We start from the raw sequence: 234,540 nt of genomic DNA, 5'->3' as shown, positions 1-234,540 counted from the left end.
GCATAAGATGCAGCATTGATTTGCTCCGACACATTTTTCCCCGGTCATAGAATATTGCACTGCACATGTTGAGCAGAGAATGTGAATGAAACTGTTCTGTCAACAAGACTAACAAAAGCCTTTCTTACATCTTTCTCCAGAGTTTCTGCAGCAGGAATCCATATCTACCAGTGACTTGGCACCAAAGGCCAGCACTGAAAAGCAAAAGGTACCTTACAGGAATGAAGTGTCATTTATTTGGTAAGAATGGTGGGCAGCCACTCTCTCTCCTATAGTTCCCTCACAGTTGCAAAATTTATATTAGTGAAATGTAACAGCAGGAGTGTGTGGCTTCCAAATTAGTCGAGCAATCCTGCGGGGAGGACTAGGAATAGGGAGCCAAGTGACCCCTATGCTGACGTAACTTAGAGTTAGAGTAAAGGCAGTAGGGTCCATCGGGGACAATGCCATGGGTGGTTGCATCTAGAGCAGGCCTGGGGGAGGTGGCAGGCTGCAGCAGGCTGGCATGGCCCGACAAGGAGTGTTGGACCCATTGTTTCAACCAAATCATGAACATAAAGATCGGCTGCTACAGTGAGGATCGCCCAATAGCTACCAGCACTGCTGAGAAGATCTGGTCATGGAGTGAGGCGACTAGCAGCACCACAGCTGCACCACCACAGCCCAGGCACTACATGGGATTGCTCTGTAAGACTGCTGAAAGGCAAGGTTTCCATCCTTTGTTCGTATTATCATTAATATACCATATATACTCAAGTATAAACTGACCCACATATAAACTGAGGCACCTAATTTTACCACAAAAACTGGGAAAACTTATTGACTCGCATATAAACTGAGGGTGGGAAATGCAGCAGCTACTGGTAAATTTCAAAAATAAAAATAGAGACCAATAAAATTACATGAATTGAGGCATCAGTAGGTTAAATGTTTTTGAATACTTATTTCAAAGAAAAACAGTAAACTAGCTCTGTAAGTGCAAAAGAGGGTTAACAAGAACAATATGGTTGTTATTGTTGTTATGTGCGAAGTCGTGTCCGACCCATCGCGACCCCATGGACAATGATCCTCCAGGCCTTCCTGTCCTCTACCATTCCCCGGAGTCCATTTAAGTTTGCACCTACTGCTTCAGTGACTCCATCCAGCCACCTCATTCTCTGTCGTCCCCTTCTTCTTTTGCCCTCGATCGCTCCCAGCATTAGGCTCTTCTCCAGGGAGTCCTTCCTTCTCATGAGGTGGCCAAAGTATTTGAGTTTCATCTTCAGGATCTGGCCTTCTAAAGAGCAGTCAGGGCTGATCTCCTCTAGGACTGACCGGTTTGTTCGCCTTGCAGTCCAAGGGACTCGCAAGAGTCTTCTCCAGCACCAGAGTTCAAAAGCCTCAATTCTTTGACGCTCGGCCTTCCTTATGGTCCAACTTTCGCAGCCATACATTGCAACTGGGAAGACCATAGCCTTGACTAAACGCACTTTTGTTGGCAGGGTGATGTCTCTGCTTTTTAGGATGCTGTCTAGATTTGCCATAGCTTTCCTCCCCAGGAGCAAGCGTCTTTTAATTTCTTTGCTGCAGTCCCCATCTGCAGTGATCTTGGAGCCCAGGAAAATAAAATCTGTCACTATCTCCATTTCTTCCCCTTCTATTTGCCAGGAATTGAGAGGGCCGGATGCCATGATCTTTGTTTTCTTGATGTTGAGTTTCAAGCCAACTTTCGCACTCTCCTCCTTCACCCGCATCAACAGGCTCTTTAGTTCCTCTTCACTTTCTGCCATTAGAGTGGTATCATCTGCATATCTGAGGTTGTTGATATTTCTCCCTGCAATCTTGATCCCAATTTGTGACTCCTCTAATCCCGCATTTCTCATGATGTGCTCTGCATACAAGTTAAATAGGCAAGGCGACAGTATACAGCCTTGCCGAACTCCTTTCTCAATTTTGAACCAGTCAGTGATTCCATGTTCAGTTCTCACTGTTGCTTCTTGACCTGCATATAAATTTCTCAAGAGACAAATAAGATGCTCTGGTATTCCCATCTCTTTAAGAACTTGCCACAATTTGTTGTGCTCCACACAATCAAAGGCTTTAGCATAGTCAATGAAGCAGAAGTAGACGTTCTTCTGGTACTCCCTAGCTTTCTCCATGATCCAGCGTATGTTGGCAATTTGATCTCTAGTTCCTCTGCCTCTTCGAAATCCTGCCTGTACTTCTGGAAGTTCTCGGTCCACATATTGCTGGAGCCTAGCTTGTAGGATTTTGAGCATAACTTTGTTAGCATGAGGAATTAGTGCAATGGTGCGGTAGTTTGAACATTCTTTGGCATTGCCCTTCTTTGGGATTGGAATGTAAACTGACCTTTTCCAATCCTGTGGCCATTGTTGAGTTTTCCAAATTTGCTGGCATATTGAGTGTAGCACTTTTACTGCATCGTCCTTTAAGATTTTGAATAGTTCAACTGGAATGCTGTCACTACCACTAGCTTTATTGTTGATCAGACTTCCTAAGGCCCATTTGACTTCACATTCCAGGATGTCTGGCTCCAGGTCAGTAACTACCCCATTGTGGTCATCAGGGATGTTAAGCTCGCTCTTGTATAGTTCTTCTGTATAATTTTGCCACCTTTGTTTAATCTCTTCTGCTTCTGTGAGGTCCCTACCATTTTGGTCCCTTATCATACCCATCTTTGCATGAAACGTTCTTTTCATATCTCCAATTTTCTTGAAAAGATCTCTGGTCCTCCCGATTCTATTGTTTTCTTCTATTTGTTTGCACTGTTCATTTAAGAAGGCATTCTTATCTCTTCTAGCTTTTCTCTGGAATTCTGCATTCAATTGGGTGTATCTTTCTCTTTCTCCCTTGCCTTTCACTTCCCTTCTCTCCTTAGCTATTTGTAAAGCTTCCTCAGACAGCCATTTTGATTTCTTGCATTTCTTTTTCTTTGGGATGGTTTTAGTTGCTACCTCTTGTACAATGTTGCGAACCTCCGTCCATAGTTCTTCAGGCACTCTGTCTATCAGATCTAATTCCTTAAATCTATTTGTCACCTCCACTGTGTATTCGTCGGGGATATGATTTAGTTCATACCTGAGTGGCCTAGTGCTTTTCCCTACTTTCTTCAATTTAAGCCTAAATTTTGCAACAAGAAGCTCATGATCTGAACCACAATCAGCTCCTGGTCTTGTTTTTATTGACTGGATAGAACTTTTCCATCTTTGGCTGCAGAGCACATAGTCAATCTGATTTCTGTGTTGACCGTCTGGTGATGTCCATGTGTAGAGTCGTCTCTTGGGTTGCTGGAAAAGCGTGTTTGCTATGACCATTGTATTCTCTTGACAAAATTCTACCAGCCTGTGCCCTGCTTCATTTTGTACTCCAAGGCCAAACTTGCCAGTTATCCCGGTTATCTTTTGGCTTCCTACTTTAGCATTCCAATCCCCCATGATGATAAGCACATCATTTTTGGGTGTTGCTTCTAGAAGGTGTTGTAGGGCTTCATAGAACTGATCAACTTCATCCTCTTCAGCAGCAGTGGTTGGGGCGTAGACCTGGATCACTGTGATGTTGAATGGTTTGCCTTGGATTCGAACTGAGATCATTCTGTCATTTTGGGGATTGTATCCCAAGACTGCTTTTCCTACTCTCTTATTGATTATGAAGGCTACTCCATTTCTTCTGCGAGATTCTTGTCCACAGTAGTATACCTGATGGTCATCTGAATTAAATTCACCCATTCCTGTCCATTTTAGTTCACTGATTCCTAAAATGTCGATGTTCAGTCTTCTCATTTCTTGTTTAACCACGTCCAGCTTGCCTTGATTCATGGATCTGACGTTCCAGGTTCCTATGGAATAAAAATCTTTACAGCATCGGACTGTCTTTTCGCCACCAGTTACTTCCACAACTGAGCGTCCTTTCGGCTTTAGCCCAGCCGCTTCATTCATTCTGGCGCTACTCGTACTAGCCGTCTGCTCATCCCCAGTAGCATATTGGACACCTTCCGACCTGAGGGGCTCATCTTCCAGCGTCATATCGTTATGCCTATTGGAACTGTCCATAGAGTTTTCATGGCAAAGATACTGGAGTGGTTTGCCATTTCCTTCTCCAGTGGATCACCTTTTGTCAGAGCTCTCAGCTATGACCTGTCCGTCTTGGGTGGCCCTGCACGGTATAGCTCATAGCTTCACTGAACTACGCAAGCCCCCTTGCCACAACAAGGCAGCGATCCTTGAAGGGGGAACAATATGGTATCAACAACAAAAACCTTAGCTCAGTTAGTAACCAAGCTAAAACACAAGAGTTAAAATCCTTCAAAACTGGATTCTTCCTCATCATATGTCCAGACAGTGCTTCAGCTGTAAATGGTGTGAGGTTATCAGCATAGAATGAATGGGTTCTGAGTGAATGGATTTTAATTACGTACATTCAGTATGCCAGCTTGGTGTAATGGTTGAAGTGTTGTGCTGGGGCTGGCTCTTCAGATGTCCATGGACCACAATTACCATGGGCCAGCAGGGGCAAAGGGTAATTGTAATCCATTGATATTGTGAGAACCACAGTTTGGCCACCCCTGCACCGAGATGTAGGAGGTCCAGGTATGAATTCCCACTCCCATTGGGCCAGTCGCTCATTCTCAGTTGAAATGACACTATGGGGTTGTTGTGAGGGTCAAGTGGAGGAAGGGCCCTGATGGATGCTACTCTAAGCTCCTTGGAGAGAAGGCTGGATAAAAATGTACAAAGTTGCTCAGTGAACCCTAGGAAGAAGGGGTAACACTGTTCTTGCCGAGAGAAGAATTCCTAACAAGGTGGAATGACATTCGAACCCTTCAGAGGACAAATATCTCCTGGATCGTTTGAAATCTTCCCTGTTCACATAACTACAGATAAAGAGAACCTAGAAATTAAGGTGCTTGTAAACCATCGTTACCAGCCAAGTTCTCAACTGTAGACCAAATATTTTCCAATATACTCTCGTAGGCTTAGAGTTGGATCTCCGTCACTCAATATGTCCTACGTGACAAAAAGATAATAATGCGTTTTAAGGACCAAATGGGCTGTGAATATTATCAAGCTTTAGAAGAGGCAAACTTCCTGCCTAGCTGGAAGGAGGAAGCAGGTGGGAGTGTGTAGGGAAAGGAAGGATGTCTGTCTTTCTATGTATCATCTATCTATCTGAGGTGGGATAGCCGATCTACTGCCCTGCAGAACTGCCTCTTTTCTTCCAGCCGTGCTCTACTTGAATAAATAAGGCAAATGCTACAAAAGCATTATAGACTCCAGTGTGTGTCCTCCAAGGAATGACAGAGACCTGGCCCATGGGAGTTTTCCTGGCTGTGAGCAGCAGCCAGATAACAATATATTCAGAAACTAAGGCAAGCAGATTGACACACGACAGCGTTCCCCAGGCACCTTTTATCACTAAGGTGGATAAAAGGGAACAAAGAATAGGAGCCTGGCCATAGGGCCATAACACTATGTACAAACAATTTAAGTGTTTTCTTCTTGTTTACTCTTTGTAGCGTGCTCTTGGTTTTATTCCACAGCTCATCACGTAGTGAAATAAAGGCACTTTCAACCTATTCTACTGTTGTGTCGGCAGGCCTTATTCAGGGATAGTCAAACTGCGGCCCTCCAGATGTCCATGGACTACAATTCCCAGGAGCCCCTGCCAGCGAATGCTGGCAGGGGCTTCTGGGAATTGTAGTCCATGGACATCTGGAGGGCCGCAGTTTGACTACCCCTGCCTTATTGATTCCATGCACGATCAGCTCCCAGCTATTATCTATCTATTTATTTCGCAGCACAAAGGATTTTGATGGCTGATTTGCATGAAATCCTCTAGCTCCAGAGTGCAAAGGAAGAATTTCAGAAAAGCTTAACTGCACCAGTCTGCTTTCCTTTCTCTTCTCCCCCCCCATTTCCCCATAAAAGAACACAATGTGTCAGAATCAAAAGAAGGAATGCCAGCATGTTCTCTCCCCACAGCGTTACTGTGGAATATTACTGCAGCAAATGAGAATTTCAGTTGCCCGGTAAAAATGCAGACCGCTGAGCCAAGTCACGCCCAGCCATGCCGCTTTGAAGCTCAAAGCAGCTATTGAAAACTTAGTGCCATTACAAAGCAAAATTTCAGCAAGGGTAGTTATTTTGACCAGCTATTTTTAGACGTTTAACCTATTGAACTGACCACTAGAATCAATAAATCAGGAAACGAAATGATCAGGGTATTTTGATGATGACCATCATGAGCACTAGGTTTTGAAAATCTCCATAGTGCCAATAAGGTTCCTTAGAATTAACATCACCCCCCCCCAATAAAATAGTACATGTTAGCACAAGCAAACCTTCCTTTTTGTTTTTCTTCTCCAACTCTTCATCTGGATTCTGAGTGCAAATCAGTGGCACCTGCAATGCCCAGCACAAGTCTTTTGCACTGCCAGCCCCAAATAGGTCTCCCATGTTTCAGCTCACTAAATGACAGATTCCCATTACTGAAGAAGGAAAAGGAGAAGAGTAGGCTTTTATGCCCCCACTTTTCTCTATCCAAAGGAATCTGTCCAGGGCTGTGAGCCCCCAGCAGCATGAACCCTGGACTTCACCACCTGCTCCTGATGCTGGCAGATGGCAGTGGGCCCAGTCTCCGAAGGCTGGCAGGGTGGGTAAGAGCCACGGCTAATAGTGAACCAGCATTCAAGAGGCTGACTCAGCAAGCCAGACCCACAGGGAGAGGCCAGCTTCAGACTGGCTTAGTGAGCAGGGCAAACTGGAGACAGGTAAGGGAGATAGCAAATGGAAAGGCAGGTCAGGGGAGGAAGTGGAGGTATAGGGGGGAGGAAGCTGAATATAAAGGAGGTTCAGGAATCCAAGCTGGGGAGGAGAGTTTTATGACTGCAATGAGCACTCTAGCCACGAGGCAGAGACGTCTCTAGGCTTGAAGGACAGCCTCAGCTAGAGAGTTTTGGAACAGCAGAAGGTGGTGTTCAACCAGGCACGTCCTCATGTTGTGACAGCCTCTCAAAGATGTTGATAATCACCTTCTCTTATTTTCTTCACAACAAGCACTTTGTAAGGTAGGTGAGGTTGAGAAAGTTCTTGAGAGATCTGTGACTGCCCCAAGGCCACCCAACTGGCTTCACAGGAAGGGGTGAGGAATCAGACACAATTCTCCAGATTGGAGTCAGCTGTTCTTAACCACTCCAGCATGCTGGCTCTAAGGTGCTGGTCAGTGTTCTCATATGGACCTGACATGAGAGGGGAATGAGTTTTGGCTTCAGACAGGCAGTAACATGTGACCTGGAGAAAGAGTGGGTTTGTCTGTGCCTAGCAACTTCTGGCAGTGGCTCAGGCTGCTTAGTTTCAGATCCCTCATGGCTAGGGACTCATATGTAGACTGGCTGTATGCTGATAGGCTTTGGTATCAGTAATCAGAATGGGACTGTGTGGATCATTTGAGATCTTAATTCAGTATTGTTTTGAAAAATCCAAGGTGTAAGATTTTTGGCTGAAATTATGCTGGAATATCTCAAGTTACCTGACCTGGTGGAATGAGCTCCCAGGAAAGCTGAGAGCCCTGGTGGAACTTTCACAGTTCCGCAGGGCCTGCAAAACAGAGCTCTTCCGCCAGGTCTTTGGTTGAGCCAGGCAGGTCATCGGGCTACCCCTGTTGTTTCCAGAGGCATTAGCCAATAAACCTGTAGAGCCAGGGAAGGGAATCTATTTTATTGCCACCAAGGGAGGGTTTTTATCTGGTTTTATGACTGTTTTATGGGGATTTTATTGTGGGACAGGAACCCCTGTGTGGGAGGGGTGGGCTATAAATGGAATAATACATTTAAAAAAATAAATAAACATTAGTGAAGAAATCCACTCTTATAAGTAACTGGGAGTTACATTCCAATGTTCACTCTCTTGGGCTTTGCATGCTAAAGAGATAACCATGAAAACACTTGTTATTTATTGCCATCAGGATCAACTACAAGATGTACCAAGATACAGATTCATGGTTAACACTGGCTTTATGAAAAGCTTTTTGAATGTTGAACCTGTTTAAGTATGCCTCGCAATATACTATTGATTAGTAATTTGTGCATTTTGTAACAAACTTTAAACACCCATTAAGGAGATACACGTACGCACACACACTTGGCATACTATGCTGTGTTTTATGCAATGCTTTTAGTCTGCCATCTACTGGCCAATTGTTGTATTGTTTATAATGGGAATGTGACAGTGTTGAATTAATTTCACCATAAAATTAAAAAGTAGGCATTGATGCCAAAATTCTGCTCTATTTTGTTAATTTTTTAACATTATAAAGCCTCTTATGTGCCATTTCAGAGGTTTAAATTAAGAGGGTGAAAGGATGGGAAAGCCGTAGATCTTCAAGAACGAAGAAAATAGATAAATGAGCTGCTCAGACAGGAAGAGAAAAATGGAGGTAAAATCCTGCATCCAGGGGAGGGAAGTGGGCAAGGTCATCATAGCTTGCACCAGAACATTGCCTATGAGAACAAATTTTTTCCAGTGGTTGCTACATACTAAAAATGTTATGAGAATAAACATGTTATCCATTGTAATAATGTTGGACTATTGGCTAATTGTTGGAAATATATGTTTTTATAACCCAGAAGAATATGTCCAAACAGCCCATCCTAAAATTCATCATGTTGTTTAGAAATTGCAGACTTATCCAGTTGGCAGTCTTCAGGTTTGCTTTTCAAAAAAGGGGGCAATGTTACTTTTATTTTTAATTGCATTTGAGAAGCAAGATTGCAATTCAACAGTGGCCACTCTGATATAATGTAGAACATTTGATCCATGTGTTATGAACTAGCTTGGTGGACCTTGGGAAGTCCTGTTAGAGCTGTTCACATGGAGAAGTTCTATCAGAGCTCTCTCAACCTTACCTACCTAAAAGATGTATGTTATGAGAGGAGGAGGAGGAGGAGGAAGTTCTTATATGCTGCTTTTCTCTACCCGGAGTCTCAAAGCACCTTACAGTTGCCTACCCTTTCCTCTCCCCAAAACAGACACCCTGTAATGTGGGTGAGGCTGAGAGAGCCCTTATAGCACTGCTCAGAACAGCTTTATCAGCACCCTGGTGAGCTCAAGGTCACCCAGCTGGCTGCATGTGGGGGATTGCAGAATCGAATCCGGCTCGCCAGATTAGAAGTCCACACTCCTAACCACTACACCAAGCTGGCTCTCAACTGGAAGGCAATTGTAAACTTCTTGGATATTCCTTTGTGTGGTGAAAAGTGGGATATAAATTCTTCTCTTCCTCCTTCTCCTCCAAGCCAACAAAGGGTTACTCTTGATTACAACAACAGTCTATTCAATTCACCACATATATTCAAAGGTCAGTATTAAAAGCTTGTGAGAAGGCCAGTTACATAGGGCATTTTCAAACCTAAAATAAGATTGATAATTAGTTCTCTTAGAATTTGCTCTGTGGAGTCTAACATCAAACAGAGTGAGGTGCTATATATTAAAGAAAGACACTGAGGATTTTAGGAAATGACAAAATGGGTGGGTAGAGTTTGCGTCATTGCCATGCTATGCTTAAGGAGCAGGACCATTATTTATAACTCCGATGCAAAGCCCTGGGAGCGCTCATTACATGAATCAGACTTAGCTTGACTTCCTAAAGAGTGTAATCACATGTACCCTTTCGCCATAAGTGAGTTTTGGATGTCTACATATCCTAGAAACGAATGAATGGGAAGTCATTTTATAGCATTTGGTTTCAATTATCCCAGCAGCTCAACAGTAGCAAATGAACTTGATAAGCTCCAAAAATGGAGCTGCAAATCATTATACTCTCCTTCCTTGGGGAAGCTGTTCCTTGCCATAAGAACGTCTTTTCAACACAATTAGAAGGAAGAGTTTTAACCAAATCACCCAGCTAACCATGCACACTTCCCTTTTCAGGACAGTGTGACAATCTTCTGCCCCCCAAATTTCCTGCCATTGCAAATTTTGAGACCACAGGCTTATAAATTCAAAAAACAGCCAATGAAGAGTTCAGCCAATGAAGAGTTACATTCATGCAGAGAATGGCCAGGAGGAAGCTGTGGGTTTCTGCCAACACTTTTCTCCCCAGAGGGGGACCTAAAGTGGCTTACAGCAACCTTCTCGCCTCCATTATACCCTCACAACCTCTCTGTATGGGAGGTTGGGCTGAGAAAGAAGGGTGACCCTGGTCAGCCAGTGACTTCCATTGCTGAGGGAGGAATTCCAGCCTGTGCTTCACACAGCCTACTGTAGCGCTGTAGACCCTCCACCAGGCCAGCTCTCCAAAGGGGAAGCTGGGCGTCTAATCTAAATGCAGGCCGCTGAACAAACTGATTTTGTTTCCTCAGTGAACCCATGAAACTGCCTTACCCAGACCATTGGTCTGGCAAGGTCAGGGCTTTGGCTGGCAGTGGCTCTGCCAGGCCTTAAGTGGGGGTATGGGCTGGGGCTGTGGGTTCCCAGGTCACCTGGGAAATGAGCACCTGTGGCACGCTGGGCAGGGGCCAGGGCTCCATCGGGGCTGGAGCAAGAGAAGTGCCAATGCCCAGGCCTAGTTTCAAAGCAGTTCCTTCTTCTGCCACTCCTGGATGCTGCGAGAAAGTGGTTGTCTCACCCGCCCCTCCACTTGCTGCCTTTCCTATTGCCCTGTCCTTTCCCAACCACCCCTGGGTCCTGTTCACTTTAGCCTGCTCTAGCATGTAGACCTGCCCCCATGCCTCCAGCCCTTGCCCTCATAAGGCATCCTGCCAGACGCCTCTTAAACCGAGGGCATTCCTTCCCCTCTGACTGCTGCTGACACAACTAAACAGCATTGCCCCACATTGTGAAGGTTGGGCCTCACCCAGTCTAGGGTGTACTTCCTTCACCATGGTGGTGTAGCCAATCTCACCCCATGGTTCTTGCTGCCCTGATAGTCTTGGGGGAGGGGCTGCCCAGACCTGGATTCATAAGAGGTCTTTCAAGAAGGAGAAGGAGAAGGAGGAGAAGGAAGAGAAGAAGAAGAAAAAGTTCTTATATGCCGCTTTTCTCTACCTGAAGGAGGCTCAAAGTGGCTTACAATCTCCTTCCCTTTCCTCTCAGACACCTTGTGGGGTGGGTGAGGCTGAGAAAGCCCTGATATCACTGCTCGGTCAGAACAGTTTTATCAGTGCCGTGGCGAGCCCAAGGTCACTCAGCTGGCTGCATGTGGGGGAGCGCAGAATCGAACCTGGCATGCCAGATTAAAAGTCAACACACCTAACCACTACACCAAACTGGCTCTACCATCATGGTGTTGAGTGTGGTGGACTCTAATCTAGAAAACTGGGTTTGATTCCCCAGTCCTCCTCCACGTGCAGCCAGCTGGGTGACCTTGGGCCAGTCCCAGTTCCCTTAGAGCTCTCTCAGTCCCACCTACCTCACAGGCTGCCTGTTGTGGGGAGAGGAAGGGCTGTTTTGGGACTCCTTCGGGCAGTTCTTCTTCTACCTGAGTGGTGTTTTGTTTTTAAACGGAAGATGCTGGGTAATGAAGCATGCTAAGTGAGATACCCTGGCATTCAGCCACAGCACTTCTTCCTGCAAACCAAGATCTTAAACTGGAATTAAAATGAGATTTATTGCAATATGCCAAGCATCATGAATGTCTTCCTGGAGCAAGAGGCCTTCAGCCATACTGCAAGCATGAAGGAAAGCAGGCGGGTGCATGAGAACAAACTATGTTCATAGCCATCATGGACAAACCTTCGGGTGTCATGATGACATATGAATGCCATGATGATGTATGAATATGGCCATCAACAACTGAAATAATTGGGCCTGAGCCATGGAGCTGTCCAAGGTCCTTCAGCTGATGTCTAACTGGACAGGGAAAATAGCCAAACATCTCCTTGGTATGATTGGTCACTCACTTGTGGTTTTGACCTGCCACATACACATCAGAGGCCAATCCTGCTTGTTTGGTGAGCTAGTCTAGGTCTTCCTTTCTGAAATCTGTAGCAGAGGAAGGGCCTCGTATCTGGCTGCTAGGACTATACCTTCTTCCACAATAGATATAACTCAGAGTTGACATTTTTCTAAACTCTATGTAACTGCTCTTTCTTCTGTGTTAGTCAATATCTTTTGAATATATTTAGAAAGACAGAACAGAACCATTTTTTTTTAAATTAGAAGAACTCCTAAGCCTAACAATATGTTTGACTGATGAGAGTGCTACTTCCTTCTTCATAAGGAATGGTCATGGGATAGTCTTCCTGTTAGGAATGTTAAAGTCAGAAAGTCCACCAAATAATTATAATCTCCACACAAAAGACTGAAATCAGTTTTAATCACCTGAATATGGTTAAAATAACAAAATAAAGTCACAATATTACAGAACACTTTTGAATAACAAGCTGAAGATCCATGGTATCGTTCCCAGTACAGTTTTTCGCATTTTGCTTGCTGTCCATATTCACTAGGAGTGATTTTTTAAACATTGTGTATTGTAATTTTCACACACACACACATATATAAATATTTCAAAGGAGATACAACTTATAGTTACAACTTGCAATAATTGTCTTATCCCCCATTTATTTCCATTTATTTCCCAAATAAAGAAAGCTGTAGGACACAATGCCCTCTGCTGTTCTTGAATTGGATAACATGGTGGTTCAAAAGTTTTACTCTCCTGTTTTGATTGTGGCTTTTAATAATGAATGTATGAGGACTGGAATAATGAGTTAGCATTGTTTTCAATTATTGGAGCTCTTCACAAAAATAACCATTAGGAGTGATTTTAGAGACAAAACAAAATCAAGAAGCGTCTGGAATATCCAGCTGAGTTTAAATGTCCTGTGCGAATTGGCAGTAGATATCATAAGTGCTATAACTATTTTATTTATTTATTTATCATACTTATATACCGCCCTCCCCGGAGGCTCAGGTTAGACAGCTTAGACATGGGAGCGAACTAGTGGTTTATTAATATTGCTAAAATGCCTTATGATATATTCATTTAAAAACTATGTGCACATAGATGTATATGTGCAATTTTGAAAATTATAAATCTTAAAAACGTTCTCTAAAGAATGATGGGTGGGTGGGTGCAATGTGTTAGGAAGAAGTTAAAACCACACCCAATGGCTGGAGAAAAAAGGAACAAGGTACAAGGCTGAGAATGTTGTTAGATCTAGATCCCTACAGATTTTGCCAAATGCTTAGTCAGAGAATGTTACCGATAAAAAATAAGAGTCTCATGTTATCTTTAAGACTAATACTGCCATTTCAACCCATTGCCTCCCCACATATTAATCCTTGAAGGAGCAGTTCTAGTTACTGCAGAAATTAGCACACTATTGCTGTCATTCCTCATGATCTGGCTAGAGCAGTAGGTGAGTCTGCATTGGATAATTTTGGGTAACAACCTCCTCCAGTGCATTTTTTTCACTAGATATGATTTATGTTTGGAAAACATTTAAAAAGGCGATAATCCTTTGATTCAACCCTTTGCAGAAAAACAGCATTCAGAGAACAGTTTTAAGTTTGTGGCTCTGAAGGTATTGCAAAGGAAAAAGTTTGATTGCAGGGACTTTCAACATCTGCCTCTCCAGGAAGAATGTCACTACATTGAGAAACTTTCAACTTTACACCCACATGGACTCAGTCAATCTTGGGAAATCAGTGCCTTCAAATAATGTAATTCTTTGGTCATTGGCAATTGAGTTTTAGTGCAAACAATTATTGTAACCACAGACACTATGAATGAACCTGTTCCATGACAATTATAGCTTCTGTCTCCTTGGTAGATATATTTGTGAATATTTTTCTCTGAATATTTTCCTCTGGATTATTTTCACTGCATATCAAGACTCAAGCAGGAAATAAACAAGACTTCTTTGATTACTTATGCTTTATTGTATACATAGGTATTGACCATGCATAGATTGTTGGTTCTTTTCTCATATACTGTTGTTGTGTACTCCTGTGCTATTCCTATGGATATTGAAAGAGACACCTAAGGAAGTTCCTGGTTATATAAGAAGCTGTTCGTTACAAATAACTAGGAACTTAAATAACACCCCTGTTCTATCCCAATGGCTTAGTAATTGCAAAATGTATGTACATGTTAACAGAGAAGACTTGGGTGGCAGTCCAAGAAGTTTCCTTTTTATTCATGATGAAAAACATGACTTTGGTTCAAGATCTGTCTGGGAATGTGGCAGCCCCACCTAGTGGAGAAGGTTGGCTAGAGCATAGAGATGTTAGCCTGAAGGGAGTTTCTATAATGGCAACGATTTAAAGAGAAATTTGCATTTCTGTACCTCACATGGCACATAAGGGAGGGAATAACTATTCCACTGATAATACAATCTTGTGCAAATGTAAAGTAAGAGCCAGATGACTCAGCAGAAGTTACTTCTACCATGTCTGAGATTGCGTTACGACTCTTTTAAACAAAAAAGAGCAGCACATATAACTTTTTTTTGCTGCCAAATCATGAGTGACTTATCCTGAACCCATAGGGTTATCAAGGCAAATGAGTGACTTATGCCGAATCCATAGGGTTATCAAGGCAAGTGAGTGACTTATGCCGAACCCATAGGGTTATCAAGGCAAGTGAGTGACTTAGCCGAACCCGTAGGGTTATCAAGGCAAGTGAGTGACTTAGCCGAACCCGTAGGGTTATCAAGGCAAGTGAGTGACTTAGCCGAACCCGTAGGGTTATCAAGGCAAGTGAATGACTTATGCCGAACCCGTAGGGTTATCAAGGTAAGTGAGTGACTTATGCTGAACCCGTAGGGTTATCAAGGCAAGTGAATGACTTATGCTGAACCCATAGGCTTTTCAAGGCAATGGTTTGCCATTGACTGCCTCTGCATAGCAACCCTGTTTTTCCTTATTGGTCTCCCATCCAAATACTAACCATACTTAGCTTCCAAGATCTAACAAGATTGGGCTAGCCTGGGCTCCTCAGGTGAGGAATGTACCTATCACTGGCTTGCCAGTGGGGAGGGATTCAAGATAATGGAGTTGCCCCAGGCCATGCTGAGGCTTGTATGGATTGTCCCACTGCTGTGCCGCAATCCCAGAGCCCCTTCTTCCTCTAACTGAAATAGGAATCCCACATCCCAAGCATTCCTGGGGAGGAACCACATCCTAATGCATCAAGTCAGAGGAGTATCGAAGTCACGGTCGAATATTTCTCAGTCAGTGGGGTCCATTCCTACATTTGTATTTCCTGTATTATAGGAGAGTATTTTAAGGCAGTGTATTTCTTTAGCTAGTGAAAACACTGTCAGGGTTAAGCTTCATCAGTCTGGAAATGCTGTGCCCAATTTAGTTATTTTAATGGCTATGTCAGATGCATTTAGAGATGGGAGAGAAAAACAAGCTCTGCCTTTTCTCTAACTCTATCTTTTCCTTTGTAATCATAGCCAGGAAACGAGTGTGAATACCCTTCCCCCCCCCCTCCTGAATCAATCTACCGGTGCTGCAGATAAAATACCAAGGAGCTTTGTTGAGAGCCTAATTGTATTCACGTTCATCGTGAGCTGCTGGCAGCCTATATTTTGCTTTTGAGGGTGGATGGGGAAACCCAACATTTTTTTCCAACATAAAATTAATGATGCCCCCCCCAAAAAAATGCAAACCCAATTACTGTCCCAGCAATGAACAAGTTCTTAAAATCCTAGCAGTGGAGAGATCTTATAGGCCATCTAGTACAACTTCCTGCAATCCAAAGAGCCAGCTTGGTGTAGTGGTTAGGAGTGCGGACTTCTAATCTGGCGAGCCGGGTTTGAATCTGTGCTCCCCCACATGCAATATGCTGTGTGATCTTGGGCTCGCCCCAGCACTGAGAAAACTCACAGGGTGTCTGTTGCGGGAAGAGGAAAGGGAAGGCGATTGTAAGCCACTTTGAGCCTCCCTTGGGTAGAGAAAAAGCGGCATATAAGAACCAACTCTTCTTCTTCTTCAAAGCTAGAGCATCCTATCAGATGCCAGCATGTAGTTAAGAGCGGTGGCCTCTAATCTGAGGAACCAGGTTTGATTCTCCGCTCCTCCACATGAAGCCACTGGATGACCTTGGGCCAGTCTCAGTTCTCTTAGAGCTCTTTCAGACCCACCTACCTCACAGGGTGTCCGTTGTGGGTAGAGGAAGGGAAGTCGATTGTAAGCCATTTTGGGATTCCTTCGGGTAGTGAAAAGCAGGATATAAAGAACAGCTCTTCTTCAGATCTCCAACCTGGGAAATTGACTGTAGCATTTAACTGAGCCCTGCCTTCCTGTGACTTATGCCCATCAGATCCCTTCTCATTCTCTGGAGCAGCAGAGAACAATGGCTTGCTCTCTCCCATGCACTAGGCAGGTGTGATCACCTCACCTCTTTCAGAGGCTACACCTCCCCAGCTCCTTCATCTTTTCCTCATAGGTCTTTGTTTCCACATCCCCCACAATTACCTTTTGTTTTGCCCTTCTCTCAACCTGTTCCAGCTGGCTGGCCTTCTTAAAATGCGATACCTTGCAAAGGAGGTCTGACTAGCAGGGAAGAACGCAGCTTGTACATCTCATTTTGGATATCATGCTTCTACTCAATGCAGCCTGAATCTGCACTAGCCTTTTTGGCAGCCCGGACACGCTCCCGAATCAGTCTGCGGTTTTCAAGATGCAATCTAGAGATCCTTTTTGACAGGTCATCCTGCTAAGCCTGCCAGGCCTTTGTGTCTCCATTTTACTTTGCATTTGTCTCTGTTGAAATTCATTTGGCCCATTTTTGCTCAGCTTTCAAACCAATCAAGATCTAAATTCTACGTCTTTCTACGGAGGCACTAGATGTTCTTCCCAGGTTTTTATCTCCTGCAAAATTGACCTGGGATTCTCCCCACCACTTTACCCAGCATAGTTGTTGGAAATGTTGCCACCAGGACAGAACCTTTAGCCCCACACTTGAGACCCTCTTCCAGACTGACGATGAAGAAGAGCTGAGTTTGCATACTTTGCTTTTCATTACTAGAAGGACCCACAAGGTGGCTTACAAACACCTTTCCCTTCCTCTCCCCACAACAGACACCCTGTGAGGCAGGTGGGGCTGAGAAAGCTCTGTGAGAACTGTTCTGCAAGGCCAGCTCTAAGAGAACTGTGACTGGCTCAAGGGTCTCCTGGCTGGCTACTCTTGTAGGAGTGGGGAATCAAACCCAGTACTGGCCACCATTCTTTAACAACAACAGCAGCAGCAGCAGCAGCAGCAACAGCAACAGCAGCAGCAACAACAACAACAACAACAGGTAGTGGTGGTGGTGGTGGTGGTGGTGGTATAAATTTCTATACTGCCCGCATGGGCTTGGGGTGGTTCACAACAATAAAACCAATTACAATAATAAAATCACAAAATACAGTTAAAAGCCCTATCCCTCACACCCTTCACCCCCTCCGCCAGCTACCCCAGACTGGAGATAACATCAAAATGGGAGGAAGCAAGAAGGAGGAGGCGGAGGGAGACCAATAAAACCTCGGATTACCCTGAACCATAGGCCTGGCAGAAGAGTACCATTTTACAGGCCCTGTGGAACTTTGACAGCTCTTTTGGGGCCGAGATCTCAGATGACAACCCACTCCACCAGGCTTATGAAGTGCCCTGGATGAGCTCTCTGAGAATGGCTCTCCAGCCAGCGATGAATTCACCTCGTGGTACTCCTAGCCTGCATTCACAGCAGAAGCCACTCAGGGGGGGCTGTTCTATAAAACAGTGGTCCCCAACCCACGGGCCGCGGCCCGGTGCCGGGCCGTGAAGGCCTTGGCGCCGGGCTGCGGCTCCTTCTTCCCTCTCCCCCCCAAAGCGAGAAGCTTGCCTGGCCGCAAGCAAATCGGCCGCCAAAGCAGCCAAAGCGGCCGATTAGCTCGCGGCCCGGCAAGCTTCTTGTTTCGGGAGGGGAGGGAAGAGAAGCTTGCCGAGCCGCAAGCTAATCGGCCACTTTAGCGACTGATTTGCTGGCGGCCCGGAGGGGCCGGGAGGGGGAGCCGCAGCCGCCGGCATGGCGGCAGCGCAAACGCGCATGCGTGGACTGCCGCGCACGTGCATTTGTACCCCTGCCGAGCGCAAACGCGCATGCGCGGCAGTCCGCGCACGCGCGTTTGCGCTGGGGCTGCCGCGCGTGCACGGCAGTCCTTGCGCGCGCGTTTGCACTGGGGCTGCGGCGCGTGCACAGGCCCCCGAGCCACCCTCTCTCCCCATTCCGCCGCAGCGGTCCGCAGCGTCCAAAAGCTTGCAGACCACTGCTATAAAAGAGCCAACAAGAGGATGGGACCATATTAATATCCCCACTGGTCAAGAATGGCTGTGGTTAGATTGTATTATTAGGCCACTGACACGGTCCAGCTTAGTGAGGACAGAATTCAGCTATCAAAATAAATGTTCACAGCCTCTTCACCAGGAGGAGGAAATTGCCCAAAGGCTAGCCGTCTGGAGACAGACAAGAAATGGCACTTCACAGGGAAGAAGGTGCTGACTTCACTATCCTATTGAATTGTCTTCTTGCTGCCCCCTGCAGAGTCTTCTTCTCTGTACACTAGACTAGGGGTAGTCAACCTGTGGTCCTCTAGATGTCCATGGACTACAATTCCCAAGAGCCCCTGCCAGCATTTGCTGGCAGGGGCTCATGGGAATTGTAGTCCATGGGCATCTGGAGGACCACAGGTTGACTACCCCTGCACTAGACGATGCCTTTTCTAACACTAATTGTCTGATTGCTCAAAGCTCATCATGGAACCTGAAGTAATTCAGGTGCACATAGTGACTCTGACATGCGAAGATTCGTCTAGTTCTTTCTTCTTTCTTTCCTTCCACCTAAGTCTCTGAGAAACCATATAAGGTTACCACTAACTCTGATATTCCCAGAAGAACAGGAAAAGAAAAAAACAACAGGGGAAAACAGGGGAGAGGAAATACAGCTGACAGCACCCGAAAACAGTGACACAGTTGAAGCTGCCAGTCCACCAGCAACGCACAGATCCTCCCTCTGAATTCGGTTAGTATGCTAATGCCCAGTATGTCCTGGGGGACTCTGTCAAAAGCTTTGTTGAAATCAAGATGTAAAATGTCCACTGCATTTTCCTCTAATTGTCTCAGCTTGTTCTCAGCATTCCCCGTTAGTAACCCAGTTTGGGTTCTTTTTAAGAGCAATAAATTTAATCTGGCTGGTTTTATTCTTGACAAATCCATGCTGGTTTCTTCTTGCCATTGCATCGTTTTTAAGATGCTTACCGACTGATTGCTTCACAATTCATCTTGTATCTTCTCAGATGTCAAAGTCAGCAGAAACCTGTTTGTCCTTCCCCATCTCTTCACGTTTCCACTTTTGGAACATTTTGTACTCTTTTTTATTGTTTGCCTCTTTCCAGGCCAGCTGCAACTCCCTTGTTAGCCAGGATTTCCCATAGAAGGTGGATGTTCTGACATCGAGTTCATTTTGTACCCTGGAATCCAGTCCCTCTGATCCTGAAGACTTGTACTAATTTAAAGTAAAAATATAGGTTGCACTGCATTGCTTTCTTTTTGTGGCCCAATAAAATCAGAGTCCAGTTGCACCTTTAAGACCAACAAAGATGGTGGACTAGGTGCTACTGGACTCTGATTTTATCGTGCTACTTCAGACCAACACGGCTACTCATTTGAATCTATTTTTGTGACCCATTAACATTTTACCATGTCATGAATCTGCCCTGGGTCTATGTGTGCCTGTGTGCGTGTTGTCTGTGTGCATGTAAAACCCATGTAAAAACTGTGTGCATGTAAAAACTCTTTGGGTGAACACCCCAAGTTAGAAATCCAACCTCCTGTGTTACAAGTGACTTGGGGGGCACTAGTAAAAGCTGCCTCTGAGCAGGTGCAAAAGTCAGAGTTTCCTAGTTACTCCAGCCTGTCCCTTATACACGCGTACAAACACACGGTTTGGGCCCTGTGTATGTAAGGGACTGCCTGTCTGAATGTGACCCCCAGAGAGTGCTTCAGTCAGCTACGGCAAACCGACTGGTAGTTCCTGGCTGCAAAGAAGTGTGTCTGGCCTCGGCCACAGTCAGGCTCTTTTTGGCCCTGGCCCCTGCCTAGTGGCACAAGCTCCCAGAGGACATCAGGGCCCTGACAGAACTGACACATTTTCGCAGGGCCCGCAAGAGGGAGCTCTTCTGCCAGGCTTTTGGTTGAGGCCAGTATGGATAACCCACAAACACAACAGCTATGGGCCTTTCCTGTTCTTTGCCCGCTGCTTATTTCTCCCTTCCTTCTTGAGCAGAAAGAATAGAACTTTTATGACAGCTGGCTGTTTAATGGACAGCTCGTCCAAATGGTTTTAATATTTGGTTGACTGGTAATTGATGATTTTAACTATAGATATTGATGTAAACTTCCCCAAGATGACTGGCTCGAAAGGGGCAGTCTATGAATTAATTGATTGATTATGGCACACAAAGAGGACTGATTCACTTTCTAAACCTCGCAGTTGCACAAATTTGGAGTATTTGTGGATCATGTCCAAGCTCAGTAGTGGTGCAGTTTCATATTAGAAAAGGAAAAATTTGCTTCTTGAATGTCTCAGGCAAAGTTGGTCTCAAGCTGGTTAGCCTATGGATTGAGCTCCCAGAAGAGTTCAGGGCCCTGCAGGGCCTAAATCAGTTCTGTGGGGCCTGTAAAATGGAGCTATTCCACCACCCAGCCCCCCAATTTGGGATTTTAATCAGCCCATGAGTTATAGAAATCTGGAATGTTTTACAATGTTAATCTTGTATATGTTTTAATGGGGTTACCCACCCTAAGCATTGGAAGGGCAGGATATAAATTAATAATATGATCCTGTCATCTATAATCCTTCATCCAATCATATGGTAGATGTAGTGTAGCCAGGTGATCTGAGGATTGCCTGGCAGCCAGGGAAGGGATGTTTGGAGGTGGTTTTCCATTTTCTGCCTCCATGTCATGACCCTTAGGAGTTCCTTGGAGGAACTACCACCCAAATCCTTGGAGGTCTCCCATTCAAATACCAGCAAGGGTCAGCCCTGCTTGGCTTGCCTGTCCTGTCCTGTCCAGGTGGGGGCTGATCCTGACAAAGCAGAGCAGAAGCAGAGTTGGTTCTTATATGCCGCTTTTCTCTACCCGAAGGAGGCTTAAAGCAGCTTACAATCGCCTACCCTTTCCTCTCCCCACAACAGACACCCTGTGAGGTGGGTGAGGCTGAGAGAGCGCTGATAACACTGCTCGGTCAGAACAGCTTTATCAGTGCCATGGGGAGCCCAGGGTCACCCAGTTGGCTGCACGTGTGGGAGTGTGGAATTGAACCCAGCTTGCCAGATTAGAAGTCCACACTCCTAACCACTACACCAAACTGGCTAAGATGCTTCTTAGCAGCGCTAAAAAAATTCAAGTAATATTACCTCTGTTACAAATGCCGGAACCTAAAACAAAGTGAAAAGACTTCTCTGTTTATCACAATTTCCACCCTACGCCCTGCTAGAAGAATCTTGTCTTTGGTGCTAATTGAACCTGCAGTCCAGATATTTTGACATCAAAAACTAACAGAATTTCCCAAGGTGGAAAATTTGACAGGACATCACCAGACATAAAAGCACTCTGTATCCCTGCAATGGACATAGAGCTAAATCTTCCTATCAGCAAAGGAGTATAATACATTGAAAACTCAACGGTGCTGTCTTGATGCTGGCGCAAATGAATTAGTGCCAGAGAAAGAGAACTGTCATTTTATGTTGAAAATCTTATAATTTTGCTGTCAGTGGAACTGCTAGGATTATTGCCAGCACTAGATAATGTGTGTGTTTTGAATAATAAAATTGCAACGGAAAGATGAGCTTTGGGTCCAGTTAAGGCAGGAATAAGGAGAAAAAAACATTGAAAGTGTGCTTTAATTCAGAATATAACCAGTGTACGAGAGATTAATTCAGTTCCTGGTTGCAGTTTGTTCCACTGAGATACCCATGAAGATGAAGTCAACAGGATTACTAGAATTAACTACAGAACAAAGAAAAACAAATATGGAATACATATAAACAGTCCGTAAGGTTCCACATATGGGTCTCCATGGTCACATGATGAATTTCTAGTCATTAGAAATCTCAGATGTCAGAAACCTTAGAAATGTCATTGAGTTGGAGAACCATGAACTGGTCAAAATATGTAACAAACTTTAGATCATGGCTGGATTATGCCCACCCCTATTAATTGTCAGTTATGTTATCCTTTAAAAAAATCTAACCATGGTACATTATTAACATGGCAAAATGGCATCTTATATTCTCATCACATTGTCAGGATATCTTTAGAAACTTAAATCTGGTGACTGGAGCAGTGAACCGGCTAGATGGATATTTGTACAAACCTGAAAGAATGTGAAATGTAAAAAAACAAAAGCAATGATCAGCTTTTTAAAAAAATCCAAAAATGATAAAAAGAGCAGCTGTAACTTTAAGCAATGCGTGTCCTCAGCTGCTGTTGCTAGGCAATAACTGCATTCCAAGGCTTGCTTCTGACAGTAAAGGCAGAGCCCTTTCAAGGTATATTTTGGCCATTGAGGGAGGGTGCCTTGGGACTAGGGTCACTAGCTCCAGACTGGGAAATCTCATCCCCACAAACACATGACCATTCATAGGCAAATGGGGCACAGGCTGGTGGGCAGTGGGGGGTCTTCCTTGACCCCCCCACCTCCACCCTCACCCTTCAACACACCTTACTTTTTCTTGGCTGGTGAACAGCCAGTAAAGATGGCATTTCTTCATCTGACAGCAGGGGGCAAACTAACTTCCTTTCCAAAGCACCTTGCCAACATCAATAATATATGCGCCTGGGGAAATAGTTATCGAAGTTCTGTATTTAAACTGATTTGGTTCTGTTTTTCTAGTCATCCATAAAAACTAACAGTCATTATCAGAGTAAGTTTTTAAAGAAGATATTAAAATGCACTATAACACATTAAGATGCATCTCTCCATTAAGTAAATCTTTATTAAGACTGACATTTTATTAGCTCATAGGACGTTTTGCCTTTAATATCTGTGAGATAAGCTTAAAAGCACAGACATTTTGCTAGGGACAGTCAAGGGAAACCTGACTCAATGAAGTCTTAACAATTCCTTCTTTTACCACACAAACTCAATTGGTTACTTTGTGGTATGGAATCATGTCCAGAGAAAATTAAGGCTGAGTAAGCCCGTCTGAAGAAGAAAAGTTAATTAAAATACACCAGCACAAACACAATTATTTAATAAAGGAGAGATAACATGCACAGTTGAGGATTTCCCATCTTGCAGCCTCTGAGCCTCACTGTGAAAGGCATTCTTTGTGCGTAATGTATTTATACAACGGGGGGGGGGGGGCAATTCCATGCTTGAAAGACTCCGCAACCTACTTATCTCAGACAGAAAGACAATAAGGGCATTGTTGGCCCAGTACTAAGACAGAAAAAAGAGGCATGGGAATTTGGAACTAATGGTATCAATCGTCAAGGATTTCTCTAGACAATGAAGGCCCCTCTATGACTAAGGCCCAGTTTAAGAATGTGTGTTGCTCTGCAGCACCAGAGCCACTTTAAGGATTCGTGGGGCCTTAGCAGAGCACAACTGGCACTGTAATGTGTGTTGCACAAATAACAGCAGGGCAACTTTCCTAGGAACTTTGGAAGCAATTGACAGTTGCAATTTGCTGAAAACATTTCCCAAACCTTGGTGGAGCATGCAAGTGCAATGCACCAATATCTAAGGAAACCTGTGTGGGTCTGCATACATGTTCAATGAGTGATGCGCATGCTCAGGAGGAAGAAGAAGAAGAAGTTGGTTCTTATATGCCACTTTTCCCTACCCGAAGGAGGCTCAAAGTGGCTTACAGTCACCTTCCCATTCCTCTCCCCACAACAGACACCCTGTGAGGGTGGTGGGGCTGAGAGAGCCCTGATATTACTGCTCAGTCAGAACAGCTTTATCAGTGCCATGGCGAGCCCAAGGTCACCCAACTGGTTGCATGTGGAGGAACGCACAATCGAACCTGGCATGCCAGATTAGAAGTCCGCACTCCTAACCACTACGCCAAACTGGCTCTTAAGTAAGTAACAGAGTATGTGTATCACCCTTTCTTGTTCATGTGATCCACAAGCCATGTAAGTAAGAAGATCCTCTAACAATCACAGCATGAAAACCCCCTAACTATGTAGCACTGTGGAGCCCCTGGAATTGTGGTATATGTGTGCTGCTAGGATGAACTGCACACTCTAATCTGGAGAATGGGGTATGATTCGCCACTATTCCATTTGAAGCCGGTTGGGCGACCTTGGGCCAGTCCCAGTTCTCTCAGAGCTCTTTCAGCCTCACCTACCTTACAGGGTGTCTGTTGCGGGGAGAGATTCAGGTGAGCAGCCAAGTTGGTCTGCAGCAGCAGAACCAAGTTTTTTTCAAGGCATAAGCCTTTCCATGTGTGTGCACTATTTCAGGTACAGGAGGTGTGTGCGTGCACATGAAAGCTTATACCTTGACTAGAACTCTGTGGGCCTTAAAGGTACCACTGGACTCAAACTTTGTTGTGTTGCAAGGAGAGAAAGGGAGGGTGACTGTAAGAGTCTGCAGCTCCCCTGTCTGCCTCTCCAGCAAGAATGAATGTTCAACAGAACATTCTTTGTCAATATCATGCAGGGAAACAGAGCCTTGGTCAATTTCATAAAGAGAGACTAGGAATGTTGTAAATTTCATAAGCTGTCTTTGTGTTACAATGCAGGAGCATTCTAATGTAATAACTGAGTTTTTTTTTTAAGCATGCACTATATGGGGAGGGAGGCAATTGACAGCACAGAATGCTTGACTTAAGTGTGGCACACTTAAAACTTAAAGAGAGTGTACATCAGAACAGCCATGGTGAATGTAGGTGCAGGTGGCAGGATGGTGACCTCCTTTCTCCCCCCCCCCCCCCGTTCTCAGTCCAGGAGGGGAAAAGGGCTGCAGGAGGACAAAATGTGTTATATCTGTGGGTCTGAAGGAAGCCAGGACAATGGGCCTACAAGCACCTCTTTTGTCAAGATCTTAGCATGGTACAAACTGAGAATGACCTGGACTACATCCTCCCCAAACCCCAACATATATACACAAGCCACACAATAGATCTTCCTGCCAATGTGTGCTCTTGGTCAGTTTCACTGTAAACTGGCTGAATCCTGCTTGGGGATCTTGGTCAATGTCAAGGTGGCTAGTTCTCGGCAGGGCGCAGACACAACAAAATGTTCCCCCTGGAGGTTTCATAAACTGGCTTTTGTAAGTTCTCCAGTAAATCAATTGCAATCACTGCTAGAAAGCAACTGTTTTTGTTTGTATTTTGAGTAAAAACAATATAATTGAGTTTGCCTGTGTCCTCTGTAAAGTTTATACTTTACAGTTGATACCTCCATCCAACACAGTGACATTATTTATTTTATTTATATACCTCCCTCCCCAGAGGCAGATTTGGCCCTCCTACCAGATGAGTGACACTTCTGCCATAAAGTCCACCTTCCAAAGCATCCGTTTTCCCCAGGTGAACTCATCTCTGTTGCCTGGAGACCAGTTGTAATGGCAGGAGATCTCCAGCCTCTACCTGGAGGTTGTCAATGCTAGCAGGGGAAGCCCATGTTTTGCCATCACACAGCTCCCTTACTGCAATGAATCCCAGGTGATTGGGTAGAAAATCTTGGCCACTAAGGCTATTCTAAGTGTGTTCATTTGGGGGGAAATCAAATTTGGTATAGGGCTTAAGAACCAGGTTGGAGTCCCCACTCTTGACCTTGAGCTAGTTTCAGTTCTCTCAGAGCTTTCTCAGCCTCACAGAGTGCGTGTTGTGGGAAGAAGGAGGAATCTGAGTCACCGTGGGCCAGTCCCAGTTCTCTCAGAGCTCTCTTAGCCCCACCTGCCTCACAGGGTGCCTGTTGTGAGGAGACGAAGGGAAAGGCGATTGCGAACCGCTGCGAGACTCTCCCGGGTAGTAAAGCGGATCGGTTTACCGGTGGAGGAGGAGAGGTGCTTCGCCGGCCTCGCACCAGCAGATGGCCCCCGACCTCTCCGTTTGCAGCTGCCTTGGGCGACTGGGAGGCGGGAAGGAGGAGGGACCCAGGCGAGGAGTACAAATGCCCTCGATCCCCCCTCCCCTCCTTCCCCGGGATCTCTGCGCAAACGGAAGGCGGGCGGGAAAGGCGGCAGGACAGGACAGGACGGGACGGGACCCCTCGCCGCAGCCGGCCCGCGCAGCGCATCCATCGCCCGCTGGCCCGCCTGCCGGGCCCGTGTGGCCGAGGCGGAGGGCGGAGGGCGGAGGGCCGGGCTGGGAGGGGAGCCGCGCGGGAGCCAGGAATGCCGCCGCCTCCCACTCCTTCCGCCTGCACCTCCGGCCAGGAGGCGGCTGCGTGAGGCAGGAGGCAAGGCTAGGCAAGGCAAGGCGCAGGAGCTGCAGGCGCAGCAGCCGGGAAGGGCGATCAGCGGGCGAGCCTGGCTGGGGTCGCCTCGGGGAAGGCGCCCGTCTCCCTCCGGGCTCCGGCGGCGCAGAGCCGCGTCATGTAGCAATAAGCTCGGAAGGGAGACCCCCCTCTCTCCATTCCCCCCCCCCCGCCCGAAGGGGAGGGTGGCGGCGGCGGCGGCAGCAGCAGCGCCGGGACTTTCCTCTTTCTGCTCCCCCTCCGGACCTTCCTCTTGCCAGAGCGCTCTATTTTTTGTAAAGAGCATTTTTGGGATTATTTTTCTACATCTACGCGTGCGTGGCGAAGAAGCCCGTCGTTGTCACCAGCAACCAACACACCCGCCCGCGCAGCCGAGCACGGCCAATAAACCCCCAGCCAAAGGGCCACGATGACTGACGAGAGCTCCGACGTTCCCAGAGAGTTGCTGGGTAAGCACGTCCGTCGTCTGCCCCCCCTCCCTTCCCTTGGCGTGCTCAAGTGCGGGAGCCTTTGAAGGGGGGGGGGGAGGAGGAAGGGTCGCGCCGCGCCAAGAAACGGGTGGGTGGGGGGTGTCAAGGGGGCGTCCCTGCCCTCCTGCGCGTCCCTCGGGGGAAAGGCGTGGCTGGAAGGTGGCCTGGGCTCGCTTGCTCCGGGAAGGTGGGCTTCGGGGCGGGGAGGGGGCGCTCTTGCGGGCAGAGATGGCGGGGCTCCGAATCGCCCGCGATGGCTGGCAGCCGAGGCGAGAAGGAAGCGCCGCGGAGGGCTGGGCGCCTGCAACCCCGCGAAGGGAAAGCGGGTTCAAGCCCCTCGAGGGCGCGTCGGGATGAAAGACGCTGGCTCTGGAACGGCAGCGCCGCCCAGCTTCCCTGGCCTGCGCCGTCTTAGCAGCAGCAGCAGCAGCAGCAGCAGCAGAAGAGGTGGGCTTCTGTGCCTCGCTCTTGACGACCCGGAGGCGTCTCAAAGTAACTTACAAGGGCCTGCCGTTCCTGTCCCCGCCGCAGACCCGCTGTGAGGACGGTGGGGCTGAGAGAGTTCTGAGAGCACTGCGACTGGCACAAGGTCATCCCACAGGCCTCAGGTGTCTCAAAGAGGTTTACAGCTCCTTTCCTCCCTCCCTGTGAGGCTGAGAGCTCCGAGAGAACTGTGACTGGAACAAGGTCACCCAGCTTGCCTGCCTGTGGAGGAGTGGGGAATCAAACCTCCAAATCAGGGACCTCCGTTCTTAGCTACTGCGCCATGCTGTTGGAGGCAATTGGCAGCCCTAAGGGTTGTTGTGGCCTTCCCATCCGGTCCCTGGGAAGCCTCCTTTCCCCGCTCTTTCTCCTCCTCCGGGCCTCACCTTTACTTATAAGCACCTCAGCCTTCTTTTACAAATCTTCAGCAGAAGGGGTGTCTTTAACCCTTTCCTCTTCAGCCTGAGCTTTGGCAGGTTGCTTGCTCTTCTGTGCTAAGTCTGGACAGTGGCAAATGGGGGCGGACCAGGTGGGCAGGGCCTGGGTGCCCAGACCATCTGTTGCTGCTCACTGTGGAGGAGGTCTGGAAGACTGCTCACTTTAGTGGGCCAGTGAGCAGCACCATCATTCCTGACCTTTGTTTAAAAAGGAGGGAAACCCCAAAAGAGAAAAGCTGGGTTTTTATACTCCACTTTTCACTCCTTAAAAGTCTCAAAACAGCTACAAGCACCTTTCCCTTTCCCCTCCCACAACAGACACCCTGTGAGGTAGGTGGGGCTGAGAGAGCTCTGAGAGAACTGCTCTATGAGAATGGTGACTACCCCAAGTTTTCAAACCCAGTTTTCCAGATTAGAGTCTGCTGCTCCTTAACCACTACACCATGCTGGCTCTCACCACAAAGGCTCAGTAAGAGGCTGGTAATTTACGCGCACACACACAGACATATATATGTAATTATATTTCTTTACCTGCTCTGCCACAAGCACTTTTCAGTCTGGCTTCAAGCCTGGTTTGGGGACTGAGAGTGGCCGTGTGGCTCTGAGAGCGTCTGCAGGCACGGTTTCGTTGGACGCTGCGTTTCCCGGCGGAGATCTGTCAGCAGGTTTGATGCTGCAGATCAAGGCACCAGAATCGTTGACAATGGCCCGATCTGATCTGCGTAATACAAAGGCAGGCCACGCGTGTCGTCAAATGTCAAAATACAAAAAAGGTACTAATTACTATCGGTTACATTCTGTATTCACACAAGAGTAACTTCATCATTTGGAGGACGAAACCTGTGGCTTTTCTACATGATGGGTGCGTTGCGAAGGCAGTGTGGTGCAGTAGTGTAGTGGTAGACTCTAATCTGGAGAACTGGGTTTGATTCCCTATGCCTCCTCCACATACAGCCAGCTGGGTGACTGGCTAGTCGCAGTTTCCTTAGGGCTGTTTTCAGAACAGTTCTTTTGGAGCTTTCTCAGCCCTACCTGTGGCAGGGAAGAGGAAACGAAGGGTGTTTGCAATAAGCTGGTATAAAACCCAGTTTTTCTAATACTTCGCAGGCTCTTGCTCTGGTTTGGGAAAGCAGTTGAGAGTGGAGGGGTGGCTTGAGAATGATTCAAGGTAGGGTTCTTCTAATGCTGCAGTCCTGTGTGGCCTGATACCTGTCTAAATGTCCATCGCTGCTTTGGAGTGTGTGTGTGTGTGTGGGTGGGGGAGGTTTCCTCCAGGCCAGACTTGCCAGGGATTCTGTTTTTTTGAGGGGGGGAGTGGCATCATCTGGGCATGGAATTTAATTCACTGTGGGTGGGCAGCTGGTTGTAAATTTCCCTTCCAACTCTATGATTCTAAGTGTTGAAACCCATTCTTTGTGGGATTCTGTGGTTAAATATGTGTCTTAATGAGAGGTTGGACAGAGAGAGCAAGAGTGAATGGGATGCCAAGGATCACAACAAAATATGAGTCCGGTGGCACCATTAAGGTATGCATCTGGCCCAGAACCTCCTACAATCTGTGGCGGAGTTGGGATTTAAATCTGGGTCTTCCCAGTCCAGTTTGCGGAGAGGGCGGTATATAAATATAATAAATAAATAAATAAATAAACACTGGTTCTTAACCTGTTGCATGTGTTTCATATCTATCAACTGTTGTACTGAAGGTTTACATTTGCGGTGGCTGATTTAAATGTTTATGGCATTGTGCGTCTGAAGCCCACTTTGTGAGTTCAAAAGAAAAACAACGCATTAGTGTATATATTTAATTTCTGACCAAGGCTCCTGAGAGATCAGTGCCTGTTATGGCAAGTTGCCCGAATTCTGTGGTCAAGAGGCCGTGGAAGAACAAGCTACAGTGAGGCCAGAAGAGGTGCTGGGTAAATCTCCCACTATATGATAGTGTAATTGTAGCTTTGGTGGATGCATTTAAGAATCTCGCTGAGCTGGTTTCAAGGACTGAGAAGCACGTTGGTGTTGTTGCTAGGATTGCTTTCTGCCTGTTAGGTTTGGTTAGAAAATGTGTCTCCCCTCCTGGCTGCAGCTGATTTTAGTTAGTGATCCGTGATCCTTGAAACTAGATTGCTCCAGTACACTTTACGTGAGTCTGCCTTTGAAGACACCTCGGAAACAAATGAGTGGCCAAAATGACTGTCCAGGGCAGGGGTAGTCAAACTGCGACTCTCCAGATGTCCATGGACTACAATTCCCATGAGCCCCTGCCAGCAACGCAGGGGCTCATGGGAATTGTAGTCCATGGACATCTGGAGGGCTGCAGTTTGACTACCCCTGGTCCAGGGGATGATGAGAGCTAGTAAATTCTGTTGAATGGATGAGCAGTGCCTATTTGGCCCCTGGGAGGGATAATTTTTATTTGTTTATTTGCTGACAAGGAATAGCTGACAGAGGGCTTTCAAGACAAGAGACCTTCTGATGCTGTTTGCCATTGCCTGCATTTGCCTTGGCCTGGCTTAGAAGGCGTGATGAGATCAAGCTAGGCTGGGGGTATCCAGGGCAGGGTCCCCTCGTCTATATAACGAAATTATTTTCAGTAATAATCATACAATAAAAAAAAAAATAACGGCCAGATAAGAAAGGCCGGCATTAATTTTTTAAAATTTACTTTCAAATATATAAACATGCCAGTAAAATGTAGTGACAGTCCGACTCCCACAGGTTTGTGGAACACAGACCTGCTCTGGGGCTCCTTGGTCCCTCTTTCTCCCTCCCTCTCTGTCAGACAGACACAGACACACAAACATGCAGATTCCTTCAGTCCCACTTCTCTCTCTCCTCCCCTCTCCCTCATCCCTCTTGCTTCCCTGACCTCCTCCCTGGTCCCTCTCTCCTCCCCCCCTCTCAGGAACACACACACAAAAACACACTCGGACTCCTTCTACCTTCCCTCCTTACCTCTTGAGGCAGGAGGGCCCCAGCATCCCCCAGCTGCGCAGGCAGTGTCCTGGTAGCTTCGCAGGGCTGCCCCATCCCACTGAGGTGGCGTGGGTGGTGCCCTGGCCTGGGGAAGGCTGCACAGCTGTTGCCCTGGCCTCCTGTGGTTGTGGGAGCCCCCCGGCTGACCCTCTTGCCCCCTGCAGCTTCACAGCTGCCACCCCAGCTGACAAAAGCTGAGTGGCTGCCTCCCCTTCCCCCGGCATCTTTGTGGCTGCCTCCTCTGCTGCCACCTTGGTCTCCTCTGCCAGACACCCCTCTGCCTCTTCTGGGATGCTCCCTGGGGCATGACTATGGATGTCCCATCCATAGTCACATCTGTTTCAGGGGTTACGCCAGAAGATGTGTTCCACATAAAAAATTCAGATTCCAACACGCTATCCATCACAAGAGCCAGCATGGTGTAGTAGTTAAAATGTCAGACTAGGATCTATGAAAACCAGGTTTGAATCCCTACTCTGTTATGAGAGCTTGCTGTGTGACCTTGAGCCAGTCACATGACCCTCAGTCTAGCCTTGATTTGGATAGCCTGATCTCATTCTTAGAACCATAAGGGAAGGCACATTCAGGGTAATCTAGTCCAACCCCCTGCACAATGCAGGAACTCACAACTACCTGCCTACCCACAGTGACCCCAATTTCATGCCCAAGTCATTCCTCCCCCACAAAAAAAAAACACTCTAGAATCCAGCCTGACCTAGAGGAAATTCACCTGCCAACCTACAGGGGCAGTGACCCGGGGCAGGAAAGGAGAAGGGACGCCGCATCTCGAGGGGAAGGCGGCCAGAGGACTTACTGCTGGGGAAGGCTTCTTCCTCTGAGTGGCGAGTCCCCGGCTGGCCCAGGCAAGGCCAGGCCAACCAGCCAATGGGGAGCCGTGCTTTGCACGGCTCCCTATTGGCTGCTTGGCCCTCGAGTGACACTTGGAAGGCCCAATGAGGAGCTGCTTTGTGGCTCCTGATTGGGCCCTCCAAGTTTTTATCATGGACAGAGCCTGCCCTATCTCCTCCCCTTAGCCCTTACTGCTTTATTTTATCCGCTCCACAGGAGCGGTTAAAGATGTGGGGACTTGTAAAGGTAACTTGACTTGTAAGGGTTACTTTACTTCCTCCCTGAATCTCTTTTCTTACACTACTTCCTCCTCTCCTTCCGGCAGCCCCTGCTTTCCTCTCCCCTTGACCTACTTCTTGGGTTATGCACGTATAGCTGCATCAAAGACGATGGCTTCCATGTTGTCTGTGTGGCCGTCTCTTCTTGAAGAGATTGCTTTAAAGTGTCTTGAGAGCTTGCTGAGAATGAGCACCTGGAGACAAGTGACGAATTGTATTAAGATGAGACAAGACTAAGCATCAAAATGTAACAGCAATTATTCTAGTAACACTTTCATGAGGGCCACATCAGTAGGGCATACTCCAAATTTGGCACTTCAGTGCCAAATATTCTTAAAAACCTTTGAAGTGGAGAATTGTTATATTCATGCCTTCAGTTGAGCAGTGCAGTCTGCCTACAATGTGGGCACTCCTTCATGTGGATTTCAATGACTAATACAACCTGTGCAAATAGTGTTCCTTTTCAGACTACTGTGGAGCGTTTAACCAAATCTGAGATTAAATCAGTAGATTGATAGCAATCCTATATTGCTACATTTGTCATGTAAAGGCCATTGAATTATTCTAGTGTTACAGTTTGTGGGATGGTACAGTTTGTGTGGTTCTTCCACTAGAATTGTTTGTCTTTCAAAATATAAGAGATCCTGCTGTATGTGTGAATGAAGCTAAACCTTTCTTTGAGTGCCTCAGGATCAGTCATGTTAAATATAGCTTAACAGATGCCTGTTTTTTGTGAGAGAATCAAACCTGTGATTTCCTCTTTAAATTTCACTGAGCAGAGAAGCACATTCCTAAACATGAATGAGCTCAGTTTCATTTTTAATAGGGGTCATGTTGGAGCGTGTGACTTCTGATTATTAAATAGCAGTAGTAAGGCTTACCAAGCAACTCATCACTTAAATTGATATGGTTGTACGGATATTTCATTGACAGTAAAATGGTAGCACTGTTGCATGTGCTTTTTTCCTCTTCTTGACAATGAAAGTAATTTATCATATTCTGCCATTTCAGAAAGCGTCAAGGATATAATTGGAAGGAAGATAAAAATTTCAGTGAAAAAGAAAGTTAAGCTAGAAGTTAAAGGTGACAAAGTGGATAACAAAATACTGGTAAGTACAGTTCCCCCTCGTAATTTCCCCCTTTTGTAAAAGTCTCTTATATTGCCTATAAACCAAGAATGTCAGCTGTTTTACTTAGATTCTTTTGCTCCTTCTGTGGAAAAAGTTGGATCAACAAATCTCGGTCGTCCGTCCCTCCCTCCGTCCGTCCGTCTGTCCGTGGTTGTCACTGATGCTTGCTCTGCTCTATCCTCTATTCATACTGGGGAACCCATATCAATATTCTGGCCTTTCAAGCAGGCAGAAACTTTGTTCTATAGTTCAAAAGCATCATACAAACTATTCCTTCCTGACCTGAAAGTTGTTCTGAGTAATGGCACTCTTCACAGGACCTGGACCACTTGCCTTTGGCCTCACAATAGGATAAATATTTCCATTGGAAACATGACATTTACAGTCTGGCAGGTTTCCTGCCTTCAATTCCTCAGAAAGTAAGGCTTGCCTTCCACCTTCAGCCTGAGAACTTTCTGTGTACTGTTAATTTATGCACATGTGTAGCAGAACTATGAATTTTGCATGGTCCTTCCAGGACATGACTTTGTGGATAGAAGAGTTATGTCTAATTTCTTTGTTCTTTAGGAGGTTCAAGCCACACTTTAACTCTGGCAGCTATGCTTCGGCTTGTATCAAACAACATTTGTTTGTGGAGCAGATCACATAAACCACCCTGGATTTGAAAGGATTCCTGCCAATGTGTAGATCCTAAACTTGTGCAAAGGGCAATAAGTCTGTGCTTGACTTATGGTGAAACACAATTCTCCAACATATGGGGAATGATTAATTCTGTCTTCATTTAATTGTATGTGTTATCATTAAGTAATATTTCTATCTATAAGTAGCCTACTTTCCCCCACAAGATCAGCTGCTTAAAGAATTTGGAATCCTTTGTGTGATGTCTATCTGCTCTCTGCTTCATAGCCCCAGGGCCTAACATTTTCATTTCCTTACTGCAGCGTTGGATTGTGCAAACTGGTTGGTCAGCCTTGTTTTGAAACTATATTTGAAAGAGGGATTCACTCAACTAAGTAGTACATGAATAACTTTTGACTTGCACGGAATCATTTATGTTATCAGTCACAATTGATATGCTTGCTCTGTGACTGTTTCTTGTTAGGACTGCTGGAATGTTAGCCTGCCTTATATATGTTTATCTGAGAGATCTACTTCCCACTGCAAACTTGGTAGTTGGGAGATCCGCTGTGATTCCTGGAGAGCCACCACCACCACTACTGCAGGGTGGAGGAGAAGATTTGGGAGGGGGGAGGAAGAGACAGGTTGCTGTGAGCACCACCATTTTTGCTGCTGCTGTGGGCAAGGGGGTGGGTGGGAAGGAAGCCGGCGGTAGGCTGGGAGAGTGGTGGGACAGGCAAAGAGAGAAATGGGGTGGGAGTCAGAAAGGGAAAGAGCAAAGAGTTGGAGAAGTAAAAACTGATAAGATGGAGAGGCAGAAAAGGAGAGATGTGGTCAAAAGGCCAAAAAAGAGTGATGGAGCAGAAAGAGAAAGTGATAGGCATGGCAGAGAGAGAGTGTTTAAAATTAATCGTTCCTACTGGCAGCAAAATTTGAACACCCTTTCCCTAGTTCTCTCACCTAACTGTGTAGGGCATGCATTTTAAAAACCCTGCCCTTACAAATGAGGACTTGGGCCTTGTGGTATTTGCCTCTTAGGAAGATAGTTTGAGATAGTACCATGTGTCACTGCAAGGAGCCATTGAAGCATATAGCTTTATATTAGAAAATGTGTCACGTCATCTGTTTCAAAGGTGATCTTACGGAAACAGGCAACTTCCTCCTGGAGGCTGTAACCATAAAAATTAATGACTTTTGTCAAAATCAAGAGCTGTAGGTTTCAGGATAACTACTGTACTCGCCAAATACCCTAATCATATGGTAAGCTCTGGTAAGCAGCTCCCTTAAAAACTTCTGTTTGTTTTGGTTTTGCTTGCTTGTTTTCACCCTTGCTTTGTATAATTCCTGCTTCTCGTCATAGAAATGTGTTTTGTACCTCTGGCTCTTGCTTAAAGAATTGACGCACCTGCTTCCAGAGCTTGCTCAATCCACTTATTGTCTTTTATTACTTTATGTTTTTTTCAGCTGGGCTGACTGATGTAGGGATCTGTATTTGGATACCAGTCCAAATATATGAAAAATACCCAATCAGTATTTTCTGGGTTTATTCAGGTCCCCAGATGATATCCAGCAGTTTCCAGGATAATGTATTTTGAAACCCCTCAGAAACATTTGGGCTTAAATGATTCCTCTTTATTTTCCTGATGTCTTCCAGAGGCTTTGTATCAGCAAGTCATATTGGTCTGGCTTCCACTCTGTCCTTTTAAATTGGTTGTTGGCCTTCCAACATTGTGTTCTTTGTGCGAGTTGTTTTGCCTGGGGGATTTGCTTTTTGCAGTGGATTCACTGGTTGTATATTGACACAGGCTCTCTGATTTTACTTTGTCTGGGCTTGCGCAGGGGGGGTCTTATTTGGAGTAGACTTGGGTGATTCTCTGACTTGACATTGAGTGGGATTCTTAGGTTGTACATTTGTTAGGTTTGCCACATTGTCCTGCTGTTCTGATGGGATTCCTGTTCTACACTGACTTTCAAGGTGTGCTGGTTCTGCCTGCTTTGAAAAGCATTTGGCCAGGGGTTGCTTGCTCCTGCATCTTTGACTATGACCAGGAGAAAAGCTTGGAATTTCCACCTCCCATAGCAGATGATGGCTGTGGGTGCCTTGTTCAAGGGGCCATAGAATGGGAATTCTTGGTCTTCTTCACTTGAAATTTGAGGGTTATTTAAAATATATGCTCCAGTAGCCCCACTTCAAGTTTGGTGCAGTTTGCTGGAACAATAGCCCTTCTTCCCCTCTGGAACATTATTGGAATCTGGGGGGGGGGGGGAACGACCCAGATCCAAATACCAAACTTGAATTTGGAAACTTACTAATTTTTTTTATGTCTGATACTTGGATCCCAAAACATACTGATTTTTTAAAAAGCTGTGCATCCTTAATCTGCAGATTGCTTCCTTTTCTCCCACTGGTGTTTGTTAGTCACAGGGACGGTTGAGTTAGGAGGAGGTAGCAATTGTTCTTGGATGGATATTGATCGTAACAGTGCCCATATCTGCTTTCTATTGATACACATAACTGCACACTATTGACATAGAAGTCCCATCGAGTTCAATGGGTTTTAGCTGCAAATAAACATACATTCAGGTAAAACTAAGAGAAGCAGTTTGCACAGCAACAATGTTTAAAAAAATAAATTCAGAATCTGACTTTCAGATGTACACAGAATAGAAGTTCCAAATGAAGCCCTACAACACACCACCAGTGTGTTATGCCACTCTTTATATTACAAAGCATGACAGATTCATGTGTGGTTCACATTCACTTTGGAAGGTCCATGATATTTTTAGCCCAACATTCCAGTGGTCTTGTTGTTGTTAGGTGTGAAGTTGTGTCTGACCCATCGCGACCCCATGAACAATGATCCTCCAGGCCTTCCTGTCCTCTACCATTCCCCAGAGTCCATTTAAGTTTGCACCGACTGCTTCAGTGATTCCATCCAGCCACCCCATTCCATTGGTCTACTTGCAATTATCTAAAAGTATGTAGGTGTTCTGCTTTTCTATAGTTCCATCACCTGACAGATCTTCCTGTTCTTTGCATTATCTCTTAATTCTTAATGCTTGTTCCAATTCATTTGATCTTGGTACATTTTGGTGATTTCCCTAATGAAACAAGCTTAGGACAATGCTTTGGTGAACACAGGTTTTACCAGTTTCACTTCTTCCCCCTCCTCCCCGTGATCAAAAGCATTCTCAGTTACTGTTTCATAGTGACATGGTCTATTTAGCTCCAGGAAATAAAGAGAAATCCCCAACTAGAATAGAAATGGGGGGATTTAGTTAAGGAACAATACAAGTTTAATAAGCAAAAAAGGATTTTTTTTCCTCTCTTAAATGTCCAACTTTGTTCTCTACTGCAGGGGTAGTCAACCTGTGGTCCTCCAGATGTTCACGGACTACAATTCCCATGAGCCCCTGCCAGCATTGCTGGCAGGGGCTCATGGGAATTGTAGTCCACGAACATCTGGAGGACCACAGGTTGACTACCCCTGCTCTATTGTATACTTTGTTCTGTTCTCTGTTAGCATCTGAATGGCTGAAAAAACTTTAAAAAATCTATGAATGTGTTATAGGCTGGCTGTGATTCAGTTCAGCAGTAAGAAGTTTACTAATGCTAAATGGCTGAGATGTTATGGGGCCTATGGAGATACTGACAATATGGTGGGGATAATATTGAAAACTGCTTACTGTACCTGTTGGCCTATTGGACATCCTTACTGGCTTACTGATGTAGAGGCCTGCATAATTGATATGAATATACACTGTGGGTGTGCTTCATTCGTTTTGAGTGATGTCTTTACTGAGGGCCTTTCCAGCATTATCTTGTCACCATGAAAAATAAATGCTGTCAAAAGACGCATGATCAGAACATGCCATGTGGATCTGTGGCGCTGAATTTTTAAAAAGGAGGACCTGTGATCTTTGCAGGTTGTAATGAAGCTGTACATTTATCAACTTGTAACAAAGACCTTAATATAATATTATTTTTAGAAAGTTAATGCTAAAGGGCTAGGGGTTTGCACAAAGATTTTAGATGACGGACAACTAAATATTTAAGAAACCTGGTAAGACCATCCTGAAACAAATTAATGCCATGCGATATTTATAAATAGTTCTAAGGAATTGGGAATACAAAATAAGATTGGTGGCAAAAACAATGAATGCTGACAAAGACCTTTAGAGACCTTGTTTGTGCTGACAAAGATTGGCTTACAATAAGCAATTTCTGAGACCTCTGTTGGGTGCCTTGGGAAACCTGTAGCAGGTAATAGGTTCATGCATGCTGATTTAGTTTCGTGCTCTGTGAAAGTGATAGCAGAATTGCAGGGTGGGTGAATGAGGCTGATCCCATTCTGCATGAAACCTGTCATCATGTTTGCCTGTCCTAGCAAGAGAACCATCTAAAACGCTTTGGTTGTGTGTGTTCTTCAGGTGGACCAAGATGAATGTGTAATGTTTGAACAGTACCTATTTTTTCACATAAGCCGTCCGGGACATGCTGTTCAAATGTGTTATTTTACCGTGAGCAGTATGTTCTTTCCTTTGCTTCTTCTGGAGGCTTGTTTTCAGTGCTGCTGTTTTAGTTTGGGGTTGAGTCAATTCTCTTAAGTCTGAGGTATCTGTTAGGATTATATTGGTCAGTTTCCAGCAAGTTTAACTCCATCGTATGAGATCTATTATTAACAGTGTGGTTTACTCTTCATATTCATGGCTTTTAGGATTCTTACTTTCAAATGAGTAGCCGTGTTGGTCTGAAGTAGCACAATAAAATCAGAGTCCAGTAGCACCTTTAAGACCAACCAAGATTTATTCAAGGCATGAGCTTTTGAGTGCAAGCACTCTGTCAGACTAAGACCTGACCATCATAAAACAGTAGGAATATATAAGCAAAAGTTAATCCTGTTACATTAGTAAACTGTGTCACAGCATCCACACACAGCCACATGATAACTCCCTGCTAAACCAGCCAAGCAAACCCCTCAAACCCATTTGTAGTTCACAAAGACATATCAGAAATAAAACTGTCAAAGCCAGTGGCCCTACTGTTTACTATTTACTTAGTTCAGGTTGAAATAACTAATGGGGTGTTCATCCTGGGTGATTTCCCACAATATCATCGTTTTCCTCTTAATTCTAATTTGCTTGGTGCGAAATGGGGCTAAGCAGAACGGTGACTATTTTTTTTCCTTTTCCGAGTATGAAATGTTTTTGCAAACTTTGTGTAGGAGGAGAGTGTGTGTGTGTGTGGAAAAGGAGGAAAAGCAAGGCTTTGTGACTTCACATCCAGAGACATAAACACCTTTTAAAGCAATGTTAGACACAATTTCATGCCAGTGCATCAGCTACTAAAAGATGTTCACTACACATTTACCAAGGCCTGGAGCTGCTTGTTTAGAAATCAGTCACTTTGCAGTCCATTCTTGCACGTTATTATGCCTGTGCCTTTCTTTTTCTCATGAGCGGCCGTACGCTTCTGTCCCACAGATCTGTCTTGTCTCTTAGCTGTAATCTCATCTGTTTCTTAAATTTAGGGCCACATGCTAGCATATAGAAGTTGAAATCATTTAAAAATAGAAAATAAATATACAAACAAAACCATGTCGGTGCTTATTCCCACCCATGAGTAGGTTTGCATAGGTTTCAAAAAATACCCAGCCTTGACCTTCAGCAAACATCCCTAAGAACTGGGGCAAAACCATATCCTAGCTGTCATTATGTAGGTGTGTGGGTGGATACTGTTAAACAGGTTCCTCATGCCAGCCTGTTCTTATCATGATGTTATGGAGGAAGAGAGGGTGAGCTTCAGGGTCCATAGAAGAATGGCTGTTTTATTAACTACAACAATAGAGCTTCCTTCTTTCTGTCCTTTGAAAGATGACCTAATTCTTCCAGGATCAGGATTAGCTCAGGAACTGTATTTGTGTAAGACAATTTGCATGTTATCAGTTTTATGATGTCAAGCTCTTACATATTTTTCTTGTTGGCATATTCAGTGGAGAAGTCAGTGGTAGGTCAGTCAAAGCTTTCTTTGTTCCTCGTTTCATCCAACCCTTTCTTCATGTAACACAGTAGCTAAAAGTGTGAGTCCTGTGCAGAGTTACACCAGTCTAAATGCATTGAATTCAGTGGGTTTAGAGAGGAGTAGCTCTGCATAGGATGGCACTAAAAACTGAGCGAAGAAGCCTCCAGTTCAAGACTTGCCCATGTTGGGCTATTCTTTTCCAACCTTGGTCCATGTGGTTCTTTAGAAATGAAGGGCTAAAGCTGTATTTTCATTGTGAATTGAATTTGAGTAATCATTAGCTAATTACATGTCACCATAAAGTATGCATTAGCAAGTGAGATCAGAGATATACCTCCACTAGTTATACAGTGAAGCTGAATAACATAGCACAGATAGCATAAGAAATTGAGACAGTCCAGTAAAAAAAAATTGACAGTGATTTTTTTAAAAATGCAGCTAATCTGGCAAGCTGGCCTTGATTCTCTGCTCTTCCACATGCAGCCAGTTAAATGACCTTGGGCTCGCCACAGCACTGATAGAGCTACTAAGACAGACCAGTAATATCAGGGCTCTCTCAGCCTCACCTTCCTCACAGGGTGCCTGTTGTGGGGAGAAGAAAAGGAAGGTGATTGAAAGCCACTTTGAGACTCCTTCTGGTAGAGAAAAGCCAACTCCTCCTTCTTTGTGTACTACTCCTTCTCTCACAGCTCTGTTGTTAACACTGTGATTTAGTACAATGATATCTTTGGGACATGATTGGGATTTAATTAACTGGTTTAAAAATGGGAAATTGTTAATTTTTGGAGACTGGGTAAACATTGCAACATCTAGTCGGTTACCTGATTTTACAGAGGGTGTCGAACATACATAGAAGAATGCAAATATACAGAGCCTAGCATGCCCAGTATTGTATCTTAACAGGACTCACACTTCTTGTGAGTAGCATGCTCATGTGTCACTGCACATGTAGGCAAAGTGGTGCTGTTGACGTGCAATATATGAAACTCTCTGGGGAAGTTATCCAGGCATACCAAAGGGAAAATTTACATTGGGGATTAACATGGTGGGGTGAGGTGGAATAGATTTCCAGCCTCTCCTTTGCATATCCTCTTGTTCCTTTCTAATATTATATGGGGTACCCAGTGGCTTTCAGTCTTGCAGCATCAAGATCAGAAGAGTTGGTTCTTAGTTTAGTTAACTGTTCCATCAGGGGAAAAGTTGTCACTTGAATTCACTTATAAGGTTTGGTTGCCAACTATTTGTTTCCTCTTAGAAAAGGGTGTTTTAAGTACTACTGAATAAAATAGAGACCCTGTCAATGAGCTTAGTTAACAGAACTAAGCAATTTACTTAGGAACACTAGAGGAAGATCCAACAGTGATTCATTGCCCCATTTTGTGTGTGTCCTGTTTCTTATTTGGAATACCTCAGGGACTGGTTTAATTTTTAAAGGCTGTTTAGCATAGGCATTTCCGTTATGTCACCTTTCAATAATTGAATACAGTAATCCTATTTCAGTCACACTGCATGGCTTTTGGGGGTGAGACAGGAAAGAGAATACTTATTGATGCAGTTCATCTCCTGACAAGCAACCTTTAAAAAGAAAAAAAAAAAACACTACATTTTATCCAGATTCACAAACAGTGAAGCTTATTGACTGATGCTCTGGGATAAATGCTAGTTTTCAAATCTTCCTTGTTTCCTGCTGTTTTTGTCGGTTTCTAGAGAAATGATGGTAAAGGCGAATGAAAGCATTGAGTAAATTTAGTATGCACAGGGTCAGGTTGACTGGCTTCCCTTGCTATGAAGTATCTATCCTTCCTACAACTGCTATTTGTAGTTCTGCATACTACTGAGTGAAGAGGTGTTGAGGTTTGGTAATAGCTAAATATGGATCCTGGGACATCCTTCCTCAGTATGAATTTCGTTGCTCTGGGTTTTCTCACACTGCATTTCACATTCTTGTTTACAGGACTGGTATGATGATCTCACCCTATTCCCTCCCTCAGATGTAAGATTTCACCCTCCATTTCCTGTTTTTCTTTCTGACTGAGCAGCCCCTATAACTATTTTCTTCTTTTCTGAAGATCTGTGGCTGGCCCACCTTGTCACATTATTGTATTTTAAAAACATGTCCCGAGCACAGGAACTTGAGGGAAGAAACAAGATCACTCTCTTAACTTAAACTTCTGAAATGTCACGTGACAGGTTTTATAATACTAAAAAATAAACAAAATCTTTTATTCAATATAGAGGGGAAAGATCAGGTGAAGAGAGGGGTAAAATGTCAGAGATAAATTAATAAGAACTCTGGGGTAAATATTTTCATGAACTACAGTTTGTGTTTCCAGCAGTTGAGAATTTTAAATTTTTCAGTGTCTCAGAATCTTTGAGATGACAGGCTTCTGTTTCAGCCTTGCCTAAATACTCCTGTATACTTTCTTGTGTTTAACTGACTCTTCAGGTTTCAGAAGGCACCCAAATTGTTTCTCTGAGCACACTAGGAATCACTCCACTCTTTAGAGTGGTCTTCCTTTCAACCAGGCAGGGAATCTTTTCTCTAACTAGAAGATTTATCCCTTTTCCTGGCCTGAATTGGGGTCTTCATCTACTCCTCCTTGCCAACCTTCCCAGTTCTCAGTCAGTGTTTTAAGACAGAGCTAAATTCTCCTCAGTCAAGAGTTAAACTTTCCACAGTCAGAGCTGAACTGAGTTCTTATCAGCAGTCAGTTCCCAGGTCTTTTTGCTCAACTGATGCTAACCACACATATACCAAAGACTTAAACAGTTCATTAAATGGAAAAAAAAACTTTTAAAAAACTATTGAAAAATAAGGGAGGAGTTCTTACTGGTAACACTAGCAAGAAAATACTACTATTCCTCAGTATTGCAAATCAGAAACATTTGACCCTAGGGCCAAATGGGAGGAGGAGGAGTTGGTTCTTATATGCCACTTTTCTCTACCAGAAGGAGTCTCAAAGCAGCTTACATTCACGTTCCCTTTCTCCTTCCCACAACAGATACCCTGTGAGGTGGGTGAGGCTAAGAGAGCCCTGATATTACTGCTCGGTCAGAACAGCTTTATCAGTGTTGTGGCGAGCCCAAGGTCACCCAGCTGGTTTCGTGTGGAGGAGCACGGAATCAAACTCGGCTCACCAGATTAGAAGTCCGTACTCCTAACCACTACACCAAGCTGGTAGTGGCAGATCTACTCCTTGCTCCAGCTCTTCTAGCCACCCCTGAATTAAATTTTAGCTTATTTGTCCTCATTGTGTCTTCATTAACCCCACTGGGATAATCAATATTGTAGATATATTTTTCCAGAAATTGTAGTGACTTAGATCATCTTGTTAATTTGGTATATCTTTTTTAGTTTGAAGGATTTTTGAAAGTCGTACTGTTTTAACTACAAGTGAATATACTTGCATGTGCGTTTGTGTTCCTCACTGTTGTTCTGAAAGGCAGCACTGGTAGAGCTGTCTTTTCCAAGAGCATAAACAGGAACAGGCTTGGCCTCTCAGTTAGAGGCCTGGCCAAAAATAAAGAAAATCACTCAATAGTGTGGATTTTTCCCTTGGTACATGTTTTTTTTTTTAAACATCAGCCAGAAAAGATTGTCTTTGAGTACAAGAATCTTGTCATGTGGCCCAGCTGAGGGAAGGAAACACTGAAGAAAAAGCTGTATCGGAGGAAAAACTTCCTTTAGTTATTTGACTTTTCATAAACAATTAGCAATTTATGATATGATCTAAATGTATGAATTGTGTGTATTTTAAATTGCAAATTAGAATAGATAACTGAAACATTTGAAGTCCAAATTGTAGACCACGGATTCGCAACCTCTTACCTTAATGGACTTGGCCACAAGCTAAGGAACTGGCTGCCACTGCCCAGAGAGCTTAGTGGGTAGACTGTGGGTGTAAAAATCAAAGGGGTGGGGAGTTGGTTGTGGCGTATTATGCAGGGATCTGGTCTATCTTAGCACCTGCTCTTCTGTCCAGCCTGCATGAGGCGGAGCCTCCACAGTAGTAGTAAAGGCAAGGGGAGGGAGTGAAAGGAGAGTGAAGGATGATATCACCTGGTGACATGCCACTTCTGGGGGGGGGGGTGGCAGGAAGGTGTGGCCGACATCACTTCCAGAGGTCTTTGAAGCCAGAAAATTTATTTCAGTGGTTCCTCCACAGTCAAAAGTTTGCAACAGGCTGCTGTAGACAGTTGTAGAAGAACAATCTAGATTGTTAAACTACTAGCAATTGGGAACAGTGGAACAAAAGGATTGCATGATAAATGGCTTACCTTGAATCACAGTAGCACTTGTGAAGTGTTTTATTGGATTTTTTTGGCTGTTCCCACTTCACAGGGCTGTAGTGACAAGCCAGTCATGCTTCTCTAATATCTCTCTCCTCTGTGTCTAAATTAAGTTGTCAGCCTGCCTATAAAAAAGCCCCAGAATCTGGCATGGAAGTTCAGCAGGGAGAGTGTATGGCAAATCCCACAAGGAATTATAGTCACCTACAAATTCTGACAGTTTTTATTATATCCCTGTAGCCTGGCTAGCTAGCAGAACGACCTGTGAAGGGTTTTCGTAACACTTGTACATGGGCCTTGAAGCTCCATTTGACCAAATGAATGTCCCAGTGTCCCTATGGGATTTTACCCACCGGATAGCTGGCCACTCACATTCAGATCTATAAAAAGGAAACCCTGCCATTTTTCTTTGCCTTCGACTTTACTAGTATTATTTATTCAGCTTTTATTTTCTGCCCTTTCTCATGCAACTCGGGATGGATTCCATCATGAAATGGTATCTAGATAAAATATAGCAATAAAAACATAACATTATTAAATTACCATTAAAATCTAAAAGTCTCGGTCCTGTCCAGTAGTTCTTGTATTAAAAAGGAGGAAGGACGTGCAAGCTGGGAGGATCTACCAACCCTTGATGCGCTGTTCTAATGGTGGCACAAGAGTGAGAAGGCTGGTTCTGATGGCATCACCAGCAAAGGCATTTTCAATCGGTAGTGAACAGGTCAAGGTGCATTAATTTCCCCCTGCTTTAGTAAATTTGATTCTCTCTTTCGGCTCCCCAGTTAAGCCGCTGCTTATTCCACATACCTCAAATCCTTTCTATTTTCTGTATCCAAATATATTATTTTGTTTGTAGCTGAAATAATTTGTTCTCTTGGCACATCTTGGGACACCTCACAACATTATTGCCTCAGGGTAATAAGCTGCTGTCCAGGGTGCTGACAGAGCCAACAGGTGTGGCTGTGGCTTATTCATCCAAAACATTCCGCGGCTGGCGGAAGTCTAAAACCTCTTTATGTGGCCTAGTTTTTAGGGGATTCCCAGCACTTCCCTTACATCTTGACTGAGGCAGCATTTGAGCACAAAACCCCATATAGATATCAAAAAACCCATATAGATATCCAAACTGAGTGGTGGGACATGCTGTACTGTAGTTCCCTGGCTGCGTGCTGCTTGGTATAGTGGTTAGGAGTGCAGACGTCTAATATGGAGAGCTGGGTTTGATTCTCCGCTCCCCCACATGCAGCCAGCTGGGGGACCTTGGGCTCGCCATGGCACTGATAAAATTGTTCTGACTGAGCAGTGATATCAGGGCTCTCTCAGCCTCACCCACCTCACAGGGTGTCTGTTGTGGGGAGAGGAAAGGGAAGGCGACTGTAAGCCGCTTTGAGCTTCCTTCGGGTAGGGAAAAGCGGCATATAAGAACCAGCTCTTCTTCTTCTGTCAAGGGGTGGGGATGTGAAGCAAAATGGTCATCTTTGCAGTTTGTCATGCATGCATGATAAGTAATGAATAGTGCATGTGTGAATTCACCTCAGTCATTTTGTATGTTATGTGGAAAAAATAAAACCAGAGACTAACTGAAGAATCTAGAGAGTTGTAGGGTACCATCCCATAATTATGTTTTTTAAAAAAACTTTTTCTGTAGCTGTAAACTTTATTAATGAGTTATAGCAAATTGCTTTTGAAACTAATATCTCTGTGGGCTGGATCAATTCAGCTTTTTTACTGTGTTGTGTTCAGTTCTCCTCCTTATTACAGTCTCCATCTCACCTGTATCCATACAGGTGCCATGATGCACAGTGTAGCTTTTTATAACGGTCTTCCCCATTCATTGGTGGTAGGCTATCAGCCTAGGATCTGGGAGAGCCAGGTTCAAAACCACACTCTGCCCTGGCAGCCTGCTGGATGACTTTGGATTAGTCATACAAAGGGAGCCTAATCTACCTCACAGGGTCAATGTGAGGATAAAATGGAGGGGAGGAGAAGGATGTAAGTTGCTCTGAATCACCAGTGCAGAGGAAGAGGGTATAAATGAAGTAAACAATTGCCATGGGGTGCCATAGTAAGTTGATACACTTTGGCACAGATATGCCCAGTTTAGCAACAAGTCATATCCATCTTGCTTCATGTTGATGTGGTGCTAGGCACTGTGCTTGTGGTAGAATTGTCAGTCAGTTCATGTCCTTTTAAAGGTACAACCCACAGTTGTGATATGTGGTATGCCACACTGGAAGCCGTATTGCTTGTTCACCGAGGTGCAGCTTTGACTTGATACTTTACATTAAGAATTCCTTAAACACAAATGATCAGTTTTTTAAAGACATCAGGATGACTGATGAAAGCTTGAAAATGTGAGTCTGTAAATCACACAATTGCTGATCGTTATGTATATTTTTTACAACTAATGGTGGTAATTTATTTCCTCTTGGTTGAATTTTAGCAGAATTAAAACATCAAGTACAGAGTTATATACCAGGTGTAAGGATAATAAAAAATTGTAGTTATCATAAATTAGGATTAGGAATGCATTGTACAATGTACAAAGAGAAATTTACTAGCCGGAGTGTAGACTTCTCAGTTTCTGAGGGGGCAGGGAGGAACCTAGTCCTGGCACATGGTTAGTAATAGACATTACATTATTTCGTATGAAGAGAAATTTTCCAAACCAGATGCCATCAACAGTTAATCTTGTGTTTTTAAATTATAATTTTTCCCACTGGTAATAGTTTGAATCTCAGTTAAATAAAGTGGACTCTGTAAGAGAAGAGATACTGTGATCTCCTTCACTGAGACAATTTGTATAAATATATAAGTCGTGTATGAAACGAAATACGTTTCCCTTTCTCTTTTCCTTACAGCTTAGTGTGCGACTGGCCCAAGGTCACATAGTGTTCTTCATATGGGGATTTGAACTACGGCTCTCTAACATACCAATTACATCACTCGCATACTGTGGATACTCTATGAATCCCCAAATCAGAATCAACAGTAAATACTGGCTTTTCTGTTACCAAAGAGATTGAGGGACACAAGTATAAAATTATATTAAACAATGTATTTGACAGAGCTCAAGGTGATTAAAAATATTTTAAAAAGTGAACACTTTCCCCAATTGATCATACACATATCAGTCTAACATGTGCACCATAAGTACAAAAAACTATAACCTAACATGTTTTGATCCATGAGATCTTCATCAGAGGTCAGTATGATAACATACTGTTACAAATAATGTATAACTGTAAAAATTATTTTTTCAACCATGGGCTAAAAAAATCTTAAATAGAATGCTTTTACCTTTCCTGGGTCTACAATTTGCTATTATTAGTTCTTGTACACAAAGCACAGTTCTCAGCAGGCATCTATCTGTAAACTCCCCTGGGTGGAAGATCAAACTGTGTGTCTCTCTGTGTGCAAACTCAGAAGCTAGAAGTTTTATTCAAGATATATGTAAGGTACACAAGTGTGCTTATCCTTATTCATGGTTCCTCTACATATTTGTGAAACAGCCTGGGGGGGGTGGAACGTGTCCGGCTGTCCAAGCTGGAATAGGGCCAATCAGGGTGCAACCAGAAACGCTGGTTGCACCCTGATTGGCCCTGCCCCTGCAGCTCCTGCCCTCCCTCCCTGGATACTAGCCACATTCCTCTCAGACACACCAGAGACAGAGACACACAGAGCCCTGCCAGACAGAACACGAGCCCTCATTCCTTCCTATCGCTCCTTCTGCGAGGGAGGCAGAGAGAGACACACAGAGTACTGCCCCAAGCTGCTGACAGAGACACAGAGAGAGCCGCCCTTGCTGCGACCGAGGGAGAGAGAGACAAACAGAGGGCTGCCCCAAACTGCATACCAGCCCTCCTTCCCTCCTACAAACCAGCTCAAATTACCTGTTATGCCTCCTGCTGCTAGGCATAGGAGAGGGAGAGACACAGAGAAAGATTTGTACCTCCTGGTGTCCCCTGGGCCCTAGCGCCCATTGAATTCCTGCTTGCAATGGGCTTTCTTGCTATGAAACTTTGTTGGTCTTAAAAGTGCCACAAGACTCAAACTTTGTTCTGCCTCAGACCAACACAGTTATCCACCTGAATCTATCCAGGCAGAGTAGAGGCTGCCCCCATGGGTGCAGCAGGCTGGTAGGCTAGGAGACATTCAGGGAAGGCCATCAAAAGGTATTTAGCTCACCTGGCTGCTTGATAGTAATTATATTTCGCATTCAGGAAGACTGGCATTTGCCCCTGTGGCTATGGGTAGGCATACAGATGTCTCCTCTCTAAAGCAAGGCATTGCTAGCTCCTAACATGGTTGCCAAGGCAAATAGAATCAGGGAAGACAACACAATTCTAGGTAGGAACAGAGTCTTTGGGAGCGCTCTGCCGCAGCCATAGCTAAAGATAAAATGTCGCATTCTCTAAGGCAGGACCTGCAGGACACAGTAATAATGCAATTCTTTGCTTCCCATCTTTGGAGGCAAACTATGATTTTCTTGACACAGTAGTTAACATCAGATAGTTTCAGAGATTCAGGTGGGTAGCTGTGTTGGTCTGAAGCAGGACAACAAAACAAAATCAGAGTCCAGTGGCACTTTTAAGACCGACAAAGGTTTATAGTTTCAGGGAGTAGCCACGTTGGCCTGCAGAAGAATAGCTAGCGTAAAAATCCAATAGTACCATAGAGGTCTGCAAGATTTTGGGGGTATGAGATTTTGAAAGTCAGATACCAGTGAAAGGAGCTTTGACTCTCAAAAGCTTATAACCAGAGAATCTTGCTGGTTTCTCAGGTGCTGCTGGACTGGAAGCTAGTTTTTGCTACATGAAATACATTCTTGAGTCCAACCACTCCTGAAAGCTAGATGACTTGAACCTTCCCTTCCCCTTTCCCTGTGTGTTTTCTCTCCCTATTGTTTCTTCAAAGACAGTATTATCCACTAATGGTTCCCTCCTCCTTATCTATACAAAATCAAACAAAACCAGTCTCTTGCCTCCTAGGAACCTGTTGTTGAAAATACAAACAGGACTGACTGAATTGGAGAACCTGACAGAGCAGCAGCAGCTATGTGGCACCCAGGGCAAGGGGGCATTAATCTGCTGGGAAATCCCAGAGGGCTTGCCACCCCAGAGGGGGCATTGCCCTCACCAGAGAATACCTGGTATTGAGGTTCGAGCCTTCCCTGTAGCTTACACCTCTGTAATTACTGTTTTAGTAGTTTTTCAAATGGTATTCCAAGAGTTGAATGAAGGAATTCTTGACATAATGGCTTGCATTATGTTAGTTTAGAAGCAAATACAAACCCATATCTTTATATAAGGTAAAGGTATCCCCTGTGCAAGCACCGAGTCATGTCTGACCCTTGGGGTGACGCCCTCTAGCGTTTTCATGGCAGACTCAATACGGGGTGGTTTGCCAGTGCCTTCCCCAGTCATTACCATTTACCCCCCAGCAAGCTGGGTACTCATTTTACCGACCTCGGAAGGATGGAAGGCTGAGTCGACCTTGAGCCGGCTGCTGGGATCGAACTCCCAACCTCATGGGCAAAGCTTTCAGACAGCTGCCTTACCACTCTGCGCCACAAGAGGCTCATTATATCTTTATATAATGATTACATAATGAGCAGACAAGGAGTTGGGGGGGGGATGGAGAAGCAGAATAAGAAATGGCAGAAATCGAAAGCAGAAGAAATTGTGAACTTCCAATTCCTAATGTCTGTGAGATTAAGTCCTGAGTTTTGTGTCTGAAGAGGCTGTGTAAATCATTTTCTTCTTGAATGCCTGCATATAGAATTTCAACTGGGAAAACTATCCTTTGTCATTGTTAAAAAACAGAAGTCTATCTCCTCCCAATTGTGCCTACATTTATTTATATATATAGTCCTCATTTTCCCGAGTCTCAAGGCAGTTTGCAGCTAAAAACAATGCACTAAGAACATTATAATAGATACAACCAACAGTTGTTCTATTCCTGATGGTAAAAAAAATGAAAGCACACTCTGCATAAATTAGAGATAAAGAAGACAATATACCAGGAATTACAAGGTTGGAGAACAATGTGATGAACAATTTTACTACATAGAATGTAACAAAGCTGAACTACAAAATTTGAAAACAAAGCAAAAATATACAATGAAGATGTCCTTAAATTCCACTAGTGTTGAGGTGGATTTTGGCTTGCACTAGAGTTCTTGCAGTACGAGAGACTGCAGTAGCCACTTGCACTGTCCATTTCCCCTTGTGCAACCTATTTCTGGGTACTATAATACACAGCGGGAATTCCCAACCAGGGCTCCATGAGAGCTCCCCAGGGCATCCCAAGCCTTCCCCCTGTATCTTGCCTTAATGAACTTGGCCACAGGCTGTTTCCAGCTTTGCCACAGAAGTAGGGAACCGGCCTCTTCCCTTGACTGGGGGTGATCTTCTTGCGTGGTTACCAGGCCCAAAGAGGTGAAGTTGATCTCAACCAGGCCAGGGCCTTCTTGGCTCTGGCTCCAGCTTGGTGGAATGAGTTCCCAGGAGAGGTCAGGGCCCTGTGGAATTGGTTTAGGTTCCACAGGGCCTGCAAGATGGAGTTATTCCACCAGGCTTATGATTGAGGCTAAAAATAATATCCACCATAGTAGCTGGCCTCACCACTGGGGAGGAAGGAGCGGGGATGGAAGATATGCTCCTGCCAAACAAACTACCTCCATCTGGGACTTAGTCGAGGGCATGACTAACAGAATTTGGAATGGAATGTTTTATCCCTGCATGTGTTTTTAAGGATGTAAACCATGCTGAGTACTAGGACAGGGTCTATATAAAATGTATTATTATTGCCTTCTCCTTTCACGAGCTATTTTATTTTATTTACCTTATCTATTGTCTGCCTTTTTGAGATTCAAGGCAAATTACAAAATATTTTAAAAAATCAGACTATTTGCGCTCTGTGGTTAGTTTTGTGAACATGACATGCTAAAAAAGTGTTGTGAGTTCTTAAAATCCATTTAGTACCCTAGCTTTTTGGAAGATTGCAGTATGTGGTGAATTAAAGTGGCTGGATTGCTGTGCAAGCTTTCAAGGGGTAGCTGACTCAGCAGGATTGACGATTGCATGTTTGAAGCTGTGAGCTCAAGCAAGAAAGCTGCTCTTGAGACTAGAGAGACTTCTTGAACTAGACATAGATTCTCTTTGTTACCTTCTAGTGTGTAGAAAACATGGGCTCAAGGATAAGGGGAAGCCATCGACACAAACCATGGCATTGAAATCAGCGATTGATAGTATGGGTTATCAAGAAAGCGTCAACACGAATGTCTCCATACAGTGGAAAAAATAGGTTTTTAAAATTGCATTGCTAATGTACTTTAAAGTGCAGTGGCTATAATGTGCAAGTTTTGTTGTAAGTTGGGTGGATAAAATAGGCTTAGCTTTTTTAAAAAATGCTGTCTCCTTTCATCAGTCATTTTGAGAATTTAAACAGAGCAGCAGCCTTAGGAGGGAGACATAGGAAACATCTAAGGTCAGGCATAATCCATATAGTATAGTGGGTGATATATAATATTATTATGATTTTTAGGACCAGGGATTGGCATGTTGAATTAGGCTTTAGAATCCAGCTTCAGGGGATCATGTCCTGTATTTTACCATTACCATTTGCTGAATAATGTTTATCTCCCACATCCTCTTAATGACCTGAATTATTTATCGCACTCAGATTCCCCATTATGAATACTTATGTCTCTGCCATGCAAGCAACTCTTAACACAGTTGGAGTTCTTCTGATGGAAGAGAGCGTATCTGATGAATGGGCTTTGATGCATTAAAGTTTTTGGATGCAAAGGGCAGATGAACTTGTAATGCTCCCAGTTGCATAATTATGGAGAAAGTTAATCCTTTTCATATGTTATAATGAATATACATCTCTCTTTATTGTACATTAATTTATCTGGGTATAAGAAAGAACCAATGCATGTTCTCTTTATATATTAAACTGTGTACCAAGACCTAGATAAATGTGTGGTTTAAATAACTCAGCACATATATAAAGAAAAATCAACTGTCATGTACAGAGATTGTACATTAATTCACCGTATCTTGTGAACAGGACTATTTTCAGCCAGCTTTACAATACAGCTACAGAATTTGCTAGCACATTTTCCAGTGCGTTGCCAATGGAAGGCATTTCCAGTACCTCAATCGTATGGAGGAAAATGAACATAGTTTCTAGCAAGCACTTTAGTTAATGTTTGCCATGGTTGAAAGTGAAAGGAATAATGTTTAACAGGGCAGTGCTTCAACAATGCTTCAGGCATCAGAAATACTATGGCTGCACAGGCTCTTGATCTGTGCTCTAAGAGTCTAGGTAATAAAACCAATACTGTAGAAAGTGCTGGACCAATGATATTCTTGGAGTTCAAGGGAACAAAACAATGATTTTGTCATGGAATGTTGCATGTTTTTAAACCAGGAACTGGTCAAGAAAGGGGGAGTGGCCCTGGAAGGTTCTAAAGGGAGAGGATTCTAAAAGGGCTGTTAGTCAAAGAGGGAGACTTGGTATTGGAGAGGAGTCTGAGGTGGAGGTTTGGTGGCAGAGAGAGGAAAGAAATAGGAGGTCTTCTGGGCCAAACAAGGTTGCGTGTCTCAGAAGGACAGGGGAACTGCGGCAGCTTCAGTATTCCCAGGCAATACAGGCTACTTGTGGGTTTAAGGAGAGCCCCAGGGCTGAATCCACATGGAGCTTTTATTCCAGTCCCAGGGTGATTCAGCCCCTGCCATCTACACCGAATGTGATTTCCATTTTGATTTGGGGCAATTTACATTTTTCATCTGCAACTGATCCTACCTTTCCCCAGCGATATCCTGGAGTGAATATATAACCCTCGATATTTGAAAAACCAGCTTGAGTAAGCTCATAGGAATTGTAGTCCATGGACAGCTGGAGGGTCACAATTTGCCCACCCTTGTTCTATGGGAAAGTAACCCCTCTGCTGATATGACCACCTTCCCCTTGTCCTCTTCCCTTTCCTACCCAACCGCATGCTGTGCTGCCTTCTCTCCATTGCCACAAACCTGTTCTCACCTCCCAGTAGGATGTTCCCCATTTGCTTCTTTTCAAGCAGCAGAGTTACATCTCCTTTCCGCCTCCCCCACCATTTCCTTCTACCATGGAAAAGCCATGATCTCCCTGCTGGTGGTCATACCAAGTTGGACAAAGAAGTTAGAGCTACTTGGAAGTGTACATGCAAAACATGTTGGCAGTTCTATATATATGGAGATGGCTTAAATGAAGAGGTGGGAGATATCGAAATCTTTGCTTATGGTTGAGGCCTCCATGCTCAAACCCACTCAATTAATCTTCATTTAAGGCAGGGGTGGCCAAACTGTGGCTTTCCAGATGTCTGTGGACTACAATTCCCATGAGCCCCTGACAGCTGACAAGGGCTCATGGGAATTGTAGTCCACAGACATCTGGAGAGCCACAGTTTGGCAACCTGTGACCTAAGGAATGATAGTTTTATACATTATGTATATGGTGTCGGTTTGAGCAGTTTTTCATATTCTCAAAAAATGGCATTTTAAAGAAATTCTACAGTTGAAGATGTTTATATTTTAAATTTTGTAACATTTCAAACATGTGCATCTATATGTTGTAACCTGCCCTGAGACTCCAGGGAAGGGCTGGCTAGAAATATAATAATAAATAATAAAATAAGGATTGGTGATTCATACACACAGGGTACAGGTAAAAGCTGTGAACTGTCTCTTCATGTATTTTCACTTGAGATTAGGCAAGGGTAGTCAAACTGTGGCCCTCCAGATGTCCATGGAATACAGTTCCCTTGAGCCCCTGCCATTGTTTGCTACCCCTGGACTCGAGGGTGTTTTTTCTAATGATTAAAAGAATAACGGTCTGCAACAACTTTCAGCATGCACCTAAACAGATTTATGACAAATTGCAGCCAGTAGTTCATGCAGAGTCAGAACCATTGAGGGGGGGGGGGGTTAACTTCTTCTTGAGTAGGAATATCTCGGAGCTTTTCCACAGTCCATTTTTACTCTCCCTTGTAAGTTCCTGTTTCTTTAGGTCAATGTTTCTGTTCTGCACCTGTTTTGCTCCTTCTAGTGGTCCGCTAGATCATAGAATCATAGAATAATAGAGTTGGAAAGAACCTCATGGGTCATCTAGTCCAACCCCCTGCACTATGCAGGATACTCACAACCCTATCGCTCATCTACTGTAACCTGCCACCCCTTTGCCTTCACAGAATCAGCCTCTCCATCAGAGGGCTATCCAACCTCTGTTTAAAAATCTCCAATGGTGGAGAACCCACCATCTCCCGAGAAAGCTTGTTCCACTGAGAAACTGCTCTCACTGTCAGGAACTTCTTCCGGATGTTTAGATGAATTTCTTTTGAATTAGATTATGTCAGGCATACCTCCCTGGCTCATGCCAAGTTGGTTGTTTCTCCCAGTCTGGAGCTGTACTCCTTAGAGCAGGGGTAGTCAAACTGCGGCCCTCCAGATGTCCATGGACTACAATTCCCAGGAGCCCCCTGCCAGCTAATGCTGGCAGGGGGCTCCTGGGAATTATAGTCCATGGACATCTGGAGGGCCGCAGTTTGACTACCCCTGCCTTAGAGGTTCTCCTTGTTGGACTTTGTCTCTTGGCAAGAGCCAGCCACAGACTGTCAGTAAAAGGGTTAAATTGTTTATTTACACTTGTTACTAGTGGGGCAGGCAGAGTGGGTCAAATGGTCTGTTTTCAAATGTAAATTTCCTAACTGCCTGGCCATGGCCTCTGGTTTGTCATGTACACAAGTTGGAAAGAATTCTACTTCCTCCCATTGTTTGAGAAGAGCTCTGCTTTAGGCAGAGAAGCAGATCCATCTTGAATCTGAACCACATAGCAGCTAAGGTAGACAGCTCCTTTAATGAGCTAAGTATTTTCTTGTTTTTTGTCTTTCAGTTCCCTTACCCTGTTTAGCTTGGAAAGTTTGTCTTTTTATATACAGTAAATCTGCCTCGTCTGGTTTCATTATCTTTACACCGCTCTGTGGTATAAATAAAGCAGTAAGGGGTGTGGGGGTGGGCGCTGTCTGGGATGGGGGGGAACGATTGGCCCCTTGACCCCGGACTGACCAGTTGGGAGGCGCTTTGCGCCTCCCAACCAGCCCACCCCCCCACATGGGCCACCTTCGGCCCACGCCTGCCATTACCGCACTGCCTGCCAACATGTCAGGTAGGTCCCGAGGCCCCAGCATTGGCCAGGAGCTGGTTGGGAGGGGAGGCCTTGGCCCAGCCAAAGGGCCTGCCATGCCGCAGACGCGGCAGGACTGCCCGAGGCTAACGCCCACTGTATTTAACGTACAGCAAGCTTGCATTCTAGTGATTCTATGATTCTGTAACCTGTAGCCAATACCCAGCTGCTTTAAGTGTCTCAAGCCCATCAGTCCTTGCCTTCAAGCAAAGCCTTCATTGTTGCCATAGGGATGGTTATGCTATAATGCTGATTATCCCGCTAAATGATGTCACAACCATCTTCAGACATACATAAAGCTTGCCCACAGTGGTTGCTGTGCAGTCTGCAAAGACCTGCTCAGTGGCATACACCTTGCTGATATGGCTTATGCTAACCTCTTCCTTTGGATGTTACTGGTGCCTCTTGTGGGGATAGCGGGAGCCCTACCTCCAGCCACTGCAGTTTGAAAATCCTCAACTGTAGCGGGATCACCGACTCTCCTGGATTCCACCAAATTCCTCTTCCCAAGCCAGGAGTTGATCCTCATCCTTTCATGTACTTGGACTTTACCAGAAATGTGATTTCCTCTATTGGAAAAGAAGCGTGGAGGGCCTAACCTTGGACTGAATACTTCGTTCTCAAGGACAACAGCTTGGCGAGGCTTCAAAACTCGTCTCTGGAAGGCTTGCTCTCACTTACCTACCTGGACTTGTCATGTAATAAAATACAAATTATCGACAGGAATGCATTTGAGGCTGTCCCATTCCTGCAGATTATAAACCTCAGTGGAAACATCATTGAACAGATCACTGAGGGAACATTCCAGGCCTGGCATGGCATGCAGTTTCTGCTCAAGGTGGATCTCAGCCACAATTCCCTGGCGGTCATTCAGGATTCTTTTTTTTTACAGTCTGTCCTTGCTGAAGGTCCTAAACCTTGATGCCACTGAAGTGACGACTGCAGTTGAGGACGCTCTTCTTGCCCAAGAAGCTGTCCTGCTGTATCTGCCGGATTAAGGAGGACATTGATGTTTCGGGTGACATTGTCAAGTTGGAGTGCACAGGGTCATGTGATAAAAATTTAACTCTGTGTGAAAAAGAAGAGCCTCTGATGCAAGAAATCACGAAGGCATTAGAAATGAGAAAACAGAATGGCAGCAGCCTGCTTAACATTTTGCTTGAGAAGGCCATGCACGAAAATGCCATGGCAGAGAGAACTGAACGCAACTCTCTGGTTTTGGCCCAGAACTACTCCAGCTTAGTTGCCAATTTTAACCTGTTAAATTTGGTCAAGCAGTTAATTCAGAAAAGGCAGATAAGCCTTTGGACCTAAACTGGGCAGACAAAATTGAATTTAAAAACCTTTTCTTTCTCACCAGTCTGCTGTGAGCAGCGCTGAAAGAACAAATTGTTGAAGTCATCAAGCTCGGTACAGAGACAACTGTCCAAAATCAGCAGTCTGACCAAGTTTTAGGGAAGCCAACAAACAAGGCCAGGAAAAGGTCTGCAGATAGCCGGAGGAAACTAGCGGAAGGCCCAGAAGCTCAGCGCACCCTTCTGTTTCTTCAATCCCGCCAAGCAGCTCTTCCGTCCTCTTGGAAATGCTCCATTCCAGACTCTCAGACAAATGTTCTAGAGCCAAAAGGCTCCATGGAAGTAGCCAGTGAAGACAGTGGCTTGACTAACCTCCCTAATGGTGAAAACTCTGTGGTAGTACTGAAGAAGGTACTTGGGTCACAGATATTGACTAAAGAAGAGCTGCTGAAACCGCTCCTACAGGGAACTAAATATGTTGCAGGAGAAATCTCAGCAGGTGACTCAGAACCTTCCTTGAATGAGCCCTTACCTCAGGGGACTTCTGTTTCTCCCCCTTCGGGTTTCTTTCCACATCAAGATGACAACATTCAGGGTGAGGGTGAAGTCTTTGAAAATGAGCTGAACGAGAAATTGACTGACCTCATCCCAAACACACCGGTGAGGAGACTCATCTCTCACATGATCCGCAACCTGAAAATAGATTGCACATCACCTACACTCCAGGTGGCTTGTGTGAAACTCATCACTGAAACAGACCTTGTCATGAAACTTTTCAGTGAACGCATCAATGAATCCTCCTCCCTATGGAATATTTGGCCCTCGGATATAGCTGATATGACCACAGCAAGCACAACAAAACTGGAGAAGCCTTCAGGCAGGCTAGCAAATGAGGGGATTCCAGCATATGGATATGGAAACAAGCTGCTCTTGGTTATTTCAGTGACCATCGTCATTCTGATTATCATTGCTGTTATCTGCCTAATTGGTCTCAGCATTCTGCAGCCAAGGAGAGGAGCTTTTTGGGTGAAGAAAAGAAACGCCTGCCAGATGAAGAGCTTCCCAGAACACCCTCTCCACTGAGGGATAAGCCTTTTTGCCTCAAATATATTTATTATAATCTGGATGAACTAGAGAATAACACACTAGACAAACTGCATGACGAAGAATCCTTGGAGGAAGTGGATCTGACCAGTTGGTGTATGGGAACCCCACCGTTATGAGAGCCCAGTGTTGAAAAAATATTATCTGAACCAATGCTGGAATAACGGATTCCCCCTGTTACTTCACCTCCATCACCAGCAGAACTTGCTTCTTCTCCTGCTCCTCCTCCACCACCACCACCACCACCTGCTGTTGAACCACCACCACCACCACCTCCTCCTCCTGCACCACCACCACTACCACCTTCTACGCCTTCTGATAAGTCCATTGAGAAAAAGAGTTCAGAAACAACAGAGGCCACCAGTCCAAAAGCAGCATCTTCAGCAGCAGATGAGGACATAGAGAGCTCTGCTGAGAAATCGGAAAACCCTCCTTCAACAGAAGTTATGAGTGAAGGACCAGGAAGTGGAGAGAGGGATGGTGAAGGTGAAGGTGAAGAAGATGAAGATGAAGAAGAGAGTGACTGATCTCTCTCAAGTTATGAATATTTACATAATCTGTAATAAAGTTTTAGTGTTGCTTCTATTAAACATGTGATTAAAAACACACCTCTGATATAAAGTGCTTTGATTGGGTTTGACCGAAGAACTGCAGTCAAGTTTCCATCTGTAGAAAGAGCAGTCATTTATTATTTATAGATTTGTTTATTAATATTAAAATCTTTATATTGCCCTTCCCTGTGGGCTCTTATCTAATAAGAATGCTCCTGATTTCTGAGCCTTTCGTTGTGAAGTGAACAAATATATGAGCCTTTGGGGAGGGTGGTATATAAATGTAATGCATATAATACATATATAATAAATGGAGTGAAGAGCTTTTTTAATTGAGTAAGATTTAGCTGTTTAGGTACCTAGAAAAGCCATGGACTTTACTGTGGAACTGAGTGATCAGAACTAGCTGTTTATACAGTGAAACCCTTGCAGACTATCCTAAATGCATTGGATTGGAATCCAGCCAGTTCATCCCCTCCACCTGCTAGAGAAGGCCTGCTGATGCACTTACTTTGTTTATTCCATTGTGGATCCTGCTGATTTCAGATTGATTTGAACTCGGGTCTTCCTCTGCCCCCCCCCCATTGAAACAGAAAGTGTTCCGCACTTGATTGTAGAAGCTCAGAACAGGGGGAGGGGGGGGAGACAAACGCAGCAGGAGAGTACTTGTTAATGGTTCAGCATCTTCTTGGAAAAGAGTGACACGTGGATCTGTCCTGGGGCCTCTGTTGTTCGACATATTTATAAATGATTTGCATGAGGGATTAGAGGGGATATTAAATTTTCAGATGATACTAAACTGAGAGGGGTAGCAAACACAACTGAAGACAGCAACAGAATACAGGATGATAGGCTTGAGAAGTGGGCTAACTGGACTATGTCCAGAGGAGGGTAACAAAGATGGTGAGAGGGTTGGAGACCAAGACATATGAAGAAAGGTTGGGGGAGCTTGGTCTGTTTAGCCTAGAGAGGAGACGACTGAGAGGGGATCTGATAACCATCTTCAGGTATTTAAAAGGGTGCATATAGAGTGGGGGTTGTCAACCCCCAGTCCGCAGCCGGTATCGGGTCACCAGCGGCCACGCCTGCCTCTCCCCTCCACTGAGAAGCTCGCCAGGCCGCAAGCGAAGCAGCTGCCAAAGCAGACGCCAAAGTGGCCGCTTTGCTCACAACCTGGCTACCTTCTCGCTGCAAGAGGGAGGAAGAGGCAGGCTCAGCCGCCGGCACAGTAGCAGACACAAACGCACATGCATGGAGCTGCTATGCATGTGCTGGCGCAAACTCACATGCGTGGCAACTCTGCACATGCGCGTTTGCACGCAGCTGCTGCACATGTGTGGCGCCAGGCCACCGGCTCTCCCCTACCCCTGGAGGCAGTCCTCAACCGCAAAAAGGTTGGGGACTGCTGCTCTAAGGAATTCATGGAGAAGAGTGAAGGACAAGCTTGGAGATAAATTACTGTGTTTTGTTGCTGCTGCTGCATTAAAGCAGCAGAGAGGTTGAAGAAAGCCTGAAGGGTAGTTGGAAGGCAACCTCAAAATTATGAATGTTTGCAGTAAAAGCTATTTGTTGCTGTTCCTGGTGGTCACAGATTTTTAGTGCCCTAGTTGTATTAGTCGATCCGATATTTTTAACAAACCAAGATTTAACATTGGATCATTATGTCATAAAATATCAAACTAACATATACACAAAATACTGTGACATGCGTATAATTCACAATCTACTGTTTGTGTGAATTGCTACATACATTGGGGTATTAATGCTCCATGGCGATTGGCTTACAGTGCTTAAATCTTAAAGGAAAGCTGACTTTTCAAAAAGCTGCTCTCCATAGCCACAAGGACTAAGGCTGGCCTAATTTCATAACTGTCGTTACATGTCAACAAGAAATTTTCTAACCAATCAGTAAAATGCTGGAGATCGTAATATCGTGTTGTTGATATAGTCGTGCCCTTTATTAGACTGGAACTTGGGTAGTCAGCACATTCCACTCTGTAGTTTTTGTTCATTCAAGAAATCTGTTTACATTCTACATTTCTTCGCTTCTTAGAAAGAACCTTGAAAAGGGCACAGAATCTTGCTTTTCTTTGCTATATCAACATTTAGGGTTTTTAAAACAGAATTAAAATAAAGATTTATCTCAGGGTCTTCTTGTAGTTTATGAAGTAAGTTAGTTAGGACAATAATGTTAAGAGTCTCTCCTGCGTCCCCCCAGCAAGCCTTGTGTCTTTTAAACAGGAGTTCAGCAGATGCTGAACTCCTGTTGACTTTCTGCTTTTTCTGTGACTTGGGTAAACTGTTGTGTGAGCAAAGAAGAATTTTGGAATGTGTGGCTTTTACCACCTGTAAACAGCACATGAACCCTACCAGAAGAGAGTTGGTAACACTATTAGTATTGTTAAGTTTTACAGCAGAATGAGCACACAGAAGAAATATATCCATTCATTCCCATGACACTAACCCGTTCAGATTTTCTATTTAAACAATAGACTTTGTGGACAAGTCTGAGAGAATAACCTGATAGATGTGAATTTTGGAGAGTTTAAGTACATTGTAAATGGTTGTCTAGTGTGAATGTATTCAGAGCATCTGTCCCTATAATAGCTTCAGACAGGTAGCTGTGTTGGTCTGAAGGGTGGATCTTATTAGGCGTACCGCACAATAAAATTATGAAGAAAGAGTGATTGTAAATACAAATAGCTGTATTGCATACAAAATAATGAAGTAAAAATGTAAAGAATCTACACTGGGCATGTCAGAACTAATTCCTTAAGTAACCACACGTGCACATACCAACAAGACCACACACTTATAAAAGGTAGGAGGAGGAACCTGAGATGTTTTTAGGGAAGGGCTACATGACATGAAATCCTGGCCTAGAGGCCTTGAGCAGTCCAAGGAGCAGAGCGAGGACCGGGCTAATGAAGGAGAAAAAGCCTGCACTACTTTTCAGTGCAGGCCATAGGAAGCCTGGCATGCTTTTCATGGACCTGGTATGGTCTTTTTATGGGGAACAGTCCCATAGCAGGACATGGAAACCCACTTTGAATGTCGTTGGCTCGTTTAAAGTTAATTGCTGTCAGACTTTAGAGGGAAAAAGTGGGGGAAATACCTTGATTGTGAGCAAAATCTGCATGGAGACAAATAGGTGAGGCGACATGACTAACACACTTTAATGAGGTTGAAGTGAACCAGATCTGGATTGACACAAAAGTCTGTGCAAGTCCAAGATAGCTCCTGAAACAGGATGTAGCATAAATTAGTGACTTGACTGCTCGACTTAATTGAGTAAAAAAGGTAAAGGATGAACCAGTGCTTGGTTAATGAAACAGCAACTTCCTTGGGCTGGGCCAACCCCTCTGGGGTATGCCAGGATATTCCAGTGTTGAAAAGTCTTTTATTATTGGGAATGAAATGAAATCTTATTGCTACTGAGAGCCCTGAGCTGATAGGAGATTGCACTTAATCAGTTAGTAGTGCCAGTACACCCTACCTCTTTCCTGGGCCTTCATGGCTGTACCTGGGTGCCTTTATGAGAGTCCCTAAATTCCAGATCTCCTGGCAGTGCCTATTAAAAAAGCTATAAGTCCAAAATAAGAGGGGAATCCCACTGATCAAAGAAGTTGTGGCTGAAGGAGGGTTCAAGGTCCTAACAGGGTCCTCAGCTAGAGCAACCCCGGGCACAACGCAGGAAATCCAAGGTGTTCCTTTCCTCTCCCTCTGATGTCCTCAGTAAATAGTTGTGAAGAAAAAGCAATCTTGATAGGCAAGATTTTTCTCAGACGTCTTTCTGCAACAAGAGATTAAAATGTGGAATTTGCTGTCAGGGGATGTAGTGATGACTATAGGCGTAGATGGCTTAAAAGAAGAGGTCTCTTGGCAACTACCAGCCATGATTTCTAAATGGAACTTCTGCAGTTGGATACCTAAGTTAGGAGGCATCACCAGGAAAAGCCCTTGACCTCTGTACTCTGCTGTTGGCCCTCTAGTTGCCAACATTCATCCTTTTGCACAAGGTACAGAAGCCCTATTCCATTCTGCATCTGTCCCCCCCCCCCCCAATGGTGCATTACTGCCTCAATAGGGTAGCCTACCAGTTTTTTCCATTAAGCCCCCGGCTTCCAACCCATCCGGCCTCTCCAGAGAGTTAATAATACCAACTTTACAACCCAATCCAGCAAGATACATTGAGTTTTGAGAGGCAGTTTTTGTCCCTGGAAGTAGTGGGGCACACAGTTCTAAACAGCTTATCCATTTTATCAGGCTCCTTCAGCTAAAAGCCATCCTCACAACTTGGGCCAAAAGTGCTGAGATGGAATGGGGCCAACCATGGAAGCCAAAAACCTTTATCCACAGAATGCATCGCAAAATAGTCATGCTAAGCTAGTATGCTTGCCGGATGCCTAGAAGCCAGAGAGAACCCTCTTGCAATTCAGATGAGCACTGTCGTTGGTGTGGCCAAGTGTGCCTGTTTTGCCACCATGGAATAGGCATGTTGACACAATCTGAACCTAAGTTTGGCAACACCCATTAGAATTTTCATCCGTTTGTCCTCTTAGCAGGGAACAAGATGTTGGGCTGTGCTTGTTGGTAGCACCCCTGCTCTCTACCCTAGTTCTATGAACCACCGGATAATTGGGAAATGATGAACACAGTTTCGTGGGGGTAGGAAATGCTGTACAATTTTATAAAAGAGCTAGATAGGCATGACATAGCTTTTAAATATGACTGGTTTTGTTCGTAAGTTTTTGCAATATTACACTTCAGACTATTTCGCTTCCTAATTGTTTCAACTACACTTCTCAAGTCGCCTCTTACCAGAACAGGGATGGCCAAACTGTGACTCCCCATATTTCCATGGACTACAATAGAGCCCCTGCCAGCACAGAGTAATGGTAATTGTAGTCCATGGACAGCTGGAGAGACACAGTTTGGCCACCCCTGTTCTAGAAGACTGATATACATACAGGATCTAAGACAGCTATGGATTAAGGTTTGCAGGTATGACCAGGATAACCAGAATAAAATATATTACAGTGTGCTGACATTTTCCCTCCACCATTTACTTCCCATCTGCTAGAGGCAGTTTCTCTTTGGGGGTGTTTAGGGTTAGATGACTGAACTGTCTGCTAAGTATTTTGAAAGTTCTTAAAGCAGAGAGATTATTTCAGATCAGTGGTGAAAGAATGCAGTGAAGCACATGTAAGTTCTGTTCATATTAATTTATGAAGAAAAGGATTAGAAGATAATGGGAAAAAGCTACTCTTATCCAAAGCTTTGGTCAGCTTCATGCATTTCTGATTCAATATTTAGAATGTCCAGTTGAAGTTAACATAAGTAAGAGGTGTTTAAAGTAACATTTACAATACTTGCATATTATAGTTGGGAACCAACCTATAAAATAGTGTATCAGTTAACAGTTTTGTATTTTTCTAGTAAATCTTTTTGGAACAAGTCATGTGGTGAAAGTAAAAACAACAATCTTGTTCTTTGTTAGCTAATTGAACTCATTCTGCTGTAACTTACTCTTCCTTTGGGTTGCCAGCCTCCAGGTAGGTTTGTGGATCCCCTGGAATTACAGTTCATCTCCAGACTACAGATATCAGTTCCCCTGGAGATAAAATTCCTGGGAGCAATGAAGAAGGACTTTAGGTTCTGATTCCATTGAAGCAGACAGAACTCTTAACTGAGGTCTGGACGAGGCAGCCATTGTCATGTGTTGGACTGAACAACTAAAAGAGGCTTCAGGCTAGTACAACTCTGGTTGTTTGTTTGTTTGTTTGTTTGTTTGTTTGTTTAGCCCTTTCCATATAGCCCAGGTGACAGAGATGAGTTCACCTGGAGAAAATGGTCATTTTGGAAGATGGAGTCTTTGGCATTATGCCCCATTGATATACCTCCCTCCGCAAACCCTGCCCTCCTCAGGCTCCACCCGCAATATGGGAACTACCTGGAGCTGACAACCCTAAGCACGACTTTGTCTGTCAGTCTGTCTGTCTGTCTGTCACACACACAACTTCCCTTGATGATGCTGACAAAGACCTTATAAATTTTATCAAAAACTATAAAACATGGTTTTGTGAAACCCTGGGATTTCTTGATGGCCCTGTATCTATCTATCTGTACTGGTCTCCACCAATCAGGATCCCCTCCAGGCCCATCACTGGCCATTTTGGGGAGGGGTGGGTGGGTTGATATATATATATATTTATCAACCCACCCACCCCTCCCCAAAATGGCCAGTGATGGGCCTGGAGGGGATCCTGATTGGTGGAGACCAGTACAGAGATGGCTGTGGCCCTTATTGAGGTCTGGCATACTTTTTTGAGGCCAGGGATTACTAGCCTGTTTGTGGTGGCAAAGCATAAAACACCTGTAACTTTCTAGGCTTAGGAGGTGGCCTTTCATTTAACATCTAATAGGACATGTCTAGAGGAACAGAGAATTTATGCATCACCCATTTTTTAATATTTCGCTCAGTCTGGTGCTGTGTTAAGATCATTCTAGTAAACATTTTCTTTTAAATAAATACTCCATAACTTCAGATGCTGGTTCCCTGTGCCACATAGACCTCCAACATCTTGGACATGCTTTTTTAAGAGAGTGCCAGGAGGAAGGGGAGGAAAGTCAGTTGGCTAATGGCTACTCCCATAGTGGTGCACAAGGCAGCAAGCTTTCCCCACAGTAACCACACTCTTGGTAGTGGCAGGCACAGAGGCAAGTCCTTAGAACTTGGAAGGCAAGCTGAGTTGTGACCCTTCCAGTAAGAATTTCCTACAAAGAGCAGGTAGTGACAGTGGGTGAATAAAGAGGGAGAAAAGCCCTTCCAGATGTTGGGGAAGACAGAGTGGCCTGCCAGCCAGAGCAGAACCATTCCACTACAGTCTTATTTTCAGTTGCAAAGTCGTAAATTAATGACGGTTGAATTTGTCATGCAGTGTTAGAGCTGCAAATGATAAACATTTCAAAATACAAAAAGAGTACATAATTAATCAGTCAGAGGTTTAAAACAGGAATTTTTGAAAATGTAAAGTTGTTTTTATACGGATTTATGTGCAGATTTAATCAATTGACTGAAACATGATCACGTAATAGGCATGTAACAGTCTTACTATACAATACAGTTTTCATACTCAGTGAAGGTCACTGTAGCATAATGTTAGATTTGTTATCCAAGATAATTCACTTTTATTTTCACTTCCTGCATATATTCCTTGTGTACAAATGTCATTTATATTGCTATGTTGGCTTTGTATTCATTAGTGTTCCATTTCCAACAATCCCGAAGTAGCTCTTTATAAAAATATTCCTGGAAGAGAACCAAATCTTCCTCACAATTCAAGTTAATCAAAGCAGTCATTTATATAGATCAGAGGATTTAATTTCACAAAGAATGAGCGAGTTTCTGAAGAAATCCTGTAAAACCAGGAAGTGACATGCACTTTATTGCCCTTTGGACAATGATAACCTTTGGTAAATGTGGAATATATTCTCTGTGAACTTGAATGAGAGATGCATCCTTTCCCCTGGTCCAGGCAGGGATCTTCTGCTTTCTGAACACACCTTGGCTAAAAATAATAAAATTGCCAAAAGGATCCATTTTAAGTGGTTACAGATATTTTGTTTGTTTCAGTGCTTACAGATTAATAACCCATTTCTTCCTGATTATAGTAGCTAGTCAGACAAGTCTAGCAATATTTAATGTAATCATGTCTGATAGTAAAAGCTGAAGGCATTGTTTCCTCAGACCTCAAGAACACTCAAAGCATTGCTGCTAATACTTAGTTAGAATTTGACTATATCATTTACACTTGAACAAGACATGCTCCATAGTATCTACTGGGCCCCCTTTCCCCCTGATGTCAGCTGTCATTCACTGGTCACAGAAATACCAAAAGAAGAAGAAGAAGTATGGAAACATTTAATTTTCTCTGGAGATCAACAGTCTTAAAAGTCGCGCATGTCAACAAAAGTGTTCAAAGGGAGATTGTAGAATGAAATTGCTGAGTTGGAATTTGTTCATTGTTAGGAACTGGGAGTGATGGTGCAGTAATACTTCTTTAGTTGCTAATTGTTTGTCCCCTCCCCCTTTGTCACTCAGTAGTTGGGAGTGTGAAGAAATGCTTTATGAGCAAAACCTCTAGCAGGAGATTTTTAAAATTTCTTTCTCTTTGGGCAGAGAATAGGCCAGAAGGTGAAAGTCAGTTCAGCGGCCTTGCGGACTCATCTCAGCTACCTCTTAAGAAATGCTAACAGGTCTAGCTAGAGACAATAGGTGGGTCCAGTCTCTTTGTCCCCCAGTAGGAAACAGAGATTTGGAGGAATTCAGTACTAGGACTTCAAGAAAAAAACTTCTGGAGGCTTTTTTGACCTACCCTGACCTGGCAGTGGGTAGAGAAACAGATAAGATAAAAACTCCTTGAAGCAAGGAGGAGTGATCTTTTGTGCTGAGTTCATGAGAGCAGGCAGAACTCTTAACTAAGGCCTGGAGGCAGTGGCTAGACTGGATACCTGAAGGAAGCTGCAAGATAATGGAAACTCCATAGAGATCTGTAACATTCTAAACTAAGGAGCCTGTCCTATATTTAACAAGAGATAAAGCATATATAGAGGGAGGGAGAGAAGAATTCCAAATTACCCTTTTCTTTTGGATCTCGTGCTCAATCTGGTGTATGTTTGAAAACATTTTCTTTTCATAAATACCTTACAACTTTTGATCCTGGTAGTGGTTCTCTGTGCCACATAGACCTCCACCATCTTGGACACGCTATTTTAAAAGGAGTGCCATGGGGAAGGCAGTCAGTTGGCAAGTGGCTTTCCCCCCCCCCCCCCCGGGGTGCACAAGGCAGTAAGCTGTCCCCATGGTAACCAGGTCCTGGATAGCAGGAGCCAGAGAAGCAAGGCCTTAGAACTTGGATGGGAAGCTGGTAGTTCTGATCCTCCTAGGATGCAGTCACTTCAGAAGTCAGGTGCTGGTGGCGAGTTACTATAGACAGTGAAAAGCCTCTCCAGGTATTATGAAAACCTTGGAGGGCAGGGTAGAAAAGAGCCTGCAGGCTGGAGCAGGACTGTTTCATCACAAGAAACAGTCCATGTTCACTTTGATCGGGCTTTTATTTTTGGCCTGGCTGTTCTTTTTGCTCATGGCCTGCATGGTAATATACCACACCTGCCTCTTGCATTGTTGGGCTGTCTGACTTTACTTTGTAATAATCCTTCTGCCTGTTCCCATGTATGTCTGCTTCTTTCAACTGAGGGTAATAGATCTGACAAAGCAGCCTCTGGCTCTGGAAAGCTTATGCTGCAATAAAATCTTTTAGCCTAAGGATCTGCGAGGCTGTTCTGGCTGCAACACTCCAGACCTGGATTTAGCCTTAATACTGTACTTCTAGCACAAGCTCTGCTGCAACAGTTAGCATTTGGCAGCATTTATGTTCTGCCTTCTCCTTCCACAACCCAAAGCATAAATTGTTAGCAGCCCATATGCATATTTATTATTATTATAGTATTTATTATATGGCACGTGTAGCATGTGTCGTGTAGCTAGGAGATCCGAGGATTGTCTGGCAGCCATTGGACGTGGTTGGCCATTGCCTCACTCCACATCATGACCCCCCGTGTTCCTTGGAGGAACTACTGCCCAAATCCTTGGAGGTCTCCAAATAAGCACTCCTCCCTGCTTAGCTTCCGGGTTTTGGTGGGATCGGACTTGCTTTGGATACCAGTGCAATGAAACATCGACTGCTGGCTGAACACTTTACAAAATGTGTCAGTTAGTTTGTCTAGAGCAGTGGTTCTCAACCTTCCTAATGCCACGGCCCTTTAATACAGCTCCTCCTGTTGTGGTGACCCCCAACCATAAAATGTTGCAAGTATTCTTTCACAGAAATTAAAGCGAAACTGACCAATGGCGTGAAGATCCATTGTTCATGATTGTATATACATTGTTTTTTTTCCAGGTTTTCTCAGTTTAGCTCTGCCTCTTGTCCCACCATGCCAATCTTGCTCTTTTCCACTGCTCCAGACAGACAAACACTCTACCTTGATCTACCCCGCAAGGCTGTTGTGTGGATGAAATGGAAGAGGAGTAATGTTGGCCACTTTGGGACCCCCTTGGAGAGGAGGGCTGCTCGTCTTGCGTCTGTGAAAGGGTTGTTCGACCCCCAAAGGGGTCCCGACCCCCAGGTTGAGAACCACTGTTGTAAGGTTTTGTCTTGCTGTGTCACAGCTAAGAATCAGAAGATAGATAAATCTACACTCAGGTTGCCAGCTCTGGGTTGGGACATGCCTGGAAATTTTGGGGATGGAGCCTGAGGAAGGCAATACGGGGAATAATGCAAAGAGTCCAACTTCCGAAGTGGCCCTTTTCTCCAGGTACGCTGATCTCTGTAGCCTTGAGATCAGTTGTAATAGTAGAACTATTAGTAGATTGGGAACCCCAGGCCATACAGAAGTGAGCTGGAGAGTTTTGCTTCCCTGGTCCCTGGGGTTATCATAACCAGGAATTCTGTTCAGTCTCCCCATTTTGTGATGTCCTTGAATGCAAACTTGCCACTTTTCGGCATCTATTGCATCTCTATCCATTCCTGTAGGACTAAGTCAAGTGCTGCATATAGGAACAATGTCATATTCAGAGCTAAACCCACATTCCTCATCTTCACTTGGGATTTCTGGCTACTGTTACTAAGGGTGTGTGTGTGTGTTTGTGAGCAGGTGGTCTCTGTGCACACTGCACCCCAAATTTCATTCAACAATGCAACCCTTCCTCCATATACAGCCTACCTCTCCTAATGACATGTGTCACAAACCTGCTATTTAAAGCACTCCATTTGGCTGTTGTTGCACGTTGTGGCTTTCTGAAGAATTCCTAATTTGCAATGTTGGCGGTGCATGCAAAAGAGTGTGTGTGTGTGTGGGGGGGGGAGGCGAGTAGCCTGTTCTCACTTCAGACAAAGAAGCTGGTTTGTTCATCTGGAGCTAGTGGAAGTGTTTGGAAACACATGAAAACCTGTAGCTTAGATACTTCTGCTTCTTTCATGCACAGGTAAACTCACTTTCACTTGCTTCCATTCTCTGTACCCTGACACCCCAAAAGTTAGTGGAAATTTTAAAGTTTATGGGGGTGGGGTGAGAGGAAATATAAGGTGCATATTTATTCACCTTAATTATGAAGGACTGTCGAATCTCATGTTGGGGAAAGTAATCTTTGGGAGAACCCCCCCCCCAATCCACCCCTCTGCAACCTTAAGTATTGAATAAATCTCCTCTCTGAATGACTCAGGAAATCTGGCCTTTGCTTGACTGAATGGTATCACAACATTTGGAGTGATGTTGCTTGTTTTATGCGGGGGGGGGGGGAGGAGTGGTTTTAGTTGAAGCAGATTACAGGTTATCATTTTTCTTGTTTCATTGCCAGTGATTAGTATTACCTTCTCGGTGGGCCAATTCCATCTTGCATTCAGTCCTTAATTTCTAGAGGGAGGGGACAGATTTCATTGGCTTGCCCCCCCCCCCAAGTGCTGTTCGTGAGACTAATTGCTGCTGAATGATTACGTTTCTGAATGGTGGCCTGCGTCGCTGTGTGCCCTGTGAGCAAACTGTCATCTACAGCCTCAGATTTAAAGTGATGTGTATGCACAGCACATGCACCGTGCTTATTATCGTGAGCGTCGGTTTATAGGAGCTGGTAACTACGGTGAGCCGAAGGGGAAGAGGCACCGGGTTACCTGTCAAGATAATTAAGTAACGCTATTGCTTAGAGCCCAGTGTGGTGCTTGGAGTTCTGCAAATGGAGGCCTCGCGGGCTCTCTCCATGTTTCTTTAAATAGCAGGGCATTTGGGGGGCTCTACCTGGATTGGCACTGCAGAATGAGTGGAGGGGGAATTTAAGCTGTGTTTCTAACCCAAAAAGGTTGACCCAAATCAGACCTCCTGTGCACGCCTGCTACTTAAAGACGAAGAAAAAAGCAGAGATTCTCCATATGCAGAACTCTTTGCGTCATGTTTGATTGGAGTTTTATTGTCTGAACAAGCACAGAACGTGCATTTTAAGTACGCTCTGGTCCAAGTAAAAGGCATTGTCTTATTTGCTCTGCACTGGGTCCAGTGCTCTCCTGAATAAATTAATGAAAACAATTTTGCCATCTTTCCCTTCTCCCAAGAGCCCTTGCCACTGAACTCTGTCCCTTAATAAGAGGGAGGGGGAATGATTCCTGAGCCCCCCTTTTTGAAATCATGTGTTCTGAAGGATCCCTAAACAGGCACAGGTGGAATTTGTTTCCACAAATTCTTGCAAGTGCTTATGACAACCAAAGTAGGTTTTATTTGTTACAACTTGCATTTCTTGTAAACATTGCATCCATGTCAGAAGTACCATTATGACATTTTTTTTTAAAGGAGTGAGGTTGAGTTGGATGCCACTCGTTGGAAATGCTTAAAAACTCCCAAATAGTTTAAAAATAGGTGTGACATGCCATCCTTAAGGAATGATAAAAATAAATAATATTTTGAATAGAACCGTGCACACATAAAAGTTCAAAAGCCTTCATGGAAGCCAAAATATTCTAGCTGAGCATCTGGAAAACAAAACTAGACAGACAGTTACATCATGCTTTTTGACTACCATCAACTGTAACATCTACCACTTAACAAGGTTTGAGTTTATTGGCACTTTTAAGACAAACAAAGTTTCATTCAAGGTATATATACCTTGGATAAAGCTTTATTGGTCTTAAAGTTGCCACTGGACTCAAACTTGGTTCTGCTTCAGTCTGACATGACTACCCACCTGAATCTATCTACCACTTAAGTAAGTATAACCCATAGGAAGAAAGGGTTTTTTAAATTACTTGAGCTAAAGGTCTATTAATACAGATGCACAAAGAAAGAAAGGTAATATTTCTGAAGATATGAGGTCAATAAAACATGGCATGCATTTGCAGAGTAGTATGAAATTCCCTGCTGATTAAAGGCCATCTTTATGGGTCATGAGTGACGTCTGGCATGCTGTGAATAGCACAACCCAGGCTCCTAGGCACCATAGGTACACAGCCAGATTTTAAAAACTCTAGATGGCAATATAATAATCATCATCTTGTATCTTGTCCTTCCTGGGAGCTCGGGGCGGATAACAGCGTAAGTTAAACAATCACTTATTTAAAAACCAGTAATTTCATTAAAATATTTATGTACATTCTGTCTGCCCCACTTAGATAAAACTGTGTGTGAGGATTCCAGCTCTTCTTGGAGGGCCAGTTTTGCTTCTATCTCGGCAGTGAGGCCAGCACTTTAGTTGTTCTGTTTGGCCTCAGTCATATGCCTGGTGGAACAGCTCTGTCTTACAGGCCCTGTGGAACCAGTTAAGGTCCCACAGGGCCCTGATTTCATTTAGTGGAGTATTCCACCGGGCTAAAAGGCCCTGGCCCTGGCCCTGGTTGAGTCCAATCTCACCTCTTTTTGGACCAGGGATCTTCAGCAGGTCTTGGTTTGATGACTTCATTTTTTGGGGGTGGGTGGGTGGGTAGAAAAAGCAGTCCCACAGATATGCCTGTTTAGGGCTTTAAAGGTTAGTACCACAACCTTGAACCTGATCTGATCTCCAATCTGGAGCCAGTGCAGCTTGCACAGCACAGGTGTCCTATGTGCTCTTCATCGAGTCCCAATGCAAACCTGAGCTGCTGCATTTTGAACTAATTGTAGCTTCCGGAGCAGTCTCAAGGGAAGCCCCTGCATAGAGTGAGTTGCAGAAGTCTAGTCTGGGGTTGACAGGTGTATGAATCACTCTGGTGCTGAGAGAAAGGGTGCTGGTTGTCGATCCTGACGCAGATGGCAAAATGCCAGGTGAGCTGTAAGGTGTTTGAAATACATACAATATATGCTCATAGACACTATATTTCAATTATACCAGTTCGAAGATATTGATTCCATTTTACAGCTGTAGGAACCAAAGTTTGTCAAGCACAGCATCATTCAGTTTGAGCCGTGAAGGTACTACTAAGCAGAAATAACCAGAAATAACTCTGGACACATACAGAGTGTGTGTGCTCCTCAACACTACAGCATATTTGAAGTATCAACAGTAAATGTTCAAGGGTGGGGAAGGAAAACATCTATTGAGGTTCAGAAAAATAAGTGTGTTTTTTCCTTCAAGAAATGCTGGAGTAGAAAATTGGCTGAGAACAGAATAACCGTAAAATTGCCCCAATACCTCCCCTGGACAAGACAGCACAAGATAAGGCATTGCATTTCCTAAGAAAAGTGCAGGCACAGAGCTAGGAATGGTGGAGAAAGAATTCTCACGCGAACCATGTTGTGATTGCTATTCGGGTGCTGTATTTTTGGTAGAGGAAAATCATGAATGTCACTACAGGAATCCTCGTCGTCTTTCCTCTAGCCCTGACCTGATATCAGCATGTGTTATTTTGTGTTGGAACCAGGGCTTAATATTCTCTCCGTGCCATGCTGCTGACTCAGCATGTCCTACAATGCATTTTTCTCTAATGAAAATTCCAGTGTAATTCTCCGGCAGGCTGGGAACAGTAGCTGGATTACTTACTCATCCTTTCAAACTTTTCATCCTCGTGTGTTGCTGCTCTGCCTTCCTCTTTCCTGCCCCGTCACCGCGAGAAAAAGAGTTGAGTCTAACGGGTGAAAGAAGGGGACTTTTCACAGGGAATGTTACAATCTTTGTCATTCTGCCAAAGCAGTTCAAGGCGCACATAAATAAATGACTTACTCAATAGCACGGCTTTGTCATTTGTGAGGTCTGTTGTTTCTCTTCCTGGAATCCTGTATTTTTCCAACGCTTGAAAGCAACAATGTTCTGGGTTATGCATGGCATTTTGAGCAGGCATATGTGATGGCTGGAGGCAGGACTGGTTTAAGAGGCCTTTACGAGATCGAGGCTGGCGGAAGCTGGGCCCTGATCAACAAGCTCCAGACAGTCTTGAATTGGAAACCAAATATTCCGGGATCTCTACCAGAGAATGCAGGCAGGCAAAGGAAATGTGGCCGTTGCATCAAGCAATACTCAAGAACTAGGAATATTTGGCAGGCGGAGGGCACAGATCAGTAGGTGGGAATGTCAGATTTGGTTCAAAAAAAGAAGAGGAAGAAGAGTTATACCCTGCTTTTCTCTACAAGAAGGAGCCTCAAAGTGGCTTATAATTGCCTTCCCTTCAAATTATGTTGATGTGCTCTTAAGGGGACAGCTATTTTTATATTCAGGAAAATCAGCAAGAAGCCCCCCCCCTTCACTATCCCCTGCAGCATGTGACTTAATTTACAATGCAATCCTTACCAAGGTTTAATGCAGTGGTCCCCAACCTTTTTATCACCGGGGACCACTCAATGCTGGGGACCACTCACCGGGGACCACTCAACACCTTTTACTGAGGCCCGGGGGGGGGGGGGGTAGTTTACTCCTCTACTCTCAACCACTGCCCTAACGCTCTCTGATGGCTATGGTAATGTTTAAACATCCCTTCAAAATAAGATACAGACACGCCACAACAATGAAATAAGGAACATTTTATTTTCATGGAAATTTTAACTCATGACAATGACAAATCAATGGGAACCCTGAGCTTGTTTCTCTGCAACGAGATAGTCCCATCTGGGAGTGATGGGAGACAATGACACCCGAAGTGTGTTGTAAAGGGCTGGGGGGATGAAGTAAAGGGGGGGGAAGAAGGCGTCCTTCGAGGCCCACCTCCAATTAGTCGAAGGACCACTGGTGGTCTGTGGCCCAGAGGTTGGGGATCGCTAGTTCAATGGACTTAGAAAGGTGCTAGTGTTTTTAGGATTGTGCTGTTGGAACCAAGGCATTCACAAGATGCCAGTCAGGGCATTTAACCTTTTCTCAGCCCTGTACTGTGTTAGCGGTGCATTAAAGTTAGTATAATGTGTGGCATAATCTTTTTGAAGATAGATTCAAGTCCAGTAGCACCTTAGAGATCAACAAGAGCTTCACTCCCTTTATCAGATGAGTCAAGAAGGGAGCTGTGACTCTCAAAGAAGAAGAGCTGTTTTTTGTATCCTGCTTTTCTCTGTACCTTAAGGAGTCTCAGGGTGGCTGACAATCACCTTCCCTTCTTCTCCACACAACAGTCACCTTGTGGGTAGGTGGAGCTGAGAGAGTTCTGACGGAAATGTGACTGGCCTAAGGACACCCAGCTTCATGTGGGGAATGAATCTCGGTTCTCTTGATTAGTCTGCCATTCTTTAACCACTGTACCAGACTGGCTCTCAGCTCTCAAAGGGGGATAGAGACTTACAAAGCTCATACCATGAAAACTCTTGTTAGTCGCTAAGTGCAGCTGGACTTGAGTCTAACTATTCTACTGCAGACTAAATGAGCTAGAATTTCAGCGGATCTCCACATCCCATCGGGGGACTGGCATCCCTAGCAAGGACCTCAGTATGGTCTTGTGCACTTTGGAGGGTAGAGTCCACCCTCCAAAGCAGCCATTTTCTCCAGGGGAACTGGTCCCTTTAGCCTGGAGATGAAATGTAACTCCAGGGGATTCCCAGGTCCTACCAGGGGACTGGCATCCCTATTGCTGCTTGAGCTGAACACCAAATAAATCTGCCACACAGGCTCCCAATTCAAATGTCTCTCTATTTCTCTACGTCAAAAGAAATTGCTGTTTTTGGGGAGAAGCATTCAATCCTGTGACCCTTTGCAGTCCAGTATTCTACGACCCAGATGCAGGGTTATCCCCAGAGCAAGTATTAGGCTAATGGTTGATCTGCGAGCAGTAGAACCCCTTACAGTAGTGGGGAACGTGCTAGAGAAGTTGTTGCTACTCTGAGAAATTGCAGCATTTGTGAAAGGTGGCTGCAGAGGACAATCCCCACATAATGAACGTGTTCTACAAAAATCAGTGTGGAATTTGCAGACAGCAAGGCTTGGTTTCACAGATCTAACAAGGCTTATTCTTGTGATGCGGTCTCTTAAAAATAGGCATATTCCGGTCAGTGTGTCTCAGTGGGACAAAGCTTATCTGTGGGAGATACACACAGAGGTTTGGTTTAAAAGCTTTTAAATCTGGGGAAGCTATGCTTCTGAAATAAACTGATTATTCTTCTTAACTGACTCCAGGAACTGTAATGTGTACCTTGTGACTTATCCCCGGCAGTGTCCAAACTGGAATGCATAAAGGATGTTGTTGTGCAAGAATGTATCTTCCATTGGACCACGTCGCTGTAGAGCTATTTCCTGTTCTCCTGTTAATGTTTTCTCTGAAATTAACACTCAAGCCATTGAACAGTCTGAGTACATTTGCATATGTTTAGGCTTTCAAGAAGGCAGTTGTGAAATCTTTATAAAATGTAACTTCCAGGTAAGATTCTTCTGTCAAGACTGTACATATCCCAAAATAAGGGTTTTCAGTGGGTCTTTTAATTGTTCAGCCTGTACTCAGACCCAGGGCATTTTTGTGGTCTTCATGGTAGGGATGGAGTCTAATGCAGACTTGTAAATTCATAGAATCATAGAGTCGGAAGGGGCCATACAGGCCATCTAGTCCAACCCCCTGCTCAACGCAGGATCAGCCCAAAGCAAATTAGCGAGATAGATTCAAACAAACGGCTTTATGAAGTCTGACTAGGAGTCGATGCAAACAGGTATTTTGCCACACATGAGCACATGACCTGTGGTAGAACTCGAGACTATGTGATAACCACTTGCCAGGTGGTTACATGCTTGCTATGCTTGGGAACCAGCTTGGTGTAGTGGTTAGGAGTGCAGACTTCTAATCTGGTGAGCCGTTCTGACCGAGCAGTGATATCAGGGCTCTCTCAGCCTCACCCACCTCACAGGGTGTCTGTTGTGGGGAGAGGAATGGGAAGGAGACTTTGAGACTCCTTCGGGTAGAGAAAAGCAGCATATAAGACCCAACTCTTCTTCTTCTATGGCAAGTTACTGCTTGATGATAAACAGTTGTCTGCTGTTGTTCTTCTGAACAGTTTTCCTGATGCTGGCTTTTATGTTTAGGGTGAAAACTCGGTCAGGGCTCCTTTTGGATCTCCAGAAACTGTCCTGTTCATTCATAGACCAATCTTAAGTAGGTTCCTTAGCACAGTGGCAAAAGTTATGGTTTTTCTTGTTGAATGTACTAGGCTCAGTGCCCCAGTATCTTCCAGAGAGGGGCTGTGGCATCTGCTTTCCATGTAGAAAGTCTCAGTTCAGCCCCTGGCATCTCCATTTAAAAAGTATTAGTTAACAGGTGATGTGAAAGTCTCTGCTGAGACTCTGGAGAGCCCGTGCTACTCAACATAAGACAATACTTGGCTAGATGTATCAGTGTATAGGATACATATTTGCTTGGTATAAAGAACTAGATCATCAGCATTGTTCCTTTTTACAGAATATCAAAATGAAGCTGAATTAAGCCAAACACAATGTGGTAATCCTTTTTGGTTAGGTTTAAAACAAACAAACAAAAAAACATTTTTACAGTGCCTGGTTACAGGCTCTTAATATTCTGTCATTGTTAGAAGACCTGTGTGATATTTATCTATTTATGTAGAACATCAAACATTAAAACATTTCAGCATTAAAAAGTTTGAAAAATACACAGTGGATCTCTGAAGTCGACAGTTCTAGCTGAGCCTAATGAATCGAATTCTTCCTCCATGTTGCGTTTTCATGCATGGCCAGTTGAGAAGTTGGAAGAATGTGGGGGAAGAAACAGAAAGTTCTGTTGATCTGAATTGGCTCCTGTGGGGTGATTCTAGGGGGAGTGTCAGGAGGCACAACAGTATCTGTGTACAGCTTGTCTGAGATACCACCCAGTGCCTTTAATTGCATCCTTTGTGTTCTCTAATTGCTGTTATCTCTAGTTCTGGAAACTGATGTCTCTCGCCTTTACTGTTACTTTTTCTTTTTCTGTGCTATCTTCTTAGCTGTTGATTTACCGGTCTTCCTTCAGTGCTCCTGGCTCAAGCTGTTTCTGCAAACTTAAAAGCCAGCCAATTAGGCAATTAATGCCACTATGATCAATTAGCACCAGCCTCCTTGTGGAAAAGTGAGCAGGAGACTAGGTCAGACTGTGTAAAAGTCCAATTCAAAATATTTGAAATGTGGAGGAAATTCTCCTGATCAAGGGTTGCTTTCAGACTGCACTGTTTATAAACCCAGTAAGTTAAACGTTCACTTTTTATATCTGACTAGTAGCCCATGACCATGCAGCTTCACCCATGTATTTTCTTAGCAAAAAAAAAAAAACACTGAAGAAAAAATGGGCAGAGACCTTCATGAGGTGATTTCTCAGGATGATGCGTGTGATCTGCCATTACCCCTTTCTCCCCACAAAGCTCTTTCTTACACTGTGCTGAGAATCCAAAGGAAGCCAGAGAACTAGATAAGCTAGGCCTGTGGCTTCATTGTTTTTAATATGCACAGGCTTTTGTACTTGATAAGAAAATGAAGGAATTGCTTCAGGATGGCTCAGGACATCCTTATGGGGTGGAGACTTTGCATTCTGTCCTTGTGTTGTGCTCGTCTCGTCATTCTGTCCATAATCGTTTTCCTTCCCCCTTTTCTACCCCCCCAGTCCTTCTTGCAGCATCCATATGATTCTTAATTGCAAACCTACAACCTTCCTTGGAACCCATCTCCTTTTTTAAATCTTTCCCTGAATTATTTCAGTCTGTGATAGAATTTTAACTAAGAGCCTAAATTGAATTCTTAAGTAGTTAGATTTTATGCCACTTGTTCATTTCAGTTCAATATTTATTATGGCCTACTCTGGGCTATTGGGAAGCAAAGCAAAACAAATAAAAAACAGATTAAAAGCAGTATTATGAAATTATTTATCTACATAAAACCTCTCCATGCATCACTTGTTCCATTGGAACTAACAGTTAACAGGTTAGAATATGAATCAGCTATACCCTGGATGTTAGTCTATATTTTCTTTACAAAACACAGAAACTGCTACAGAAACAGTAGGTCCTTGGTCAACTCCTGCCAATAAGATTTTGAGCGATTTCTGCCAATAGAAGTTCCAATGAACTCCAAAGTGCCTGTAGGTAGAATCAAATGTCTCATTCAGATTTTAAAAAGCAAGGATAAAAACTACAATTAGATGGAATTTTTTGGTATATTCCTGACAGAGCCTAGAAATCAATAAAGACAACACATTGAATACCACCATGGCCTGTAACATATTCCTGTACAAGAAAGTTTACAATATAACAATTATTCTTATTTATTTAATTTATATACCACCCTCCCAGACCAACACAGGTCGGTCTACACCAATAACAATAATAACAGTAGTAGTGGATGCAGGCCTACCCTTACCTTTGATCCAGAAAGTGCAACTGGTCCAGATTGTGGCAGCCAGGGTCCTCACAGCAACACCATGGAGGTCCCACATCCAGACCGTCCTCCAACAACTGCGCTAGTTACCAGTTGAATTCCAGATCAGGCTTAAGATCTTGGTAATTACCTTCAAGGCCATATGATGTTTGAGCCCAATATATGTGATGGACCACCTCTCTGCCTACACTCCTCAAAGAGCCCTTCACTCCACTACTTACAACTGGCTAGTGATCCCTGGCCCCAAGGAAGTCCACAGCCTTCTCTCTCCTGGCCCCCACCTGATGGAACGAGCTCCCAGAGGAGATCATGGTAATGGAACTGAAACAGTCCCGCAGGGCTTACAAAAGAGAACTCCACCACCGGGCATTTGGTTGAGGTTGACTGAAACTAAATAACATCTACTGGGCCCTAAGCCTCCCTCCCTTGAACTCATGCGACAGATCGGACCAACTGTGGGCCTGTTAGATTGTTCACTATGTTGGATGTTCTTTTCTATGTTTGTTGTTGTTATTACTGTTAGTTTTCATTAATTATAATCATAGAGTTTGATGTATTGTTCTGTAACGTTCTATGTGAACTGCCCTGATCCTTAGGGGAGGGTGGGGTACAAATGTAATTAATAAAAACTAAAATAATAATTATAAAACATCTCAATGTAAACAGTGCAATCTCTTTCTGGTGTAGTCCTTTTAGGTTTTCTCTGTGAGGGTTATCAATAGTTGATGTAATCTTTCTGAATCCTGATTGCTCTCAATTAATTATCAATAGAGATTCAGCCAGGTCTGATAGAATCCTAAGCAGATATAATACATAAAACCTCCCTATAATTGATGACAGGCTTATGGGTCTATAGTTACTGGGATTATTCTTGGGACCTCTTTTGTAGATGGAAATGACAGTAGATTTTCTCAAAGTGACCAGTATTATTCATGACAAATATAGCTAGGTGAATGAACAGGTAAGTAAGGGAATCAGTCTGTGGCTGAGAACAGTTCAGCGGGTATATAATTTTCTCCTTGAGCTTTGTTCATATTTAGTTTAGTAATTTATTTCTCTCTATATGGGATGCTTTTAATGCTTTTAATTCTGTGATTCAGACAGTCTTGAGGAGAACAGGTTTATAAATAGTATATCCCAACACTCAAAATGTAGTTTAGCCAAGTATTTTTTTATGTTTCCTAGGCCAATAGGATAAATACTGACGTATTACACAAATTTGGAAAGACCCGAAGTTGTCATCTCTACTCTTAATGCTGTGGAAACAAACTGTGATTGTTTCCTTCTACCAACAATGTTCCTTTATGATGTTAAATTAGATTTTTAAAACACTGCCAGTCTAAATGGCACAACATATTCCTGACTGGTTTGTGTGTCTGTGTGTGTATGTATTTAGATAAATAGATTTGTTCACAAGTTCACAAGGACAGTGCAAAAGTATCGACATGCACAAATTATGTTTCTAGGTCCATAAATAAACATGAAATGTACTTTGCCGTGTTGTTTTTGCTTACCGTTATTTTTATACTGTATTTCTGATTGCTTTCCATCTTTTTATATATGTTACTCTGACAAAGAATTCTTGCATCCCTGTCATAGAGACTTGGAGCTCTAGTAGCAAGTAGAGTAGGATCCGTAGGCCTCTCTATAGCGGAATGCTGTGAGTCAGGTGGGTTAGACCTATGCTGATATGGTGCATATGCAAGTTCTCTCTTCTGTGCAGTCTTTGTGCTCTATATGTAAAGGAATATACTCTCCCCTTAAAGGATTGTGTTTGCTGAAATTGCACATAATTGTACCACAGGGCTTTACAGATAAAGTAGTAGTTGTCTCTGTGCTGGCTAGAAGCAGCTTGCAAAGGATATGTCAACACACCAATCTAGTGACGTCTCCGGGAACCAACTGTAGTTACTTTGCATGGTATCTTTAATGCTATATCTGGAGGCGGTGTTATGTCTGGAAGAAAGAAATTGTTACGTCTGGTGGAAAGATGTGCAGGTTCTTATGCATTATGGTGTTCAGGCTGCACAACTAAGAATGCACTCCTCATGGAAAGACACATTTACACCCAAGCTTACTAACGGATGCTTGGTTTAGGAGAAACTTGGTTGTCTTTGTTTCAATTGTTAGTTTAAGACTATCAAACATAGATTTGGCACTATTTTTTTGCACTAGTGTATATTCCCATGCTGAATACATGGATTAGAGATTCCCAACTGGGGGGGGGTCCATGGGAGCTCCAGAGTTGGGTCCGCAGCCTTTCCCCTCCGGCCTTAATGGACTTGGCCACAAGCTAGGAAACTGGCTACCTCCACCCAGAGGGCTCAGTGAGTAGGCCATGAGTAAAAAACAATCAAAGGAGGGTGGGAGTCAGTTGTGGCATGGTATGGGGGATCTGGACTGTCTTCTTAGCTCCTGCCCTTCTTTCTGGTCTACATGAGACAGAGCCACTGTAGTAGTAAAGGTGGGGGGGGGGAGAAAGGAGGACGAAGAATGCTGGTGGCTATGTCACTTCCTAGGGTGTGGCAGGGAGGCGTGGCCAGTTTGACATAATTTCTGGAAGTCCTTGAAGCCTGAAGATTTATTTCAGGGGCTCCTCCATGGTCAAAAGGTTGGAAAAGGCTGACATAGATTCCAGTACGAAAGTGCCAACCTATGATAGCATAATATCCATCTAGTTTTTTTTAGAAATGGAAAAATACTAGAAGTTGTGAACACTGTCAGATTTTTGCTTTTCTTCCATTTCATAACGTTGTGATCCTTGGATTAAATATAGATATGCAATGAAAGCAGATTTCAGATATCACGTTAATTGGGCCAATAACTTTGTCATTCTTATTGGAGACGGTTGTTTCTGAGTGATAGGTGAACAACTGTGTCCAGACATAAAGGCAGAAGGTTCAAAGTGCCTAAGATGTATGCATGAGGTGTGTGGGTGTGTATGGGAAATCTCCCACCCAAAAGGAAATTGTGATGCTTCCAATCTGTAGGTGGAGTTGGGCAGCACACATGGCAGTGTTGTAAGTAGGGTTGCCACACCCCCTCTGGCCACCAGTGGGAGATGGTACAGTGGGGTTGCCAGATCAGGTTGAGAATGCCTCAAGATTTGGGGATGGATTCTGCAGAGGACAGGGACCTCAGAGAGTGCCGTGCCACAGAGGCCACCCTCAAAAGCATCCATTTTCTCCAAAGGAACTGACATCTATCGTCTGGAGATGAGGTGTAAATCCGGGGTATCCCCATGTCCCACCTTGGCAGCTGGCATCCCTAGTTGTAGTCGTTATCCTTCCTCCTGGTCCAATCATGAAATTAGTGCAAATAATACACAAGGAGGAGTTATGGCCTCTAGCAATTGTTTGTACCTCTCCAGAGCAGTTTGTCTAGTTCGCTGTGAATTGTGTGTTTAAAGAAATTGTCCTGCATCATTTGCATCCAGGATATAAATACCGACCATAATGTGGGATTCCAGTGTTCAAGGTAGCAACGTCTTTGGTAATACAATACGAACTTCAGCCCTACTCCAGTCCAGGAAGTGGGGGAAGGGATGACATTATAAATAAATACAGGTCAAATGGCTTGATGAGACTTCTCTTAAATCTTAATACTTGGTGGGCGAAGGAAGTTTTCATCGGTGTTCTTTCTTGATAGTCAGATTCGGTGTGCAGGTCAATAGCACGAGGCTTTGAAAAGTGGGCGGGTGAGGAATAACTATGAAAGGACACGGACTGAGTACACATTTGTGCTACTTCCCTCTAGGAGTACAAAAGTGTACTTTTTCCTTGTATGCTGCAGCTGTGAATTTGGGAGTAGGTAGTATATCAACCAGAGGATGTAGTTAGAATTTAAAGTACCAGATGTTTTGCTGAATGTATAAGGAAGACAGCAACATAGCTAATACTGCTTCTGAATCTGCTGAAATGTGACCTAGAATCAAAGTACTGTGCATTTAAAAATGGTTTATGCCTTTGGGGGGTTGACTGCAAAGCCATACTGTGGGAACTAGTTCTCTCGGTCTCTCTTTCTGTGTCTTATTTCAGGCTCTCGAAACAAACAAACCAACAGCCTCCACATAAACAGGAACATTGACCTAATATGACAGTTTTGCTGGTTTTACTTGTAAGTCTAGCAACTTTCACTAATTATTAACCAAAGAATTGAATGAAAGCTTTTGTAATTCTTCCAAAGATGTTGACTTAGCCCTGGGTTTTGGGCCCAGAAGCTTCTAATTGTATTTATCTGTCTTACAGAGCAGGAGAGTGTAATTTTGTCTTTGAAAGGGTGCTTTGAAGCCAGGAGTTGGCTCGAGCAGTAGCTCCATGCATTCCATAGAAAAGCCTCTGATACAAAAAGATGAAAGATTTCCTAGTGTTTTTGTTTCCCCAGTGTAACTGGTGTTCAGAGGACAAAACGGGTGATTTTTATGCATTTGCCTTCAGCGCAGTCTATCACAGTTTCAAAAGTATTTGAACTGAGATGCTAAGTTAAAGGGCTGATTTACAAGGACTGGATATAAAGCTTTGCCCTCAATTTTGGGTTGTTTAACCTGGTTTTAACCTGGTAGAATTGTTGCTGAGCTCAGTTAATGATACTGGTTCTTTACTGTGTCATCCTAAGGAAAGTTACACCTTTCTAAGGCTGCTTAGGATAGCACTAGTAAACACATAGTCCTGAGCAGGCTCTACTTTTAAGTAACCACATCCCACATTGCTAAAGTCTCTTTCCTCTGTGCTGTATTCAGTAGTTGGATCATATCACATTTGGCTGAAAACATATTTGAATTTGTGTAGAATAAGCAAAATGGGCTGTTTTGCTTTTTGCTTCTATAAAGTGTGGGTGTGTTTACTATTGTGTTTTATATAAGTAAGCCTACAGGAAAGTCATTCTCAGCCAGGGCTATTGGTAACCACAAGATTATTCCAGAGCCCTGGAGGGGTTACTCCAATTGGGTGGGAATTTAATTTTTAAGTGTGTGTGTGTGTATTTTAAAACTAACATGGAAGTTTTCCACACAGCCATCACTGTGCCAGGCCACTGCCTGGCATTTGCCTTGGGTCATGTTGCCCTGCACAGGGGAGCATTAGGCCCCGGTGCACCTTGTCTGCCCTGGATATGTGCTCCTGCATGGGAGCCGGGGTGGTGGGACCTGTTTTTTTTTTTCTTTCTTTCTTTCTTTAAAGAATGTGATATTGCGGGCCACTGCAATACCACATTTTTAAAAAGAAAAGAAATGCCCCAGGCATCTCCTCAGAACTGTGTAGTGCCGCAAAGCTGCCTGGGGCATTTTTTGTCATTTCCGAGTCACCTTAGTTGGGTGAGGAGCCAGGTCGGATGGGTCTTCCCCTGCCACATGGGCCTGCCCCAGTTTAGGCCCCATTGCCCTCTGGAGCACAAAAGGAACATAGATATATCCAAGTTGTCTTCTGGTGGGGCAACAGAAGGCCACTCCTGGGACGGCTCCAGCTCAGTGTCAATGTCAAGTGGAACCAGGAATTTGACCCACCACCAGATGAGTGATAGGGCAAAGGAAATTCCCAGTGCAGAAAAGGTCTCAGGGAGCAGTGAGGAGGACAGAGTGGCCTTCAGTTCGCAGTGGCTTTGTTGAATTCACATACGATGGAAACAGAGCAGGAGGGAGATCTCCCAAAGTTATAAATGATCCTTAAATCACACAGATCATTTCCTCTGAGAAGAACTGCTTTTTTGCATGGTGGACTTTGTGACAGCTGTGATGAATGCTTCCTTGTTTACTCAGGCAAGGCATTATACACACAAATATGAAACTAACTTCTTATTTAAGAAACATTTTATTTTATCAGTGATGCCATGCATACTGTAAACATGTAACTTTCTAGGGTATGCAAGGAGAGATTGATATCACTTCCGAGGTTACTCAAAGCCTGAAGAATATTTCAGGGGTTAGCCCAGGGGTAGTCAAACTGCGGCCCGCCAGATGTCCATGGACTATAATCCCCATGAGCCCCTGCTAGCATTTGCTGGCAGGGGCTCATGGGAATTGTAGTCCATGGATATCTGGAGGGCCGCAGTTTGACTACCCCTGTTAGCCAATGTTCAAAAGGTCAAGAAAGGCTGCTGTAGTGATCGCTGTCAGTTCATCCCTACCTCCATGATACCACTCAATTGCTATTAGAGTTTTTCAGATATGCATGTCAGTCCTGAACAAAGGAAATATAACCAAAAGTTATATTTGAAGGCAGATTCTGATGGCATTTAGAAATAACATTATATGAATCATTAATAGTATGCCTTTCTCAAAGCCATTGGTGGTTAAAGATTGGTGGACTCTAATCTGGAGAACTGGGTTTGATTCCTTACATGCAGCCAGCTTGGGTACTTGGGCCAGTCATAGTCGTCATAGAGCTATTCTCACAGAGCAGTTCTCTTAGAGCTCTCTTAGCCCCACCTTTCTCACAGCATATCTGTTGTGGGGAGAAACAGGGGAAGGTGTTTGTAAACCATTTCGGACACAGTATAAAAACCTAGATCTTCTGCTTAAAATGTATGTCGAATCTGGATTTCATTTTACCTGAAAGGAAAAAAATAATATAATGTAGTTTGGTTGTACCTAAGTGGCATTTGCAAAGTAAAACAGATGATTCAGGATATTCTGGCCTCTTGTGGAATTACAGTACAGGTACTTCCATCAGAGAGGTCAAAGTACTTAATAACTGTGTGTTGCTATCTTTACAGAGCTAAAACAGAGATTGTATGTACACTTTATCCTTGGCATCAGTATTGCTTTCCATATTTGCTCCGCAAACAGCTGGGGCTTTATAGTTCTTAAAAATCCTCATTAGTATGTACTTTATTTCTCATTTGCTCCTTCCTCCCACCTATTTCTTTTGGTGTAGTGGTTAGGAGTGCAGACTTCTAATCTGGCATGCCAGGTTCGATTCTGCACTCCCCCACATGCAGCCAGCTGGGTGACCTTGGGCTCGCCACGGCACTGATAAAACTGTTCTGACCGAGCAGTGATATCAGGGCTCTCTCAGCCTCACCCACCCCACAGGGTGTCTGTTGTGGGGAGAGGAATGGGAAGGTGACAGTAAGCCGCTTTGAGCCTCCTTCGGGTAGGGAAAAGCGGCATATAAGAACCAACTCTTCTTCTTCTTCTTCTTCTTTTGTTTCTTGCCCCAACTTGTTTCCTTTTCCATCCTAGTTTTGTGTGCACACTATGTTCGGGCAGTGAATCAGCCCTGGCCCTTCTATCTCCCACGCCATTGCGTAGTTGGAAAATAGTGAATGGAAACAGGCCCAATACTTGCTTTGTGTTGGAATATGCAAGATTTGCAGTGTGCATGACTGAACAGAATATGAAGACTGACCTGCAGGGGGCATCAGTGGGGATTTGCATTTAGCATAATAGGAGCTTCCTGATGATTTTCAAATAATCTCCTCCCATATTCCGTATCCGTACAACTGGAGACTTTCTGCGCCTTTGAGTGCAGTTCCACCCTGCATGCCTCCGCAACAGACAGAATGATTGCATATAGTTAGGACTCCCTTCTCTCCTCCCTTTATACATAGTTGTTTCTCTTCACAATAAAAACTATTTTATTCTTTAAGCTTCCTGGTGCTCAGCTCCTCTTTGCAAATTCAGACTCTTCCAGTACTTCTCATAGTCCTAATGTGTACACGAGTCTTACAATAAGGCATCATAAGCCTTCAAATATGGCATCATAAGCCTTAAAATATGGCATCATTCCTTTAGCTGGTTCCATCATTTTGGCCATTCTGGAATCTTAATTTCTGAGTGCTGTTAAGGTGGTGCAGTGGCTAATACCATTTAGGACAGTGGTTCTCAACATTCCTAATGCTGCGACCCTTTAATACAATTCCTCATTTTGTGGTGACCGCCAGCCATAAAACTATGCAAGTGTTCTTTCACAGAAATTCAACTGAAACTGACCAATGGCATGAAGATCCATTGTTCATGTTTCCGGGGTTTCTAAGTTCAGCTCTGCCTCTTGTCCCACCATGCTGATTTTTCTTTTTTCTGCTGCTCCAGGCAGACAAACACTCTCTTGATCTACCCCGCAAGTCTGTTGTGTGGATAGCGCCCCCCCCAGCCAAGCTGCTTGCCCTGCCGCAACCCCTATGAAAGGGTCATTCAACCCCCAAAGGGGTCCCAACCCCCAGGTTGAGAACCACTGATCTAGGAAGACCCAGGACAAATGTCAATAGCTCACTGGTATTCTTGGGTTAGTCACCAGTCCTCCTTATAACCTATTTATAGAGATGTTGTAAGGACAGATAACTAAAGTGACAACTGTATACTTCACCCTGTGATTGTTGGAGAAAAGGCAGTATTAAAATATACTGGACGTAGGTATACTAGACACCAGAAATGGTGTGCTTTCTTGTAGTAATTTATCAGTTTGCAGGATTCCTCTCTTGCATTTACTAAATCATAAATCTAATAATATCTAATATTATTCTCAAGTGGCTTTCTGCTTCCCAGTTTCTTGGGTGAAAAGAAAAAGGACTATGAAAATAAAAAAAAATACTCTTACTTCTGGTAAACAAGAACATTCATTTCCAAGGTAAATAATTATGAATGAATATTAAGTTGCTATCTAGCAAAACATTGTAGTACAAAAGTTCATGAAGATGAATGTTTGGTTTATTCTCCAAGGATCCTGTTCTTAAGCCATCAACAAATAGATTTATTTAAACCACTGATACTGTACACAGTTCCGTTATTGGTAGGTAGACATCAAACAGTAAAATTGTACAATTATAGCAAATGTTTTAAACTGAAAACTGAAAACAGGATGACACAGTTATGGTAAAGATATGCAATTAGACACGGAGCCCTTGTTTAACACTGGTTTGGCCCTTATAGCAACAGCAATATACTGAAAAGGTAACTATTATATGGTGCCCCAAGTTTGAGTCAGAAGTTTTAGCTCCAGCATACCAACATGATGGTTTTCAGCCCTTTTAGAAGCCCTACATCAAAACCCATTAGACGAGAGGAAAATTTTGTAATTCCCTTCATTTTGTTCTTCACATTACACCTAGTAACTGAGAAGTGTACAACAAAATCAGAGTCCAGATGCACTGAGGAGTGTGCAAGTTAACCTATTTGCCACAAGTGGTCTTTGTTAAGCACAAGAGGCTGCTTCACACATTGTATCTGGAAGATCGGCTCTCTGGTAGAGGACCTCCTCTGTCTGGAAGCTTTAGAGGGGGTTATCTGTGCACTTGCGCCTGTTTTAAAGTATTAAATTGTATGTTGATTTTATTTATTGATATTACCAGCCCTGAGCATTCGGAATAGTGGGTTAAAAATTTAAATAATTTGTTATTATTATGATACTGTATTATTATTGCATAGGGACATTCTACAATAATAAATCAACTATCACCTGCCATTTTTTCCTTGTTCTGTCAGCACTGGTGCCCACCACCCCATGTTTGTCTGTCAGCTCTGGAGGAATCATATCACTCCCTGGAGCTTTCCCTAGCTTTAATTGTCCAATTAGCCTTTTGACTTCTGTTGTTGTAACTGGAGGCCAGGAGAGAAGATTTCCTGGGTCAATGTAAGCAAAGCACCTGTAGTTGACTCTGCAGCATAAATAAATTTCCCAAGAGTTGGCAGGAACTGCAGGAAACAGCTTGGGGTCTTCTGCCTGAAATGCTCCTGAAGCAATATGTGAAAAGAGATTTGTCTTTGGTTGCCTGAATGAACTGGTGCCAGAGTACCCTTTGAGTCTTTCTCTTTTTTGGTTTAATTAAAATTTGGTATCTTCACTTTTGAGCTTGTAATTCAGAAGGAATGTTTCTGGCCTTAGTCAGCCTATACTGATGGAACCTGGGATATTCATTGTTTCTTGGCTGGCTGTAACACACACCTGATCAAACCATGGTTTCAAGGTATATTTTACTATTGGACAGTTAAGATGAGAGTTAGCTTTTGCATAGCCTCTTGCCACTGACGGGTCAATTGCAGAAAAACACGCATGACAGACTTGATTGATTCTGCCATTATTATCTTGGTATGCATCTGAGATTTTTTGTTGGAATAGAGGAAGTCCGTACTTTGCTTGTTTGTTTTCCTAGACCTTTTGAGTCTTTTATAGCCAGAGTCTGAGGCCAATTGGACCAATTTATCAGATAAGTAGACTGTTTGGTTCTGAGAGGATTAGCTAGTGTGGGGAGAACTGCACCACCTCAGATGGGCATGGCTCCTCTTCAGTAGCTGAATATACCCAGATAGAAGCTGATTATTTAGGCTTAGCTATACCGGTAGCTGATCAGATTCTTGAATCTGCATTCATCTTAAATAATACCTGAAAAATACCAGTAAGGTTTTTTGGAGGTGGTATGTTTTTCAGTTTAGTTTATGCTGAATGCATACTCAGCTCTAAAGTGTAAATGGCTGCAATCCATTTATTCCTTCAGTTTTGCGCCCTCCCACCCCCAAAGATTTCCTGCCGCTCTGCTGTTAGGTTTACACGGCTGGCCCCAAATAGCCAAAAACTGACAAAAGTCTGGTAAATGTTCCAGGAATGCACCTTCCCCAAACATCTGTTCCCAAGCTCCGTACCAGCCCAAGTCCATGCAGAATGTTGACTCATGAGCCGGTTCATGCTCATCATTATTCTGCAACATCTAGCAGTTAATTGTGATGTGTAGGAGTAATTTGGTCCTTATTAAGTAGGGTAGAAGGTTCCTGCATGGTCTGTTGTGATTCCAATGAACTATTTACCACAAGATCTGTTATACTGACTGAATGTAATAACTGGGCATGTTCTCTTGTGTGATGGACAGGATCAAACTGTCAAAGAATGTCTGCAGGTTCAGATTCTGCTTTGGCATTCCTCACCCTGCTGACCTTAATTTGGAACATTTTGATGCTAGCCATGGTTTTCCTCTCTGGTACATCAGCTTTATGGGGAGCTGACAGAGTTTGAGTTAGTCCATTTGTCTGGGTAGATGCAGTGCTCCGTTTGCTTAAGTCATGGGAAGTTTGTAAATTGCCATGAGCCAGCTGGACTGAGAGCAGGGGTCAACCAATATAACAAACAAAATAAAACCTTTGTCACTCCCAGAGGCAGAGCAGGTCTTATTGGTGTCTTGAACTTGAATCTTGGATTTAACCTTGGATTTTTGTCCCACAGGGAAAATATATATTGAATGGCTCAGGCATGGAGCCAAAATTCTGCAATGAGAATTGTTCTCCCAAATAAGTTACTCCCAAGGGATTAATATGATTTCAGCTACCTGGTCTTGTGTGAAACCTTTGATATACCCAGAGGAATTTGCAGTTCAGGTGGCATTTTATCAGGTTTTTGAGATACGGTTATAGCTTTATCTGTTTCATCAGGCTGTACCTCAGACTCTATGACAGAGGAGGGAGGCTGTTCATTCAAATTCCCTGAAATTAATGGTCAGACAGTTTTGGCAATGAAGACCCATGTTGCAGAAAGAAACCTTTGCATTTTCAGTAACAATATGGGAATTGTTGGTGTCCATTGTTAGAACAACTCTCAGCTTAAACTGTGTATTTGGCAGCCTTTCAGCTCTCTCAAGGTTAATATAACCTATTTCAGAGTGTAGGAGTCAGCTCAGAGAATACAGAATAGTCCTTTTGTTTGCCCAGCAGCTCCAGTTCAGATGGTTCTGTGTATTGCAACTTGGTTGTTTTGCAACCCTTTAATGGAACCTATCATTTCCTCTTTCTGGCTACCTTTTCTCTCTGCCCCCCAAAGTAGACATATGAAGTTTCAATTGTTCTTAAACAGAGAGGCTTAGAGTTTATCACAGAAGGAATTGAAGCTTCTCTTCCTTGTGAAATTCAGGGTTGGGGGAAGGTTTAGATATTTTTCCATTTAAGGCATTGAAGTCATGCCTGAGCCTGTCAAATGTATTGTCAATGGAGTTGAAATATTGGAAAAAGCCACAACAGTTTAACCAGTGAGGAGGCAACAGTCTCCTACAAGTTTAAGCAGAGAATCTCTTTGATAGTCCTGGTTATACCACCCACTCTTTAAAAATGAAACTTTCAAAGTTTTTCTATGAGGCTATGATGCAGCCTGTCCTCCACTTGTTTCTGCTCTCCCCCCTGCCCCCAACAAGGAAGGGCAAAAAGCTACTTGTTGCCCAATCTTTGTCACAGAAGGTTTGAGGGTGAGGTAAAAAACGGTCATAGAAGAGTCAGGTGAGAAGGACAACAGAAGTCATGCAGCACTTGAGAAGCAGTGAAAACCCTGCAAACTCCCATCATGGAGATTAGGTAACTATCCAGGTGCAGAAATCCATCCTAGACTTAAGTGCTGCATGTGGCTAATGCAGGCATCCCCAACCCTTTTGGCACTTTTGGAATTCAGATTCCGCATGGTAGCCTCAGCCACAAAATGGCTTCCACAGGAGGAAGACCCAGCCACAAAATGGCTGCCATAACTTACCTTCAATCACATCGTGAAGATTCTTGTGCAGGGGTGGCTCTAATGGCCAGTCAGAAATCTTGTTAGGCAAAATCTTGTTAGGTGGGAGGAATTATGGAGGGGGAGTCCTGGTCAGGGGGGGGGAGCATATAGAGGGGCCGGGATCCCGACGATCACAGGCCAGGGGCGCTATGGCTGGGGGAGGAGGTTGGACAAGAGAAGGGTTGGGAGCACTGGTGTCCCGTATAGGGCCCGGCCGTGGAAACACGACCGGCGCTCTGGGTGTGCTCGATCCCCTTCTAACCTCCGTCCCATCCCCAGGGATGTGAGGGTGGAGGCTAAGGGGAAAGTGGGTCCGACATTGGTCTTGTGCAATGCAAGGTCGATCAAGAACAAGGCTGCGACTCTGCAACACTTCTTTGCGGAGTCAAAGGCTGACCTTGCGTGCATAACGGAGACCTGGCTGAGAGATGGAGAGGAGGTGGCCTTGAGAGAACTGGCCCCAGCAGGATACTCCGTTATTCACCAATCCCGGACCCACAAGAGAGGAGGGGGGGTGGCAATCTTGGTCCGGGAGGCTCTCTCCTACAGGGCTCTCCCGGGGCCAGAAATCGGTGGGGTGGAGTGTGTCGGTATTGAGTTGGGCTCGGTCGAGAGCTTGGCTATCTGGCTAGTATATCGTCCGCCCAAATCCCAGCCAGATGCCCTGCCCCGCCTGCTGGAGGCGGCGGCCGCCTGGGCGTTGCAGTTCCCCAGGCTTCTAATCCTGGGTGACTTCAACGTCCACGCGGACGCGCCCTCTTCAGGACTTGGCGGGGACCTGGTGTCATCCATGGCGACACTGGGGCTCTCGCAATTTGTTGCTGGGCCCACCCATTACGCCGGCCACACGCTTGACTTGATCTTTGGCTACGGGATAGAGGTGGATCTGGATACAGCTTTGGCTGTGCCGTGGTCAGACCACTATGCCCTGCGGGCCCGGCTCGAGATGCCACCCCCTCCCCAGTTGGGCGGCGGGCGTATTTTTGCCCGCCCGCGGAGACTCATGGATCCGCTCGGTTTCCAGAATGCTCTGCGGGACCCGATGCCTCCTGGCGACTCACTTGCGGCCATGGTGGAGGACTCGCAGTCCCGCCTGACGGCCGCCATAGATGAGATCGCCCCTAAACGTCCTCTCTGCCCTCGACTCAAACGGGCCCCCTGGTACATGGGGATGCTCCGGGAGAAGAAAAGGGAAGTGAGACGACTGGAGCGAGTGTGGTGGAAGACTCGCGACGAGGCTACAAGAACATCTTATCGCACGCTTATGAGGGCGTATGAGATGGCGGTGAAAGTGGCTAAACGTGAGTTTTTTGCCACGGAAATCGCGTCCGCAAGCTCTCGCCCGGCCCAATTATTCAGGATAGTTAGATCACTTACCGCCCTTGAGGGGCGCCAAAACATTAGAGAATTGGAAATCGGCTGCGAGGCATTTGCGAGCTATTTTGCGGATAAAGTCTTGTCACTCCGCCGCGACCTTCCCTCCACAATTAATACAGTGAATGAACTGGAGACCTGTTGGCCGCCATTGGTAGTGAGGTTTGATGGCTTCAGGCGGCTCTCTTCTTCTGAAGTGGACAAGTTGCTAGGTTCAGTCAGGGCGACCACCTGCCCCCTCGACCCCTGTCCTTCTTGGCTCCTCAAGGGAGGTGGCCAGAAGATAGGAGGCCAGCTCAGAGACATCATCAACTCCTCCCTGAGTACAGGAGAGTTTCCTGAGCGGCTCAAGGAGGCGGTGGTCCGCCCTCTCTTGAAGAAACCATCGCTGGACCCGCTGGACCCTGTTAACTACCGCCCAGTGTCGCATTTAGCGTTCCTGGGCAAAGTGGTGGAGAGGGCGGCAGCGGACCAGCTCCTGGCTTTCTTGGAGGAAACTTCAGCACTCGATCCATATCAGTCTGGCTTCCGCCCTAGCCACGGGGTGGAGACGGTTTTGGTCGCTCTGCTGGATGACCTCCGTCGCCAGTTGGATAGAGGCGGGTCAGCCGTGTCGGTCCTTTTAGACCTATCGGCGGCCTTTGACATCGTGGACCACGAACTGTTGGTCCATCGCCTGGCCGGTACGGGGATACGGGGCACAGCCTTGTGCTGGATACGCACCTTCCTCCAGAACCGGTCCCAGAGGGTTGCTGTGGGGGAAGAGCTCTCGCGGCCCTATAGACTCCCTTGCAGGGTCCCTCAGGGTGCGGTCCTCTCCCCCACATTGTTTAACATCTTTATGCGCCCTCTGGCCCAGCTGGTACGGAGCTTTGGGCTGGGTTGCCATCAGTACGCTGATGACACCCAGCTCTATCTCCTAATGGACGGTCACCCGAACTCCCCCCCGGAACCATTTGCCAGATGTTTGGAAGCAGTGACAGAATGGTTCGAGCAGAGTCGCCTGAAACTCAACCCCTCCAAGACGGAGGTCCTGTGGCTGGGGGGAAGGGGGCGGGAACAGATAGCGCGTTTACCCACCCTAGCAGGGGTGCAACTTACCATCGTGCCCCAAGCTAGGAATTTGGGTGTGACCATTGATGCCTCCCTGACTATGGAGGCTCAGGTCAAGAGAGTAGCAGGCCAGGCAGTTTTCTACCTTCGCCAGGCCCGGCTACTAGCGCCCTACCTGTCCCCTGACCACTTGGCCACAGTGATCCATGCGACAGTCACCTCCAGAATAGATTTCTGTAACTCGCTCTACGCAGGCCTACCCTTGTCCCTGATCCGGAAACTACAGCTGGTACAAAATGCAGCTGCCAGGGTCCTCACTGGAACATCTTGGAGGGCCCACATCCAGCCGGTGCTGAGGCAGCTGCATTGGCTGCCAATTGCTGCCCGGATCCGGTTCAAGGTTTTGGTTTTAACCTTCAAGGCCATACGCGGGTTGGGACCCACATACCTGAGGGACCGCCTACCGCTCTATGCCCCCCGCAGGGCCTTACGCTCTGCGGGTGAGAACCTGTTGGTCGTCCCCGGCCCGAAGGAAGCGCGCCTAGCCTCGACCAGGGCCAGGGCCTTTTCAGTCCTGGCCCCTACCTGGTGGAATGAGCTCCCGGGTGATCTGCGGGCCCTGCGGGATTTGTCAGCTTTCCGCAGGGCCTGTAAAACGGAGCTCTTTCACCAGGTCTATGGTTGAGGCTGGGGTCAGCAAATCAGGGACATCGCTCCCCCCCTAGGAGTTGGAGTGTACGCTACTCCCCTATCCTTTCCTTTTCACCTCTTAATAATTGGGGGAGGGATGGGATTTTTAGCCGCCATGTTAGTAGAGTGATGTTTTAATGGGAATTTTAATGGGATTGGTTGTTGTGACCCGCCTCGAGCCTGTCGGGAGAGGCGGGAAATAAATCTAATAATAATAATAATAATAATAAAAAAGCCCCACCTGCCCCACCCACTTTCTAATAACATTTGGTGGGCACCAGGAAAGGGGTTGGCAGGTGCCGTGGGGACCACTTTGGGGAACACTGATCTACAAAGGGTTCACCTTGTCTTTAACATTTATTTTATTAACTCTAAAAGAGAAAATGTTTTGTGAAAGTTTTTTTCCAGTATTCCTTCAAATTTCCAGTTTTCCCACCAGTTGATCCCCTACCCCCCGCAAATCTACAGTACCTTTTATATAGCAGCCACCAGTTGGTTTGCCAAGAATATTGTTTGCATACTTTCTCCTCTCGGCTCAAACCCAACTCCAGATGTTTCTACAATTCTCCCTTCTTCATAGATCTGTTGTTAATTGGTGACTTAAATTGTAACACCACAATCTTCTTGTACTGGTATAATACTTTCCTCATTTGTAAGCTTCTTCAGGATCCCAGCTGAAAATTTACATTGTCCTTATGATTAAGCAAAAAGTTAGAGACCTTTAGAAGTACAAACAATGCTATTAGGAGCTTTGTAAATAATATTTCAAAGTTTGATATTACTTTTCAAATTACACTTTCAAATCCACGTTTATTCGATAAGCTAGAATTCACATTGCTTGTTTCATGTTCCACAAAACTACTAATTTTTCAGTTTTACAGTCAGGCAAACTTCTCAAATTACAATTTCTCTTCAGGAGCACAAACACCAGTCTTTCTTGTGAAAAGCTGAATGCAGCCAGCATCCCTGTGACATTAACATATCAAGTAAGCCGCTGGTTCTGCATTCTACTGAAGTTCCCCCTAAATTAATGCTCTCTGGTGTACTGTACTGTTGCTTTACTGTACAGGGAAGCCAGAGAGAGAAATCGGACACTTGACGGATTTTCCCATTGGATTGCTCACAAAGCGATTCTGATAATGAAGTAATCCTGAGACTGGCCAAGTTTGCCAGCTCTTTTATTCCACATCTGAGTTAATAGGCTTTTCAGCATATGCCAACAGAGCTTGGCATGTCTTCAGAAAGTGATCTTACTCTTCATTCAATTGCCCCTTAAGCTCTTTGATTAAATTTGGGTTATGTCCTTGAGGAGTGAACATACGAGCTTGCCTTTATTAAAAGTCTGCCGGAGTGAGAGAAACAAGAAGAATGGGACATATCTAAATGGGGAGCTCCAAGTTCACTCTTCTGTTGTGTTTTATAGTTCAGATGTAGGAGCAATTACTGATTAAACGAAGCGTGCTCGTGAGACAGGGTGCCACCATTTAATGCCCCCTGCTGTAGATGAGTGCAAGATAAACTCGATGTAAAATCCGGCCTTTTTGAATTTAAGGGACCGGGGGCCACTTTTGACAGAAAGGAGGCTGAGTAGAGTGTGGAGCTGGCCCAGCGCTGCCGGTTTGGTTGGATTGCAAACAAAAAAATGAGGTAGTATATAATCAGAAGCAGAGCTGGCTTTAAATGGCCATGGTAGGCACCTGGAATAACTTTTGGAGTGAGAAGAGCTGTGTAGTGGCAGATGTACCAGAGAGATCCAGGATTTGGGAGCAGGTTGCCGTTCAGCTTCTCATCAGCAGTACTTTTAAGACTGTCTATCTCTACTTTTTTACCATTGAGAAACCCCTGAAACGTTCTTCAGCCTTTGAGAAACCCCAGAAGCGGTGTGATCATGCAGAATATGGTTGGGAAGCTCTTTGAAAACATCACATTTTCTAACGGTGCCATGCAGTCTGTTTGAAAGGCTTCCAAGGGAAAAAAATTTCCTCTTACTCTCTTTTAGGTGTGAGTTTCCTGACTGATAGCTGTCCACAAGGCAGTGTTATCTTCTTTCTGTGCTCCTGTTGCTTGGAGAAAATACAACTCGGTGCATACATAGACCTAGCATTCTTTTTTGTCAGTCATGTCCGCTGATATGACAAAAGTGGCTAATTATAATTCTGTACGAGTCACTGTATGGGGGAAATGTCTTCAGTAAGATACGAGGAGCTACTGGAAGGTATTTCATCTGCTGATAGGCAGCGGGCTTTAAGACTAACTGTACTATTAAGACAAAGTGGAATATTAGGACACTTTGAACATTTGCATCTAATTATGCAGTATTATGTTAATAGAAACACTGGGAAAAGACACCGCACAAAGGTGGAGACACCTACTGAACTTGAAAGTAAATGAAGGAGGCAGGCAGAGAATTGCCTGTGTGTGTCCAGGTGGTAAATTTTGAAAAAGGTGCTTTGAAGTACTAAAATGTAAGAAGTCTTGGAAATGAAAAATGTTAATATTAGGCATAACTAAGTATGAGTTAAACTTTGACTCAGTGACAATGCTGTATGGGATGTTAACATGCTAAAATGTCAAAGTTCCATACAAATATCTCTTAGAATATAATGGGTATGTGCTTTGTCATTGCACAAGAATGGAAGAAGTCAGAACTCCCCATCTAACTGCTGGCAGAGTTCAGGAAATAATCCTGGAGTTTGCTTCCAGGATTTTTGCAAAAAGACAATAACTGACTGCAGGCTACACATCCAGCAGAGAAACCTTCAGATCACAAGCACAACATAAACTAGCACACAGCAGAGAGAGAAAAACAACAAAAGCTGGCTGAGCTACAAGAAAAAAAACATTCAATAAAGTCTTTTAACACTAGAGAATGCACCATAGCTCCCGCTTGGGAACAAGTGGATTAAACTACTCTTTCGATAATATTGACAGTAATTAATAGACTTTTATCAGGCTGCCATTTATCCTATATTGACTATGACTAGAATTAGAAACACTGGGCCCCTATAATTACCCACAAATTGCTGCAATGGGTCAGAACTCAGAGAGGGAGGCAAAAGAATTGCCTCTTTATGGAGAAACTGTGGTCAGTAATGTTGGGGAAAGAATTCCACCAAAGTGGGGAAAACCAAATAAATACAGAGTGATAGTATTGATATTTTTATATTTAACTTTAACAAATCATAGCAATAATGTGAACAAGCAAACTGTCGAAGGAGAGGATGGGTATTTATTTTGTAAAATGAACATGCCTTTCTAAAAGATGTGTATTATCTGGGGAATTTGTATAGCTTACAGCTCTGTGAATATAATTAATGATCATAAGATTGATGATGGAGATACAAAATTAAATGTTCTTTGGCCCTATTCACATTGCCTGCGTTTCTTCTGTATTAAATCAAACTCCCACTATTACAGAGTACAAACCAGTGCCAAATAGCAGTTGTTTATCTGCTACAGTAAAACAAAACATAAAGAGCAAAGCAGGAGAATGGCAATTCTTTAAAAACCAAGGTGGTTTAAGATTGAAACATAAGCTTTCGTAGAAAACAGAGCTTTAGTTCATCAGATGCTGAAGTAACACAACTCTCCTGGTTTTCTCAAGTCTATAGTCCCAGCCTTCTCAGTATGATGACCGACCAGCCCAAATTTACTTGGTATGGTGACTCATCCAGGTCTGGCCCAAAGAATTTTGGCATCCTTTGTAAACTGTGATCTTGTGACCCAGCTAGTCCAGCGCTCCCATTTTCAACAGTGGCTAACCAGATGTTCCTGAGAAACCAGCAAACATCTTACAAAGGACACAGCAGGCCCCCAAATGAACTTCTAGCAAGTGGCTTACCGAGACTTTGAACAGAGATTAGGTTCTGGCCTTTAACTACCCTTTCTTTCTCCACGACTCCCTCTAATCTCCCTAAGATGTTAAGAAATTCACTCTACTAACCATCAAGGCACATCCAACGTCATCATCATATACATGCAGTGAAGAAGAAATACCAACTATTGTGTGACATACTATTTCCAGGGTTAGATCTTAGTTTCCAAAAGACAAGAGGAAACAATGGGAAGGACAGGGGCAGCCATGGCAGGAAGATGGCTTGCAACCCATTTTCAGAAGCTCTGCTTTGAGACTCTTGGGTCCCAAATCACAAGTGGGGAAACATTGATCTGTAGTGCTGTAACACTGCTACTCCTCTGAAACTATAAAGCTGAAAGCTTCCTCATTGCTGGGGGAAAAGCAGCTATGTAAAAGGAGCCAAAGATTTTAGTTTCATATCTTTGTCATCAATCTGATCATCTTGCATTAAAATAACATTTCACGTATCCTTGTACTATTTAAATCCCCAGATGAAGTGTATTTCCTTGACCTATGCTAACTAAGACAGTCTGTTGTGGTGTGTAAATAATGTTTGATACACACACACACACACACACACTTCTCTCTTATTTATAACTGATCCACGGGTTCAGCTGAATGATTTTGAGGGCTGGAGGGAGGTTTGTCGAAAGGACACTTGCGAAACTTGTATGCATGGAGGAAATGAGAAATATTCATGAAATCCTTAGCTGCTATGGAGTCATTATTTTGTGGGAAGATAGTTTGCCCTTTCTTCTGCCCTTCATGAAGAGTTTCCAAAACAAGAATGGTCAGGAATGCTAGAAGGCCTTGATTAAATTCCTTATCATAGCTAGTGATGGTGTCTCTGGGGAAAGAGCCCCTCCCCAGTGTAAGATAACTTTCATAGTCATCCTGGAATTTTAACCCAGAGCTCTGTTGTGGAAAATGTATTTTAAAAATATATTTGATAAAGTAGCATCTTCAGTCATTTTTAAAGGAGAGAGAAAGCAATCCATGTTTAAAATAAAATCCAGGAAAAACTATTGTAGTCTGGTTTTGGAGAGTATTATTTCTAGTGAGACTTTACTGAATTTATAAAGCAATGTGGTTTCTCTGTCCAATTCTATTTTTTGCTTTAAAACACAATTTATTATTGATGTTGATGATGATGACAAGAGGGGCTCTCAGAGCAGTCTTGTTGTTGCTGTTTTCTGCCCGATTTGGACTGTGTATTGAAAAGCAGCGAACTGTGCATTGCATCTGTATTCAGAGAAAGGAAGAGTATCAAAATCAGATTGGGAGGGGGGGGGGAGAAAACAAACCAACTGTGTGCATGATTTGGTTGTATATGGTGGTTTCTAGGGCAACCATCGCTCGCCGATAGAAAACATATTTTGCATGTACAATTTATCCAATTTCATCCTCTGGCTTTTCCAGTTAAAGGATCAAATATAGCAGGACAGAGAAGAGTTTATGCTATTTTCAGCCAATGTTATGCTAGATGTCCTAGTGCTGCAGGGCCGGTTTCGCCATGTAGCATGTGCTACGGGCCCCACACTGTGCCTCTCCCCCCCTCCTCCCCATGGACCAGGGCTGTAGCCTCTCTCCTCCCTCCTTTATCCACTTTAAAGACACTTAGAGTAAAAACCCTTTCCACTGTGGGGTGGCCCTTCCGCCCCAAGACTGGCAGTTCCGACTGCAATTGTATTCTGCTTGGGCCCCATGAATCCTTAAACGGGCTCTGGTGCTACAGGCCCCATGAATCTGTAAACCACTCTTGCAATGGTGAACTTATGATGTATGTGAAATTTGGAGAAATAACAGCTCAGAACATCATAGGCTTTGGAAGGCCATTTAGTAACAGCTGCATAATCACCCTCACTGAATAATCAACACAGTTCACAAGAACATACCTTTAATTTTAGATTTCACTGGAGCTCAGCTTGCAGGGATACAATGCTCTTTAATGTAGAGTCCCTGATTCCAGTGTTTATGGTGGTTATTGAGAAAAACTTTGAATGCTATTATGGAATAAACAGGCACTTCTGTGTGCTGGAGGGCCCGTGGATCTCATTCAAGTTGAATAAACATCTGGAATGTGCAGAGGCCCAAGGATCTTTTCCTTCACATTCGAGAGCTAAGCCCTGGTACTAGATGTTTACCAGCTGCAGCTAACTAAATCTTGCTTTGCCATATCTCTTGGTGTTCATGGGCTGCCATCCTTATCCAAAACACATTCAGCAAAGTTCGAAACAAGTTCCAAGTGCAAAAGATACAGGATCACAGTCTCGTTCAGTTTATATATGTAACTCCTATTTAAGGTAGGAACAGCAATCTTAATACCAGTCATCAGTTGCGATACTAATAACCAAGTGTTTTCATATTAAAAGGTGTACCAGTCCTGGTAGCAGAGAGGAAGATAAATCCTTAGCCAAAACAGGGCACTGCTTATGCACATCTGGTCTAAGGGGGGAATGGGCAGACATCAGTAAAGTATTCAGAAGACAGAAATACAAATGAGGATCAAAAATTTGTTCTGCCAATAAAATAACAAAATATGTAGAATGAAATGTGAGGTGGAGGGAGGAAAGGTTAATGTTGATTCAGAAACTAGATTGTCAACAAGGCACCGGAGGGGGGAGCAGATGTGATTTGCAAGAAGATGGAGAAATGCCAGACTTTCTCAACCTCGATATCATGAAACCCTGGGGTTTCTTGATAGCTCTGGAAGCGTTTCGCAAACGAGTGGGAATTAATTAATTTTATATATATATATTACAGTTGTTAAACTTTATCAGGTGATGTGACCATATATGGTCATGTTGACCCACACTCCCTCCTCAAAATGACCAATGATGGGCCTGGAGGGGGTGGGAAGGGGAGGGGCCCCAGGCGGGCGTGTACACAGCTATGTTTACGAACCATATTTTGTGTGATCACGCCACTTCTGGGGTTTCTTGAAGCCTGAAGAATGTTTCAGGGGTTTCTCAATGGTAAAAAAGTCGAGAAAGGCTGCAACTAGGGTGCTGTCTTTATGGATGAGAAAACTCCCAGTCATCTTGACACAGGGTGCATTAGTTGATTGGGTAGAGAGGGAGCACAGGGATAAATGTGTTGGTCTTGCCACTTGCCTCTCTATGTGATTGTTGACTTGTGAACACAGTGCCTCTGTACTGAGGCGGTGTCAACAATATGTCTTCCTGTGATCAGGGATGTTACTTTCTGAACATTGCTGATTAAGGGGACTGTATATTTTGTCTATGCGAAAGCTGATAAAGGAGGAGAAGGGGCCGCTCTGCCTTTTCTGTCAGCATCCAAAGTGGTCAGGTAGAGAGGGCTATAGAAAATAAGGGCTGTGCCCTTGACTACTTAGAAATCTCCCTGTAATAAAACAACAGGTAAAATGAAAATATTTAAGGGTATTACATATATTAACATATATGCGGATGTAATAACTAGAATTTCCCTATTTAAATTTCCCAATTTAGGCCAACACATGAAAAAATATGTGATCCATCAAGAGTACTTCTGGGACAGGCCTTTATCCATTGGAAAGAACTTCTCTGGACAGTTGGCCTGCCTTGATTATAGCACAGTGCAAAATATATACGCAGAATGGCAAAACTGCATGTTGCTTAAGAATAATGAACTTCTGTATTCTTATGGCTATTCATAAACATAGCAAATTCTTCAACTAGTCTATAAGTGAATCATTGGAGTTTAGAATCCATGTAGGATTAAGGGCAGAATGTATTGCTGGGCAAGTAGAAGGAGGGATAATAATCAGGATGGGTAGGAGAGTTGTGTACAGAAGTGGGATGTGTAATGCTGGTGTAATCCATAGAGCTTTATAGGGTTAACATCCTCAAAAGGGATAAGTACATCCGTAAACTCAAATCAATGTATTACCTCTTTGTTATGGCTTTTGACTTTTATGTCTTTGGTTATATTGAAGTAATAAAATGTATTGATTTTAGTGAAAAACATTTTCATGCTCCCTATCACAACAGGGATGAAGTTGTTAAATTTCATTGTGAATAGCAAATGTAAGTATGCAATCTGTTTGTTACTCCAGCAGTCAAAGCTCTACAAATTGCTTCCCTGGAAACACTTGTTCTACTCGATATTGTTATGTTATAGTAGGGCACTTTCAGAGTGTTGAAAAGTAGGAGCTAATAAAGTTGATCTAAAGTTGGGTAGCTCATAAAACGGAAAGTAGTTTGTCCTTTGCAACTCTCATTCAAAATTTCTACTTGATTTTAGTAGTTTTTGGATTGCACCTACATTTTAATTTGTGCTGCTTTATGACATACCCACAAGCACTATGTCTCTATTTTTCATTCCTATTTTAGCTGCATTTGTTCCGGTTGTTTCTAAACTATGTGTGGATAGTTCTTTTAATGTATCCCATACAAGAAAAGCACCCTAGTACTTATATCCATTGAATACAGCATAAGGCAGGCCTGAGGGTCAGAACCAGCCTGTACAGTGCTGGCCTGCAAGCAACTGGTGAGAGGGAAAGAAGGCAGGAAACTGCTCAGGAGTATGTGGGGGTGTGGGAGACACATACAGTGAGGTGTGTGTGTTGACACTGTTGAGGGTGTGGGGAGGGATTGGCAGCAAAGACAGAAAGAAGAGACGTGGTGTTGTTTCCACCTCCTCTGTAGTTTAGTGAGGATTCGTGAAACCACTACATGGTGGGGGAGAGCCAAGTGGCCAGTGCTGCCATTACTGCACAAATTTGTTTCTTGTTTTTTTTCAAATGGCGACCATGAGGGAGGTTAGCAAGAGCCAGGTGCACAGAGCAGCAGTTTGCTAACAAAGGGATGGGTGGGTGGAGGACCAGTGCTTGAGAGCTTGTTTCTGAAACATCCCGGGGGCACTGTTTGTCCTGCTGCCAGCAACTGGACTGTCCTATGCATCCGCTATTGAGGGGAAAGATGTCCCAGCCTTGGAAGTGAATGAAGGAACTAAAAGAAAATGGGGTGCCACTGTTGCTGCCACATGTCTGAGCAGCCATGAAGCTGGGAGGCAGAGTGGGTATAGGTGCCAGTGGGGGGATCGTGACTCCCCCCCCCCCGTTCCCAGCCCAAGAGGGAAAATGGGTCATGGGAGGACACTTCTTCAAATACATGTTTTTTCAGTGTGCGTGCCCATGAAAGCATCTACCTTGAATGAAACTTTGTTGGTCTTAGAGATGCCACTGGATTAGAATTTTGTTTTGTCTACAGTTACAATTGTGAACATTCCATGACGTTAGAGTTCATTTTATTAATCAGCCATAGGATCGATCAAGATTTAAAACGAGAACCCGCAAGACAAAGAAAATGTAAATAATGCCAAAGACATTTCTTACATAATAATGTAAAATTACCCATAAATGAAAAAAAAACATACAATATAAAAGGTCCTAATAGTTAAAGTCTTATGTTTAGCCACTCAGTTTGGATGGTATTTTCCTGGTGGCAATGGCAAACAATGCAACTCTGTGAGTGACATAAGCATCATTAACTGACAGTTTTAAAAAAATCAAATTTTCAGTTTTGGAAAGACCTGAGGTGGTGGGGAGTATCATTTCGATAAACTCACCTCTTGGTTCATTACAGAAGGGGCGGGCTATTATATAACGAGTAAGCTCTTCAGCCACTTCCCTATTGCATACACATGCATTCAGGCATAGGGAGATGCAAGAACCAGCCACGGTCTATTGCTGTGGGTAAAGACTGAATGAGTAAATGCCTTCCTATGTGCTAAGGATGGCAAGCTCTCCAAATAAGGGGATCTATGATGGGGCCTCTTGAAATATTTTAACAGAGGGGCAGCTCTGGAATGGGCAATTATGTCACCCTCTAATAGTGCTCCCATCTGATAGATCCATTTCTGGAGCTCCTTCACCAAATGACACTAAAGGAGGCCCACCAATGGTTGACGCCGTTCTGCTTAGTACAACATAGGCTTACAGATGAGAATAAAGTGTACAGTTATGATTTGGGGTTCAAATTTGGGGAGCTCTTTAAACATAATTTCTGCCAGTGAGAAATCCAAAGCACACAAGTGAAGATGCATATGCACAAATAGATATGGACAGCCTGTTCTATTTAAAGCAAGTTGGAAAGCCAAGGTTTTACAGAGAGTAAAAAGTGCAATAATTAATATTAGAGTCATTACTGCCCAGATGCTTTTCAGAGGCTGAGATATATTTAGACTCTTCTAGAAAGACTTCTTCACATAAAAAAAAAAAATCCTTGTGAGCTTGTGTCCCAAGAGGGGTTTGAAGTTTCGTTGTGTGATTTAAAGCCGCCTGGCTGCATTCTGATGCTGGCATCAATAAAACATGTGATTGTGCATGCAGGTCCCAGCTCACTGTAGTATGCTGTCTGATACTTCCCAAGTAACCTTCCAAATACTCTTGAGAGTATCTAAGAACATTCTTATGACTTTAATCCTCTGTGTCGTGTGAGTTTTTAAACCTTTAAAATTAGTAAGAGTTAAAATTCCATAGAATTGTGTGTCCTTTTCAGAATACTAGTCATGAAGGTATTTTTCCCCCAGCAAAACAATTTTTTGTTCTTGCTCTTTGGCCTGATTCAGCCTCATGATACATCTTTCAGCATTCACATGATCTGCTTGTTATGCAGCAGCAGTGTTATGTGTTTTGCTTATATATGAAACTACTTAAAGCTATATGAGCATGGGCAGTTTTTCCTTTGGAGAAGGAAAAGCAGTAGAATTCAGAAAATCCTGTTTGGAATAATCTTGGACACCTTTACTGATTGTCATTGTCTAGGCAGAGGTAGTCAAACTGCGTCCCTCCAGATGTCCATGGACTACAATTCCCATGAGCTCCTGCCTGCTGGCAGGGGCTCATGGGAATTGTAGTCCATGGACATCTGGAGGGACTCAGTTTGACTACCCCTGCGTAATGTAGAAAATCTTACTTCATGAGGCTAAGGATATTCTGGAATACTGTTAGGACAGAAAAGAGCGGTGGGAGAGTAAGGGTAGTAATTTCCTTGGATTGGGTGCCTCCCTGTTACCTTCAGACGCTTGATGACTCGCTTGATGACTTCATTATACGTCAGAAGTCTTTTACTGCATTTGATGTTACAGATCAAAGAACCAGTGCAGATGTGGCATTGCCAATGTCTTGGTTACAGTTAAGCTAGATCAAGAGAAGTATCATGTGTTCTTTAAAGCCTCGTGGCAGGAGTTTGCTCATCTTTCTCCCACCATGGTTAAAATTGACATTAGCAATGAGTTGGATTATGGTTAATGCTAAGTGGGGTGAACCAGCTTTTCTTCTTGTGGTTTTAAACCCAGGTTTAAAGACTATAGAGTCCTGAAATGACTTCTCATCTAGGATTCCCACATAAGTCTGGTGTTCTTCATCAGACCATCAACCAACTGGGAAATCTGTTCTTGATGATTAGTTTGCCACAGCTGCTGTGTGTCGTAGGGAAATATTACTACTTGGCTTAGAAGGAGAATAGGCATTTTTGCCTTTTTTAGTCTGTTCACAAAATCTTAACGCTGTTGAACATCATGCTAGAAAGCTGATCACTGGAGATTTGATTATTTTGTGTGAGATTGTATGATTAACTAGGAAAAATATGTGATGAAATGTTAACTATAAAATGCCAAATTTTAAGACTGGTTACTACCATTAATATGGGTCTACGTAAATGGTTCCCAAATTCTTTCGAGCCGCCCCCTTGGATCCCAGGCCACATCTCTAGTCCCCCCCCCCCCATGCATACAAACACACACCTCCTTTTTAGTATTACGTGCCTCTGTAATTCGCCTGCAACTTCCGCAGTTCACCTTCTCACCACGTCAAGGAATACAGTAGCACTTTAAGGGAGTTTCTCCATTTGCGTAAATTCAAAACTCACTATATTAGATAAAGCTAAATTTTTATTGTTGTGCAGCGGTCATATTTTAGTCTGCAACACACACACACACACAAACACACACAAGTTCTTTGTAAAAGTCATTTATAAAGGCCATTTTGGGTTTTCATTGAGGAGAAAGACAGCTGGGGAAAGAGAGAACCAATGGAAAATCCCATGGCCAGAAACAAGTGGAAGGCTTTTCCAGCCTTCCAAAGGTGGAGACATTTGGGGAATGGTTGCCAACCCTGGTTAATAAATTTCTGGAGATCTGCAGTGGAGCCTGGGAATGACAAAATTTGAGGGAGGGGGAAGGAGCTCAACAGGAGTATGATCACATCCAGCCCACTTTCTGAAGATGTTGTGGTCAGCACCCAGATAGGAGTCAAGGGTTTGCTATTACCTGGGGGGAGGGTACCACCCACTTTGAAGGTGATACAAACAATGGTTCCTTTGACATCTAGAAGCTGGCAGATATAAATGACTTTAAGTAATCCAAAAAAAAATCTTAGAGTAAGGAAGAAAATAGATTATTACAAAGATACGCAGTTTTTACCATAATCCAGTATAAATGCATCAAGCCCACTATACAACAGATTTGTTTTGAGCTGGCAATGAGATTGGATGTAAATGATAGAACTGTCTGGGAACTGTTCTAATCAGAGTAGTTTATGCAACTTTGAGACATTGGAATAATCGTATGGAGATTCCATGATGAATTGAAAATATTTTGGTTAAATCACTCTACAATCTATTTTTCTATCACTATCCCTGCAGGACCATTCTTCCTATTTGAAATTAATTAAAATAATTTAGGTTTGTGGTAGAACAAACCCATTTAACTGGAGTCTGTTGTTGCAGTGCCCCTGCTAAGTATGCAAATCCAAATTTTGACATAAAGCAGTAGAAACAGTAATATGAACTGCATGCTTCTTTTCCTTCCTCTTGGTTATTTGAAGGACTTGTTGGCCCTTGTATTTCCTGTTCACAGGTTCCCACTGCTGGTGAGAAATGGAAATGTCCAGTAGATGAAAGTCTCAGCTTTAGATGCATGTGATTCCAGGTCTATATAACTTCAGTTGTGCTGCTGTCATATGTCTGATGAGACATTTGTCGCATTTCTGATATACACACTACTTTTTCATTCATGTCCAAACCAGGCTCAAGGGGAACTTATGATTCTGCACTGGAGGAAAAGCCAGGTATAGCCAGATTTATGTCAGTCATGAATCACTACCCTCACTCAGTCCATGCATTTTTGAAAATGTTAAAAACAAGGTTACAGGTGCACTTACAAGGGAAAGTTTCCAAAGCAAAATAAACAGCCCATCAGAAGTCAGTCTGGAGAGCTGGATGGTGATGACATTTCTTTTTTATTTTCAATTAAATGATTTTAAAAAATAATTAAAAGAGAAATAAGAAATTTCAAGCGGTGCTGTTGGCTGCCTTTTTATATTTGAAATGATCTTATCATAGTCCTGTGTAGAAATGTGAAGACCCATAAAGTATGTGTTGCTTCCTTATTGCAATTTATCAATGTTTTTAATTTTTAATATGTGTGGGGTTTTTTGTAATACGTTCTTTCTAGCTCAATCTTTAGGTTCCTAACTTGTCTTGTATCCCTTTTTGGTTTTGTTTATAATGAAGACAATTTACAACATTAAATACAGGAATTATTACTGATAATAGACCAATTAAACATAATTTATATATGTATGACATGTTATATATATACCATTTCTGGACAAGTGGTAATATTTATTTTACAATGTGTATATTGATAATGCACCATTGAAGTGTTAAATGTTTTCGGTACTATAGAGCAGTGGACCCCAACCTTTTTCAGGCCGGGGACCGGAGGGGAGAGGCAGGCATGCACAAACATGCAGTTACGGCAGCTCCATGCCTGCGTGTTTGCGCCCACTGGCGCCCATGCAACCCCCCCCCCCACAGCACGGCTGTCGCTGCACTGGGGCCCAGGAGCGATCAGTCACCAAATCGGCTGATCGCTCACAGCGCAGTGAGCACCGCGCCGTGGTGGGGGAGGGAGGCACGCCCACTGGCGTGCCGGCACCCGCGCCTCCCCCCCCTGCCGCAGCCCAGTACCAAGGGCTCCACGGCCTAGTACCAGTCCACGGCCCAGGTGTTGGGGAAAACTGCAGAGTACAGTTCAGTATCCAGATACCATCACAACAGGACTACCAGAGTGTGTGAGACCATTTTCATTGGTTTAGAATACTGACCTGAATATACTGAATACATTATCATGACTCTCAGAAGCTGAGCTGGGTTGGCCCTGGCTAGTATTTGGATGGGAAACCTGAGGAACATGAGGGTCACGATGCATGCAGTGGCAAAACCATCCCTGAACGTCTCTTGCCTGGAAAACCCCATGGGGCCGCGATAAATCAGCTATAACCCACTGACACTTTCCACCACCAGAATACAAAAAGTTTGAAGTATTTGGTTTTTAGTTTTCCTACCTTTCAGATGGCAAAAACTAAGTTACATGCACTGAACCATCATAATACAGCAATTATATAGGATTTGATACATTTGCAGTTTTACTAGTAGAAAGCTAAGGTAAACGTCACAAATATGCTAAATAGTACAATTTAAAATTCTAAAACATGGTACGTTTTATTTTTATATATACTGTGTGCTGCATGTGACTTTGTGAAAGAAGCAATATCGATTTATTAGGTTTGGTAAGAAAATTGTGTATATTTCATCCATGTCAGCCAATAAATCCAGTTGAGGTTGGGAAATTGTCAGTGTGATGATGTGATATTATACATTTCTTTTACAAGAAGTGAGGGGCAAAAAGTACATGAATGCAGTTGATCCACACCACCTAATTAGACACACGTTTTTAAAAACTGGGGCTGGGAACACTCTTTGACACTTATTACCACACGCATTTTTCAAAGAGGACTAATGCTTACTCAGTGGTAATGACTGTTAAGGAAGGATGTATCTTGAATGCATAAATCTTATAAACACTTACCAAGGAATAAGAACTATTTCATTCACTGGAGTGTGGTTATGTGTTTGATTGCATAAGACTGTGATACGATTCTAATGAAGTTTTGTTTTAGATGCACATCTCTAGAACTTAATGCTGTGAGAATGAAACAAAAAAAGTACTTCAGGGCATGCAGCTGTGTGTAGTTTAGTTTAAGGCAAACTTTCATTGTTTCCTTTTTTGTTTTGCAGGTGCTAACATCATGCCGAGCCTTTATGTTAACTTCCCGCATTCCTACAAAAGTAAGGCAAAGCTGTTTCTATATACTTCCTTTATTTAAAGCCAACATTCACGATGGTGGTAATGATTTTGGAAAGAGGGAGGAAAGAACCGAAAGTGGTTAATTTTTGTAAGAAGTATTTAGCATTCACTCTTCTGTTGAATTTTAAGGGATGGCATACTTATCCAAGAGAATTCCACTGAATATTCCAGCTCATTGGGGGGTTTTGAGTGAAGTGTTCCACCAAAAACACATTCTGAAAGTTTACTGAGCTCCATTGAGTTGCATATCATGTCAGGAGGACATACTAAGGCTTTAAAGGTAAAGGTAAAAGTATCCCCTGTGCAAGCACCGAGTCATGTCTGACCCTTGGGGTGACGCCCTCTAGCATTTTCATGGCAGACTCAATATGGGGTGGTTTGCCAGTGCCTTCCCCAGTCATTACCATTTTACCCCCCAGCAAGCTGGGTACTCATTTTACCGACCTCGGAAGGATGGAAGGCTGAGTCAACCTTGAGCCGGCTGCTGGGATTGAACTCCCAGCCTCATGGGCAAAGCTTTCAGACGGCTGCCTTACCACTCTGCGCCACAAGAGGCGCCACTAAGGCTTTACCAGCTGCTAATTACATCAGCACACCTGCTAATTTTACCTTCTCAGGGCAGATGACTACTTCCCCTTCTTCTTTCCCTCAGATGATTGTCAGTACAAAAGTCTGATTTGCAGTTCAGTAGGCCTGGCACTAGGGTTGCTAGCTCCAGGCTGGGAAATACCTGGATGTTTTCTTTTTTTTTTTTGGGGGGGGGGGGTTGAGCCTGAAGAGGGTAGAGTTTGGAGTGGGAATTCAGTGGAGTATAATGCTATCGAATCCACCTTCCAAAGTGGCCATTTTCTCCAGATGAACTGATCTCTATCACCTGAGATCAGTTGTAATAGTGGGAGAACTCCGGCCACCAACTGGAGATTTGCAACCCTACCTAGCACCAAAGGCCTCTGGTTTAGTCCACGAATTTCACCATAGAATTCACAGGGATATACATATCCTATTCCCATCATTGTGATTCATTTTACTGGCCAGTTCCCAAAATTGCTGCCAAGTTCCAAGTTTTTCCACAATTCTTGGACAATGTTGCTTTATCTCCTCTCTAAAGGATTGTTGGGAGGTACATTATGGAACAGTATGTCTTGTATCTCTGGAGGCCACAGTTGCATCTTGTAACTTGTTCCATAGAATATTTTGACCATGGGAGACAATTGCCTTGACAAAGAAAAGATTCTGTTCAGTGAACAAATGAATTTGTATCTGGAGGTAATTGTTCATCCCACATAGCTTGTGAATAACACGGTGTTGGCAGGCTTCTCTGTTTTAGGGATGGCAGTCTCTAGGTGGGACCCGGGATCCCTTGGAATTATAGCTCATTGCTGTACTAAAGAGGTCAGTTCCCCTGCAGAAAATGGCTGCTTTGGAGGGTGGACTCCACAGCAGTATATTCCACTGAGGTCCCTCCCTGCTCCTAATCCTGCCCAATCCTGCCCACCCCCAAAGTCTCCAGGTATTTCCGAACCTAAAGCTGGCAACCCTACTATTTTTTGAAACATATTCAGAAACACTAATAAAATAAGATGGACAGGATTGGTGAACACTGGATTTTTCATCTCCTTTACGATAGTATATGATGATGTGATGTATGTAGAATATTTAAAGCCATTGTGTTACCAAAACTAGAATCATGATGAATGTGCTATACTGGGAAATGTAAGAATTTCCCTTGGGGAGTGATTGATACTGGAAAAGTATGCTGTACACTAGTGGGAGAAAAGAGCTATGTCCAGATGAAATAGCAAATTGTATGTTGTAGTCATTAAACTTAGAAGTTCTCATGCTTCTGCCCTCTCGCTTCCTTCGCATATGACTCATGAATAAAGGATTCCAGAGTTCACATCAAATCACGGCTTGTTGTTTTGTCTGAATAGAATCAAATTACAGATTATGGTGTATTTCCATGTCTGTATATTAAGATTAAACAATGTTTTGGAACCCTGGTTTGTAGCAAGAGAAATAGCAAACTGTGGTTTGTTATAAATGCTTTCCATTACTGAGCAGTAGGAAAAGGGGAACATTAAATACAAGACTTTCAACAATTTATGGAGCGTGAATTTCATAGTGGCTTAATCTTTGTTTCATTTGCTTTTACTTCTTTTACAACTATTGTGATACAAGTCAAAACTTGTTATTTATTCTGTTTCAATTACAGCTAGAACTAACTTTCAGCTACTTGGAAATCCAAGGGGTAACAAGCAATAAACCAGGCCAGGTGTGTATTTTAGTTGTCAGATAATTTAATGTTGCAGTGGCCTTACCTAGCAGAGTCAAAATACTTTAATTAGACCGGTGCTTTTTCAAAAATTGAATATAAATAATTAAATGGAAGAGTTACTGAAGAAATACATAGTAACAATGTTTGCATTTATAAGATACAGTCAAGGCTAATCACAGTGCAACATTTTTCTTCCTTGCACAAATGAAATTTTGCTTAATATAGCTTGTGAATGTAAAATCGTACTCCCCAATACAAATGTTTCAGAAGGAGGAGACAGAAATGTTTGCAGAAAAGTTTCCAAAAATTTTAGTCTTTTTTAAATTTTCTTTATCTGATTTTATACTGCTCTCCCAGTGAACCGGCGTAGGATGGTGTACAATATCATATATAATATACAGTAATCTAAATATTAAAATATATATTAGTTAAAAACAATTAAACCAAATAGTGGCATTCAGTTTAAAATATTAGGGTCAATAGTAGTCCAATTTCTAGAACTGCCCATGGTCTCCCCCAAGTCAGATTGCAGGCTAACTGTCCTGCAGTGGATGGTGGTTAGAGGAGAAGTGGATAGGTGGGACCTAATAGTTATTAGTGTATCACTGGGCCCAACCAAAAACCGGCTGATGAGCACCAACTTGCAAGCCCTGTGGAACTGTTCTAGCTCCAAGAGGGTCCGGATGTGTTCTGGGATTTCATTCTGGTTGAGGCCAGATGTATCTCCTTGGGGCCAGGGACCACCAGCTGGTTAGTATTAGCAGAGTGAAGAGCTCTTCAAGTATAAATAGAAAGGCAGTCTCTCAGATACAGAGGACCCCGACTGCAAATGACCTCATAGGTGAGAACCAAGACCTTATACTTGATCCAGAATTCAACTGGAAGCCAGTGCAGCTTCTGGAACACTGGCCAAATACCTGCTCTTCAGGGTGTTCTCATGTTCTTACAATTCTAGGTTATATTTTTTTTTCTTATGTATTCTTCTATGGAGAACATCATATGGAACATGATGTTGATCAGTAGAGTTGGGACATGATGTTAGTCAGATTTAAGGTGTTGGTATTAACCTTAAAGGCTATATGCAGTCTGGTTCAGTTTATCTAAGGGACTGCCTATCTGAGTATGTCCCCCAATGGGCTTTACACTAGACCACCACCAACAGGCTGGTGATCCCCAGGCCCAAAGAAGTGCATCAGGTCTCAACCAGAGCTGGAGCCTTTTTAGCCTTGGCCCCAACTTGGTGGAATGAGCTCCCAAATGAGATCAGGACCCTGTCAAAACTCCAGCGGTTCCACAGGGCCTGTAAAATGGAGCTCTTCTGCCAAGCCTTTGGTTGAGGCCAGTGCAACCACTGCATGCTATAGCATAGCAAATTTTGATGGACCTCCCCCTACACATTCCCCCTACCTCTCCATCGTAACACCCATCAATTGCCCCTGGGTCAGCTGGATGCATCTTCACTCATGTCCAATGAAGTTGAAAGCCTGTTTGTTTTAGTTTGCTGGATGTTACTATTTTAACAGTAATTGTTTTTATTGTTTCATTGTTACTTGTATTGTATTTTTTAACAATGCTGTTAGTTGCCCTGGGACACAAGTGAGGAGTGGGATATAAATTTAATAATAAATTAAATATAAAAAGGAAAGCCATGAGACATGTCTCTTTGGAAGCCAAATCTTTGTCTTTCAGTTGATCTTGGTTTGGTGCAGCAGCAAATTGAGAGGCAAACTCTGATACAAAACTGATCTGCTAAATGATTAATGCATGCTGGCCTCTTCATGTATATCAGTTGAGGCTTACAGCTCAGGGGAAACTTAGAGGAATTTTTTTGATCAAAGTGTTTCCACTCTTGCAGACCTAGCTGTTGTCATTCATTAATGAAGTGTCTCCAGAGGAAAAGTTGTTAATTAGTGAATACTTCTATAGGGTCATAAAGTCAAGCTGTGTCGTTTGAATCTTGTGCAGTTTGGCTGCTCATATTTTTTTAATGAATCATGTACACCCAGAAGACATGTAATGCTAGTGGCCCTCTACCGGTATTAGCAATGCTCCTTCTGGTTCATTGTTATTATACATGTAGAGGTGGGAGCAGCTGAAAGAATTAATTGTACCTTTTTCTGGTTGAAGGAGGAAGCTGCTCAGATACGCTCTCTAATTTAGTGTCTCCCCTCCCCTTCCTGAGCTGTTTTCCGAAAATGGACAGGTACCGTGATTTGATAGGAGAGTTTACACAGAAATAATTGCATCTAATGACATCCAACTTGAGAAAATGCCAGGTCTTGTGATCTCTGTACGTCTGTATCTCCGAGGAAATAGAGAATGTGCAAAGATATTCAAATTAGAAAGTAGGGGGGCTTCTGTTGCTCCTTCAGCATCTGTGGAGTCCTGTCATTTGGAGGAGTTGCATGAGTCCTTGATATACCAGATGATTGGCTGATAATAGCCAAGTATTAGGGTTGCCAGGTCCCTTCGGGCAATCAGCAGGGGGTGGGGAGGGGACTTACTAGAAGAGTTGTTTTTTAAACCCCACTTTTACTACCTGGAGGAGTCTCAAAGCGGCTTACAGTCACCTTCCCTTCCTCTCCCCACAACAGAAGCCCTGTGAGTTAGGTGGGGCAGAGAGAGTTCTGAGAACTGTCCAGATTAGAGGCCTCCCCTCTTAACAACTACACTGTGTTGGCAGCAGGGAGGCCCATTCAACTATTGCAGTGTGTGTACATCTCTGCCCATATGACCCAAAAGTGATGCTATCCCTTCTGGGATGCCATGGTGATGCTCTGTTATTTGGGAAAAAATCTATGGTAAATTTGGCTTCTACCACAGAGTTTGGGGGTCAGATACCAGAGTGTTGCCCTTGACATTCCAGAAGTGATAGCATCATTTCCGGGTCATGTGGGCAGTTACAGAGACCATTTGCTACAAATGGGAGGATTTCCCTTCTTTTCCACCTCCATCGTCCAGCTGATCGACTGTGGAGGGTTGGGGCCTGGCACTGGGACATCCTTGCCTCCACCAGTGGATCTGCAACCATACCAAGTATACATTGACAAGAGAGGGCTTAGTGGGCAAGCTAATTTCTTGCAATATAGGAAAGCAGATTTTTATCTGGGATATTTCTTTAAGCATTGCTAGGTGTTCCTTATGCTACTGTTTACTGAGACTATTCAGAGACAACAAATGTTGAAAGGACTTAACTAAGATACTTGATCATTGTCTTACTTTTATATACAGCTGATTGTAGAAACTGAAAAATGTAACATTTCTATGAAGTTGGCCTCCTCTGATGATATCCATGAAGTACTGGCACACATTGGAACATGCCTTAGGAGGATATTCCCTGGTCTTTCTCCAGTGTAGGTACTCGTTACTGGGAAAACTGTAGCATATGTTGAATATTTGCTTACGAAGACTGTGTGTGTTGGCTGTGCTATTCTTATACCTCTTCTTTATTTGTAGAAGAAATGTAGGAGAGTATTAGTTTATCCAGTTTACCAAGGCAATGGGAACCAAAGAGTAGATTCCATCACATACATATTTCTTGGCTTGGTTCACAGCAATTTTGTCAGAGTGATTATTATGTCATCACCATATACCTGATCCTAGGGACCAGAACTCAGAGTTCAGATTAATTTTCAGAATTTCAGATTAATTAGTCTATTCATTCTGATCATTTTGGCTTGGTTCTGAATATGCCCAACCATTGCCACATCGAACAAAGTAGAGTAGTTTAAACAGTGGTTGATGAGATTAATTTTTGTTTAAAAGAACAAACTGTTATGTCCCCAATTATCCATTGTATTTAGTGATATATATTAGATGCTCTTGTTTGTTGGTTCAGGTTTCAGGAATATGTAACAGGCCCATGAGTTCGATCTCCTCTTCACTTTCCCCTGTGTTCCTGATGCTTTCTTCTTCCTGGCTTAACGTGTTGTTTGCAACAGGAAAAAATCAACTAATGGCAGACAAAAATCTTCTTGTTATGTTCAGCCTTACTTAACTGCTATGTGATGAAGTCAGTGGAAAATAAGTGGAAACAAATTAGTTAGGAAATGTGTACGGTGGGCAGCCAATACCTAGCAGCATCTTCCCTGTCCATCCAAAAAAATATAGTCAGGCAAGTATTGTCTGTAATAACATTAGGGTCAATATATTTGTCAACTATTTAGGAATAGTTATACAATTCTCAGAGGCAGGTTCTACCATATGTATAAAGGTAAAGGTATCCCCTGTGCAAGCACCGAGTCATATCTGACCCTTGGGGTGACGCCCTCTAGCTTTTTCATGACAGACTCAATACGGGGTGGTTTGCCAGTGCCTTCCCCAGTCATTACCATTTTACCCACCAGCAAGCTGGGTACTCATTTTACCGACCTCGGAAGGATGGAAAGCTGAGTCAACCTGGAGCCGGCTGCTGAGATCAAACTCCCAGCCTCATGGTCAGAGCTTCAGGCAGCATGTTGGCTGCTTTACCACCCTGCGCCATAAGAGGCTCGTACCATGCAGAGGAACAGATATGAACATACTGGAAAATAATGAATATAGTAAACAGTTCTTGTATTTCTCTCATTTTCAGTTTTGTTGTCGTTATACAGATGACTTCATCAATAATCATCTAGTTCATACAGCATTCCTGGGGACATCCGAGGCATATCTCTTGGACAAAAACTTGAACATTCAAGCTCACCTTTAGAGTTAACAGAAAGATATTAAACAGCCCCTTTGTCTCAAGGAATCATGGCTTTAAGTTTTATGATGTTGTAAGACATCCAGGGATTGGCTAACAGAAATGGAGATACAGAAAGCATAATTTCTGCTTTAGGTCAATTTACATACCCCCCCAAAGCTTTCTGGCCATGGAGGACAGGTGCAGGCCTGAGCTGCAGCCAGAAGGAGGGGGGGGAGGCAAGGACTTTTGTCTCACTCCACCCCTGCGATTAGGGCTGAAGTGGAGGCTCTGTGTGGGATGGCAAAGATAATATTATGTTCTATCTTTAGGTACCTAGTAACAAAACAGTAAATTGTACACATGCTTTTCCAACATGCATTTTCTTCTTGCATCCAGGAGAATAATGAAAAAAATTATTATGGATCCCCCCGAAAGATTGGCTAATCTGCAGACACTTTGGGACAGCCAAAGCGTGGCAGAGCTAGGGCCCTGTGGTAAGTATGTGCCTTTTCAAATTGAACCGTATAATTTCTAGAATTGCCTGTACAGAGAAGCTTGTTCTATTTCTGGTAGAGGGTTGGCTTTAGTAAAAGGTGTAGTTTGCATGGATTACTGTTGTAACTGGAGTGAGAAGTTACTATTTTTATGCTCTGTTCTTCCCTGCTGTGCATTATAAGCAAAGTGCTTGAGGCTCGGCATGTTTCATTTTGTATCAGCAGCATAGCAAGAGAAAGGCTTAACTTTTATCATGCTTTTTTGTCTCTAGGAGGTTTTTCTCAAATGTATGCTTGTGTTTGTGACTGGCTGGGGTTTCCATACAGGGAAGAAGTCCAGTGGGTAAGTACCAGACTCTTATTTGACAGCATTCACTTTCAGTTAGTTATATACTTCACAAAATTAATAGCCTAAAAAACATACATGTTAAAATGACGTCTTACAAAACCATTAAAAACAACAAAAGCACATTATTAATAGAATTAATACCGGAGATAGAAATAGACTTACAGAAGCATAAATGGAATGGTTCACACCTGGGCAAAAAGCAAGGATGTACAAAGACTGAGGAACAACGATCGTTGGTCAGACCCATTCCTCATCACTTTACCTTTCTGGTAATTTGCAATATCAAGAGTGACGTTACTGTGAATGATTCTTTATCCAAATAGGATGTTGATACAATTTATCTGACTCAAGATACCAGGGAACTGAATTTGCAAGATTTCAGCCATCTTGATCACAGGTAATGTCCAATGAATAAGTTTATTTTCTAAACTGCTTTAGCTTTGAATAAGATGTTATACATGTGTCACTAACTGGCCAGGTGTATATCCTGTACCTGTAACATTATCACAACCCCCCCCCCCCCCAAAAAAAAACCCATTCAATATCTATTCAGAAAACTTTCTGCCACCGGGTAGGAAAATTGCTACTCTTTCTCAATACAAATGTAAGTTTCTTGTTGAAGATTTGTAAGAGTGCTGCATGGTTGTGAGAAAACGTTCACAGTATTCAGGGTGCACCTCCAGGCTGCTGTAAGTGGTCTAAGCATGTCTGTCTACTCATCCACCAAGACGGCGGAGACCAAGTGAGATATATTGTCTCCGCTTTTGTAAAGAATGCTGTGTGTCAGAAGCTCTATGGCAAAGAACATGTTACATTGTGGGAATGGTCTCACTAACTGTGCAGAAACACTGTCTTTGTGACAGGGAGATGATCTTTCAAAGAACAAAGTTCATGTGGGATTCAGTACAGCATAGGTGACAGCTGTGAAGGCATTATGGAGTGAGCATGTCTGTATTTGTCACACAGCTGAAAGTGAATCTGTTTTGTGCTGAGCTGGAAAAAGAAGACTCACAATCCTTAACTTGTGTCAGCAGTATCCAGCCTAATCCCTTCAAGCAGAAAGGATCTGTGAATGACCCCCTGCCCTCACCGGGCTTGCGGAGGGGGCCTGGGCTTCCTACTCCCTCCCCGGGCCGTCTGACCCCCCCCCCCCCCCGGCCGCGCCAGCTTACCTTCTGGCCCCGGTGTTCAGCACGCTACGCCGGGGCAGCCCAGCATGCCCTGCCCCTGTGCATACACGGGGAACGGCGGGGCATCCTGGCCCGCTGCAACGGGAGGGTGGCAGCACGCAGTAGCTGCCACCGTGCATAAGAGGCCCCTCACAACCCAAGCCAATCCAGGGAGCAAAGCCATTCCCCAGATCAGCTGGTTGTCAAGTTGTTTGAACTGTCTTTCCACAGCCCAACAACAGCTGAACCTTCCAAGAGACTTCTCTCAGCGGGTTCAGCTGTTTGGCAGGCTCCAAGGCATTTAAACGGACACCTAGGTCCCTTTAAATGCCTTGGAGTGCAAATAGATTCAGCTGTACTTGAATCATCCAAACCCGAATCCCTATACTGATACTGGGTTTCAGGCCGAATCAGAATTATGCCAGTTTTTTTCTTCAGTGTGTATCCTTAGGCCTGACATCTCTATGTATCCACGCTTATGTTCCTTGTTACCTTCTAGATGTCTACATGTATGTGCACCTATAGGTAGAGAGTATATTAGCAGTAAATTAATAAACATGCCCCTTCGTTTTATCTGCCTGCTTACTCAAGAATAGCATTGCCGCCAGAGATCCAAAGCACTGTCTGTGGGCCCACAAAACCCACGTCCTTGTATTTCATGCTATGCAGCAACTCTTTTAAGACTGAACGGACATTCCAAACTACATTTTGAAAGGGTGGTTTAAGACCCTTAAAAAAGATCAGAGCAGAGCCCTGTGTCTGGGTAATATAAATGTGAGCAAGCTAAGGGTTGCGTTTTCAGCCCTGAGATTTCAGTCAATGCCTTCTTCTATTCTGATTGGGAGATATGCTCAAATTCCTCTTTTACAACGTCTGTGTATCTGTGGGAACCCAGTAGTTGAAGATCTGCCACACTATCTACTGGAATGTCCACTTTATACAGATCCAAGGAGGACATTTCTAAATAAAATCATTCCAGGGGCATTTTCTTCAGCTCATGATAAATTAAGGTATTTTCTTTCTGATACGGACCTAGTTGTGACACAAAGGATTGCCACCTTTGCTTCGGCCACAAGAAAGCTTCGAGCTGGCCTTGTGGCAAATACTGTGGGCTAATGAGCCGAATGCATGGGTTAAGCGTAAATTTTATTCTGGTTAAGTGATAACCGTGAGAGATCTGTGTTTGTTTTCAAAATTTTTATTTTTATCTGATCTTGCGATGGCCTATGGCCGAGTGCAGGGGTAGTCAACCTGTGGTCCTCCAGATGTTCATGGACTACAATTCCCATGAGCCCCTGGCCTAGTGCAATAAAGCTTGACTACTACTTGACTACATTTTGAAATGGCGTTGGAAGTTTACTGTCCAGAGAGGGGGAATGACAATCCCCATATGCTGTTGGGAACTCCTTTTAAATTCAAGGCATATTGTTAGATTATTTTCCTCTGTCATGTATACACTCATTTTTATGTTAAGCCACTACAAAATTAATCTTTATTGATGATACTAGAAGGTGAAGTACCAATGAAGAAATGCACTTTGTACCAGAATTGTTTAGGTTTTTCAGTAACTATACTTTAAAAATGGATATAAGTATCTATTATCTTGTACATTGTGGAAGGCAGTTATCATTTGAACTCAATGCTATGGGATCTCTTTATGGGATGTTGCTCTGCTTCGCATACAAACGTTCATTGCCATATCTCTATTAGTATCTGTTTAATGAATAAAATGATTTGGGGGGAGGGGGAAAGCATTTTAAATTAAGAGGCTGGAATTAAAGAAGAGAAAGCCATTCCGGGATTTGACACACAAAATCCCCCGTACAATTAGGAGGAAGCCTGCATGTGGAGAATGATAGTAACTTTTTTAGTCTCTCTTCTTCCTGGGTCACTCTGGAGGACTAGAGATATTGCCTGGATTCATTCAGTCATAAGATTATGTTAAATATTATCTGGCTGGCTAAAAGCCTCAGCTCAGTTATGAATAGGAATGATTATGTGGATTAAATATGAAGCAAACTGATTTTTAAAAAGGTAAATTGTAATTTCATGAGCTAAAACCACTTCCTAGACTGGTACTCATATGACATCTACAGTGGGATGGATCCAGTGAAAATGTTTGTGGAAGGAATTGGCCAATGGAATTATTTTCTGCCTTCTCTGTATGGGGAAGGGGGGGAGAGAGAAAAATCCTTGGGGTAGTAGAGTTGCCAATCTCCAGGTGAGGCCTGGAGATTTTCCACTACTATGGTTGCTGTCTAGATCAGGGGTAGTCAACCTGTAGTCCCCCAGATGTTCATGGACTACAATTCCCATGAACCTCTGCCAGCGTTTGCTGGCAGGGGCTCGTGGGAATTGTAGTCCATGAAGATCTGGAGGACCACAGGTTGACTACCCCTGGTCTAGATGACAGAGATCAGTTCCCTTGGAGAAGATGGCCACTTGGGTTGGTAGACTCTGTGGTATTGTGCCCTGCTGAGGTTCCTCCTTTTCCAAATCCACCCAGGCTCCACCCTCATAATCTCTGGGTATCTCCCCCCCCCCGAGCTGTCAACCATAGTTATTAGTGGTCAGGAGACCCTCATGAGCATAATGGGGACAGTTATAAAGGTGTGTCTCCAGAGGAGACACTCCAGTTTCCGTAGGAGAAAGTAGGATGGGAAGAAAAATGAAATCCCCTTCCCCCCCCCCTCTTACAGTGCTGATAGCATAAGCACTTTTGAAGGTTAGTTCCCCTGATGTTACCTCTGACTATGAGTCTGGTGCACCCAAGACTTGACACGTGTCCAGCATGCCATGTAGTCTGGCCCTCAGACCAATGCTCTTTGAAAACTTCACAGAAGAGTTAGAACAGATCTTTTTCTCCCCTTGCAGCACTGAACAAACAAGCATTTTTTTAGGTGAGTTCTCCCTAGGCACGCACAAAATCTAAAAAATTCAGACTGTTTCAGTTTTGGCCTGAATCAACCAGAGTGCCCTTCCCTGGCTCAGATTCAGCCTCAATTCAGCTGAATCTGGAATGATTAAAATCAATGAGAAATTATCCCTTTCCATCTATTCTGTGGTATTGGGCAGGAGCCTTTCCTCAAAAGAATGGCTAAGGATTGGATCATGGGATACAATTCTGTGGGCACCCAATGAGGGTGCCCCATCCAACTTCCATCCAACTTCCATTGTTTCCAGTGGTGAGGGAGGAAAGATTTTTTGTTCTTGTCTTGCCTTTGGAACCAATGGAGGTTGGATGGGGGCACCCTCTTTGAGTGCCCGTAGAATTGGATCCCCTGGTCCGTTCTTTTTGAAATTGGGGTGGTTCTTTTGAGGAGAGGCTCCCATAGCTGCACCCCAAATTTGGTGTCTCTATCTCAAACCCCCACCCTCCCAGATCACAAAATAGACAGAAAAGGGAAATTTTGGTCCTTTTAAACTGCCAGATCTCTGCATGGCTGAATCAAGCCCGAATTGCAGTTCAGTGATTCGGCTAACGCTGATTCGGGCAGTTTAACTTCAGGGGAAGGTTGATTTGGACTAAATTTGTCTAAAAAGTGTCTGAACCAACATTTTGGAGTATCCAAATTGAATTGCACATGCCTCGTTTTTCCCACATGCATCTGACTGCATGTCTGGTTGCACACCCATTATCCAACAAGTTTGGGGCATAGTTATGCCTTGAAAAATTAGATTAAAATTGTTTTCATTGTCTTTACCACCTTTTCATCAGAGAACTACAAATTACAGTGCTCTCAATTTGTAGCTGTTAAACATCTCATGAGCTTCAGTTCAAAATGGCAAAGCATGTGCCCAATATTCATGGATTTCTCTTTTATGCAAAGTAATTGCTTCATAAAATGTGATAATGCTTTTTTTGTAGGGATTTAATACCAATAGTTGCTGCCCTAGAATATAATCAGTGGTTTACAAAGCTTTCCTCCAAGGATCTGAAATTAGTAAGTATAACTTTATTGAATCTGGTGATTTTTTGGATTACAGCAGTTTTTAACAAAAGGGATGTACGACCATAAATTCCTGGGATTCACTCTGCTTCAGTATCGCATCTGGTGTGTTTTTAGTGAAGTAAAATGGGCAGCTGTTGAATGATCATTTTATATTTGGCTGCCTCGCGTAGTTTCAGATCCTGGAAAACATCCCTTCTGAGAAAGAAGTGAATGCCATAAAAAGACAGCAGCAAACATTCACTCCTATATTAAAGTAATTAAATGTTGCTGGCTTTCTGTTGTTAGCCAGCAAGAGATTTTGAGATGCACTATTCTTGTTTAGCTAGCATGACACGTTTGAGAGGAGGAAAAAAACTGGTGTGAGTAGAGTCACTTTCTGTTTGATTCTATCTATTAAGTCAAATTATAACAGGGGCTTCTATGTGTGATGTAAGTTCTATGGTTAACAACCCCCCCCCCAAAAAAAAAAAAACACTCCAGCTTCCTGTGTGATGAGGACTCCAAACTGGGATTGTGGTGTTTGTAAACGGATTCTTGTGTGCCTGAATCACATTGTGTGTAAACCGATACACGCCCTCGGAGTTCTGTTACAGAGGACTGCTTATAAAAACAAACAGCCCCTTGCAATAGCAGTTTCCAGCTATTACCTTGCAATAAGTTTCGGCAGTTGATGGATTTCTTTTTCTTGATGCCTAATATTGCAACATTGATATCGTGACAGTCCGCTGATGTTTGTGAGCAGATCCTGAGGGTGGTGAGCAGATCCTATAGACTGGAAGAACTAGTGCTGGAGAATGCAGGTCTTAGAACGTAAGTGGATTTCCATTGATCAGTAACAAGCATTAAGCAAGGCACAGGAATGTCAGGGCGACTTTAAAGTACAACATCAAAGTTGCGCCTCTCATGTATTTTCATTTCTTTGCCAAATGGCGAAAAACTTGCATCGTGCATTGGTTATGATTCAAAGGAAACCTAACCCTGAAATTATTCAGGACATAATTATTGCCCAGTGAGAATTGGTCTGATTTAAAGAATCCTTACAAATGCACATTTGAATATGGGACGCACAAAAGAGACATGCATACAAAAACACAATACTAGGCCTGCTTTTAGCAACTAAAGTACTACAAAACACTACACGGTAAATAGTGATGCCTTAACATAGACTTGGAAATATTTTCTCCACTTTGTCTGCTTGCCTCATTGGATGGCTAAGGGCTACACACATAGAAAACAGCATTCATGCACAACGTTACTCATGGGCACAGCCACCCTTTGTTTAAGAGAAGAATTGTTCACAGCTGCAATGCACAGCTTCTGTTTAATTTTCATATTCTGCAGTAGTCATTTTACATTAAGCTATTGATATTGCTGAATATAACATCATGCAAAAGATGAGAGAATTAATCGTTCTTTTTATTGGTTTGCTTTGTTTGCTTGTAGGGATTTTGCACAGAAACTGGCCAGTGCCCTATCCCATAATCCTAACTCAGGACTTCACACAATTAACCTTGCTGGCAACCCCTTGGAGGACAGAGGTACTAAGGCTTGTATTTGTCTCCCTCCCAATAAACAAGCCTAATAAGAGCATTAGCGCTCTTCATTCAATTTTTATTCGGAATGATAGTATGCTTGTTGTAATTGCCTAGTAAATATCTTTTGTTGACAAATGACTTGAGAACTGTTTCTGTGTGGTTCATGCCCCTAAGCGTAAGCTGCAAACCAAGCAGCATTTAATCATTAAATTGTCTACAGATTTCATTAAGGCTGGACTGCTTTGGTTTCAAAGAGATCGCTGACTTTTCAGTTTAGATGGCAGAGGAAGAATGCCAGTGATAATGCTGTCTTGACTGAGCAGTAATATCAGGGCTCTCTCAGCCCCACCTACCTCACAGGGTGTCTGTTGTGGGGAGAGGAAACGGAAGGCGACTGTAAGCCGCTTTGAGACTCCTTTGGGTAGAGAAAAGCGGCATATAAGAACCAATTTTTCTTCTTTTATGGAGAAAGAACAAATGGGCTTGTGTTTTTTGGAAATCTGGGTAATTAATTTAGTAGCTGTACTGCAGACAGTTCAATCCCAGCAGCCGGCTCAAGGTTGACTCAGCCTTCCATCCTTCCGAGGTCGGTAAAATGAATACCCAGCTTGCTTGCTGGGGGGTTAACGGTAATGACTGGGGAAGGCAGTGGCAAACCACCCCGTATTGAGTCTGCCAAGAAAACGCTAGAGGGCGTCACCCCAAGGGTCAGACATGACCCGGTGCTTGCACAGGGGATACCTTTACCTTTACTGCAGACAGTAGCTGCTCTCTTTTTCCTTTTCACAAGGTTTCCAATAGATATGTGAGTAAGTTTAAAAGCAGCATTTGGAGAGAGGGGGCTAGATGGAGCTAGCCCAGTTAAAAATGAATGATAAGCTTCACACTGTGCTCCAGTGCACTGAATAATGTAGAAATCCTTGAGATTCTGTTTCTGAATCAACTTTGGTTAAGTGATTCAGTAGGCCTTGATGTTTGTCCATCACCTTTCCTCTGCTTCCTTAAATCCAAATTTTTCAAACCTCCAGTGCATTCTCCTATAAGAGAGGTTCGCCTATAACTCTACCAAACATTCTGCACAAAGAGATCGTATTAGAGTTTGCAGTGTTTTATCAAAGTACGAAAAATAATAGCTTGGGGAGTGGAGAGAGAGAGGAGGCATAGCTGCAGTGACTTTGCAGGAATGATTGTCTGAAAACACATTATCCCAACCTTATGCACATTTTCTTAAAGAGTTGATTCCCTTTCAATTGAAAGAACCTTTCTCCCAGGAAATATGCTGAATGCCAAACTCATGGCCCCATAATGTAGCATTCATTGGTGCCATGGTGCTTGCCAGCACCTTTCCTGGCATGTGCCAAGTATTTTTAGAAAGTGGGAGATGCTTTTGCCCAGCAGGGTTTCCGATTGGCCATTGGGGAGCTGATTGACTATTGCTACGTCAGCAGCTGCCGCTACAGCATAATGCCTTCACTGGGTGATAAAAGACAAGTTGTGTGTATGCAAGTAAATATTTTTAAACATGTTCATTTTAGAAGGCATCCCGCTAAACAGAGTTTTTGCCTGAAATGTTGAATGATACAGTGAAAACTGAAAAAGTGCACTTGCACACAAAACCTTCTACCTTGAATAAAACTGAGTGGGTCTCAGAGGTGCCATGGGACGCAAACATTAGTCTGCTGATTCAGACCAACATGATTATCCACCTGTAATTATTGTTAGAATTATGCATAACCTCATTCCTTGCCATTTTGTGGTTGGCTCCACCTCCTGTCGCTGTCACTCTGCCATGGGTTCTACCTTCCTGTGTCAGAATTCCAAAAGTGCTCACAGGCTCAAAATGTTTGAAGACCCCTGATCTAAACTGGTACCTATGCCATATCTAAAATGCGAGCATCCATTAGACCGGTTTCATTTTCATGTTTTCTTACAAAGAATCTTAGGAATCTAGCTGAGTGTATTGCGTTGGAGCATCTTAGCTGGTAGCCATCAGAACTAAATTTCCCAGGTTCATGTAAGGAAAAGAACTTATCACACTTCAAGTCAGTGGGTGTAGGTATGTCAACAGAACAAAGAGAGAAAGAATGCCAGGTAATAGTTGATTAATTTATTGTATAAAGTCCCTTAATTGCTGTGTACAGTTCCAGCACGGTGTATGGACTTTGTGCAATAATAAATCAATCAAACCTGGCTTTTCCCCCCCTTTTTGTTCTGTTGGTACATTGCTGAGTGCAGCCCGTTATTTCTTTATCTGTGGTGTAGGTATATCATGAATAATTGCTATGCAAAACAGATGACCTCTTTTGTCTTTATGTTTTAAAATTTTTGTTTCACTTAAAAGGCAATTCTATGCAGAATTGTTCCATTCTAAGTATTACTTTCCCATCAAGCTTTTCAAAGAGCTTGTCCAATTCTGTAGATGTGACTTGCCACAAGTTAGCTTATAACACCATGTTTGAACTGTGCTTTGAATCAAGGTTTCAAGGCTCAAGCGTAGGGTTGCCAGTCCCCAGGTGGGACCTGGAGATCCCCCAGAATTATACCTCAACTCTAAACTAAGAGACCCCTGGTGAAAATGGCAGCTTTGGAGTTTGGACTCCACTGAGGTCCCTTCCCGCTTCAAATCCCACCCACTCCTGGCTCCACCCTCAAAATCTCCAGGTATTTTCCATCCCAGAGCTGGCAACTGTATCCAAGCCCAATACTGTATATCAGTTAACTGGTACTGAATATCATTAGTCTCTTATTTTATCAGTCAATACGGAATCATAACAGTAACTATGAAGGAAGCTGAACAAAGCTTGAGGCTGATGGGGCCATTAAGATCCACAAAATGTTATTCAAGGTATAAGCTTTTGTATGCATGCATATCTCCTCAGATATATTAAAATGGGAATTACCAATCCAAATGTATTAGTAGAGGGTGAGCAGTAAATCAACATACAGCCTAATTAAGATGTTTAGCAGATGCAGGGACCAAACAGGAATAACGGCCTTAGTGTAGAAGGTTTACCATAAATATGTCAAAATTGGAAATTAATGGGCAGATGCACCTTTAATTATGGAATGCTGAGAGTAATTATCTGAGACCCTGAAGGAAGCACTTTGCATTAATAAGGCTCACCAGTGTGTGGCAGGAGGGGAGAAACACAAGAAAATGGACCAGCCCCCTGTTACAATACAATCCAAGTCCTAGGAATGCTGCTACACCTAAGGAGCCAGGAATCTGAGGGGGCCAATCAGCTTCCTCCTTTTTTCCCTCTTGTGCTTGCTCAGATGGAGACAGCCATGTGTGTGAGGTGGTGATCTGAATAAGAGTGCAAATTCCTTTTGTGTCCCCTTCCCTTTCCATAATCAAGAGCAGCCAGGACCGGTGATGTTCTTAGCTGCCTGTTTAAACAGAGACAGCCGTATGTAAAAATGATGAATGAATTCTTAGTGTTGAATCACTTCAGCATCTCACGTTTGTTGTTCTTCATTTTTTCTACAGGTGTGTCCTCACTAAGTGTTCAATTTGCCAAACTACCAAAGGGGCTGAAACATTTAAATGTATCTAAAACCTCATTGTCACCTAAAGGTATGTTGTGACTAAATCAAAATTGCAGGTTGTCATACTCCTGCTGTATACTGCATTGGACAGACCGCACCTGGGGTACTGTGTGCAGTTCTGGAGGCCTCACTTCAAAAAGGACATGAACAAAATTCAGAGGGTGCAGAGGAGAGTGATGAGAATGATCCGGGACCTGGGGACCAAGCCCTATGAGGAGATGCTGAGGGACTTGGGAATCTTCATCCTGGAGAATAGGGGGTTGAGAGGGGACACAATTGCTCTCTTTAAGTATTTGAAAGAGATCACATGGAGGAGGGAAGGGAATGGTTCCTGTTGGCAGCAGAATATAGGACCCGGAGTAATGGGTTTAAACTATGTGTAGAATGGTACCAGCTAGATATCAGGGGGGAAATTTCACAGTCAATAGTTCAACAGTAGAATAGGCTTCTTAAGGAGGTAGTGAACTCCCTGTCATTGGCAAACTTCAAGCAGTGGCTGGACAGATACTCATTCTGGTTGCTTTAGGCTGATCTTGCACTGAGCAGGGGCTGGACTAGATGGCCTGTGTAGCCCTTCCAATTCCATGATTCCGTGAAATGTCTGTGATGCCCTAAGTGCTTTTACAGGTTTTATAGCATGAAAGAGTACCACTTCTGACAACACTGAGCCTCTTTGCAAAAAAAAAAAAAAGAAGAAAATGACCTATTATAGTAGCTGGTTTCTTAGTTTATAATTAAGCCCATCGGTGTTAGCTGACTTCAGATTTAACAACCACATATCAAGTGCAGTGCACTCCATAGAAATGTATAAACTCGAAGGTAGAGTTATCTGTGCAGCATAAATTGAGTAGTCAAAAGCTTTACACAATGTTGTTTGTTCCTTCTTTTTCCCGTGGACTTTCTTGCACTTCCTGTTTGGAGGGGGGAATGCCAAAACTGGTCACACAGGAGAGTCCTTTGCACCACACCCCTTCTATAATTAACAGAGTGTGTACAAGATGAGTCCTTTGGTTTTCCTCCGAAAGAAGCAGCCCAATTTAAATGCCTCGTCTAGGCAAAGCAATTCCTGTCAGCACACCTTGTGTGTAATCCCTTTCTTCCTCCACCACAAAACTGGCAAGTTTTCTTGTAATCTTAAACAATCTCCCCTCTTAATGCTTTGCGGCATTCTGCCTATCTGGTAGACAGGTAGAGTACTCTCATAGCTTGGAGACATCCCTTCATTGCTTTCACTGCAGTTGAAAAGTTTCCACCAAAGCCTAAAGGCTGGATCTTATTAGAATTGAAGGCTAGATTGAGAAACTATTTGTACGTTGTCACCTGGGAACCTCAGCTCATGATAATAGAAATGCAGATCCTTGTTTCCTTTTGGCATCCTTTTCAAGAGAGATAATGAACAGCATTTTGAAGTGCCCTTTACATTGAAGGGAGCTTGACAGCGCTTCTTCAATTTTCCAAGATGGTAAAGTATATATTTCATCTGAAATCAGCCCTGTGCAGGCATTTGTGTTTGTCCCATGCGTTCTCTTTTGATATAAAGCAATCCTTTACATTTCCAGTAAGACCAGAAGGTGATCAGCATCTAGAAATGCTAGTTTTCTCACCTACAGTTTATTTCAGTATTACCGTAATTCATCTTTTTGCTGCAAAGCAATAAGCAAGATCATTTCATTTTTCACAGAGAATGTAGAATTGTAGGGCAAATGCCCTTTCATTGAGAACCACAAAAGTAACCATTAACCATTTTGTTTTAGGGGTGAACAGCCTTTCCCAGTCACTGAGTGCCAACCAGCTGTTAGCTACCACGCTCACCCATCTCGACCTCTCAGGGAATATGCTTCGGGGTGATGATCTTTCAGTAGGTACTCCTTTTTCTTCTGATTTCTAAACTACCCTGTCCTGTTCAAAGTAATGAGTGTTTCTAGTTCATACAATAGTAATCAAGCCCTCTTTTTAAAGATAACCTTTGACTGGGAGCCATCTTGATCTGCATGAGCTGTTACGTAGTAGAAGAGACAAGCTGGGTTTTTTAGTATCCCACTGTTATTGTACCCCATGAAGAAGTCTCCAAGCAGCTTACAATTGCCTACTTTTCCTCTCCTCGCAACAGTTCCCCTGTGAAGTAGGTGGGGCTGAGAGAGCTCTGACAGAACTTGTCTGGCTCAAGGTCACCCAGAAGGCTTCAGGTGGAGAAGTGGGGAATCGAACCTGGTTCTCCAGAGTAGAGGCGGCTGCTCTTAACTACTGCACCCTACGCTGTATCACCATTCGCAAAGGGTGTAATATCCCCAGTAGGTCAGCTTTCTGTTTTCTTGCTTTCCTAATCAAGTGTGAAGAAAACAAAGTAGCCAACATTTGCACAGTAAATACTAAAAGAAAAAAAATGGAAGGAGAATCATCTTGAGTCTCCTCAGTACTCCCAACTCAGCAAGTCTGCTGTGGTCCCTTCCTATGAATCAGGAAGATGCAGCATGCATGCCAATTGGAACCTTGTGCCAGTTCTTCCTCCTCCTTCCTCTGCAATAGAAAATGAGTAAGGATGTTGCTTGTATACCAACAGTTACGGGCCAGAACCTTCTTAGGGAGCAAATAATGAAGACTGTGGATTATGTTTCAAAACCTATTTAGGCACTAGATTTTCTTTTAAGAGACAGGGTGTTTTTGGCTTGAATATATTTAATGGTGAAGAATCAGATTAGCACTTACCGTCAGATTTGAAGAGTTGAGATGGATATTGTAAGAAAATTAAACCTTTTTCTCCCCTTTTCTTGTAGTACTTGTATAACTTTTTGGCCCAGTCAAATGCCATCACACATCTGGATTTATCCAATACGGAGTGTGCATTAGACATGGTAATTTTTTACAAAGTAGAATTTACAAAACAGATTTCTATCTTTATTACTGAAAACTGATTTATGCACATATTTTTTCCTTTTTTAGATGTGTGGAGCACTTCTTCACGGATGCCTTCAGCATCTTGCCATCCTAAACCTATCCAGGACAGTTTTTTCTCACAGGTCAGCGTGCGAAATATTATCCTTGTTGTCAATTAGGTACTATATCACTGTTCTCTACCTTTCCATGTGTACATTGTCCAATTTTCCTTTCATATCATTGTCAATCATATGCTTTTCTGTGTTTGGGAATGCATCAGCTGCAGTAGAAGAGGCACTGAGCTATTTCTCTATTTTCCAGTGACGCATCCCTACACTTAAGGAACTTTTCTAGCTCCTTCATGACTGCCCTTCCTAGTTTCAGTCTCCTCCTGATTTCTTGGGTGCAGTCTCCATTTTGGTTAATTATGAAACCAAGGAGTAGAAAATCTCAAACAATTTTATTTTCTTCATCATCAGTCTTTAAAGTTGTGTCATTACTTTTGTCTTCTTAATTTTCAGCTATAATTGTTTCCAGTCTTTGCTGTTTTATGCCAATAATGTGCTGTCATCTGCATATCTCAAATTGTTAATGTTCTTTCCACCAGTTTTCATTCCACCTTCATCTAAAGCTAATCCAGTTTTCCTCATGATGTGTTTTGCATACGCATTGAAGGGAGGAATATAATGTATATTTGCCAATTGGAAACCATTCTGTTTCTCCATATTTTGTTCTAACAGTGGCCTCTTGTCCAGAGCATAGATTGTGTATCAAGACAATCAAATGCTGCAGCACACCAATTTTTGATACGATACGTATCGTATCACCAATTTTGTTTAATGCCAACCATAGCTTTTCAAGACCCACACAGTCAAAAGTTTGGCTGTAATCTATGAAACTCAAGATCATTTTCTGCTGAAATTCTCTCATATGCTTCAGTAGCCAACATACATTTGCAATATGATCTCCAGTGCCTCTTTCTTTTCTAAATCCAGCTTGAACATCTGGCATTTCTCATTCCACAAATAGTAGCAGTCTTTCTTATAAAATTTTGAGCATCACTTGTGTGAGAAATTAATGCCATGGTCCAATAGTTGCTGAAGTCTTTGACATCTCCTTTTCTTGGAATTGGGATGTAAATTGTTTCCAGTCTGTGGACCATTGTTTGTTTTCCATATTTGTTGGCACAATCTTGTTAAGGTTTTGATGGATTCTGTTCCTATGGCTTAGGACAGCTCTATTGATATCCCATCAACTCCTGGTGACATTTTTTTCTCCCAATTGCTCTCAGTGCAGGTTCTTCTTCAAAAGATGCTTCTGGATGGAATCTGTCTACCTTTTCTCTCTTTTGTACAATTTGTCAGATTATTGTTCCTGTCTTTTTACTGTGTCTTTGGGAAGGTTTGCAGAAGCAGAGAGCACTTTAATGTATTTGCACAAAGATTACTAATCATTTTACTGGAAATCCACATGTGCCTATGGGAAGGTTTTTAATGTATTTGCATAAAGATGAGTGCCATAGAAGAAAATCATCCATGTGTATTGAATATAAGCTGTTTGTAGAAGCCTGTCAACCATGTCACATTACCTCTAAAATTTCTGCTTATTCCCATCGAGCTGCTAAGTTTTTAAGGCTGCAAATATTAAACATATACTCTTCAGCATGTTACTGATGATAACAAAGCTACTCCAGAGCATTAGTTCTAGTTGTATATAACAGTCTAGTGAGATTGAAAAATGGTCAATTCTTGATGTCTATGGTAAAAGATTTTGCCCTTTATTCCACCATTCCTCTCTTCAGCCTCACTTTTTTGAGACAGCTGAAATTACAAGGACTATTTTTCATCTTGACTCTAAACTGTACAACTAACTTGGTTGAGATAATTGACTCAGATATTTGATGTTGACAAATGAATTAAATTACAGAATTCTGGTATAACCATATTTTTTTGTATTGCCTATTCACTTACATACAGTTACTATAGGGCCTTGTATAGGAAAATAACAAGCATAAAGGCTCTAGTTATGTTAAGACTTTGGGATGGTCATTTATTCTGCTTTCTTTTACAGAAAGGGAAAGGAAGTTCCCCCATCATTCAAACAGTTTTTCAGCAGTTCACTTGCTTTGATGCAAATCAACCTTTCAGGGACTAAACTCCCTCCTGAACCACTAAAGTAAGTGTCCTATGAACATAGTCACAAGTTTTTACTTCTAACTTTATGGGTTTTTTTCAGCTATCCAGAATGATCAAGCAGTAAAAATACCCCAAATATTGAGGGTTTAATAGCCTTCAGAGTGAACTCTTGGCTTGGAGAAGGCATTTAAAGGGATAGTGAGCCCTTTAAATGTCTTCAGAGTCCACTCGCAGGCTCACAGCTTACAAAAGGCATTTAAAGGGACATGGTCCTAGCCAGGATCTGAATGTGGTGGGCAAAGACCTTCTTACCATACACAGGTCCTGGGGCCAGCTTCTCCCAGATTGGGCTGACTTTTAAAAAATATGATATTTTTCTTCTCAGATATATTGAACTTGGAATTTTTTTTTAATCCTAGATCAGAATATCATATTTGAATACCATACACAAACTGGAAAATATCAGATTGTATTCCCCAAATGTCTTTTAAGAATAATTTGTATGTCTTTTCTGTATGGCTTATATGATTTATTGGTGAAATATTCTCCGTTCTGTATGTTTTTCAGAGCACTCCTACTGGGCCTTGCTTGTAACCAAAATTTAAAGGAGGTGTCTCTAGATCTGAGTAGCTGTGAGGTAGGATTTTTAGGTGCTTCATAAATGTAGCATGTAATAATGAATATATTGTTAGAATTATGCTATTCCTTATAAAGAACAAGACATAAAATAAATGGGCATTTTCCATGATGTTGAAAAAGAATGTAAAACTCTGATGCATATTTATAGAACATTAATTTTATTGTGTTTGTGGTGTGAATGCATCTACTTAATGGTTCTCCCCCCCCCCCAACAAAAAAAACACACAGGAATAGCCTAGTTTTGAAACACAGCCGTTTCAAAGGCAGTGTGGCGCAGAGTGGTATGGCAGCCGTCTGAAAGCTTTGCCCATGAGGCTGGGAGTTCAATCCCAGCAGCCGGCTCAAGGGTGACTCAGCCTTCCATCCTTCCAAGGTCGGTAAAATGAGTACCCAGCTTGCTGGGGGGTAAACGGTAATGACTGGGGAAGGCACTGGCAAACCACCCCGTATTGAGTCTGCTATGAAAACGCTAGAGGGCGTCACCCCAAGGGTCAGACATGACTCGGTGCTTGCACAGGGGATACCTTTACCTTTTTATGTGATTATACTTGGAAGAGTGAAGTTAAAAGAAAAAACACAGACTTGTATCCTGCTGACTGACAGTAGAAAGTCCTGATGTTGCAGGATCTTCCCTTTCCACCTTTCTCCCCTTGAGTCCTTTCTGATCCCTGGAAACTTTGTTTCTTGGGTCATGGAAGAGAAAGAAAAGTATCAATTTCTCCCCCTTAGCTCAGCAACCTCCCAATTAATGTAGCTATTAGTACATACTATAACGATCCTGTGTTGGGCTTCTAACTCTCGCCCCTTCTTGTGTTCCTTGCTTGAAGACAACTGAGTAGCCCAGGGTGATGTATGGGTTTGGAGGACTCTCATGCCCCTACCCCCCAGTTCCTCCTTACTCTCCCCAAAGCTCATCCCAAGACTTTGTGGTATGGCTGAGACCTGCCAATAAATTAAATTTTCTGTCCCTCGGGTTCTCTTGATGCTTGGTCACCAAGAAGAGTGTAGCTTAACCAAGCAGTTTAGAGCAAATGGGTGGAGATACAATGAGACACACACTTTTTAAGAAAAGGGATTTATTTAACCAACATGCATTCTTTTCTCAACATACCAGCACAGATGAAGCTAGGAAATTAGCTCTCAAAGAATACAGTTTCTAGTAAATGAAACAAAAGAGAAATACTAGCTATCTAGTCTTGGACTTACGACCGTGTGATTCTCTGCATCCTTCTTGGCAAGGATGGGCTTTGGGATGGCTGGTAGCTTGACAGAAGATGCTCTCATTCCCTTCTGATACTCTTCACCTCCTTGGCTCTCTCTTCATACATTTCCCCAAACAGGCAGTTTTAACTCTTCACCTTCAGTTGTAGAAATGACTGTGAGGCCAATCCCATCTCAGAAGCTGACTCAAAACCTTGCCGATACTCTGTTATGTAACTTACGCTCCACTATTCTTTGGTACCACCATTCTGGAGGTATTGATTGGTTTTAGTCTCTCCCTCTCATCAGGGTTTCTGCTCTCCTACCATGAAAATTTGAGTGCACCAAACAGGGTTTAGAACTTTTTCCACACACTTCTGTTTTCTTTGAAGACACTTGCCTCTCTTCACAACACAAGTCCCTCCACCCCAGGGGTTGTAAATGGGTGCGGGGTAAGTGGGGAAGATCCATGGTTGCAGTAATTGTAATTGAAGGATCCAGCCTGATAAGAGTTACTGTGAAGAAGCCAATGGGCTAAACTTAAAAGATTTTCTGGGTGAATTGTATTTCATTTTGCATTCAGGCTAGACTCTACTCGTGATGTTATTTGCTTGTGTGTTTCATTTTTTGTTTGCAGCCCTCTTAGCTTGGGCTGCCCAATTTGAAAATTCCAGTGCTGATCCAAATAACTGTAGTATACCTCTGTTCTACCATCTCTGAAGTATTCTGTAAAGAATACATTTATATTCAGAAGAAAGCCAGATATTATTCTGTTCACAGGACATTCTTTCTTAACATAGGCCCTAAGCCCACATAGAAATTAAACCTTTCATTTCCTCACATCACCACCAAACTTATATCCAACAGCAAATTAATGGTGTACTAACTCTAATCCAAAGCTTCATTATTTTATGTTGCTCATTTGTTAAAGTAAATGGTTTTAATCAGCACTGATGGATTTCCCTTTTCTCTTCTCCTTGCATAAGCTTGGTCACTGTGTAAGTACATCTCCTGCCTTACTTTCATCCCTCTTAATTATTTACTCACTCACTCTGTCTATCTTCTCCATGTATTCCTCCTTCTGTGCATCTTGTGGATTACTGCAGATCTGTTTACTGATACTTAGTTGAGGAACAGGGTTGATTGTTTATAACAGGATAGATCAGATTTCCAAAGAAGAACTGAGTACTTGTGAATAAGAACTTTCCATGGCAAACTAGATTGCAATGAATACACTGACAGTACACCAATGTTTCCTGCAGCAAATATGTAAAGTGTGGTTATGTAAATATATAAAATATATCTGTGCCTTTTAACGGCATGTGCATATGTTTGGATGGATGTTGCTGCCGTTTTATGTGTTTTAGCTTTGTTTCATGTGTACAATACCCTTCAATATGGGGAAAATTGACCCTGACTCAGGCTAGGTCAGATGTTCCTTCTCCAGTCAAACTGGGGCAGATGTGGCAGGATGAACATGCACACAAACTCAGCCATTCACCTTTCTCTAACCAAATCACAAAAATAACTATCAGTTGGACTCCTAGTTGCATTCGTGATCTTTAAGAATGGCATTCTAATGTACAAAAAAGTGGTTTTGTTTCTTTCTTAGTGGAGATGTCAAGAGAGAGAAATTTATACTTCCAGAAAAAGATTGTGATTATAAATTAATAAAATACATGTGTGTGTTACATTTAGATGAAAAGTGTTAAAATAAATGTTGAGTTATATTTTTCAGTTTGGAGGTATTTATATTTTAAAATTCAAAAAGAAAGGAATATTCATATCATCTGAATGCTGACTGGAAGCTCAAGTCCTTAAGAAGCTGAAAGATATAACTCCCCTTAAAAAATTATTCATATGATTTTTCCCACCAAGTTTGACTTCTCGTATATGTTTTAAAACGTATCTTTTTGAAGAGACCTCATAGTGAGAGGTGGTATATAAACTGAATGAATAAAATAAACGCTCCTTCCTGATATTGCCCCCACTTTCCTCCCCCCAGTCTGAAGAATCCAGAAGTCTCAGATCCGGGAAGTTCTACATTTAAAAAACTGGTGCAAATAATATTTGTGCTAGAAAAAGTTATCCTTGGCATGTTTTTTCATGCCTAATTTTTTTGCACAGACTGAATAATTTCGATAGAAGTTTAAGAAAACAATAGCTGAGGGTTGTATAAGAGTACTTTCCAATCCCCCCTCCCTTTTTTTCATGGCCGTTCCTCATTGCAGTACATGTTTTGTAACAGGAGAAAATTATTTTCCATTGCATAGGATATTATTTAAGCAGGATTTTAAGTGTTCTGTTCAGAAAGATGAAGTCCCTTACCTTTAGTCATACCGTAATGGTCATTATTAGTTAAATCCCTGCTCTTGATTTGTATGTTCTCTCAATTCCCTTTGCTAGGCAAAAATATCTGACTTTTCTCCCTCCTTCTAGCTAAGATCAGGAGGGGCACAAGTCTTAGAAGGATGTATAGCAGAAATACACAATATCGCCAGCCTTGATATTTCAGACAATGGTAAGATGATCCATGTAATACGTGTGTACACACTATTGAATACGGGATGTGATTGAATGATTTGTGATATATAATCCCTTTACCTATGCTTGGGAGTAAATTCAATCCTCATGGGGTTTGCAAGCAAATGTGAAGAGGAATGGACTATAAAACAGTAATCCTAAAATAATTTGAGCATAAATCCTATTGAAAGGTTTGGGACTCACTTAGTAAATATTGGTAAGACCTGGGCTGCAAGTATGATTTTGTGATATATATGGGAGACTGTGAAAAATGTGGAATGAAGATGGACAAGAAGATAGTTAAAGCTATTCTTGGTCCTACGCCAAAAAATCCCTGAAAGTTTAATGCTGAATTCTAATTCTTTCAGTTATTCTTCTAATTGTTTGTTCAGACATAGATCATACACTTCCTGTTTGTTACTCATTATTTCCAAACAGGACTAGTTTGGATTAATTAATCAGGGATTACATAAAATGCATTGGATTATATACAAATATTTTTGTATGCAGGTCTGTTAAGAAAGATGGTGGGGAAATTAGAATTTTGCATTAGTATTTGAGATATCTGGGTCCAGATCTCCACTATGCTTCAAAACATGTATTTGTGCTGGTGACTTTCTCTCAGCCTAACCTCCCTTTCAGGGTTTTTGCGAGGATTAAATTGAAATGAGTACTCTGAGCTTCTCAGAGGAACAACGGGATAATAACATACTAGGTAGCTGATATATTGTGGTCCTAAATGTCAGAAGGATGAGAGAGATCTCCATTCTTTATTGATTGACTTTCCTCATTTATATTTCACCATTCCCACTGAGACTCACAGTGGACTACAGAATATAAACAATGATACAAGCAGATAGCATACGACAGCCAGTAAGCAGTGTAGTAGGACTAGAATTGAACACTCGGAAGACCTTACAGGTAAGCAAAGAGAAAAGCCTGTCTGAGCCATGGCATACTATTATGGAGTACAAAATGGTTTACGAAGACAAGCAGTAAAAGAAACATTGCAATAGATTGTAAACCTGTTCCTTTACAGAGGTGACCCCCTAAACTGTTACATTATATTAGTTATTGCCACTAAAAATATCCTCGTCTCAGCTACTCTAGTGGTCAGAATAACATACCATCCCCAAGTAACAATAGGGTTATTTAGGATTATATACGTATATAGGCTGCAGTATTTCGACCAATGCTGCCATTCCACTTCTTCATACCATCTCCAGGTCCACCCCCAAAGCGTCCAGACTAGCCCTGGATTCTTGATCTCACCCTCTGACATGGCAAGTGTCGCCAGGTCAGCCCTCAGGTTTATAGGAAACAAAGCCTGTTCATCGTCACACTTCTACCTGTGGCATCAGTCTGTGCTAAGTAGTGCATTATCTGAAATGTAAAGATAAAGCAACCCCTAACTTTAGTCTAAACATTCCCCAGTTATCTACAAGTTGCATTTAGCATGATTCCTTAACTATTTGAAAAGCATTCTATAAACAGTTCCCAACCGCCCACCCCCAGGCCCTTCACATAGTCTGGCACAGTTTTATTCTGTTGTGTTCTCTATATTTTATAGCAAAGCATGCAGCATTTCTTCATACAGAGGAGAAAGAGAGATCTCATCTCCAGTATAGAACTAAAATAAATTTCTAATAACTGACTGATCATTTAGAAGTTTGTGATCATTTCCTTTATTACCACCCTATCCAAGTTGGAAAGGATTAAAAGAGCTAAGGAGTTCTACCTTGCCCCAGCCCTTAACCATAAACCTGATGGAAGAGCTCTATTTTGCAGGCCCTGTGGAATACTGGGAGCTCCCACAGGGCCCATAGCTCTACCAGGATCTCATTCCAGCAGGTAGGGTCCAGGACCGAAAAGGCCCTGGCCCCGGTCAAGGCCAGGCATGCTTCTCTGGGGCCGGGAATGACCAACAAGTTAGTGCCTGCAGAGTGTAAGGCTCTGTGAGGGGGGTAGGACAATAGGCAGTCCCTCAGGTATGGGAAGGGCCTTAAAGGTTAAAACCAAAACCTTGAACTGGATCTGGATGGCTACCAGCAACCAATGCAGCTGCCTCAGCACAGGCTGGATGTGGGTCCTCCAAGATGTTCCTGTGAGGACCCTAGCAGTCACATTTTGTACCAGCTGCAATTTCCAGATCAAGGACAAGCCTGGGAAACTGCAACACCCAGGAGACAGCTGCCTCCATCAGGCTCAGCAGGGCATCTGGTGGCACATTGGGTGGGTGGTACATCAGCCAGATGGCCAAGCCCTCAACCAAGTCCCAAACAATGCCAACACATTCCATTCCACTGATCTCAGGTGCCAGGAGAGCCCTGTAGGAGAAAGCCTCCCGGACCATGATTGCCCCCATCCCCTACTATGGGTCTGAGACTGGTGCAGGACTGAGAACCCAGGTGGGTCTAGTTCTTTCAAGGCCACTGCCTTGCCTTCCCGCACCCAGGTCTTGGTCACACAAGCAAGGTGAGCCCCTGACTCTGCAAAAAACTGCTGCAGAGGCCTTGTTTTTGATCAGCCTTGAATTGCATAGGAACAAAATCGGATCCTTCCTAGCCGCCACCCTAACCTATTGCCTATTCCCCTCTAAAATACCTGCTTCCAAATGGTTTTGGTTTTAGGGTAAGCATGTTTCATAAATCCTTTGTTGAGAAAATGGAGGTTAAATCTATCAACATGATATGCTGTAGCTAATTAAGGAATCGCATATAATGATTTGTTATGGAATTGCGTAACTTAGTTGATTTGAACTTCTCTGGCAATGTATATTTTAATTTATTTATTTAATCTCACTCTTCACAGGCCTAGAATCTGACCTTTCAACTCTTATAGTATGGCTTAGTAAAAATCGATCAATTAGGCACTTGGCATTGGGCAAAAATTTCAACAACATGAAATCCAAGTAAGTTTTTTATTTTTATTGGGAGGAGGGGTTAAAATAAAAATTAGTTCATTAAAACTGCTAATTTCCACTTCTTGTCCCCTTCAGAAATCTGGCCCCCGTTCTTGATAATTTGGTACAAATGATTCAAGATGAAGAGTCAGTAAGTAGAATTATTTCCATTACTTTAAAGTCTTCTAAGCATTGTCATTCTTTATCTTAAATTACCCTACATTGCTGTATCCTGGACAACTGGGTTTGATTCCACACTCTTCTTTCACATGAAGCCTGCTGGGTGACCTTGAACCAGTCATGGTTCTCTCAGAACTCTCTCATTCCCACCCACCTCATAAGGTACCTGCTGTGAGGAGAGGAAGAGAAGTCAGTTGTAAGCTGCTTAGAGACTTCTTATGGTAGAGAAGAACAGGGTATAGAAACCTTCTCTTTTTCTTCAATATGTTTTGCACATTATTATCGATATGTTAAATTGCACTTCTGTGTTTTAAACTATATCTTTTTGTGAGAGCCCTCCTGCATACTGAAAAGCTAGAACTGAATATGCAAATTTACATATTCAGAGACAGTGTGATTAAATGTAGTTTTGAACCTATACTGATATAAGAGGCCCTGAAGCAACAATGATATTTGAATAATGCATAGTTGTAGAAGAAATTCTGCCGGGTGTTGTGTTCCAACTATATTAATCTCTGTATTCTTTGGGTTTGTAAGCAAAACAAATCACTATAAACTCCCCACCTAATGATGGAACAAAGCATAAAATATGCCTATTTTAAAAAGAGTAGATATCTGGCTTCATAGACTGTCATCAACAGATTCTCACATCTGCCCAAACATACGATTCATGTCATGGCTTGCGGGGGTGTGGTTCACCTAGTAGAGGTAAAGCAGAGCCCGGATTAAGTATGCTTCCTCTCCTCTAATCTATGCCAGGTGACTTACAGCAGCAGGTTGCTTGTTCAGATAGCAGTTCAGAGTATAAGCAAAGCAGAAATTCATGCCATTTTTATGCATGACTTTGAGCAGTAGTGTAATATTTTTGCACACAGAAGCATATACCAGAAGCGTCAAGCTAAGATGTCTTTAAAGCCTTGATTGGTAGAAGCTGGTTTTGGAAACTGAATCAATTCTTTCTGAAATCTAACTTCCTTTCTCATTATTGAGTCCTGGCTGGTGCTTTTCACTTCTGTGAGACAGAATGCCACTCATTTAATCATTAAAAGTAAGGGGGGGGGAATACTATGACAATTTAGAATGCAAAGGAAGTACTCAGCTGGAAGATGAAATGCACAGTCCCGATCTGTTGCAGAGACAGAACACATTTACTGCACTTTTGCTGATCTCCACTCCTAGAAACCCAAGATTAACATATCACTGAGAGTTGCTCAAGGGAACTTGCTGTGTCCTAAGAATAAGTGGGTTTCTCTTCCCACTGCTGCCCGTGTCATGGCTGCCCTCATGGTCAGGATAAGTCCCTTGTTCAGGGAGATGCCTGGATGAAGAGTAGAGTCCTGGTTTTTGAGAAATGGTGATTGGGAAGCAAGTGTTCCCAATATTAATGTTCTAGGGGTGGACCAGTCCAGTCAGAACACAGGTATGACTGTAGAAGATGGGCAGTGTCACAAGGAGAGACTGCAGTTTATCAGCAGTTCAGTGTAATAGCGGCTGCCTCATTTTGTACGGATTCATTTTTATTCCATTTTTTTAAACAGCCATGTTCTGCTGATCTGAGTATTTTAGAAGGTAGAGCTCTGTGCTAGAATCCTATTAAGAAGCATGAAGTATCTCAATTAAACTTTTGCCACCGTTCCCAAGTTACTGCACTAATGTGAAGTTAATTCCTTCCAAATTATGTGTGGAATACAGTGGGGATGCATTGGAAGATTAGGCAAATTAATATAGCAATTTGATAGCTGTCATTTTAATCTAAAGTGGTTACATTTCTTTGTCAAGGACAGACTTTCCAATTATACAGTCTCATGGTTCTGCTTTCCTAGTTTGGATAATGTCCGTTTCTAGCGTTATGTCATCCCCTCTGGGTTTTTAGTCTTTTGTACATGGAATTCATATGGCTGAAGCAAGACCCACTAATCTTTCAAAGTTTCCTACAGAATTCCTGCTACCTTTATGTATTACAAATTTAAGCATGAGATTTATCTACAAGCGATATTTGCATCTCCAAATTCTGTCACCTTAAGGTTCAATTTCTCTCCTGATGATAATTTAGGATGAGGATAGAAATATTCTAAAGCATGGTAGAAAGTGTTGGAAACACTTCCTCCCTGGCTTATCTTTTAGATAAAATGATAGTTTCCTAGATGATTTCTACCATATTTAGAATATCTGTCTTCCTTCTCCCTTAAGCATGAAGGATAGGTTCAGAAGGCTATAAGTGACACTTCCATACATGCTAGATGCTCTCAGGTCTGATCTTGAGTCCTGTAATCCTTCAGAGATATGGATCGTTTTCAGGGGATCAAGTCAGTCTGGGAATACTTAGTGGTGCAGCCAATTAGAGCTGGCAATGTCCATCTTTTTCCGTAGCCCTGAGCCATAAGATTATATTCTAGCACTAAAACTAAACCCCTTATCTATGGAAAACATTTGGCAAGAAAAGTCTCTTCCCTCTGTAAAGTTGTGGGTTTATCGTAAAGAGAAGAGGATTTGTTGGGTGTTTCGTCTTGCTAAATGAAAAAGTGTTATGTTACTATGGCTGGAAATAGCCATATCAGGGTATTATTTTATTCATTTACCCATTCATTCATTGATTTATTAAATTGCTAGACTGCCCTTCCAAGACCAGTTCAGGGCGGTGTACATACATAGTTATAGATACAGTTAAAATCGTAAAACATTGAACAGTAATGATATATTAACAATTAAAACTAGTTAATAATTAGAAGTATCAATAGAGCAGCAAGATATAATTATCAGCTGAAATGTTTTTTTTGCTGCAGGTAAATTTACCCAGGCTGGATATTACTAGAGTGAGGGAGGTCAGGGAGTCCCATAGATGTTACAGAATCATTGACCCCAACCAAAAGCTCGGTGGAAGAGCTCCATCTTATAGGCCCTGCAGAACTCGGCCACCTGTATAGTAGTTATTGGGCTGGATCCTGAAATGCCATTCCAAGAGCATAATAGCAGTTGTATTGATGGAACAGCTCACGGTGGGGGTGGATGCAGTGATTTTAACTAGTTTTCCTGGAACTGTAGACCCCAGCTTTGCTCACCATGCTCTACCTTGGGGCCTCTTGAATCCTGGGAGCAGAATTTCAGGAGTCTTGGCTACAGCAGGAATGGGAAGGTAGAGATGCCCTGCTCCTCAGACTTCAGTCTACTGGCTTACTTAGGATCTAATTCAACTATACATAGACTCAGTAAATGTAAGAATGTAAAGCACTGGCAATATAGAAATTGTTATTGTTGTACATAGCTTTAAAAAAATACAGCACTTTCCAGTTGGCAGATTAGCCCAGTGTGATATAATTCTTAATGATAGATGGGTAGCCATGTTGGTCTGAAGCAGCAGAACAAAGTTTGAGTCCAGTGACATCTTTAAGCCCAATGAAGTTTTATTCATGTTATAAGCTAGATACATCTGACAAAGTGTGCATCCACACAAAAGCTTATACCTTAAATAACACATTGTTGGTCTTAAAGGTGCCACTGCGGTCAAACTTCATCATTCTTAATGCATGCTGAGAAATGCTATTTTGTATTTCTCATTTTTAATCCTGATCCTTTTTCACAAACTCTGTAGTGTGTATTTGTATAAAATTGGTACATCATTGTCATCTTGTACCAAAAATATTTTTGATTATGCTTATGCATATACATGGACACATCTCTACCTGCATAAATATTTAGGGGCATGTTCAAAGCAGTATGTCTTACACAGGGTAGATTTGAACAGAGGTTCTAAGCTATGTTTCCACTTGCTCCGTGATTTGATGTTTTAAAGCTGCATTGTGGATTGATCTGTGGTCTTAAACAGAGCATTTAAGATTCATCTCAAGTGTACTGTGGTGAATGTCCCATGCTTCTGTACTCCTCAGCCCTTGCAGTCGCTGTCTCTAGCAGATTCTAAGCTGAAGACGGAGCTCACTATCATTATCAATGCATTGGGGAGCAATACATCTCTGACAAAAGTGGATATTAGCGGAAATGGAATGGGTGATATGGGAGCAAAGATGCTCGCAAAGGCTCTTCAGATAAACACCAAGCTCAGGTATGACGATAATTGGCATTTTAAACCTAACACCTTGGTAAACTTCAACCTTGTGCATTGTGTGGAAACAGGCTCTCAGCTCATGGCTGGCGGCACAGGGATGCGGAGGGATAGAACTGCAGGGTTTAGAACGTGGAAGACAGGGCAGAGCTAATATGACCTCAGGTGAGGTTAAGGGGGGGGGGGGAAACAGAAGTACCGGGGAGGATGAAAGGGACACTGACAGTGAAGAAGAGGCACAAGCCAGTCTGAAACGTCTTCAGGGGAATGTGAAGGAATGCCCCCTCAGACCTACCCCCTTTCTTTCTGTACCCCAAACTGCATATGTAATAAACCTTTGTGTCCTTGACTCCAAGTCATCCTCCTGGGGAAGAGTTCGAGGGGGTCCACCTCCAGGGGGTAGTGCTGACCCATGACACCCCCTGTCCCAACTGTACGGGAAAAGATTTTGAGGTCTTTGGGGATCGAAAATGTTAAGCAGACAAGAGTTAAATGATCTCTTCCAAGTGGGATCCCCCTATGAGTTTGTTCCATGTTTCAAATGTGGACTTCTGGGTCACTGTACAAGATTTATCATTTATCATATGGTGTGTATAATGTAGGATTGTCTGGCAGTCGGGCAAAGGAGGTTTAGAGGTGGTTTGTCATTGCCTCCCTCTATGTCATGACCCCTGGAGTTCCTATCTAACTACTAGTTAGGGTCAACCCTGCTTAGCTCCCAAGGAGTCATATGGATATGTTTACATTTTACCTTTAGGCAAGGGGACCAACATTATCTCCTTAGAAAAGTTCTGAAATTTAAAATGTAAATTACTGACTTAATGATCTGGAAATATTTTGATATAGATTTCAGTTTCTCATTTTAGGACCGCTCCTCATTTCTGTCGCTTGTTTTAGGAAGGTTTTTACTTGTAATGTGTAGTCTTCCACCCTTGAAAGTGTGCGGCTTGGATCCGGCCATCCGAAAGCAGAAATGTCAACTGACTTCATGCCATTCCACTTGTGCAACACCTAGCGACTAACTCCCTGCAAATTACAGTGCTCAGAAATTGGATGTGTGAGATCTTGAGCAAGCAGGATTTCAAGTGGGGATGCAGTTAGCTTAACTTCATGCAAGCGGCTACCATAGTCTTTTCATGTTTGCATTAGTTCAGGAGCTCTAGCGCAAGCAAAGATTTAGCACTGGATCCAACCCGTGTTTGTGTGTGTGTATTAAGGCATATGTGTGCACCTTTATTCCTGTTGATACATTTTCATCACAGAACCTTACCTGGTATTTTACTTGTTAATTGTGTTATTTCATAAAAATAGATCTGCTCAATTCGAAAGTAGAAAATGCCATTCTGGCTGGATAGTGTTCAGCTTGTACTTAGTGACTTGATGTAGTTTCTGATTTTTCCAACAGAACTGTTATATGGGACAAGAATAATATCACAGCACAGGGCTTCCAGGATATAGCCGTAGCCCTAGAAAAGTAAGTTCTACATGGTTGTCTATCCTAATCTTTGCCAAATTGTCTAGATTTGTATAAATGTTGTTTTGTGTTGGGACATAGCTTGGAAAATATATACACTGTAATCTCCCCCCCCCACACACACACACACACAGCCCTGCTGCTATGGGTATTTAATCAGTTCCACATTGTATCCAACCTGTGTTTGTGTGTGTAATGTAGGATTATCTGGCAGCCAGGCAAGGGAGTTTAGAGGTGGTTTATCATTGCCTGTCTTCACATCATGGTCCCCTCGTGTTACTAGCCAGGGTCAGAAACTGGTTATTTAAAATGAACAGGAGTCGGCTTGGGATGGTTCACAGCAGATCAGTAAAACAACAATTAGCTCATAAAACAATAAAAACAACATTTCATGATTAATATAACATTAAAACCTATTAAACAGTATGACACTAAAACCTGTTAAACAATGACATTTATCAATGATAAACTTATTCTAGGTTATACAAAAGTTATGACAAAAACAAGTTTTAAGCACCAAGAAGTACAGATAGAGATTTAGTAAGGTAGAATTCAAATATAACAAGGATGAAGAGACTGGTCATAAATGAGTTAAGGTAACATTTCCCCAGTTTTGCTAAGCTGCTTAAGACTTATAGAGCCAGCCTGAAAGCCAGTGTGGTGTAGTGGTTAAGATTGGCAGACTCTAGTCTGGAAAACTGGGTATGATACAGAACAAGTCCTCTTACAATAACAAGCCAGAGCAAAAAAAAAAAAAAATTCAAAAAATAAATGTGATTTCATAGAATCATAGAATCATGGAGTTGGAAGGGGCCATACAGGCCATCTAGTCCAACCCCCTGCTCAACGCAGGATCAGCCCTAAGCATCCTAAAGCATCCAAGAAAAGTGAGCATCCAACTTTTGCTTGAAGACTGCCAGTGAGGGGGAGCTCACCACCTCCTTAGGCAGCCTATTCCACTACTGAACTACTCTGACTGTGAAAAATCTTTTCCTGATATCTAGCCTATATCGTTGTACTTGAAGTTTAAACCCATTACTGCGTGTCCTCTCCTCTGCAGCCAACAGAAACAGCATCCTGCCCTCCTCCAAGTGACAACCTTTCAAATACTTAAAGAGGGCTATCATGTCCCCTCTCAACCTCCTTTTCTCCAGGCTGAACATTCCCAAGTCCCTCAAACTATCTTCATAGGGCTTGGTCCCTTGGCCCCAGATCATCTTCGTCGCTCTCCTCTGTACCCTTTCAATTTTATCTACATCCTTCTTGAAGTGAGGCCTCCAGAACTGCACACAGTACTCCAGGTGTGGTCTGACCAGTGCCGTATACAATGGGACTATGACATCTTGTGATTTTGATGTGATGCCCCTGTTGATACAGCCCAAAATGGCATTTGCTTTTTTTACCACTGCATCACACTGCCTGCTCATGTTTAGTTTACAATCCACAAGTACCCCAAGGTCTCTTTCACACACAGTGTTACCTAGAAATGTATCCCCCATCCAGTAGGCATGCTTTTCATTTTTCTGACCCAGAGTCAGAACTTTACACTTATCTTTATTAAATTGCATCTTGTTCTCATTTGCCCATTTTTCCATTGTGTTCAGATCTCGTTGAACTCTGTCTCTATCTTCCGGAGTATTTGCCAGTCCTCCCAATTTGGTGTCATCTGCAATTTCTTCATGATAGTCTTTTAAGGCAGGGGTAGTCAACCTGTGGTACTGCAGATGTTCATGGACTACAATTCCCATGAGCCCCTGCCAGCATTTTGTGGCAGGGGCTCATGGGAATTGTAGTCCATGAGCATCTGGATGACCACAGGTTGACTACCCCTGTTTTAAGGTACTCCTGTCCTTTTGCTCTTTTCTACTCCAATTGTGTACAGTTTTTGTATTTTTCACAGGTAGTTAGATCAACTGCACATGGTCTGTCTCAGTTGTCTCTGACTCTACTTCTAGAAGAGATTCAGATGGAAGAACAACACACCTGTCAGCTCTAAATACCAATTGGAAGGGGAAAACCTCACTTTAACGAGTTCCATCAAATTTAACACATACGCCCAAATCTAGTGCAGTGTGTCCTATGAGGATCCCCTATTTTTTGATGTTGACAGATACAGTGATTGATGTAAAAGAGTGAAGTTGGGAACTCATAAAAACTTCAGTTTGATTAATCAATTTTAAACCAGTTATTGCCTGCAGCTCTGTTTTATTCAGAATTCAATATTTCAACCATTTAGCACAACTTCTTAATGCTGAAACGTGATGTTCAATGAAGTTAGTGAAAAATAGACAGCACCGAGATCTCATAGGCAACATGGGGGGGAGGAATAACCTTTTAAACGCTGATAGCGTTTGGTTTACTGACAAATATAGTCTAGCTGGGGAAAAGAGCAATTCAACATCCTGCCTATAATCTGTGTTTTTCCCGTCTGTCTGCCAAGATGATGAAAAAGAGGCTTCTCTTAAGATTGAGAATGAAAGTATGTGACAGAAAACGGTAATGTTGGTGCGAATACAGTGACTGTGATTTTCCAAAAGTGACATTGTGTTTCCTTAGCGTGGAAGCTCAGGTCATCTGCTGTCTACTTCAATATACAAAAAGCCAGGGACAGTTTTGGTGCCTTGGCCATGATCAAAAAAAGTTCTAAATGTGGAAGACAGTCTTTTCTGTCACAGCTGGATAATGAAAACAGTAGTCTTGTTCACAAATTATTTCAAACAGTTTTGGAAACATTATCTTTGGCAAACAATCTAACCATTCTTCCATCCTCAGGCTTGTGGGTTATAAAATTATTTTAGTGCAATTCTGCCACCTGTAAAATCTGTCTTTCCTGGCAATGAGAAAAGAAATAAATAATTGGCGCTTCATTTTCGCTACAACAAAATGACTGAAAATAGCCTTTTGAATTTTTTCCCAGCTTGGTGCATGATATTTTTATATTTGCTGCAGAAATCTGTAGCCCATTATGCAGAACAGCTCAAAGTGGCGCATTCTCTCATCCAAATTACTTTGGTTCAATAGGGAGTGATTTATTGACAGTTGCACTGCAGGAGTGAAAATGCAAAGTCTGGCATCTGGATGAGATGATGCTGAGAAATCCAATTGTGCATTATGATTGTAGCAATTTTCGGAACGCTCTTTCAAGGAGTGCTAAAGACTGTGCAGGGAGGGGGGAAACTAACCCAGTAAGTGGCCTTAAAAAAAACTTACTATCATCCAAGAGACAAAGGATGCAAGGGGACCAATAAAGATTGTGCCGGTTAGAAATATGTCTGTGTGCTGCACAAGATGGGGCACCCTGCACTGATGATATTTAGGCTGATGATATTAATTGTGTGTCTTTGCAGGTTATTTCCACTAAAAGTAATAGATTCTGCAAATCACATATGTGATTATACCCTGTTGAATTCAGCCCCACCCCAAAATGTACAGAATTCAGTCGGTGGGTTTTGTTTGCATTGAGCACATGAAGCTGCTTTATACTGAGCTGGACCACTGGTCTGTCAATGTCAGTACTATCTAATATGACTAGCAGCTGCTTTTTAGGCCTTTCACATCACCTACTGCCTGATCCCTTTAATTGGAAATTTCAGGGATTGAACTCGAGACTTGGTGCCTGCAAATCAGGTTCTCGTCTTCTGAGCCATCCCTCATCCCCATTCTGGGTTGAGTTCCTGGATTTGTTGAAAAGTGCATTTTCCCGAAGTTTGATTAGGCTAATAATGCTTCAGACGAAACATCTCCCTTTATCAGTTAGTGTGAAGTTCTCCTGTTCTTCCCCCAATAAGCTCATTTTATCTCTTAATAATGTTGTGTTTGACTGGAAGTAAGTTATCATCTGGGTGAGCAGAGGATTCAAACATGGGCATTCTTCATTCATACTCAACTGTCCAGTGCACCTGTCTGGACCTGCTCACATGCTTGAGCTATCAGGAAATGAATAGTCTGTAGGTCCATTGGGCAGACTACCTGTTCTCCACTATGGATTATTGTACAGGTGAATGAAGGATTAGGAAATCATGGCCTTGGCTTTTAGGGATAGGAATAGGCAGATCCTTCAGATTTGGCTACATGCAAACATCACAAACACACTTCTGGAGGTGATGCTAGTTTATTTCCAGGGTCACCCAGTTCCTTCCTTCCTCCTCGTTTCCCTGTCCTGAGACAGAAGATCAAAGTCCTTCCACCAACTCCAGTTAATTCTGGAGTTAAATTCCAGTTGAATTCTGCCTGGCAGAAAGGATCCAACCATATAAACACATTAATTTCAAAGGGCCCCTTCGCTGAGCGAACTTTATTTCAAGAGAGCACTTAGATGTTGTGCAGATTTAAAGTCTAAATTATTAGATATGCTATGCTTTTGTAACTATGGCAAAGAAGCACTCCTTATTCGTTTCTGAAAAACTAGAAGACATTCAGTGTCTCTTTGTATGGCACTCCAGCGGTGTATCAAAATATATGAAACAGATGCAGTATCTCTGTCACTCTTTGCGTTTTGAAATGGTGCGCTCTGTTGTGTGTGTGGCACTATGACAACAACAGCAAAAAGTTTCCTTCAAATGAAGGAAACATGTGCAATCTAACTAGATGTTGGACAGCCTTTTAAATCTAATGTTGCTGCATAATTTTTTTTAAGGAATTATACCCTAAGATTCATGCCTATACCCGTGAACGATGCTTCTCAAGCGCTTAAAACGAGCCCTGAGAAAATTGAAGAGGCGCTACAAAAGGTATTATCTACAATTACCCGTAACCCGCACACACAGAGACGGAGAGGGAAAAACCAGCTTCCTAATATGTGTAAATGATTGTGGTTTCATGGTTGGCAAAATACAATTCTCCAGAGGACCCAGTGAACATTTGATTTCCATATGATCACAGTTAAAGTGGCTATGATAACTAATAATCGTAACAGCATGGAAATATGCAATGAGGACATCAGAGACAATGGCTTACCCACAGCCACATAAAAGGACATTCTAATACTAATTAAACTGAGGCTATTTCATGTATTTGACCAGATAAAAATGGGTAATATTTTTGTGTTTGTGTACATATTCCTAGGCAATACTCCAAGTTTGTTTTTATTCATTGGACGTTTATGTACAGAATTTTAAAACTGTGTTTAAATGTGAGCTTAAAGTAGCATACATTGAGCCATTTAGGCCAAGAACGGCAAAAAGCACACAAACACTAAATAAAATCTGGACATGTTTTTACATGGTTCCTGGAGAGAGGATACCTGTCTCGAGACAGATATGCCTATTTGTTCCGTTTGTCCCTGTTCCTTTTCAAATAATTTGGATTATGGCATTTCCAGCTATGCTTCAATGCAAAGGGAGCGTGTTGGAATTCTGCAAAGGGTTTCCAACGTCCATCATTTTCTGTACATTTTTTGTTGATGTCCAGTGTTTCACTGGTCTCTAGTAAATATGGTATGCTTCAGAACTACACAAAATATTATCTGTGTTGTGATTCTTGCATTTTGCTTTAATAATGCTCTGTGTGGGTGGGTGTGGATATGTGTGTGAGGGAGAAAGATATAGAGAGAGAGAGGTTGAGTGGGGCGATCTACCTTTTTTGTTCCCTGTATCACATGGCTAAGTTTTTTGTCCTTTGTGTTTGTTGGTTGTGTGCTGCCAAATTAACGCCATGTACCTGGGAATTCTGGCTTTTGATCCATCTTTTGTCAGAATATTGTAATTTTCTTTTCTGGAAAGATTTGATGACTGTATAATATGTACAAAATCAGGATGGGTGGTCCTCGTGGTGATTGTAGCCTCAAATCCTGATCCTTATATCACTGAGTTCCAGGAGGCTGCATTAGTTTAAATGAATTCCAGTCAATAGGTTGGATCCAGTCATCACAAAATAGAAGTTTCCTACCTCCCCTTTGTAGCCCCCTGCAAACTTCCAAATGCTGCCACTGTGGTTTGGGGACCCCCTCCAAAAACAAAAACAAAAAACAGCACTGAGCAAGGAACTAGGGAAAAAAATCCTTCCTCCTCCATTTATGGAAGTGCTGGTAGAAATTTCCCATCTTAGGCACTAAATTTTGTGTAAACTTTTATATAGTTCTTATCACTATATTTTACAAAGCGATGTTAGTGCCTGTGTGCACAGACGTATGTTACCTTCTCTTGCACATATATGCATAGTTATGCATAGAGACTGAAAACTTAATTTGACTTCTGGTCTTAGATAGAAAACTATTTGCTCCGAAACCATGAGACCCGAAAATATCTCCAGGAGCAAGCATACCGACTGCAGCAAGGCATCGTTACTAGTACAACACAGCAGGTGATTGTCCTTTCTTCTTTTTATCAAAGAGCACTTTCAGTGAATCGTGTCTTCCCGAATGCTTCCTGCGTACAAGATGTATAAGAGTTGAACATGGCCTTCTAAAGAAGCCTTATCAACCCTCAAGAACTATGTTCTTTAATTGGAAAGACACTCTTTCTACAAATGAACCAAATTTTCCTCCTTACCTTTCCTGTTGTTGGCTGTTGTCCAGGAGTTGCAGCAAGAAAGCAAATTTGATGGGCAGTCTCTTCCCCCATGAAAATGTATTACCCGTTTCAGAGACTGGTCTGCTTATGCAAGATAAGGCAGGATTACATGCTGCCAATTACTCTTCCTTGTCATGTTGTATATCATTTCTGAGGCCATTCAACTCTATGAGATGATTTTTGAGATGTCCTACACAAGGAAGGAAAATGCAGCAGAAAGATGATACAGGAGTATTTTTGAACCCCTATTCTGAAAAGACCGGAAAACAATAGACCACACTCAAATTGTTTCCAAAGAGAGAACTCAACCTACCATGGCGTTAGTGTCCATACACATCTCGGTCCTTGACACAGAAATATTAACAAGTAATCTGGACTGCACCTCATTTATTTGAAGGTGGTATCACCTTCACCATGTGATTTGTTCTTTGAAAGAAGAGGGTGGCTAGGAAGGGACTGGCTTCAGTTATCAATATATTGAGTTGACAAGCTAAAAAGTCCCCATTTGTGGCTCAGTTACATTCTGTTTTGATTTCATCTGTTGTAATAAGAATTTTTGGGTAGATCAGGTGGGTAACCTACATTTCCCAGTAAGATCTTTCAGCCAGAAATCAGTGATTACTTCTGTCCATCTTTCTGTCCTCTTACATTCTTTGTCTGCAGCTGGCTTTTGCACTTGTATATCTCAATACACTTATTCTGTAATAACACCACTGCAATAGGTATTAAGATTTTGGCATGTGAGTTACAAAAGATTAGTACTTTATTGCTTCTTGTCACCTTATGGTTTAATGTTTTATATTTCCTGTTGCTGTCTGATGCTCCTGTAACTTTCCTCCTTTTTTCTGTAGATGATAGACAGAATATGTGTTAAAGTCCAAGACCATCTCAACTCACTGCGGAACTGTGGCATTGATAGTATTCAAGAAGATCTGAAAGCAGCAGAAAGACTGATGAAGGACGCTAAGAACTCCAAAACCGTAAGTTGCTTCGTATCAGTGATATATCGATTCTGCTGGAGCAGAATTTAATTTCTCTTTGCAGATATTGAAGCTAGTTGCCAAATGTATTTGTTTTAATCTGTTTTACAGCTGCTACCAAACCTTTATCACCTTGGTGGAACTTCATGGGCAGGAGCAAAGGGTTCCTTATCCAACCCAATTCAGGAAACGCTTGAATCAATGGCTGGGGAAGTCACCAGGGTTGTGGATGATCAACTCAAGGTATTAACCATTAAAGAATGGGCTCAGAACAAGAAAAGTGGGAAGTGGTTCAAGGTAGCATCACAATTTTGCTATTGCTGTTTTGGTAAGCTTCGGTGTGTGACATTATTTCAGAGACATTTTAAACCCAATTGCTTACCAAGAACTTACTAAGACCATTTTCTGAAGTTCATTTCACTTCCAAATAGTCTATCACTATTGATTATTTGGAATGCTCCATTAATTGGCATTGTCTAGAAGGCAAGCTCCACCCCCTTAGCCACCATGTTCCTTCATCTTTAAGTTCTACCACTTCGGCCAGCCATCTTCATGCACCTAGTTGTTGCTGGACTTTTGACAAGTGGCACTGCCAGCTGATGTCATCCTTGTGCTCCTCATTCCCTCTAAGTCTGCCTGAATCTGATGGGAGCCAGATTCTGCCACAGAACTTCCCAGTCACTGGCCCACTTGCCTGTCTGCTGCAAAGAATGGTCCTGTGAAGAAGAGATGTTTTTATGCCCCACTTTTCACTTTGCAAAGGAGTCTCAAAGTGACTTAGAATTGTCTTCCCTTCCTCTGTCTGCAACAAATGCCCTGTGAGATAGGTGGGGCTTAGAGAGTTGTGACAGAACTGCTCTGTTTGAAAAGCTCTAACAGGATCTAATAGGATCACCAAGAGTCATACTCAATTGAAAGGCTAGCATCATCATCATCATCATCAACAGGGCTCTCACTAGCCCAAGGTCATGCAATTTGACTGCTTGTAAAGGAGTGGGGATTCAATCCTGGCTCTCCATATTAGAGGCCACCACTCTTAACGACTACACCAAGCTGGCTACACCGAGGGGAGAGGGTTCCAGCAGGCGTGCTTTGGGGTAGGATTTGATTGTTGTGGATTCCTCAAGATAGGAAGCAGGTCAGAGCCGTGAGTGTGTGTATGCAACATACTTGATTAACTGTCAGTCTTCATTTCCTATGGAAAGAGGTTTTCATTGCATTTTGTGTAAAACATATTATTGGACCATGCAATGTTTCAAGGAAGGTCTTTATTGGAGCCATTACTATAACAAGCCCTTGGAGGTGTCATTAGAAGAAAAACATATAATATGATTGCGAGTAAATGATTTTCCAGTGATCAGTTAAGTATAAATCACACATTTGCCATAAGAATTCCAAGAAAAATCTTCAAGTTTTTGTAGCTGCCCAATACTATTAGGGTACATTAAATGGAATAAACTTTATAAATCTGCCAAGGGAACCGTCGTACATCCAAAGTTCAGCATAGCAGAGGCCAGGATAAAAGTTCTGAGATTTGTTTTGCCATCGGTGGTGTGGTGATGAAAAGTGTTTCCAAGGTTACCATTACCTGCTTCTGCATTGTGACTCTGGATTTCCTTGATGGTCTCCCATCCAAATATTAACCAGGGCTGATCCTACTTAGCTTCCAAAAGACAGCATAAAAGGAAAGACCTGCCAGCCGCTTATGCAAATAGAGAAAGAAGCTGACAAGCAGGTGACTACACATCGAAGGATCTTCTTCGTTCTACAAAGTCAAGGCCAAAATGAGGGAGACCTGCGTGGCAACAGCCTACCTCAGTAAAGGATCCCCCTCAAAATAACCACTGGAACCATTGGCCCATTGGATACTTTATAGCTGGATACTTCTTGTGCCAAGTATAGACTACATTGTTAACCATACTGGAAGAAGCAGGATTTTTGAGCCACTGAGCAAGAGACACACTTGAAAATGGGTTGTAAACTGGACCTCATTTTGGCCTTGACTTTGTAAACTAAAGAAGGTTGAGGTTAGCCTGAGCCATCAAGGTCTGGGGTACCAGAAGTGGTCTCTGTATTTTTTTATTTTACTTCATTTTTACCCTGACTTTTCCCCCAGTGGGAACCTAAAACAACTTATGCTGTTGGGTAGATTAGGCTGAGAGCATGTCACTGATCCAGGGTCACCAAGCAGGCTTCCATGACAAAGCGGGGACTTGAATCTGGGTCTCATCTCCCAGATTCTAACCACTATATGATACTGTACAGAAGCAGCAGCTTCAAAATGACAGCATTATCTGCATGGCCTTTTCCGTTTCCAGCTGTGTGCTCCCAACTCTCTGTGTTTACGAGCAGCTGTGAAATTGCAGATTGGAGTTCTGCTCACCTGAGACAAAAATAAATGGTTTAGTCAGTGGGAAGGAAATGAAGAACTATAGCAATATACTGCATTACTAATTATTTTTTCTGAATTAAAGGCGTTAATGGGAAAGAAAATGTTGCAATTTAAGAGTGTTTTATTCCATTCTCCCTTTGGTAGGTGATCAGGTGGGGATTTTGCATATCGGTTTTTACTTTGAATCCCTTAACGCAGGGGTAGTCAAACTGCGGCCCTCCACATGTCCATGGACTACAATTCCCATGAGCCCCTGCCAGCATTTGCCAACATCTGGAGGGCCGCAGTTTGACTACCCCTGCCCTAAGGGCTTAAGGGGTATGAGAAGCAAAATAACAATTGCTCTGCAAGATGCCAGAATCTAGAGCTTCTAGGATTAATCACTGATACCTGGATAATCAGTTATCTTTCCTCCAGAGGCGTATGTATTCTAACCAAATTTCATTCACAGGAGGATTGCTAGAGGATGTACTAAAAATAACCTTAGCTTGGAAATGAAACAGAATTTGAAATCATGGATATCTGCTCCCCCCCCCTTTTTTTAATGAATTGTTTGTATGTATAGTATATTAGCTTGATGTCTCTGTTCTGTTCTAAAAAGCATATATTTTTACTCTGCTTCCTTTTCACCATAGTCACATTTCAGTATTTTAATTAGCAAATTATAGGCCTGTTCAAACTTACAGTACTGAGCAGTCATCAAACATCATTGGAACAGTCTGTGGTGGTTGAATTATTACAAACAAAAACACTTATCTTTACTTTTTGGCACATTTACTTCTTTTGATAAGAAAGCAATGTTTGGACTTTTAAGATTGCAAATATAATTCAAAGTGCTTGGACACCTTATGCAAAATGTGGGTAGCTACTTATACTAGAAAATAAGCTGGTAGCCATTTTTCATACTGGTCACCAACTGCTGTTGATGCCACCCAACCTTTTATATGGAAGCACCAGTGAATTAGCAATCTTACAGCCATGGGTAGCAGATTAGTTCTGATTATAATTCCTACCATACAAAATTATAGCTATCAAGAACCAGTAATTCATGCTAGTGACAGGTTAGTTTTAAAAGACCTAGTTCATGTGAATAGATTGTCAAGATGGTAGATGAATATGATCTTGGTGACTTATTAGCGTGCGATATAATATAATGGAGTGATGCAGTAGTTTGTATAGGTTTTGGTCCCAACAATCTTGCTTTGTGATACAGACATTACTTGAGTCTATGGTGGATGCGGCTGAAAACCTCTGTCCCAGCGCAATGAAGAAAGCACACATACGTCAAGATCTGATTGAAGCATGTACTGAGAAGATTTCTATCCCAAGGACTTTTGTTAAAAATGTCCTCTTGGAGCAGTCTGGAATTGACATCCTCAATAAAATTAGGTGAGTCAATGTGCTTTCTTGTTCTTTGATGAGTGCTCTTATGCTGTAGAGCAGGGGTAGTCCAACTGCAGTCCTCCAGATGTCCATGGACTACAATTCCCATGAACCCATGCCAGCATTTGCTGGCAGGGGCTCATGGGAATTGTAGTCTGTGGACATCTGGAGGGCCGCAGTTGGACTACCCCTGCTTGTAGATTTTTTCTTCCTGGATATGAAGCACCTACAATGTGCAGCCCATTATGATTGAGGTCTCAGGAGTTTTGTTCTTTTTGCCTCCTGCCTCCTCAGTGGTAGGATTGTCAGCTCTGGTTTGGGAAATACCTGGAGATCTTTTTTTTGGGGGGTGATACCTGGATGAGGGCAGGGACCTCAGCAGAGTACGGTGCCATGGAGTCCATCTTTCAAGGCATCCATTTTCTCTAGAAGAATGGATCACTATCACCTGAAGATCAAGTGTAATTGCGGGAGGTAATCCTACTCAAGGCAATCACATGGGCAGCAACAGAGCTGGTGCTACAATTAGCACAATTTGACTGTTTGTAAGATATGGTTCAAAGTCTCTGGTCTTCAGACTCAACTGGCCAAGTGCAGTCTGTTATGAGATTTGCATATTATTTTGTGAATATTTGCAAATGCTTGATGATATAACAGAAACAACCAACCAGTTTCCTTGCAGACAGAAAGGTGGTATAAGAAGACCAAAAGCCACATCTGGAATCTAATTTTAACAAGAAAAAGAATGTAAATAGGCAACTGCTTTAATCCAGTCCTGATTTATTTTCTGAAATACATCAGAGTAAATTGTTCTGTAATAAATTTCTTAACATGTGTTCAATATTATTTGACTTTTAATGTTAAAAATAATTTGCCATAATTTGGGGTATTAAAAATCATTTATCATGATTGGTAAGGTGTGCAAAATAAAGATTAATAATTCCTTATGAAATGTTTTCTGCTCTTGCTGTCATATTTGTATATTTCTTTTTTCAAGGAAGGTTTAGATTAGACATACAGAATTCCTTGCATTAATTAAATGCTGAATGCTCTGGTTTTCCACTATCCACGGGATTGTCTCCTAGAGATCTTGGATTTGAATTGCTTTGTTTTTTATATACATGTTTTGCTATTATTATGCCAATAAAGGTATTTGACTTGACTTGATTTCCCACTATATGCAGTGAGGTGAAGTTGACTGTGGCCTCTTTCCTTTCGGACCGAATAGTAGATGAGACCCTTGATGCCCTGTCACTTTGCCATCATCAGCTGGTAAGTATTGGCAGTATTCTGAGCCACACCAGATATCCATAAGCTTGATATGATCAAATTGCTACTGCATAATTTACACTGCAGTTCCCAAATGTACAGCGGTCTCACCTGTGAGTCTTTTTTTAACACAGTTGCCCTGACTGTCTCATGGACTCATAATAGCCAAAAAATGTCAATCATCCTTTTAGTACCAATTGTAGCAGCAAAGGGAATTTGATGGCAATTGGCAAAAATATCTCTTTTGCCAATTGCCATCAAATTCCCTTGCAACCACAGTTTGGCAAAAAAGAGAACAAAAGTTCAGCTAGATAGGTTTCTATAAAATTCCTGAGATGGCATACATTTATATCTATAAGAACCAACTCTTCTTCTTCTTCCATCCATGGGCAAAACAAACTTGTATAGTCCAAGAAGTTGACTTGTTCAAGGGTGAATTTCCCAGAACTTGCTCTGACCTGGACAGCCCAAGCAAGCCCCATCTCAGAAGCTAAGCTGGGTTGACCCTGGCTACTATTTGGTTGAGAGACCTTCAAGGAACACTAAGGGGCATGACGTGGAAGCAGGAAGGGCAAAGCACCTCCGAATGTCCTTTGCCCAGCTGCCAGACAATCCTGGGATCTTCCGGCCATAGTATACATATTTGCTGCTGCTGGGTGATAGTCAAATTATTTTGCGAGGTCCACATAGCATCTAGAAGGGTTATTCATTTATCACAATCTTCAGAGTTCCATCTCTTGCAACTTGGAAGCACTTCCATAAGTATCACTTTAAAATAGTGCTTTTCTTTTTTCCAAAGAATGCTTTCTCCCATTTGAACTTTTTTAAAATCCAGGCTGACCATTTGACCAGGCGAGGCAAGCCCCTGCCTCACCAGGAATCATTAGAAATTGAATTGGCAGAAGAAAAACCTTCCAAACGATCCATCATCACAGTGGAGGAGCTGACTGAAATTGAACGTTTGGAAGACTTAGATACGTGCATGGTAAGATACCTTTCTCCTTTTGTTCGAGACCTGGTTCTGAAAGCAAGAACATTAGGTCATTTTGGTAACTGTTGTTAATCATGTGGAGACATTTTACTGAATAAATTGTTCTTGTGTGTCTGCCACACATTTTCCCCCAAGATGGTTATTGCAGACACATGCAAGGACTGCCCCATCACCTCATCTTGTGATTCTTTCTTGAGGATAGCTTTTGTAACATGCTGTGCTGTGCTATCTCATAGATGGGACTGTGGGCCTATAGACTGGGCTGCTTCAATGAATCTGACTGTGCTACTGCAACAAACTGTTGCTTATAACAACATGGAAGCTTCCGACTGTGTCATGATTCTGTTTGTCACAGATCAATCTTACTCAATATTGTGTTATGGTGACATATGGATTCTAACAGGGACTTAAATGAAAGCCATGACTTGTTTTGTATGTATGTTTAGTTTCCTGCTGCTTAAGGCCCACAAGTAGCCTGCTTTACTAATTATATTTGAAACCTTTCTGTCTCAGCATTTTTGTTCATGCTGATTTTATTTCTGACAGAACTAAGTGTTGCTGACCTGGAATGAGTGTTTTGAAGCTTGGGATTTTCAGGGGCACAGTTCTCAAAAGGAATATAATATGTCCCCTATTACTGGAAGCTGAACTCACACTTTGACACTTCTCTCAGATGGAGAAGAGTCAAAGCAAAGAATTCATTCTGCAACCTAGCATGAATTCTCAACACTTTCAGGTTGAAGGTACTTATGATACAAGAAGCTCTTAGAAGCAGTTCTATAGAAAAAAAATACAGTTCCTATTTTTAGAAACTGTCTAGCAAATAAAAGTCTTAGCAACTGGATTCTCCCGACATTGGTCATAAAATGATAGCTTGCATGTGTCTGCATTAGTTGTGTGATAACAGGTATGTACGTTTTCTGTGGGATGATTCCTACTACAGTTCCCCTGGCAGAAGAGAGAAGAAAAGCAATCACACCCAATTCCCCACACCCCCACCCATTCACATGACCTTTTTGCCTGTGAGGCACAATACATTTTGAGGAATCAACCTGCTGCTGAGGGTAAGCAGAAGCAGGGAAAGATATTTTTGCCAGTGGGGTGGCAGAAATAGTTTTAATCAACATTTGTTCTGAAATTATTGCATTTTCATGCTTTCTTCATCTGTCATACTAGAGAGACCTTGAAAAAATGTTTCTAAAAGGATGAAAATTTTGTAAACCCATTTAAGGAATGAATTATTATTATTATTATTATTATTATTATTATTATTATTATTATTATTATTATTATTATTATTATTGTTATTATTATTTCAAATTTTATTTCCCATCACTCCCGAGACGGCTCGTGGTGGGTTACAATCGTCCACAATGAAAACCCCAACAAAACCCCATTAAAATTTAAAAGGGACATAAAAACGACAATACATATATCAACAAATGGTAAAAATCCACTACATCCCCCCCATAAACATCATCCAATAGGGAAGTGGCGAGAGGGGAACCATAACCTCCGCCATAGGTAACCCTTGCGTACTGCTGCTCAGCACTGTATTATGTATTAGAAAATGTTAGAATACATTCTGAAAATATGACACGTTTAAGGAATATATTATGAATAAAATCTGAACCATACCTTTCCTTGGGATATTCTTTGTTAGAAAAAAATAGAAATAGTTGCCACATAGTATTTCATGGTTCATCCACTTTGATTTTAACATTAATTTGTACTCTTCCTGGTGAAAAGATATTACTTCTGTCTTGGTGTGCTTTATCAGTAGTGATTTTGTAGCTTCAGAGATTACTCAATGGAAGGAAAAGAAACCCTTGTTTTTAACAACATACATTAAATATTGGCTTGGATTCAGCCAGCAATTTCCATGAACGTGGTGGGGAGGAGGTACTGATTCTTCCTCCCACTACAAGATATTTCTGGTTCCCTACAAGCTGCTATCCCCTAGGAGAAGGATTTCAGTAGCATTTTAAGTTGCTGTGGAAGGGGAGAACCTCACCCCTCTTCCTTGTACATATGGAAATTCTAGGTGAGATTTTCTTCTCATGGGCAAGTGGGGTATGCAGATATTTTGTTCTTTATGTCATCTTTTGATAAGACAAAATGGGAGACAAGTCAAGTTTTTCTTTCATTTAAAAATGAAGTGCTTGTGAGTTAATGTGCAGAGGGCATCTGAACTCCTATGGCAGTGCTTCTCAAACTTCCTAGTGCTGCAGCCCTTTAATACAGTTCCTCATGTTGTGGTGACCCCCTACCATAAAATTATGCAAGTGTTATTTCACAGAAATTAAACTAAAACTGACCAGTGGTGTGAAGATCCATTGTTCATGATTGTATATAAATTGTTTTTTTCCGCGGTTTCTCAGTTCACTTTTGTCTCTTGTCCCACAATGCTGCTCTTGCTGTTTTCCACTGCTCCAGACAGACGAATACTCGATCTCGATCTACCACGCAAGGCTGTAGATGGGGCACCACCAGCCAAGCTGCTTGCCCTGCCGCAACCCCTGTTAAAGGGTCATTTGACTCCCCAAAGGGGTCCTGACCTCCAGGTTGAGAACCATTGTCCTATGGGAACACTAGCTTGATTTAAGAGTTGCTTCCCTTAGTAATAGTTAAAGTTCACCAAGCCCATGGAAGATGTCTTGTCTACGTAGTTGCTAATCCTGATATAGCAGCAAATCACTCCGGTGGTGAAAAACTTCAGGCATTATCTGCCTGACATGAGCAACTGTAAGGCCAAGAACAACCATAATAGAAAGACAATGTCTGAAGGTGATTGTTGGAGTCATGTTCTAGCACTAGTGCGTGTAGAAGTCAGAATTAACTACAAGGAAATGCTAGACTTAGAGGTTGTATTTTGTACTTGTCCAATGATGTATCTTCCTATAAATGTGCCAGCATTTCTATAAATGCGCCAGTTTTATACAACAACAGCATCATTTGAGCCTTTGGGGAAGGAAGGCATGTAAATTCAGAAATAAATAAACAAAATAAGACTTGTGTGAGGGTATAGCCAATTATCATCAATAGACAGACATATCTTGAATGAAATCATTTTATTGAAAAAACAGCTGTGCTAATATCTCAACAGTCTTGCTGAAACTGGCACATCCAGCCTGGCTTATCTAACATAGCCCCCGCCACTCCCCTTGTAGGCGACTTTGGGAGCAAATCTCCAGGTATCTTCTTCCAGTGGCTGAAAATGAAAAGTTAACTGCCGTAGTAACCAAGCCAAGGCTGACTAGATAACGGGAAAGTCTAAATGTGGGAAAGACGAAATCCCAGACTAGTTATTCTATACCTGCCTTAACCAATTACAAAGGAGCAGGGCAGCAAATGCAAGTCAAGAAAATCTAGCCCAATGAGCTTGAGGAGCTGCAGAAGAGGCTCTCTCATTCCTAAGAATATGGCATGCTTTTCTGCACAAAGTTCCTGTGATGCAGAAAGGCATGCCAAAATTTCACAGAAGGTTACAGAATTTGTTCCCATCTCCATTACAAGACAGTACCTCTTGTGCCAACACTTGGAGCTTTGAGTTGGGTTTTGTATTGTCTAGAGTTTGGGCAGAACATAAAATCAAGCTCTACATAATTCCACAAAATAAATGCTTGCTCATGGGCACAGATTTTAATGTCCAGGTTCCCTTTTTGTGATGTACTGAAGCTGTCCTCTGCCATATTGGAGTACTTGGTTAATCTAACCCTGAATTTAGACATTTAAACCTTGTAATTTATAGGTAAAGGTAAAGGTATCCCCTGTGCAAGCACCGAGTCATGTCTGACCCTTGGGGTGACGCCCTCTAGCGTTTTCATGGCAGACTCAATACGGGGTGGTTTGCCAGTGCCTTCCCCAGTCATGACCGTTTACCCCCCAGCAAGCTGGGTACTCATTTTACCGACCTCGGAAGGATGGAAGGCTGAGTGAACCTTGAGCCGGCTGCTGGGATCGAACTCCCAACCTCATGAGCAAAGCTTTCAGGCGGCTGCCTTACCACTCTGCGCCACAAGAGGCTCTTTTTGTAATTTATAGCATGTACTATATTTGTTAATCAGCATTGTCAGTCAACATTGAGCTGAGGGCCAGTTTGGTGTAGTAGTTAAAAGTGGCAGCTTCTAATCTGGTGAGCCAGGTTTGATCCCCTGCTCCTTCACATGCAGCCAGCTGGGTAGCCTTGGGCTCATCACAGTCCTGATAGTGCTGCCTTGACAGGACAGTCCTGTCAGAGCTCTCTCAGTCTCACCTACCTGAAAAGAAGAATATAAAAACCAACTCTTCTTCTTGTCCTCCATGGCAGTGGTCCCCAACCTTTATTAGGCTGGGGACCGGGAGGGCATTGAGCCACGCCCGCGGATCGTGCCGCGCCCGGAAGCCACGCCCGCTGATCGTGCCGCGCCCGTGGATCGGCCCACGCCCGCAGATCAGGCCGCGCGGGCGCGGCCTGCACGGGCGCAGCCCGGCCCTGATTCCCTCTTCCCGCCCTCCAGCAGTAAGTAGCTTCCCGGGCCGCAAGCTTGCGGCCTGGGAAGTTTTTTACTGCGGGGGGGGCGGGGAGAGGGAGCTGCGGCCTGGCGCCATGGCCTTCCCGGCCCGGCGCCGGGCCACGGCCCGCAGGTTGGGGACCACTGCTCCATGGTACTGTGTATCTATTACGATCATCTCTAAATTAAAGAGTGCGACTGACCCAAGCATCTTTTTGAATAAAAAAAAAATAGATTCTGAAATGCCATTAAGTTCTGTATGAGAATCTGCATATCCTCTTGCTTCTGTTTGGCTATCAGTACAATTTTATATAAAACTGCACGAGTGGGAGCCAGCGTGGTATGGTGGTTAAGAGTGGCAGCCTCTAATCTGGAGAATCAGGTTTGATTCCCCACTCCTCCTCCACATGCAGCCAGCTAGGAGACCTTGGGCCAGTCACAGTTCTCTCAGAGCTCTTTCAGCCCCCCCCCCCCCCGCCTCACAGGGTGTCTGTTGCGGGGAGAAGATAGGAAGGCTGTTCTGAGTCTCCTTCAGGTAGTGAAAAGCAGAGTATAAAAACCAACTCTTCTTCTTTTAGTCACCATAAATGTAGCTTCAGTGATATCTGTAAATGTGGTATAAAAACTATTTCCAGTGTTCTTTACTCTAAAGGATTTTACTTCCTTTTTGCATATCTTTTCTTTGCTGTGGGGCTTCAATATTTCTGCTTTGGTATTTGGTTTTTTTATTTGCATTGCTTACTTCCCTTCCCCTTCTCTTTTGAAGCTGCTCTTGCTTTAGCTTCTGTCCATTCATATTCTTTTTATCTTTCTTTTTTGGCTGCATGGAGACTCTCTGCTGCACAAGTGTAAGTATTTTTAAAAAAAGAAAAGAAAAGAAAGCTCTGCTGTTTTTAGCTTACTTTATTTTTCCCTTGCTCCATTTGCTTTTGCAATACCTTGCTGATCTGTGGAGAGAATGCAGTTATTTGCAGGAACAGGCAACAATTTGGAGATGGTGCTGGATTTTACAAGAAGTTTAGTTAGTAACAACGTGCAATGAATTTCAGTCATCTCTCAGAAAACAAGAGTGCAAAAACGGGCAGCTTTTGCCCAAGAAAATATCTTGATCCAGTTTTGTGCCGATGCTAAAATCAGTGGAACAAAAGCTTTAAAAGCGTAGGAAGTGTGTTTCTCTCCCTCTCTGTCATGGACAGTTAAGACGACACTCTTTTTTGGTTTCAGCAAATTGTCTGTACTTGGCAAATGCCAGTCAAAAATGTGATGTTTCTATTTTTGGAAGGAGCGGGGGAGGATGAATCTGATCTGAATGAAAATGCATCCAGCGGGTTTTTACGGCAGGAATAAAACTCTTCAGTTGCCTTAAATAGCAAGAGAGGCATGGAAACCATTGCATTTAACCTCTTCGGGAGACATTTCAGCTAGCATTATGCTAAGCCTTGGCATCTAAAGTGTTTCCTAAACTCTGTACTGAAGTTTAGAGCTTAAAAATTTTAAATTAAGTTTCCTTTGCTAATTATAGGAGGGTATCAATGAGAAAATCCTGTCCCTTCTTGCTCCCAACCTGATATGGCGGGAGAATCCAGATGTTAGACTCCTTGCCTTTTTTTGTTTTAGATGCTTTGCTTTCACTGGCAGTTCCTTGGTTTTCCTCTCTGTTCTCAATAATTTGCCAGGCTTCAATGTAAGGATAAACAGCATATGTAAGTGCTATGGGAGGCATGTTTTATGTGCAATGGGCTGCTGAACAGGTGATACTTTATTGAAAAGAACACCATGCTACAATGTTTACCCTTTTGAAATTGGAGGCGTGCGCAGTTGTACGGTACTAGAGGTAGATTGTAATTTCGTTGTTTGGAGACATTTGTCCTGCCCTCCCAAACTTAATTTGCAACTTCAGGATTTCTCAGTTACACATTGCAAAGGTTTGTTCTGTATTACTTGCAGTACACTTGCCTTTTGTGATCTCCTATTCCCACGCTCCTACTCATGGTGTGCATTTTCTTACTGTACTTGACTGAAAAACAGCCACATCATTGGTGGAAGCATTTTTTCCCTATGAAAGGATACACGTAGACACTGCTTGTAAATACCACTATCTGTTAAGGTGATATCTGTTTTGCCAGTTGCTATATCGTTGTGGCATTGTGATCTTTAGTAGGCTCCATATACATGCCCTTGACAAAGAAATCATGGGCCTTTTTGTCATATGGTGTGGCAGACTTCTCCCCCCCCTCTCCCAATTTTACTGTTGTTATCCTACTACAAGTGGGAAACCTGCAAATATGTGTTGGGATAGGATTTCATTTCCCCACCCCCTCTTGTCCCCTTCCAAGGGACTAAGCCCTATGAAGATAGGTTGAGGAACTTGGGAATGTTCAGCCTGGAGAAAAGGAGGTTGAGAGGGGACATGATAGCCCTCTTTAAGTATTTGAAAAGTTGTCATTTGGAGGAGGGCAGGATGCTGTTTCCGTTGGCTGCAGAGGAGAGGACACGCAGTAATGGGTTTAAACTTCAAGTACAACGATATAGGCTAGATATCAGGAAAAAAAATTTCACAGTCAGAGTAGTTCAGCAGTGGAATAGGCTGCCTAAGAAGGTGGTGAGCTCCCCTCACTGGCAGTCTTCAAGCAAAGGTTGGATACACACTTTTCTTGGATGCTTTAGGATGCTTAGGGCTGATCCTGCGTTGAGCAGGGGGTTGGACTAGATGGCCTATATGGCCCCTTCCAACTCTATGATTCTATGATTTTACTCTTTACCTCCCCAGCAGCACCTGCAGCCTTCCATCTACCTTTCCCCCATCTTTGCTTTCTCTTGCCACCCCTTCCTTTTCTTCTCTCTATCTCACCTACCTACTTGCCTTGTTACGTTCCTCCCCTGGCACAGTCTCTCTCCTCTCCATTTTATGGTCCCTTTTAGCCCACCTCCAACTTTTAGCCCCCCTCGGACCTGTCTTACTTTTCCAGCCCACTTCTCTCTCCCCTTTCCTCTTGCTGACACCAGTTGAGCCAGGGGGGTCCCCAGCATGGTTGGTGGCAGGTTTCCTAGCAACCCTCTCCAGACTTAACATCTTAGTTGACACAAGGCCTGGTTGACATAAAGAAGCAAACACAAGCAGCAGTGATTTTGGAGGGTTTTTAATCCCCAATATTTTGGGTTTTTAAAAATATTTTGGGACTCCTTTTGCAAGCCTGGTACTTCCTACAGGCTTGTAGAAAAACGTCCCTTATCTGTCCCTGGTCTCATGGTGTGGATTCCTTGATTCGTCCTCAGTTGCTCAGTTCAGAATTATCTATAACAATAGGGAAATATTAATAATAATTTTAATAATTATTATACTTTTATTAAGCTGCTTGTCCCTGGACGCCAGAAGCACATGTTTTGACATTGATTTATTAATCATTGTAAGTCTCAGTTGTGGCTTCATGTGATGTATGAATGTTACATTGAAGTGTAATACTGGCACCACTTTCTTGGCTACAGAGCAAAGGGAAAAACCAGCATTTGTCAAGGCTAACCAAGGGTGGAGTGGTCACCTACTCACTTAATCCTGGTGTCACAAACTAACCATTGTCAAAAGTGAACCATAGTTTTATGTTACAGGTGAACTGAACCTGTATCTCATTAGTGTATGAAGCTGCGCTGGTGATTATTTTGACAGAATTATCTTGATAAAGTAAAGCAGGAGTTTATTCATGTCCTGTGTAACTGTGAAGGGGTAGCTGCATTCCTTTTAAATGGTGATCCACATCACTAACTGTTTTAAAAAGGTGACTACATCTTTCATAAAGGGAATTTTGGAGTGTTTTCCTAGATGGAATTGATTGTATGGGATATATCATTCAATACTCAAAATTTTACAATAAATTTGCATCAGTTTATTTGTTTAACCCATAGTTCACTCATGTTAAAGATGTCAAAAGCCATTTTAAGATTATTAGGAGCTCAGGTTTTGTGTGTAAGGGGATTGTGTGTAAGAGGACTGGAGACTAAACAAATATGTTGTCTGTATATGTTTTGCTTGAAATGAAGCCCAGTGAGGTTCTTCAGTATTCAGTTAAATTCAGTTAAAATAAGCCCTGCATGGATCTTTCTAACTATATTTCTATTTAATAAAATGGACAAGGGGTAGGGTCACCAGGTCAACTGAGTCTGAGTTGTCCTCTGTTTTCCAGATGTGTCCTCACCCCCCCCAATCCCCCCCTATGCCTGGGTCCTTTAAATTGTTTAAGGATACTGTTCTCTTGTTTTACTTCTGATGGGACTGTCAGCTGTAAGGACTGGTTAGAACTTGAGGCCCACCAAGAGTGTTTTCTCCTTTGGGGACGGCTTTGTTCTTTTGAGCAGACGGTAATAGACTTCCTGTGACCTAACTGAAATGATGTTCACTTAACATATTCCAGCAGACAACCTTACTCAGGCTTCAGAATAATTTGTCCAGTTTGTTTTCTGAGTTTTTATTCTTTATATATTTGAGCATTTCTCTGAAACTGTATTTGAAACTATGGCTTCCAGAGGAAAAACAGAAGGAAATTTGGGTTTAATTCCACATAGGCAGTGCAGCATTGCCCTAAAAGCAGTATAGAGTTTCATGGTACAGGGTTAACGGTTACATAAGACTAATGGTGCAGTCCTAATACACCTTTCCTGGGAGTAAGCCTGGCTAAATATAACTGAGGAGGATACCAAGTAGACCCACTTGGGATTGCTCTTTAAACTTCCATGATTGATTGTTTTGAAGTGGATGGCACCATATGGTGATTGCTTAGCTTCTAAAAGCAATATGTATCAGTTTTGAGTGCCCCCTCTTTATACCACTTCAGTGATTGGAATAAAATGTGTCAGATCTGACAAGTGAAAATGGGAAGCACTGCTCAAAGCTAACAACTATAAATAATGATCATACGTTTTAAAAAAAAACTAGTGGAAGTATCATACCCAGCTCAATGAATCTTTTGAATTGTGTGACCAATTTCATTAATTTTGATCCACTCTTTAAAAAAAAATCATGCTGATGTTGCAAGCTGTCTCTGAAATATGAACATCAAGCCTGGATCCTTTCTGACTCTTTCATCATTATCATTATGAATAAATATTTCTGAAAGAGCTTAATTAGCAGTTCATCTGATTCATGAGCCAAAATGGAATTCAGGTTGCTCCATCGTTTGCAGCTGTGTTGACTCTGTAGTATAAAGAACAACATTCTGGTCTTATTCAAGTTTTAATAGTTGCAAGACAAATTGGAAAATTTCATTAAGTTCTTCAACATTTCCTTCCCCCCAAAAATAATAGATGACTCCTAAGTCAAAAAGGAAGAGCATCCACAGTAGAATGTTGCGGCCTGTGTCCAGAGCTTTTGGTAAGTGCGATTTTCATTATTGTTGCCCTCATTTTTTGTTTGCTTGTTCCTTATGACCTTGTAAAGATATTTGTTCTTAGGCTTATAGGAGAGATGTTTCTGGGATGCTGTTCTAGCTTAGGTTCAGTGTACATGATTTGTTTATGCATTTTGAGTTTGATCTGGGTAAGAAATACTGTATGAAGGGCCTGACTACATGTTATACATTTTCTGGGTTCATTATGTGGTCTGGGAGTTTCATGCTCAGACATCATGTTGAGGAAGGATTACCAGGCCAAGCCTGACAACCAGCAGAAAGGTTTGAGAGCATGGACACAGTGTGTGGGGGATGTGGGGGCCACATCACCAACGTCACTTCATCATTGTTGGGTCCATCGCAGATGGGACATGCCAACGCAGAGGCTGGCAATGATTTTCTTTCTTCATTTTTCTCTCACTGCTGCTCAGTGTAGTGGTGGGCAATGAAGATGATTGGTGGCATGTGGCAATCCTATATGGGGGCTCAGTTTGGAGTGGGAGTTTGGGACGAATCCAGAGGGAGCTTAAACCTTCTCTCTCCTGACCTGAAAAGACATCAGAGACCCCCGGCTGTACATACACCATAGGTACTTTTCCTCAAGCAGCCTTATAGTGCTTTCTGAGCTATTTCAAGTCACAGAGGGAAGGATGAAAATCAGAGTCCAGTAGCAACTTTAAGACCAACAAAGATTTATTCAGGACGTGAGCTTTCGAGTGCAAGCACTCTTCGTCAGACTATGATCTTCTGACATGACAGGGAATATATAGCAAAAATCAATTCTGTTACATCAGTAGACTGTGTCACAACCAATCCTTATGGAATCTTTATGGAAGGATTAAAGCAATTCTCCACATCGAATTGGGCTCCTGCAGACCTGGGAACTGACTTTAGAATGCTGGATCCAGATGTCATCTTGTTGACCAGACCCAGGGACAGATTTGTGAAAAATATAACACGTACCTAGGCCCTTAGTCATTTTATCCCACTCATTCCTGTTTTTGAAATGCCCCACAGGGTATTGTATTTAAATGGATCTTTCAGCTTCTATGCCAGGGATGGCAAAATGGTGGCTCTCCAGATGTTCATGGACTATAATAACCATTCATTAATAAATTGTAGTCCATGGACATCTGGAGAGTCCCTGCTCTATGGATTAATGGTATGGCACAGCTTGGTTTATATTTTAGATCACTCTCTGGCCTGACTTAAGTAAGTTAATATAAATGTCACCGTTAAAGCCATAGTTCAAGCCCTTGGATTTCAAGGGAAGTGTGACTTTCATTATTGTGTATTTGTGCACTGCATGGACCGAGGTGGGTTTGAGATGCTTCATAATATGCATGTTTGGTTTGAGAGGCAATATGAAAGAAGATATCAACTGCATATAGATTCCTATTTTAAACAGAGAAATGTCTTTGACTGAATTATTGCTGTAGTAAAGCATCTTCTGACCAGGAATAAAAATTAAAATCCAATACATTTTATTTCCCTTAGAGATGGAGTTTGATTTGGACAAAGCTTTAGAAGAAGTCCCCATCCACATAGAAGATCCCCCATTCTCTGCAGGTCGACTGGACAAGCGGAGTTCTGGGTTCATATCAGAGCTGCCTTCTGAAGAAGGGAAGAAACTGGAACACTTTACAAAGCTACGGCCGAAAAGGAATAAAAAACAACAACCCACCCAAGCTGCTGTGAGTGAAATGGCTGCTGAAAACATTGCTCTTCATGTGTATTTGAGCAGTCTTTGAGTCTTGTCCATAGCTTTTAAGATTGTTCAAAGTCCTGCTTAGGTTTGTTTTTCAAATGCCTCTGTATTAAGGAAGCTTCTTCTTTTCAGACCAATAGACACACATTTCTTCCACCCAGAACGGTCACTACTTATGCTTAAAAAATTGCATCTGTTTTATCAGGTGACTACTACTGCAACACCCCAGGAAGGAGAGCAGAACGGTCTTATGGGAAGAGTAGATGAAGGTGTAGATGAATTTTTCACCAAGAAGGTAACAAAGATGGATTCAAAGTAAGTCTTGGTTCTCAAGTAAACTACAGAAATAGAAGATGATGTACAATTTCCTATTGGGAATCAAAGCATTTTTGTGTATTCCTTTTTTTTTTTTTAAGTTCCAGAGGGGTCACTTGCGTATCCTACCATGTTGTCAGAATGTACTGTACTAGCTTGTAATGAATAGAATTGTCATTGAAAGTTTTTAAAATTGGAATGGCATGTACTAACTGCAGTCTTAAAGGCCCCTTTGGAGTTTATTATGAGAGCAATTGAGGTAACAGTGCAGCTTGATTGAATTTTGTACAAGCTTTGAAGAATAGTGAAGATGACTCCAGTGCCTAGCGGTTCTACTCACAAATCTCTGGCACTGCGTGTGCAAAAGGATGCTCTGAGGTATCATGTCTCACCCTCCACACACCCTGAGTGCAGTTAGGATCTCCTTTGGACCCTTTCCATATACAGCTTACTAGCTGATTGTTGCTGGCACCTCTAGGCTCAAGCTGGTGTCCTCTTCTGTTTTCTACCCTTTGAATCTGCTAGGAATTAGCCGACCATTTGTACGAGCGATATTTCCTTGCTTTTCTCCTGTGTTCTTTTCAGCATTTTTGGATTTTGGGATTATGAAAAGCTGCTAAAAACTAATTATGTTAGAATAGCTTGCTTGTATGATCAGATCTGCATGTTTACGGGCTTCCTAAAATCTTGAAAGCATGTAGCCGTACTGAAAAGACTGTGGCTCAGTTAAGCCGTCAAACAAAAGCAGGATTACATGTGGCTAGTTGATGCATGTCAAGCCGGGATAGAATCATAGAATCATAGTCTGATGTCAGTTGATTAACCACAGACAGTATTATCTGTGTTTTCACGTATGGATCGATACAGATATTCTGGCTTGTTCTCCGGCTACAGTGGTGGCTGAGATGCAAACCAGACGTCTGCAGGGGAGGTGGGTGGGGGTGAAAGTGATGCAGCTATCATTTTCCGTGTAGTAGCAGTACATTATCCTTAAACAACCTGTTGTGCATATTGTTGCTCTAAATATTTATGTTTCAGCATGTGTTTTTTATTTACTTCCTTTATTTCAAACAAACCGATGACCCAGCTGTCTTGGACGGCATCTGTTTTTTTTAGCTAAAAGGACATGGAAATTCTGACTCCTTGCAGTAGCATGGAGCCTTAAGAATCCACCACTTCCAGATAATTTTAGAAGGGGCCTCCCTGTCATCATCCTCCTTGCTCTCCATTCCCATTTGACACTTAACTCCTTAGCCTCCTCACGGTTTACTTGCAGCTCTTTTACATCATGGGCGTATTCCCAGTCAGTATCTCAGAGGTCCTGGGTCTAACCTTTTCCCATTTCCCAACTTAGCACAGAAGAAAGAATGAGGGTAATTTTAGCTCTTGGGTACTCAGAAGGCGTGCCTACATGTTTATGAGCTCAGTCACAAATATCTAAACACATTCACTTGGGAACCAAGACCTGTTCCTTTGGATGCAGCCTAAATTAGCACATCTGCTGTTATGGTTACAGACCGAAATACTTCAACATTGCCAAGTGTTACCCAAACTGGACCCAGAGAAAAGGAAATTAGCTTTAAAAGGATTCCAGGGAAAAAATTACACAATACTTTTATGTATACAAGGGTTGATCTCTGTAGGAATGTCCCGCAGTGAGAGAGTGGGAGTGCTTCTAATCCCAAGCAAGTAATTTTATTGTATGCAGAATAAGATAGAAGTAAAAATGTGAATAATCTACACTAAACACGTGAGAACTAATTCCCTAAGTAATCACGCACACACAAACACACCCCAGCAAGAGTGTTTTGCAGAGCAATTCCTTGAGTGAAAGGAAAAAGGAGAAAACTGGGAGGTTTTAGGGAAGGCACATGCAATCCAAAATCCAGGGCTTGAGGTCTGGAGAGGTCTAAGGAGAAAAAAGCCTGCAACACAATTGCAGGGGGAGCCCAGGTAGTGAGAAACCTGGCACACTTTCCACTGCCTTGGGATGGTCTTTTTATGGGGAAGGGTCTCACACATATACATGGGAACTCATTTTCCCAGGAGCATGTTTGGTCCGAGATGTATTGTCTGAATCTCACTGGCTGGTTTAAAGTTAACTGCTGTCAAACATTGGCAAGGGAAAGTGGGGGAAATACCTCGATTGGGCCATTGTGAGCCAAATCTGCATGGGCACAAAGAGCCTGGATGAGGCAACAAGATTAACATGCTTTAATGAGGCTCAAGTGAGCCAGCTCTGTATTGGCATAAAAGTCTGAGTGAATCATGATAGCTCCTGAAACGGGATGGAGTGTAAATCAATGACTTGAATGCTCTTGAATGAGATTGAGTTGAGAAAAAAAAAGAGGAACTGGTCATTGGTTAATGTAATAGCAACTTCCTTGGCTGGGCAGACACCTCTGGGATGTGCTGGGATATTCCAGGGTTGAAAAGTCTTTGGTTCATTTGAAAATGAAGTACAATCTTATTGTTATGAGAATCCTGAGGCTGGGGGAGATTGCCCTTAATCAGTTTGCTGTGCTAGCACCTCCACCTCTTTCCTGGGCTTTCACCGTTGTACCCAGGTGCCTTTATGGCACTCTCCAAGTTTCAGATCCCCTTGGCACTTAGGCTGTAAACAGGGGCACCTATTAAAATGCCAAGTTCAAAATCAGATGGGGGCCCTACTAAACAAAAGGGTCTCAGTGGTGGAAAAGACAGTGTCCTTACACAAATGTCATAACAGAACTTTACATTTTTAAAACTAACTATTGAGCTGCTGTTGCTGCAGGGCTGTCTTGGATATATGAGACGAAGGGAAACTAGTTCACTTTTAGCAAGAGTACACAGATATTTTAGTCCATTGAGGCAGAAATTACTGTTTAGAAATCAGGATGAAGAAGGGAGCAATTTGAAAGTTTAAACCAAATTTTTCTAATAAACACATTCTTTTGTTTGCTTTTCTTTATTACTCTGTTAGGAAATTCTCAACAAAAAGTTCAGACGCCAGTGACACCGGGGAAGCAGTGGATGAAAAAAAGAAGAGAGATTCTCGGAAAAGCGGCTTTCTCAATCTAATAAAATCGAGATCCAAATCTGAACGTTCTCAGACTGTAACGGTGTCAGAAGAGCCTTCGACACCCAAAGGGGTTGTCAAAGGCTCCACAACAGCAGATTCTGCAAAGAAAGAAAGCAAGTCGGTGGAACACAATGGTAACGCTGAAAAAACAGAGGAATTAAAGACACCGGACTCTATAGAAGAGGCTTCCTTGGAAGATGCTGCAAAATCTGAGAAGAGTGACAGCAAAGGCAGTCCTCAAGGAGGGCGCAGATATGGGGTGCAAGTGATGGGCAGTGGACTTCTAGCAGAAATGAAAGCCAAACAAGAACGAAGAGCTGCATCGGCACAAAAGGTGAAGTATGCTCTGTTTTCATTTTGATGGACGTAGCTCTGAGCGGCTTGGTGCCATTTCTTGTGATTTCTTCAGTAATAGTAACCAGCAATATTAGCTATCATAGGCATGAATTCTTCTGTTTGCTAGGCTGTTATTAGCACATCATCTAAACTCCGAAGTGCAGATGGCTGTTTAAATTCAGCTCTAGCCAACATGAAAACAAAACCATAAGGAGTTTACTACTTGATGTATGACCTGATACATTCCCATTACATTCCCAGATGAGGAGCAGGGGTGTGGTAGATGAAAAGATGGCAGATACTATTTATTTTGTTTTGCTTTGAATTTAATGTGTGAATTGGAATCAGCACTGCAAATAGCAAACGTTTAGTAGTGATCGTGCTCCACCTAGTGTTTGAAGAACTAAGTATTAATGCAAACACAACCACGTAGCATAGATTTAATTGGTTCATCAAAGGGCATAAAACCAAGAATCTATCTGAAAGAGGAAGTCAGATGGTGTTTTAGATGATGTAATTAAGAACAACTCTCTGTTTATTGCATTTGCCAGAAAACTGTTACGTGTAAATTAGGTATTGTTTATATAAGGTGAATTTCAATTGCATTTAAGACCTTATAATGGATTTTGCATTGTTTTTGCTGCTAGCTAAGTATATATAAATTTTTACAAATTTATATATTATTTTCAGAATTACAGTTAAGTGATGCGATAAATCATTTGTGTGTCTCACTGTGCAGAGTACCCCCCTTTATTCAACAGTTATAAGAGCACTTTTTGGCTCCCACAGTTGCAGTTTGAAAGCACAGAAAGGTGTTTTTGTTTGTGATTCTTAATAAAGGAAGTTAGTGCGTGTGGTCCTAATATTCATGTACTAGAGGCAAAGCCCATTGCACCCAGGAAAGCACCGGGCACTAGGAGGCACACCCGCATTGTGGCCTTTGTGGGTGCTGGTCTCTTGGCAGCAGTTCCCAAGGAGAAAAGAGGTGCATTTGAGTGTGAGCCTCTTCATCCCCCCCCCCCACTCTCTGGATACAGAGAGCACAAGGAAATGCACTCGGCCAGCAGTTGCTCATATGTGGCCTGGTGTAGGTCTTACCAGGAGAATTTCGTGCATACAAGCATGCATGTCATCTCAAAGTGCTCATCTGCAGAGTATAAAGATCAGTTCTGCAGGCGGAAAGGGCTGCTGTGGAGGGGAGACTGTGAGACATTGTACCATCTTGAGGCCACAGCTCCAACCTCCAGGAATATTCCTACCCCAGGTGTTGCTAACCTCCAGGTGGGGCCTGGAGATCTCCAAGAAGTTCATGTGCAGACTTTACAGATCAGCTCCCCTGGCAGAAAGGGTAGCTGGGGAGGGGGGACTCTGTGGCCTTGGACCTCACTGAAGTTCAGGAACGCCACTCTCCAGGTGAGGGGGAAAAGCAAACTTCAACTAGTTGGCTATCCTAATTTCTCTTTTATTTTGAAGAATGTGAATATATTGAATAAAATATTAATTATATTTTAATAGATATTTACATCCTATCTATATGCTTGTGCTTGGGCCACATGTTTTGGCTAGTCACAGTCCTGTTAGAAACTGTTCCCCCCCCCCCATGTCCTCTGAGTTGAAAGAGGCAAGGAGTCCAGGGCAACTTACTGTCAGCAGAGCATGCTCTGAGACTGGCTCCTCTTCCATCTAACAGACTTCTGAACCTGGCAGGAAGTTGGTCTTAATCATAATAAAAATAAAGACTCTTTCCTTTGAGAATCTTTGGTTTAACAGGAAAGAAGTTTCAGGTCTTTCGATCAATTGATCTCGCTCAATGCAATTATTCTTCACCGTGGTCAAAAACTTTTGTATGAAATAACTTTCACAGCAACTGCAAATCCTCAGTGTCCCAAAAGAACAGGTTCCTGTGTAATCAATGTGGTAGACGAATACAAATGAATGATTTGAAGGAGTGAAGAATAATTGCATTGAGGAAGATTGGTTGATCGAAAGTCCATAAGGACTTTAGCATTAAAGCCAAAGATTCTTCAAGCAAACAGTCTTGATTTTTATTATGAATATATAAGACTGTTCAAGCAAGTTAGAAAAACAGAAGTTATACATAGACCTTTATTATATTTATACTCTGGTCTATATTTATACACAAGATTTTCTCTTTTTGTGTAACAATTGTACCGTGTACCCTTTTGTTACATTATTGAAATAGGATGTAGTTACGAGTCCCAGGGTAAGATGAGAGGTTAAGTGAAATCTGTGGTCTGTATTTTTCAAAGGAGTCCTATAATTTTAAAGTATTCTGAATCTCTTTCTCTCTCCCCCCCCCCACCCTGGCTCACTTGGCTCTCTTTTCATAAAGAAATTTGGGAATGATGCAAGAGACTCAGCTGACCTCTCAGTGAACTCAGAACGGTTGGATGGAAGTAATACAGGTATGTTGCTCCAACTTTACTACAGAGAGAGCCTTCTATCTTGTGGCCTCATTCTCTTGAAACTAGCTCTGCAAGCTCTCTATCATTGAGAATACAAATGAATGATTAAAGGAGCGAAACTAAAATCTACATGACTATAATCCCGCTACAAAAAACAGGGTTTCATGTAGAGTTCTGTCCAGCACTATTTTTTATTTTTATAAAAAGTGTCGGCTAGACCTTTAGTGCTGATTGGTGAAGAGTGTGCATGAAACAAGGGTCTCACTGCTAAAGGTGTGCACCTGAAAAAAAATCAATATTTTAAATCCAGATTTCAGGGAGGGCATAATTATTAGTATTCCAGGTTAGTTTGGTTCCAGATATCTGTTTGGTATCCAGAATTGGGGAAGGGGGTGTGTTGCTGTTGTTTTGTTGGTTTTCGAATTCCAGTATTATTTGGGTCATTATTCCCTATGGAGAATCTAAGGGGGCTGGGATGGCTGCCTTTCAAACAAATTGCACCAAAATCGCCGTGGAGCTGGTGATTCCTGTCCACCAAAGAACCCCAAGTTTCCAATCAATCAGATAAAGAGGTCTAATTCTGTGGCCCCCTGAACAAGAAGCCCAGTGACCCACCATTTTCTTATGGGAGAAATTCCATGCCTTTTCCAGAGCAAAGAAAATGGCCACATACACAACAGTAACCACTGGCCAAAAGCCTCACATTGCAAACAGAACCAACAAACCTAATGAAGCACCAGGAAATCACAGCAGAATCCTGGGCCACAATGGTCACCTTAACCAATGGCAAACTAGAGAATCCAAGCCAAACCAGAGAATCCAGCTCTATACTGACAACTAAGGACCATGGTTGCAAGTGCAATAAAAGTCAAATCAGAGTATACAAGCCAGTGTAAAACCAGAGAACCCAACACAAAACAACTTAAACTTAGGCCACTGACAAAACTAGACTGACAAAACCAATTTAAAACCAGAGAATCCAGGACAAATCAATCAGGCAAGAAGATGCTGATACAGACACAATGTAAAATTTAAGGTTTTACAGTCCCAGGAGCCTTAAAATGTCAACCCCTGTTATACTTGGGTAAGCTCAAATATTTCCAGAATTTTTCAGGACCCATTTATTGGAATCATGAAAAATCCCAAATACTACCACCTGATTATATCTGATATATGTTCAGTCCAGAGATATACAAGCACACGTCTCTATTTGCTTCTACACATTCTCTGTTACACCTCAAGTGCCCTTAGATCTTACAGCCCATTCTTCTTTCTGTCTGCCTTTGCCTCCCACAGATCCAGGTCCTGAAGTTTTGTGAAGCAATTTTAACTTACAGGTGTTTTGGACCTTGCTGACATGTGCTTTTGTTCATGGTCTCTGGTCCTCCCTTTTCTGTTGGTAGAAAGGTGACAATGGCCATTGGTCAGTCATCATGTCATAGGTCACCTGGTGCCTTCCAGCTGGTGCTTTCTTTACTCCTATCATTCCAGTTCTTCTGCCCACACTTACAGTTTTATTGATTTCATGCACTCAGCTCCTGTCCACGCCTGGACTGGTAAAAAAAATTATAAAGTGCTTTATTATGAAGTTAAAATAATCATTAATAGAAAAAAACACATGTATTTATTATAAAATGATTAAAAATAATGTATAGGCCCAAATAATAGCCTCAAAACAGAATGTGATTATTCAGTAACCCTGACCATATGCATTTCAGCCAAACAGCCTTCTTCAGTGGTCAAAAATACAAATTAAGCATTACACAATGTATTTGAAAAATTCCAAAACACTATGGTGTGCCTGATTTTTTTTCAGGTACATTGTAGAATTACCATCCTAAATGTCTGCCCTCAACCAGGGCAGAAGGTTCTTTATAAAGAAGCCTCATATCTCTGCCCTGAGTCATAGTTATTGGTTTTAAGTAAACTTTGTTCTGCTGCTTCAGAACCAATATGGCTACACGGCTGATTTTAAGTAAGCAACTCAAAATATATCTTCTGTATTTTAAGCCATTAACACACACACATACATTTGGCATGTAGAGATTCCCATCTTCCTACCTCTGAAGATGCCAGCCACAGTTACTGGGAAAATGTCAAGGACTAAAACTACTGGACCATGGCCACAAAACCCAGAAAACCCACACCAGCAATAATTAACTGGGTTTGTGTCATTATAACAAAGAAAAGGAGATTCCCATTAAGGCAAATCTGATTGGTTAGGTCTGTCCCTTTAAAACTCAGTACCATCTATTCCAGGGTTAGTCAAACTGCGGCCCTCCAGATGTCCATGGACTACAATTCCCACAAGCCCCTGCCAGCAAATGCTGTGGGAATTGTAGTCCATGGACATGTGGGAATTGTAGTCCATGGACATCTGGAGGGCTGCAGTTTGACTACCCCTGATCTATTCTGTGCCTGTAGAAACTTGCTGGTAGAGAACCAAGAGCGGAAGTGAAAGAGGCAAAGATGCATTCAGCTTGGAAGAAGGTTCATTGTTCAGTACCTGCATGTTCTCCTTTGTTTGCAGCTCACAATTGAGAGTGTTTTACTAACTGGATGCCCCTTGCACAGAAAAGAACCATATGTCCTTACCCCACGCATTTTCCCACTTGCTAAAAGAACGGGCCTGTGTCTCCTGAGAAACCAAGCATGCTAATACTGCCCCGTGGGAAAGTTTAAGGCAGTGAAATATGGTTCTGATAGTCTCAAACGCCACTGAAAGTTGGAACACAAGTTCTTTTTCGAGCTAAGTGTAGAATTAAGAAGTGCGCTGGTGCCCCACTGGGCTATGTAACCAGTGACCTCAACATCGTTATTCACACTGATCAAAACAAAAGACAGCAGATGGAAGAAAGTAGCAGTTTTGTTTTTTTCTGGGTAGCCAGAAGTACACAGTTTTCACACACTGTGAATCCCTCTGTTGTGTGTGTGATGGACTTGATCCGTCATTGAAAATTCAGCCCAGAAGATTCAGCACGTCGTTTTAGAGATGGCCTTTTCACTATGCTGACTTACATCGACCCTCAGGGGGGTTTCAAGGCTAGAGACATTGAGAGGTGGTTTGCCGTTGCCTGCCTCCATATGGTGACGCTGATGTTCCTGGTGGTCTCCCATCCAAATACTAGCATGGGCTTCCGAGATCTGACAGGATCAGGCTAGTCCAGGCAATCCAAGACAGGTCTCAGCATTAGGCTTATTTATGATATATAATAAGTTATATGAAAACTCTGGTCCTCTTGATTTGATTGCTCATTGGCTCATTTGTTTCCATAGCTAAGCCCCACCAGGCCTCTCCAGAGAACCGTTTTGCCTTGAGTAAATGCGATTCCATCGCAGCTTCTTCAGAGAAAATGACCAAAGCTGAACCAAAGACAGAAACAGGGGCAAGGTCACGAAGTTCTTCCAGTACACCTACCAATCCAAAGCCGCCTCTTCAGTCGACGAAGCCCAGCCTTGCTGGGCGGCCTACAGTTCCTCAGAAACCACGCTCTGCCTCCCGGACTGGTGAGAAACCTTTTAAAGCTAGATTAATATGCTTGTTTGATATGGGAACTCCTGAAAGGAATCATAGAATCCTAAAGTCGGAAGGGACCATTCAGGCCATCTAGTCCAACCCCCTGCTCAATGCAGGATAAGCCTAAAGCTTTAAAATGAAGCAAAATATCCTTTGTTTGTGTTCATTTTTCTGTTTACTATTTATCTAATCTCTTTAAGTGCCAGGAATAAGTATTAAATGATGTTAGGGGAGGGAGGGAGATCCCCCAAATATATTGATGGGCTTTATGCTAATATTATTATTTCATTGTAGTCATGTCTAAAGGTTCTCAAGGTTGCCCAGGAGCATGTGCCTGTTTAGACAACTGATATTTTCACCACTTTTGGAGCATAAAAGTACGAGTATAGTCTTTTAGAAGTTTTCTGAGGTTTCATGAGACCAAATTCAAGCCTTTCATAGCAGCACTTCCACTTCGGAGGAGACTCCAAAGTTTTTAGGATGGCCACCTCCCTTTAGGATTTCAGAGCTAATTTCCTGACCGTGTCCAACTTTGCTTCCCCCTTGATTGTGATTTCTATGTGTTATTTTCAGTTGTGCAAAGCATTGAAATGATGTGTCAAATTGGTTAGATCAAAGCAATGCAAGGTGAAGTTCAGTTGCTCTGTAAGTTCTTCAAAACTTGCAGCAGGCTGGCCAGTTAAAGTGCTTGTCCTAATCTGAGTATCTGCGTACGTAAAATCACAAGGTTTTGCAAGCACACCTTGGAAAGACCTATATATGAGCCAGGGTGGTGTTATGGTTGGAGAGTGGCAGACTCTGGTCTGGAGAACTGGGTTTGATTCCTCACTCCTTCACTTGCAGCCAGCTGGGTGACCTTGGGCTAGTCACAGTTCTCTTAGTGCTCTCTCAGCCCCACCTGCCACTTGGGAACCTTTTCAGGTAGTGAAAAGCAGGATATAAAAAAACCCCTCTCTGGCTCTCTCTTCTCTACATCTGAGCTATCCAACCACTCTTGGTTAATAAAGTTTTACAATTAAAGTTCATATAAAAATCATATCATAAGAATATAGCCTTTTATAAAGTATAACACTGTGAAGCATAAAACACATTTGAAATTTAAGTTTATATGCCTTTGGTGGCTAAAAATTTGCACTAAGTAACCCACTGCAGCCTCTCAGTAGCTCCATTTGAGAACCATATCCTGATGCAAAAATCACAACAGCCTTTGCTCAGGAAATATTGAGGAGAACAGACAAAGTGCCCTCAGAGGGGGAGCAACCACTGACTTTCCCCGCTGAAGGCACACAATGCCACACTACAGTTTCTTCCTCTTGGACCATTTACGCACTGGGAACTTCACTGCCTCAGCTTCTGTGCAGGAGCGCAAATCGGGGGCGGATGAGGCACACTGGGCCAAATGCTCCCCTGTGTGGGTGCAGGAAGAGGTGGGGCAACCTGCCATGACTAAAACTCCACTCTGCAGCCCAGCATGAAACCTCCAGTGCGTAAACGGTCTTGGAGAAGCTATATGCTATAACAGAAGGAAAATGAATAGCATTATATTGGGAGATCACCCACACAAGACTTCTTTTCAAGGTTTTATGTTAAATATATGCAAAACTGGTTGGTTTTTTTAAAGAACGGTGTCTAATTGAATGCAAAAGGCGCGTCTGATTCACCAGCAGAAGAGCCGAGCATTACCGCTGCTTCTTCCGGGATTGGAGTGGGAGGAAGAGCCCAAGGCTAAAAGCACCATGCCGAGTGCGTTGATTTCAAGGGCTCATTGACATGAGTGGCACTGAATTCATCATCGTGCTGCACTTGCAGCCCAAGCTTTAGCCTCCTCTCCACGTCTTTGCTTCTGAGCCTAAGTGTGGGGCATGGAGAGCTTTAGGACAGGGGTAGTCAACCTGTGGTCCTCCAGATATTCATGGACTACAATTCCCATGAGCCCCTGCCAGCAAATGCTGGCAGGGGCTCATGGGAATTGTAGTCCATGAACATCTGGAGGACCACAGGTTGACTACCCTCGCTCTGGGACACATGCACTCTCTCATGCCTGCTCTAACATTATGAAAGAGGTTGGGAGATTTGGGAACAGCTAGGCTGGGGCATTTGAGGGGCACTCTGGAGGCCATTGCCCCTTGTTTTGAACTCCAGGGCTTGAGGAAGTGTAAATGGTCACGAACCCTCACAGGTGTACAACTCTTGACCAGCTTCATTTTTTCCCCAAGGGACGAGTCACTGGGTGTCCATTAATAAATATTAATAATAGAGAACTGCTTGAGTGATCTTTGTCTACAGCTATTGAGGATGAGGAATATCAACCAGCATGGGCTGGATCCAGCACAAAATGTTGGCTGGTGCTAGAGCTCTTGAACAAGGACCTATGGAAGAGAGAGAAAGAGAGAGGGAGACCACAGAAGCCCCTTGTGTTTAAGTGAGACTTATTGCATTTCTGCATACACAAGATCTTGTGCAATCAGTATCTAGACCAGGGCTAGTCAAACTGCGGCCCTCCAGATGTCCATGGACCACAATTCCCATGGGAATTGTGGTCCATGGACATCTGGAAGACCCGCAGTTTGACTACCCCTGGTCTAGACACTCTAATACCTAGAAAGGAAAGCATGAGGTATTTGCAAAAGACCCTGCACAAGCAGAGCCACACTTAGTCCGTTTATGTTTCCACTTGTGCATCACTGAAATGGGTGTTGGTCTTAATGGCTCATACAAAGGAGATATACAAATATGTAGAATTTCAAAGTATAAAACCTGAGCAAGCCCCAGGACATTACAAAATGGCAATCAAAGAGCAATAAAGTTTGAATTTTCTTCTCATAAAATGTTAAACTTTGATTAGTCAGAACCTTGTCTGACACAAATTTTGCTAGCTGCCATTGCAGATAAAGAAACCACCCCTGAGCTCAGGTTTAAACAGGCTGAAATAGCCGTGAGGCATTTATGGCTAGGCTTTAATTGCATGCTAGTAGTTTTAAATATCATGTTAATAAAACTGCTTAGAAAGACAATGGGTACCTCTGCTTTCTTCTTGTCATAGCCTTTTCCACAGGATCTAGGCTATAAAATTGTAGCCGTTCCTAAGTATCTGTTGCTGCATGTTCCCTTTCATTTTTGAACGCTTCATTGGGCTAAGTGGTATGTTTCAGTGATTTTTATAGGAAAATGTATATTTGGCATTTAAATTAATTCCTGTGTATGTAATGCTTTCCCCAGAGGATATGCCAGAGTCTCCATCTGGTCCAGGCTCCCCGAAAGTGGCTCTGCTCCCACCTGTTTTGAAGAGAGTTCCTTCGGATAAAGAAAAAGATGGGCAAAGCAGCCCCCAGCCTGCTATTAGATCACTTTCACAGGAAGGTAAACATGTGGAATCTTTTGTTTGCTTCCCCGCCCCCTTTATTTTGCTGTGAGCATCACGATATTCACTTACTGGAAACTTGGCATTGCCTGTACTGCCATTACTTAAAGCAGGGGTAGTCAAACTGCGGCCCTCCAGATGTCCATGGACTACAATTCCCAGGAGCCCCCTGCCAGCATTCGCTGGCAGGGGGCTCTAGGGAATTGTAGTCCATGGACATCTGGAGGGCCGCAGTTTGACCACCCCTGGCTTAAAGAGTCTGGTATAGATGTGTGTTGCAACTGCACAAGCATTATCTGACTTTATATCTACTTCCACCGGGATTGCTTCGATTTCCGGTTCACAGTCCTAGTTACAACAGCCTTTCATCTGTTCTGTTACAGTCCCCAAAATACCATTCTGTCCCACTCTCAGATCCACATTGCCTACCCACTTATCTCCTTGGCCCTCACTTGGGTGACCAAATTTGCCTGCTAGAAATGGGTGCCAAGTACCTGTCAGAAATCTCTCTAGTGCTCCATCTGCTGAGAGGAAATCCAAGTGCAGGATGGTGTCATGCTCAGGGACATTGTGTACACCAGCCTTTTTCAACCCTGTGACCGTGGAAGAACGCCTAAAATATTTCTCAGGCTTCAAGGAGCCCCAGAAGTGGTGACATGCCCTTTCAGAGAAGTGGGTGTGGAAGTAAGATGGCGGGAGCCAGCCAATCAGTCGATCAGACCATTTCCACTGTGGAGAAAGAGACTAGGCCTGTAGAGCAACAGGGGAAGTGAGCCCCAGTGATGTCACATGTTGCCAGCAGCTATCTGAACTTCTTAGAAAGGCTGTGTAAGCCCAGGGTCCCACGGAACCTGAATTGAGAATCCCTGGGGTACTCAGTAGAAAAAGAAAATTGGTTGGGAGTAGCTGCATCCAATTGTGTTTCCCTGAGGAGTGTTACAGTGTGGTTTATTCCATACACATTTAGCATAAAGTTGCCCTGGGAGGACATCATTTCATTTTAACTGTAATTGTTAAAGCAATTAACAAAGGCAGGGTTTTACTTCAATATGTGATAGGTGACCGGTCCCACACAGCCTCCTATGATTTTGGGGGGACCAGGTTTATTTTACATTATTATAATTCAGGTGTTCTAAAGGTAGCAAGTATATAGGGTTCGCCGCTGTGAGGTACGTTTTGTGGTGCGCAACTAGAATATGGAAATCACTGAGGCAGGAATCGTATATTAATCCCAAAGAAGTTCTGTTTATTTACAGATTGGTTTCCGGGAACAGATCATTAGCGGAGGTCTCCAGAGAAAGAAAAGCCTGGCTGAGGCACATTAATTTAAAGCAGGGATTCCCAACCAAAGGTCCATGGACCCCTGGGAGTCTGCGGGAGCTCCAGAGGGGCTCTACAGTTTTCCCCCTTCTGCCTAAATGGGCTTGACCACAAGCTAGGGAACTGGCCACTTCCGCCTGGAGAACTTGGTGGGTAGACCACAGGTAAAAATCAAAGGGAGGGGAGAATGGTTGAGGTGTGGTATGGGGCATCTGGGCTGTCTTCTCAGCTCCTGTCCTTCTTTCCAGTCTATATGAGACAAAGCCACCATAATAGTATTAAAGGCAGGGGGGGAGTGAAAGAAGGGCAAAGGTTGCAACTGGCTATGCCCCATTCATTAGAAGAGGCTATCCATCTGCATTATAACCATTCGATTCAGAGCTTTGAAAGGGAAAAAGAATCTGGGGTTCACTCCCGTTGGATGTGTGTCCCTCACGGTCTGCCATTTGATCTCTGTCCCTGGCCCCTTACAGACATTTGCCCTTCCATACCGTTGTCCGTTGTAGCAACCGGAAAATTTACAACGTAAGTATCAAATGTCTTTGTTATTGAACACATTGCTTCTGGTAGAAAAAAAACTGATTTCCACAGCAGACATTGTCCATAGGGCTGCATCCAGATTTCATGAGTTGAAGGCACAAGCCTCTATGGCAGGGGTGGCCATACTGTGGCTCTCCCGGATGTCCATGGACTACGATGAGCCCCTGCCAGCACATGGTAATGATAGTCCGTGAACATCTGGAGAGCCACAGTTTGGCCACCCCTCCCCTGGGAGCTGTTCCTGAAGGTTGCATAAGATGCTCAAAGGCCTGCAATGTAGGACAGTAACAGTATGTTTTCTGAGTCCAGTAGCACCTTTAAGACCAACAAAGATTTATTCAAGGCATGCGCTTTCGAATCGGTGCTACTGGACTCTGATTTTATTGTGCTACTTTAGACCAACACTGCTACTCATTTGAATCTGTCAGTATGTTTTTTGAGTCGCATTGTGCTTGCAGTTTTTGGATCCATTCTCCACAGTTGTCACAGTCTCTTCTCTGTCCTGAACTCAGAATGTTGAGCCAATTGTAAAGCGTTTCCCAGAGTAACCGTGTGCTAGTTTGATTATGGCTAGTAATTAAACACCTGACTTTTCCTATAGTACTTAGAAAATTAAATACAGCCTTTACAATCTGTGCTCGCACTTTATTAGTGTCAGTTTCAATGCATCACTTTTGAAACCTTTAAAGAACATAATGAGTATTTTGTTTAGGGCTTTCCTTTCATAGAGATGTGGTTAAAGAACAGCCACACAGTGATCCTAGTAAATGCCATTTTGCTTCCTGAGGTTTTGTTTTAATTTAAAAAAATGTTTTGAGTAAACTGTGTTGATGTTTTTTAATGTTAATGTGTTTGAGAATGAAAGCATCTATAAGGTTTACAAGCAGTGTGTGCTTTAAAAACCTCTAAATCCATTTATTATATAAAACCATTTCAGTAAGAAATATATGTGTACTGTAACATGTTTACCAAAATCACAGACTAGTAACCTTAAAGATTCGCAGCTGAGGATTCGTTTGGACCTTCTTCTTTGGGCAGGAGCAGATCACGGAAGAGAAACTGGAGTCTCTAAAACCGGAAAAGGGTTTTCACGTTCTTTCTTTCAAGATGGTGGTCTGGATGAATAACAAATGCTGTAACTGACATGAAAAGTTCCTCTTTTTCTAATCACTTCCTTGGTTTTTATGTGGCAGGAAGGGCTTCTCATCCCCGGAGGTTTTAAAATGCTGTGCTAAACAAAAGCCCTGGCAGGAAAACTTGTTTGCTATTTCAGCTATTCAGTACGGTTATGAATGGGTCTTGCAGAGCCTAATTAATGTGTGCTTCAGCTCAGCAGTCAAATGTCTAAATGAGAACGATTTTAAAATAATCACAGATTTTAACACCGTCCCTCTCCCTCTCTTCCCCCCCCCCACTCCTTGGTCTTTCTTTTGGTTTTCCAGTCCTCGTGTTAATAACGAACAGAGCAAATTCCCCCCTTTCTGTGTGGCTGCTCACGGCTGAATAAGGAAAACAAGGGGATGAGCTCAGCTGCCCCAATGGGAGGTGTTTCATCTGTCATGCTCAAAAATGTAGCTTTTATATATAAGGTTTAGTAGTTCACCTATAACCCCCCAATCACAAGGCACTTATTTATCACACAGCTTGTGTGTAGCATAGCTAGGAGATCCGAGGGTTGCCTGGCAGCCAGGCAAGGGGCGTTAGGAGGTGGTTGGCCATTTCCTGCCTCTGTGTCATGACCTCTAGTGCCCCTTGGAGGAACTGCCACCCAAATCCTTGGAGGTCTCCCATCCAAATACTAGCCGGGGTTGATCCTGCTTAGCTGCAGAGATCTGACAGGATCAGGCTTGCCTGGGCTATATACGGCAAGACACCCCATGCAATACTTATCTTTAAACCGCCCGTGGCGCCACGGGCGCCACGGACTATATAAAAGGCTAAGCCGTTCTGAGGCGGGATGTGTCCGTGATGAGGAAGGGTCCGAATTGGACCCTTCCTCAAGACAGACAATCGGAGGGACCAATCGGCAGGCGCGAAGCGCCTGCCGATTGGTCCCTCTGATTCCCAGCCTCAGCAACTGCGAGCCGCGTGCAGCGCGGCTCGCAGTTGCTCCCGGCCTGATGCGGTGAGAGGTGCGAAGCGCCTCTCGCCGCGTCAGCCTGCTGCCCGAGGGAGTCCCCGGCAGTCGCGCGGAGCGCGGCTGCCAGGGACTCCCTGCCCCTTGCGAGCCCCTTGCCCCCGACCTGATCAATTGGGAGGCGCTTGGACCCTGCAGCCCGCCGCCATTACCGCGCTTCCAATCAACAGCGCAGGTCGCCTCCTGCCCGCGGGGAAAGGAGGACCCAGCCGCCGTGACTGTGCCGCCCGTCCCATGCAGCCATCGCAGCCGCCGCCCGCTGCGCCCCCGGCCCCGCCGCGCACTCCAGCCACCCGTCGGCACCTGCATCCTGCTCTACACACCGCCCGCTTCCACTGGCAGCTGCCACTCCACCGCACCAGCTCCAGAGACCCAGGTAGCCCTGCCCCTTGCCCCCGAACTGATCAATTGGGAGGCGCGAAACGCCTCCCGATCCGCCCACCTCCACCTTCGCTTCGACCCTGCAGCCCGCCGCCATTACCGCGCTTCCAATCAACTGCGCAGGTCGCTGCCTGCCCGCGGGGAAAGGAGGACCCAGCCGCCGGTCCCATCGCAGCCGCCGCCCGCCGCGCCCCCAATTGGTCCCTCACAGCAGGACTGACTAATCGGGAGCCGCTCAGCGCCGCCATTTCCTCGATGGCGCTCCGCCCACCCAGTCGTGCCCTTGCGCCGCGCCCTGCGACGCCCAGCCGCCGCACCGCTGCCGGAGCCTCAGCCATGCCTGCAGCCAGCCCACATGGCCGAGAGCCCCCCGCGCCGCCACCTGCCGCGGCCGCAGCTGGACGCAACCGCCATTGCACCACCGGCCTCTGTCCCGCACGCTTACGGGCATGCCGCGCCACGCCCCTATCGCATACTGTGCTGTCGGCAGGCCGCGTCCCCGCTGCGCCGAGGAAGTGAGCTCCAACGACACACCAACCCCGTTCTCTACAGCTCGCCGTGATTCCTCTCCCCATGAGACGGCTGCTTAGGGCTTCCCATTGCTGCGTTTGCAGCGAGAGCAGGTAACTTTACATGGCGAAAACAAACTGCTAACGCGGGACCCCCCCCCCCAAGAACAAAAAGACGTCTTCGCTCCCGTTAGACTCTGCTGCGGTTCTGTCTACTTGGCAACAAAGTCAAGACCGCGGAGAGGGCAGGGACTTCGGTGGAGCCTGCACATCTTCAGGGATTCACACACGCAAGTTCACAAGCACCTTGAAAACAACACAGTCTGCAGCCCCAGGTACCTAGCGCCGTGGGGGGGGGGCCATGAGCCACGCCACACCCGACTCGACTCGCCGCTTGCACACTCGCCCGCTCACCAACTCCAATGGCCGCCCCGCCCCTGCTCGCGCCGAATCCCCGCTAGCGCCCGCTGCATTAAACCTGCAGCGGGCTTATTTACTAGTATGCAAATAAAACTGAAAAGAGCCTCAGGAACACGCTTTCCTTCCTTTGCTTTTCTCCTTGCCTCACACAACATGACCCCGTCCCCTTCCTGGTTTTATTTTATTCCAGCCTCATTCACATTACAGCCAAACCAAACTAAACCATAGCTCAGCATTCTGACCGAGACAAATTTCCTTTGTCCAGCATAAGAGAACTGCAGCAGATGTCAAACTCATTCCATCCACCCTTGTGGATGACGGCTCTGCCGTAGGAATAGCTTGCTGCTTGTTGTCCATTTTGGTGTCTTCCTAAGACTGCTTGTTAAGTATGGATGACCTTATCAATTGTGTATTAAAAAATACTTATAGACCATCCTTCCGTGATGCCCAAGACATTATTCACTGTTAGTCCTATGCTCAGGTAACATGTATATGTGCTTACCTAGTATAGTAGCTTATGTTGTGTGTGTAGTATCAGGTCTCGCTTGTGGTTAGTGTTTCATAGTGTTTCAGTTTTCTCATTGAGAGGCAGCATGGTGTAGTAGTTAAGAACAGTGGACTTTAAGTCCCCACTCCTCCTCCATAAGCAGCTAGCTGGGTAACCTTGGACCGATCACAGCTGTTCGCACAGAGCGATTCTCTTAGGGCTCTCTCAGCCCCACCTACCTCGCAAGTTCTCTGTTGTGCGGAGAAGAAGGAAAAGGTGTTTGTTTAGTTGATTTCCAACCTGCTGCAGCTTAGGCATAGATCGCCTTTCTGAATCTTTTCTTGGTTCTTAGGTGGGAGTTTATGCTGGCATGAATGCTGTTGCTGGGTTGGGCCCCTGAGTTCAGCAGCTAATGCAATTCAGCCTGCTTTAATATCACCTGTCACCTCTTTGGCCTCACCTGTCACCTCTTTTGGCCCCACTAGAATAGCTGCCTGTGCCAGCCTTCCATAAAGCTTCCTTTTGCAGAGTGTTATCATCGGCTCATCACCGTCATTGTTGTCTACTCAGACTGCAGTGGCTTTTCAGGGTCTGGGGGTGCCAGAGAATAAACCTTGGGGACCTCTGCATGCCAAACACATAAGCCATTGAGCCACAGCCCCTCAGCCCCCAAATGCAAATCATCGACTCCAGGAGGCTGCTAGACACAAATCCATTCTGAATTTGTCTTAGACATTCCAAAAGGCTAGTATTCCATGCACAAGACATAGATCTTTCTGTTCAGGGTGAACATTCAGGAAAATTTGGAGTGGAAATAAAGAATGGAGTTATACCGGTATGTACTACATCTGCAGGGGAGCGCCTGAATTGTTCAAATGGTTTTCCTGACAGACCCTTCTGTATTCTGGTGCAGGTCCAAAGAGAAACCCGGGGCAACATACTTACGAGTCCCAGGAGCAAAAACAGAGGTCTTTAAGCGAAGATGGCCAGCGAGGAAGCAAGTCCAGTGATTCCGGAGAAGAAGCTGATAAAAATTTTATTTTTGTTTAGTTGCTTCATCACGTGCTCGGCAGCCCAAGGTTTTTTTGTTTTGGGGGTTGGGGTGTGTGTGTTTCTTTTTTTATATATAATAATAAGGGTAAAGCTATTGATTACTCTTTTTAATCGGCTGTTTTTTTATAGAGGTGCAACCAGAGTTCATGGATTTGGTTCTTATTTTTTCCTGCCCTCGTCGATTCCAGTCATTCCCTTTCAAGCCTCTGCTAAAGCCAGCAACTATCTCACGTTTCTACTTGAATTTCTCTGAAGCAGCTACAAAAAAATAATGTCTTGCATTTGGGCTCTGAAGGAAAACCAAGCAAACCGACGGGGCATTTTTCTCACCCGAGCTCACATTGTACAGCAAGCGAAGTGTTGTGCCGCTTAATGTAAATGTGTCAGACTTGCACGAAACTTACTTTATAAATATATTCTTACTGAATGCAATTGCACATTGTAATTATAATTCTATCAACAGAGCACACTAATAAAAAAAAAAAGAATTTGTATAAATAATATATATTAGATGCTTGGATATGGTTTTTACATTCTCCTCGGGAGACTTTTTGCTGTTTGTTGTACTGTATATATAAGAACACAATCACGTACATTTGTGTACTGTTCAAAAGCACAACAAACTGAAGTACTATTATCTTGTTATGCTTCCACATCTGTAGTAAATGTATGTTGTTGACTGGAATGAGGATAACGACAATTTTATTACTATTGGTATTTTCTAGAAACTGCCTTGGATTTTTGGCTATGTTCTCTATAACTTTTAACACACCTGCTTTACAAAGAAAAGTAGTTTGTCATCTGTGGAGGCAATTTCCCCTTTTTTTAATTTGCATAACTCACAGACATCGACTGACAAAACTGGCTGAAGGAATGTATTCACAGTGTTTACTTGTACCAATAAAAATGACCTTACAACTGGAATAGGAATCTCTTAATTATTAAAGTATATTTAATAGCTGCTTTGAACACTTCTGAGCCTGGCTGCCCTAACCCTATTGGAGCCTTCAGGAAGGAATCAGGTGTACTAAATCTGCTAGTTGTGAAATGATTTCAGTTCATTTTGGGAAACTATACCCAACCCCCCCCCCACACACACACACACACATACACACACACACACACACACTATTTCAGGTCTGCTTTTGAGGCCACTTCATCACTGCTTTCGTATGCCCTCTCAGAATTCCTTGTGCATGCATCTCAGACATCATCCATGTACCTTTCAGTAAAGTGCCTGCAGGAGTGGATCATAACCCTGATGAGTGTCGTTTCATCCCATAAGGCTGTTTCCGATTTCTAAAACACCTTAATACCAGTCCAACTCTTCCTTTTCCCTTAGGTATGTAGAAGTTTGGTCTCAGGATTTCTTTGATTGTAAAATGACATCGTTGCCGATTAATTACTACATGTGTCATGTCAAAGGTTAATTCCATCAAGTGTCATTTAATTAATGAACAAATGTGTTCCTATTGCTTTTAAAAGGGAATGCATTTGAGTTCCCAGATGTGATTCTAGTGACCTCCTCATGCACAAGGGAGAAATATTTGCATGGAAGGGTTGGATCCAACCAACTTTTCCATTGTTGAAAACAGGCAGAGGAGGATGAACTTGATGACCTAAAAGAGTTATATTGAGGATCACAGGCCGACATGGGGTCGTAGCAAGCAGTGTGATTAAGTAAAATTGAGCAGAAAAGATGGCAAGATTCATCTAAACTTGTTTACACTGCTCAAAGGGCAAGCTGTCTTTTAAGGTGAAAAGTACTTTACTTCTTTAGCCGTGTGAGTGACTCTGGTGGACACTTCAAAGAATTCTGCTCCCTGTGGAGTTAAATCATGGTAAAATATAAGGATTTACATGCATCTATAGTTTTCTTGGGTTATGGTCCAATATATGGCTTATGGTCCATGCACAGGGTGAAAGGATCCTAAAACAAAAAGTAAGTACTCATTTTAAAATCAAGCTATTATGTTGGATTTGTAACAAAGCTCCCCAAAGAAGGCCATCACACCTGTGTTGCATCTTACTGTCCTGATGTTTGCAGTATAGGTGACAAAACTAGCAAGAAGAGAGGAAATGAAAAGATGCTTGACTGGAGTTCTAAAAGAATGAGGACAGTTGTCAATGAGGTAGACAGATAAAGGAATTCCCTGATAGCACAATGGAAATGGGATAGGCAGACAAAGGAACGTCATGATTCCACAATTTTGGGGAAAGTATAACAACAAATATATACATTCCTGGGGTCTCATAAAGACTGAATACTGAATACCAGATGTTATTACTTGGTGGTCTCTGCTCATCACAGAGCTGAACTTTGCCAGAAGAGACATCCACTGTACTTTCAGAAGCCATCTGTCATTCCATAAAGCAGCACAAAAAGGTAATTTTTGCCTGTTTCAGGAACAATTGTCAAAGAACATGAAAGTTTGCTTTCTTGTTGCTCCCTGATTTAGAAGAAATTAGTAGCAATGTTGGTAAATGCCAAGGAAGAACAAAACCTGCATTTCTAATGCAAAAGACTACTACCATTAGAAGTTGCTGAACTTGTTGCTCTATGGAAATACCAAGCCTATCGGGAAGATGCACAGTTGGTGACCTCTCAAAGAACAAGATACAGGTAAGCAACCTGTTTTTCCTTCATCCTCATAGATTTGGACATTTCTGCAGAGTAATCAAAGGTTTCCGTCTCATCTACTGCTTTTGCTAGTGAGACCGAATGACAATATGTTATCTCTGTTTAGTAATCAAGTGAATTAGCTCCCAGGAACCATAACAAACCACTGTACTTTTAACCAATCTCCAAACCAGCAATGATAAATTGAAGAAATCTGATTATACAAAGGAGTGGACACAATGAAGACTTATATTATGAAACCCCTTTATTAACCTTTTCACAAAAAGTATCCTTGGAAAGTGAGGAAGAGGTTAAAACATCCAGTGCTAGAATTTCTCTGCTCAGAATTGCACTCACCCCTGCCAGCTACTTCCCTTTGGGTTTCCTGATACACAATACCCTTTCAATTTACAGATGGAATCCCATATAAGGAGAACAAGTTTGGGGGAAAGAGGAGGAAAGGTATTCCTACCTTCAAACCATTGCTTCTGAATGCTGTTGGTCATTTAAAATAAAAACCTTGGCATTTACATTGTGTCATTTTCCCATAGGAAACTATTTATTAGAAGTGAGCAGGCCAGCGTGAAGTTTCTCTTTCTTTCTGTATAATGCAATAAATTGAACAAATAGCTCAGACAACGCAAAAACTGATGACTGAACCAGAGAAAGTAATTTTGGAAGGAAGCGCCAGAGATGGATTCTGCCATCTCATCCTCAACCTACCCAGAACTAATATTGTGAGTCCTGAGAATATAAATTGGATCAACCATGTTAGAAAGTGCTGCAAATCTTTCTGATCTCTTTCAAAATATTTTGGGTAATGTCATTATCAGAGGGGGTGGGGGAGATTGTCCTTAACCTTATCCAAGGAGCCAAGCAAGCTGACCCCAGATTTCCCATCCTTGGACTCATTGTTTTTTCTTCCAGTAAGATGAGGTGACCCAGATGAATCAGAGGAAGATAAATGCCATCTTGGAAGGATAATTAGATTTTTCCTGCCCAGGAAGGGTAAGAGAGAGGCCACTGTCTGGGCAAATCCAATTTGTTTGACCTGAACAAAATTAAGGCTCCAGTTTCTGATGAAAGATGCAGGGAAGGAAGAAAAATAGTATTTCCCGTATCGCTCATCTGTTTGATTTTCAGTGTTATGTTGCAAAGGAAGCCCCATGGAGGTAAATACATCTTACATTAGCGTGGCACTGAAAATTTAGTTCTGATTAATGATCTAGAGAGGAAGGCAGGAAGAAGTGAGAGTAAGGCAGGTCTACATATTCTCCCCCATTAAGATTAAAATGTATCCCGTTACCAATGTGATTGTTGATCGGTGTTCATAGCTGAATAAGCCTGGATTTGCACATTCAGTTACTATGTGATTTGGTTGCTTTAAAATTGCCTACTCCTGATGCAGCAGATTAAAAACAAATTTGTTGGCATATAATGCCCTCCATCACTGTTCTGGGTAAGGAATGCAGGGGGTGGGGAAGACTCCAACGAAGGGCTAGCATCTCATTTCGTTTCAGTGTCAGAGTACCTTTGCTGGCATAAACTCATCTAGTTTGGCTCTTGTTCTACTAAGAAAAAGGGGGTGCTTAGCTTCTTTTCTAAAGCATTGCACTCTTCCCCTGGCAAGGAAAGATTGGACACAGATGATCCATAAAGGTCACTACTGTCTACATGGACCTGCATCAGCTCTTTGGAGTCTCAGGAAGAGGACTTTCGCATATACCTTTTAGCTGGAGATGCCTGGAATTAAATTTAAGACTTTCTCTGTGTGAAGTTAAAGCTTATTTTTCCCCACACTGCCCAAGTCCTACACTGGACTGTAATTTTTGGCCCATGTACTTTCTTGCCATCTGGGGTAGGAGTTGCAGTGTTGGAACCAGCAGCTGCACATTGCAAGAGTACTTCTTGTTGTTGTTTTTAATGCAGCTTAATTATAATGCCGACAAAATGCAATACAGGAGATATAGAGTCAACAATCATGCAAAAAAGGAACCTGTATTCAGAGGGGATCTCCACATTTCATCCCATCCAATCTCCAAATAAGAAATAAGATAACTTGGCATATGAATCTGTCGGGTTGGCCCTTAAAGTGCTCTTCTCCATAAGCAAAGTCTCCCACTACCAAGGCACAAAGCTGATTCCTTTTATTTGGGTGAGAAGAGATTTACACAGCTGCAGCGCTTCTCTGGGGTCCCTGTCACGCCCTGCCCCCCTTGTCTCCGCCAGCAGCTGGACGACTCGGAGCTCTGGGCGTGTCCCTGGCCTGTCCGCCTCCAGATAACCCGCCCGCCTCTCTTTGAGCACTCCGAAGTCAGCAGCCAGTTGTCAGTCAAAGCGTTGGTCTCTGGACTTTGGCCGCCGTGAGGGCGCTTCGTCTGCAGCACCATGGACAGCAACCGTCTGGAGCGCCTCGACGCAGCGACTTTCCTGCGCGCCTGGCAGCACTTCGACGCAGACGGTGAGTTTGATTTCGGAAGGGGGCTACGTGGGAAGCTGGCGCTCGCGTCCGTTCCAGATTGTTTTTGCCGCTCTGGTTCATAAGGAAGTTTTGTATTTCGGGATAATTCTATCTGATCCTCTCCTGCTTGGTGAGAGGCTGCTTGGTGAAGTGGTTAACAGCGGCAGACGCTGATCCTGAGAGCCCGGTTTGATTCTCCACTCCTCCATCTGCAGCCAGCTGGCTGACCTTGGGCCAGTCAGGGTTCTGTTAGAGCTGTTCTCCTAGAGCTCTCTCAGCTCCACCTACCTCACAAGGTGTGTGTTGTGGGGAGAGAAACGGAAAGGTATTTGTAGATTGGGAAGAAATGGAGATAGTGACAGATTTTATTTTCCTGGGCTCCAAGATCACTGCAGATGGGGACTGCAGCAAAGAAATTAAAAGACGCTTGCTCCTGGGGAGGAAAGCTATGGCAAATCTAGACAGCATCCTAAAAAGCAGAGACATCACCCTGCCAACAAAAGTGCGTTTAGTCAAGGCTATGATATTCCCAGTTGCAATATATGGCTGCGAAAGTTAGGCCATAAGGAAGGCCGAGCGTCAAAGAATTGAGGCTTTTGAACTCTGGTGTTTGAGAAGACTCTTGCGAGTCCCTTGGACTGCAAGGCGAACAAACCGGTCAGTCCTAGAGGAGATCAGCCCTGACTGCTCTTTAGAAGGCCAGATCCTGAAGATGAAACTCAAATACTTTGGCCACCTCATGAGAAGGAAGGACTCCCTGGAGAAGAGCCTAATGCTGGGAGCAATCGAGGGGGGGGGAAAGGGGGACGACAGAGAATGAGGTGGCTGGATGGAGTCAATGAAGTAGTAGGTGCAAACTTAAATGGACTCCGGGGAATGGTAGAGGACAGGAAGGCCTGGAGGATCATTGTCCATGGGGTCGCGATGGGTCGGACACGACTTTGCACATAACAACAACAACATTTGTAAGCCACGTTGGTTTAAGAACCATCTTGGTTTAGTGGTTAAAGAGGAGCACCAATTTCTAATCTGACCTGTGTTTAATTCCTCTCTCCTCCACATGCAGCCAGATAAATGACCTTGGGCTAGTCATAGTTCCCTAAGAGCTGTTCTTGCAGAGTAGTTCTTTCAGAGCTTTCTCAGCCCCACCTACCTCACAGGGTGTCTGTTGTGGATAGAGTAATAGGAAATTGATTGTAAACTGCTTTGAGACTCCTTTGGGTAGAGAAAAGCAGCATATAAGAACCAACTCCTCCTTCTACATTGGGTGTGGTAAAACTGGGTATTTTGGCTACTTGAAGATACTAAGCAAAGATATACCCTACATATGTTATAGTCATTGGGCTTGGGAGAGTGTAAGTCTGCACTGCAAACTGGTTTAAAGCAGATTTTACTACCTTCCATTGTGTATTAATTTATTAGAGAGACATATATTAACATCACACTACTGGATACGTTTAATGATTATTATTGTAGTAGTGATGGTGGCAATAGTAACACCATGAAATTGTTAATCAAAGTTATACCCTTTGCAGCCATTACTGTCAACAGAAGGGCCTTACTCTGTTCAGGATAACACAGTCAATTTCTCTCCAATTTAAAACATTTTCATATATTGTCTCCAGTCATAATTGTTTACAGCATCAACAGTGAACCCACTCCTAGATTTTAATCAGAGCTGTTTATTCTGTTTATTCTGTTTAAAGGGTACAGAGGAGAGCGACGAAGATGATCTGGGGCCAAGAGACCAAGCCCTATGAAGATAGGTTGAGGGACTTGGGAATGTTCAGCCTGGAGAAAAGGAGGTTGAGAGGGGACATGATAGCCCTCTTTAAGTATTTGAAAGGTTGTCACTTGGAGGAGGGCAGGATGCTGTTTCTGCTGGCTGCAGAGGAGAGGACACACAGTAATGGGTTTAAACTTCAAGTACAACGGTATAGGCTAGATATCAGGAAAAAAAATTTCACAGTCAGAGTAGTTTAGCAGTGGAATAGGCTGCCTAAGGAGGTGGTGAGCTCCCCCTCACTGGAAGTCTTCAAGCAAAGGTTGGATACACACTTTTCTTGGATGCTTTAGGATGCTTAGGGCTAGTCCTGTGTTGAGCAGGGGGTTGGACTAGATGGCCTGTATGGCCCCTTCCAACTCTATGATTCTATGATTCTACTTTTAAATCTACATTTTAATTACCTGATTAGCTGAGGCTGAATTAAACTGAGACTTTCAGTCCTTTTCACTAACATTAGTATTATATATCTAAAGCCCTGTGAACTTTCCAGACAAATTGTAGACTAGGCAGCTGGCAGCTTTTAAAGAAGAACTGTTTTATTATATTTTGCTTTTCACAACCCAAAGGACTCCTAAGGCGGCTTACAAATATCTTTTCCTTCTTCTCCCCACAACAGACACCCTGTGAAGTAGCTGGAGCTGAGAGAGCTCTGAGAGATGTGTGACTGGTCCAAGGTCACCCATGTGGAGGAGGGGTGGGGAAGCAAATCCAGTTGAGTCCAGTGCTCTACACTGGCTCTCTTGTTTACCGATTTTTACCCATGTTTACCAATTTTGTGTCAATGAAAAAATCTCAAAATGCAAACAGGCCACATGCATTGATTATATTCCTTCATTTGGTGATAAAGAAGGAATTCAAAGAGTTATTAAACTGTCAATGCTTTGTGTCATTTGCATTCAGATATAGTTGTTTTAAGTATATGTAATACATGCATATTCCTTTATTTTAGGCAATGGCTACATAGAGGGGAAAGAGCTTGACAACTTTTTCCATCATCTGCTAAAGACCACAAACCATGGAGTAAGTACTGAATTGTGAATGGAATTTGGAGGCCAGTGACATGTTTAAGACCAACTTTGTATTCCTACATAGTTGTCTTAATGGTGTCACCAGATTTAAGCTCTGTTCTATTGCTTCAGAACAGCCTACCCACCTGCATCTATTGCATTATGATAAGAAGCATGACTGAACGTCCTCCACCATGCAGATGCACACCTCAGCCTTCCTTGCACGTATGCCCAACTCTGGGTGTACATGCTGGTATCCCTTACCAACCCAAATTCTTGGGCTGTTGCTGCAAAGCCATTTCAGAGAGGAGGAGGAGAAGGAGAAGAAGGAGAAGAAGGAGAGTTGGCTCTTATATGCCACTTTTCTCTACCCGAAGGAGGCTCAAAGCGGCTTACAATCAGCTTCCCATTCCTCTCCCCACAACAGTCATCCTGTGGGGTGGGTGAGGCTGAGAGAGCCCTGATATTACTGCTCGGTCAGAACAGTTTTATCAGTGCCATGGCGAGCCCAAGGTCACCCAGCTGGCTGCATGTGGGGGAGTGCAGAATCAAACTTGACATGCCAGATTAGAAGTCCACACTCCTAACCACTACACTACACCAAACTACCACAACAGACACTTTGTGAGATAGGTGGGGCTGAAAGAGCTGTAACAGAACTGCTCTGCAAAAACAGTTCTTAGAGAATTTCGGCTAGCCCAAGGTCACCCAGCTGTCTGCATGTGGAGGTACAGCCCTGGCTGCCCTATGCCTGCTGCTCTGTCTGAAGGTGGGAATGTTTATCCCCATTTATCACCATGGTTCCCTGTTTACATAGTTATTGTTCACAGGTGCAACAACCTGATTAAAATATTCCCCCAGCTTGTGCTCTGAGGCCACCTTTTGCCACCAACTCATTTAGTTCCAGCAAATTGACGCAACCATCTTTGCTTATCGTGTTTGATGATGAACCGAGAAGCTTTAATGCATGTTACTTTGAAAAGGAACAGGAAGAGAAGCAGGTGGTTGTGCTTATTAGTTTTGCAGATGCAATGTTCGGGCTTCCAAAATCCGTTAACGTGAGGCTTTGTAAAAGAATTACAAGAATTACAAGAATTAAATGTTATTATTTGTAAAAGAATTCTTCTTTGGAAGAAGAATTTCTTTGGAAAAAGATATATGACTAAGTGAATAGTTAACTGTGCAGTGAACTATTTGCATGTCTTTGTTTCGTTTCTGTTTCATTTCATTGGTCATATTGCCCTTTTATTTTTATATATTCAGAACAGTTTATCAAAACAAGAAACAGCCTAAATCTAGTGCTATTTCTAAGAACCAGTGTAGACACTGCAAAAATAACAAATCTCCAATACTTTGCCCAAAGGGAATTTTGTGGACTCCACTGTGATTTGAACTGGGGCCACAAGGGGAAAGAAGGGATTCAACCCTCCTACTCAGTTTTCTAATTGAATATGGGGTTTTATTAGGCTTTTAATAGGGGAGCAGACAGGTTTTACAAGGACACTTCTGCTTCCTCTTTGAAACCACCAGAGCCTGATTTCAATCAGCTAAACCAAGCAGGGGAAATTGGGCTAAATTATTTCCTTCCTTTCTCTACAGCCCTCATTATGGCTAGATGCACAAATCACTTATTACACAATGACAGATACGTGTCATAGTCATATCTGGTGCAGCTTTTGGAATATGATCCAGAGTCCCCATAAACTATCTGTGAATGAGAAAAAAGTGAGATAGTTAATATTGTCATTTTCATAACCAACTTCAAATCTTGTACGATAAATCATGAGAAAGTGGTAAATTCAAGAGAGAAGAAATTCTGAGTGATCACCAGTTTATTTTATTTATTTACATTAGTTGTATATGTTTTTCAAATTAAAAGAAGCATTCACAATTAGCACATGATTAAAAAATTAGCATCAAGAAATTAAAAGGAATTTGCATTAAATATATAAACTAGGTTATGAGTTTAATTTAAAAGGCCTTCTGAAATAAAAATGTGAAACTGGAATGCTTAGCACAGAATTTGTCAACCAGGATTTTCTGAAACCCTGGAAGGGTTTCCTGAATGGGTGGAAGTTAATTTTTTATATATGTTTTTAATTTCTCAGACATTTATTGGAAGGTATGACCATATGTGGTTCACAAGTGCAACAACCTGTGAAGCCTGAAGAATGTTTGAGAGGTTTCTCAACAGAAAAAAAATTGAGAAAGGCTGGCTTAGTGAGTGAAAATTTAGATATAGTAGGTATCTCAGAAACATGGTGGGATGTGGAAAATATATAGGATACAGTTGTTCCTGGGTATAAGCTCTGCAGGCAAAACAAGGAGGGATGCGTTGGAGGAGGTTTTGCACTGCACATCAAAGAAGGCATAGATTCCAATCTTAGAAAATCAGAAGCTATATGAGTGGAAATACAGGACCCTAACGGTTACTTAACAAGGGGGAGGGATACTATCACCCACCTGGTCAAACCCTTGAGGTTGATGTTGAGATGGAGAAGGAAGTAAGGGAGATTACTAAATATCGTTGCTACTCTCACATTGACTGGGTAAACATATACTTGAGTAATGCTCTACAAATGGAACAGAGAAAGAATATCAGTGCCAAAACTACTTCCCTGCAGACAAAGCACCTCAGTTCCAAAACACTGTGACCCCAGATAGTGCTACAGACACAGAGTGGTTTTTGGATCTGCTTGGTTCATTTCCCTTCCTTCCTTCCTTCCTTCCTTCCTTCCTTCCTTCCTTCCTTCCTTCCTTCCTTCCTTCCTTCCTTCCTTCCTTCCTTCCTTCCTTCCTTCCTTCCTTCCTTCCTTCCCCTTGCTAGAACCATCTGTGTCTTGCTGCTAGTTTTACAAGTAAAAGCACAGAGCAGAATATATTACGGCTGGGGGACTGATTCTCAGGCTTTTGCTTTCCGTTCTGCAGAGCATCATAACGGAAGAAAAAGTTCGGATGGTAAAAGAACACTATATGTCTGCTTTTGACGTGACTGCCGATGGACGCTTAGAGATACAAGAGGTACCCGACTATCTAAATGTAGAACAGAGTACCAAACAACTATTAAAAAGAACCATTCTTAGAAACTTGTAGATTTGAATCTTTATCCAAATATCATTTGAACTGAAGCAGTCTGTAGTTGATTCTAGAGCTGTTTCTATTTTGGCTACTTAATACAAGACCCGCTTTATTCAATCTATACAGATTAGTTAAAGAACGGTTGAGGAGGCTGAGGAGACCGCAGAAATATAATTGAGGCTTTGGTATTTCAGCTTGCCAGCATGCTTTTGCCCGAGGATGAGAACTTTCTCCTGCTGTTCCGACGGGAAACGCCCCTGGACAACAGCGTGGAGTTTATTCGGGTGGGTATCGATCCCTCCTTGTCTGCTGCTGCTTCTAAGTGCTATTAGATTTTTATTAAATCAAACACACTTTTAATGAATTCAATTTGGTTTCTGTCTAGGCTATACTCAAACTATTCTTGATGGAAACCCACCCATAGTTTTTAACCAGGTACATCCCAGTCATGAGTTTGTGAAGTCGGTTAGGTCACAGAGTCTGAAGGTTAGAAGTCAGAGAACCTAGGTGAGGGGAGAGGAACCCCGCTCTTGTTTCCCTCCATGCCTCACCCACTCATTTCTGCAGATTATGCTTCTATTTAAAGGAACAGGGCCTTTTTTTTCTCCAGTTAACTCTGCTTTCCAGTTACTGCACAAGGAACCAATTTAGACCCAGATACCTGCAAGCACAGGTTGCAGAGAAGGAAGCCACGGGCAAGGGAAGATTGAGTATCCTTCCTCCCTGTGCCCCCTGCCCTGCTATTTTAGAAATTAAACCTTCACCCAGCCATTTAATGAATGGGGCAGAGATCGGCTGCTTTCAGGTGCGGTGTGTATCTCATTTACCATCTCTTTATGTTCACTGTGAACGTATTTCCTGTGGAAGAGGCAACAAGCCTTCTGTTTCCACAGATGGCCTCTGGAGAATTTCCCCGTCAGCTCCTTCTGCTGCATATCAAATTCTAGAATTCCAGCTTTCTCTTTGCTTATATCAAAAGGCCCTAGTCAAGTACTGTGTAGCAGTGGGCTTCGAATATTGTAAATAATACAGTCAGCCCAAACATAAGAGAGGATTGAATGCGTCAAGTCATAATAAAATAATTTGTCTCTGGTTCTTCTTGCTCGGATCTATCTTCTAGCTTGGATCTATCTAGCATTTTGGGGACCGCGGGCGAATTGAGTGAACACTGTTTCATTTGGCCTTCAGTACTGCACTAACATGACTATCATCGAAGGTACCGCAATACCAGGACAATTACTGATCGATCTGTGCATTCTCCTCCTTGGGAGAAGATGGAATAACAGCAGAATTGGTTGACTTTTTTATAATACTAAATATTTTACAGAGCTCATCTCACTTTGGATAATACATTTTCCATGTGCTTTTGCAGCTGAAGATTCCTCTGCGAAATAAGAAAAAATGCTTCCAAGGTGCACCGAAAGGTGCATTATCCCGTGAGAGGGGAATGAGCTTATGGAACTTCAGAACTAGATTTCTCTATTTCACACAGAAAAGTCTAGCTTCTGAAGCACATGGAAAGTGCAATATCCAAAGTGTGTGGAATGAGCCTTAGGAATGCCAGTCCCCACGTGAGACCTGGGGATCCCCTAGAATTATTACTCATCTCCATACTAAACAGGGTCTTGCATTTCCTTTTTAAAAGTGTGTGTGTGTGTGTGTGTATATATATAATTTTTTTAATGGTGCTATCTTACTATAATGTGTTTTTCTTTCAGATCTGGCGTCAATATGATTCCGACAGAAGCGGCTTTCTTTGTGCTGCTGAGCTCCGAGTAAGTTTTCAAGAGTCCTCTCATGCTTGATCATTGGCACACCTGAGAAATTTCTTGAATGGCTTCGAGTGAAGTCATCAGATCATTTTCATGTACTTTTAAACTTCAAGAGGAAGGATATCACTACATCATTATTTTACCTCATTCCTCTCCCCCAGTAAGAAAGCCCTACCGGTGTCCCCAACCACTGCTAAATTGAACAGGGCAAAGGACTGAAGTCAGAACCCAGAGGTGGCCCTCCTGGCCTCCCTAGAAGGTATCATCTTGGTAATGAGCACCAAGTTGCAAATGAAAGGGATCTTTTCTTTCTTATAAATGAAAAAGATCTTTTCTTTCTATGTCCTCATTTTTGTTTTTCAATTACAATAAACAACATGACCTGTCCATGAAGTCCAGACATTATTCCATTCTGTTTAGGTTGAGAATATTTTGGGTTTTTTTTACTTTGTATTCATTAATATTTATTAAGGATACTGAACGAAGTTTTAATCCAGTGGCACCTTTGAGACCAGAAAAGTTTTATTCAAGGTATAAGATTCAGTGTGCATGTATACAAAGTCTTAAACGTCCCACTGGACTCAACACTTTTGTTCTGCTGCTTCAGACCAATGCAGCGACCTGCCTGAATCTATTTATTATATTAACAGAGAAGACAGAATAGTGATTTGAAGAACATTTACTGCTTTTATAAATAAATATGGCTTCCCTAATTTCACTTATCCAGGTGTAATAGAGAAGGTAAAAGAATGAGCTACAACTCAAATTCACTTTGCCATGAACTTAGTACATGACATTTGGCTACCCACTGTCTCTTAGCTCCAAACCCTTAACTACAGCATGGAGGAAATTATGGTGACTAGCTTGAAGGGACTATTGTATTACAACTAGACCATGTATATGATTCACTTTGGGTCATCGTTCTTTGTATTCATATACCACACTTCAAACATTTTTGAGTCCTCCTTTATTATGGGATACATCAATACAGGTTTGTAGGACTACATGCTAAATTTTCTCTAACTATCAATAGAGCTAGAGCACATAAACAATAAGTACATACCAACAAGTAGCTTTTCACATTTTGGCTTTATTCTAAACCAGGGGTGGCCAAACTCTGCCAACATGCTGGAAGGGGCTTGTGATAATTATAGTCCATGGTCATCTGGAGAGCCACAGTTTGGTCTAAACCCATTCAGAATGCCTGAGTCCCATCTTGGTTTTTTGAAATTATTTCTAATATATGACAGTCTGTTATCCTTCCCTCTGTCTGCAGAACTTTCTACAAGATCTTTGTCGTCAACATGGAAAAAACATTTCTAAGGCAAAATTGCAGGAATATACCGACACCATGGTAAGCCAAAAGCATCTATTATTTGCATAATGTAATAATCACAATACATTCTAAGAAAGACTGTTGTCCTGATAAGCTTGGAAAATAACAAATGGACAATACTGGACAAATTTTAAAGTGTCCTACTGGACAGGAAACAGAGATTCAGTACCTCATGCTACCCCATCACTACCCCACAGGTAGAGTGAACGTATAAATACTTGCTTGTAAATAATTTGCATCTTCTTGCAGCAGTTCAGAGTCTCGGTTAATTTTGGATGAAGAAAAGGGGGTTATCAGAATGTCAGTATCACTCTCGTCAAAACTGGGAATGACTCCCATTAAAGGGAGACATAGAGACTGAACAAACTGGCGACAAGAGTGAACCTCATAGACCCCCCCCCCCAAGCATGTATATGTTTTAAAACCTTTGTATATATTACAGGTTTGAAACCTAGCTGTAATTTAGAATGTATGGGGGTAAACAGCTGATTGACTAGTAACTTCCTCTCCATTACAGAAAGATTAACATTTTAGGACAATAGATCTCCCAAGGACTTGGCAAAAATCTCTACAGTTTCCAGTATCACTTTCCATACATTCATTTACCCTAATTAGTCACTTCTCTCTAACCTAACTGACTGAAACCTGTCCTTGCAAAGTAAACCTTGTGCCCAGTGTTCAGTAGGCTCCACCTACCAAAGCAGCCATTTTCTTCAGGGGAAGTAATCTCTGTAGTCTGAAGGTCAATTGCAATTCCAGGAGATTTGCTGGACACACCTGAAGGCTGGCAACTCTATGATTATAAAACGAGATTGCTAAAAAATATTTCTAATGTGTGTATCACAAAGAAAAGAACATGGGCTGCTCTGAGCCCACAAGCTGCTATCTTCTGCCCAGGGCGGGGGCTGGACTTCTCCCAGAACTACCTGTGGATTTGGCATCCTAGAAGAAATGGTAGCTTCAGGGGGCAACCTTTAGAGCTTCACATCCTTGCTGAGCTCCCTCTCCTCCTTAAATTCTGCCTTCTCCTAGATCTGTCCCCTAAATCTCCAGGAATTATCTGAACTAGATTTGGCAACCCTATCTAAATTCCTGAGGTCAGTTCCAAAAAAGCAACAGGAGAATGATTTCTCACATTATAAGAACACTGGATTTTTCTCTGCCTATATGGAAGACTGAGAGAAAACCTTGGAATGTCTGAAAACAAAGCACAAGATGAATTCATTTCCACCTTGCATTCACTGCCAAATCCCTGAAATGAAGCAGCGACTGCCTTCTGACTGAAAAATGCAGTAAGATAACAATGCTGTCAGCAGGATTTGGCTACAAAGCACTCAGATTCCTTGGTAGAATGTCTTTCAGAACAGCAATAACCTGATCTGAATAGCCCAAGCAAGTCCTGTCCTGTCCGATCTCAGAAACTAAGCAGGGCCAGCCTTGGCTGGTACCCAGAAGGGCGACCTTCAAGGAATAGCGGGGTCATGATGGGGGGGACAGGCAATGGCAAACCTCCTCTGAACATCTCTTGCCTGGCTACGTAATACATACCATGTGATAAAGAATTAGTAATAATAAAGAACAGCAACATTCCCCTTTATGCTCAGTTTCTTTACCAGCTCTCCTTCCACTAACATGTTTCTCTTTTTGCCTTTTAGATGAAGATCTTTGACAAAAATAAAGATGGACAACTGGACCTGAATGACCTGGCAAGGTAGATTTCAATGATCCTGGCAAAGAAGGGTTTTAAAGAATGACCTTGTTGAAGCTGAGGGCTTCTCACCAAAGAGGCAGGGCAGATAGGTGCAACTGCTGCTGTTGCTAAATCTCCATGCTGTGAAAAAATATGCCTGTTGAATTTCTGCCTGGTACTGCAATGCTAAAGGTAGCGCTCTTTTAACATCAATTTTAGAAATGTCCACCTGCTCTCTTTGATTTCTATGAGCATTGCCTGTCGTTTGGCTTTTTCCTTTTAGGATCCTGTCTCTGCAAGAGAATTTTCTCCTTCAGTTTAAAATGGACGTAAGTAGTGGTAGTTTTCAGTGCAGTTTTAGTCATTCTTTGTATGTGTGTTCATGTGTGCGTGTTTAAGACAGTTTTTGTTTTGTTTCTTTAAATCTGAGTTTCTGCAAGTGATCTGGGATTTGAATGGCTTTGCCTTTTATATACATGTTTTGCTATTATGCCAATAAAGGTATTTGACTTTGACTTTGAAATCTGCTTTTCCTTTCCATTCAGGCTTGTAGTACAGAAGAAAGGAAAAGGGATTTTGAGAAAATCTTTTCTCACTATGATGTCGTAAGTTTTGTGTGCGTGTGTGTTCTGGTCATCAAAGGGCACATCAAATCTTACAGCCCAACTATAGGATAATGTGCCAGGACCTTGCTGCTGGTGTGTTTCCGCTTCTCAGGGCACTGCAAGCAGCAATGGCAACAACTTGCCATGTTGGTGTTTGCCCCAGACTCCTCACATGGCATGGCAGTTCCCTGTAAGGGAATGGCTCTTGTGTTCTGGGGGTGGAGAATGGGCAGAGCTTCTGAGTCTCCTGATACTTCCAGTCTTAATTGAGCCAATGTGGTGTGGTAATTAAGAGCAACAACCTCTAATCTTCTCCATATGCAGCTTGCTGGATGACCTTGAGCTAGTCACAGTTCTCTGAGAGTTGTTCTTAGAACAACTTAGTTGCCTTTCATGTGCCGATCCATCCTCTACCATCTGAGTCTACCTCATGTATGTGATATTACTAAATTAGCAGCGTAGCATAATGTTGGGAGATCCACAAGTACACACATGAAAACAGATGTAGCAACCTTTGCACACTCTTCTGTATAATATTTGAACTGGCTCTGAAAGCCATCTTCCATGCCCAAGTGATGTAAATACCATGACAGAGTTTCCCATAGGGTTGTCAGCTCCAGGTTGGGGGGGAAACCTGGAGACTTTGGGGGTGGAGTCTGCAGAGGGCAGGGTTTGGGGCTTTACCATATCTTCTAAGCAACTATTTTCCCCAGGGGGAACTGATCTCTGTTTCCTGGAGATGAGCTGTAATTCCAGGGGATTGCTGTGTGTTCCCCAGAGAAAGACAAGGAATACAGACTTCCTTCCTTTTTGATACATATAAGGAGGCACGTAGACAAATAACATGATTTCAGAGGTAAAAAATGATGTCAGAAAGAGGGAAGGCAGAAAACTATTCCTTGATGTATTTATTTTTATTTCACAAATATTTGTGGATTTTCATATATTCCAGAGTAAGACAGGAGCTCTTGAAGGCCCGGAAGTGGATGGGTTTGTTAAGGATATGATGGAACTTGTCAAGGTAACCTCCTAATGGTTTGTGTGTTCTGTGTCCTGTCGTTTGATGGCTTATTTCAACAGTTTAAAAGCTCATGAGGGCACAGAGCTTAATGGGGGCTAGTTCTTTCACGGAGCAATAAAAGAGTGGGCAAACTCACTCCCTGTTGACTGCTTACCTGGATAAACAGAAGATACCAGGAAACTGTGGTAGAGATTTAGCTTTTTTTATGTGCTAAATGACTCTGGTCAGGCCTAATTCAGGTCCAGGCATGCACTTAAGAAGCCACAAGTATCTAGTTAGCATTCCTATAGCGGAGCATTTATCTCCCGGCAAGAAGTACACCTCAATGTTTTGAAATTCATCTTGGGTGTAGTACACAAGTATCTTTCTATTACAGCCTTTGCACTTGCGGCATTAACTTAAAAGAACAAAAGAACAACTTAAAAGAACAACAATTCTTATACCAAGAATTAAACTTAATTGGTCTTCAAGGTGCCACTGGACCAACACGGCAATTCACCTGCATTAGCAAAACAAAACAAAATGTGATCCAAAGATACCCAAAGATAAGCAGGTTTCACAAGATAAAGCCAATAATTAGTGCAGACATGTTACAGGTTTTTAAAATCAGCTTTCAACATTAGCTAGCTGTCTCTCTTGCGCATTCTTGGGGGACAAATTAACATAACTTCAAGTATCATATACCTTTATTTCTCTTCTTATCTTAACTATATGCCAGCACACTCTTGTTACTTTTGATATCACAAAGAATAAATATAATTACAAGTTTTTCATACCTGTGAATTTCTGTTGGCTCTGAAGCGACATACCCCCTTCTTGGAACAGTATATTTGCTATTTAGTTGGATATCCTTCGCATTCTCAGCCCAAACACATATTGTATTTATTGAGATATTATTTTGAATCTGCTGGAGGCCATATAAGCATGTTGCTCCCTTTATTTTTGACCCCTCTCCAGGGCTATTCTGTTCTGTACCTTATGATAGGGGTAGTCAACCTGTGGTCCTCCAGATGTCCATGGACTACAATTCCCATGAGCCCCTGCCAACATTTGCTGGCAGGGGCTCATGGGAATTGTAGTCCATGAACATCTGGAGGACCACAGGTTGACTACCCCTGCCTTATGGAATACCCACTCGGCATGGTTCACTGGGAGACGGGGCCAGCTCTGTTTCTAGCCCGCTGATGCATCCTTCACAATCTCTCTGGTCCAAACCATCCAATGTACACCAATATCCCCAGCCACATCTGTAGCAGTTAAAATACAGGGAAGCCTCTGGAGCAGCTCCACTGTGTCCCAGGTGGCTCTGAATGCACTCTGATCATTAACTATTCACAGTCTGCCTTTCTCACAGGAATCGCTGGGCTATTTGGAGCTTCCAAATCCTTCTCATTGGTGCAGGGACTCATTTCACGTACACACAGAGATTGTATGTCAAATGGAGCATTCTCGTCTCCATCACAGAAAAGAATAAGAAGCCACCAACACAAGCAGATATTGTAGTCATCCTGTATTCCTTTCTGTAATCTGCCTCATCATTGGCGCGTTTTTTAAGCCAAAACACAACCTGATGACTAGTTGGTATAATTATGAAATGTTATTAACCTTCATCTATATCTCTTTCCGGCACTGAGGCTTACTAAGTAGTAATACCATATATCAGGGCAGGGTGATGACACTGTGGCTCTCCAGATGCCCATGGACTACAATTCCCATGAACCCATGCCAGTCCATGGAGATCTGGAGAGCTACAGTTTGGCCAGCACTGCCATATATATTTATACCATAATCTCCTGCCAATTCTCTCCTTCTCTCTCTGTAGCCTAGCATTAGTGGCACAGACCTGGATAAGTTGCGCCAGATACTTCTCCGCCACTGCGATACCAACAAGGATGGGAAGATTCAAAAATCTGAACTCGCCTTGTGCCTGGGAGTTAAAATGACCCCGTAGACCTCTGTGAGCCTTTTCCTACAGCTTGCCCCTTTTGTCCTCTGTAATCCTGCTGGTTGGTGCTGGCAGAATATTCTCAGTGCTGTGTTTATAAACTGTGTTAGTTGACTGAGTCGGGAAGATAAGAGCAGCTCACCATTGGGAGGAATGTTCATTTGTAAGGATGCAGCCAAATAGAAAGCATTTATTGAGCAGTAACTTGTTCCATGCTTTTTCAAATGGGCTGTTATCCATGGGATTTCAGATGGCTTTTGTAAGCATGCTCATATCCTCAAACCCAACACTCTGTCTTTATCAGATTCTTTACCAGAACTGCTGTTGCAGAACATTGAATTTTATTGTGTTCTAATTCCTAGGCTGAAATTAAAGCCCCTCCCCCTTTTATTCCCTTCTCGTTGCTTGAAATCTGTGACAACTACTTGATAAAAGAGATTTGATGTATTTTTTTAAAGGCACATGAGTGGTATGATATCAGTTGCAGCTCTATGTATTTGTTTAAGAATAAAAGCAGCCACTTAAGTGGAGAGGGATGCGTCAAACAACTAGTCTCTTTTAATTATTTCTTTTTACGACTGGAAAAGTGTCTGCCATTCATCACTAACCTTGACATATTATTTTTCCAATGTTTTTGTGAACTACAACTGAACTCAAAAGGACTGATTAGCTGTTTTAGGAAATAATTATCATACTCCATAATTTGGATATTATGACACAGTTTACTAATTTGCCACTAATTTATTTTCGCCTTATATCTGTACTCTTATGATCCTAGTTACATTTTGTCTGAGGAAGAGTGCCTGTACTGGAAAGCTCACATCTTGAATAAATCTTTGTTGGTCTTAAAGCTGCTATTGGACTCAATTTTTCATTTGCTACTCTGTACCAACACAGCTACCCACTTGAATCTGCCTGGCTGCCGGTTAGCTTCAACTTGCTCCGGAGCCTAGGTTATCCCTTTGGCTATGACTCACCACTCTTTTGGCACTGGATTGCAAATCATACAAAGTTTCTCCTATCGTTTCGTTCTCACCTCTCTCTCTCTCTCTCTCTCTCTCTCTCTCTCTCTCTCTCCGTATTTGTTCCATATCTTTTTCCATATCTTTTTCTTATTGCTCAATATATTTTCACAATATTTGGAGAAACTATCTTTGCTGGTTTATTCCACTATGGCTCCTTGTATTTTATTCATGTGCTGTATGATACAGTGGACATTAGGCGCAGGGTGAATGCACGGGTAGAGAATACTCATGAAAGTTTGATGAAGATGTTCATTCTTAAAAGGAATAACCCCATAAGATTAATAGCAGAGAGTAAACTGTATCAATCTATTAGAAGAGAAGCAAGGGGATGATTACGGCCCTTTGAAGGCTAAGATTCATTGTGGCATAAGCTTTCTCAGGTTTGCTCCCACTAAATCAAAAGCAGGCATCAATCTGCCAAATATTTTACAGGCTTCTTGCATCTGACTCTCTGAACTCTAGTCCATGAAAGATTACGGTCCCAATAAATTGCTTGCCTTAAGGTGACTCAAAACTGGTTTTTTTGTTGTTTTTAAGATGAGATCCCGGAGGAGATGAGGGCCCTGTCAGAACTCACTCAGTTCCACAGGGCCTGCAAGACAAAGCTCTTCCATCAAGCCTCCAGTTGAGGCCAATGTGAGCACTTACCCAGCATGCTCTTCCCCCACGCTTTTCCACCCCTCCCTCCCCATTGCATTTAGGGCTGTGTCCAGTCCAGATGTGGTAAACAGCATTGATGCTTAAATCTTAGTTGTAACATATAACACGTGTGTTAAATGTTTTTACCATCTTAATTTTATTGCTATTTATCATTGAAAGGATTTGATGGTCGATGTACAACGGCCCAAGACAACTGGTTTGAGAGGAATCGGCTTATATATTGAAATCTAAATAAATCATAGAATCATAGAATCATAGAGTTGGAAGGGGCCATACAGGCCATCTAGTCCAACCCCCTGCTCAACACAGGACTAGCCCTAAGCATCCAAGAAAAGTGTATCCAACCTTTGCTTGAAGACTTCCAGTGAGGGGGAGCTCACCACCTCTTTAGGCAGCCTATTCCACTGCTGAACTACTCTGACTGTGAAAAACTTTTTCCTGATATCTAGCCTATATCGTTGTACTTGAAGTTTAAACCCATTACTGCGTGTCCTCTCCTCTGCAGCCAGCAGAAACAGCATCCTGCCCTCCTCCAAGTGACAACCTTTCAAATACTTAAAGAGGGCTATCATGTCCCCTCTCAACCTCCTTTTCTCCAGGCTGAACATTCCCAAGTCCCTCAACCTATCTTCATAGGGCTTGGTCCCTTGGCCCCAGATCATCTTCGTCGCTCTCCTCTGTACCCTTTCAATTTTATCGACGTCCTTCTTGAAGTGAGGCCTCCAGAACTGCACACAGTACTCCAGGTGTGGTCTGACCAGTGCCGTATACAATGGGACTATGACATCTTGTGATTTTGATGTGATGCCCCTGTTGACACAGCCCAAAATGGCATTTGCCTTTTTTACTGCTGCATCACACTGCCTGCTCATGTTTAGTTTACAGTCCACAAGTACCCCAAGGTCTCGTTCACACACAGTGCTACCTAGAAGCGTATCCCCCATCCAGTAGGCATGCTTTTCATTTTTCTGACCCAGATGAAGAACTTTACACTTATCTTTATTAAATTGCATCTTGTTCTCATTTGCCCATTTTTCCATTGTGTTCAGATCTCGTTGAACTCTGTCTCTATCTTCCGGAGTATTTGCCACTCCTCCCAATTTAGTGTCATCTGCAAACTTGATGAGTAGTCCCTCCACCCCCTCATCTAGATAATTAATAAATATGTTAAAAAGTACCGGGCCAAGCACCGAGCCCTGAGGTACCCCGCTACTCACCTCTCTCCAGTCTGATGAAACACCATTGACAGCAACTCTTTGAGTGCGGTTCTCTAACCAATTCCCTATCCACCTAACTATCTGAAAATCCAGATTGCAGTCCTTCAACTTATCCATCAGAACATCATGGGGAACCTTGCCAAAAGCTTTACTAAAATCCAAGTAAATGACATCAACCAAATTTCCCCGATCCAGCAAACCTGTTACTTGGTCAAAAAAGGAAACCAGGTTGGTCTGGCAGGACCTGTTGGAGACAAATCCATGCTGACTTCCTTGGATCACCAAATTGTCCTCCAGATGTTTGCAGATCGCTCCCTTTAATATCTGCTCCATTATCTTCCCCACAACAGAGGTCAGACTCACTGGTCTGTAGTTTCCCGGGTCATCCTTCCTCCCTTTTTTGAAGATCGGAATAACATTTGCTCTCTTCCAGTCCTCCGGGACATCTCCAGTCCTTAAAGAGGTTCCGAAGATGATGGACAAGGGCTGTGCAAGTTCTCTGGAAAGTTCTTTGAGTACTCTCGGGTGCATTTCATCCGGACCAGGGGATTTGAACTCATCCAGTGCAGCTAAATGCCTCTCGACAACCTCTCTATCCATGTTAACCTGCCACCCAGACACTGTCCTTTGGCTATGGCCATCTCTAGATGTGCCTAAACACTTTGACCTGTGGGAAAAAACAGATGTAAAATAGGCACTAAGCCTTTCTGCTTTCTCTGCATCTTCCGTTAGAGTTTGTCCATCCGCACCCAACAGTGGGCCTATTGCCTCCTTCACTTTACGTTTGCTCCTCACATAGCTGAAAAATCTTTTCTTGTTACAATGGGCTTCCCTGGCCAATCTTAGCTCACCTTCAGCTTTGGCTTTTCTTATGATTGATCTACAGTGCCTAGTAACCTGTAGGTACTCTTCTTTAGAGCTCTGTCCTTCCCTCCATTTCCTGAACATTTTCCTTTTCTTTCTTAGTTCCTCTTGAAGTTCTCTGTTCATCCAAATAGGCTTCTTAGAGCTCCTGCAGTGTTTTCGTCTTTCTGGGATAAGAGATCACTATACTGTTTTCCATGACTGCTTGAGATTTCGTATATGGCTATGTATAATATTTGGCTTCCTGGGAAGAACCGCATTCAGTGTTTATTAAATCATCAACTTCCCATATAGTTTGGTTTGGCTGAGGAGCAGGACATTTTCAATCCTTAGGTCAGCCTTTCTCAACTGTTTTACCATTGAGAAACCCCTGAAACATTGAGAAAGCCCAGAGGTAGTGTGATTGTGCAGAATATGGTTGGGAAGCATAGCCACGCACAGGCCCACCTGGAAAACCTCCCCTTCCCACTCCCTCCAGGCCTATTACGGGCCATCTTGGGAGGGGGTTGACATGACCATATATGGTCATATCACCTGATAAATGTTTAACACGTTTAAAATATATATAAAAAATAAATTAACTGCCACCCATTTGGGAAACCTTTTCAGGGCTGTCAAGTAACCCCAGGGTTTCACAAAGCCCTGGTTGAGGACGCCTGGCCTAATACAAAGAATGGGGGAAAGTGGGTTTTGTGCATCTTTATTTAATGCAAATATTCACCATTTCCCCCTCTTTATAGCCAACTGTATCTCTTTGTCTACTGTGGGCTTTCATTCCGAGTCATAGATGCAGGCCCCCAATCTGATAAAATTAAGCAGGCTGTCTAGAATGTTCCGTTGAACATTCTAATATGACCAGGTCCTCCCTCCCTCCCCCCTTTAAAAAATCTAGAATAGAAGCAGTGATAGCTAAAGAAGTAGCTGGAGAATTAAATATTAAATATTATTAAATATTTTATTTGTATCCTGCCCTATCCTCCATTTTAAAAAACCCGCCTCCCATGGTTTTTGTTTCCCCTTGGAGTTTGGAGAGGTTTCTGTCAGTGAATGATTTTTCGAGCCGGGAGGCCAACATCTCCTGATGTTCTTACTTGGCTTCAACCATAGGCCTGGGGAAACAGTTCAGTTTTGCGGGCCCTCTGGAATTGCTGAAGGTCCTGGAGGGCCCGGATCTCTTCAAGCGGAGCATTCCCACCAGGCTGGGGCCAGGGCCCTAGTTGAGGCCAGTTTTATCTCTTTGGGGCCGGGGACTCTAAGCAAATTTTGACTGCAGGATCTTAATGTCCTTTGGCAGGTGTCCGGGAGGAGGCAGGCCTGAAGATACGAAGGGCCCAGAAATGTTGGGCTTTGGTTTGTATGGAACTGCTAGTGGCTGAGGGCCTCTTGTGGCGCAGAGTGGTAAGGCAGCCGTCTGACAGCTTTGCCCATAAGGCTGGGAGTTCAATCCCAGCAGCCGGCTCAAGGTTGACTCAGCCTTCCATCCTTCCGAGGTCGGTAAAATGAGTACCCAGCTTGCTGGGGGGTAAACGGTAATGACTGGGGAAGGCACTGGCAAACCACCCCGTATTGAGTCTGCCAAGAAAACGCTAGAGGGCGTCACCCCAAGGGTCAGACATGACTCGGTGCTTGCACAGGGGATACCTTTACCTTTACCTTTTACCTTCCACTACCACCACCACCACCACCCAGGAAGGAGAAGGCTGGAGGAAGGAGAGGCATTTCGTGTTTAAAAGGGGTTATGTCAGGAAGGCAGGGCCAGCAGGGCCAGCACGGAGAGCCTCTCTGTAAAGGCAATCTTCATCCCCCCCCCCCCCCCGTTCATTCCACGCTGATTTTGCAGTGCCCCAGGAGGTTCTGTGTATGTGGTGGGGAGAGGCAAAAGAGTGTAGCTTTTAGAGGGAGAATCAATTCCAGAAAGTTTCTGTGGGATCCATGGAGGAAAGAGTCATCCTGTTTGCTCAGTTGTTACACTCTTCTTGGGCAAATGCAGAATGCAAAATGGGGAAGGAAGACAAACGTTAATGCCAAAACTAGGGCTGCCAGCTCAGGGCTGGGAAATAGTTGGAGACTTTGGGGGTGGAGCTGGGAGAGGGTGGGATTTGGGGCAGCAGGGAACTTCAGAGGAGTATAAGGCTATGGGGTCCACCCACCAAAGCAGCCATTTTTTCTAGGGGAACTGATCTCTTGTCTAGATGTCAGCTGTAATTCCGGGGAATCCCTAGGTGGGAATCCCTGTTCCAAACTCAGGGTTGTTCTAAAGACATGAGAGGACAGAAAACTCCACTTGCGCTTGGGAGGGAAAAGACCCCCCCCCGTAAGTCTCCGAAGCCCCCACTTGTGGCTATTTTATTTACTACAGTCTTCCTTGTTGGTCTATTTTTCCATCTCCCCTTAGAACACAAAGGCTATTTTCAGACATAATGTAACATAATGTTTTTGCTTTTAGAAATTACAAATGACTTCATTTTATTTAAAGCTTTTAAATAATTATTTTCTATTTTTAATGGGCTATAAAACATTTCCTGGCAGCCTTTTCTTTAAAAAAAACTGTTTTGCAATCTTCATTTAGTCTGTTAGGATCTCATTTTCCTCATCTTGTTGTGACTCATGAATGAAACCAGCATGTTTCTTGAATTTCCTCCAGTGAACGAAAGAAAACCTGGGAACATTATGTTGTAAATGGATTTTTTCTTAAATCCTCTAGATTCGTTGAATGCTGCTTTATGGCAAGCTGAAAGCATGAAACAGGCAGAGCAAAACAGAGGAAGCATGAGAGGCAAAATATTTCTCTATTGCTGTTAGTCTAGTTTGCATCTCATATTCTCAGTAACGAGAATCGTAACAGTGATCTTCCACTACACTGCCCCCCCCCCAAAGGGAGTTAAATCATCCCACCAAAATCTGCTTGGGATCCCCAGCCCAAAGGAGGTGAGATTGTCTTCGACCAGGGCCAGGGCCTTTTCAGCCCTGGCCTCGGCCTGGTGGAACGCTTTGCCAAGAGAGATAAGCAGCCCTGCAGGGCTGTAACCAGTTCTGCTGGGCCTACAAGACAGAACAGTTCCACCAGGCCTACAGTCAAAGTCCTTATAGACCATCAAGAAATGTCGGCCTCACTACTGGAAACTGAGGAAAGGTCTGACCCCACCCACCCCCAATCTAAACCAATTGGGGATGACTGAACTCTAAGATATTTTATTGTGTATATTTATATATTATTTTGTATTTTGATGGGTGCTTATCTCATGTTGTTACTCACCCTGAGAACTCAGGAAGGGCAGGTTATAAAAGGAGGGCAGGTTACACAATGAGAAGCAGTGCGGTGTAGTGGTTAGTATTAGAATATTCAACAGCATCTACAGAATATCCTACAGGGGGCATCAGGGGAGATGTATGGACTGAGTAGCACTAATATAAAGCACTATGCAAATCAAGGCTTGAATGAACGAGTCTTAGCCTTTTGGACTCTATGGTCCAATTAGAGCACTTCCTTAAGGGCCAATCAAGGTTCTTGGCAGGCCGACTCAAGTGTATATATGTTCATGGTTTTTCCCTTGCTCCCTGTTTGGTATTGTTAGTGTTGGCTGGTGATTACTTCAATAAAGAGCAGTGTTTTTGAAGAACTTTGGAGACTGTGTCCACCAAACCCACGGACTTAATATATAGTAAGCATATTAAGACTAGGAATTTGCTGGTATTTTCAAATAATCACCTCCAGTGCCCTGACTGGCTGAATTGGAGACCTCTTTCTGCTTTGAGACCACTTCCTCTTTGCGATTCCTTCACAACATTGAGTCAGTGAGATGGTAAGTACTCTTTCACACTCTCCTCATTTGCATAGTTGTTTCTCTTCTTAACAAAACTATTTTATTCTTTAAGCAGCCAGTGTTCAGCTCCTCCTTTGAATATTTAACCCCTGCTAACATTTACAGTGTCAGACTAGGGTCTGGGAGACCCAACGTCCATCCCCACTTTGCCTAGGAAGCTTTCCCTCAGCATAAGATTCTTTTAGGCTCTCCAGTTTAATTTTTTTTTAATGGAATTGCCAAGAGAATAATGATTGATACCCGTGATGGCCCAATTCTCATCAAAGGAGGAGACTATCTGAAAAATATCAGGAAGTTCCTAATTTGTTAAATACATATCTCCTCTGATGCAGCCCTGCAAGATATTCTTCCTTACGCTGTTGAATCATGCACACTGCATGCAGTCTTCTTAATCCCATAGCAGGTGGTACAGAACTATTGGGAAAATAGATAAAGAATAAGAACAATATTCACCCACACTGCTGTATGCTGCCTGCAGAAACCCTCTGTACCTAACCTCAGTGGGAGAGCGAGGACTGATTGGACAGTGAGAAGGAAGCTTCACACCTCATCCAAGGACAAAGGAGGACAGCTGGTCTGACAGCATGCTAATTGGACAGCATCTCAGTTGGCTAACTTTTCTGACTTCTCACTTTGGTCTTCTGTAACAGATGTTGAAGACCAGTGGAGAACAGTTTTAATTTCACAATTCCACCTAATTATTAAGCACGCTGGATCCACAGTGCCAGTTTAATGTAGGAAGTGCTTCGTTCCAGAGCTATCATATTAGTGTACCAGTTCACGTTGTCCTTGAGGGGAAAGAAATCTCCTGTATCTTGAACAAAGGCTTAATGAACAAATGGGCAGCAGAAGCTTTTGATGCTTCATGGAGGAAAATAGCATCAACTAGATTTTACTGCAGGTCAGACTGATGTTAAAGGGAAGTTAGAAGGACCAGTTTAAAAGCTGGCAGCCCCAGGCCCAAGTCACTAGAGTTCTCAGAAGATTTACAGCATTAACCCTTTTTAGGAATTCCCCAGAGGTAGAATGTCTTGGCAGATTTTAAATTTGCAAAGAGGGGTGGCGCACCAGGCTGATAAAAGAATGAAATAGTTTTATTTAGAAAAGAAATATTTTTGTATAGAAAAAGAGGAAAGAGAGAGAGAGAGAGTCTTAGTGCCAACTGTTTCGATGGTCCATTCTGTCTGTGCTGTTCTGGAGGCAAGCAGGGAGGAAGTGTGTTCATAAGGAGCAGGAAGTCTCCAAATGAGCCAGTCAGGACACTGTATTTGAAAAAAAACACCAGGAAGTTCCTATTCTAACTATTCTAAATACACATCTTCTCCGATGCCCCCTGTAGGGTATTATTTGTATCCTTTTGAATCATGCGCACTACAGATCTTCTATATTCCATCAGAATGAACATACACAGAAGGGGCACTCAGCATGGTAGCAAATTCTATCTCAGTTGACAAAAAGTCGCAAGTACCTATGGCTACAGTCCTAAGAACATTTTCCAGGAAGTAAGCCCAATGGATCAGATGGAACTTACTTCTGAGTAGACCTGAATTAGACATGCTTCCCCCTAGTTCTCTCCACCTGACTGGGTTCACAGAGAAACATACACCTGAATGCTTGTACACGAGTACCTTCACATAGGATAAGGGTACAGCTGGCTGCCATGACCCTTCCCAAGGGGTGCCAACAGAGTGGAGAAAAAATGTCTGGTCTCTTTAAGAGATGTTATTTATAGGGATTCCACTCCCCCAGGTGGGACCCTGGGGATCCCCTGGAATTATAGCTTATCTCCAGACTAAAGAGATCAGTTCTCCTAGAGAAAACAGCTGCTTTGGAGGGCAGACTATATAGCATTCTACTCCACTGAGGTCCCTCCCCTCCCCAAATCCCACCCACTCCAGCCCCACTAAGGTGACCAGATTGTCCCACTTTTGGAGGGACATCTGGGGGCACCTGGCAAATTGTACTTATGCTGAAATTAAAAATATATATTACAATAATTTTTGTGTTCTATGTGTCCTATGAAAAATTTTGTTGCTCCATATAGACCAAATTTTTAATCAAGAACCCACCTGGTCAATGGTGTCCCGCTTTACTAATGTTAAAATCTGGTCACCTTTCCCAACCCTGAGCTGGCAACCCTATTGATTTACCCTATGAGGATGGAGGACTCCCTTATATCATATATCAGCAGCAGACTGATAGTGCCTTAAATGAATGTGTTTGGGCCGATAATAATCCAGGTTGACTTTATTTCATGTTGGGTTCACCTGTTTCTGAATTACAGAAAGAATATATTGAAGGCCTCTCATTTAATAGGGGGCTGGATGATGTACAGTGAACAGACAAAGGGACCCCCCCCCCCAAAAAAAGAAACATTGCAATCCAGAAAGGCAGCTTTCTAAAATTTGCTACAAGCAGAATAAATCATGCAAATGACTAATTTGGTTGTCATCCCATGGTCTTCACTTCTAAATCAATCCACGATGCTTTACATGACAACTCTCACATGGCAATAGCAACAGTGGCAACAGCTTGCAAAACGCTGGAGAGTGGTGTGTGTTTGTTTTTTTATGGCGTGCTCTTTTCTTCATCCAAGTCAATTTAATCGTTTGGTATCCTAGTTGTACATGAAGCTGAAAAAAAGCCACCAGCTCTTCGATTTCGACAGCAGCTGCTGCATTGCCGGGGAATGATGACGGGGTGCCCGGGTTCGATTATTTTTCATCATTGCAAACCAAGCAGAACAGAAAACAGGAGACCACTTGGTTGCATTTTAATGAACAACGGCAATGAATTCCCTACTGTAATCCTCACGGTGACTTCTTCTGTTCACCCTGTAAGCGTAAGCATATGGCAATCAATTTTGGCTGTAATTGACGAGAAATCTTGACAAGACTTGGGTGGCCGTTAGCTCCCCTGACCTCATAACACTTTTTTTTTTAAGCGGAATGAGCAGTCATCATGTGACTTCACTCATTGTGTCCATATCTGCTTTATCTGAAATTTTGAATGTTGTCACATGTCCACAGGTGATATATATTTTTAAAGAAATACTTTGCTTGCGTGTTTTTCCTAGATTGGTGTTTTACGTAGCACGTAAACACGTGCACTGTAGTGAGTAGTCTACCCCTGGAATCAGAGTCTTATGATTGAGCAGCCTTAGGTATATGGCCTTCTGTATCGTTTTCCATCCCATTTTCATTGGCATACTGTTCTCCTGACATCACACCATTGCCTATTTACCTGAAAAGAAGACTTGGTTTCCCCCCAAGAATGTCATCAAGAAAAATATAGAGTTGTCTTAAATCCACATCCAGGTTGGTGGGAGGAATCACTTGGGCATGAAATTGGGGTCACTGTGTGTAAGCAGGTAGTTGTGAGTCGCTGTGTTGTGCAGGGGGTTGCCCTAGATGACCCTGGAGGTACCTTCCATAATTCCAAGTCACAGGTATATATGGGAATCAAAAAACCGCCTTTTCTCCATCCTATCTACCCCAAAGTGCAATGCAACAGTGATTTTGATGCCCTTCATGGCCTGGGCTCCCCTCTCCACTTCTCTTCTTTGCCTCTCTGTAGTGTTATAGCACAGCTCACCTGGGAAAAGGAAAGGAAAAATGCCCATTAAAGTGTAGAAGAGCTGAGGGAGGATGCAGGCCTTGCCTTGCCCTTTGGAAGGTAGAACTTTGCTCTGCCCAGTTCCTCATAATGGTTATAGGGCAGAGTGTCCAAATGGATACTCCACCTGCAACCACTTTGCAATTCCTCTTTGAACTGGATTAAGGTAAGTTAATTTTTAATCAAAGGTGAGCACACATCATTTGGATGCTCCCATGTGTGTCAACCTTGAACAGTTTTTTCCTCACCACAAATCAACCTGTGGACCAGATTTGGGTCTAATGACTTTTACAGCTCTCTCAGATCAGGCCTCCTTTTTGGGCTACTGACTGTTGAATAAAATGTGGTCAAATGCCTTACATTCCTGGCCTGTATTTATCCAACAGCATTTGCTGTTGTTCCTTTAAAAAAAAATCAAAGATGTTTCCATGAACCAAGCCATAAATACAGTGTGCCAAGACACCTGTCTTCGATGTGCTTAGCAGTTATTAATATTCATAGACTCATTAAGGTAATTATTCACCTATCGCAGAGAACAACAGTAGAGTAGAAGTCATGGTGCTCTTACTGTGAATTAAACATCCCTGCAGAGACCAGGATGAAAATTGGATTTCATCTATGTGTGCTCAAAAGCAGCCAGGGGTGCCTGTGTAAGCAGCAGAGCCAACTTGCCTTATTTTATCATTGTGGCAGCGGGGGTGTTATTGGGGTCACCCTTAGAGCAGCTGTTTTTTCATGGTAGCATTCTCCCCTCTTCAATTTCATGTTCCTCACATCAGGAGGGTCAATGAGTGCAACCACCTATCCCCTAGATCCCTGTCCATCTTGGCTGCTCAAAGAGGGCAGCCAGTGGATAGAAGGCCCACTCGTGAGGGTAGCTTGCCTGGTATTTTACCATCTACACCAGGCAAGGCTACTAGCACCCTACCTGTCTTCAGAGCACTGGCCATGGTGATCCATGCAATGGTCACCTCCAGAATTGACTCCTGTAACTCGTTTTATGCTGTCCTGCCCTTGTCTCTGACCTGGAAATTGCAGCTGGTACAAAATGCAGCTGCTAGGGTCCTCACAGGAACATCTTGAAGGGCCCATATTCAGCCTGCGCTGAGGCAGCTGCGTTGGTTGCCAGTTGTGGCCCGGATCAGGTTCAAGGTTTTGGTTCTGACCGTTAAGGCAGTCTGGGCCCCACGTATCTGAGGGACCACCTGTTGCCTTATACTCACTCTGTAGGCACTAATACTTGGTTGGTGATACCTGGCCCTTGGGAAGTTTGCCTGGCCTCGACCAGGGCCAGGGCCTTTTTGGTCCTGGCCCCAACCTGGTAGAATGAGCTCCTGGAAGAGCTGAGGGCCCTGTAGGAGCTCCCTGCATTCCACAGGGCCTGCAAGACAGAGCTCTTCTGCCAGATCTTTGGTTGAGGCCAGGACATAGGAGATCAGATGGGCCCCTCGTGGTTTGATCATCACCAGGCTAGACCATCACCAGACTAGATGAATCAGTACCCTGCTCAGTGCCTCCTCGCTTATGATGATGGAGAACTGGATGGAACCTCTTGGGATTCCACAGACAGAACCCCCACTACCCTCCTAGCATTTCCTAGATAGGAATGAGCAGAACTACACAAGAGCAATCTTCGAACCCCTCTTTTTCTTTTTTACGTAAAAAGAATTGAAAGACAATGCGCAGAGATGACTTGGGTAGGATCCAGCCAGGTATTCCACTGATGAAAATGAAAGAAAGGGGTCCTCTTTGAAGAGCAAAAAGGCTGTGTGGAGGATCATATCATTTGCTTGAACAAAAGCCATGTGTGACAGGGGCTGGAATAATGAAAATTCAGTGAGAGAAAAAGCTGGCTGGATACAGCCCCTTGTATTTTTTTTTTTTTTTAGGTTTTAGATACTGACTTAGAAGTATAGATCATCCATTGTCACTGAGGGCATGGGTCCCCCTGGAGGGCTCTGGCACATTTGAGGGGACCCACAGACTGAAAAATGTAAAAAGGGGAGTCCAAAGGGTTTAGGGAGGGCTGGTAATTGAACTGATTAAATACCCTTTTTGTCACATATGATATCTTTCATTGCTAGAAAGTCAAGGGAAAGAAAAAGAAATCATGCAATCCATTGCTTTGTGTGTCCTTGAATTCATGCATTCAACGGGAAAAATGAACTCGTATGCTTCTCTTGGTCGAATGTTCTAGAAATCTGTCTTGCATATATATAAAACAAGGTACATTATGTAGAGTTAGCTCACTCTTAGCTTAGGCCTTTTTTAGCCTTTCTCATTGTTCAAGCGGCCAGCCTACTGCAGAAGGCCCTGGAACCTGAGAAGGGGCCCTAAAAGGGCCGTGGCCAAAAGAAAAAGAAAAAGAAAAAAAATTGAGAATGGCTGGAGTATATTATGCTTTGTTTAACTTCAGTATCATAAAAGATGATGCACTAGTCTTGCTAATTCCCCTTCAAGGGGAAAAAAGCGCAGGACATTAAACAAGAGCAATCTGTTTGAAGGCCACTTAGCAGTTCCGTTGCTCGGCAGCCACTAAGTACACTGTGCAAATTGGAGAACAGAGTGAGGAAATGGGGCAAATGTTGAGCAAACATGGCAGTGGACTGCAAGATAGATTTCACTCCCATAGAAACAGGTGGGATAGATGAGATCAGTTTTTTGAGGATTTCTTTGCTGTGGGGCAAGTGAGAGGGCAATTTGGATCTGTGCCTGAAGTAGCAGATTTCAGTGTGGAAAGGGACAAAAAAGTAGACCCTTTAAAAATGCAAATCTGAACAATATTGCTAGTGTGGAAATAGTCCTTGTGCAACATCCGGTTTCACACATGGACCAGCCAATTTCCTTGGAGGGACACTGGACTGTTCAAAGGCTTGCCTGTGTGTCTCCTCCTAGCAACAGCATTCAGAGATTGCCTTTTAAAATTATGGCAGCTAACAGTTCATGCATGCATCCTTGATGAATCCGCCTAAAGTCATCTGTGCTCGTGATTATCACACCTTCCATTGGCAATAAGTTCCACAATGTAAATGTTTGACAAAGGTAGTATCACCTTTTGACTTTCCTGAATCTATTGTCCATCAACTTCACTGAGTGCTAATGTTATGGAGGAGGGAGCAAAATTCATCCATTCTTTCTCCATCCTGTGCATAACAGCTGTCTTTTTTTCTAAACGGAGTTTTTCTGAGACTTTCCAGCCTTTCCTCATGGGAAAAGTTGCTCCAACCATTTAATGATCTTGGCTGCCCTCTTCTGCCCTTTTCCCATCTCTTCAATATCCTTTTTGATATTTGATTTGCTATGGCAACCAGAACCGTACGCCACGGAACTGGAGCAGCACGCAAGGTCTGCACGTAGGCGGCAGCAATACTTGGTGGGAAGTTGTCTAACTTCTGGATCCCAAGAAAATAGCTTCTGACCTTTTAGAGGAGATTGGACTCTCCACAGGCACACAGACACTTTTCAACCTTACATATAAAAGGTAAGACATTTAGCTGCCCTCTGGATGTTCCTCAAAACGCCATAAGCTCTGGATATACAAAGCTGTGGCAAGAAGCAAATAAGTCAGCAATATTGGAGGCTTTCAGATATTCCTCAGTAAAACTTTGGAGCACAGAATCATAGCATTGGAAGGGGCCATAGAGGCCATTGTCCAACCCCCTGCTCAATGCAGGATCAGCTAAGGGTCCATGGACCTTAGTAAAAATGCCTTTAATACAGTGTTCTAGCAATTTTCCATCTATAAAGCAGGACTTCTTATATTTGACTGAGCAGTGAGGCATAAACAGAGTTATTGTTTTATGTCATGGACGTCTTGCTGCTCATATTCCTCTTCCTTTCCTTCTCTATCCCTTTCTTCTTCCTCATCTCTTCTGCTCCCGCTTTCTTATCTTCCTTTTTTAATTTACAGTTTTCAATTATTACAAAGTTGTTATAGTGGTGCTGTTTGCCTGTTTTAGAATTTCACTGTCAGTGAGAGTAGGCCAAGTTCCTGGGCCTAAACGGGATTTGAAAACAGAACATTTAATACTGCCTAGTAACCAAAGTTCTAGACTAATACCATCAAATGTAATTTCCGTGACAAAGCCCTGATATTTTTGAAAATGTTAACCAAACATTGTTGAGAATGATACTGGCAGGGTCAGGACAGTCAAAATGTTTAAAGCCAAATCCAGAGCAGTCATTTTGCTGAAATATTGCAGCGGAAGAAAACTGGAGTCTTTTGGCACATTAAAGACTAACGTTTTAATTCTAGCAATATTTTCCATGGACAAGAACCCACAAGCTTGTTGTATGTAGCAACAGCAGGGGATCCATGAGCCAGAGCAGGAGATGCTGAGTGGAAGACAAAGTGAAACAGGTGTGAAAGCTGCCTGAAGAGGTGTGTGCCTTACGAGATGTCCCTAGATTCTGCACGGCATGCAAGGCTGCTATTTTCCAGTGACCTTTGACCAATTTTGTTTACCTTATTCCCTTCCTCCTCTACCCATCGCTTCCCTTTGTCTCCTCTAAGGAATGAAAGACATTGCTGGCCAAAACAACCAGAAAGGAGTTGGAAGGTATCAGAGGAGTTGGAAGGTATCCTCAGACATGCATCCCTCCAGCCTGATGCCAGCTCCTCCCTACTTAAGCCCCAGGATGAAAGGGAAGCTGGTTGTCCTTCAGCCCAACTCATCTTCTGTTTCGAAGGTTTTTGCTGTGTGCTATTCTCTGCTGCTTGGGTTCCCTAGTAGCGTGACAACAACATTTTTGCCTGGCTTTTAGTCTCCACTATCTTTTTAGAAATTGAGGAGTGCCCTTTCCCCCCAAAGGGCCTTTTCCCCATGCTTCCCTATTCCAACCGCCCCCACAGGTGGTCACTCTGTCTCTCTCCTAGGTTCCATTATTGTCCTCAGAGCAAATAGATCATCTGTTTTCTTGACAGGGGAGGGGATGATATCCTCCAGCAGCCCAAAAGTTAGCTTTGACTCCCCCCAGAGGCAGGAATAAACTAAGCAGTCACAGAAGGTTTCTCCCTATAATCTGTGTAATCTTTCAACGATTCCTATCAATCTTAAAAACACACACACACACACACACAGCCAAGATGCTGCATTTGATTAGATTTTGAAATAGATCAGCTTTATAGATTCTCATGTGCTCCTCTTTGCTTTTATTGTTGAACCATGATTACTATGTATAAGATTCAAATGGGTAGCCGTGTTGATCTGAAGTAGCTCAATAAAATCAGAGTCCAGTAGCACCAACAAAGAGCTCACACCATGAATAAATCTTTGTTGGTCTTAAAGGTGCTTCTGGACTCTGATTTTATTGTGCTATGCATAAGAGTAGCAGTCCTGTCCTGACAGGTTGATAACCAGCACCCGGACTGGTCTCCACACACAGCAGGTGGTAGAATTCTGAAGAGGAAGTCTGCAGACGGGGTTGCTCCCTGGAGATAAAAACTGAACCCACGATAGGAAATGGTCATGGCCTAACCTGAGATCTATGCACAGCCTTAAGTGAAGCCCTCAAGAATTTGTTTCTGTTTTCTCCTCAAAGCCTGTATAGGTGTGATGTCATAAGTCTCTGCATTACTGAGAAGAAGTGGAGGAGGAGCTGGGATTTTGGGACTCCACTTTGCACTACCCAAAGGAGTCCCAAAGCAGCTTACAAACAGCTTTCCCTTGCTTCCCTCACAACAAACATCCTGTGAGGTAAGTGGGGCTGAGAGATCTGCTATGCGAGAGCCGTGGCTGGCCCTAGGTCACCCAGCTGGCTGCAGGTGGAGAAGGAATGGGGAATCAAACCCGGTTCGCCATATTAGAGGTCACCGCTCTTTAACCACTACACCACACTGGCTGTCTGGGGCGAGGGAGGGGGAGAGAAAAGGAACACAATCCCAGGGACTGAGTCAGTCTGATGCCTGGTGAAGCTGGAATCATGAAGCATTCAACAGCAAGCCAAAATGGCCATTTGAAAAGTGTGGAGATAATTCTATTCCGCTTAGCCTCTTTACAAGGCATGTTTTACAGTGTTTCTTAGAGGGAGGGGGAAGAGAGGATCCAGGCTTTCTTAACTGACTGTCAACTGCAGCCAATAGGATTCTATACCTGTCTGAGGAGTTCCATCCTGAAGGGGATGGGGTGGGATTTAGAAGCTGATGTCAGAGTGCCAGTTGCTGTCTCTCCCTCCCCTTTTCTCTTGCTGTCTGTATGGGGGAGGCAGATTCAGAACGACTGCTTATCTTAGTTTTCTTCCTGAATATAATTTCTGTTTTCCGCGGGGGTTATTTGAAGGACAGGCACGAGCAGCTCTGCTTAATTTTTGTGCTGTTTGCTCCAAAAATAGCTCCTTCAGCCCTCCAGAAAGATTCCCTCTAGAGTATAAGGGAGCCAAATAATATGGAAATGATGCAAACACACACACACACACACCGCATATCTGAATACTAAACCAGTAGTTTGAACTCAGGAAACCAATAATGCTGATATTTTTCAGTTCCCTGATATCCAAATCTGAAAAATATTGATTTTTTTTAGCTGTACATCTATAGTGGTCATTAGCAGTATGCATGCATGTTTATTCAAAAGGGAGCTAGATTTTTCCTTATATCACCTGTCTTTTCCCACCAACTGACCAGACCAGGTCAAAGAGGCCTTTGGCATTTTCCAGGAAGTCCTTCCTGAAGTCTCTCTAGTATTTAACACCTCTAAATCTCTGTCCCATGCTTGCTGGGAGGGGGGCAAGCTTGACCATCCCATTGTCTGGACCTATTAGCATTTGTGTAAAGGTGGGCTGACGTGAATCTGGACCAAAACTGAACTGACTTCCCCCCTCACTGGCAGTCTTTAAGCAGCAGCTGGATAGGTACATATCATGGTTATTTTAGGCTGATCCGGAATTGAACAGGAGGTTGGACCAGATGGCCTGTATGGCCTCTGTGCTATCTGTCCTGTGCTGGGGAGGTAGCCGATCTAGGTTACATTCTACCCCCTCCCATGCTGGGAGGTTTTCACAACTTTATATATATTTGTGTGTGTGTGTGTGTGTGTGTGTGTTTTCCAATGCTGGGAGGACACACTGTACATGCTCTTATATACTGCAGTTCTCTCTACAAACTATGTTCCGTTCTCTTTGTTCCATCACTAAATCTTTATGTGCTTTTATGTATGCTCTGATGGATCACTGGCAACTGGGGCTGGTGGCTGTTTTACCCTCTGTTCAGGCAGTTCTTTGTAGCTTTACCATGTCTAATTACAATTTATAGCCAACACTGGTTGTCATGCCTTTGTTCATCTGTCATTACCATGTTGGCCTTTTCTGCTTGGCTTGCTGCTGGCTAGAAAAACCATAGTGAACTATTGATCAAACATACAGAGCTTCATTATTCTTGGCAAAAAAAAATGACCCTTCTTGAAATTTTGTTATAGGCTGTGATATTTTCACCTGAGTGACGGTGCTCTGCCTGAAAGAAGCCTCCAGAGGTTCCAAGCATCTGGTTCTGCAAGTACATTTAAAGTCAGAGAAAATTATTGTTTCACTTGGCTGTAAGTATTTTTTCTGTTTATATATCTATTTTACTTAATATTTCTGGTAAGGCCTTGGAGGAGAAGCGTGTCTCGTGGCTTAAGTGCCATTCAGTGCTTCACCCCCTCAGGGCGGCTGTCCCAGCTTTGAGTGCCTCCTCCTCCAACAGGCTTGCCTGTCTGTCCAGTGGTTGACCAATTGCCTTCCATCCCCCACCCCTGACCACTCCCTCCTCCCACTTCCTTCTGAGGCCTGGAGGCTGCATATCCCTGCTGCGTGAGAGCTGCCCCTGCCAGTGAGTTCCCCAATAGCTGCCTGCAGCCTTTCTAGGTCCTTGGGGGAGGGGGGGGGCTGTCCACAGCGTTCTTCCACTCCACCCCCCTAATATAGTGCCCGTTGTATTCCTGAATGCAATGGGCTTGGCTCCTAGTGTGTATATGCTTGGGTCTCCAGGCCACCATCACACAGGTGAAAATGCAACAGCATACAACATTACAAGAAGGGTAATTTTTCATTAAGAATGTGTTTGATTTTTTTTTAAACACTCTCGTGATAAATCTTGAAATGACAAAGGAACCCTTGCTGTGAGAAATATAACATACTAGAAATATAGCCTGCTGTATGAGGGATACAGCGGGCGCTAACAACTCACACTTTGGCTTGTCCTGCGGCGACGGCTCTCTGCGGCGGCTCCCTGTGGCGGCGGCTCTCTGCAGCGGCAGCGGCGGCGGCAGGAAGGCCCTGCGCGGCTGCCGGGGGCTCGCTCGGGTAGTGGCCTGACGTGGCGAGAGGCGCTTCACGCCTCTCGCCGCGTCAGGCCGGGAACAACTGCGAGCCGCACTGCGCGCGGCTCACAGGTGCTGGGGCTGGGAATCAGAGGGACCAATCAGCAGGCGCTTTGCGCCGATTGGTCCCTCCGATTGTCTGTGCAGAGGAAGGGTCCAATCCGGACCCTTCCTCATCACGGACACATCCTGCCCCATAACCGCTTAGCGCTTTATTTAGTCCGCGGCGCCCGCGGCGCTGCAGGTGTTTAGATGAGTAGGGATGGGAACAAACTGGAAAATTCTGGTTCATTTGGAATTCCAGGTGTTCCCGAACCGAACCTGTAAACCCAACCAAACCAGAAGCTACGAAAGAAACAAGCCAATCTGGGCTGGTCCATTTTGCTTCTCCCCACTTAGAAGAAGAGGGAAGTGAAAGGGACTGCATGCCTCAAAGCTGACAGATGTGCACACCCCACTGTAAGGCTGAAATGGCTCCAAGAAATTGCCAGTTAATAGATTTACCATAAAGTTCCCAGTGATTCTGAGAGCTGTGTTGGGAGGACATCTGCTGCTGGGAGGACTAGCAGTGCAGCAGAGAAAATACCTAGCTGCAGAAGGCAAACCCTATGGTAGGCCATACATTCTAGGTGAAATCCATCCTGAAATTCCCCTCTCCACGGGCACAATCTCCTAATATCCAAGAATTTCCTAGCAACCATATATAATACCAAAGCTGACAACCATATATAATACCAAAACAATCTGTTCAAAAAGAGTGTGTCATTGTAGTCACCTAGGACTAAATTATATGCAAATATAGGCAGATCATGTCCTGAGTAAATGGGAGGGGGGAGAAAGACTAGAGTGGAAGAATGTTTTTTTAAGGGTAAAGTCTTAAAATGGCATCAGTTAAAGAAAAGGAACAGGAGTCTTTCCACACAGAACTATTGATTGGGTTGATTAATTACTAGAATAGGAAATACCGTATAAATCTACCGGCACATGTGATTATAATTTTAATATAATTTAATTTAAACTGAGATTACAATTTTCTTTTTAATTTGTAAGTATATATTTAACTTTGGCAAGGCTTTTATCACGATCCACTGATAAAAGTTTAAAGAATTGTTTTCCCAAATAAACCAATGAAGACTTGGGAAGGAAAGTTGTCCTGCATCAAAACTAATTAAATACATTTGCTGTTTTTTTACTTCCTTGTCATTTTCTGAGGGGCCTCCAGCAGCCTCTTCCTGTGGAATGTGGAGATGCATCTGCTCCGTGTAAAAGCCCTCTAGATTTAAAACAAAATTAGAGTCCAGTAGCACCTTTAAGACCAACAAATATTTATTCGAGGCATGAGTTTTCGAGTGCAAGCACTGGACTCTGATTTTGTTTTGTTGTGCAGCTTCAGGCCAACATGGCTACCCACTTGAACTCATTGGATTTAGTAGCCCTTGTCATTTGAATTCACTGGATTTAGTAGCCCTTGTCACTTCCCAATGTTCTCCAGTGCATTCTCCGCTCCTCAGTGGCCTTGGCCACCCTCTCCCCACCCCAGTCTCTTGCTGTTACTGAGGAGTTTAATATTTCATATGTTCTCAATGCAAAAAAAGGCAGCAAGTTTTTGTTATTGTTCAAAGATCGCCAGAATTTCGGATGAACTCCCAGAAACCCTGCATGAGGCATGGCTTCCTCAGGCTTGTGCTGATATCATTTCCTGCCTGAAGTGCTGTTTATTTTATTAGCTTTGTGGAGCTCTGCTGCAGATATCCAGATGGACTGAAGTTTGGATTACAGAAGTAGCTTTAAGCTCTGCCAACTGCAAATTTTGGACCTGTATTAATGCCCTTCTTTAGTACAAAGCGCCAAAATCCACAGTAAGATATAGGACAAGTCAAAGAACACTTTACGCTCCAGAATCCTATCAGCTTGTAAATAAAAAGACTGTTGAACTGTGAAATCAAAATATCATGGAACGGGTTATTATTTGTCAGTATGTCTCCTTTTATGAAAACAGTAGGCAGAAGAGGCTGGCTGACCATATTGCTGAAATACGAAATACAATTCTAGCAAAACAAACTGAATTCTTTGATAGAGGTATAGATCAGGGTCGTGTGCACAGAAATTGCATTTGATTTTTTTAATTGCTTTTTTATTTTTATTTTTGGAAAAATAATTATTGTCAGTAGAATATATTGGAATTGGCCCTGGTTCCAAGGCAGGGAACAAATCAAGAAAATGGGGTTTTCATATGGCCTGGCTTGCGGGGGTGGGGGTGTGCTTTCAACATACTTGTGGGGAAGAAGTTCTGCTCAGACCCTAATTAAGTCAGTGAGCAATTTGAAAATTGTGTATTGTTACACATTGATTCCCAACCAGGGCTCCCTGCAACAGGGAATGCTTTGTGGTGCCCATCGCACCAGAGCCAGTTTAAGGATTTGCAGGGCCTTAGCAGAGCATAACTGTGGTGGGAGTGGCTGCTGGACTTGGAGGTGGAGGGACCCCCCACAGTGGAAAGGGGTATCACTCCAAGTGTCCTTAAAGAGTTCCATCAACCAAGGAACCAAGGCCCTTGCCAAGAGTGTGCTGGAAGGAGTGGAGGAGGAGGAGGAGGGCTCCGACTCACCAGCTGCCTCATTTACGAGTTTCCTCCAGAGATCATCTGTCAAGGTGACCAGAGCTATCTCCACTTCATAGCCAGGCTTAGTGGAATGGAATTTACCAGAGGTTATTCTGTGTTCTCATTTCCCTCACTTGTATGTGCCTGTTGTCTTGCAGGGTGTGTGTGTGTGGATCTGTTCTCCATTTGTTTTGTTCTCCCTAGCAGTAGATTCAATATCAGTTCATGTCCTACATAGCTCTCTGCAGATTTAGACTCCAGATTTTGATGCTGGACATAAAGGTGTGTAATATTGAATTGACCTCTAGAGGGCACAAAACTCAAGAAGAACAGAAGAAAATCCCTGAAGCTACAGGAAAACACAAGGGAGGAAAAACTTTGGGTGACATTTATTTGCGTCTGTTCCATTAAAGTTTCAGCTGCCCATTTCCATACCTTAAGTGTCAGTTAAAGTGACGGGAGAGTTCCCTCCAGGCCAGTTGGCAATCCTGCTTGCACTGTATCCCACTGCACTGTTTAAATATAAAATAAATAAATAAACAAATATTTATTTTTATAACTCACTACTATGCATGCTTAGGACAGGTAAACAACATGAATTCAACAATCAATACAAATTTTAAAATCATATGTAATACTATAAAAACATTCTGTAACACCAAAATGATTCAGATTTTGTTTTTTTGTTTTTTTGGGGGGGTCAAATCTCTAGAAGGCTGGTTCCCTCTCAGTCTATATATGAAAAGTAACCCAGCAAAGAGGTTCAAGCTGCTCGTGAAAAGCAGAACAGCCCACTGAAAAATTCCCTACTTGCCTGCAATCGATGACCAGAAGTGACCCTACAATTATCTCCCATTGATGAAATATCCCCCAGGCTATCCAATGTCACTTCAGGCAAAATCATAGGAATGAGCCCATAATATAATTAAGACAGCCAACTCACCATAGTATATTTGAAGAAGAAGAATTGGTTCTTATATGCCGCTTTTCTCTACCTGAAGGAGTCTCAAAGCGGCTTACAATCGTCTTCTCTTTCCTCTCTCCACAAAAGACACCCTGTGAGGCTGAGAGAGCCCTGATATTATTGCTTAGTGAGAACAGCTTTATCAGCTCCATGGCGAGCCCAAGGTCACACAGCTGGCTGCATGTAGGGGAGAGCGGAATCAAACACGGGTCGCTAGATGAGAAGTCCTAACCACTATATCAAGCTAGCTCTGAATGAAGTTACATCTTCGTGTTGTAGTAAATCAAGCAATGGTAATTCTTCTGCTTGCTATGCTGGACTACAGCTAATACAGTCCTTGGAGCTGGTTAAAAACCTTAAAGGGCTTATTCAGAAATCCCTCTTGGGTCTTTGGCTGTGACGTGCTTTGGTGCTTTGGCCAGGGCACCAGAACTTCCAGACATGCCGCCACGTGGCACAGATTGGCTTTTGCAACTCCGGTGCAATCATTTGAAAGGCTGCAATTACATCCAGGTACCCAAACTGAAAGAGCCTCTTGTGGCGCAGAGTGGTAAGGCAGCAGACATGCAGTCTGAAAGCTCTGCCCGTAAGGCTGGGAGTTCAATCCCAGCAGCCGGCTCAAGGTTGACTCAGCCTTCCATCCTTCCGAGGTCGGTAAAATGAGTACCCAGCTTGCTGGGGGGTAAATGGTGATGACTGGGGAAGGCACTGGCAAACCACCCCGTATTGAGTCTGCCAAGAAAACGCTAGAGGGCGTCATCCCAAGGGTCAGACATGACCCTGTGATTGCACAGGGAATACCTTTACCTTTACCCAAACTGACTGGCAGTGAATTCAGAATATTTGGCCAATGAGTTCAGGGCTTTAACAGTGGAAAGACAAGGCAAGTCCATCAGTCCTGGGTGTGTAAAGTGTTGTCATATCACAGCCGGCTTCTGGCACCCCCACAGGATTTTCATAGCAAGTAAGAAGCAGAGGTGGTTTGCTGTTACCTCCCCCTGAAAGTCTTCCTTGGTGGTCTTCCATCCAAGTATGAACCCTCCTTAGCTCCTGACATCTGACACGATCGGGCTATACTATACTGCTCCAGATCCCTCATCAATAAAATTAATAGTGTGTTACTCATTACACAGTGTGATGGTTTGTTGAGCATTAACCTGCAATTCAGTCCAGCTTCCTAAAATATGTACTGTGGAGCTTGTCTAATAGATGAACTATTCTCCAGTTTGCCCACAGGTGGACTAGACTTTGCATCTTCCACAGACCCACTGAACAGATCGTAGGATGGGTCCTTCTTCTTGCAATCCAGACACATGGCGTGAGTAGTTGGCAGAAGGGCATGGGCAGGCTGACTGTTTGTCAGAGCATCCATGAGGCTGGAAGCAGCAGAGAAGGCCGTAATATTTCTACATTCCTGCTATATTTCTTTCCTGAGAATTTTTTATTTTTTTGGACCTCCCATCTGCATGGCGTTTCATGTTTCGTTTCCCAGGGTCATTTATTGCTTTTCCTTGTGAAGCCAGAAAATCCGACATTGAGGGGGCTGCATTTTATGTAGTCATCCCCTTGGGACAGGCCATGATTGATTAGATGCCCCTGCTGGTGTTCGGTGGGTCCCATCTGAAAGCTGTTCTCATTCTCATAAGCGAACATTTCGCCTTCTGAAATTTTGGAGATGCCGCTCACATTTTTCTGTGTCTGGTAGGGAAATGTTGTTTCATCTTGTTTATCTCTTGCTCTGTTTTCTCCCCATTTTCCCGGCAGCTGCTTTCTGGAATGCGGGGGGTTGATGTGTGCCACCTACAAGAAAGAGGGGAAATTGTTTTTTGGTAATAACTGAATTCCTGCATTAATATGATTTGGAAATGCCTGTGCTGCCCATGAAATCCTGCTTAGTGTGTTAACTTTAAAAAATAGTGTCTATTTCCTGTATAAAACAGAAAGAATTTCACTGGAGAATACAAGTAAATTTGGGGATAGGATTTTGTGAAACCTTATCTCACTTTTTTAAGATTAGACAGCAACATGGCAAGCATACTTTAGGATTAGGATCCTAGGCCAGATTTTTTTGTTTGCAATTTAATCATACTGATTAGTGTTGTACAGTGATATGTGGGGTTTCTCTTTGTATCTGTGCAAGTACCCCCCTCCCCTCTTCTTCTTCTTCCACT

General features: G+C 43.1%; 2 protein-coding genes and 1 long non-coding RNA gene across 4 annotated transcripts; 2 read left to right on the top strand and 1 right to left on the bottom strand.

Moving 5' to 3' along the window:
* Positions 1 to 21,865: 21,865 nt before the first annotated feature.
* On the bottom strand, positions 21,866 to 48,262 carry LOC143845027 (uncharacterized). The gene is made up of 4 exons (XR_013234218.1): positions 48,142 to 48,262; positions 31,969 to 32,087; positions 28,328 to 28,514; positions 21,866 to 21,978 (listed from the first exon to the last, which is right to left on the bottom strand). It is a non-coding gene; the product is annotated as an uncharacterized LOC143845027 (long non-coding RNA).
* Positions 26,131 to 190,907, top strand: CARMIL1 (capping protein regulator and myosin 1 linker 1). Of its 2 annotated transcripts, XM_077352986.1 has the most exons (38): positions 26,131 to 26,855; positions 32,905 to 33,002; positions 108,974 to 109,024; positions 111,256 to 111,315; positions 114,550 to 114,671; positions 116,381 to 116,478; positions 116,751 to 116,821; positions 117,151 to 117,224; positions 121,865 to 121,940; positions 122,671 to 122,759; positions 123,393 to 123,487; positions 126,975 to 127,061; positions 128,788 to 128,891; positions 129,808 to 129,885; positions 129,974 to 130,050; positions 131,978 to 132,082; positions 132,610 to 132,679; positions 136,321 to 136,402; positions 139,216 to 139,315; positions 139,403 to 139,457; positions 143,371 to 143,543; positions 144,949 to 145,017; positions 149,654 to 149,747; positions 151,219 to 151,317; positions 152,378 to 152,506; positions 152,618 to 152,749; positions 156,112 to 156,287; positions 157,466 to 157,553; positions 158,386 to 158,535; positions 163,865 to 163,882; positions 168,330 to 168,396; positions 169,910 to 170,106; positions 170,326 to 170,435; positions 173,398 to 173,830; positions 176,186 to 176,258; positions 179,535 to 179,765; positions 182,995 to 183,135; positions 189,844 to 190,907. In XM_077352986.1, the coding sequence occupies exons 1-38, from the start codon at positions 26,816 to 26,818 to the stop codon at positions 189,978 to 189,980; spliced, it is 4,149 nt and encodes a 1,382-aa protein (XP_077209101.1). In that variant the 5' UTR covers positions 26,131 to 26,815; the 3' UTR covers positions 189,981 to 190,907. The 2 variants fall into 2 exon arrangements, with proteins under 2 accessions (XP_077209101.1, XP_077209102.1); XM_077352987.1 differs by lacking the exon at positions 163,865 to 163,882.
* Positions 190,908 to 194,871: 3,964 nt separating this feature from the next.
* SCGN (secretagogin, EF-hand calcium binding protein) lies at positions 194,872 to 210,167 on the top strand. Its single transcript, XM_077352985.1, has 11 exons — positions 194,872 to 195,064; positions 197,800 to 197,870; positions 200,786 to 200,878; positions 201,130 to 201,219; positions 202,654 to 202,710; positions 203,984 to 204,061; positions 205,699 to 205,754; positions 206,017 to 206,062; positions 206,279 to 206,338; positions 207,291 to 207,359; positions 209,182 to 210,167. The coding sequence occupies exons 1-11, from the start codon at positions 194,992 to 194,994 to the stop codon at positions 209,308 to 209,310; spliced, it is 822 nt and encodes a 273-aa protein (XP_077209100.1). The 5' UTR covers positions 194,872 to 194,991; the 3' UTR covers positions 209,311 to 210,167.
* Positions 210,168 to 234,540: the final 24,373 nt, after the last annotated feature.

This window comes from Paroedura picta, chromosome 9 (assembly GCF_049243985.1).
Source record: "Paroedura picta isolate Pp20150507F chromosome 9, Ppicta_v3.0, whole genome shotgun sequence".
Classification (NCBI taxonomy): Eukaryota; Metazoa; Chordata; class Lepidosauria; order Squamata; family Gekkonidae; genus Paroedura; species Paroedura picta.
The sequence above is the reverse complement of the archived record's forward strand: the minus strand, read 5'-3'. Positions and strand labels throughout refer to the sequence as shown.

Coding starts and splice junctions, on each gene's coding strand:
- CARMIL1 (XM_077352986.1), top strand. CDS start 26,816: ATGACTGACGAGAGCTCCGACGTTCCCAGAGAGTTGCTGG. Junction 151,318..152,377: donor TTACTAGTACAACACAGCAG/GTGATTGTCCTT, acceptor TTTTTTCTGTAG/ATGATAGACAGAATATGTGT. Junction 156,288..157,465: donor GACATCCTCAATAAAATTAG/GTGAGTCAATGT, acceptor CACTATATGCAG/TGAGGTGAAGTTGACTGTGG.
- SCGN (XM_077352985.1), top strand. CDS start 194,992: ATGGACAGCAACCGTCTGGAGCGCCTCGACGCAGCGACTTTCCTGCGC. Junction 195,065..197,799: donor GCAGCACTTCGACGCAGACG/GTGAGTTTGATT, acceptor CCTTTATTTTAG/GCAATGGCTACATAGAGGGG. Junction 204,062..205,698: donor AGGAATATACCGACACCATG/GTAAGCCAAAAG, acceptor TTTGCCTTTTAG/ATGAAGATCTTTGACAAAAA.